General features: G+C 36.3%; 4 protein-coding genes and 2 pseudogenes across 18 annotated transcripts; 4 read left to right on the plus strand and 2 right to left on the minus strand.

The window, feature by feature from the left end:
• The first annotated feature begins 1,846 nt into the window (after window positions 1-1,846).
• On the plus strand, window positions 1,847-13,744 carry LOC144316566 (YTH domain-containing family protein 1-like; annotated as a pseudogene).
• A 65,798-nt stretch (window positions 13,745-79,542) lies between these two features.
• Window positions 79,543-84,539, plus strand: PDC (phosducin). Of its 2 annotated transcripts, none has more exons than XM_077901902.1 (4): window positions 79,543-79,935; window positions 80,291-80,375; window positions 81,929-82,080; window positions 83,605-84,539. In XM_077901902.1, the coding sequence occupies exons 2-4, from the start codon at window positions 80,315-80,317 to the stop codon at window positions 84,127-84,129; spliced, it is 738 nt and encodes a 245-aa protein (XP_077758028.1). In that variant the 5' UTR covers window positions 79,543-79,935; window positions 80,291-80,314; the 3' UTR covers window positions 84,130-84,539. The 2 variants fall into 2 exon arrangements, with proteins under 2 accessions (XP_077758028.1, XP_077758029.1); XM_077901903.1 differs by having other exon boundaries at window positions 79,543-79,814.
• Window positions 84,540-99,392: 14,853 nt separating this feature from the next.
• Window positions 99,393-140,697, minus strand: ODR4 (odr-4 GPCR localization factor homolog). 7 transcript variants are annotated; one of them, XM_077901916.1, is made up of 15 exons: window positions 140,278-140,694; window positions 139,512-139,572; window positions 137,702-137,822; window positions 134,653-134,790; window positions 131,303-131,398; window positions 128,715-128,821; window positions 127,627-127,663; window positions 126,452-126,592; window positions 124,980-125,075; window positions 124,047-124,115; window positions 120,219-120,347; window positions 119,430-119,520; window positions 114,035-114,220; window positions 103,145-103,255; window positions 99,393-101,345 (listed from the first exon to the last, which is right to left on the minus strand). In XM_077901916.1, the coding sequence occupies exons 3-15, from the start codon at window positions 137,798-137,800 to the stop codon at window positions 101,278-101,280; spliced, it is 1,368 nt and encodes a 455-aa protein (XP_077758042.1). In that variant the 5' UTR covers window positions 137,801-137,822; window positions 139,512-139,572; window positions 140,278-140,694; the 3' UTR covers window positions 99,393-101,277. The 7 variants fall into 7 exon arrangements, with proteins under 7 accessions (XP_077758042.1, XP_077758045.1, XP_077758043.1 ...); XM_077901919.1 differs by lacking the exon at window positions 139,512-139,572 and adding an exon at window positions 139,686-139,962; XM_077901917.1 differs by lacking the exon at window positions 139,512-139,572 and having other exon boundaries at window positions 137,702-137,819; window positions 140,276-140,694.
• Window positions 140,698-141,011: 314 nt separating this feature from the next.
• Window positions 141,012-206,482, plus strand: TPR (translocated promoter region, nuclear basket protein). Of its 2 annotated transcripts, none has more exons than XM_077901906.1 (51): window positions 141,012-141,375; window positions 142,824-142,928; window positions 145,387-145,460; window positions 147,507-147,603; window positions 148,401-148,504; window positions 148,835-148,999; window positions 149,664-149,756; window positions 150,356-150,436; window positions 150,516-150,603; window positions 151,384-151,524; window positions 151,925-152,016; window positions 152,282-152,479; window positions 154,426-154,533; window positions 155,519-155,745; window positions 156,401-156,561; window positions 157,220-157,353; window positions 157,443-157,591; window positions 158,806-158,968; window positions 160,197-160,331; window positions 160,860-161,000; window positions 162,103-162,268; window positions 163,634-163,800; window positions 164,770-164,922; window positions 165,321-165,437; window positions 170,575-170,778; window positions 170,881-171,065; window positions 171,478-171,625; window positions 175,285-175,422; window positions 175,518-175,649; window positions 176,683-176,813; window positions 178,238-178,448; window positions 179,395-179,538; window positions 179,873-180,071; window positions 181,149-181,354; window positions 181,557-181,618; window positions 184,223-184,431; window positions 185,289-185,561; window positions 186,286-186,434; window positions 187,298-187,381; window positions 190,708-190,908; window positions 191,927-192,058; window positions 192,248-192,338; window positions 194,805-194,989; window positions 197,129-197,197; window positions 197,308-197,402; window positions 199,864-199,970; window positions 201,144-201,239; window positions 201,367-201,523; window positions 203,633-203,751; window positions 205,571-205,666; window positions 206,282-206,482. In XM_077901906.1, exons 1-51 carry the CDS (start codon window positions 141,225-141,227, stop codon window positions 206,335-206,337), a joined length of 7,089 nt encoding a protein of 2,362 aa, XP_077758032.1. In that variant the 5' UTR covers window positions 141,012-141,224; the 3' UTR covers window positions 206,338-206,482. The 2 variants fall into 2 exon arrangements, with proteins under 2 accessions (XP_077758032.1, XP_077758031.1); XM_077901905.1 differs by having other exon boundaries at window positions 141,067-141,375; window positions 197,311-197,402.
• On the plus strand, window positions 195,801-197,103 carry LOC144316230 (transcription factor BTF3 pseudogene; annotated as a pseudogene).
• Window positions 206,433-223,230, minus strand: PRG4 (proteoglycan 4). Of its 7 annotated transcripts, XM_077901909.1 has the most exons (14): window positions 222,847-223,005; window positions 222,436-222,534; window positions 219,815-219,937; window positions 218,542-218,661; window positions 215,891-216,040; window positions 215,262-215,384; window positions 212,690-214,039; window positions 211,097-212,617; window positions 210,287-210,364; window positions 209,282-209,418; window positions 208,854-209,010; window positions 208,010-208,207; window positions 207,409-207,534; window positions 206,433-206,627 (listed from the first exon to the last, which is right to left on the minus strand). In XM_077901909.1, the coding sequence occupies exons 2-14, from the start codon at window positions 222,506-222,508 to the stop codon at window positions 206,530-206,532; spliced, it is 4,254 nt and encodes a 1,417-aa protein (XP_077758035.1). In that variant the 5' UTR covers window positions 222,509-222,534; window positions 222,847-223,005; the 3' UTR covers window positions 206,433-206,529. The 7 variants fall into 7 exon arrangements, with proteins under 7 accessions (XP_077758035.1, XP_077758034.1, XP_077758033.1 ...); XM_077901908.1 differs by lacking the exon at window positions 222,847-223,005 and adding an exon at window positions 223,114-223,228 and having other exon boundaries at window positions 211,097-214,039; XM_077901907.1 differs by having other exon boundaries at window positions 211,097-214,039.
• Window positions 223,231-288,358: the final 65,128 nt, after the last annotated feature.

Genomic DNA, 288,358 nt, shown 5'->3' on the forward strand with positions numbered 1-288,358 from the left:
GAGACAGCATTTCTTCCAGTTGAGAATGAGCAAATAAAGAATCCTCTCTCTTCACCGAGTCAGAAGCAAGAAACAGGAGGAAACCTTCTCCACACAAAATATCTTATGGAAGCTTGGCTAGCAAAAGGACCATGTATTCCTAAGATCCAGATATCCCACCTGAAACTATTGTCCCCCTAGAGAGAGAGGGACAAATCTAGAGAGTCATTTCTTGAACTGCCCTCTCCTTAACTCTCTCACTTCCGTACAAGCAGCACATTTAAATTGTTGTCGAGTCCATCTGTTTCTCTCCATATTCATCCTCAGTAATTTTATAAAGGCAAATTTATCTCTCATCTGAATCACTGAAAATGTGTAACCTGGTTTCCCAGACTGCCCTGCCTCTGCCATTCCATTTTGCTCTTCGCACTCTAGCTAAAGAATCTTTGCAAAATGTAAACCTAATCCGTTTATTCCCATGCTCGGAGTCCTTCAATGACTCACCATTCTCTTGAAATAAATAAAAGATTTCAAACGTTGCTTTCAATTATCTAGCCTTAGTTTATATTTCCAAACTCATCTTTTATCATCTGTCCCAACCATGGCCCTACGTTCTCTTCCATTCCATCACTTATAACCCTTCTTTGTTTTGGTAAGGTAATATATTTTTTTCTTGCCTACTGGTGTTTACACATCTTTTCTCCCACGCTTCTCACTGCTCATTCTCCTTTGTCAGACTAGCTTATCCATGTTTTGTGTGCTTCTATATTTCCCTGTACTTTCTTGCTATGTTCATGGCCAGTTGCATTTTCATTGCTATTGTTTGTGTAGTTTGTATCTCTGGCTAAACTGTAAGCTATACAGGAACAGGAACTATTATATTTTTATTACTATTGTGTCCCCAGCACCAATTACAATGCCTGGCAAATAATGGGCACTTGGTAATCATTTATTGAATGAATGAGCACATGAGTAATCTGCTACATTACAAGTTAAACAGGTTTCCATGGATCTGTTTGAAAGCTAAACTTCCGAATTTACTTCTGGAATAGTTTGCTAATAATTTGGTTTTTTGATCCATTTTATCCATTTGTTCCTTTAGATATAGAATATATTTTTACATAATCAACTCTTCCTTTCATTATTAATGACTACTTCTAAATTTCCTATATTTATTATTTAACTAGGAATATTGAATAAAACCATGGTCCAATATAGAGAAGTAAGAAATGGCAATAAGAACTAGAAAGACTGGAAAATAGAAAAATAAAATGATATTCATAAAGTGTTATCAAATTACCTGGTATTTATTGAGTGCCTAATAAGTACAAAGCTTGGCACTTAGGAGGCATTCCAAAAATAAAGGTTGACTTTCTTAAAGAATGAAGCAACTGTTCAGAGTAATTTTATCCCAATGTCCCTGATAGAGAAGGTTGTTGATAGCAGTGCAGATACCTCCCTGCCTACAAATCAAGACTAAGCATTCACTTTATAATTTTTGTTTCTGGTTCTCATGTAGAATAAGTATTCTGTGGGACATCCCTCCTACAGAATTACAAGCTGTGGCTAGGACAGGTGTCTGAGGTATTGTGAGTTTTACAGAAGTTCTGGAAGTTCCCTTAGTGTCTTTCTGGCAGGAGGAGTAGTTGTGGATAGACTTAGCTGTGGCCAGAGCTGGGAGATAGGAGTAGCAGGCAGCCAAGTGGGGCTGGATTGCCCTGAGAATCTGAAGGCTAATCCCAGCAGCAGCACTGCTACTGGGATACTGAGCCTTCGGCCAGCACTGAAGTATTGAGTTGAGTCTTAATTCTCAGGTGATCTAGGGTTATTAGAGGGAACTAAAATGATCCTTAGCTGTGGGAACCCCATGGGTATCAGCAGAAGCACAATGCAAATCCTCTGTGTTGGACTGCTGCCTAATTTAGATCCAGTGAAATGCCGCATAGTAAGTAAGATAAGGCAATTTGATAAAAATTAAAGGTTACCAAAAAATCAGGAGGTAGCACTATTACAGTCACTAAAAACAATAAAGAACAGATTTAGACACCTAAAACTTCCTGTACAGAATTATAAGAGGATACTTATAAGTTTTGAGCAAACATATGAAATGTTTAAAGAAATAAAGGATTCCATTATAAAGATAACCAACTAAAAGGGGAAGTGAAATATATAAAAATGAAAATATAGCTGTTGAAATTTTTAAAACTCAATCAATACTTAACCAGTAAACACATCAGCAGAGAAAATTAATGATGATAGATCTTAAGAAATTACACAGAATGCATCACAAAGAGACAAGGATACAGGAGATATGAAAGACATGTGGAGGACAGAAAGAGAAGGTTAACACAGACCTAGACAGAGTTCCAGAATAAGATAATAGAAAGGAGAGGCAAAATTTAAACACATAGTGTTTGTAATTCTTGAGATATAATAAAAGCATGAATCTCTGTAGAATCCCAATACATTCCAAGTAGACTAAATTTTTTAAAAATCTTGAAAAAATGAGATCACGTACAAAGGAATAGCAGTTGGAATGATAGCAACAGCAGCAACGTAAATTAGAGAGATGAGATAATTTCTTCAAATTGTTGAGAGACAAAACTATCTTTTAAGAATGTGCAACATAGGGGCACCTGGGTGGCTCAGTCAGTTAAGCATTGATGGATGGAGCCCTGCATTGGGCTCCCTGCTTAGCAGGGAGTCTGCATCTCCCTCTCCCTCTGCCTTTTCTCCCTGCTCATTCTCTCTCTCGCTTTCTCCCTCTCACTCTCTTTCTCACAAATAAATAAAATCTCTTTTTAAAATGTGTAACATAAAGAAATGCTTATATTAACCAAAACTAAGATTCTTTATTATTGAGAAATCTACCCTGAAACAAATAAAGCAGTAAATGTGTATGTAATAAATCAAAGCAAATATTGACTGTATAATTTAGAAAGAGCAATGTTGAATTTATGGAACTAAAGAAAGGATAAGGATAAAACCCTGGACAAAGTTAGCACAGTAGGAGGAATAAAATTAAAGGGTATTGAGGTTTTTATATTTGAAGAGGGGTTGATATTAATTAATTCTGATTTCTTTTTCTTTTCTTCTTTTTTCTCTCTTTTTTAAAAGATTTTATTTATTTATGAGAGATAGAGAGAGAGAGAGAGAGGCAGAGACACAGGCAGAGGGAGAAGCAGGCTCCATGCAGGGAGCCCGATGTGGGACTCGATCCCGGGACTCCAGGGTCACACCCTGGGTCAAAGGCAGGCGCTAAACCACTGACCCACTCAGGGATCCCTCTTCTTTTTTTTTTTAAGTAGGCTCCATGCCCAGCATGGAGTCCATATGGGGCTTGAATTCACAACTGTGAGATCGAGACCTGAGCTGAGATCAAGCAAGAATCAGATGCTTAACCAAATGAGCTACTAAGGCATTCCTTAATTCTGATTTCTGATAATTTTCTAGGCTCATAAAAATTATTCAGGAGGATCTAAGCCAGTGTGCACTGAGAGACTGTAGTTTGGTACACACAGGGAGCTCTTGGCTCTAGGGCTGGAGATCTGGCTGCCACCATTTTATTTCCTCCTTTCACCTGGGAGAGATGCAGCCTTTAGGGAGCAAAGAAGACAACAACTTTACACAGGGCCCAGCCACCTGGCAAGGGGCAAGGCATCTCCTACCAAGGCACAGACCTCTGAGTATCAGTGCAATAGGCCCCTCCCCCAGAACAGTTAAAAGAACAGGAGACGAACAAGTTTACTGACCAAGCAGTACTGGAAAGCTCCAGGACTGAGGGAAAATAGTATATACAACTCAAGGTTTTTTCCTTATGATTCGTTTATCTTTCAGGTAAAAAAAATTCCAATAGTTTTTCGTTTTTCCTGTTTAACTACAATATTTTATCAATTCTTCATTTTTAAGTTTTTTCCCTGTTGACTTTCATATCTTTATAATTACACATCATAGATATATCCTTTATTTTTGGATTTCTTTCAATATATTCAATTTAATTTTTGTAGATATATAAGTTATGGGAGTTTTTGGTCTTGTTTAGTTTTACAATTTTGGAATTTAGTACCTTCTAACATATGGACCAATATACACTCAGAAACAAGTGGAGCACCATATTGGTGCACTCTGTGAGATTATATATTCTCTCTTCCTTCCCATTCCACCCCTCTCTTTTATCTTGTTTTTTGTTTCTGTGGTGGTTGTTGTTGTGTCTCTATATAAATTTTGCCGGTTTATATAAATTTTAAATTTAGCACCTTCTACCATACAGAACAAAATACACTCAGAACCAAGAGGGTCACCCTCTTAGACCATTCTGTGAGACTATATTCTATCTCCCCCACCACATCCTCCCCATTTTTTTTTTTTTTAATTTTTACTGTTGCTTTAAATTTGTTTTTTGCTTTCATGGTTTCTTTTCTTTTTCTTTTCTTTTTTATTTTTTTTTCTTTTCTTTTTCTTTTCTTTTCTTTTACTTTTCTTTTCTGGTCCCTGACATCTTCAGAATTGTCTAGGGTGTATTTTACTTAGGTAATGGTTGATATTTTTGACTCTGCTCGTTCATATGGCCATTCTACACTGGACAAAATGACTAGAAGGAAGAATTCACCACAAAAGAAAGAACCAGAAGTAATACTCTCTGTCACAGATCTAATGGATATGGATTTAAGTAGCATGTCAGAGATACAATTCAGGGGTACAATTATAAAATTACTGGTGGCTCTTGAAAAAAGTATAAAGGACTCTAAAGATTCTCTTACTATGGAATTGAGATCTAACCAGGCCAAAATTAAAAATCTAACTGAGATGCAGTCTAACCTGGATGTTCTAACTGCCAGGGTTAATGAGGTAGAAGAGAGCATGAGTAACATAGAAGACAAGTTGATGGAAAGGAAGGAAGCTGAGGAAAAAAGAGAAAAACAATTAAGAACCCACTAGGAGAGGCTTTGGGAAATAAATGATAGTTTGAGAAGGAATGATATTTGTCTTATTGGGAATCCAGAAGGTGTGAAGAGAGAGAGGACCACAAAATATATTTGAGCAAATCATAGCTGAGAATTTCTCTAATCTGGGGAAGGAAACAGGCATTCATACCCAAGAGATAGAGAGGACCACGCCCCAAAATCAACAAAAACTGATCAACACCCTGACATTTAATAGTGAAGCTTGCAAATTTCAGAGATAAGGGGAAAATTCTAAACGCAGCTTAAGACAAGAGATTCCTAATTTATATGGGGAGAAATATCAGAGACCTGGCAGGCCAGAAAGGGCTGGCATGATATAGTCAGTGTACTAAACAAGAAAAACATGCAGCCAAGAATATTTTATCCAGCAAGGCTGTCAGTGAAACCAGGAGCTGGTTCTTTGAAAGTATTAACAAGATAGATAAACCTCTAGCCATACTTATCAAAAAGAGAAAAGACTCAAATTAATAAAATCATGAACAAAAGAAGAGAGATCACAACTCATACCAAAAAAATACAAACGATTTTAAAAACTTATTATAAACAACTGTATGCCAACAAATTAGGCAATCTGGAAGAAATGGACACATTTCTGGAAACCTACAAATTACCAACACTGAAACAGGAAGAAATAGAAAACCTGAACAGGCCAATAACCATCAAGGAAATTAAAGTAGTCACCAAAAACCTCCCAAGAAACAAAAGTCCAGGGCCAGATGGCTTCCCAGGGGAATTCTACCAAATATTTAAAGAAATAATACCTATTCTACTAAAGCCATTTCAAAGGATAGAAATGGAGGGAATACTTCCAAACTCGTTCTATGAGGCCAACATTACCTTTATCCCAAAACCAGACAAAGACCCCACCAAAAAGGAGAATTACAGACCAATATCCCCAATGAACTTGGATGCAAAAATTCTCACCAAGATACTAGCCAATAGGATCCAACAGTACATTAAGAGGATTATTCACCACAACCAAGTGGGATTTACCCCTGGGATGCAAGGGTCATTCAACATTCGTAAAACAATCAATGTGATGGATCATATCAATAAAAGATAAGGCAAGAACCATATGATCTCTCAATAGATGCAGAGAAAGCATCTGACAAAACATTTGCTTTATTCCTGACTAAAATTCTTCAAAGTGTAGGGATAGAGGGAACATTTCTCAGTATCATAAAAGCCATTTATGAAAAGCCCATAGTGAATATCATTCTCAATGGAGAAAAATTGAGAGCCTTTTCCCTAAGATCAGGAATATGACAGGGATGTCCACTCTCACCACTGTTGGTGAGTACTAGTACTAGTAGTCCTACATAGTACTAATAGTCAACATAGTACTAGTAGTCCTAGCCTCAGCAATCAGACAACAAAAAGAAATAAAAGGCATTCAAATTGGCAGAGAAGAAGTCAAACTCTCCCTCTTCGCAGATGACATGGTACTGTATATAGAAAACCCAAAGACTCCACCCCAAGATTGCTAGAACTCATACAGCAATTCAGCAATGCAACGGCACACAAAATCAATGCCTAGAAATCAGTGGCATTTATATACACTAACAATGAGACTGAAAAAGGGGAAATTAAGGAATCAATCCCATTTACAATTGCACCCAAAACCATAAGATACAAGAAATAAACCTAACCAAAGAGGTAAAGGATCTATCCTCTAAAAACTACAGAACATATATGAAAGAAATCAAGGAAGACATAAAGAGATGGGAAAACTTTACAAGCTCATGGATTGGAAGAATAAATATTGCGAAAATGTCTATGCTACCCAGAGCAATTTATACATTCAATGCAATCCCTATCAAAATAACATGGACTTTCTTCAGAGTTGGAACAAATAATCTTAAGATTTGCATGGAACCAGAAAAGACTCTGAATAGTCAGAGGAATCCTGAAAAAGAAAACTAAAGCTGGGGACATCACAAAGCCTGAACCTCAAATTGTATTACAAAGCTGTGATCATCAAGACAGTATAGTATTTTTTTAAAGATTTTATTTATTTATTCATGAGAGACACAGAGAGAGAGAGAGAGAGAGAGAGAGGCAGAGGCACAGGCAGAGGGAGAAGCAGGCTCCATGCAGGGAGCCTGATGTGGGACTTGATCCTGGGTCCCCAGGGTCAGGCCCTGGGCTGAAGGTGGCACTAAACCACTGAGCCACCCAGGCTGCCCAAGACAGTATGGTATTAACACAAAAACAGACACATAGATCAAAGGAACAGAATAGAGAACCCAGAAATAGGCACTCAACTCTATAGTCAGCTAATATTTGACAAAGCAGGAAAGACTATCCACTGGAAAAGGACAGTCTCTTCAATAAATGGTTGGGAAATTTGGACAGCCACATGCAGAGGAATGAAAATGGACCATTCTCTTACACAATATACAAAGATAAACTCAAAATGGTTGGAAGATCTAAATGTGAGACAAGAATCCATCAAAATACTAGAGGAGAACAGAGACAACAACCTTTTTGAACTTGGCCAAAGCAACTTCTTGCAAGACACATCTATGAAGGCAAGAGAAACAAAAGCAAAATGAACTACTGGGACTTCATCAAGATAAAAAGCTTTTGCATAACAAAGAAAAGAATCAACAAAACTAAAAGACAACCTACAGAATAGGAGAAGATACTTGCAAGTGACACATCAGATAAAGGGCTAGTATCCAAGATCTATAAAGAATTTACCAAACTAAAAAGCCAAGAAACAAACAATCCAGTCATGAAATGGTCAGAAGACATGAACAGAAATTTCTCCAAAGAAGACATGCACATGGCCAATAAGCACATGAAAAAATGCTCCATGTCACTTGCCATCAGGGAAAAAGAAATCAAAACCATAATAAGATATTACCTTACACCAGTGAGAATGGCTAAAATTAACATGACAGGAAACAACAAATGCTGGTAAGAATACAGAGAAAGGGGAACCCTCTTGCACTGTTGGTGAGAATGTAAGCTGGTACAGCCACTCTAGAAAACAGTGTGGAGGTCCCCCAAGAAGTTAAAATAGAGCTACCCTATGACTCAGCAATTGCATTACTGGGTATTTACCCCAAACATACAAATGTAGTGAAATGACAGGACACCTGAGCAATGTTTATAGCAGCAATGTTCACAATAGCCAATTGTGGAAGGAGCCATGATGTCCTTCAACAGATGAATGGATAAAGAAGATGAGGTCTATGTATACAATGGAATATTAGCCATCAGAAAAGATGAATGCCTACATTTGCTTCAACATGGATGGAACTGGAGGCTATGAGGCTGAGTGAAATAAGTCAATCGGAGAAAGACAATTATCATATGGTTTCACACATGTGTGGAATATAAGAAATAGTGAAAGGAGCTCTAAGGGAAAGGAGGGAAACTGAATGGGGAAAGATTAGAAAGAAAGATAAACCATGAAAGAATCCTAACTCTGGAAATCAAACAAAGGGTTGCAGAAGGGGAGGAGAATGAGGGATGGGGTAACTGGATGACAAGCACTAAGGAGGGCACTTCATGGGATGAGCACTGGGTGTTATACTATACGTTGGCAAATTGAATTTAAGTAAAATATTTTAAAAATCACAATTATAAATTTGTTTTCTATTTCATTAATATTTTACTGATGTTTTTCCTTCTTTTTATCACCTTAGAGTTTAATTTGCTGATCTTTTTTCTAATCATTAGCATTATTGGCCCAATGACTGATGAAGACAATCTATAACCAATTACAAAAGTTTAAAGTTCATTCTTGCAATCTTGAATAAGACAAGGATAACCATTTTCACAATTTCTATTCAACATTGTACTGGAAATCATAATCAGTGCAATAAACATGAAAAATAAATGAAAAGCATAAGGATTAAAAAGGAAGAAATAAAACTGGTATTATTTACAGATATTATTGTTTATGTAGAACATCTAAAAGAATTTGTGGAGCAGTGCCTGAGTGGCTCAGTCAGTTAAGTGTCTGACTCTTGCTTTTGGCTCAGGTCATGATCTCATCAATTGTGAGATGCTTTCTTTCTCTCTCAAATAAAGTAATAAATCTTTTAAAAAAGAATTTGTGGAAAAATCATGAGAATAAGAGAATCTAGAAAGGCAACTAGACATGAAAACTATATGATTTTTATGATATACATAAAAATCATTTGAACTTTTATACAGTAGGAACCAACTACTGCAAAATTAAATTTTTTAAAAATTTTTATTTATTTATGATAGTCACACACAGAGAGAGAGAGAGAGAGGCAGAGACATAGGCAGAGGGAGAAGCAGGCTCCATGCACTGGGAGCCCGACGTGGGATTCGATCCCGGGTCTCCAGAATTGCGCCCTGGGCCAAAGGCAGGCGCCAAACCACTGCGCCACCCAGGGATCCCCTGCAAAATTAAATTTTAAATAGATATGACTTTCAACAGCATTAAAACAATCATCAAAATACTTAATTTCAGAATATATAAAAAGTACTCCTACAAATCAATGAAAACAAGGTAGACAACCCAACTGTAAAGTAGGTAAAAGAACAGAATACACACTTAGCTAAAGAAGAAATTTAAATGATCAACAAATATAGAAAAATATATGTAATCTTTTTATAGCAATAAGCATTTTAAAACCACAATGAAATACTACTATACAATCTCCAGACTGGCAAAAATGTACTGATAATACTACATTTTTTAAAAGATTTTATTTATTTATTTGACAGAGAGAGATAGCACAAGCAGAGGGAGAGGGAGAAGCAGAAAGCCAGAGCTGGGACTCAGTCTCAGGACCCTGGAATCATAAGCCAAAAGCAGATACTTAACCGACTGAGCCACTCAGGCACCCCCTAATAACACTACATTAAAGATGTAGAGTCACAAGGACCCTTATACACAACAGATGCGAGTATAAATTGGATCAACTAGTTTGGAAAATTGTTTTCCATTATCCACTAAAGTTCCTTGGGTATAATAATTCTGTTCTTAGGCAGAAATTCAAGGATAGGCTACATTAGCATCTACATGCAATAATGTCCTTAGTCCATCATTCGCAGTTTTCAAACACTGGAACCAGCCCAAATGGCCATGAATACTTAAGTAGATAAACACATTGTGAGATAATCATATAATGGAATGCTGTACAAGAAAGAAAATGAATGAACCAACCATATAATTGGAACTACATACAAAAATATGAACGGATTTCAAAAACAAAGCTGAGGGAAAGAAGCAAACCAGAAGAGAAAAACTTGCTGTATTGTTGCATTTACATAAATTTCAAAAAGTAAATCCAAACTCCTTGTTTTGGATATATATATATATATATACAACCAATAATGCAAAGAAACTATTATTATAAATTAAGGATAAAGATTACTTCTAAATAAGAGGAAGGAATTTATAATTGGAATGAAATAGACAAGTTTCTGGGGGTGCTTCTTATGGTTTTTAATCTGAGTTGCACACAGGTATTTGTTTTGTAACTATTTACTAAATAGTACCTATAATTTGTACACATTTCCATATGTGTTATACTTCATATCTTCAAACTGAGTCTAAGAAAATACTGTACAGGGGCATGCGGGTGGCTCAGTTGGTTTAGCACCTGTCTCTTGATTTTGGTTCAGGTCATGGTCTCAGGCTCATGAGATTGAGCCCCCAGTCAGGCTCTGTGCTCCGCAGAGTCAGCTGGAGATTTTTCTCTCCCTCTTCCTTTGTCCCTCTCCCACCTTAGGTAAATCAATCAATCAATCTTTAAATAAATAAATAAATCTTTTAAAAATTATTGTACAAGTTAGGTTTTAAGTATGGGTAGTAAATTTTTTAGTATAACCATTAAAAGAATAGAAATTAATGCAAAAATGCCAAGTCAGTTCAGAAGAAAAATAATGGCCCTAGAAAAATAAAAATAAATCAGTCAAGGGGCGCCTAGGTGGCTCAGTCAGTTTTAGCATCTGCCTTCAGCTCAAGTCGTGATCCCAGGTTCCTAGGATGAAGCCGTCATCTCCCTCTCTCTCTCTCTATCCCCCCACTCGTGTTCATTCTGTCTCTCTAGGGCTCTCTCTCTCAAATAAATAAATAAAATCTTTTTTTAAAAAAAATAGTCAAAAATAAAAAGATAAGAATACTGAAGAGAGGCTCCTGGTCAGTGCATCCCGTCGAGGCTCGTGGGCCCGCGCCCAGGAGTCGCTGCCGCCAACGCCCGGCGGGCGCCCGGGGAGGAGGCGGTGGCCCAGGGGCCACAAGAGCGCAGGTGACAGGTGCGGCCTCGCGGGGAGGCCCACGCTGCGCGGGGCCGTTCATGAAGCAGGTCGGCCACCAGCGTGGACCCCCAGAGAACAAAAGGACAAGATAATAAAGTACATAATGGTTCTTTGCAGGGCAGCCCGGGGTGGCTCAGTGGCTCAGCACCTGCCTCCAGCCCAGGGCCTGATCCTGGAGCCCCGGGATCGAGTCCCGCATCGGGCTCTCTGCATGGAGCCTGCTTCTCCCTCCGCCTGTGTCTCTGCCTCTCTCTCTCTCTGTGTGTCTCTCATGAATAAATAAATAAAATCTTAAAAAAAAAAAAAAAAGGTTCTTTGCATCAGAAGGATACAGTCCATGACAATGACCACAATGACCTTGAGCCCCACCCTTCTGGACAGTCAAATCAGAGTAACAGCTGTCCCCCCACGGCGGATCCTCACCTGTCGGGCTATTGCCCACGGCCGTCGGATGTCCTCACTCCGTCGACGAGGCACCTGGTCTACCGGAGGGGGCCCTCTGCTCCCACAGCTCACCACTTAGGGACAGCTCGGGAACGGAGACCATCATTTGATGCATGATGCTGTTGGGCAGCCCGGGGTCTGGGGAACAACACCTATCAGCACAGGTTCAATTTCCTCCCTGAAAACCCTGCCTTCTCAGGCTGGGGGACGAGCGGGGCTCGGGGGAGCAGCTGAGCTGGGCGTATGGGAGCAGCCGCCCTCACCCGCCAAGCCCCCGGGTGGCCCCGTTGTGGACGGGAGACAGGCCTTCACGGCACCTCTCGACAAGGCCCCCGGGATGAACAGCTGGAGCCGTGCATGGTGGCTCTGAAGATGGGGACGTCACCCCCTCTGCCGTCAAGACTGTGGGGTCGGTCGCCAGCTGGGTGGCGACGACGGGGGTCCCTTCTGGCAACGGTGGCGCGATCGTCCACATGCCGGTTTCGGAGCCAACCTCGTGGGCTGCCATCGCCAGCGAGCCCGCCAAACCGCAGCCGAAAATGAAAGCAAGAAGCGGGCCTGTGCCTGGGGCCGCCCTGCCCCTCCACGCATAAAGCATCATTAACATGGACGTCGGCACGTGGGACAACCAGCGGCCCGTGCCCACGGCTCCCGCCGCCGCGGCCGCCCCACCGCCCCAGCCAACTCTGCAGCCTCTTCCCGCTCAGCGCCCCCCGCCCCCCGCCCCCAGCTTTGGCCCAACCCAGTATCCAAGGCCTCCGCGGCCACCCCAAAGCCGCTGGGCCGCCCCTCGCCGGAGACACGCGGCATCCGGGCAGAGCCGAGGCACCGGCCGAGACGGCAACTCGCCTGCAGATACCCGGCCGCCTTCTGCCCCCGCCGTGGAGCCCCACCCGCTTCCCGAAAAGCTGAAAGCTGCCCACAGCTGCGACCCTAAAGAGTTTGATTGGAATCTGAAAAGTGGACGCGTGGGGCAGCCCGGGGGGCCCAGAGATTTAGCACTGCCTTGGGCCCAGGGTGTGACCCTGGAGACCCGGGATCGAGTTCCGCGGCGGGCTCCCTGCATGGGGCCTGCTTCTCCCTCTGCCTGGGTCTCTGCCTCTGTCTCTCTCTGTCATGAATGAACGAATGAATGAATGAATGAATGAGAGAAAGAAGAGAGAGATGAAAGAGAGAGGAAAGAGAGAGAAAGAAGGAAAATGAAAGAAAAGAAAGAAGAAAGAAAGAAGAAAGAAAGAAAGAAAGAGAAAGAAAGAAAGAAAGAAAGAAAGAAAAGAAAGAGAAAGAAGAAGAAAGAAAGAAAGAAAGAAAGAAAGAAGAAAGAAAGAGAAAGAAAGAAAGAAAGAGAAAGAAAGAAAGAAAGAAAGAAAAGAAAGAGAAAGAAGAAGAAAGAAAGAAAGAAAGAAAGAAAGAAAGAAAGAAAGAAGAAAGAAAGAGAAAGAAGAAAGAAAGAGAAAGAAAGAAAGAAAGAGAAAGAAAGAAAGAAAGAAAAGAAAGAAAGAAGAAGAAAGAAAGAAAGAAAGAAAGAGAAAGAAGAAGAAAGAAAGAAAGAAAGAAAGAAAGAAAGAAAGAAAGAAAGAAAGAAAGAAAGAAAAAGAGAAAGATGCGTGTTCATAATACAAAGCTACTCCGAGGCCGGCAACACGGCTCCATTAAGAACTCCACCTGGGGGCAGCCCCGATGGCCCAAGGGGCCCTTAGAAAAAGCAAAGCAGGTGCTGAAAATGCTGGTTTCCTGCAAGCACACAACCTCCATCTTTGAGGGCTTTTCTCTCTGGGAGAAGTGCCAGGAGGAGGAGGAGGAGGTGCGCAAGGAACCGCGGAATCGAAACCACCCATAAGGACCAACCACTTTCCTCCACGTGCTGACGTTTGAAAAGGTTTAAGAGAACACGGGCTTGGTGCGGTTGTCTCGGGCAGGGCCCCACTCCTTGCATCTTTACGCTCTTTGTATTTTATTTTTTCCCAGATGGATCTGCGTTCATTTGTATTTTTCTGCGAATTCTAGGATTACAGAGCTCACTGATAAAGAAGTGTGTGTTGTCCGCTCATCAGTCAGATGTCACGAGAAACCCAAGTACCCTCACGACAGAACAGAAAACCTAATACATCCCGAAGCTTCTCTTGTGGTTGTTTGGCAGAAGTTATGTTCTTACTCACAGTCACTGTCATTTAACATCTTTTTTTTTTTTTTTAAGATTTTATTTATTTATTCATGAGAGACACAGAGGAGAGAGAGAGAGAGAGGCAGAGACACAGGCAGAGGGAGAAGCAGGCTCCATGCAGGGAGCCCAACGCGGGACTCGATCCCAGGTCTCCAGGGTCACACCCTGGGCCCAAGGCAGGCACTAAACCGCTGAGCCAACGGGGCTGCCCCATTTAACATCGTTATAGGGGACTTATTTCTCACCCTTTTACTGCTTTATAGCGACAGGAGAAACCATGACTTCTTTCGTCATTTACTGTATTCTGTTTAAATACTTTTCAAAATGCTGAAATCAGTGGGTTAAATGATCACCTCGTTCGGCTCGTTTGTCATCTGTCTAAAATACTTGTCTGTCCATTTGATGTTTCTACTAGACAGAAAGAGAGATTTGAGGTTTTCAGATTCGGGAGCATGCTGTGTTGGTGCAGAGCGTCAGGCACCATGTGGCCACCGCGTCCCTTGCCCCTCCTCGACCCAGCGGGGCAGATGCAGGGAGGCTGGCGGAGGCCTGGGCTCAGCGGTCAGCCGTGCTCACCTGCCTGCAGATCACCCTACATACCCTTCCCTTGCGAGTCCCAGTGCCATTCTGAGTTGTTTGCCCGCGATGCTGAGCTTCACACGGAGGGTCTGCTCCTACAGATGGTGCCACGATTGTTACTTCTACCATGTGCCTCGGATTTCATGTTCCTGTCGAATGGGTTAAAAAAAAAAAAAAAAATTTAGAAACTGAATCTGCTGTCCTGTGTTGTGGAATGGGGGGCCTGGAGGAACTCACTGCCACCCGGAGTCTGAATCTCAGCATGAAAATGGTGCTCACGCCTGTTGCTCTGGCACAGTCTGCACGCACCTATTGTAGGGAATCTTACTGTTCAGAGAGCAAAACTATTCTGAAAACTATTTACTCCAAAAGACCCTCTGAGTTAAAGTGCAAGCTGTATTAGACTTGTATTGAGAACGTGTCACTCTCTGAACTGTTACTGCTTGTATGGAGCCAGGGACAACATTGGATAACTTTCCCTCTGGAGAATACAAGCCTTAATAAACAATACTATTTAGCAAAAAAAAAAAAAAAAAAAGGAATACTGAAGAGAGAAGCAGAGAGAAAACAAGACAAATAGTTTGTTTAAAAATAAGCACGATAGTAGAATTAGGCCCAACTATATGACAATCAAAATAAACATAAAGGAACTTATATGGATATCATCAGTTAAAACCAGACATGGTAAGATTGGATTAACAACAAAAATTTTAAAACTAGCTCTATGTTGTATATAAGAAAGAAAGTGAAAGTAAAAGGATAAAAAATGTACGTGGGCAATGTTAATCATAAGAGAACTGAGATAGCATTTTAATAAAAGATAAAGTAGGCTGTAAAATAAGAAATGTTATATGGGATAATCAGAACAGCAGTGAAACTTCATGCAGGGTGAAAAAGTTTCTTTTTTCTACAAGTCAATGTAACAGACACAGTATCTTCAGATTCTCTTTCTCTTTCTCTAGTTAAGATGACTACTGTAATTTAAAAAGGCCACTGAGATTATATATGCCAAGCATGTCACACTACCTGTGATTCATTCTACACTCTTACATTGCCCTTCTGAAAATAGCTCTTAGAAATTCATTCTTCTCATAAAGGAATAGAATTCCAAGAAGTGAAATGAAACATAAAGAATCCAAGCAAAACATGTTCACAAAACACTCAACAATGGACTATTATACCTTGATTGTCTCTTAAAAGCAAAATGAAAAGTCCAGATTAGCTTTTCTTGCAATTATATGCCTTAGAAATCCTATCATTTTTTTCCCAGAAGTATTTCTGTTATACAGCATGATAAAACTCCATGTTATTATTCGTGATATGTAGAAAATAGCACCACCATACATTGAGACTCCCTCAAAATCTTCATTTTTCTCTTAATGTAAGTATGGTGAATATTTAGTAAGAAAAAATTAGTTACCCTAGATAATAGGATATCATGAATTACTTTTTCAAAATATAAAAGGAATAATTCAACTAAAACTAAGACAAAAAAGTACAAGAATAGATACCTAATGAGCCAAAGTTATATCCTATGAATCAATAAATAATACTTTTAAGACCCCTAAATCAATAATGATACATCAAAAAATACAAATAAGCTCAATAAAATCTCAACTATAGCTAAAGCAATAAATAAAATGGACAGTTAAGAAGAGTGAAATATTAAGCTAGAGGCATTTATACATATCACACTGCTGACCTAATCTAATGTTGAGATTATATAACCCCAAGATGAATTAATTTATGTTCCTGAAAATTCACATTTAGTAAGAAAATATCATGGCTGGAAAGAGACTAGATGTCAAGCCAGAACAATCCTGGGTCCTCAGTTTTTATGTGAAAGTTTTGTGCAACTGTGAGACTATCAAGTGTTCAAACCAGGATATTCAGCCTCTGCTTTTAATGGATACTTCTATTTTTTATAGTAAACAAATGGTTCTAATTATCTCCATTCATCAGAAAAATTTCAGGAATTAAGATTGCTATTGTTATGAATTCTCAAATTAGAAAACATGTACTCCAAAATGGGGAGCCTCCTGCCAATGTTTCTGGAAAAACTATATGCTCACACTGTCTTAGAGTTTATAACCATTCATTCCCTCCTTTCACTCTCATCTCTGTTCCAGTCATGCACATATATTAGTAATAGTTCAATAGCATTTTACACTTTTTACTTAGGGCATATTTTGCTGTGGGCCTCAATCACAGCTGGCAGCTTTTCAAGTCACCTGGTAAATGGCCAAAGCAGGACACACAGAATGGGTATATGCTTCTTCCAAGGCATGCCAATAATTAGGCCTCTTTCTTAGTGGTACAAGGTCAAAAGCACAGCAAGTTGTTTTTCCCTTTGGTGGGAATATCTGGGCATCTCCCAAATGGATTTTTAGTGTTACAGCAGATTCCGACATCAAAATTGTCTGATCTTTCTTTTTTCAAGGGAATCTGATAGTGTAAACAATTAGGTTAGGGAATTGGCTAAGGGACGTGATCATGACTTTTTCTTTTCATGGCTTAAGTAAGACTTCTGTTTACTGGACCAGGAGTTTTTGTTTTGTTTTATGTGATTGTTCCACTCCCAGTTTTTTCCTAGGGAACTCATTCATAATCAAGTAGTCATACCCAGATAGCTCTTCCAGACAGGCCAGTCTGGTGATGGAGCCAGTCCCACTGCCTATTATGGTCTTGCCTTGTCTTTGCCACTCCCACGGTGGTGCTCATTTCCAATGTAATATTTCGTGGCAGCATTTCTGGCCTACAGAGAATAGCTATTTTAAACAGATGTTTAAAAACAGATATTTTAAAGATATTCATACTTTCTTCAATATATATTTCATGGGTTTGTTGAAGAGACTATTACCTAGGCCCTCTAGAACTGGACATTTCTATAATTTCTAAAATAAGATATTTCTAACACTTAACATCCAACTTTCTTTATTGAACACATTTTTAAGTGCATTTTTGTATGTATGTTAACCAAGGTAAAAAAAAAATGTTAGAATCAACTCAGCTAGTCTACTTCATAAAGAATATCTGGTATATGAACCATATTGACAAGTTCAGTGAAACTGAAATCATGCTGCTTTCTCCTCAGTCAAGCATCTACAAAATCTATTCTCACATATATTTCCCACTTTAGGGTTAATATACATTGGCATGTTCCTGCCTCCCATTATTTTGTTGTGTAAAATTTTACTTTCCAATATTGATTTTAGATTCTGAGAGGTATAATTCTAATTAATGGTCTATGGATGAAAAGATGTGGGGCATAAGGAAGAATGTTGACTTCTTTCTCAATGTGAACTCTCTCAGATGAAGGTATGCAGGTATCTACGATACGAGCATGAAAGAAAACAGCTTTTCAGACAATAGAGAAGAGTCACTTCTCAAGAAAAACTTTGGAGGTTCAAATTACTCTGATGCCTCTAGATCACTTTTTCCCAAATGGATGCCTAACTTTCATGTAAGAAATCTAGCAAAGTTCTGATAGTAGTAATTGATATCCACCAATTATTTCTAGTTCTCATATTAGGAAAAACTACACTTCATTTCCTTCTTGAAGTAATGAAAGGCCATATGACTTCCTTTGGCCAAATATGTATGAGCAGAAGTGATATCTCCCCTTCCCTTCCGAAAGCTTTAAGAGCTGCTTCACAATTTGTCACACTTTCTTTCCTTCCCTCTGCCACAATCACCAGCAACCACTCCAGGCTCCTGCATCAGCCTGGTTCTGGAGTAAGGGGGATGCACAGCACAACTGACAAACAAACCTGCAATAGATTTCTAGGACAAGTGACTCTCATTGTTCTAAGCCATTGAGACTGTGGAGTTGTTTTGTTATCATAACCTAGTCTTTCCTGACTCTGAATTCAACTACTAATTAAACACTGAGCTTGATTCTCGGCTATCTCAATCCAATAGGTACAAGATATAAGAGATTTTTCAACATGTTCATATACAGCCCCTGAGTTTACATCCACTTTTTCAAGCTAGTACTTTAACGTTATGAGTCTGTGATTCCTTTGTCATTATTTATCCAGTGCCATCAAGAGCCTCCTTACCCTGCCATCCTTGAATTTCTCACATTCTTATATTGTTCCATGAAAGAAACTATTCCAAGCCCCCAAACTTTATATTTTATGGAGATTTGTTTTTCCCTATGACTATAGGTCATAGCTTAAATAGCTATTTCACTAAAGGGAACCATATTTGATATCTCACTCTTCCCTGAGGATCTGTGTCCTGAGATTCCTTATCACTTATATTTCTTGGCTGAAAGCAACAGACACTGACTCTGGCTAACTTTAAAAAGGGAAGTTTATTGAAAGGCTATTGGAAAGGTCATACAGATAAGACAGGAAGGGTACTAAACTTGACATGGGAAAGAAACCAAGGGAGGTCTAGAAAACAAGGAATGAAAAATCAGAAGGAAGCAATTACCCTAAAGCGAAAATAACTGTTGCTCCCCTGAAAGATGTCTGGCTATTCTCTCTGTCCTTACATCACTTGCTCAGACTTCAAAGTCTTAGAAGAAAGTTTCCAATTAAGAGAGCTTAGATCACAAGCTCACCCACCAGCAGTTCCAGGGAAGGGGGAAGGAATGGTCTGGCCTTTCAAGTTTCATTGTTAGAGGCACAGGTCTGAAATTCCCTCCCAACATGATTATACACAGTGGAAGAAGGTAAATCCTCAAAGAAATCGGGTTCTACTAGGGAAAAAAAAAATGGATACCACACAATGACAATACCAAAAAGGATTGTTAAACACTAGAGAAATGAGAAAAAGGAGAGGATAATATGGTCTTTAATGAAAGAAAGGTTTATGCTTCATTGTGTTACTAGGAACTCAAGGAGTCTTCACTTAAATGCATGTTTTTTTCCTTGCAGGATCATGCAGCTGAAGGCACTTTGGAATGATACAAACCTTAATTCAAATCAGAGCCTGTCATTTACTAGATATTTTGGGGGGTTCCTTAATTTCTTTTAATATATATATATATATATATATATATATATATATATATATATAGAGAGAGAGAGAGAGAGAGAGAGAGAGAGAGACTTATTTTAAGAAATTGGTAATCATTTTAAGAAATGTGCAGTTACAGAGCCTGGCAAGTCCAAAAACTTCAGGGTGGGCCAGCAGGCTAGAAACCCAAAGAAGAGCCAATACAACAAATCAAGTCTAAAAGCTGAAGACTCGGGAAGAAACAAGTGTGTTGCAGTTCAAGCATGAAAGCCATATAATACAGAATCTCTTTTGCTCTGAGGTTAGTCTTTTGTTCTAGTTAGGCCTTCAACTGATTGGGAGAGGCCCACCCACATTATAGAGAGCAATCTGCTTTATTTAAAGTCCACCAATTTAAATGTTAATCTTATCTAAAAACATCCTCACATAAACACCCAGAATAATGTATGACCTATATGTATAGCCTATATGTATATATAGGCACTGTGGTCCAGCCAAATTGGCATATAAAATTAACCATCATACCCTGAGAGATGCGATTACTCAGGAAAATAGTCTTCCTTCTTTCTCTGCATTCAGTAAGGCACTTTTTAAAGCTGTTAAAACCAATTGAGCAAAGGATGTCTGAGATTGTTCATATGGGACTTATGGGGAAGGCAGATGTGAGCCAGAAAACAGTAGAACTCAGAGGCTAAGTACTCAAGCTTTAAAAGAGGTTCACCCTCATCTTCTGCTGTGACAAGAGAAATGTATAATCAGACTCTAATCTCCCCCCTCCAATGATAACCTTCACCAACACCAATTCCTATCAGCAAATCTTGAACCTGACCAAAATAAGCTGATCATCTGCAAACTTGTGACTGTCCACTCCTAGAACAATGCCAAATAGCACTTTACCCCACTATAGGGCAGATATGTGGACACGGATAGGCAAAATGTTTACTTCCAAAATTCAAATGCATGAGGATGACATAGATAAGAAAAATAAGACTTCTGCAAGGACCTCTCAGATGATAGAATAAATAAAGAAGACCAATGGCTATATGTAGAATGGCACATACCTGGAGGTGAATAAATGCTCAAAATCAAGATTCTCATGAAACACATTCCCATAATGAAGGCAGACAGGATTCACAAGAGTCTCTTCAATGACCATGCTGAAGCTATCTGTGTTATGAAGAACAACTACAGACCAAGAAGGGAAAGATCATCCTGACTCTGTCCACGAAAGGAGAAACTAAGAAATAAATTTCCTGTTTCACTGTATATAGTAGCCTCATCAATAATAGATGATCCCCCAAAACCCAAGCCTCAATTTGGGGAAAAATGGTTAAAGAAAAGAAACAGAATATCTGAGGAATTTAATAAGTAATCCAAATAATATCACTAAGTGAAAATCAATGTAATATTTCAATTTAATTATACAAAATTGCTATTACTTGATCACATTTAACCTACCAAAATGGCAAGAGTGTTAAGATCCAAAGTGAAGTCAAGGTACCATCAGTAAACAGGCAGACTCTGCCCCACTAGTTATTATATCATCACTCTAAGTCCAAAGAAATATAGCTGTTAATTTTTTTAAGATTTTATTTATTTATTCATGAGACACACACACACACACACACACACACACAGAGGCAGAGACACAGGCAGAGGGAGAAGCAGGCTCCATGCGGGGAGCCCAATGTGGGACTTGATCCCTGGTCTCCAGGATCACACCCCAGGCTGAAGGCGGCACTAAACCGCTGGGCCACTGGGGCTGCCCCATAGCTGTTAATTTTAAGAGGGAAGCAGACTTGGAAATGTGTTTTTTAAAAATATTTTATTTATTTATTCATGAGAGACACACAGAAAGAGGCAAACATAGGCAGAGGGAGAAGCAGGCTCCTCACTGAGAGCCTGATGCAGGGCTCGATACCAGGATCCCGGGATCACAATCTGAGCCGAAGGCAGACACTCAACCACTGAGCCACCGAGGTGCCCCAGAATTGTTAATACTGACAATTCAGTATTGTAAAATCAGGGCCTTGAGGTCAATAGAACAGCTAGTAAAAATGGTACCTTTATAAGGTATAACACATAATACACACATTCGTACAAAAGAAAGAACCTTTTCTTTTGCAAATGAAAAGCTGTTTTAGCTAAGCAAGGACTGGACTCCGTGGGCAAGGATTGAGGCTTGGGGGAGAAAAATACATACACATGTGTATATACATGTATATGTACAGGTGTGTTTGTGTCTGTGTAGATGTAGGGGTATGTTTGTTTATGTTCATAGATGTATTATGTGTGTGCACATGTGTATAGGGTAGCTATGTATGCATATCTATGTGTGTATAAATGTCGGTTTAGGTATAGGTATGTGCGAGGTAAATAGTCATGATACTTACATTATTACAAAGAAAACTTAGACCTCATCACCTCATCACTATAGGTCTAGGTGTTACGCTAAGGTCTCCCAGGGACATACAAGGCAGTTGCAGAACTGACTTTCTCCCTTACAGATGGGAAATAGACTGAGTCTAAACCAAGTCCATCTTTCTCCTTTCACCTTCTCCTTGCCATTTCTTTATTTTCTCTTTTCCTGTCCTTTCCTGGTATATGGAAGTAGGGAAAACCTTTGATATGGGAGATATTGACGGCCCTAAGGGGAAAAGTTGTTCCTGCTCCAAGTAACTAATGAGTTTTGCATCTTCTCCCTTGGCTTGTGGCTTCTTCTGGAAACTGATGCGCTAATTCCTCACAATACATGAATCCTGATGAGATTTACCAGTTTAACTGCTTTACCAGGTTTTTTGGTGTATGTGTGCTTTGCCACACAGCTTTCACTTTTTCTCAGTTGTATATATTTCTTTTAAATAAGGAAGCTCGATATGTAAATTGTTGAATTAATCAAGTACAAAACCAAAAGGCTTGAATCTAAGGAATTCTTAAGAACAGCATCATCTGTTTCTCCAAAGCACTTATTATCTAAGCTTACTACTTCACAAAGATCTTTTAAGCTTTGCAAATATCACTCACAGACCAAAAGATTAGATTCAGGAAAGTAGAGAATGGCCAAAGTCCAAGAAAATACCCTTGATCTGGATAACTCTACAATGTTTTGGAAGCAGTACAAAGAAAAATGCATAATACTAATATTGGACTACAATGCCCAGATTATAAGTCTGATTATCACCTTAATCATCTCATTTTCAATTCAGATTATTAAGGAATATTTAACAATAAAGATTTTGGATTTATTTGAAATAGAAAAAATTCAGAAGAGGCAAACTTCTATTTAACTCAACAAGTATTTAGCATCAACTATATACCAACTGCTGTGAGGAAAAGAAAAATAGTATAAGAAAGTAAAGCTTCAGAGTGAGTTCAAAACACTTTCTGGGAAGTGGAAATTCCAATTTTGGTAGCAGCCCTATGAAGCCTTGGTTCACAAAGTTTTACTAAAGCTAGACATTCCTGCATACTTAACTCATGGCTTTGGAGACTGCTTTAAAAAAAATACCTATGCCAGGAACATGAACACACCTACGAAATTAACAAGGGAAGTAGCCATCAAAGAAGCCTTGTGGACCCCTGCCTGGGTTCTGCAAATATTGGAAAAACAACCACCTTGAGTTCAGGGAGGGCAGAGATGAGTATTCCCTGAACAAGTCTGTCTCAACATGCAGGCGTTCCAGCCCCCAACCTGCTCTCACAGCTCTCCTTCCTGTGGTCATCATCATCCTAGATCCTGGATCACTCAGCCAACACTGCCTCCTTGAAAATCAGTTACTTCTTTGGCAACTAGGCTAGTAGTTCTTGATTTTACTTCTACAAGTTTCAGAACATGAGAAACTAGTAGATGCTTTCCCTTCTGATTCCAGAAGTTCCCATCACAGCACACAATTCTATATGAATGGGCATGCATTACTGGAAATGCCCTGTTGTCCAATCAATAAAATTATGTTGTTCTCCCTGAGTAAATAGAACAAAAGGAACTAAAGATTTGACTCTTATCCTTGAGAAAAATAGAACAAAAGGAACTAAAGATTTGACTCTTATCCTCTTATCTTACATATAAAGGAGAAAAATACATATATATATATATATATATATATGTCTATATACATATAAATATGAAAGAACTCAAGGATAATTAGAGAAACAAGAAATGATAACATTGTGTTGAATAAAACATGCTGTAAAGGCGGTAAAGGAATCATCAAAATGGTATGAAATGAATATGAGAAAGCTTCCTGAGGGAAAGAAAGTGCATTCAAGGTAAAGGAAATGAAATGGACAAGACAACATGGAAACAGAATTCATTAAGTTTTAGGAAATCTTAATTTTTATATTTTAGACAAGCATATAGCAGTTCTAGAATAAAACAAACTCTGGAAGAGGATGTTTATTTATAATCATATTTTTTTAAAGATTTTATTTATTTATTCATGAGAGACACACAGAGAGAGGCAGAGACATAGACAGAGGGAGAAGCAGACTCCCTGTGGGAGCCTGATGTGGGATTCGATCCCAGGACCCTGGTATCATAACTTGAGCCAAAGGCAGATGCTCAACTACTGAGCCATCCAGGTGTGCTATAATCCTCTTTGATTTGCTGGAGAGAATTCTGATTTTGATTCTGAGTAGAATTTTTGGTTATGAATTCTAGATTTTAAATGAAATATTGGTAAAAGTCTAAACTCAAATGTTTGAGAGGCTAAACTTACAACACTTAATTTGGAGTATGCCTTTTGATTTAAAGTGACATTTTACTTCTCTCTCCTCTTTTTAATAGTAACTTAAAAATCCAACAAATATTTACATTATACGTTTTAGAAAAAATAAATGGTTATGCCAGGAGCACAAATTTTATCTTTCTATATGAATGAATGCTATAATGCTTAGAACAAAGTGAATTTGCATAGCCATGAGGATTAGATAAATCTTCATTTTTAGAAATGTCCAAAAATGAAATAGGCAAAAATTTAGAAGAGCCAAATGAATTTTAAGCTCCCTTCTAACTTTGATTTCAAGATTCCATGGCTCTGGATGAGAGTTTTCCATATGAACAATCTCCTTCATTATGCAGTCTTCAGTAGAGATAAAAGTTCTACTTTATACCAGCAATGAGCTACGTAACTGCCCATCCCAAGACCACTGCCAGGGATTCATGGCACCACCTAGCATTTCACAAAATTTGACTCTGGAGGCATATATATCACAATTTGTGAAATATTTGCTAAAGTTTTAGATTGCTAGGTCCCACTTTAGACCCACTGAAGAAGAATCTTTACAATTGAATCCCAGAAATCTACATTATTTCACAAGCTCTCCAAGTGACTGATATAATACTATAATTTGCAAAAACCACTGCTCTAATCCTTAACATTCCTAGTGAAAAGGCAGACCAGTAAGGCCTATTTACAGTTATGACTGCAGTTATAAAGTCATCTGTTCCTTAAGGAGTGAGTTAAGCTCACAAGCATCTCAAACACTATTTAAGCATCCAACCACCTTTGGAAAGTAAACTTATAGTGTGTAAAATGTTCCTTGACCTTTTCTTTACAAGAGACGATTTTTTTTTCGTGGCATTGCAATTACTAACAGTAATCTTTAGTTTACTATGCTGTCCTGACTCTCCTTCCATTTTTTTATTTTAATCTCTCAAGGTCAGTATTTGTCTTTATTTAAGTCTCCATTTAGGGACGCCTAGTGGTTCAGCGGTTGAGCATCTGCCTTTGGCCCCAGGTGTGATCCTGGGGTCCTGGGATCAAGTCCTGCATCAGGCTCCCTGCATGGAGCCTGCTTCTCCCTCTGCCTGTGTCTCTGCCTCTGTGTGTGTGTGTGTGTGTGTGTGTGTGTGTGTGTGTCTCATGAACGAATAAATAAATAAATAAAAATAAGTCTCCATTTATCCCCTCAACATTCTTTGAGTGTTAACTGTAAAAGCTAGCCAGAGCTGCCTCATCAATCTAAGCCAGTCATACCTTCTACTGTTCAGTTGGGCATATGACTAAAGCTATGTCTAACAAGTTTATTGAAATCAATGAAAATGGAAAAAGTATAAATTCACTTGGTATTTGAAGTGGGAAAGTAAAATATGAGTAGGCTATAAAGTGTATTTTTAATGTGCTTCATATTTCCTAAACTGTAATTTTAATGAATCATCAGAAATTATTGTGTCTGTATGTACTATTCAGGGGATCTCAGGAAAAGTACAGTCATCACTGGGCCCACAGGAAATCAGGTATAAGATTTTATGATACCTCTTCTGTGAGAGCCAAGGTACCTCCACCGTCAGCATTTTTGGTGTTATTCTTTTAGGACTGATCAACATCACCTGGAGAATGAACCAAGCCAGGTTTTCCAAAGAACTTGGCAATTTTCTTTAAATATGCTAAACACTGCACTATTATTATTCCCTTGCTTGCTTGTGAAAATGCCAAATAAAGACAATTTCTCTAAACATACATTACTATCCTTTATATGTTAAATTGGTGATACTCAACCAGGGACAATTTTACCACACACAACCCCTACCCCCACCATGGAACATTGGCAGTGTTTGAAGACATCTTTGGTTGTCACAACTTAGGGTGGAGGAGAGGTGTCTAGTTGATAGGGGCCAGGGATGCTGCTAAACATTCCATAATGCACAGGATAGGCCCCCCAAACAAAGAATTATCCAATCCAAATGCCAATAGTATGACAATTGAAATACTCTGTGCTAAACGATAGGATATATACAATTTTCAGAGAATCCTGTCCATCTTTGAGGCCCAATAAGCTACCACCTCCTCCATGAGGTATTCTTGGATCAACCCACAATGACACCTTCACAGGCTGGACTTCCCATAATTCAGATTTCATTTGATGGTGACCAGCCTCAAAGAATTTTTGAGGAATTATGTTCATATTCACTGCTGATATTCTTTCTTTCTTTCTTTCTTTCTTGATATATCTGTGTTCTTTGATGAAACTATTAGATAGTTTTATAAGTCAAAAGACTCCCTACTTATATTACTTTCTCTTTCTAAACTCTTTTTTTAAAAACTTTTCCAGGATCTTTATTGTAATACTGCTTTCATAGATAATAATTCTGAAGTGGGGAAAAAGTAACTAATTATCCTATTGTTTTTTCAGCTAAAATGTTTGGGTAATATTTCTAGTAACCCGTATTGCCAATGTCCATTGTTTGGCCATTCTACTAAGAATAAAAACAAACAGAGGCTATGATTTTTGGCCTCTGATCAATCATATAACTCTCCTTCTATTTAAAGTTTGAAGATTTGGCTTGTTATTTCTAATGCCAGGAATTCACACAACCATGAGCCAGGAGTGGTAGGAATGGAAGAAGTGGGGAAAAAGAAACAACTCTGAATTAAAGTCACCAGTTGAATAGAATTCATTAGCAATACTCTTATGAAACAAGTGATTTCCTTGGAAAAGAGAGGCGTTTTAATAAGTCACTGCCATATTGGTCCTTTTATTCTGATTCTTGAGAGTCCGTTAATATGCTTGCCACATACAAACATTGAAACTGTAAGCACGTATGGAAGAGTTTGCCAAGGATATAAACTATTATACAAAGTGATATGAAGACTTGTGATAATTTTTTCATTTGATCTACCCATTTAAAAAAAAGGCTATCTAGATAGCCAGGTTACTTGGTTATACATTTTAAGAAAGGAATAGTCATGATGGAAAGATCTGAATTTTAAATTTTGCCTGAGACTGAGAAGGATGATGATGTGGTAAAGAAGTCACTAGCAGAAGCCAACTAGAAGATTTTTGTTTTCATACTGAACTGAAACCTACCTTTCTTTCACTTCCATACAGCTTTCCTTCTGAAGCAATACAAACCAAATCCAATCTACCTTCAACAGAAAATTCCTTCAGATACTTGAAGACAGATTCTTTATTCTTCCCAAGTCTTCTCTTTGAACACATTTTGATACCTCAAATATCTATCCTAACCAAAGATAATGAAAATTCAGATAGTCAACACTGTATAATGCTGATACCAGAGTATAACCCAAGAGAAAGCAGTCTATCTTTCAAGACTTAAATATAATTTGACCAGTCTTGAACTCCAATCTTTATATGTTAGAGTGTGCCTCCTTCAGCTGTCTCCAGGGATTTTTAAATTGAGAGGGGAGTTAAAGACTCTTTCTCCTGGCTACCTCTGGCTCAGAATTTATGTTTTCAGTAAACATTCAGTTTTATTTGGTTATCATCCATGGATGTTCTTTCTCTTCTGTCTTCAGCACTAACTCAAACATGAAGCATAGACCTTTGCCCTACATTTTCCTGAAACTAAGCATGTAAGGCATTTGTGGTTATATCAAACTTTACTGTAGTTTGGGGGCAAAAGAGGATGCTTACAGTGTAGGAATGCAAATGACTTAAAATTATATAGTGGGCATCTTTGTAAAATTATATAGTACACATCCTTGTTTTTAAAAAAATCCTTTAGCCATCCTTTTTGGTCCTTTGCTCTTTTAAACACACTTACATAGATTTTACCCATCCTTTTCCGTCTAGCATTGACACGTTAGTCTTAGCTTGAACTCCAGCTTGTCTCATTACCTTCTGTGGGACAGGGTCTGGCTGTAGAACATTTGCATTATCAAATGTACCACTATTAAAGTGGTCAACCTGGCTTAAAGTCATTTTAATGCATTCAGGTGTTCCTTTCTTTACTATCAAGTATTGTCCACTCCTATATTAAATTATAATTTACATGTAATCCCACCTTCATTTGCAAAGGCCAGACCCCTTTCACCACAAAGATGGCTTTGCCAAATTCAGCTTCGAAAAATAGGACATTCATAATTCCACCTCTGCTCCAAATCTCTGACCAGACCTTGCTGGCTTAAGTTTTACATTTTGGGGGACAGTATCACACCATGTTGCTTCTCTAAGAAGCCAGCTAAATTCAATACCAAATCACTATTTTCTTATTAGGTCTCCTCCAAGGAAATATTTATTTCTGTTTCCACACCTTTATTTATAACTTCCCCCACTGTGTTTGTTTGCTAGGTCTACCACAACAAAGTTACACAAAATGAATGGCTTAAACAGAAATGTATTTTCTTGCATTTCTAGAGGCAAGCATCTCCTGTTCTTATAAGGACTTCGTTCATATTGAATTAAGGCCTACCTAATGACCTCATTTTAATTTTATCTCTTTAAAGTCCCTATTTCCACATATAGTCACATTCTGAAGTACTAGGAGTTAGGACTTTAACATACGAATGAGTAGGGAACACAGTTCAGTCCATAACACCCACCTAAGTTTCCTTCTTCCTCATCCTACTCTCCAAACCCAAGCAATATTTAAGGTCACATTCAAATTCTACTTTCAGTGCTACCACCTAATCATTATAGTTAACTCTCTCTCTTCCTCAAAGCTCTGACCTCATGCACTTTGGCACGTATATAGTTTCTTTTCTTTCTCTCTCACTCTCTCTTTAAAAATTAAAGGGAGAGAGAGCTTGCATGCACACATACACGAGTTGGGAGGAGCTAGAGGTAGAAGGAGAGAGAAAATCTTAAGCAGTCTCCACGCTGAGCTTAAGCTCATGAATCTGAGATCATGACTTAAGCTGAAATCAAGAGTCAGATGCTTAATTGACTGAGCCACCCAAGAGCCCTGGCATTTGTATAGTTTCACCTTCCTGAGTATAGGTCTCTCTCCAGAAAGCTCAAGCTCTTTCAAGCTCTCTAAGTTATTGGTAAGTGCTTATTGAATATGGCTTTAAAACTCAACAAGATTGACTTTCTTCAATCTGAATTGTCTTTTATTCAAAAGAACTTTTCAGAGTCTTACGTCCTATGATATTGATTTCATAGATAATGATAAGTTCCTAAGTCTCAGAGTCACTACTCTGTTACCAACTAAAAAGTAATGGTTCAAATCTTTGAGAAGAAAAATTTCCCCTTTGTATAAGCACATATGACATCTCTCCCATAATTTCCAATAAATCTTTTTTTAAATATTCTATTGATTTATTCATGAGAGACACAGAAAGAGAGAAAGAGGCAGAGACAGGCAGAAGGAGAAGCAGGCTCCATTCAGGGAGCCCTAAGTGGGACTTGATCCCAGATCATGGGATCATACCCTGAGCCAAAGGCAGACACTCAACCACTGAGCCACGTAGGTGTCCCTCTCAATAAATCTTAAACTTTCCATCTTTAATATTTTCCTCTCCTCTTAAATAGCTCCTTTAAACATATTTTTTTTTCCAGGATCCCTATGACCAAATAGCATAAAACATAGGCTTGGTATTTCACTGAAATTCTTTCTGTGTGTTGGACTCTGCTACTTTAAGGTTTTTTTTTTTTTTAACTTGAATACATTAGCATTTACTTCATGAATATAATGAAAACTAACATTTACAGTGCGTTTATGTGTAGAGTGCTTTCAAATTGGTCTACCTGTGTCATCTCATTTAATCCTGAACAACTCTGTGAATGCATACTATGATTCCTTCCCTTTTGTATTCGAGAAAACTAAGGCATAGAAATGTTAAGTAACTTGCCCAAAATATTATGGTCAAAGACAAAGCAGGCTGACACTAGTGCCTGGCACTTAACTACTCTGTATGGTTCCATCTACAAATAAGAAAGAGATTGTTCTCTGTCTCTCTCTAGTATTTTTTCTTATTTTTTTATTATTTAATTTTTTAAAAAAGACTTTATTCATTTATTCGTGAGAGACACACACACAGAGAGACAAAGACATAGGCAGAGGGAGAAGCAGACTTTTTGTGGCAAGCCCAATTTGGGACTTGACCTGAGCCAAAGGCAGACGCTTAACCACTGAGCCACCCAGGTGCGCCTCTAGTATTCTTTTTTAAACTCTAAGTTTTGAATTCATAATTACAAATTATTTTTCTAATAAATCATATATATTTAAGGATAATTATTTTTCTAATAAATCATATATATTAAAGGATAAATCATATATCCTTTTGATAAGGATTTTTAAATCATAGAAAAATGTTAACTATATTTGTTCTCTCTTAACTTTTTTCCTTGTGTTTCAATCAGTTGAGCAGTGTGTGAAGAAAAAATGGACTCTGTTTACAAAGTTCTTGGACTGTGTGGTTTCCTTTGTAATCAGTTCTCTGATCTAAGGTCAAACCGGACAGCTGTCCTGTATGTGATTATGCTGCCCTCACCTGACAGACATTATAAACTGCAAGTAGGATGGAGTCCTAGCATAGACCATGAAGCCCAATTCAGAGGAGCTCAGAGTATTCAGAGGAGCTCAAGAGTTCACTGACCACTTTCTTTTATTTTTTTTAAGATGATATTTATTTATTCATAAGCGACACAGAAAGAGAGGCAGAGACAGGCAGAGGGAAAAGCAGGCTCCATGCAGGGAGCCTGATGTGGGACTCCATCCCAGGCCCCCAGGATCACGACCTGAGCCAAAGGCAGACGCTCAACCACTGATGAGCCACCCAGGCACCCCTTCACTGACTACCTTCAAAGCCACTTTACCTGTGACCTTGAAAAGCCAGTGAAGTTCTCACAGGTCCTTAACTTACTTCATAGAAGAAACATACCATTTAGTATGTTTCAAGTGGGAGACTATTCAGTTAGTGCAAGTATTTATAACACTGTGTATTTATAAGTATCACATGCATTTACAATTTGATATAGGAAATATCAAAAAACATTCTCTCTGTGAACACATCATACTAATAGAGAAAGTTGGTATGTTACATTGAAAATTATATTTTAAAAAACTGGAAAATTCTTGAAATTTCTCCAGGGGTATATGTAATTTACCTATTTAATTATACAACTTGACAAGGCCTGCCATTTTTAAATCTTTTTGATATTAATATTGGAACATAGAATTTAGAACGTTAAATATAAATCCTGTATTCATAATTATAAATATGGAAACAACCTGCATTGATTAAGTATAACAGTAGAGACCATGCCCCATAACAAAACTCAACGTGGATCTCCAGAAGGGTTCTCTTTATCTTCTTTTTTTTAAGATTTTATTTATTTATTCATGAGAGACACAGAAAGAGAGAGAGGCAGAGACAGGCAGAGGGAGAAGCAGGCTCCATGCAGGGAGCCCGATGTGGGACTCAATCCGGGGTCCCCAGGATCAGGCCCTGGGCTAAGGCGGGGTTAAACCGCTGAGCCACCCAGGCTGCCCTTTCTTTATCTTCTTGATAAACAATCTGTTGGCTTGCATAGGCAGTGGCTAAAATTCCCCATTGGTCCTAATTTCACATGATAGTCTCATTGAATAGAGTTAAAAACTGGAAACAGAACAACAAAATTCCACCCTTGCTGATATAGACAACACCCTAGGAAGTGCAAATCTGCGGCCAACAAAAGGCCTAAAAATTATTTCTCAAACTGGTCTGTCCCAGAGCCTAGCATTGCTGCCATTGATACATTTTTTCCTACTTACAATATATCTCTGATAGTCTCTCTGGTAGTCTGGTTTTGAAATATCAAAATACAACATTATCTGGAGAGATAAGACACTATACATCACAAATTCTCCAGCACAGATTATTCTATCAGAATACTTACTGTCAAAAGGGAAACAGTAAATAATACCTTGAGGGAAGAGGTGAAGCTGCAGGGAGTGTTTAATGAACAGGAGGATAGAAGAATGCTCCACAGTATATTGTACTGCTGAGGAAGAGCAGCTAGCATGGGCTGTAGAGGTGGAAGTAAAGATCGCTTAGGCAAAAGAAGCCAAATATTGAAAGGAAAAGGGGGTGAAAGGCTGAACACATAACCTGGGCTTCTTGAGAATTTTATGTGGCACTGGCCTTGTTGATCAAAACTAAAATATAGAGATTAACTAAAAACTAAAATAAGAAGGGGAAATTTTTTTTTATCAGAGTTTACAGATTAAACAAAGCAAACAAGGGTAGAATGATCACATTTGTTTTAAAGGACTTTAAAATTGATGACTTTATCATAAATAAAATCTCACTTTCTCAAGATAAAACATGCCTCCTTTAGAAATACCAAATGATATTGAAATGCTGAAGCCTCCATTACATATTGAACAGACTGTGCCATCTCTTCGTAGCCAGGATAGGAAAGGACATAATATATGTCTAAAGATTCTATTTACCTTATGTCTTGAAATGTTTAGAATAAACTAAATAAATGTTTTTTTAAAAAAGCAAGAGAAGAAATATATAATCAAAATAATGTACTGCCAAGTAAAGAAAAGGAATTGTTTTAAGCCTAAACTCTAACTTTAATCCACCTAAACTGTTAAAGTGAGTACTAGAAGCTAAGTAAGTGATGATGTAAATAAGTTATCTTTGTCTGTATATCTGAGAAAGCAATTGTTAGTGGGTCCTTTTCTGGTGACCTCCGTGTCTGGGTTACACACTTACTTGCATTAAGTTTACAGGAAATAATGATAGAGTATCTGTATTTATCTAGTGAAGCATGGTTCTAGCATCTGAAACACGGCAGAGAAAATAGCTCCATCTAGCACTGCTGTTCTTTCGAATAACGGGTGGCACCAGAGTCCCACATTGGGCTCCCTGCATGGAGCCTGCTTCTCCCTCTGCCTGTGTCTCTGCCTCTGTGTGTGTGTGTGTGTGTGTGTGCGTGTGTCTTTCATGAATAAATAAATAAAATATTTTTTTTTAATGATGAAAAAGGAAGAAAGAAAGAAGGAAGGAAGGAAGGGAGGGAGGGAGGAAGGAAGGAAGTCAAACAACGGGGCACTAGGTGGCTCAATTGGTCAAGTGTCTTCCCTGGGCTCATGTCATGATCCCAGGGTCCTGGGATGGAGCCCGGCATCCCTGCTGAGCATCAGGTTCCCTGCTTCTCCTTTTCTCCAGTTTGTGCGCTCTCTCTCTCTCTCTCTCTCTCTCTCTCAAATAAGTAAAATCTTTTAAAAAAAAAGAAAAAAGAAAAAAAGGAAAAGAAAGTCAAGCAAGAATCTACAACCCTGACACTATCAACATGATGAGTAAATGCACACATTTTTTCCTAAGGTGCTGATCACATTTTTTTTAAAGATTTTATTTATTCATGAGAGACAGAGAGAGAGAGAGAGAGACAGGACAGAGACAGAGACATAGGCAGAGGGAGAAGCAGGCTCCATGCAGGGAGCCCGATTTAGGACTCAATCCCAGGTCTCCAGGATCATGCCCTGGGCTGAAGGCAGCGCTAAACCACTGGGCCACCAGGGCTGTCTGGTGCTGATCACATTTTAATATAACATCTACCATACTGAAAGATATGTTAAGACTTCTTAATAGTGTATTCATCTAGGATGACTATCTAATAGGAGGACTATTATTAGATTATAAATATTGCTAGAAAAGTTAGAGACATTGTGTGATGGAATTAAAAACCCATCTGGAGTCAAGTTACTGTTCAAGTCCTGGTTCTGTTACTGACTCTGGGATCTTAAGCAAGATACTCAACCTCACTTAGGTCTGTTTTTTCATCTATTAAATGGTAACAACTCTCCCTCCACTTGGATTATTGAGAAATTCAAAATGAAACCATGTCAGTGAAAGTGTTTTGTAAATTATTAAAACTGATTCAAAGTTACTTAATTAAGCTTTAGAATGATAATAATAAGCTAAATCCTAAGATTCATATTTCCTCCAAGGAAAGTTGCTTTCTTCATGAACAAAGTCTTAAGATACTAGAAATGTCACAAGAATGTAAAAGCTTGACAAATGCTTTCAGGACTAACCTTGGATTTAAACAAAGTGATAGGCTAGACATCTCTCCTCACCATGACTACATCTTTGTATCTGACAGTTAAAAATGTGTGTTATTTATAGCTAAAGCCGCCCAGTTAATTCTCACAAGAGGATTACGAGACTGCCAATCAAGCAAAAGCCCCAGCAGGTGGGGTTTATGTGAGCTGATAAAACAGGTTCTGTCAAAGCACTTGTAGAAGTGAATCCCAAAATCACTGACCCTCCCACACCCTATTCTTAATCCAAAAAATTATATCCTCCAGGTAAGAACAACAACAACAAAAGAGTCTTGTAACTAAATAGATACATTCCACCTAAAATACACTGTAGATTATGCAGAGAATACGTGTGTTTTATATACTTAGATTTGGGAGATTATACTAAGAATTCAAAAGGCTGCCTAGTATTTTCAAGGGTATCTCAAAGTAAATTTTATTTCTTTGTCAATTATAACAATATTATTCTACATCCAAACTTGGATTCTGTACTTAGCATCCAGGTCCAAATTTCTACGCACATTTAGGACAAACCTACCTGGACTACCTGCCCAGAAGAACTTTATACACTGTCCCCAAACCTCTCTCATGAGTGTTTAGGCACAGTGAATATTATCCCTATCATTCTAGCCACCTGGTTAAAACTTTACATCATCTTTGACCCCTTCCTCATTCCCACTTCCACCACAGCCATTAATTAATGAATACCTTTGTCTTCTATCCCTGAAATGTCTTTTATATCCATTTATTCCTCTGTTCTATCCCTATTGTCACTGGCCCTGTTCAGGAATTCATCAAATTGCAACTAAATCATCTGTACAATGTCTTAACTGTTCTCACTGACTGCCTCACCTTTCCAAATGTACTTTCCACATTCCTCATGGAGCAGTCTTCTAAACAAGGCAGTAAGATTAAAAGTTACTTAGCAAAACATTGAATAATCTAGGTTATATCTGTCTTTCAGACTTCTTTCTAAGTTGATGTCTCCATATACCGTTCTCTAGTCATACCACACACCTAATAGTTATTATTATTCCTTGAGTATTCTATTGTCCAAGGATTTTAGTCATGCTGTTCCTTCCATCTAGAAAGTTCTTTCCTCCCTTCTCCAAATAGTAATGTATTTATTTTTCAAAACTATTTTCTCTACCTCCTCTCCTTTGAGCTATACCCCAACACTAAGGATTTATCATTATTTCCTATACTCTTATAAAGTCCTGTTGTATTTCTTTAAAAAGCACTTCTTTCACATAGGCATTTTGCTTTCTTACCAAATTGCAAATCCAAATACTGTAAGCATGTCATTTTTATTTTATTTTTTTCCAGTTTATTTTATTTTTTTTTAATTTATTTTTTATTGGTGTTCAATTTACCAACATACAGAATAACACCCAGTGCCCGTCACCCATTCACTCCCACCCCCACCCTCCTCCCCTTCTACCACCCCTAGTTCGTTTCCCAGAGTTAGCAGGCTTTACGTTCTGTCTCCCTTTCTGATATTTCTCACACATTTCTTCTCCCTTCCCTTCTATTCCCTTCCACTATTATTTATATTCCCCAAATGAATGAGAACATATAATGTTTGTCCTTCTCCAACTGACTTACTTCGCTCAGCATAATACCCTCCAGTTCCATCCACGTTGAAGCAAATGGTGGGTATTTGTCATTTCTAATGGCTGAGTAATATTCCACTGTATACATAGACCACAGCTTCTTTATCCATTCATCTTTCGATGGACACCGAGGCTCCTTCCACAGTTGGGCTATTGTGGACATTGCTGCTATCAACATCGGGGTGCAGATGTCCCGGCGTTTCACTGCATCTGTATCTTTGGGGTAAATCTCCAACAGTGCAATTGCTGGGTCGTAGGGCAGGTCTATTTTTAACTCTTTGAGGAACCTCCACACAGTTTTCAAAGTGGCTGCACCAGTTCACATTCCCACCAACAGTGTAAGAGGGTTCCCTTTTCTCCGCATCCTCTCCAACATTTGTGGTTTCCTGCCTTGTTCATTTTCCCCATTCTCACTGGTGTGAGGTGGTATCTCATTGTGGTTTTGATTTGTATTTCCCTGATGGCAAGTGATGCGGAGCATTTTCTCATGTGCTTGTTGGCCATGTCTGTCTTCCTCTGTGAGATTTCTGTTCATGTCTTTTGCCCATTTCATGATTGGGTTGTTTGTTTCTTTGGTGTTGAGTTTAATAAGTTCTTTATAGATCTTGGAAACTAGCCCTTTATCTGATATGTCATTTGCAAATATCTTCTCCCATTCTGTAGGTTGTCTTTGAGTTTTGTTGACTGTATCCTTTGCTGTGCAAAAGCTTCTTATCTTGATGAAGTCCCAATAGTTCATTTTTGCTTTTTGTTTCTTTTGCCTTCGTGGATGTATCTTGCAAGAAGTTACTGTGGCCAAGCTCAAAAAGGGTGTTGCCTGTGTTCTTCTCTAGGATTTTGATGGAATCTTGTCTCACATTTAGATCTTTCATCCATTTTGAGTTTATCTTTGTGTATGGTGAAAGAGAGTGGTCTAGTTTCATTCTTCTGCATGTGGATGTCCAATTTTCCCAGCACCATTTATTGAAGAGACTGTCTTTCTTTCAATGGATAGTCTTTCCTCCTTTATCGAATATTAGTTGACCATAAAGTTCAGGGTCCACTTCTGGGTTCTCTATTCTGTTCCATTGATCTATGTGTCTGTTTTTGTGCCAGTACCACACTGTCTTGATGACCACAGCTTTGTAGTACAACCTGAAATCTGGCATTGTGATGCCCCCAGATATGGTTTTCTTTTTTAAAATTCCCTTGGCTATTCGGGGTCTTTTCTGATTCCACACAAATCTTAAAATAATTTGTTCTAACTCTGAAGAAAGTCCATGGTATTTTGATAGGGATTGCATTAAACGTGTAAATTGCCCTGGGTAACATTGACATTTTCACAATATTAATTCTGCCAATCCATGAGCACGGAATATTTTTCCATCTCTTTGTGTATTCCTCAATTTCTTTCAGAAGTGTTCTATAGTTTTTAGGGTATAGATCTTTTACCTCTTTGGTTAGGTTTATTCCTAGGTATCTTATGCTTTGGGGTGCAATTGTAAATGGGTTTGACTCCTTAATTTCTCTTTCTTCAGTCTCATTGTTAGTGTATAGAAATGCCACTGATTTCTGGGCATTGATTTTGTATCCTGCCACGCTACCGAATTGCTGTATGAGTTCTAGCAATCTTGGGGTGGAGACTTTTGGGTTTTCTATGTAGAGTATCATGTCATTGGCGAAGAGGGAGAGTTTGACTTCTTCTTTGCCGATTTGAATGCCTTTAATGTCTTTTTGTTGTCTGATTGCTGAGGCTAGGACTTCCAGTACTATGTTGAATAGCAGTGGTGAGAGTGGACATCCCTGTCTTGTTCCTGATCTTAGGGGAAAGGCTCCCAGTGCTTCCCCATTGAGAATGATATTTGCTGTGGGCTTTTCGTAGATGGCTTTTAAGATGTTGAGGAATGTTCCCTCTATCCCTACACTCTGAAGAGTTTTGATCAGAAATGGATGCTGTATTTTGTCAAATGCTTTCTCTGCATCTAATGAGAGGATCATATGGTTCTTGGTTTTTCTCTTGCTGATATGATGAATCACATTGATTGTTTTACGGGTGTTGAACCAGCCTTGTGTCCCAGGGATAAATCCTACTTGGTCATGGTGAATAATTTTCTTAATGTACTGTTGGATCCTATTGGCCAGTATCTTGTTGAGAATTTTTGCATCCATGTTCATCAAGGATATTGGTCTGTAATTCTCCTTTTTGGTTGGGTCTTTGTCTGGTTTTGGAATTAAGGTGATGCTGGCCTCATAGAACGAATTTGGAAGTACTCCATCTCTTTCTATCTTTCCAAACAGCTTTAGGAGAATAGGTATGGTTTCTTCTTTAAACGTTTGATAGAATTCCCCTGGGAAGCCATCTGGCCCTGGACTCTTGTGTCTTGGGAGGTTTTTGATGACTGCTTCAATTTCCTCCCTGGTTATTGGCCTGTTCAGGTTTTCTATTTCTTCCTGTTCCAGTTTTGGTAGTTTGTGGCTTTCCAGGAATGCGTCCATTTCTTCTAGATCGCCTAGTTTATTGGCATATAGCTGTTCATAATATGCTTTTAAAATCGTTTGTATTTCCTTGGTGTTGGTAGTGATCCCTCCTTTCTCATTCATGATTTTATTAATTTGAGTCTTCTCTCTCTTCTTTTTAATAAGGCTGGCTAGTGGTTTATCTATCTTATTAATTCTTTCAAAGAACCAACTCCTGGTTCTGTTGATCTGTTTCACAGTTCTTCTGGTCTCGATTTCGTTGAGTTCTGCTTGAATCTTTATTAACTCTCTTCTTCTGCTGGGCGTAGGGTCCATCTGCTGTTTTTTCTCTAGCTCCTTTATGTGTAAGGTTAGCTTTTGTATTTGAGTTCTTTCCAGTTTTTGAATGGATGCTTGTATTGCGATGTATTTCCCCCTTAGGACTGCTTTTGCTGCATCCCAAAGATTTTGAACGGTTGTATCTTCATTCTCATTAGTGCCATGAATCTTTTTAATTCTTCCTTAATTTCCTGGTTGACCCTTTCATCTTTTAGCAGGATGGTCCTTAACCTCCACGTGTTTGAGGTCCTTCCAGACTTCTTGTTGTGATTTAGTTCTAATTTCAAGGCATTATGGCCTGAGAATATGCAGGGGACGATCCCAATCTTTTGGTATCGGTTCAGACCCGATTTGTGACCCAATATGTGGTCTATTCTGGAGAAAGTTCCATGTGCACTTGAGAAGAATGTGTATTCAGTTGAGTTTGGATGTAAAGTTCTGTAGATATCTGTGAAATCCATCTGGTCCAGTGTATCATTTAAAGCTCTCGTTTCTTTGGAGATGTTGTGCTTAGAAGACCTATCGAGTATAGAAAGAGCTAGATTGAAGTCACCAAGTATAAGTGTATTATTATCTAAGTATTTCTTCACTTTAGTTATTAATTGATTGATATATTTGGCAGCTCCCACATTTGGGGCACATATATTGAGGATTGTTAAGTCCTCTTGTTGGATAGATCCTTTAAGTATGATATAGTGTCCCTCTTCATCTCTCACTACAGTCTTCGGGGTAAATTTTAGTTTATCTGATATAAGGATGGCTACCCCTGCTTTCTTTTGAGGACCATTCGAATGGTAAATGGTTCTCCAACCTTTTATTTTCAGGCTGTAGGTGTCCTTCTGTCGAAAATGAGTCTCTTGTAGACAGCAAACAGATGGGTCCTGCTTTTTTATCCAGTCTGAAACCCTGCGCCTTTTGATGGGGTCATTAAGCCCGTTCACGTTCAGAGTTACTGTTGAGTGATATGAGTTTAGTGTCATCATGATATCTATTCAGTCCTTGTTTTTGTGGATTGTTCAACTGGACTTCTTCTTAAAGGGGAATTTTAAGAGTCCCCCTTAAAATTTCTTGCAGAGCTGGTTTGGAGGTCACATATTCTTTCAGTTCCTGCCTGTCTTGGAAGCTCTTTTTCTCTCCTTCCATTTTGAATGAGAGCCTTGCTGGATAAAGTATTCTTGGTTGCATGTTCTTCTCATTTAGGACCCTGAATATATCCTGCCAGCCCTTTCTGGCCTGCCAGGTCTCTGTGGAGAGGTCTGCTGTTACCCTAATACTCCTCCCCATAAAAGTCAGGGATTTCTTGTCTCTTGCTGCTTTAAGGATCTTCTCTTTATCTTTGGAATTTGCAAGCTTCACTATTAAATGTCGAGGTGTTGAACGGTTTTTATTGATTTTAGGGGGGGATCTCTCTATTTCCTGGATCTGAATGCCTGTTTCCCTTCCCAGATTAGGAAAGTTTTCAGCTAGAATTTGTTCAAATACATATTCTGGCCCTCTGTCCCTTTCGGCGCCCTCGGGAACACCAATTAAACGTAGGTTTTTCTTCCTCAGGCTGTCATTTATTTCCCTTAATCTATCTTCATGGTCTTTTAATTGTTTGTCTCTTTTTTCCTCAGTTTCCCTCTTTGCTATCAACTTGTCTTCTATGTCACTCACTCGTTCTTCCACCTCGTTAACCCTTGTCGTTAGGACTTCTAGTTTGGATTGCATCTCATTCAATTGATTTTTAATTTCTGCCTGATTAGCTCTAAATTCTGCAGTCATGAAGTCTCTTGAGTCCTTTATGCTTTTTTCTAGAGCCACCAGTAGCTGTATAATAGTGCTTCTGAATTGGCTTTCTGACATTGAATTGTAATCCAGATTTTGTAACTCTGTGGGAGAGAGGACTGTTTCTGAGTCTTTCTTTTGAGGTGAGGTTTTCCTTCTAGTCATTTTGCTCAGTGCAGAGTGGCCAAAAGCGAGTTGTACTGGGAAAAGGAGCAAAAGAGAGGAGAGAAAGAAGGAAAGAAAAGAAAAAGAGAAAAAAGAAAAAAGGAAGAAAAAAAACAAAAAAGAAAAAGAGACAGAAAAAGAAAGAAAGGGAAAAAAAGGGTGGGGGAAGGAAACAAATCAAAAAGCAAAACAAAACGAAACAAAACAAAACAACAACCAAAAAAAAAAAAAAAACACCACGGGGTAGTATCTTCTGATTCTGTGTACTTTAAGTCCCTTGACTTCCCCTGGAACTTGTCCGTCTAGCTGGTCTTCTGGGGGAGGGGCCTGTTGTGTTGATTTTCAGGTGTTAGCACTTGGGTGAGCTGGTGCAGGGCTCAGTGGGGGTTGTTTACCCCGTGAGGCCGCAGGAGGAACAACCCCAGTGGCGGGGCCAGCTCTGGAGCCCTGGATTCCGCCCCCGCAGTAGCTCCGGAGCTCTCCGTCTGCAGGGCCTGGAGGCTCCGGGGCGGGTCCGCTGATCTGCTCAGCTCGGGGCAGGAGCGTCCTCGCTGTCCTGGGCCCTCCCGGCCTCTGCCTGTCCCGGGGGAGGCCGGATCCTGGGCTGTGTCCCGGCGCCCTGTGCTCCGGAGCCTGCGCTGGTGGATTCGCGCTCCCGCCCTGCAGCCCCTCCACGGAGCCGCCCCCGAGCCCCCCCCGAGCTGCTCCCGCCCCGCAGCCCCCTCCACGGAGCCGCCCCCGAGCCCCCCAAGCTGCTCCGGGTCCCGCCGTGCGCGCTGCAGCCCTTAGGGAGCTCGGCGCACTCTCCCGGGGCGCAGGTGCCTGTTACTGTCCCAGGGAGCCCGAGGGCACCCCCTCCCCTCCTGGGTCCTGCTCCAACTCCCTGCGAGCCCCTTTCCGCCCGGGAAGGTCGGTGCAGCTCCTGCTCCTCCGGGACGGGGCTCTCCTGTCCTGGGGACACTCGCCCCGGCCTCAGCCCGGCTCCTCGCGGGGCCCCTCCCCCTTGGAGGCCTTTGTTTCTTTACTTCTTTTTCCCCGTCTTCCTACCTTGATAGAAGCGCGAACTCTTCTCACTGTAGCGTTCCAGCTGGTCTCTCTTTAATTCTCAGGCCGAATTCATAGATTTTCAGGAAAATTTGAAGGTTTTCTAGGTAATTTGGTGGGGACAGGTGACTTGGGGACCCTACTCTTCCGCCACCTTGCCCCTCCCTCTTCTGTAAGCATGTCATTTTTAGTTTGTTGTTTCTTATGGTCTATAGCTGTGTGTGTATGTGTGTGTGTGTGTGTGTGTGTGTGTGTGTGTGTTTGAAGTTTATCCATCAGCACCTCATTCATTGCATGTTTATAAAAACTAATGACTATCGTTATAAGAGCATGGATGATGTAGTGGCAGCTATAGTTGTGACTAGCACAGCATAATACATAGAGTTGTCTAATTCAGTTGTACACCTAAAACGAATATAACACTGTGTATCAATTATATTTCAGCTTAAAAAATAACAATAAAGCAATTAAATGGGAGGTTATTATGTGCCAAGCTCTACTCCAACACTTTCAATATATGAATTAGGTCATTTAATCCTCAGAATAAATCTATTAAATGGGTAACACTAGCCCCATTTTATAAGTGAAGTAACAAATATTCAAAAAAGTTAAGCAGCTTACCAAAGGTCTGCGCTAGTCTGGGGTCAAGATTGGAACCAAAATCTCTCATAATTCACAGATTGTGCCCTCAACCAATTTGCTGCACAGCCTTTAATGGATAGTTAACCACAGAAAACCATATTAGATAAAAAGGCTATTATATGAATAGTGACTGAAAACATTGAGAGCACTGGTACCTAAGAGGTTATGTGATTAGAATCCATAAATTCAAAATCTCTGTTTAAAGAATAACATTTCCTATCTCATAAGCCTATTTTGAAGACTAATTTAAAATGAAGTAAGTAAAATGCCTAGCACAGTATTGAGAACACACTAAGGTTCAGACAAGTTTTGTTTTGTTTTATTTATTTCAGTTGTGAATAGTATAGAAAGTATACTCAAGCCTATTCCCCAAAATATAAAATACTAGGGCAATGAGACATGCTTTACATTCTTAGTGGCTAAATATCAGATAGAGGAAATGTTGCTTTAAATATATCTGTTAGATGGGGACCCTGAGTGGTGTGGTCAGATAAGCGTCAGACTCTTGGTTTCAGCTCAGGTCATGATCTGAGATGAGAGCTGTGAGATCAAGCCCCACATCAGGCTCCTTGCTGAGCTCAGAGTCTGCTAAATTTTCGCTCCCTCACCCTCTCTCTCTGCTCCTCCCTCCTCTCTCTCTCTCTTTCTCTCTCTCTCCAATAAATAAATAAATCTTAAAAATATATATACTTGTATGCTATAGGTAGAAAATAAAAATATACTAACAATAATTTTGCAAAAGCTATGAATGCTGGTCCTTCGGATGACCTCAAAGAGAGATTTACTTAGCTTTTGCAGCAGATGGGATTTCACAATAGATTCCTCTCACCCTTTTGCTAGGAACAGGACCTGGGCTATGAAGTTTATCCAGCCACAATAATCATACCAACTACTACTATTCGCTGAACAATTATGCAGCTCATATGTATCAAAACTCATCACAAAAGACCTATGAAATCTGTTCTGCTATTATGAGGACTGTTGTTGCTGCTGTTGTCATACAAACAAGGAAATTGGCGTGTGACGAGTTTAGGTACCTTACCCCAAGTGACACTGCTGTAAGTGACATAGTCAGAATTTAAGTGCATGTCTGTCTGACTGGAGCCCAACCTCTTAATCACTCTGTCTTTATTCAATCTGTAGTTTACTGTTGCTTTGGATTTTTTTCTTTTATAAAGGGAAATTTTGAGTGTGATTCATTACATTATAAATACTAGCTGCTTTTAAAACCTCATTCAAGTCAAACACTCATTGTCTAAGCAATCCAACTTCTTTTAATTTAACACAAAGAGCAGACATAAACAAATTACAATTTATGTCGTCTGAATTCCAATACCATAAAACCAGAGGGCAGAATGTACATTTATCTATCCTCATAGTCTTTTCCTAGAATGGTCTGAAACCAGTAATGACATCAATGGTGGGGAGACTAACTTCATACCATATGACTATATGGTGATGCGTTCTGAGTATGCCTTTATCTCACTTTTTTAAAAGGTCAGATGGGTAATACATCAAATAAAGTATTTTTGAAAATTCAACTTTTTCCAAGTCAGCAGCACTATCTAGTCTTTATAGCTATATAGTTTCATTGCTGTTTTCATGGTGATTCTCTCTTCTAATTTGATACCTACCACTGCCTTCTAGCTATAGTCTGGGCTCTCACTTTAAAAAATGCCCCTCTTAAAAAAAAATGCCTCACTTGAAAATTCTGCCTTCTGTAGGAAAATATAAGTTTAAATATTTATGTTGGACCTGCTCGCTGAAATAAAAATGTGAACAATGAAGGAGATCACCCAGTCTTTTCCATAACTATATGAACCCTCCCTTCACCGCATAAAGAAGCAGAAAGATGAACAAAGAATTCAGACAGTTTAATTTAACATGACGGTGGTTTGGGGGCCCCAGCATCTGATGGTAGTAATTACAGACTCCTGTTGCCAAATTCAGTATTTTGAAGTTGAGACAAAGCTTTCATTTAAACCTAACTTTCAACTATTCATAAAGTTTGAAGTTATTTTCATTGTTTTGTCAGACATCTCAAATGCTGTTTCTCAGTGATTATCCTGAAACTCCAGAGATACCCACTAACAAATACTTTTCTCCTTAAATACTTTGAAGTGTTATGTTTTTGTGCCACTATGCTTTCATCATTTCCAGCTTTGTATTTATGATTCTTTGGCCAGACCCAGTCTTTAAAGCCTAAAGCTATTCCAAAGGGAGTTAAGATCCTGAGCAAATCAGTCTACATGCTCCTTTCACATCTTCTGCCCTGAAATGCTTTATTTGGATGAGATATTTAAATTAAAATTTAAGTTGGAAATTTCCAAAATGTCAACACAGTTCAGAAGGGTGTATATGGAAAAGGAGCAATCCTCTCATTGAAAATAAGACATGTTGCATCCTAGTTATATGTATAGGAGCTCCTTGCCAATGTTTTTTAATATGGTAGAGAAATACAAATTTGTCCTAACCAAAGTCTATGAAAATCGGCATGGGGTGCCTGGGTAGCTCAGTCAGTTCAGTGTCTGACTCTTGGTTTTGGGCTCAGGTCACGATCTCAGGTTCGTGAGACTGAGCCCTGCATCAGCTCTGTGCTCAGCATGGAGTCTGCTTGAGATTCATTCTCTCTCCCTTTCCCTTTGCCCCTCTTTATGCTTGTGCTTTGTATCTCTCTTTAAATTAAATAATCTTTTAGAAAATCTGTGTGTATCAATTTATTTTGTTATTGCTGTTAGAAATGAGCCTTTAATTTAAACCATCATTTTGGTCAGTCAAAAAAAGATATGTAGTACCTGTACAGTTATCCTTGTACAGTTCTTTAATACTATTCATCCTCTCCTGCAATGAAATCCAGTGCCATCAATTTGTAAAAGTTACTCGAGTTACATTTAATAATCAGAAGAGGAGGGGTGCCTGGGTGGCTCAGTGGTTGAGCATCTGCCTTTGGCTCAGGTCGTGATACCAGGGTCCTGGAATTGAGTCCTGCATCAGGCTCACTGCAGGGAGCCTGCTTCTCCCTCTGTCTATGTCTCTGCCTCTCTCTCTGTGTCTCTCACAAATAAATAAAATCTTAAAAAAAAAAAAAAAAGAGGGGGAGATAACACTTTTCTAAACACATTGGTGGTGGGCTAAATAAATGCCACCAAAGAGGTCCTAATCCCTGGAATCTGGGAATATTACCATATATGGCAAAAGGAATTTTGCAGATATAGTTAAGAATTTTAAGATGGGAATATTTCCTTGGATAATCCAGGCAGGCCCTAAATGCAAATATAAGTATTCTTTTAAGAGGAAGACAGAGGAAGACTTGACTACAGAAAGGGAGAAAGCCATGTAGTTACTGAAGAAGATATTGAAGTGATGTGGCCAGAAACCAAGGCATGTCAGCGGCCTCTAGAAACTGGAAGAAGCAAGAAACGCAATTCTTGCCAGAAGCCTCCAAAAGGAACTAGCACCACTGACACATACTAACCTCATAAGATTCATTTCAGACTTCTGGCTTCCCACATCTGTAAGAGAATAAATTGTTGTTTTAAGCCAGAAAGTTTGTGGTGATTTCTTACAGCAGCAATAGGAAACCGAGACAGCATGTATATACATGGCTGCATTTTATACACAGGAGAAGTGAGGTGACAGGGCAAACCACTGCCACCAGAATTGGAGCGACAGGCCATGATTAGAGAGCATCAATCTACCAGAGCAGAAACCCACCAGCAGAAACCTCCAGGAACCAGTGCCACAGCAGAAAAATCTGAACCTCAATCAACAAATTGCTAAAGGCTCCATTTAGACAAATCTGAGAGTTAGAAATCCAGGGTGCGCCCACAACTTTGGGGAGTTTTACCTCCTGGAGCTCTCCATCAGTTTCTCCCAGCGGATATCAGAGAAAACTCCCCTTGGGTTTCTGGCAGGGAGAGGGGGAAAGTAACCATTTTGAAATACCCCAGAGCATTCTGCTCTTCTTATTAAGGCGGGTGCTCAAGTGTAACTATTTTGTCAGAGCCTAACTCAGTAGGGTTTTATCAGAGCCTAACTGACCCCCTCTGACCTTCCATGTTGAGGAAGGGAAATATTCTTTTTTTTTTATAATAAATTTATTTTTTATCGGTGTTCTATTTACCAACATACAGAATAACACCCAGTGCTCATACCGTCAAGTGCCCCCCTCAGTGCCCGTCACCCATTCACCCCCACCCCCCGCCCTCCTCCCCTTCCACCACCCCTAGTTCGTTTCCCAGAGTTAGGAGTCTCTTATGTTCTGTCTCCCTTTCTGATATTTCCCAATCATTTCTTCTCCCTTCCCTTCTATTTCCTTTCACTATTATTTATATTCCTCAAATGAATGAGAACATATAATGTTTGTCTTTCTCCGACTGACTTACTTCACTCAGCATAATACCCTCCAGTTCCATCCACATTGAAGCAAATGGTGGGTATTTGTCGTTTCTAATGGCTGAGTAATATTCCATTGTATACATAGACCACATCTTCTTTATCCATTCATCTTTCGATGGACACCGAGGCTCCTTCCACAGTTGGGCTATTGTGGACATTGCTGCTATCAACATCGGGGTGCAGGTGTCCCGGCGTTTCACTGCATCTGTATCTTTGGGGTAAATCCCCAACAGTGCAATTGCTGGGTCGTAGGGCAGGTCTACTTTTAACTCTTTGAGGAACCTCCACACAGTTTTCCAAGTGGCTGCACCAGTTCACATTCCTACCAACAGTGTAAGAGGGTTCCTTTTTCTCCGCATCCTCTCCAACATTTGTGGTTTCCTGCCTTGTTCATTTTCCCCATTCTCAGTGGTGTGAGGTGGTATCTCATTGTGGTTTTGATTTGTATTTCCCTGATGGCAAGTGATGCGGAGCATTTTCTCATGTGCTTGTTGGCCATGTCTATGTCTTCCTCTGTGAGATTTCTGTTCATGTCTTTTGCCCATTTCATGATTGGGTTGTTTGTTTCTTTGGTGTTGAGTTTAATAAGTTCTTTATAGATCTTGGAAACTAGCCCTTTATCTGATACGTCATTTGCAAATATCTTCTCCCATTCTGTAGGTTGTCTTTTAGTTTTGTTGACTGTATCCTTTGCTGTGCAAAAGCTTCTTTTTTTTTTTTTTTTTATTTATGATAGTCACAGAGAGAGAAAGAGAGAGAGGCAGAGACACAGGCAGAGGAAGAAGCAGGCTCCATGCACCGGGAGCCCGATGTGGGACTCGATCCCGCGTCTCCAGGATCGTGCCCTGGGCCAAAGGCAGGCGCCAAACTGCTGTGCCACCCAGGGATCCCTGTGCAAAAGCTTCTTATCTTGATGAAGTCCCAGTAGTTCATTTTTGCTTTTGTTTCTTTTGCCTTCCTGGATGTATCTTGCAAGAAGTTACTGTGGCTGAGTTCAAAAAGGGTGTTGCCTGTGTTCTTGAGGAAGGGAAATTTTCAACTCCACTTCCCTCCCAGATCTGACCCACCTAAAATGTGGGAATGGATGGCTGAGAAATACTTGTGTAGTTCACAGCTCAGAGACACAGGCTCACAAAAAACTGAGCCCTAATCATAGGACTATAGTACACTTCCCCTCTCCCACACCTTATCAGCACATCACGAAAGGCCTGTTTATGAGAATTCCATTCACCCAGTACATCATATCAAGCTTTCAAAAAAAATTACAAGCATTCTTAAAGGCAAAAAACATAGTTTGAAGAGACAACACAAACATCAGAACTAGCCTTAGATATGGCAGGGATATTGGAATTATTGAACTTGAATTTAAAACAACTAATTAATACACTAATAGGTCAAGTGGAAAAAATAGACAATATGCAGAAATAGACAGATAATATAAGTAGAGAGGTGGAAATTCTAGGAAAGATTCAAAAAGAAATACTAGAGATCAAAAATTAGCATAAATGAAGAAAGCCTTTGGCAAGCCCATTAGCTGAGGGAAGAATCTGAGGATATATCAATAGAAACTTCCAAAACTGAAAAGCAAAGAGCAAAAACACTAAGGTGTGGGGGGTAAACCAGAATAAAATTTCCAAGAACAGTGGGATAAATGCAGGATAAATGCCCAGAACACTACACCTAGTCCAAATGTAGAAAATCAAAGATAAGAAGAAGTCCTGAAAGAAGCCAAAGAGAAAAACACCTTACCTACAGAGGAACAAAGATAAGATTTGCATCCAACTTCTCAGAAACCAAGCAAGCAAGTACTCAGTAGAGCAAAATATTTAAAGTGTTGAGAGGAGAAATGAAGTAAGACATTAAGAAAAATCAAAACAGTACTTATTTTACATAAGATATAAAGTATGTTTTTCAAAGAAAACTATGTGAAGAAAATCAAATACAAATAAAATATAAGAAAAGAATACCCAAGTATTACAAACCATTCATATTTCAATCTTTAAGACTGTTTCTTGGATTAGAAGCCACAAAATATTGCAGACACTTAAATGACAACTGGAGTTACAACTCCGATGGTAATCAGAGGAGATGGTGCTGGTAGAAATGAAATCGATGCCCACACAGAAAAAGACATTTTTTCTCAGTAACACAATGCATAAATATGAGAGAAAATAGCAATATCAACAAAATATCAATTTTCAATATCAATTGAAAATATCAATATCTATAGCAATAGTGTCCACTTGTAAATTTGTGTATGTGGATTAACCCATTTAAGTGGATTAACATAACTATTCCCATTTTAGAAACTCAGAAATGTTAAGCAACTCACTCAAGGCCACACAAGTAGTGAACCCAGGCAAGCTGGCTCCAGAGTTCACACTCCCAAGCACTAGGCTATCCTCAGTGAACTCTAAAAAGAAACTGTGCAAGATACATCCATGAAGGCAAGAGAAACAAAAGCAAAAATGAATTATTGGGACTTCATCAAGATAAGAAGCTTTTGCACAGCAAAGGATACAACCTACAACTAAAAGACAACCTACAGAATGGGAGAAGATATTTGCAAATGACGTATCAGATAAAGGGCTAGTTTCCAAGATCTATAAAGAACTTATTAAGCTCAACACCCAAAAACAAACAATCCAATCATGAAATGGGCAAAAGACAGGAAGAGAAATCTCACAGAGGAAGACATAGACATGGCCAACAAGCACATGAGAAAATGCTCCGCATCACTGGCCATCAGGGAAATATAAATCAAAACCACAATGAGATACCACCTCACACCAGTGAGAATGGGGAAAATGAACAAGGCAGGAAACCACAAATGTTGGAGAGGATGTGGAGAAAGGGGAACCCTCTTACACTGTTGGCGGGAATGTGAACTGGTGCAGCCACTCTGGAAAACTGTGTGGAGGTTCCTCAAAGAGTTAAAAATAGGTCTGCCCTATGACCCAGCAATTGCACTGCTGGGAATTTACCCCAGAGATACAGATGCAGTGAAACGCCGGGACACCTGCACCCCGATGTTGATAGCAGCAATGTCCACGATAGCCAAACTGTGGAAACTCGGTGTCCATCGAAAGATGATTGGAAAAAGAAACTGTAGTCTATGTATACAATGGAATATTACTCAGCCATTGGAAATGACAAATACCCACTATTTGCTTCGACGTGGAGGGACCTGGAGGGTATTATGCTGAGTGAAATAAGTCAATCAGAAAAGGACAAACATGATATGCTTTCATTCATTTGGGGAATATAAAAATTAGTGAAAGAGAATAAAGGGAAAGGAGAGAAAATGAGTGAAAATATCAGTGAGGGTGACAAAACATGAGAGACACCTAACTCTGGGAAATGAACAAGGGGGGAGGTGGGCGGGGGGTTGGGGTGACTGGGTGATGGGCAATGAGGGGGGCACTAGGCAGGATGAGCTCTGGGTGTTATGCTATGTGTCGGCAAATTGAACTCCAATAAAAAAATTTAAAAAATAAAAATTAAAAAAAAAAAAAGGAACTGTGTTGTTTTCCTCCATAGGACATATAAATTGGCTATTTTCCGAGCTTCCAGTTTAAAGTACCAATTCAAATGGCTATCATTATTCAGGTTTACGAAAGATAAAATTACACCTTTTAAACACCTCTAATCCAAATCTGTTATGATTTTTTCCAAATAAAAATTATCAGAAAGGGAGACAGAAAATGAGAGACTGTTAACTCTGGGAGACAAACTAGGGGTGGTAGAAGGGGAGGTGGGTGGGGGGTGGGAGTGACTGGGTGACAGGCACTGAGGGGGGCGCTTGAGGGGATGAGCACTGGGTATTATTCTATATGTTGGCAAATTGAACACCAGTGAAAAATGAATTTATAAAAAAATTATTTTATGTATAAGTCTTTAAACCAGATATTATCCTCTTTAATTATCTCCTGAGGTTGAATCCCATAAAATCTTTAGCTTCAATGTAAAGAAAATTCCTTGCCTTAATTTGCTTAAATTTATTTCTTTCAAGCTTAGGGTGTTTCTTATGTTGAATAAGTCCATATTCACAAAGCCTACAACTTTCAAGATTTTATAAATGACAAATACATCTATTCTAAGGTAATAGTTTCCCAATTCTTAAGATTCTATTCAAAATATTTTTATATGAAAAAAATATTTTTATATGAGTACTTCCAATCCTTGATTATTAATTATCATTTCTCTGGAAGTTTTCCAGTTTTATTATTATTTATTCTTTAACTTAATCCAATTTTTCCAATATGGGTATCACAGTTATATACAACAGCAAAATAATGTGCTTTCTGTTATTTATTTTTCTCTCCTAAATAATTTCTGAAACCATTCCTGACATTATTCAATAATTTACTGGTTGTGAGGATTATAAGCAAATCATTGGCCAATGATTTAAGAAATAATAATCAGCTCCAAGTTCTTAACTATAATAGAATACAATTGAGATTATTTTTTCTAATATGTATTGATTTACCAAATACACATGAAGATCCTGCTATGTATATGTCACTATTAAAATACACAGTAGGCCACGGAGGAGCTAATATAATCTAGTATAATCTAGTTATAATAAGTATAACAAAGAGAATGTCAAATAAATCATTTTCAAGTAAATTCTTTCTTTACTCACTGAGTTTAGAGATCATAAAAAACATCAAATGTATGTTTTCCTAGGTTTTATCATTCTTGGTGGGGATCAAAAATAAACCTCTATTTTCTTATCTAACATTTTTTAAATTATTTATTTATGATAGTCACATCACAGAGAGAGAGAGAGAGAGAGAGGCAGAGACACAGGCAGAGGAGGAGCAGGCTTCATGCACCGGGAGCCCGACGTGGGATTCGATCCCGGGTCTCCAGGATCGCGCCCTGGGCCAAAGGCAGGCGCCAAACCGCTGCGCCACCCAGGGATCCCCTAACATTTTCTTTATCAATTGCTACTACCAATAGTTGTTTCAATTAAACAATTGTTATATACCTTAGCTTAAAAGAAGAAAGGGGAGGAGAAGGAGAAAGATACCATGAGGGAGGAACACCATTAAGCAATGTGATCTAAGAGCTATTAATGGTTTTACTATTATTAGTTCAATGAATAAACTACTGTGGTAAAGTAGCTGATTATAGACTTACTACTATATTTAACATCTGCTCAGTTCTAGAGAGTTGAACCACAAAGTACTTCCTACTTCATGAGTAATATTTTTACTAATACAGAGGATTCCCCTTTTTCAGATGAAGTGTTTCATGTAATACCATATGTGTAATAATAGCCTTTTTCCCACAGGTTTTCCCAGCAGCAATTTGAGGTTTAATAAATTCCAAGTCCTGCCAAGCTAACAATGTATTATAATGATAATAACAAGTAAATGCTCACCTAATTCAATAAAATAACTCTTCAATGTTATTAGTATATTGGTCACATATGTATGCCAGAATAAGAAGAAACAAATAGGTAAAGGGAATATAATCCAACCCAATAAAACAAACATCTCCTACTTATTTTTCAACATTTGAATTTTAACAATGTGTAGGTCTTATAAATAATATAAGTTTTACTAACCGATTCCAAACTATAGACTCAAAATGCATAGTGAAAAATCAGGTAACTACCTCTCCACAGAGAAATACTATGAATACTTCACTAGAAGGTATGTATTAATAGTCCTCAACATCCAGAATATAGATATCCGAGAATGCTAAATTAATTTTGTTATTTTTTAAAGATTTTATTTATTTATTTATGACAGAGAGAGAGAGAGAGAGAGAGGCAGAGACACAGGCAGAAGGAGAAGCAGGCTCCACGCAGGGAGCCCGACGTGGGACTTGATCCCGGGACTCCAGGACCACGCCCTGGGCCGAAGGCAGGCGCCAAACTGCTGAGCCATCCAGGGATCCCCTAAATTAATTTTCCACAAAAGAAATGAGTCTTGAGTATCCTGAAGTACAAGGAAAGGATAATGCTTTAGAAGTAAGCACTGAGATTATTTTAATTACATCAAGAGGAAGGACACATAGAAAAGAGAGAAATAGAAGAAACAAAAATAATAATATTGTCTGTTTACTATGTGCTGGTGAATGGTGGCACTAATTAACATACATTAGATTCTTATACTAATGCCCTAAAGTCAGTATCCTTATCATTTTACACATTAGAAAACTGAAGCTTAAAGAAAAATGTCACAATAGTCAACAAAAGAGCTAGGGCTTGAATTTGGGCATCTCTTACTAAAACCAATGTTCTTGACCACTACTACTTTCTGCAAAAATAAGTATAAAGTATTCACTCTTAACTTTTGTGGTTTTTTTATTGTGAAATAATTTTTAGCATACCTAGGATTTGTAAAAATGGGACAAGAGAAAATAATTACACAAATATGATAAAACACCAACTGGCTCAACAGCACTCAACGTCAGGGAAATACAAATCAAAACTACAATGAGATCACATCATACCTGTTAGAATGGCTGAAATAAAAAACACAAGAAACAATGAAACAATGGGTGTTCACAAGAATGTGGAGAAAGGGGAACCCTCTTGCACTGTTGGTGGGAATGCAAACTGGAGAGCAGCACTCCAGCCACTCTGGAGAGCAGTATGGAGCTTCCTCAAAAAGTTAAAAAAAGAACTACCCTATGATCCAGCAATTGCCTACTAGATATTTACCCCTAAAATACAAAACCACTAAATCCGAGGGATACAAGCACCCCAATGTTTATAAAATCATTATCAACAATAGCCAAATTATGGAAAGAGCCCAAGTGTCCATCAATGGATGAATGGATAAAGAAGATGTGGTATATAGAGTGGAATATTACTCAGCCATAAGAAAGAATGACATTTTGCCATTTGTAACAACATGGATGCAGCTAGACAGTATTGCCCTAAGTGAAATAGAGAAAGACAAACACTACATGATTTCACTCTTATGTGGAATTTAAGAAACAAAGCAAATGAACATAGAGGGGATAAAAGAGAGGCAAAACAAGAAACAGACTCTTAAATCTAGAAAACAAACTGATGGTTACCAGAGGGGAGGTGAGTAGAGGGATGGGTTAAATAGGTGATGGACATTAAGGAGGGCACTTTTTTGGATGAGCACCAGGTATTGTATGTAAGTGATGAATCACTAAATTCTACACCTAAAACTAATATTACCCTGTATGCTAGTTTGAATTTAAATAAAAACTTGGAGAAAGAAATTTAACAACTAGAGGGTCTGGGAGAAGAATATACTAGAGTTCCTTGTACTATATTTGCGACTTTAGACATGTTTGGAATGTTTTCAAATTTAAAAGTCACAAAATATTAAAAGAATGTATTTTTATGCATATTTTTCCCATTAGAATCATTAGGGAGTAAGATTATAGACATGATGTTCAGTTACCTTCGAATACTTCAATGTGTTTTTCCTAAGAACAAGAACATTCTCTTTCATAATCACAGTATAGTTATCAAAATCAGAGAACTAACATTGATACAATGTTATTATCAAATCTCCAGAACTTATTCAAACCTCACCAATTGTCTCAATAATGTCCAAGAATAGAGCCGAGAGAGAAGTACTATAATCCAGGATTCTAAAATCCAGGATCACATATTGGATTTAGCTGCCACATCTCTAATCTCCTTTAATCTGAAACAGTTCCTCATTCTTTGTCTTTCACAATCTTCTCATGACAAGCCAGTTACTTTATAAAATGTCCCTCAATTTTGCTTTGGTCTGCTATTTCCTCATGATTAGATTGAAACTGCATTTTTGGTTAGAATTCCACGAGAGTTGATACTGTGTCTTATCAGCCTCAGAAAGTACATGATGTCAGTTTGTCTCATTGCTGGTGATGGTGACTAATCATTTCTTTAGGTGGTTTCTATCAGGTTTCTCCATTGTCATTTATTTTTCTCTTTGTAATAAATAAGTAATTTGTGGGAAGATATATTGAGACTGTGTAGACAATCTGATCCTCACCAAACTGTCACACAATAGTGTTAGCATCCATTGATAATTTAATTTGAATGAAATATTACTATGATGGTTCTAAGAACATACTAGTTTGACACTGTGAAAAAATACAAATATTCAGGTCCTGATTGGTTACTCATGGGAAAATGTGTAATGGTTGGTTTTTAAAACCACTTGAGGAAAAAACAGTTAATAGGAAGAGCTGTATGTGTAATTACAGCTGTGTTTCCTGCCAGCAATTCTGCTATAGTCAGAGGTCTGGCAGCTTTCCCCTCTTAGTTCTTACAGAAATATAGACACTTAACACATAATTTATTTTTAGAAAAGAACATTTACTAGTATTATGAAAACAATTTGCTCTCAAAGTGTTTCAGCCTTCCAATCCAAACCAAACCTTCTAGAGGAATTGTTAAACAATAGCGGATAGTGGACATATGGTCAGGAGAGATAAGTTCTTGGCCAACAGAATTTGTAAGACCCCAGACAAATGAGGTAAACACTTGGCCTGAGTTTCCTTTTCTGTAAAATAAAGAGTTAGGTTCAGGCTAGTGTTTCTTGACTCTGGGTGCATAACATACATACAAAATTGGTTTTTTACAAATGCTTTTATCTGACCCAACCTTCAGAAATTCTGACTTAATAGGCTTGGGTGAATATGGCCAGGTAGGTTTAAGAGCCAATAGATTAATTAGATGATCTCTGAGATACCTCGAACTCTGGTTCTATGATTATGTGGTTCTATTTCGCCTTCTCATAGCAGACAAGGAAGGAGGGGCATAGTATTCCAAATTTCATTCTCCTCCACTCTTTTTTTTTTTTAAGATTGTATTTATTTATTTAAGAGAGAGAGAGAGAGCACAAAGTGGGGGCAGAGGGAGAGGGAGAAGCAGACCCCCTGCTGAGCAGGGGGCCCAACTCAGGACTTGATCCCAGGATCCTGAGATCATGACCTGAGCCAAAGGCAAACACTTAACCAAATAAACCAGGGGATCCCTGGGTGGCGCAGCGGTTTAGCACCTGCCTTTGGCCCAGGGCAGGATCCTGGAGACCCGGGATCGAATCCCACGTCGGGCTCCCGGTGCATGGGGCCTGCTTCTCCCTCTGCCTGTGTCTCTGCCTCTCTCTCTCTCTCTCTCTGTGTGACTATCATAAATAAAAAAAAAAAAAAAAAAAACCACCCAGGTGCCCTTCTCCTCCACTCTTAATATAAATTTCTGGCCTGTGCTAAGGGTAGTGATTTTCATACTTTAGTGGTAAGTCACAAATAGCTAATTAAAAATGTAGATTCCTAGACACACCCCATAAAATTCTGATGCAGTAAGCTTTGGACACTGCTCAGGACCCAAGTGGTTTTGAGGCTACTGATTGAGATCCACACTTTTAGAAACACTGTCAAGGGTATTACTGGCAACTTCAAGGATGGGGTTTTACCTGAGGAGTCTTTGGGACTCTGGTTTATGCTGAAATTCAATGAGGTTGGTGCAGTAACTCCAGACTCCAAGCCTCACAGCTCTGACTCTCACACTTCACTTTGAGGTCCAGTGGTATAACTAGGATCCTGGCTTTCATCAAAACCTGCAATGAATATTTAAGAGAAAAAGGATTAAAATCAAGCACAGACCAACAATTTCTACAAATAGAAACATAATCACAATGGAAATATGGGCAAAGCATAGGAACAGGCAGTTCATAGAAGAACAAATCCATTGGTGAGTAAACATTTATTTTATCAGTGAAATAAAAATTAATAAAAGAGTAAGGTACCATTTTTCACCAAAATGGCATACATTTAAAAAGTTTAATAGTATCAAGTAATTTTCAGGAACACTGGCACGCTAATGCATTCATGGAAAAATTTACTTTCCTAAAGAAATAAATGTCTAAACAAATTGTGGTATAATCTTAGTAGATAATATGCAACAATAAGAATAAATGAGGTATATCTGTACAGATTAACTTTTTTTTAAGATTTTATTTATTTATTCATGAGAGACACAGGGAGAGAGGCAGAGACATAGGCAGAGGGAGAAGCAGGCTCCCTGCAGGGAGTCCAATGCAGGACTTAATTCTGGAAGTCTGGGATCATGACCTGAACCAAAGGCAGGTACTCAACCACTGAGCCACCCAGGCATCACTGTACAGACTGATTTAGAAAGCTCTCTAAGACTTATCACTGAGTGAAGAAAATCTAAATAATACCATTCATTGTGGTAACTTGTCTCCACTCTGTATCCACAGGCCATTACCCATCAAAAGACTGAGAGTCTATTCCTGCCTTGTCTCTGAATCTGACTAGTCTTAACGAGTTTCGTGACAAATAAAATGTGGCAGAAGAGACTCTGGGACTTCTGAGGCTAGGTTGTGAGAAGCTCTATGGCTTCTTCCTGGGTTTCTTGGAACATGTAATTGCAACTCTTGCTCTGGGAGAAAAATCATCTGCTATGTATAAATCTGACTGTCCTGAGAATGACATGTGCAGAAAGAGGAAGATTTCACGTAGCCCTGACTATTCTAATCCAGGCAACATGTGAGTGAAGCTGACATTTTGGGAATTACAGTCCCAGCAGATCACCTGAACATAATAGCCAACATTCCAGACATATATCCCTAGTCAAGTCACCCCAGCCATCCTCAGCCTTTTGAGCCACTTCAGCTGAGGCTCCAGACATGGTGGAGTATAGATGAACCATCTCTATTGTATCTTGCTTGAATTTCTGTCCTACAGAATCATGATCATAATAAATGTTGGTCATTTTACAGCAGTTTTAAGAAAAAAATTACCATGATGGCTACCAAATAGTGATTTCCAACCCCTTCGTTCCTTATATATTTTATTACCCTTAATGTATATAAAGATGGCCCCCAACTTATGATGGTTCAACTTATGTTTAAGAGCCATTTATGTATGTATTTCCTTTATATACATAATATACATATGTATTATAAATATAAAATCTATGGTATTAGAAATCAGGATAATGGTTGCTCTTGGAGAAGGGCAAGTGGTGACTAGTGGCAAAATGTAAAACTTCGCTGAGCTTATGAATGTGTGCCTTTTAAATATGTTTCAGTAAAAAATATTTTTAATAATGAATGTCATATATATAGAAGGAATTAGAAGGGTTTAGAGAAAACATAATCAACTGAAATTTTGGTAATGGGTGGGAAAGGCAAAAATAAAATTACAAAAGTATCATTAAAAATAAAACACATGAGGGATCCCTGGGTGGCGCAGTGGTTTGGTGCCTGCCTTTGGCCCGGGGCATGATCTTGGAGACCCAGGATAGAATCCCACGTCGGGCTCCCGGTGCATGGAGCCTGCTTCTCCCTCTGCCTGTGTCTCTGTCTCTCTCTCTGTGTGTGACTATCATAAATAAATTAATTAATTAAAATAAATAAATAAATAAAACACATGATTATTCATCACAACCTAGGGATTTATTCCTAGGTTGCAAGGGTGGTTCCAACATCCATAATTAATGTGATACACTGTATTAATAAAAGAAAGGACAAGAATCATATGATCTTCTAAATAAATGCAAAAACATCATTTAACAGAGTACAGTATCCTTTCTTGATGATAACTCTGTACAGTGTACAGAGAGAACATACCGCAATATCATAAAAGCCATCTATGAAAAGCCTACAGCAAATATCATTCTCAACAGGGAAAAATGGAGAGCTTTTCCTCCATAAGGTCAGGAACACAGCAGGAATGTACACTCACCACTGTTGCTCAACATAGTACTAGAAGTCCTAACCTCAGTAATCAGACAACAAAAAGAAATAAAAGGCATCTGAATTGGCAAAGAAGAAGTCAAACTCTCAGTCTTCAAAGACAACATGATACTCTATGTGGAAAACCCAAAAGACTCCACCCTAAAATTGCTCCAACTCATACAGGAATTCAGCAAAGTAGCAGGATATAAAATCAATGCGCAGAAGCCAGTTGCATTTCTATACAGTAGCAATGAGGCAGAAGAAAAAGAAATTTAGATATCTATCCCATCTATAATTGCACCAAAAAAAAAAAAAAAAAAACATAAGATACCTAGGAATAAACCTAACTAAAGAGGCAAAGGATCTGTAATGACAAAACTATAGAACGCTCGTGAAAGAAGTTGAGGAAGACATAAAGAAATGGAAAAATGAGGGTGCCTGGGTGGCTCAGTTGGTTGAGTGTCTGATTCTTTAGCTAGGGTTGTGATCTCAGGGTTGTGGAATTGACCCTCGAGTCAGGCTCTGCACTCAGCAGTGTCTTCTCAGGATTCTCTTTCTTTCTCTTCCCCTCGTCACATACTTTCTCTTGCTCCCTCTCTCGAATGAATAAATACAATCTTTTTTAAAAATGGAAAAATGGGGCAGCCCCGGTGGCGCGCGGTTTAGCGCCGCCTGCAGCCTAGGGCGTGATCCTGGGGACCTGGGATAGAGTCCCACATCGGGCTCCCTGCGTGGAGCCTGCTTCTCCCTCTGCCTGTGTCTCTGCCTCTCTCTCTCTCTCTCTCTCTGTGTGTGTGTGTCTCTCTCTATGAATAAATAAATAAATTATTTTTTAAAAAATGGAAAAATGTTCCATGTTCATCAATTGGAAGAATAAGGATTGTTAAAATGTCTATGCTACCTAGAGCAATCTATACATTCAGTGCAATCCTCATCAAAATACCATAAACTTTTTCCACAGAGCTGGAACAAATAATCTTAAAATTTCTTTGGAACCAGAAAAGACCTGAAATAGCCAGAGGAATGTTGAAAAAGAAAACTAAAGCTGATAGCATCACAATTCTGGACTTCAAGCTCTATTACAAAGCTGTAATAATCAAGACAGTATGGTACTGGCACAAAACAGACACATAGATCAATGAAACAGAATAGAGAACCCAGAAATGGACCCTCAACTCTATGGCCAACTCATCTTTGACAAAGTAGGAAAGAATATTCAATGGAAAAAAGATAGTCTTTTCAACAAACGGTGTTGGGAAAATTAGACAGCCACATGCAGAAGAATGAAACTAGACCATTTTCTTACATCATACACAAAAATAGACTCAAAATGGATGAAAGACCTAAATGTGAGACAGGAATCTGTCAAAATCCTAGAGAGGGGATACTTGGGTGGCTCAGTGGTTGAGCGTCTGCCTTCAGGTCAGGGCAAGATCCTGGGGTCCTAGGATTGAGTCCTGCATCAGTCTCCCTGCAGGGAGCCTACTTCTCCCTCCACCTATGTTCCTGCTCTCTGTCTGTGTCTCTCATGAATAAATATATTTTTGTTAAAAAAATCCTAGAGAGAACACAGGCAGCAACCTCTGTGACCTTGGCTTCAACAATATCTTGATAGACATGTCTCCAAAGGCAAGGGAAACAAAGGCAAAAATGAACTATTGGGACTTCATCAAGATGAAAATCTTTTGCACAGCAAAGGAAATAGTTGACAAAATCTAAAGACAACCAATAGAATGACAGAAGATACTTGCAAATGCCTTACCAGATAAAGATTTAGTATCCAAAAATCTATAAAGAACTTATCAAACTCAATACCCAAAGAACGAATGATCCAATCAAGAAATGGGCAGAAGATATGAATAGTCATTTCTCCAAAGAAGACATACAAATGGCCAATGCTGAAATGAAAAGTGCTCAACATCACTCAGTGTCAGGGAAATACAAATCAAAACCACAATGGGATATCAACTCATACTGGTCAGAATGGCTAAAATTAACAAGTCAGGAACTGATAAATGTTGGCAGGGATGTGGAGAAAGAAGAACCCTCCTACACTGTTGGTGGGAATGCAAGCTGGTGCAGCCATTCTGGAAAACAGTATGGAGGTTCCTCAAAAAGTTGAAAATAGAGCTGTTTTATGACCCAGAAATTGCACTACCAGGTATTTACCCTAAAGATATGAATGTAGTGATCCAAATGGGCATCTGCATCCCAATGTTTATAGCAGCAATGTCCATAATAGCTAAACTATGGAAAGAGTCCATATGTCCATCAACAGATGAATGGATAAAAAACAAGTGGTGTATATATATACAATGGAATGTTACTCAGACATCAAAAAAATGAAATCTTGCCATTTGCAACAACATGGATGGAACTAGAGGATGTTATGCTAAGTAAAATAAGTCAAGGAGAGAAAGACAATTATATGTTTTCATTTGTATGTGGAATTTAAGAAACAAAACAGAAGAACAGGGATCCCTGGGTGGCGCAGCGGTTTGGCACCTGCCTTTGGCCTAGGGCGCGATCCTGGAGACCCAGGATCGATTCCCACGTCGGGCTCCCGGTGCATGGAGCCTGCTTCTCTCTGCCTGTGTCTCTGCCTCTCTTTCTCTCTCTGTGACTATCATAAATAAATAAAAATTAAAAAAACAAAAAAAAAAAAACCAAAAACAAAAAAAAAAAAAAACCCAGAAGAACATAGGGGAAGGGAACAGAAAATAAAACAAGACAAAAATCAGAGAGGGAGACAAACCATAAGAGACTCTTACTCATAGAAAACAAACTGAGGGTCCCTGGAAGGAAGGGGTTGGAGGAATAGGGTAACTGAGTGATGGACATTAAGGAGTGCACAAGATGTAATGAGCACTGGATGTCATATAAGACTTATGAATCACTGAACTCTCTAACTCTGAAATGAATAATATACTATATGTTAATTAATTGAATTTAAACAAAAAATAAATAGAAAAAAGCAAAACACATGAAAAGCATGAAGATGGTAAGTATTAAATATATCAGTAATCAAAATAAATGTGCATGAATTAAATTTTCTAATCAAAAAAGAGACATTAGTAAATTGGTTAAAAAGTATATACTTCTATGCTGTTTACAAAAGACATGCATAAAACATGAGGATATCAACAGTAAAAAATATGGGAAAAGACATCTCAGGCAAAAACAACCAATAGAGATTAAGTCAGAAAAGAATTGTTATATTGATGATTGTTACTACATGATGATAAATGACAATCAAATGGGAAGATTTAACAATTTTAATTTATGTAAACCTAAAAAATGAAGACTCCAAAATAATATTGGTTGAAGTATAAACTATTAAATTTTTAATTGTAGTTGTGATAATAATAGATTAAACTGAAAAAAGTTCATAGAAAATATGAACAACTAGCAAAAAACAAATTTGATCTAATATATGAAATATAGCAATCAATAGTTATGGAAAATAGTGTTTTCAAGGATAGGGAAAACATTTGGTAGGTCATAAGCCATGTCTCAATAAATTTTAAATTTTATCATAAAGACTACATCCTCTGACTCAAAGCAAAACAGAGAAGTTTTTAACAATTCCCCTATGTTTGAACATGGAAAAGATTGATTTATAGATGCCATAAAGCTAGAATATCTCAGTACAAATTGAGATATGGCCCAAAGGGTTAAGCAGATGGCATCTTTGAACCTGAGATGCAGATTTAGATAACCAGATTGACAGTGTCATAGTCTATCAAACTGACTAAATAAAGAAATAATTCTCTAAAACAATGAGTCCCTTTTGGCAAAATCTTTTTTTAAATAAACTAATTTCAATACATTTTGGCTAAAATAATGCAGAAAATATATATTCCATATAATCTGGTCAGAAACAAGGCAAGAGACTATCATTGGCTTTCTACTTTAATATCTGTCTGTTGGCCAGTTGGACAGACTTTCTATTTTGCTAATACTTGGGATAAAGAGATGCAAAAATAGCCTCTATTGGATATTATAATGGTGGTTCTTAAACTTGGAAGTACATTAGAAGCACTTGGGAGATTCTTTTATAAATGCGGGTGTCTAGGTCCTACCCAGGACTTACTGAATCAGAATCTCCAGGGGCCAACAATGTGTATTTCCAAACCCTCCACAGATAATTCTGATGCATGACAAAGATTGAGTACTCCCAAAAAGATATTTTGGAATAATTTTACAGAAAGGTAAATAGAATATTATATAACTTTGAAAAATGTTAAAGTTACCATTAAAAATATTATGACCTATTTTAGGAATGAGACCATAATAAATGGCGCATTTCAAGTTACTCTTTAAAAAATATTCAGGAACCACTTTTATTGGTACCCCCTAAGAAAATGGATGTAGATTTTGCCTAGAAACAAGCAAACAGAATAAAGCAAGAACAACAGATGAGAAATGACAGTAAGAAAAAAGTTTGGCATTAAATTTTCTCCTTTTTACTCCTAATTTTTATGTTTAATACCTTATAGGACAAACAGGTGACTTCCCTTAACATGACTGAATACAAAGCTTTAGGAGAAAAAGTAGTCCTTAGGGGATCATGTCTTATCCTTTGATTTTTCGACATTCTTTGAAAATTAATATTATAAGAACACTTACTATGAGACCTATCCTCTTAACAAATGTTTCAGTGTAAATACAGCATTGTCAACTATAAGCACAATGTTATACAACAGATCTCTAGAATCTAATCATTTTGCATAACTGAGACCTTACATCGTTTGAAGAGCGGCTCCCTATTTCTCCCTTCCCCCAGCTCCAACCATTGTTCTGCTTCCATGCATTTGATTATTTTGATACCTCATATACGTGGAATCATGAAGTATTTGTCCTTCTGTTAATGGCTAATTTCATTTAGCACAATGTCCTCAAGATTTATCCACATTGTCACATATGACAGAATTTCCTTTTTATAAGGTATGTATGTACATTTTCTTTATGCATTCATCCACTGATGGACTTTTCACAACTCTGCTATTGTAAATAATGCTGCAATGAACATGGTAGTACAAATAGTTCTTTGAGATCCTCACTTCAATTCTTTTGTATAAATACCCACAAGTGAGATTGGTAGATTATAGGGTATTTCTATTTTTAATATTTTGAAGAACCTCTATACTGTGTTCCATACGGCACCATTCGACATTCCCACCAACAGTGTACAAGGGATCCAATTCCTCTATATCCTCAGTAACATTTATCTTTTTTTTAAAAAAAAAAATAGCTATCCTAACAAGTGTGAGGTAATATCTCACTATGGTTTTGATTTGCATTTCCATCATAATTAGCGACATTAACATCTTTTCATTCACCTGTTGACCATTTCTGTCTTTTTTGGAAAAATGTCTATTCAAGTCATTTGCCCACTTTAAAAATCAAGCTATTTGCTTTTTTCTATTAAGTTGAAGGAATTCCTTCTGTCTTAGATATTAATACTTTATCAGATATTTGGATTGCAAATATTTCCCCCATTCCATATGTTGTCTTTCAATTCTGTTAATTGTTTCCTTTGCTATGCAGAAATGTTTTAGTTTGATATAGCCCCACTTGTCTATTTTTGCTTTTGTTGCCTATGTTTTTGATAGCACAGCCATGAAATCACTGCCAAGACAATGCCATGAAGATTTCCTCCTGTGTTTTCTTCTAGGAGTTCTACAGTGTCAGGTCTAATATTTTAAGTCTTTAATCAATTTTGAGTTCATTCTTCTGTGTGGTGTAAGATAAAGGTCTAATATCATTAGACCTTTCGCATGTGGACATTATTTTTGCAGCATGATTTGTTGATGAGACTATACTTTCTCTATAATGTATTCATGGCACTCTTGTTCAAGTTTAGTTGACCATACATATATGCATGAGTTTATTTCTAGACTCTCCGTTCTGTATCATTGGCTTAAATATCTTTTACCAGCACCAAACTTTTTGCTTGCTTTTGTGGATTTTGCTTGCTGTTTTTTTAAAATAAAAGTATAATTGATGTATATTAATTACAGGCATACAGCATAGTGACTTGACAATTATATGCATTACAAAATGCTTACCATGTTGTATGGTTACCATCTGTCACCACACAAAGTTATTACAATATTTATTATTGATTATACCCTTGATGCTGTACATTTGATCCTCATGACTTGTTATTTTATAACTGGAGTTTGTACTTCTTAATCCCCTTCTATTTCACCTATTCCCCCCTCCTCTGGCAACCAACAATTTGTTCTCTGTGTTTATTATTCTGTTTCTGCTTTGTTTGTTCATTTTTTGTTTTTTTTTTTTTAGATTCCACATGTAAGTGAAATCCTACGGTATTTGCTATCCTCTGACTTATTTCACTTAGCATAATACCTTCTAGGTCCATCCATATCGTCACAAATGGCAAAATCTCATTTTTAATAATTGAGTAATATTCCATTGTATATATATATATATATATATATATATATATATATATATATATATGCCACATCTTTTTTATCCATACATCTATCAATAGACTCTTAGGTTGCTTCCTACCTTGCCTATTATAAACAATGCTACAATAAACATAGGAGTGCATATATTTTTCAAATTAGTGTTTTCATTTTCTTTCAGTAAATAGAGGTGAAATTATTGGATTGTATGGTATTTCTATTTTTAATTGTTTGAAGAACTGCCATACTATTTTCAGTTGGCAGTTCAATGGCTGAACCAATTTACATTCCTACCAATAGCGCACAAGGGCTCCTTTTTCTTCATATCATTGCCAATGCTTTTTTGTCTTTTTTTTTTTTAAGATTATTTATTTATTTATTCATAAAAGACAGAGAGAGAGAGAGAGAGGCAGAGACACAGGCAGAGGGAGAAGCAGGCTCCATGCAGGGAGCCTGCCACGGGAATGGACCCGGGATCTCCAGGATCACACCAAGGGCTGAAGGCGGCACTAAACCGCTGAGCTACCCGGGCTGCCCACTTATTTGTCTTTTTAATACTAGCCCTCTGACTTGTATGAGGTGATATCTCATTGTAGTTTTGATTTGCATTTCCCTGATGATTACTGATGCTAAGCATCTTTTCATGTGTCTGTTGGCCATCTGTATGTCTTCTTGAGAAAATGTGTATTCGGGTCCTCTGTTTTTTAAAATCTGATTATTTGGTTGTTTTGCTATTGAGTTATATAATTCCTTACATAATCTGGATATTAACCTCTTATCAATGTGTGGTTTGTAAATCTTTCTTCTACTCCGTAGGCTGCCTTTTAATTTTGTTGATAAATTCCTTTGCTTTGCAGAAGATTTTTAGTTTGATGCAGTCCCACTTGTTTATTTTTTATTTCTTGTGCTTTAGATATCATATCCAAAATATTATTGCCAAAACTTGTGACAAGATTTTTCCCTATGTTTTCTTCTAGGTGTTTTATAGTTTTGGGTCTTACATATAAATATTTAATCCATTTTGAATTAATTTTTGTGAGTACTATAAAAGATAGGGGTCTGGTTTCCTTCTTTTGCATGTGAATATCCAATTTTCCAAGCACCATTTTTTGAAACTTATGTTTTTTGGGTTTTTTTTTTTTTTAACTTATGTCTTTTGAACCATAAAGTGACTGGAAGCAAAATGGTTTGTGCTAAGCCAATCTGAATACCTCATAATGTTATTTTAGAAACACCAAAATGACCAATAGGTTATTGGTTATATCAATAGGTGTTAAAACTTAAAAATTCCCATAGATAGGAGTTTTAAAGTAGAATCAAGGCCATGAGGGAGTCATGGCAAACTGAACAATATCAGTAGAATATCAGTAGACCTCAGCTGCTAAGGTGTTTAGAGAAGCAATGTAAACTCCAAGCTTCTGAACTACCATTCCATTCTCTTAGGGCCAGGATACATAGCTACCCGTAATTTCCTAAGAAATTCATAATTTTTTAATTCCAGGATAGTTAACATACAGTATTACATTAGTTTCAGGTATACAATATAGTGATTCAATAATTCTATACATTATTCAGTACTCATTATGATAAATGTACTCTTCATTCCCTTCACCTATTTCATCCATCCACCCACCCACCTCCCCTCTGGTAATCCATTAGCTTGTTCTGTATAGTTAAGAGTCTTTTTTTTTCTTTTTTTGGTTTGTCTTTCTCTTTTTTTCCTTTGTTCATTTGTTTTGTTTCTTAAATGCCACATAGGAATGAAATCATATAGTATTTGTCTCTCCCGGACTGACTTATTTTGCTTAGTATTATACCCTCTAGATCTATCCATGTTGGGGCAAATGCATGTGTTTGACAGGTGGGAATAGGAATTACTATGGTGATTTTCTTTTCACCATAAGCCTCTATAATTGTGCAGATGTTACATATTTGAATGTGAGTTCCTAGTTATATCTGACAGAAATTTAAACATTTACTCTGAAAGTAAGAGCCATTAATTGTGACATTTTTATCAATAACTGAAACAAAATTTCTGTACACTTTCCACCAGAAGGTATCTTTTAAATATACATTGGTGCTGCATATAATTATGTTCTAGATGCTTTAGCTAGAGAGAAAACACTCCATACAACTGAGTGTGAATTGTCCTGAAAACTCTGTTGAAAGTCTATATATAGAGGCTAGTATATAGCATACATGAAATACACAAATCAACAAACTTCTGAAATGTGTTGTTTTCATACTGCTAACAAAGAGTACATAAATGCTAAATTAATTTAGAATAATAAGATGCAAATATTCAAGTGTGTTTTGATACTATCACTGTTAAAATTACACAAAGATCCATTTAAAATTTTTAGATAAAGCTACACATAATTAAACCTTATAATTACTGAATTTAGATGTTTTCATTTCAATTGCCTCATATATTTGTCCTCTTGCTAATTACAAGTTTCCAATTTTAAGCTTAAAATAAATTAAATTCCCTACTTTGACAAGGTTGAATGAGAAATTTAGCCATAAGGATGAAAAGTATTAGGAAAAGGCAAATTGAACACATTTGTCTGCATTCCCCACATCCTTACACTCCATTAAAAATAGCAGGAAAGGAATTTGTAATAGTAAAACCCAGCAACAATGGCAAAAATAAAAAGGAAAAAAACACCAATCAAAATTTAAAATGCAGAAAGCAAATAGACCCAGAAATGACTTAGCTAACCTGAAGTTTTATTAAAAACCTGTAGAAAAAGTTGAAAACCAATTCTTTTTGTATCATATATTTCTTACATATTCCCAATTTAGTAGTAATTATAGCATCTCATTGTGACTTTTACTTTCATATCTCCTTTACTAAACTGTGAACCCCATGACATAGGAAATATGGTTTAATTTTCTTTGTGTCCTCAGTGCCTTAGTCACTGCTGGTTGACACAAAGCAGGTGCTCAATATATATTTATGGGGCTAATGAATATATACTCATTTTATTGTAGTAAATAAATATTCATCTTATTGCTGTCCCTTGCCAATTAAATGTATCCTATAAACTATAAGCTCTCTACCCTTAGATCATATAAAATACATTCTAGGGGTTAGCTTTGAACCAATAGCTTCACTTCAAAAGCCTAATTTCCAAAGACTGCAATAATACCCCTGGTGAACATCCCTTAACAAAGGGTAGGCAGTCTTTAACTTGTTGTTGAATGAAAGCTCTTTGTTCTGTTTTGTTTTGTTTTAGAGAGTGGGGGACAAAGGGAGAGAGAATCAAGCAGGCTCCACACCCAGCAGAGTCTCACACAGGGCTCCCTCTCACCACCCTGAGATCATGACCTGAGCTGAAATCAAGAGCTGAACACTCAAGGGCCTGAGCCACCCAGGCGCCTGAAGTTTCCTTGTTTTGAACAGCACATAGAAGAAAAGTGAAATGACCAATGTAATAAAACAAACAAGAACTAGGAAAGATACAGTAAAATATAGGGGAGATATAATAAGGTGGAGCTCATTAACATTATAAAGACTGTATTCAAACTTTTCTAGAATTTTTTTTTTTTTTTTTGCTAAAATAAAGAAAGAAAGAAAGGAGGAAGGGAGGGAGGGAGGAAGGAAGGAAAAGAAAGAAGAGAGAAAGAAAAGAAAAGAAAAGAAAGAAAGAAAGAAAGAAAGAAAGAAAGAAAGAAAGAAAGAAGAAAGAAAAGAAAGAAAGAAAGAAAGAAAGAAAGAAAGAAAGAAGAAAGAAAGAAAGAAAGAAAGAAAGAAAGAAAGAAAGAAAGAAAGAAGGAAAGAAAGATTTTAATACACAAGGCATTTCAGGGCACTAAAATTTAGAAGAAAATATTTGTTTGTTGAATTTAAGCGAAAAATGGACCATGCCAAATGCAATTTTTGAGAAGGATAGTTCCTACGGTTGGATTAGGAAAACTTCTTGATCAGAAAAACTGGTTTTCTTTCAGAAAATGACAAGTAAATTTCTGAGAACAGATATCATCAGCCCATGCTGGAAAGAGATAATGTATTTTTATATCAAATAACATAAAATGGACGGACAAAGATTGTATTTATCACACGACTTGAAATTGTTCATTGTTTTAGTTTGTCTTTGCTTTCCTGTTAATAAACAGGCTTTGTAATTCCCTTATGCCAATCCTATTACTTGTTCAGAGCTATTTCTGCAAGGGTCATCAATATTCAAGGATCTTAAATCTGAGCTTAAACCTATTCAAGTTCAAGTGGAGTTCTGTAAACAAGCTTCTCATCCACTGAACATAAGCAAGGATACCAGGCACAGAGAACCAAACTGTGAGTCTGCAGGTGGTCTTCTTGATATCATTTTGAAAATTTTACCTTAAAGGAAAGAATAATTATTTCACTGCTTATGGATATGTTGTGTTCTTTTAAAATATTTCAAAGTAACATTAAGTAATGACTTATCTAACTATAAAAACAAATCCTAGATATATTTCCTTCTTAACGAGATTTGCACTAGTCATCCTCACTAATGTAAATTCAAAGTAAAGACATAATTTTAGGTCTGATATTCTAGACAGTTAAAATAAAGGGACATGAACAGGGAATCAATTGTGAAATTTAAAATTCTTCAGTCCTCCCTTTGAGTGAAGAGAGAATTATAGGAAAAAAAGGATTTTTGTATTTGAAGATTTGACTCCTAAGCTGTGAAAGGAGTGTTATACCCAGTGCTAAAGCACTCTCAGACTTGGGACCAGGTACTTAACCAGTCGTGTGTTCTTAGTTTGTTGTTGTTTGTTTTTTAATATTACATTTTGGAAAAAAAAATTACATTTTGGGTTTTGGGGAGGGAAGGGTTGGGTTTTTTAGTCTTGAAAATAGGGATAATAATGTCTGTTTCAGTTTACTTCAAAAATTTAATGGCACAGAAATAATGTTTTTAAAAGAAAAGAATGCAGGGATTTTGTTGATGTTTGGTAAATAAAATTTTTCTTTTGATTGTTTTATATTTCTCCTATTTTGCTTCCCTGGGGAGGTGATTATGATTATTAATAAACTTTACAGTTTGCATCATGAAAATGAATGAAGTAAAATTTCCCCACTGTTTTGCCATGGAATATTTTTATTAACTGCAAAAATAGCTTGTAATTACAACATCCATTTTAGATATATGTATTTTTGGCCATTATACATGCTACTTAGAATAACCTAACATTAAATCTAGAAAAAATTTTAGAGACCACCTAACTCATCGTGGTAATATTTTACTTAAATATGCTGTTTACAAACTGCATTTGACATTATAGGAGTTGTCAAAATATGTATGAACCATTAACGATAACGTCTATAATGGAATTATAACAATAAATGGTAAGTCTTTTTACAAGATAGAAATTTCAAAACAAGGAATCTGCTTTGAGTTTCCAGCAAGATTCCAACATTTCTATTTGCTTCAAAACAATTAAGAAAATGTCTGTATGTAGTAAGAGCAAACCTGAATAGGCTAATGTCTTTTTCTTTTATTAGGAGCAAGAATTCAGTTATAATTTGGAAGCTTGTATTTTCCCAGAATATTTGTAGCTGATGATACTGGTAGACAAACAGAAGTCTGCCATGCATTCCTGACATACAAATCATTAAAAGGCTCCTAACATCTCCCATCTGTCCAGTCTCACTTGAAAAAGCAAAATTAATTGAGAAGAGTAGGAGCCAAGAAAACAATGTATGCTCTGCAGTGTCTTATATAAAAGTTTCTATCACAGTTTATCAAAGTTGTTATAAACTTTAGATACTAGGGAGAGTAAAAGTAATACAGGGATGTTTTCAACAGCATCAAGATGTGTGTTTTACATGTAACATTTGCTTAGCCTCAACCATTTGCTCTACATTTATTTATTACAGCCATTCTGAGGATGCTGTGTCCTATAATCCATTCATAATTCTGGGGATTTAGTTTTATCTTTTTTAAAAGATTTTATTTATTTATTCATGAGAAACACAGAGAGAGAGAGAGAGGCAGAGACACAGGCAGAGGGAGAAGCAGGCTCCACGCAGGGAACCGGACATGGGACTCCATCCTGGGTCCCCAGGATCATGACCTGGACTGAAGGCAGCGCTAAACCGCTGAGCCACCGGGGCTGCCCTGGGGATTTATTTTTAAAGAAAACTCTCATGATAATAAAAAGACCTGCCCAAAATTAACAACTAAAGGTGGCAACAAAAATCCTGAATGCTGTAACTGTCTCTGCAAAGTCTTCCTCCATTAAACAACTGAAATTTAGAAAATATATGTAAACAGTTATGACATAAATACTAAATGAAAAATCAAATTTAAATCACCACCTGCCATTTCCCACTTACATATTTTCAGAAAACCTTCTTATTATTGTTTTCAAGTAATTTCATGTACATTTTATTAGCCTATATTTCATGACTCCAAATTAATTTCCCCTTTAGTAATAAATCTCTCTATTCTTAAATGCTTTGTGGCAAACAGACCTTACTAGAAGCAAATCAAAGTATTATGATAAGAACTTTAGTCAGTAATAAGATAGGAGAATATAAAACAATTTTGAGATAAATGTACAATATACATGTGACCATGCATATACACACATACATACACACAGACATATTCTTTGGGTGGATGAGATAATTAGGCTTAAGCGGTGCATCTATGCATGGATTCCTAAATAAAATTTATATTAATTTGACTACATCTATTATTAATTTTGAATATTTTGAGTATTTTAAATTTTAATTATTTACTAATTATCATTTTTGCTCAATATCTATTAAGTTCCTACAACTAAATACTACACATTTATATACTTCATATCATTTAATCCTCACACAGCCTATTGAAGTAGATACTATTATTACTCCAATTTTATAAATAAGAAAACTAAAGCAGAGAATTTTTGTGATTTGCTCAAGGTCACACAGCCAATAATTGACAGAGCTAGATTTGAACTCGAGTGTTTATGTATTAATCATTATGCTATACTGTCACTTGGAAGCATTGTAATGCATGGTTCATGCCCACAAGCAGCTTAGCTATTCTTTGGAGGTGAAGGCATACATAAATAAGTCAACTGGAGAGTAATTCAAGAAATTAACTGATATATATATAATGAGGTAGAAAATTCCCTCTACGTTGATGTTGAACATAAGACCATATATCATTCTTACTAAAAATCTCCAGTTCTCAAAGTCAGTAAATAAAATAGAGGGGTGGGATAGAGAAAGAAGAAATTATGGCTTGGGGGAAATCATTGGAGCTATCTTTATGATTTGAGAGGCAATGCAAGTCTCCACAAACCTAGTAATACTCCTATGATCTGACATGATGCTGTCAGACCCATTTAATGTGAAATTCCCACCACTTTTTTTCATAGTAAAGGAAAAGCAGAACTGTTTTCTCCGGGAGTCCAAAATGACATTGGTGAAGATAGTCATGGCAAGGGTTAAAACATCTGACATCAACATATTAGCACTAGTGAGAACATTAGCCTGGCTTAGTTGATCAGATTAGTTCTCAGTGACCTTGGAAAGCACAGGAGAGCACAGATCTAGGGAGATGTATGGTTAGAAGTAGAAAAAGGTAGGACATGAAGCCCTGCAAGGCTAAGCAACATACAGTGTGATAGTTTTAATAAAGCACAGATCAAGGCACAGAATCCAGGTTTCTATCAAAGTTAGTCAGAGAGAGACAAATACCATATGATTTCACTCATATGTGGAATTTAAGAAACAAAACAATCACAGGGGAAAAAAGAAAGAGGCAAACCAAGAGATGAACTTTTCTAAGATTCTTCTCTTTTTTTAGAGAGAGAGAGCACATGCACAAAGGGTTAAGGGCAAAGGGAGAAGGAAAAAGAGTATCTTCAGCAGATTCCACCCAGTGTAGAGCCCAATGAGGGACTTGATCTCACAATCTCAGAACTCTGAGATCCTGACTTAAGCCAAAATCAAGAGTCAGACACTTAACTGACTGAGCCACCCAGATGCCCCCAAGAAACAGACACCTAACTATAGAGACAAACTGTTGGTCACCAGAGGGGAGGTTGGTGGGGGAGTGGGTTAAATAGGTGATGGGGATTAGGAGTATACTTATGATGAACACTGGGTGTTGTATGTCAGGTGAAATCACTAAATTGTACAACTGAAACCTGAAATATAACACTATTAACTGGAATTTACATAAAAACTTGAAACTAAAGAAAAAAAAGTGAAGGTGAAGCAGAATCTCTATAGATTTTCCTCATCTAGCATTTTCCTTGATTGTTGCCATCTAATAACACAGTGTGTTCTGGGAATGCCTTAAAGATAGAGACTTTGCTAAATATCACTTTAGTTGAGTCAAAGAATTTTTTTAATCAAGCATTTTAGTACTTGATTCCCAGTCAGTTATTTACATTCCATAGCTAATCATGTCCAGACATAATAATGTCATTTTTATGACAATGAAACAGCTTTGTATTCCATGTGTTTCCAAAAGAGAACTTACACATTAATGTACAAGAGAGAGGAAAGATTGTTTTCAGTTGCACAAAAACAAAAGACACCTACCTTATTTTGAAATTTTCACATCGGAGCTATTCAGTGCTTTATGTTTTCTGCATTTTTTATATCCATGAAAAGATATTACATATGTCATAGGCACAGAGGTAATTTTAATGTTTGGTTGTTTAACCCCTTTATTCCTATATTTAGAGACAATATTGGAATACAGCGTCTAAAAACTGTGACTATAATTTTTTTTGAATGAATGAAGACACATTTACCTGAACCTCAGCCCTACTAAATACAGTGGAATACTATTGAGCCTTTTCCTCCTTGCCATTTATATTTTTAATTTCTCAATGGAAATGGTTACCAAAATGCTTACAACATATTTTTTCTCTGTGGAAAATACTGCTATACAAGTATTTTTAGATGTACTACTAGTTACCTGATTTGATCTAGATTAAGGTAAGACCATATGCCCTACAGAAAGTCTATGTATCACTATTCTGATTTACTTTTTTAGAGCAATACTGTACATTTTTAAAAGTTTTTATGTAAATTCCAGTTAACATATAGTATAATATTATTTCCAGTACACAACTTAGTGATTCAGTAATTCCATACATTACCTAATACTCATCATAAGTGCACCTCTTAATTTCCATCACTTTTTTACATCTTCCCCTTATCTTCCCTCTGGTAACCATCAGTTTCTTTTCCTCTCTTATTTTTTCTCCTATAATTGTTTGTTTTGTTTATAAAATTCTACATATAATTAAAATCATATGATACCTTTCTCTGACTTATCTAGCTTAGCATAATACTCTCCAGCTCCATCCATATTATTGCAAATGGCAAGATTTCATTCTTTTTTTTACAGCTGAATACATTCTATTGCAATTAGTACAGAACACCAGTATTTTCCTTAGGACAACAGAGCAACCCAGAAACTAGCCAAGGAAATAACTGGCATTTATATTATTTGACATGCAGGGGTTTCCTGCCCTATATTTTTATACAGCTTTCTGTGGCATCCCAGGAAAATGGTCCAGGAGCAGGGACAGAACTAGTGAAGAACCCCAAAAATGGACAAGTTAATTCTAGGTATGCTTCATTGCACTAACTGCAATTCTTAGAGGATAGATGGTGAATCCTGAAAGATTCAGAGGCTGCAAAGCTTTAGAAACTAAGGAAAAAGCAGGCTAGGCTGACTCAGAATACAGAAAGAACAGTCAGAAACTAAATAATGTAGATTGTGCTCTACAAGTCAGAACCAGGGGGAATGGACTGAATTGTGTCCCCCCAAATTCATATGTTGATGACTTAACTCTAACTATGATGGTATTTTGAGATACTAATTAATAAGGAAGGAAGTAAATGATCCACAGATCTTGATCCACAGATTTAATGTCTTCATAAGAAGGGATACTAGAGAGTTCAATCTGTATACCATGTAAAAACACAGAGAGAAGGTGGCATCTGCAAGCCAGAAAGAGAAGCTCCACCAGAAACTTGCCAGACCTTGATCTAGGAGTTTTAGTCTACAGAACTGAGAAAATAAATTTCTGTCTCAAAAGTCTGTAGTATTTTGTTATAACAGCCTGAGAAGAGTAAGATACCAGGAAGCTATGATTACATGTGATTTTTTGACAAATAGAGAAGTGGCAGACAGTTTGAAAAATTGAAGTGTTAGTTTTCAAATACATTCCACATATTGAGAAGAATTTTATATAAAATTTAGGCTATAAAATAACAGCACTAAGAATCAAACAGACTTAAATTTAGAAATTGATCTTAAAGGGGATACCTGGGTGGCTCAGCAATTGAGCATTTTCCTTTGGCTCAGGGCCTGATCCCGGGTCCGCAAGGAGCCTGCTTCTTCCTCTGCCTATGTCTCTGCCTCTCTCTCTCTGTATCTCATGAATAAATAAATAAAATCTTTAAAAAAAATTTTTTTTGGGATCCCTGGGTGGCGCAGCGGTTTAGCGCCTGCCTTTGGCCCAGGGCGCGATCCTGGAGACCCCGGGATCGAATCCCACGTCGTGCTCCCGGTGCATGGAGCCTGCTTCTCCCTCTGCCTGTGTCTCTGCCTCTCTCTCTCTCTCTCTCTCTCTCTGTGACTATCATAAATAAATAAAAATTTAAAAAAAATAAAAAATAAAAAAATAAAAAAAATTTTTTTTAAAAAGATATTGATCTTAAAGATTTCTAATGCCATATAATTCTTGCTTAAATTACATTTAAAAATTCAAATATGATTCTTTGAAGTATATAATTTTTAAGTGGTTGATATGTTCATGAGTGAAATAGCTTACTTTGTTGCACAAATCTCCATACAAACCGAAGTAAAATGTTTCCATAATTTTGCATTTTCTAGTTTCAGTTTGATACATAATTAACACATTATTGTATATCACATTTGCTTTTATAAATGATGCAGAGACATAAGACTGATGATAAATTCTCAATCCACATGTATGACTGTCAAGAACTAACAGTAGACAAAGCCATTTTGTCTTTCATATTAACTTTCCAGAGTAAATATGAGTCATTTAGAATCTATTCAGATAACTGGAAATAAACAGACTTTTGTTATATGCAGTATAAACAATGAGCTTTAATCCCAAACTGAGAAATTTATCATTCAATTACTATCTCAAGGACTTTGAGGACATGGTGCTTATGATATGTTATTTTTCATATTCTCATCTTGGCTTTAATGCTTATATAAAAAATTAGATTGGTTTATTTGGTTAATTTATGTATTCATTAAGCATTTTATTGAGGTGATAACAGAGTAGAAAAAATAAGGATTTTTGAGATTTGAGAGTCAGAGAAATCTAGATTTGAACCTGGCTCTATCTACTCCATAGAGTAGCTACTCTGTGAGCTTTGGCAAGTCATTGAATCTCCTGAAGCATGAGAATCCACGTCTGAAAAATGAAGATAATAATTTGGGAGAATTAAAAATAATATGTATAAAGTACCTAACACTCAGTAGTTTCTTTAAAAATGGCTGCTGTCATTTATGGAGTATCTACAACATGTGAAATAAATATAAGAAGACAATAACAAATAAAAGCTTGTTTCTGTCCTTTAAAAAACTTACAGTAATGGAGAAAAAGGAATGTAAAAATAAGTCCTATAAAATTGTGTGGGTGCTAGAAGAGAAGTCAGTCTAGGGCACAGTGATGAGATGACCTCAGTCTTTCCAAATCTACCAGTAAATCTACAACAGTAAGTATTGCAGTAAAGCTCTTTTTCAGAACACAGAATGTACAAGTCAGTTTTAAACGAGATATTCTAATTAGATCAGATCGACATATTTAAGATGATTAACAGATGTTATCATCACAGTATCATGTGAACAAAGATAATAATGATAATGAAATATTTTAGGGGTGGATTTGGGGTTTTAAAAGAGAATTTTAAAACTAAGAATTTTACTCTCTTTCTATTCTAGATCATCCCTATTATGTGTGAAATTGAAACTACAAGCTGAATCATTTCAAATTGTCTCATTTTATTTCTCAGTAATTAAATACCATGGTTGGGAGGTGTTAAGGTTTTAAGGGCAAAGTTTGAGAAATGTTATTTTATATCAGCCATTATTTTAAAATACTATTAGAACCCTAACCTGATAGAATTATATTTTAAACTATATATCTCATCAACATGAACTTTTTAAAGATTTTTTTGGTAACCTTTTAAATGAATGATATCCTGTCCAAAATCATCTAAATAGAATTTTTACTTAACACAGATCTTATTAACTGAAACAGCATTATAACTGTCTGAAGTCAAGAAGGAACAACATTACAGATTTTCATAATTTTATGAGATGGAAAATACAGTAACTGCTGAACCACAGTAAATCTTGGTGAAGGGAGTTTTCTGTCCTCTTGCTCCACTCTATCACCAATTTCCAATCACACACAGATGTGTTTACTATCACCCAAAGTCTTGTAATAATTCTATTGCTATTTAAAACCCTTTAGCCTAAAGCAGACATGGAATTTTTAAACTACTAATAATACCATTGCAAACCAAATGTTGATCCTATTTTTTAAGTGACTCTTAACACTATATGTACAACTACAAAATATATTGTTTATTTTATTTTACAGACTCATACAGTAGTTACTATGTGTCTGAATCTAAGCACCTTCCAAATACTAATTCAATTAATTTTAGGATATTAATGCTAATTTTTTAAAAGATAAATTATTTAAGAAAATCAGAAAACCCCAGAGTAAGGTGATGACAGGGGATTAACAGATCAAAACAACAAATAGCTAATTATACTCAACTTGTGTGTTCCTCTATGAAATCTTCAAGCAGTGCCAGCAAATATGCCTTATGTTTCAGTATGTATCTTCCAATTTGTACCTCTGTTAACTGGTTCCCCTAGTAATTAACAGTAGTAAATTTTACCAGTCTTTGTCCTCTAATTCAAATGATGACATTGGATAAAGATGGACTCTGCTTTTTACTAAATAGACAACCCAGTTGACTTAAGTCTTAATATTTGTGAGTGTCATACTGAAAGAGTTTGTTCCTCATGTAATTCAAAGCCCAGGGAAATGCCTGCTATATAGTCTATTCTTAAGATATATTAATTGAATCAATGAGTCAGGTTTTTCCCAAGTAATGGGATTGTCTTTTTGGTAAAGGGATACTTTGAAATTGGCAAAAGTCTTTCCAAAAAAATGGAATATTTTTTTCTACTAGATTGCTAACTAGGTTGGCAAGTGGCAAGCCAAGCAAGCTATGCCTCTTTTTCTTCAACGTTTGAAATAAAATTATTTTTAGATATTCTTAATGTACTTATTGTATATTTATTATATTTATTGTGAATAATAGCTACTCCAAATTAATGCTCTACACTTGTAAAAAAAAAAAAAAAAAAAGGCTGGCTTGCGTCTCTACTTTTCTGGGGACTAAACAGCTACCGAAGTTATCAAAAAGTTTCCATTACTTTGTTCTATAGTATTCTTTTGAAGCAATCTATTAACATTCATTTTTACCAGATGCAAAAACTATTTTTAAGTAATTGCAATAATTAAGGAGCTTGGTTTTGTTGTTTTCTTTGTTTGTTTTATTGTTTATTTATTTATTTTAAAGTAAGCTCTACACCCAATGTGGGTATTGAATTTATGGCCCTGAGATCAAGAGTCCCTTGCTTGGGGCCACTGGGCGGCAGAGTTGGTTAAGTGTCCCACTCTTGGTTTAGGCTCAGGTCATGATCTAGGGTGGTGATCTCAGAGTCATGAGATCAAGCTTTATGTTGGGCTTCATGCTCAGTGCAGAGTCTGCTTAAGACTCTCTCCCTCTCCCTTTTGCCCTCCTCCCCCCCAAAAAAGAGAGAGTTGCTTGTTTTACTTACTGAGCCAGCCAAGCACCTTTTACGTAGATTTTTTTTTTTTTTTAGATTTAATTTATATATTTGAGAGAGTGTGTGTGAGAGAGAGAAAGCATGAGCAGGGAGGACAGAGAGAGAAGGAGAAGCAGACTCCCCACTAAGCAGGGAGCCCAATGCCAGATGCAATCCTGGGACTTGATCCCAGTAGTTGGGGATCATGACTTGAGCCAATGGGAGACATTTAACTGACTGAACCACCGAAGTGCCCCTTAAGTAGATTGTTTTAGCCAACATTTACTTATTTCCATTTCCCTTATCTTCATTATCCTTTATTCTTTTTCATTAACATTAATCCATTCAACCTTAATATTCAACTTTAATATTTTTTTAATGACTCAAACCATTTATCTTGTTTATACTCCCTCTTTTACATGAACATGAGAAATATACATGATTTGAAATCATTTCTACAGTCCCCAAGAGTGCTTGAGAGCCTTTCCTTAAAAGCCTTTTTTTGTTCAAGTGGGTAAAATCAGATTGGTAAAGACCTTTGACAACCAGTGATTCTGAGTAGGGACTATAGATGGAAACAATAAAATTATGAGATCATAAAATTATGTTGGGAACAGATGTAAAAGCAAAAAAGGGATCAAGACAAAGAATTCTGTTTTACCATTCCATGCCTTAGGAAGGCACCAAGGAACCAAGTTCAAGCATAAATCAATAAAAAACTAAGATGAGAATAAAAGCATAAGTTGGATTATATCGCTGGCTAAAACTGACTTTGAAAGAAAGAAGGAGAGAAGGTAGAGGAAGGAAGAGTAAAAAGATGGTATATCCACTGTTAGCATATCCTCCCTGACTTGGAAATTTCAAGAAAATCACAATTATGGACCCCTTAGGGAATGTGTTAGTATATATAGTTAATAGAGTTTTCCAGATGATGGGAAGGATAACTAAGTAAACAAGTTGGGTTTGATGTGAACCAAGAGATAAATAGGTTCCATATCATGGCATCAAGGAACCTCTTATGAATAAAATTCCATGTACTTTTCATAGATATTGTGACATATTTTAGTCAAAATTCTATAGGCACGATTACTAATTGTTATCATTTGCTTGGTGGTTAACATCACCAAAACTTGCTTTATTGTATAGACAGATGTTCTGGTGTTGGTTTTTGAATAACACTGTTCCTTAGATCATTTTTCTTTAATGCCAGTTCAGAAGTAGGATTTGCCAAACTATACTGATGAAAACAACTCTGTTACATTATGTTAACTTCCATAAGAGTGTAATGACTCACGATTTAGCTCTAAAATTAAATCTAGATTCAAATCCTTGCTCTACCACTATGTGACCACGGGCAGGTAATTTAAACTCTGTCCTTCAGCTTCATCAGTTGTAAAATGGTATTAATAATATGACTATATTAAATGATTTTTTGGACACATAAAATAATTAAATAATTGTAACAGTGTTTAGCACATAGTAAGTATATAATTATTAATTTTAAAAATTGTGTTATATAAAGTACTATGATATAATTATATGATATTTGGTAACTAAATAATAATGTTCACTAAGTACATAGACAAACTGAAGAAGGCTTTTTAAGTAAAAACAAATTATGAATTATGTAAAATCTTCAGGTCAAAATACCTTTAAAAACACAAACATTAAATTAATGTCCTTTTATAAGGCAGGCAGAAATATGCTAAACATTTTATCCCTTAGTGATAACTCCTATCCTAGCATGCAATTTGGCAGCAAGAAAATGATAGGATATAATGCGTGTGTATCTCCTAGCATTCATGTCATCATTACTTCTTTGTTCATACTATAGATTATATAAAATCAAATCCCTAAAATGGAAGAAGCCAAAAACCAAAGTTTGGAGGAAGACTTTGAAGGACAGGCCACACATACAGGTAAGAAAATCTAGAAGAAGAAAAATATTATTAACATAAATGTGGAGATCTCTAATGTTCTTACTGCCATTGTTCAGCATAAAATTTAAATAATACTTTTGAATGGTTTGATGGAATCATCTAAAAAATATTTGGGAAAATTAATGTGAAATCAAACACACTTAAAGTAGTTTTATTTAGATGTCAAAGAATGAGAAAAACACTAATTATTGAGAATCTCTTCCTGCGCAACTATCATAAGACCTATCTACACTATAATTAAGCTCTTTCTTCTCTTATGTTCCCCACTATGAACTTTTCCTTGCAATCGTAAACAACAGCAGACCAAAAGGTAAATAGTTTTTCATTTTTTGAATCTGAAAAAAATAAATGATAAAACATTCTTAAATCAAATGGATTTCAATATTCCTCTAGAAATCCTACCATTTCAATACATTTCCTTTTTTTAAAAAATTTTATTTATTTATTCATGAGAGATGAGAGAGAGAGAGAGAGAGAGAGAGAGAGGCAGAGACACAGGCAAAGGGAAAAACTGGCTCCATGCAGGGAGCCTGACATGGGACTCAATCCCAGGTCTCCAGGATCATGCCCTGGGGTGAAGGCGGTGTTAAACTGCTGAGCCACTGGGGCTGCCCTCAATACATTTCATCCAAAGCCTGTTTTCCTAATCTGTTAAATTGTAAGGACAATATATATGCCACTACTAAGAGTTTGAAAGTCAAATAGCATGTCAGTTTAAAAGTTCAGTTAGTACCTCTTAGGCCTCTTCACTTATTTTGTATACCTGCAACTAGTATAATATTGTGTGTTAACTATACTACAATTAAAAAAATAAATAACATTTAAAAAAAATAAAAGTAACAGTTTAGGTTTTTTTTTTTTTTAAACTCTTTGGAATCTTATTAAACTAATGTTTTCCTCTCTCTCTTAATAATATGAAATGGAGCCTTTAAATTTAGTCAGAAGGTGGATGAATTCACATGCGTACTTGACAAAATGCATAGGAATTCATTTTATAATTCTTTCGTTTGTTTGAGAGAATGAGTAAGCACAAGCAGGGGTAGGAGTACAGGGAGAGAGACAAGCAGGGAGTAGGGAGCCCCATGGGGGTGGTGTGGAGGCTTGATCACAGACCTAAAGATCATGACCTGAACAGAAGGCAGGGCGGCCAGAAATTTGTAGCTCAAACAAAGATGTTTGTTTCCTTGGGACGCCTGGGTGGCTCAGCAGTTGATTGGCTGCCTTGGGGCACAGGGTATGATCCTGGAGTTTCAGGATTGAGTCCCACAAGAGGCTTGCTGCAGGGAGCCTGCTTCTCCTTCTGCTACATCCTGCCTCTCTCTCTCTCTGTCTCTTTCATGAATAAATAAATAAAATCTTTTTTAAAAAACCAAAAAAAAAAAAAAAAACCCCAACAAAAACCCCTCAAAGATGTTTGTTTCTGATGCAGAAGTTGATATCTATTCCCACAGTGATACTTACACAAATTTCAACTGTATAAATAGTCATTTTGAAAATAAAAAGGAAAAAATTTTGTTTTTTCTTTTATTCAGGACCCAAAGGAGTAATAAATGATTGGAGAAAGTTTAAATTAGAGAGTGAAGACAGTGATTCAGTTCCACCTAGTAAGAAGGAGATTCTCAGACAAATGTCTTCTCCTCAGAATAGAGATGACAAAGACTCAAAAGAAAGATTCAGCAGAAAGGTAAGGAAAAATCAATAATAAATAAATTACAATGTATTTTTAGTCTAAATGACCCTAAAGAATCACTTTAGAAATATAAAATTGATATATTTCAAAAGTATTTATTATAGTATTGTTTACATTGGCAAAAAAAAAAAAACCATTAAATGAAGTAAATGCCTGTGAAGGTATTCCATATTAAAAAATGTATAGCAGCTATTAAAAGAATGAGTTACAATATATAAGCTGACTTACAGGCAGTTCTGTAATATAAGAAAGCAAGATACAGAGTATTTTAAGTTATATGATCCCATCCTTTAGAGCAATGGGGAAAAAAACCACATGACTGTATATGTTTTACCCTTCTATAATTATATGACCATGTATGCAGAGAAGTATGGAAAGACACTTGATAATATCGGTTATTTCGAAGGGTAGGATTGGTTGAGAGATCTCAACTTCCTTTTCCAAATAGGAGAAAGCTGGTAAGCAGAATAAGCCACATTTTTTTATGATATCATGATTTTTTTAAAGCAAAATTTTTAAAAAGTCTTACTTATTTACTCGGTATATAATATGTATGTCCATGTGATATGTCAAGCGATGTTAATGGAGATTATCTCAGAGTATTAGATTGGTGAAATTTCACTATTTATTACTTCCTTCCTTTAGCTTTTGGGCTATTTTTGAATCCTTATAATTATCATGCATTATTTATATAACAATAATTACAACAACAATCATATTAATTTAAATATCCATAAAGTGACTTCCATTGTGGAATAACTCCCTTTGTGAGTTATTTATCTCCAAACCATTGTATAAGTTGCATATTGATTCTCAATAGACAGACTGCATCTTGGTTCTAGGCTTTTGGCCATTGTAAAAATCTTCAAGTCTAAGATCTTGTTTCCAGATTTCTAGATTTCCTTTACTGAGGCACTATGTGATATGGATGAGACAATTAAATTTTCCCATCTGAAGAATTGCAACACCTCATCCCTTTTTAAAAAGAGATATGAAGAAAAAATAAATGTAAAAGTATGCCTGTGGGATCAAATTCCTGCCCCCATGGGACATAACAGTTACAAAAACTTTATGAAATAAAAAAATATATGACACAATGTCAGGTAGTACTTATTGCTATGAAGAAAAATAAACCCATATAAGGAAACCCATATCATCAAAGAAGGTATCATTTGAATAAAGGTTTGAAAGTGGTGAAAGAGAAGGACTTCGTCACCTCAGGAGTGAGATAGAAGTTGAAATGAGAATGGGTTTGGTGTGTCTAAAGAATATAAATTTCTGGGGGTGTCTATGTGGCTCAGTTGGTTAAGCATCTGCCTTTGGCTCAGGTCATGATCCTGGGGTCCTGGGATTGAGTCCTGAGCCAGGTTCTCTGCAGAGGAAAGCCTGTTTCTCTATCTCCCCTTCCTCCCTGCTTTTGCTTTCCTTCAAATAAATAAATACTCTTTAAAAAAATTTTTTAAGATAATATAAATTTCTGACCAAATTTTCTCTATCATTTCTTTTGTCTATTCCCAGATGAGCATTCAAGAATATGAACTAATTCACCGAGACAAAGAAGATGAAAATTGCCTTCGTAAATATCGTAGACAATGTATGCAGGATATGCACCAGAAGCTGAGTTTTGGGCCTAGATATGGGTTTGTGTATGAGCTTGAGACTGGGGAGCAATTCTTGGAAACCATTGAAAAGGAACAGAAAATCACCACAATTGTTGTCCACATTTATGAAGATGGCGTTAAGGGCTGTGATGCTCTAAATAGTAGCTTTACATGTCTTGCAGCTGAATACCCTATGGTCAAGTTCTGTAAAATAAAAGCTTCTAATACAGGTGCTGGGGACCGCTTTTCCTCAGATGTGCTCCCCACACTGCTCATCTACAAAGGTGGGGAACTCATAAGCAATTTTATTAGTGTTACTGAACAGTTTGCAGAAGAATTTTTTGCTGGGGATGTGGAGTCTTTCCTAAATGAATATGGGTTACTACCTGAAAGGGAGATACATGCCCTAGATCAGACCAACATGGAAGAAGATACTGAATAAAGAGTCACTATGTCAAATCTTGTATTTCTCCTTTACAAATTGTACATTGATTTTGGTAGTATCCATATTCCTTTAGTGAACACCAAGTATGGCCATGGCTATTTTAATTTGCAGGGGATAAAAAGATTGATACTAAAATTATTTGATTCAGCATTTTTTAGTTACTTAAGTGCATAGAGGCTTTACTACAAAATATTGTAGTCTTTAGCAACATGTTAGTAAGCAAAGAGGATATAAATAATATTGTGGCAGTTTTCAAAAATTCCTTTCAAGTTATATGTTGACTTTTTTACTCCTTGTTTTTGTTTTTGTTTTTTTTTCCCCCTCAGTGGTGTTATTTGGGCTTTCCAAATTACATTATCAATCATAATTTTGCTTGTATGATAAAAATAAAGTCTTAAGAGGATATACATTTTCTGTTTGAAGTCTATTTTTTTTCAAGTACTACATTATCAAGGCCCTAAAAACATTACATAACCCAAAATACTAAAAAAAATCATTCAGTAAGCTATCTTACATTATATGTATATATATTATATATATAATATATATAATTATTATTATTATATATATTATATTCTTTTTTTAAAAAGATTTTATTTATTTATTTATGAGAGACACAGAGAGAGAGAGAGGTAGAGACACAGGCAGAGGGAGAAGCAGGCTTCATGCAGGGAGCCTGATGTGGGACTCGATCTGGGGACTCTAGGATCATGCCTTGGGCCGAAGGCAGGCACTAAACTGCTGAGCCACCCAGGGGTCCCTATATATTATATTCTTATAAGAAACTTAGAAACATTGCACCACATTGAAGTTCTAAACAAAGTAGTATTTTTTAAAAAATACAATGTCAGAAGCTAAACTTATTTGGAAAAAGGCAGAGTAGAAGCAAGGTCTCTTTATTCTATGGACAAAAGAATATTTAGTAGTGATATTACAACTATCATTTTTAATTGCCTATTATGGGCCAGCATTTTATACATATAATGTCTAATTTTTAACCACAATTCTGCAAATAGGTAGCATTATTGCACTTTAAAATGATGAAAATGAAATTTAGAGAAGTTCTACTTTTTCCCTTGAAACACTTGGAAACTTTCCTCCTACACAAACAAATAGAAATACAAAATAAAATATAATTTGATAAATGTGCCATGAGTGAGCTGAAGAGCAAGGTAAAAAAACTTCTAGGAGTCTGAATCAGAGAAGGAATTAATGGTGCATGAGAGCTGAAGCACTATATCTCATATTTGAAGACACAGTGCTTGATAAATCATCCAAAATTGGCTCCCAGTGGGAAGTGTGTTTAAACAGATTTGCTTATTTTCCCTTTGTGGACCAATGTTCAAATCAGACAGTTGTCACAAATTCTATTCTCCACTATCCTAATTGAAGATTTTGTATTTTCTCTTTCCTTAAATCTTTCATACTCTTTTCCCCCAGTGCAAGCACTTCACCTTCGTCATATTTCATTGAGCAAATAGAAGTTATCAGATGGGCCCCACTTCACCTTTCCATTTCCAATCTAAAATGTGCACCTGCACCTAAACACTGTTTCCATTGATATTAAGATGAAAGAAGCATCCATGCAACTAAGACCCATGACCAAGCTGTGTGGTAAAGCCAATCCTCTCACCCAGTCCTTTTTCTACTGCAATTATTTTCCCTCTTGCTGCATCATGTTTCTCCCTTCCTCTATGTCATACTATTCATATTGGCTTGTTAAATTAGTTTTAAAATTGCCCACTTTTAAAATATGCCCAAGTAAGGCACCTAGGTGTCTTAGTCAAGTGTCTGCCTTTGGTCATGATCTTGGAGTCCTGGGATCGAGTGCCACACTGCAGCATTGGGCTCCTTGCTCAGCAAGGATTCTGCTTCTCCCTCTCCTTCTGCTCCTCCTCCTATTCTCTTTCACTCTTTCTCTCTCAAGTAAATCAATAAAATCTTTGGAAAAAACCTCCCAAAAGAATTTTTAAAAAATAAAATAAAATAAAATATGCCTAACTATAATTTAAAATTTCCAGCTATCCCTCAATCTCTGCTTTCCTATACAAACACGTCTCTCCAAAGAAATATCTAAAGTCACAGTCTTTATTCTTCACTTCCATTTTTTTTTTCCAGCTGACTCCACTCAGGTTTTTTATCTCAAGCACTCTAATTATAGTTGCATCAAACTTAGTGACCAATTCTAATTCCTTATTTTATGCTATCTCCTATAAGCATATGTCAGAGCTGACCACCTCCCCTCTTTTTGAGTCACTTCTTTGAAAATACATTCTGCTTTGTTTACTATTGTATCAGCTATTTCTTCAAAGCAGAAATAGTCTTCTTCTCTAAACACTTATTTAGGTAACTCCCTTCTGTCCATAGTCTTAAATAACACTAAGATTCAGATTGCTTTCAAATTTCACATTTCTATTTTCACCTCTCTAGTGTCCAAAATCCTGTGTCTCAAGTGGAGAAAGGGAATGAAGAAGGAAAACAATGGGAAAGAAAAATAATTTTCTATAATTGTAATAGATATTGGTGATACAAATATGGGTAATACAGGATTCTAACTATGGCCAGTCCCTAACATATAGTCATTGCAATAGGTATTGTTTCTTTTAATGAACCCAAAATTCCACCTTCCATTCTTTTTATATTGGGAAAGGCATTTTAAATACCTTATGGCCTATTTCTCAGTTGATAAATTCTAGACATAAAACAAGGAGGAAAAGTGCCAGGAGAGAGACACGCAGGGTAATTACATATAAAATAAGAAACTTTAAAAGATAGTTCGACATGTTTTCTCCCATCAAACAATTGCTAACAAACTTATTAATCCTTTATAGAGTTCTCTGTTAGGGAATTATTGGACTCAAAAAGCTTTAGCAAAAAAACAGGATCCTTATATGAGATATTTATAATTAAAACACTCCTTAGAGAAATGACTTTTAGATTGACATTAATTCCATGAGTTGGAAGTAAATACTTAAAAAAATAAATTGGTAGCAAGGCAGTGAGGAATGACAGTGAAATGGGTATCTCTAAAGAGAACAATATTTTAAGAATAAAATATAAGTTCTTAATTACTAATCATTAACTACAATATAGCACAGTGTTGTAGGGCAGGGGTAGAAAAGCATAGCTAAGCAGTAAAAGAAGATTCATCTATGGAAAAGAAGAATAAAAATGAATGCTTTGAAAGATTCCTTCAATGAAAGCTTTACTCTTCTATTAACCATGCATTAATTTAAAGTAGAGGGCTAGCAAGCTTAAGCAGGACTAAACTCAGGAATGTATTTAACCCATAATTGCCAAAACAAAAGTAACTAGGTGGTACCTGTGTAGGGAGTAAGTGATGATAGCAACCATTCTCAAAATAAGCATTTGGTGACTAATGAATGCCAGAATGGAGCTTTGATGGTAACACTCATCAGGAAGAGTTGGACAAAAGGCAGGATTTGACTAGAATTTGAAGCCTGCTGCTGTAGAAATCCTGGATTACAAACTCCTCTCATGTAAACACTCATTCTGCTATTATATTTGGCAGGAAGAGAGGAAGAGATCATTTCTGTCTTAGCAAAAGAATGAAGTTTTAAATGTAAAGGTCTAAAATGTCATAACATGTCTCATAACAAACCACCCAAATAATAACTGGAATAGGTTTGAAAGAAGCCAACAGTGTCCACTGTAAAGTAATATTAAAATAATAGGAAAATTTCAGGGAATGGCAAAATTATCTTGCTAAGTGAGAAGCTCGTTCATTCATGTGATGATAAATATTTATGGATAAGCTGCAATATGCTATGTAGTGTTCTTGACCTTAAGGGGCTTAAGGTAAAGAAAACATACACTTAAACCAACAATAGATAATACCTGCGTCTATGTTTATATCTGTATCCCTGTCTGTATTAGTAGTGGTGATTATCCTGAGCAGTGCTCAGTATCCTGAGCACTGGTACCAGACTCTCGGGGCTAATTTTGTGATCTTGGGTAAGTTAGTCCATGTCCATATGTCAATTCTTGAGGGGAAAAAAAAAGTTACTTGGCATCCAAATAAAGCTTCGTAAGTCTCACAACTCCAAATTTAATATGATGGCCATGACTATGGTAGGGAGAACAGGTCTAAGTATATAGTACATAAACTCAGTTTTCAATTATGGATTTTCCTTATTTGGGCAATAGTATTTAAAGAAAATATTAAATTAAAATTTATTTTTAATTGAGTTTCTCATCTGTAACAAGTATCAAAGTCTTTTTTATCTTTCAGGGCTTTTTTCCCCCATAGTATACAAGACAATGCTTCTAAAAAATCATTTTCATAAAACTAGGTGTTTTACCCTTGGCTATTTTATTTCTCAGAATGCCCACTCCCAACTCCAATCCCTGAGTACATACTAGTTTGATTTAATCACGTTACCCCAAAAATAATACTTCATTTTTAAGGCTGACATTTATTCATCACTGACAAGACATAATTATGTCCTCTACAGGATTCCTGTTCTAACAAATTAATGCACTTTCAACAAGCAATGATAATAACACATGAAATTGAACTTGCTAGGTAACTTGAATTACAGAGACTTAATACTAATAAACTGTGTAAGACCCACAGAAGTTTAGAAGCAGATAAACATGGCTGTACATTATATTTACATTTATTAAAAATAAATACAGGGGCACCTAGGTGGCTCAATGGTTGAGCATCTGCCTTCGGCTCAGGTGGTAATCCTGGGGTCCTGGAATTGAGTTTCACATCAGGCTCCTTCTGGGGAGCCTGCTTCTCCCTCTGCCTATATCTCTGCTTCTCTCCCTGTGTCTCTCATGGATACATAAATAAAATCTTTTTAAAAATAGAAAGAGAAAGAAAGAAAGAAAGAAAGAAAGAAAGAAAGAAAGAAAGAAAGAAAGAAGCCATTTTTCCCATTATTTTTCCTACGTTGAGCACTTAAAAAGAAAAGGGATTTTAAATTTTTATTTTGTTGTTTTCATCTTGGTGGAATGGAGAAAACTTTTAAATCACCATTTAACTTTTCTGAAGGAGAAATGGCAGTGAATTGCTATCCATTTGAAAGTAGAGTTATTTTACTACTCTTCTCAGTTTCACAGTAAAAATTTAAAAATTTAAAGTAGAAATAGTTCCAAACATAACAATAGTAACAAGAAACATAATGAAGAGAACCTGGGTGGCTCAGTGGTTGAGCGTCTACCTTCGGCTCAGGGTGTGATCCCCGAGTTCTGGGATCGAGTCCCACATCAAGCTACCTGTGGGGAGCCTGATTTTCCCTCTGCCTATGTCTCTGCCTCTCTCTGTGTGTCTCTCATTAATAAATAAATAAAAACTTACAAATGATTTAAACTCACTAATTAAAAAGCACATATTGTTAATTAAGACTTTTAAAAAGCCCAGGTACTTGCTATTCAGAACAGATACAGTTAAAGTGTAAGGACAACAGAAAAGTTGGAAATAAAATGATGGAAAAGTCATAACAAGCAAATAATTTTTTTAAAATATCACTAAATTAATATCAAGCAAATACATTTAAAGAGAAAAAGCATTATTAGATATAGAAATGGCCATTCTATAATGATAAAATGGGATCCTTTTACCAGGAAGATCTATCAACTTTAAATTTATATATAATCAATAAAATGTTATAAAATAAACACAGCACAAATTGATAGAATACAGGAGGAAAGCAACTAATCCACCATCAGAGATTTCACTACAGTTCTTTCAATCCTTAACAGATCAAGAGATGCACAAAAAATTCGTATCAAAGTAGATATTACCCACGTGATTAATGAGCCTGATCTAAGGGAAATATATATAATGCCCAAACCAATAATTAATGAACTAACCATTCTTCTCCCTCTGGCATACAAAGATGTTCAAAAGTTAATAAATTAGGACATTATAAGGCAGATGACATTTTAGGATCACAATGGTATTAAGTAGAAGTTAATAACAAACATATATATTTGTAACCAATGACATACACTACTAAATAATTCCTGTGTCAAGAAGTAAAATTACACTATAAATTTGAAATTATTAAAATGGAAAAATGATAAAAATACTTCACATCAAAATTTCTGGGATAGAACAAAAATACTATATCCAGAAAGATTTTATTCTTAAAAATATGAACTACAAAAGAAGAAAAAAAGTGACCCAAGTGTTCAACTTAATAAGTTAAAAAGTTAAAAAAAACTAAGGTAAACCAACAAAGTAGAAAATTGAGGAAATAAATGTGAGCAGAAATCAATGAAATATAAATTCTATCTATAGATAGAATCCACAAAGGCAAAAGTTGGTTCTTTTAAAAAAAATAAGAGAATAGAGAAGTATCTGCCAAATTGATAGCAAGGGAGGAGCATAAATAATAAAAAACATTAGAAATTTTTTCAAAAAACATTCACAGATAGCTGAGGTTTAAAAGATATGAAACATTATGAACAACTTAATGTCAACCAATTTGAAAATATACAAATTGGTAAATTGTATAATTTGACTTAAGAAAAACAAAGTCTGAATAATCCTGTAAAAGCAAATAAACCAGAGAAGTAGTTACAAAATATTAACCAGATCCAGATGTGTTTTCAAGCTAATTCTATCAAACTAAGAAGAACCAGATCATTTTATATAGGCTTTTCCAGAGAGCAGAAACAGAGAATAATCACCAACTGATTTTATTAAACTAAGGTAATCCTGATAGTGTAATCTTCCAAAATTAGAAAAACAGTAAATGAGAAGGGGAAAAAATCACAGGCTAACATTATTCATTTAGATGCAAAAATTCTATATTAGGTATTAGCAAATTGAATACAACACTGTATGTAAAAGATAAAATAAAAAAAATTGTATTTATCCCTAGAATGTAAGGCTGAATGTTTAAAGTTCATGACTACAGATAATTGCTCCTACCCTAGCCTTGCTGTCTTTAGCTGCTGGCATCACTGCCTAGGCTGCTTCTTACCTCCAAGCCAAATAGGTGCAGCTACCAAAATTTCTTGCAGCAGCAATAACTACTCACATAGTCTGAGTGAGTCCTCAATCAATGGACCCAGAGGCCAACCCCCCTCAAAATCACTGAGATTAAATCTTACAGGAAACTTAACCTTGAATTGATTACAGGCAACATCCAAAGCTAGAGCTCCCCTTGCCTCTGCGGCCTCCATAGTACCTGCCCACTCCCAACGTGCCATTGCCATAATACTCTACTGCATTGTCTTCTCCAACCCCTTCCTTCCGCTTCTTCTCTAAAAGCAGCAGTCTTGCCTTTATCTTCAACCTTTCCCCCAAATGTTCCTTCCACATCTTCCATAACTGAAACTTGGTTCTTCAAAGAAGGCATACTTTCCCTTTATCACTTTCCAGTGATTATTCTTTCAAAGATCCAAATATCATTTTTAACACTCTCCTTTGCACCAGATCATTATTACTACTTGCCTCTGTAAAAAATTTTACGTACTTTTTAAAAGGCTCATGCTATTTATCTGTATCACTTTTCCTCTATTCCTGTAACTGTCAACCGATCTTCTAATCATTCTCCCTCATTTATCAAAAATTACTCTACTCACACAGCCTTCCTTTTATGCTTCAAATTTTATCATGTTGAATGTTATCATTATTTTAGCAAATCACCCTTCCATAATCTGGACTTTTTCATTGACTTCCTCATTTTTTTTTTAAGATTTTATTTATTTATTCATGAGAGACATAGAGAGAGGCAGAGACATAGGCAGAGGGAGAAGCAGGCTCCATGCAGGGAGCCCGACGTGGACTCAATCCCAGGTCTCCAGGATCAGGCCCTGGGCTGAAGGTGGCGTTAAACCGCTGAGCCACCCAGACTGCCCAACTTCCTCATTTCTTGACCTTCAATAACCTACTTCACCTCAGCCATTCACGTCATTTGTTATCTATGTGTTATTTCTTCCCAAATCACTATGCTAGGCATTCTTACTTATGATCACAATCATGTCTCCTTATTTACTTGTCAACTATTACAAAAATTTGAGGTCTTTGGTTTCTTCTAGATCCCCACTGTATTGGTGTTTTTATGTTACATTTCCAATTCATCAAAGCATTCTGTCTCTCCCTCTCTCTCTCTCTTGCTCTTTCCTTTACATTTCTAATATATTAAAGAATTCTCAATCTTCCCCTCTCCCTGCCCTACTTCCATTTCCATCTCTTCCCTTCCTTTTATATTCAGCTTAGATTTCATGGTTCATCATTAAAATAATACCCTTAATATTCTCATCAATATCCTAAATTTTCTAGTCCTTCGGTTTCAAGGACTACAAATACTTTGTTAGAAAAGACCTACAAATACTACTTATTCCCTTTTCAAAAAATCTGAGAAGACTGACTACTGGGGGAAAATCACGCAATTTCATTCATTTATTGTTACTAACCTCAAATGAGACTGTACTGGTACACTGTCTGGTAATCCCATTGTTTCTTTGCTTGACTTTATCTCCCATTCTTGGCAACAATTTTTTGAAACCTTCTTTATTTTCTTTCTTTACTCTCAGCAGATGACCTTGCCAACTTCATAGAAATCTGAAGGTATCACAGAAGATCATCTTCAACTTTACACTATCAAACCTGTAAACCCATAGACACTTGCACCAATTTTCTTCACTCTCTGAGGTATTTATATTAGACATTCCTTCTCTCAAGGTCAATAGCCTTGTGTGCTTTAGAGACTATCCTCAGGAATCTTAAACTCGTGCTTTCTTGCTTCTGTACAATTATCCCTCCTGCTTCTACATACTCCTTTTCATTAATATCTTCCCCCTCAATATGTATGTGCCCCACTAACTATGAGGTTTAGCATGTCACTTTCCTGAACCTCACCTCAATCTCTGAATTGTTAAAATGAAAATATTATATAAATTGTAAAACATTATGAGATAGTTTAATGTTACAATTTGTTCCAACCTAAAGATCAAAGGATTAAGTGACTTCCCAAGATGGTACTTCTTAATTACAAGATCTAGGCATATAATTTATAATTAAAATTTAGAAAATGTTTCCCTAAATAGTGCTAACTTGAAAGCATAGATTATTTTTTAAACGTTGTTATTTTTGTTCAGATATAGATATTGTAGTCTAGTGTCTTAGCTTACTGGCATTCAGAATTTTAATCACGGGGCCAAGCAATCTAGTGTATCTACAACTAAATTGGGTTTGACTAAAATAAAACCTAAGAGTTTTTACTCTTGATGATTAAACTATCATCATCCACCATTAAGTTCCTCTTCACAATTCTATTATAAACAAAGATCTCAACAAACTAAACAAATTGAGTGAAAGATCTTTTATTAAAAGATCAAGCCTTTTTCTACAGGGCTCTTCGGGATCAGAATTTCATGAGTTCCACAAAACTCTAGCTTTATTTGATGGTGCTAAGTGTGAAAAATGTTTATATTTTTACAAAGATGAAAAGGAATAATCTTTTTCTCATAATTGAGACAGGTAATAGCTACTTACTCAAATGTCTATCTTCCTATGTGTCATTGGATACAATACATAATAATGTGCACTGAACTTATATCCACCAAATTTGGACCCATTATCAAATCTTTGCTCTGCTTACACACAAGAGTATTGTAAAAACCCATTGAGATAATGTGAAAACACTTTAGAAAAGGCAAAAGCAGAGAAAACTGTCATTTCTAACTCCACTTTTATCACTTGTCCTTAACCAATAAGTCAAAACCCATTAAAGTATAAATTTACCTTTTAATAGGTTATGAAGTGTGTGAGAACTCACTGACTACCTTTAGTGACTATCAACATATTTCAAATAAAATTATTAAGGTCATAAATCAGAACAATTTACTAGATATTTATTATACATTGGCTAGTTTATACTTAGACAATATTTTAGGTAAAAGCCAAAAAACAAATATGCATTGTAAAAGAGTTTGATTATTCCCAACTATTTTGGTAATCTAGTTATGAACCTATTGACCTTTGAATACTAAAGGAGTAGGTAAAAGGGAAAGACATTTATTTACCAACAAAAATGTCAAAACAGAAAAGAGGGAAACAGAGGTCCTAAAGGAAAGGCAGATTGTGGTGAGGTAATAGATGAATTGTATTTTTAGAGTAATAATAGTAACTATTTCCTTAGGTAACTTCTTTAATACTCTTCTCTCTCACATATTTAAGATTTGATATATACTAAAAATATATGTGTAATAAGTATCCTGTGATGAATGCCATCAATTCTTTCCCTCTCTGCATGTATGTGCTACTTGTCCATTGAGAAGTGAGCCTCTTTTCCCTGTCCTATAGGATCTAATCTGGGCCTGTTTTCTTTGACCGATAGAATACAGACGAATGACATTCTAGGATTTCTGAGCTCCTAAGGAGTAACAATTTTTTAAGGAGTAACAATTTCCCACTTCCTTCTTTTTTGAACACTTACTCCTGGGGCTCTTCCTTTTTGAATTCAACTACCATACTTTGAGAAACCTAAGCCCTGTGGAGAGGTTATATGGTGAAGTAGTAGATAAATTGCCAACTATGTGGATGAACTATCTTGGATGTCATAGCCTGTGAACAATTGAAGCCACAGTTAACATCATGTAGAATAGAAGAACTGAGCCCAGTCTATTCACAGAATAATAAATAAATGACGAATAAATCATTAATGAAACCATTAATAAAATGGTTAATGCCAGTAAGTTCTGAGATTGTTATAAAGAGAAAACCAAAATAGAAACTGGTACATAGAGTTGTACTGGGCCAAAACCAAAACTTGTACCCTTCACTTTGTAACTGAGCAGGAGATGAAGGCTTTTAGGAACTTCAGGAAACAGAAGTGGCTAAAACAACGAGGAAATTGTTATTGAAAGGCAATCCTTGTTATGAAAGGCACTTTCACCTGCAGTAATGTGAAAGGTAGAACTAATGAACACATAGAAATCACTAAAGGGAAGAAGCAACTGAATAAGCTTCTGCATCTGGACAAGGAGTTTTCCCGGCAGAATTCTGAAAATGCCAAGTGACTTTTAGCTGGCTATGATTAAATACAGAAAAAGAGAGAAACTGTTCAGTTTTGGAACAAACATTGTAAGAAATATACCTTGAACACTTTTTTCCAGAAAAAGAAATTCTCAAGGAGGAAATGACCTTTGGGTAATGGTCAACTCCAGAGAACTGCAAGTAAAACCTATAGCCTCAGGGTCAGTTACAATCAAGAGTGTAGCTGTAACAAATTTTAAGTCTTCAGAAATATTTAAGCCAGTACTTCATAAATCTCTCAGATGACAAAAAGACTTCCAAGAATCTTTTAAGTATTTTAAGTATTGCAGTTCATCCACTTAGCAAGGCAACTGGTACCTAAGATTCTTAAGGATGTTGTCCCTTCAGCATCCTGACATTTAGCTCAAAGTTGAGGAAAAGGCCAGTCTCAAACAGATCTGTGGGTGCCTTTTGTTGAATGGAGTGGATTTTAATTTGATTCATAGAAACTATGCAATATTTTTAAAGGAATTACATAAGTTTGGTCTAAAAGGAAGAGACAATTCAAAATTTAAAAAAAAAAAAAGCCTTCTAGGCCTTCAACCTTTGAAAATCAGGAAGCAAGTTGAGAAAGCTTTTCAACTTCAAACAAGCCATTCTCATGGAAAAGGACAACTCAGAGTCAAAAATCTCATTAAGAAGGGCCAATGGATGAGAATTAGGCCCTAAACAAGCACTCCCTGCTCCTGGAATCATGATGAATGAGACATGTGCCCAGCTAGGGTTCAGAATTGCTATGGACCATTTCCTGCTTTGCACCTCCCATTTTCCCTTTTCGAACAAGAAATCTATTGCTTGTCTTGCTACTGTATACTGGATGAGAATGGGGAAGTAAAGTTCTTTCTTTAGTTCATGCATCTTCATATTGAGAATAACTATAGTAAAGGTGGCTTATATGTATCTGAAACGGATTTAAATGATGAGATTATGGGCCTTGAACCTGAGGACATATTTAGATGAAGCTTAAAGGGGTCTTGTGAGGTGGTAAATGCATTTTCCACATGTCAGGGACATGAATTGCTATTTGCAGAGGGTATAATGATCATCTCCAAAGATAGTTACCACCAAGCCCTTTCCTTCTCATATATGCATATCCATTGGGAAGTATAGGTTTTTCCCTTCATCTTTAATCTAGGCTGGCCCTATAGATTACTTTGAATACAATGTAGTGGTGTACTGAGATTTCTAAGCCAGGGCCTCAGGAGGACTCATGGCTCCTACTTCTCTGTTCTTGGAATGCTCCCACTTGGGAGGTTACTTCTTGAATCATGACAGGAAGAAACCCAGTCATTCATGACAGAAGAACCCCAAGCCATTTGGAGAGGCCACATAGAGAACTGAGATGTGGTAGCTGGGTTTCCAGCTGACAATCAGTATCAACTGCCAACCACATGAATGAGCTATTTTGGATATTTCAAACCCAATCAAGCTTCTAGAAAATTGTAGCTCTAGTCAACACCATATAGAGAGCAACCCAACTGATTCCTGTCAATTCAGAATTGTGGGGGGAAAATTAAATCGTTGTTTTAAGTCAATTAAGTTTGGGGTTGTTAGTAGTTGGCAGCCAAAATAATACATATGTCAATACATTAAGTAAATAAGATGAAGATCAAGTAACTCACTTCAACTCAAGAACAAAACAGCTTATGTTTCATTTATTTATTTGTTCCTTCTTGCCTTCCTGCTTTGCCATCAGTCCTACCAGAAATCTTAGTAATTTTGGCATCAGTCCTTCATATTAAAAATTTTATCTAAATGTATTCCTATGTAACAAAATTTGCTTGTTTTTAAACTTCAAAAAAGCTGTCATACTACATGTGGGCTTCTGAGACTTGCTTTTTGGGTCTTTCTTCCTATTAAAAGGACAAAACTCACAATTTATTTTTCATTCTCTTGTCAATATTCATTGAGTGGTTACAAAGAGGGCTGCCTTGAACATTCTCATAGATGTACTCTTGTACACCTATGGAAACATTTCTCTAAGGTATATTTGTAGAAAAAGAATGGTCAGGTATTAGAGTATTAGAGAATGTAAGTAGTTAACTTCACAAGATAACGCCTGTGTATTGGTTTATAATCCCACCTGTAAATGTCTTCTTGATGTATTAATCTTCATTAATATTGTCTTATCTCTTAATTTTTCAATCTATTGGATGTAATTCACCACGGTCTTAGTTGATCATATATGAGACTAAACATCTTTCATGTGCTCAGTCACATCCTCTTAAAAGGTCTGGTTTGTCTTTTGCTCATTATTTCTACAGTACAATGATGAATAGAAGTGATGATAAAATAAGTATTCTCATTGAGTTCCTAATTTTTAATGTGCATCTAGAACTTAGTCATGCTGCATTATCCTTTTTAAAATAATGTTGAATTTAGCTTATCAATAGTGCTTTTGGTTTTCACATCTGTTCATGTATGTGATGAGTCTGTAAACTTTCTCTTCTCCTACTGAATGTGTCTGATTCTATTATCAGTAGAAGTTATACTGGCTTCAGTAGAGCTAAAGAGAATTCCCTCATTACCTAGCCTTTGGGAGTTTGTATGAAATGTTGAGATAGTATGGTCCTTGAAAGAGAAACATCTGTAGATGTGGGCTAGATGTTCTGCCAAAAAATTATTTACTATTCAACACTATTGAATAAGTCCATGTAGCTTGTCCATTTCTTCTTTGGACAATTTAAGGAAATGCCATTTTTCTAGATCTTGATCCATTTTACATTTCAAATATATTAAAATGCTCATCTGTATCTCTATGGGTGAGGACTCCTTTTCAATCTTATACTGTTTTCTTCTTGTTCAATTATGCCAATTTTACTGTTATCATGAAAACAGCTTTGACATTGTGATACTGTTTTCTAATTCACTGATTTCTTCGTTTGCCCATATCTCCATGCTTTAACATTAGGTTTATTCTGTTGGTCTTAAGTTACATACTTAGGCTTTTTCTTTAAGCATTTAGATTCATTCAGTGCTGTTTCTGCTACATCACCCAATTTTTCTAAATGCAGTATTTATAATTAGGTTCTATGTATTTATGTTTTCTTCTTTCATCTAGGTTTTTAAAAACTTGTAAATGTATGACTTTTAAAATTTTAACCTTTATTACTAACCTCTTATTTCGGATCATCCTTTGAATACTGATTTTTAAAACTTTATTGTGACTTATTTCATGCCTAGTACATGGTCAATTTTTGCTAAAATAAAATGCTTAAGAATATTCTCTATTTGCTGATTATTTTAAATTTGTCCATTGAATCCCAGAAAAGATCAAATGCTACTCACATATGCAAGTGCTTTGAAAATGGTAAAGCAGTATAAAATATAGCAAGTTAGGTATGAAAGTAATATATACATGCAATAGCAGAAACCCAATTTAACTGCATGCCACAACTGATGTAATGATTCTTGTCTAATTTGCATTTTCAGAAAAGACTGTTCATATGTTACAACAGCAGCTAAGTTTACAACAATTTTTCTTTGTTCTTGGCAAACAAAAAAAGGTTAAGAATTTGCAGACAAGTCTTGGCAAAAGGATATTCTGAGGCAGCTTTGCCAATCCCTGAGAATATTGTTGACTGCATTGCCTAAATCTGTTTTTTTCATTCATTCTTTGGCTTGGTTTATCAGCAATTGGGATCTGTTGAAATCTCCCACAATATTGTTCAATTTGTTGGGTTAGCCTTATTAATTTTGAGGCCATTTTATAAAGTATGTGCAAATTTAAAATTGATATATATTTCTAGTGAATTGTTCCTTTTATCATTTAATGGCCACCTCCTCTTTAATAATACTATCATAAAATCCAATTTTAATTTAGTATCACTAAAACTACACAAATTTTGTCTGTTTTCATCTTTTAAAAAATCCAGCCTATAGCTAGGTTTTAAAGACCTAATCAATCTGTTGTTGAACTGAGTTTAGTCTATTCATGTTTAATTAATACTACCTGACTTGTTACTATTATACTAATTTTATTCCTCCTCCACCCCTTACTTCTTTTGTACTGTTATTGTCTTCCTATTCCACTATTTTCAAGTTTTCCTTTACAACAATTCATTCTGTATCTATTATTTTAGCAGTTACACTTGATATTTTACTAAAAATTTAAAGTTAAACAGTATCTTAACCTACCTTCTGGACAATGAAAGCATCTCAGAACATTAATTCTAATCACCCTCCTCCCATCTTAAAAGCTATTATCCAGTTTTTCAATTATACCTTAAAGTCCACATTCATGTTGCATAAAAATGTTTATTTAATTTTACACTGTTTACAATTTTACTTCTTATAAACACTTAATTACAACCTTTTTATATTAACAATACCTTTGATTTGTATCATTGTATTTGTTCACTAGTTCTTCAATTTCAGATCATCTTTGTGGAAACATTTTCCTTCTTGAAGATCATTCTTTTGTAGTTTCTTTATTGAAATTCTGTTGATAGTAAAAGTCTGTTTTTCATCTGAACATTTCAGTTTTGCTTGGTACAAATTCTAAGTTGATATAGTTTTTCTCAGAACTTTGAAGGCATTATTATTCCACCATCTTTGGGTACATTGTTGCTCTTGAGAAGCCTACTGAGTATGTGACTGTCTTGCCTTCATTGATGCTATTTTGATTCCTTTGAATGCTTTTAAAATCTTGTGCTTCGTATCTCGTAGTTACACTACTTTGGATTTAGGCATGGTTTTGATCCATTTATGTTTGGGATATACTGTGCTTCCTAAAATTATTGAATTCATGCTTTTCAAGTAAGGAAAATAGTTATCTTCAAATATGCCAGCCACTCTTCCATCCTCTTTTTCTCTCATAATACTTCTGGTTTTTATAATTCTTCCCTCCATATCTCTAAAGTTCTCTTTAATATTTGCATTTTCTAGCTCCTTGTTTCTCCTTGCTGCACACAAGGTAATTTCTTTAGATCTCACTTCCAGTTTATTTATTGTCTCTTGAGTCTAATACAACATTCAACATGTCTGAGGGTTCTTTTTTTTTAATTTCAAGTAACATTTTTTCATTTTTGTAGTTCTTTCTTTTTTAGATCTGCCTGTGGTTCCATTTTTCATAGATGTCAGTGATGAGACCTTAGAGAAGTGAATTATTTCTATAGGCTCTTTCTCACACTAGTTTTTAATTTGCACCTGGTAATATCTAATCATAATATTGCTTTATCTATGGAAGTCCTGAGCCTTAACTTGCTTTTGCTATGAGCTACAGGGTACTACAAACTAAATGCCCACTTCAACTGTCCTGGCTGGAACAGCATCTCAGATTCAGATTCATTTCCTTGTTTCTAATCCAAGGCAAATTGCATATGGTTATGTTGCAATTGGTATTTGCCATCTGAGCAACCACTGCCCACTTGCATGTTTAATATAGTATTCACAATTCCCAACCAAAATGTGTTCATTTTTGTGAGTAAAAATAGAGGTATGATTCTCAGAAACTTCCCCTACTTTCTTTCAGCCGATTAATGCATTCAAAAATAGATTTTGTTCAGGATTTAGTTGTTTTTCAGTACTTAGCCTAACGTAGTGCCAGAAGTAAAAGTCTTATAAAATATACTAAAACGGGTATAATATACTAACCTGAGAAAGCATGTGATTTATGGCAAGCCTTAATAATTCAAACCTCTCTGGAAAGGTTTCCTATCCCTTGACCAGAACTCGATCACTATTTTGAAACTGAGTATACATTAGAAAGGTCCTAGGATATGAACTTATCCAATAGATTGTTGTCCCACTTTGTAGAAATTTCTCGCATTATTCTAAGATACTCAGTTAAATTTATAATATATGATCCAAATCAACAGGACTAAAATCTATAAAAATAAAGTATCATTTTAAACATTTTAAAAAATAGGTAATAAGGATTTGTTACAGCAACTTCCATCTATATGCACAACTTTATTTTTGGAAGCCTGAGCCATCTATAATATAAGCAGGGCTAAACAAGGCAGCTGGTGATTTCATTTTAGTCAGAAACCTAATAGGCATTATGACAGCAGAGGTGGCTGCTCTGGTCTTAAATGCAGATGGACTGTTTGCATCTTCATTATTCATAATGATTGCTTTGTGTTCTCTGGAAGATCAGGAAGCTCTCTCTGCGTCCCACCCTAATCACTGAAGTAATGAAAGGAGATTCCCGCAGCAAAGACTGCGACCACAACTGCTGCAATCACACCTACAGGTAAAGCAAACAAAAAGCAAATGGTCATGGGATAAGCAAAACAAAGGCTTAACTGATCCTAGGCTCTGAAATGTAGGTAACCCACGAGCTTAGACAACAAGATGCACCTGCACAAACACATGCTCACACACACGTATATATGTATTAAAAGCCAGCCAGTTGGGCAGCCCTGGTGGTGCAGCCGTTTGGCACCGCCTGCAGCCCCGGGCGTGATCCTGGAGACCTGGGATAGAGTCCTGCCTTGGGCTCCCTGCATGGAGCCTGCTTCTCCCTCTGCCTGTGTCTCTGCCTCTCTCTCTCTCTGTCTCTGTGTGTGTCTCTATGAGTGGATAAATAAAATCTTAGAAAAAAATAAAATAAAATAAAAGCCAGCTAGGCTTAGGAGGAAAACATAGCAATAAGCTGGATAGATGGCAAAGGCTTGACTGATAATCATGTACTTCATCACTTAGCAAAACCTGCAAAAAAAAAAAAAAGTATCTCTCATACACTTGTGCACACACATCTGACAGAAAAACTCACACATCTTTAAAAAGTTTCTATAAATATGCACACTGGCATTCCAGCTGTCCCAAGGTAGCCAGTTTCAACCAAAAGACAGTCCAATGGGCAGCGGGTCTCAAACATGACAAGTCGTTTGTGTAAATATTAAAACTAAAAAACTCAGATTCCACCATTATAAAATCTAAAAATTAGTTACGTTTGTCTTGGTAACTTTTAGTTTTGTTTATTTTTTCCTAATAACTAGAAGTTAACCAAAACAAAACTGACCAGAGTAGTCTAGACAGACACACACATACACATGCACTTCGATACAAAGAATTTAGGCAATTATATAATGAGTAAGTTCCAAGAAAAACAACTAAATCTTCTGGCTTCTAACTCTCAGTTAAAAGTCTTAATGCTTATAAAGTATTTCTCAAATTGGCACTCCACTTAACAATAGTCTACATGTTCTTTTATCAATAAGTCTGAACAGTGTTAAAGTAATTGCCACACTTCTTTGGAGTCTTTAAAATTCTAAAGTTCATTACAAATTTTCAGACCTGAATTTGACATTTTTCATAGACTATGTATCAGAATTTTCTACAATAGCTGTTTTGCAAAGAACACCAGTCTGGAAAGCATTGGCCCAACTATACTAATTAATTCCCAAAATGCAACAGGTTTTTCTTCTAAAAACACCAAAAAAGGGGTGCTTGGGTGGCTCAGTTTGTTAAGCACCTGACTTTTGATTTCAGCTCAGGTCATGATCTCAGAGTAGTAAGATGGACCCCTATGTTGGGTCTGCCCTGGTATGAAACGTGTTTAAGATTCTCTCTCTCAGGCACCTGAGTGGTTCAGTCAGTTTCAGGGTCTGCCTTCAGCTCAGATCATGATCCCAGAGTCTTGGGATTGAGCCTTGCATTATGAAGCCTCCTTAGCAGGGAGCCTACTTCTTCCTCTCCCTCTCCCTCTGCCTCCCAATTGCATGCTCTCTCTCTCTCAGTCTCAAAAATAAATAAATGATTCTCTCTCTCTCTCTGCCCCTCCCACCCACTCTAAAAACAAACAAAAACACCAGAAAAATTAATAGGAAGTGACATGTTTGAAGGCAATTAGGATAATGCATTATTTATAAATATTTCCATCTCTTTCATCTCCAGGGTCTAGTACTTTCCATAATACTCAATAAATACCAGCTTAATCTAGCACCTCTAAGAAAGCAAAATGTAATGGAAATAATTTTAAAATAATGAGAAAACCAAAGTCCAACATAACATCTTTTCAATGTTATAAAGGAAATTAAATACCTATATTTTGCTGAATTTTCATTATTACTGCAGTTTTAATTGGTTGTTTTGGTTGTTCATCATCTGTGTTGTCCAATGAAGCTTCAGTATTCATAGAGTAACTCACACAAGCTGCAAGAGGATAATAATAATAAATCCTAAATAAATGGGAATTATTAAATTATTTAAAATAAGTTTTAAAGAAGAACATTATAAAGAACATATACAATGAGCTCCAATTTCCTCCAACTTGCCTTTTTTACAACACAATTTGCTCGTCAAATGCAGGTGAATTAAATTTCATGGAATATATGTCAAACTGACAATTTTAAAAATACTATAGTTTTATAATTGACTGAAACCAGAAACCAGAGAGTTAGTTCTAAATGACTCTCACAAATTATGGGAATATAAATATAGTAAAAAAATATAGTAAACAAATATAGTAAATAAATAATAATATGGTAGGGAAGTATAGATAATATAGACAATTTAGATAACAACAAAGATAGTAAACAAGTAATTTGTATAGTAAACAAGTAATCTGTTTCTTATATTGTAGTAAAAATAAACTGATGCCAAAAATCAAGGAGCAGAGTAATTTTCACTCTTAGTTGGGATTAATTTCTATCATTCTTATTGGTGGCTTAACAATAATTTCAAATAATTAGTTATTAATATTAAAAGCAGGGATTAGCAACTGCAGTCCCATGAGGCAAACCTTATGTGCCCCACAAAACGTAAAATATTTACTATTTGGCCCAATACAGAAAAAGTTTGCTGACTGGATCTAACCTGAAATTTGAAATATAGTAGTCCTCCCTTATCTGAAGTTTCAGATACCTGCAGTCAACTGCAGTCCAGTAGCAGATGATCCTATTTCTGACATAGAGTCAGCAGGTCAACAGTATCCTAATGCTATGTGTCACCATGCCTATATCATTCATCTCACTTCATTTCATTATGAGACATTTTATCATCTTACATCATCACAAGAGGGGTGAGTACAAATATTATATTTTGAGAAAGAGCACATTCACATAACTTTTTTTACAGTATACTGTTATAACATTATTATTTTTAATCTCTCACTGTGCCTAATTTATAAATTAAACTTTATCACAGGTTTGTATATTTAGGAAAAAGCATGGTACATAGAGGGTTCATAGTATATAGAAAGGTACTATGTGCAGCTTCAAGCATTCATTGGGGTTCTTGCAACTTATCCTCTGCAAATAAGGGGGTCTACTGTATACAAGCAAAATATGATCATTAATTTAACCTTAAAACACCTCAGTGTTAAACAAGGCAACTACCTTATCTCATTTTACAGATGGAAAATAAAACCTGAAAAGTTAAGTGCATATTTGAGAGTCATGAGCAGCAGACTGAGGATTCAAATACTAAGGTTCTATTTCATTACGCTGGCAATAATTTATATAGATTAGCTTAGCTGAATTTATTTAACACTGATTAAAACTGTCTGAACTAAAAACATCCTTAGATATCATAGTCAGTGGTTTTCATTTTTTTCCCTAGTGCTAAAGACTCTGATAGAAAATCCCAGCATATAAAATAGATAAAAATAGAATTATGCTGACTAAAGCAAGAATGGACAGCTCCTGGAGCCAGACCCCCCTCTTTCCCTCAGAGGTGGTAATCAAATGCTGTTCTATATGATTCCAGGGAACTGTCTAAAGTATCTACACTTCATATTGATCTTTTTATTTGCAAAGAGTAGAGAACCACAGAATGAGAGACAATGAATACTACCATTTAAATTCAAAATTAAAGAGCTTATTGCTTAGATTTAAAATGTTCTTGTAGACATCTTTACATTTCAATATAACGGCACAGGCTCACAAGTATGATATATAAACTTACTGAACCAGGTATCTGTGGTACCAAAACAGATAAAAGAAAAAAAACTGCCTAATTTTCATCAATTTCCCATGAAGAAAAGTTTACTGTCATTTTGAGAAATCATCTTTAGCCTGGGTGGTTCAATTGGTTTAAGTATCTGCCTTTGGCTCAGGTAACAATCCCAGGAGCCAGGGATAGAGCCAGCATTAGACTCTTGCCCAGCAGGGAGCCTGCTTCTCCCTTCCTCTGCCTGCTGCTCCCCCTGTTTGTGTTCTCTCTCTGTCAAATAATAAATAAAAATTTTTTTTAAAAGAAATCACCTTAGATGATTTCTAATCACCTCATTAGAATCAAAAGTATCACCAATCCTTTTTTTCCTCTTTAAGCATATAACCAAAGAACTCTAAAAACAAACAAAACTCTTTTTTTTTTCTCCCATATCATATTGGTTACAAAGGCTAAAAATTCTTATTATGAACTATCTCTAGAAACATTCTGTCTTCTGTATTTCCACAGTTTCTAGATTTCTCAAGGATTAGAACTTAGTTCTAGATTACATTCACCTACTAGCTTCATATTTCCCTTAACTTCATCTATAGATCAAAAAGTTGAATGAATAGTACAGTTTATTCATGTTAACACACACACAATTTTGGTTTTTCTATTAGTAAATATCAGTCCAAAAAACTTTTTTGGGGGAGCCACTAAAATCCATATATAAGATAACAAATACAAATAAAAATAATGGATGAACCATGAATTACACTTATTTGCTAAAGGATTTTTCTTGAGTACTTGTATTTAAAGAGCACAAAAATGGTTTTGTCATGACATAGTACTTATACATTTAATATTGTTATATGCAAAAGTCATGCTCTAGTATATCAATTCTGCACAATTTACTTCTATTAAAAAAGACATTTCACTTTAATCTATCATACAAACTCATATTGGTTTGATACAACTCTGAGATAATTTTACTGAGGCAGAGCATTTTTCAAGGATAAATATGATCTTGTCATAACAATTTACTTGTGTTTATTTTTGATGGGAGCTTCCAGGATTTTAACTCAAATCTCATACACAATGTCATTTTACTACTCTCTGAAATTTAAATGCAAATAACATGATTCGATAGGAAATTAGATCTTAACCGTTCCTTAAAAACGAGGTAATTTTAACTTCAGACAAGCCTCAAATTAATCATGTAAGAACCTTTTGAGCAACTATCAACAAAAGAGAAAACAAGGGCAATAATGAATGCATGTGAAGTTGTAAATGTGTTCAATTTCATTCCAAGCTGTTGGCAGTTAGGCAAGACTATTTAAATGCTTAAAATAAAATGTTACGACTTGAACTCCTTAGTTATCTTCTTGCCCATCCCTGAATACTAAAGTAATGAGGTTTAACTATACTCAATAATTTAGTCATAAAAATACATGTTCATTATTGCTTCTCTCCCCTTTATATTATCAATGTTTAACCAAACAACAAAAAGTAATTAGCTCTGATATCAAGACAGAATTGGAAGAGTTTCACCAGATTTTAAAGGTGTCTCCAATTTTTAGCTGATACTGTAGATAGAATGTATCTGAATTATTAACTTAATATCTAGTAGAAGATGACTAATGCATTTAAGAAATTTTAAAGCCATAGTTATCCTTCACCTTAAGTGAGTCATTCTGACAAACAAATTGTTCTTCATCCCTTAAGTCATTTAAAAGTATGTTATTTTAAGGCACTCACCTGGCAAAATATGTATTTCAAACATAGCAACTACTTGGCAAGTATTTTATAGAATAGAAATAATTAAATAATAATCAGCAAATAATAACATCAAATACTTAGAAAATAAATCCAGATTCTTATAAAAAGTTTAACACCCCTAAATGTACACTTACTGATTTCAATTTTTGAACTTGAACATTTGAACTTCACTTTTTTTGGTTTATTGTATATGAAAACCCTAATTTCAAATATATAGGAAAATCTATACACACTATAAAATATTACTTTCATACTTTAATGTTAATATTTTTTCATTATACTCTAGAAATTATTTAAAAGTCTTATAATAGTGGTTAAAATCACCCTACATTTATGTATCTCTTTTTGTTTAGAAAGTATTTTCCCTAATATTCTGACTAAATTCTCTGATCAACCCCAAGAGAATCTGGGATTCAGAGGGGACTTATTTAAAATTACATGGAAGTAAGTGACACACCTGGACTCAGTTAAAATACTATCTCCATAAAATTATGCATCTAATATTTTTGAGTAAATTAATGAATGAATGAGTAAAGGAGTGAATATAATTCTAAATCAATAGGATCTTTATGAAAAAAACAGTCAATTTTTCTATTAACATAAACATTTTGTTTATGTTTTTACTCTATCCTATAATTTGGGAATATGTTATTTTGCCATTGAAAATAGGCTAATTACCAAATCATTCCTTCTAATTCAACAAATGCTTGAAAAAGCAAAACTAATAAAATTCTAGACAAGTCATATTCTTGGTCACAATACATCTGATGCCAGTGTCCAATTCCTAAAAATCCTAGAGTTTTTTTTACTGCATTCATCCTTCAAAATGAACTCAAATGTCACCTGCTCTCAGAAGCTTTCTCTAATACCATACAAGGATAATGCCTGTGCTAAATGTTCTGATAATTCTGTTCATCCCTCTGTTATAGAACTAATCATCTTATTTTAGAGTAACCCATTTCTCTGTACTTCCCTCTATACTGTGAACTTCTTGAGAGTTAGGACAGTATATTTGATCTCTAGAACCCTTAATGCTTAATAGGGCTACTTTAATAGGCCATCAAAACAGGGCAGTGTCCTTAAAGAAGCATACATAATGAAGTAATATCTTAATACATTATATAATACTAGAAAAATATATAATCTTGAGACCATGGGTTTGACACAGTACATATTCAAGTTATACATACCTAAACTTTCCAAACTGCTGTATTGTTTCCTTTGTGTTTAAGATTATAAACTCTTCCTACTCAGTTAATCTCAATACTAGATAACTGGCATAAAAAGAAATATAGACAGAAAATCATTTAAAAATACAGTGTGGGGACACTTGGGTGGCTCAGCGGTTAAGTGCCTGCCTTTGGCGCAGGGCGTGATCCTAGAGTCCCAGGATGGAGTCCCACATTGGGCTCCCTGCTTGGAGCCTGCTTCTCCCTCTGGCTGTGTCTCTGCCTCTCTCTCTGTGTCTCTCATGAATAAATAAAATCTTTAAAAAAAATACAGTGTGAAATATACAACTAAGTACCAATATTAAAAGCTTAAAAAAAATCAAAATTCACAAAAAGACTAATGAACATTTATGTCATCTAAGATTATAAAGTTATTTTTAAATACTTCAGTTATTAGCTCATGCTAATATTTAACATGGTACAGTCTTAATGATAAAACTTACTGAAGGAAAGCTGCAAAACAGAATTAAAATATATTTAGTATACATATAATGATAAAAGTTCATTGGAGAATAGCATTTAAAATGATAATAATAAGTATGTTATCTTGAGGCTAAAAATAAGTCTCAATTATTTGCAAGAATATTTCAAAGATTTCTAAGAATCATTTAAAAGCATAAAATTTAATATATTTGGGATTATCCACTGTATACTACAGAGCATGAATTTATACAATAGATGAGTGCTTTCAATAAAAGTGAAACATAAAGCAGTAATGGAAACAATTTACTAAAATTTGAAAATACTAATATCAAAACTGGTTATTATAGATTGTTATTGCTAATCTACAGTCAAATACACAAATCAAAATATTTTATTCTTAGTGACTAATTAACAAATCATTGGAGATTCTAAAATTTTGATCATTAATGTTCTTGGTTTCTCTTACGACCTTACTACATGCTCTACATAATTAGCAATGCATACATAATATATCTTCCAAATCATATTATAGACTTTTTAAGGAAAGGAATCTGGTCTTTGATTTTTACTATTACATTGCTTTGAACAGAGCAAATGCTTAATAAATACCTGATAAAAAGGCATACTAAATGCTGTACACTAGAATTAATATTTCTAGTGCTGCATACTATGTTTTAAATGTTCTATATCCTTTAAAATGCTCTGAATTATATATATACCACAGATCCATGACTATCATACCCTTTTTACTTTTTTAAAAAGATTTATTTATTTATTTATTTATTTATTTATTTATTTATTTATTTATTTAATTTATGATAGACATAGAGAGAGAGAGAGAGAGAGAGGCAGAGACACAGGAGGAGGGAGAAGCAGGCTCCATGCCAGGAGCCTGATGTGGGACCTTGGGCCAAAGGCAGGTGCCAAACCGCTGACCCACCCAGGGATCCCTATCATACCCTTTTTATTTTATTTTATTTATTTTTTATTATTATTAATTTTTTATCAGACCCTTTTTAAATGTAGTCCCCTACACATGTCTTAAAAACTCTGTATCTGGCCAGATATAAACTTAAAATTTTCAAACATAAAATAAGTATGAAAAAAGATGTGTTATAATTTCCAAAAAAATGACCTATTTAGTCTATATCAGTCAATTTTTAACAAATATTTATGAATACCTACCATGTTTGAGGCATGGAGCTCAGATAGAGAGATAAACATTCTAGGTACTTACTCTTAAAAATCTGACAGTTGGGGGACCTGAATGACTTAGGAGTTAAGTCTCCCTTTGTCTCAGGTTATTATTGCAGGGTATTAAGCCTCATGTCAGGCTTCCTGCTCAGCGGGGAGACTGATCTCTCTCTCCTTCCTGCTCCTGCTTTCTCTCACTATCTTTGTCACTATCTTGGTTTCTCTTAAATAAAAAAAATCTTAAAAAAGAAATCTGACAAAGGTTGAAGATTAAACACAACTGATGAGTTATATAAGTATGCAAATATGTTAAAGAGCAGCACAGAATTATAATAAAGCATAATGGAGAAACAGTCTGGGTACATTAAAGGTAGTATCTATACAGGTTAAAAAAATTCTATTTAGTTCCTTGAAGACAGAATTAGTATGATATCGATCTACGGACCTCAAACCTTAGGACTAAGTAATTTGTTTTAGTCATCAAATATTTACTGACTACCTATGATGTGTTAAGGCTAGGTTCTTAGTAAAGTACTAGAAATACAGTAGTGATCCAGAGAGGCAAAATCCTTTTCTTGTAAATCTTCTGGAAAAATCGAAGTTTGCTAAGCTGTACATATAATGGTTTCATGAAAGTCTGAATTTATTGAGCTTTAGTTTTGTTTTTGGAAGGCTGTCATACAGTAGCTTCTTTATGAATATATTATAATAGTATAAGCTACTTGGATATTTTTAATGTTTTAACATATAAAGAATGGATATGGGGCACCTAGGTGGCTCAGTGGTTGAGCATCTGCCTTGGTGATCCTGGGGTCCTGGAATCAAGTCCTGTATCAGGCTCCCCATAGGGAGTCTGCTTCTCCCTCTGCCTATGTCTCTGCCTCTCTCTGTGTGCCTCTCATGAATAAATAAATAAAATTTAAAAAAAATAATGGATATTGGGGTACACCTGGGTGGCTCAGTTGGTTAAACATCTGCCTTAAGCTCAAGTCATGAGCTCAGGGTCATGGGATCAAGTCCCGCATCAGGTTCCTTGCTCAGCAGGGTCTGCTTCTCCCTCTCCCTCTGCCCCTCCCCTCTGCTTGCATGCCCAGTCTCTCTCTCTCTCTCTCTCAAATAAATAAATAAATTTTTTTTAAAAAAGTATAGATATTACCCTATTATTAATAGAGGTTAAAATAACTATTTTTAAAAGTATAATTGACAAGGTATTGAATACAATATAAGCTAGTTTATAAATGTTAAAAAATGAAATTAAGAAAGGCAAGGTAAAAATATTTAAGACAGATGGTTGTCTTTATTTTTTTTTTTTAAAGATTTATTTACTCATTTTTAGAGAGGGAGGGAGAGAGCAGGGGGAGAGGCAGGGGGAGAGGCAAAGGGAGAGGCAGAGAAACTCTCAAGCAGATTTCACCTTGAGTGCAGAGCTCTATATGCTGGGCTCAATCCCAGGACCCTGAAGACATGACCTGAGATGAAATCAAGAGTCAGATGCTTAACCGACTGTGCCACCCAGGCACCCGTAGATGATAGTCTTTAAAAAATCTAAATGAGGAGTGACTTGGGTCACTGAGTCTCTTGAACCTCCAAATCTTGATTTGGCTCAGGTCATGATCTCACAGGTGGTGGGACTGAGCTATAAGGCTGCTTCCAAGCTCAGGAGGGAATATGTTAGAAATTCTTTCCCTATGCCCTTTCCTGGACTTGTACTTGTTTGTATGCATGTATGCACGCGCGCGCTCTCTCATAAATAAATAAATAAATAAATAAATAGATAGATAGATAGATAGATAGATAAAAAGATCTTTAAAAAAAAGAAAAAAAAACCAAAACTCTAAATGAAATCTCTCTGTCCCTATGCTTTGATATCTGACTTTTAAAGTAAGTTGTGAAAATAATTAATCAAAAAAATTTTTAAGAAGTTGTGATTGGGTCAAGTTTTGCACACAGTGCTATGCTACCCTTTAGTCTTTCATGAATGTAATACGCACTAAAAGTGTGACAACTAATTCAAAAAGAATATGAAAGGCATTTACTATGATAACAGATCCAAGATTCTAGCCAACAAGTGAGAAATTATACTAACAGAAGCAAGATGAAATTAAACCAGAATAATGTTAACATCATTCATGTTAAAAATTTTTTTTTGAATGATGCAATGAAGGTGGTGATGCTAAAATAAATATCTAGACCATAGTAAGTAGTAATTCTATAGTCTTTGTTATTTAGGTCCCGTGGAAAGGAATTGTTAGAGAAAAGCACAGGCTCTAGAACCAAATTGCTTAAGTTTAAATTCTAGCTCTGCCATTTACTAGCAGTGTAACCCTAGAAAAATTACTTGACCTTTCTGAGCCTTGATTCTCTCATCTGGAAAATGGGAGTAATAAGAGTATCTGCTTCATAGGGCTGTTATAAGAATTAAATTATTTAGTATTTGTAAGGCTTTGGAAGGAGTGCCTATACATAATAGGTTCTATATAAATAATAGCTAATGATATTATTAGAACATTAGTTTGAATTCAGGGTAATGTATTTTGAGAAAGGCAAACCAAAGTATATTTAAAGAAGTAGTTTTTAATCTTTCTTAGGTCACCAACCCTTTAATGGCTATAGTTCTTTCTCTAGAAAAAATTACAATAATTACTTTCAAGTGGTTTGTGGATCTCCTGAAAGCCAGCTAGGACCCCAAAGGTTATGGGTATTACATGTTAAAAATCTCTAACCTAGAAGAACATAAACAAGGTGGTAAAAAAGAATGAGGTCTGGAAACTATAATAAAGAGACCAGTTAAAAGGTTTGTGCAAATATTTGGCTTCAACATACTTAGAGCATGATAGTTGCTCTCAAATTTAAAGCATGGCCTCAATAAAGAAGTACTCATGTTTTACTGCTCCAGATTACTGCATAAGGTGTTAGTTGCAGAAAGGCATACTGGTATTCAGAATAAGGAAGAAAACAGTCTAAATCCTCATCTCCTAGGAATATAAATTTCAGTGTTAAAAAAAGATGAACTAGTTCAACTCTAATGATCCTACATAAAATTCATTCAGATTATCAATGAAGTATTGTTAGACACTTAGAGACAGAAGTAAACAAAATAAAAAAAAATCCCTAAAAAAAAAATTAAATTAAAAAAAAAATCCCTACTCTGATGACACTAAATCTAGTTGGCAGAGATAGTGTAGCCATTAATCTGGGAAAACATATTTCAGAAAGCAGCAAACACATGTTTACCAGGTCATTTTCAAAATATCTATTAGTTAGGAAATATGCTATAACTGTCTCTTATACTAGTTTTTGAAGGACTAAAATACAGCTGCTGCTTTAACATCAGATACTGAGCAATTTAAAGTGTTTTTTTTTTTTCTTTAAAACATACTTAACGTTCCACATCATAATACTAACCTGGAGTTGTTGAAAACAACAATAACGAACTCAGTGGTCTCCAACTAATTTGAAACCTTACCGACAGATTTGATATTCACCAACCAAATACTTACTTGATTCATCATTTTAATAAAAGTACTCTGAATCAAACACTCTTATGGTGGGGGGGGGGCAGGACTTACTTAAGTCACAGAAGAATAACTAAGAAATTAGAATTAGAATAAAGACTTGAAAATTGCTATATTTAAATTTCATAAACATTCATTTTCAAGAGTAACCTAGTGACTACTATGATGTCAGAAATCTGAAGCTTGATAGTTACTCAGTATTTATTGATATTTGCAAATAATTACCTTTATCACATACTTTTTTTTTGTTTCAGGAAGTCTATCATATACTCATACTTATTTATAGATATGTTTTCATATCCTGATCTCACTTGATACAAAATAAAAACAAAGCAAAGCAAAAGAATACAAAGCAAAACAATCACAGCCTTCTAAAATATAAGGTCAAATGTGAAAGTGATGGTTAGGGGTAGAAACTGTGTTATATAATTAGATAGTATGGCAAATCTGTGTTTTATAAAAATAATCTTGATCTACAACATTTGGAAATGCCCATTTCAGCTTAGTATCCCAAATGTATGAAGGGGTAAGAAAATAAAGCCCACTAGTATGGAAAACACATTTAAAAAAATAGCTTAACCAAATAATTAAGATAGTGAATTTTAAGCAAACTTTTCTTACAATAAAAGAAACACTGAAAAGCCATATATTTCCACCTATTTAAAGCTGAACTTGTTTTATGAAGATCTACTTGCTAGGCTTGGAAAATCTGAAGTATCTTAAATTTTGGTAGAATTTTCCAGGAAAACACTGACTGCATGTTTCTATCTGTAGAAATTAAACAGACATATTTTTAAATGCCTCAAAAGTATCAAACAGAACTAGTGTTAAAGAAATCTAAAGACATATTTAAACTAGATGGCTCATAGGTCATCTAAGCAAAAGTCTAATCAGGTTCTCAAGTCACATCATATAATTACCTGTGTTTATTTCCTCTGCAATTTCCAAATCTTCTATTTGAATCATATGATCTAACATCTCTATGAAATGGTCTCTCATTTCTTCAGCTGACTCATCACCAAATTTATAATCACATAACATTACAGTAGATCCCGGAATGGGGACAAAAACTCGGTGAGGGAGGATGTGAAACTCTTTTTCAGAATCTAAAAGGAGGAGGAACATTATCAATATTTAGATAGGTCTGTCACTAGCATCAGTGATATATTTGCATGAAATATACACTAATAAAAATAAAACCTAAAGGATCTTTTCATTTTCTAATTGATCATATACAAAATTGCTCTTACTGAATTCTGCTTTACCTCAATACTCCTGGTCTCTGCAAGGGACTAAATGATATTCCTATGAAATATAAACTTAACCATTGCCTTCAATGTAAGGATATTGTTTTTTGTAAGTTATATATTCTTATATTATCCACTATCCTATGAAGGAATAACTAGGAGAATTTTGTTCCTGGTCTCCAATATTGTTTTTCTTGTTTAACCATACAAGCACTGCATTTTGTAAATATTTCTCTTCTTTATGCAAGTTTAGAGTCAAATTAGTGGCCCATCTATATCAAGTGTACAGGACATAATTGCACACCTTTTGCACTAATCTTACCACTGACTTTATCTTATCAGATCTAGCTCCCATTTCAAGCATGTGTAGGGCATTAAGATACATGTTTTGTATACTAGTCTTACTACCAACTCCATCTTGCTTTTTTATTTTCCCTTTGCCTCATTCCTATTGCTAATATTTTTTATCTTGTTAGATTGTAGTACCTTTTTGTAAAGTCTTAAATTATCTTTAGAAAAAATAATATGGATCTAAATAAACAATAAATGTTTCATTCTTTGAATAGTCACAAAGTAAAATATATTTTCCCCAATTTCTAATACTGTCACTGTTCTACATAAACACATAATTATTGTTTGGTTCAACAACATCAATTCTATTGAACTATTAACAAAGACAGAGATTTTGTGTAAAGAATCACCTCTTTCCGCAATGGGTATGATTAAATAAGGTACCAATGCACAGATCAAGCAGAAAACTAGGGCTTACTTTAAAAGCAATCTGTATTTCCTTGTCAAGAAACTAGTGGTAGCTTTATATGACTACAAACTGAAGATGATGAAGAATGCCTTAAGTGTCACAGAAAATGCTATGACTTAAATTCTGTGTTCCTGCCAGATTTGCTTATCTTGTTGTCATATGAGAACTGGGAAAAAAATTTCTCTTTGATCAGACTGCCTCCTAGCTGTAAAATTATATTCCTGCAACTTTTACTGTAGCATGTATATTGCCCACACATTGAAATTAGGAATGTATTTTATTTTGGGCTACAGTTTCTTAAAACTTGTTCAAAACTTTCAAAGATGGCTACAATATGTATGTGTAATTAGCATGCAAAATTTTAAAACTATTTCAAACTGCATTAATTCTAGTTTGCCTGAAAAGGAAATAAAACATGCTTGATATAAAATCAAATGTTGCGAAGCCTTGGTGGCTCAATCAGTTAAGTGTCTGCATTCGGCTCAGGTCATGATCTCTGGGCCCTAGGATCTAGCCCTGCATCAGGCTCCCTGCTCAGTGGGGAATTAGCTTCTTCCTCTCCCTATGCTCCTTTTTCTCTCTCACTGCCCCTCCCCCTACTTTGTGCTGTGTGGCACACTCTGTCTCAAATAAATAAAATGTTAAAGCATTAGTTACAGTAATTTTAAATTACTCATTAAAAAAACTTAAAAATTTCAAATTAAAAAGTTAAATTAGCCACTTAGTATCTAAATAGAACCAAGTTTTCTGATTGGTCTGAGCTTAAAAATGGGAAGATTACTTACTTATTTATTTATTTATTTATTTTAAAGATTTTATTTATTTGACAGAGCATGCACAAGAGAACACAAGCAGAGGGAGAGGGAGAAGCAGGCTCCCTACTGAGCAGGGAGATGCGGGGCTTCAATCCAGGACCCCAGGATCATGACCTATGCCAAAAGCAGACGCTTAACCAACTGAGCCACCCAGGAGTCCTGGGAAGACCTTTTTAAAAAACATACTTGTCACAAAGTATTCTAAGAATCCGTTAGGAATATTCCCACAGCAGAGCATCTAGTTAAACATTATTTGAGTAAGTCCAAAACAGAGTAAAAAATTCAAGGCAATTTAAGAATTGTGTTTTTTTGTAAAAATAAAAGCAGAATATACATCATCCACTAAAATACACTATATGTTAACCATTTGCATCTGTATGATACACTTAACATGATTGTTTTTAAGTAACCAAATATACTGATTACATTAAGTTCTCAAATAATGATATTTTTTAAAAATTTAAAAAAGTTGTTTTACTAGTTACAAATAGAATCCTAAATCATCTACTGTATTATAGAAAATTGTGTAGAATAGTTGGTATCTGAGTTAATTCTTAAAAGATGAAAGACATTTGTATGAAGCAAACAGAAGTGCCATCCAGAGAACAAAGCCACGACCAAAGGCAGAGGAATATAAGTGTTCTTTGAACACAAGTGGTATGGATGGATATGAATGTAGGAATGGAAGAAGGTAAGAGACCTCAATTTTCACAATGAGTAGATCTTCTGTTGAGAGTAAGTTGGGTAAGACTGAATGTAGGCTGAACGCGAATAATGAAGCTCTGGAATACTTAAGGGGAATCTGAGAAGGGGAAGACCACAATAAGTTAAAGGAATGATTGGACTTCTTATAATTTTGTCATTAACTACTAAAGTTCTTTCATCTGGATAGCCAGAATTCAAAGACTATGTTTATTTTAAAGATTAAGTAAGTAAAGTTAATATGCCCTTTGCAGACTTCCTTAGGCATGCAAAAATATTCTAGTTCAGCTTAATTTCATGGCATACATGCTACATTTTACCATACTACAAATCTATAAAATCTTACCAGTATATAAGAAAGATAACCTAAAGTAAAATGAAAACTAAATCTAAAATCTAACAATTTGGAGTATATACGTTCAACTTCAAAATGTACGTTAAAAAAAAGAGGGATGCCTGGGTGGCTCAGCGGTTGAGTGTCTGCCTTTGACACAGGGCGTGATCCTGGAGTCCCAGGATCGAGTCCCACATCGGGCTCCTTGCATGGAGCCTGCTTCTCCTTCTGCCTACGTCTTTGCCTCTCTCTGTCTCTCATGAGTAAATACATAAAATATTTTTTTAAATGTATGTTTATTTGTATTATTACACTTGCAATTTATTCTTTGATTGTGGTATCTTAAGATCAACTAACATGTTGCTGAAATAAATCTCCTGTTACCAAAGTTTAAAAATATATAAATTTATATTGCTTTCTTTTTGAAATATAATATACTTCCCAAAAATTAAAGTTAGGAAATTTTAAAGACAACTATCAAGTAATTCTCTTTATTATCTCCAATAAAATAGTAACTACCACTTACTGAACATATAGCTTACCAATTTGTATTAGGGGCTTTACAAACATTATCTTTTTAAATCTCACAATCTCAAAGAGTAACTACTGTAATTCCTATTTTCTAGATAAGACAATGGATGCTTGGACAGACTCAATCATTGGTCCAAAGTGACTCCCCGCTAGTGGCAAAGTAGACACAGAACCCAAGTACATCATTCCTCTCTTTCCAACAAACTACACTGCCCATTCATTCTCTTCACGCAGGCCTCAAAGGCTACTCAATTACCAGTGAAAACTTTTTTTTTTTTTTTTTTTTTTACCAGTGAAAACTTTTAAAAAAAATTTAGGATAACATTAGATGATGATGTTAACTCTAATACATCACATTTAATGTATAAATATCACAACTGCTGTGAGAAGTCATTTTACTGCTTCACTATCAGCAAAAATTTCAAAATACTAGCCTACTTATTAATACCAAAACAGTCATACAATACCAGTTTACGAAGCATTGTTAGATGGAACAGAGTATCTAACTAATGTGTGTAATAGAGTAGATCTTTGGCATTAATGGTAAATGCATCCCCATGTCCCCGAAAATCCTAAAATTCACAGTTCAGTTGTAGCACATACTATTACTCAGAAAGTGAAATAATGTTTTGCACCACTAGAGTTATTGCATACACAAAGTTAAGTGGTAAAAACAAGGCCACCCTGACATGAGGTTGATAGGCTGACTGGGTGACTAACTGGCCAGGTTTTACATACTTCCTAAAACAAATATCTCAATCCAAATGCTGCATAGAAGATTCAAATTCACGTCTCAGTAAAACTACACACTATTAGTAAATGGAGTTTCAGGGTTATTTGTGAGTACAGGAAGGACAAATGTTAAATCTGGCAATTCTGCTAATGTATCATACTAGGAATATAAAAAAGATTATGACTAGGCCACCAAACCTAATATACTAGCTATCAGCAGTACTACAAAAAGAGTTTTTCCTATAAACATAAAAATATTCCCTTAACAAGCAAATATATATGTTTCTATTATGTACATATTCAACTGTGAATTGCAAATGTACTCATACCTGAATGGTAGAACAGAGAAAAATGTGTAACTTTGAAAAGCGTATTCAATGCTATAACTTGAGTAAAAACTATTATTAATACAAATTTCAGAAATGGTATAGTTTACACTTCTTGAAATGGAACAATTATAAAAAGGTAAGACATGACCCAGGCTTTTTAAAAATCTAATAAAGTATGCCAGAGTAATATTGAGTATATAAATTAAGAAAAATTTAGAAAAATGTAGTATGAATAGATTAATTGCGTATATACCACAAATTAATACCTATTAAAAATTTATTATATAATACTTAACACTAATATTTTTATTTTCAATAATTTTTTAAAAATCTCAGATATTAATTTTTAAAATATTAGCTTTAAAATATTAACAAAGGGGCACCTAGGTGGCTCAGCTGGTTAAGTGGCTATCTATAGCTCAGGTCATGGTCTCAGGGTCCTGTGTTAGGGTTAGCCCCTCATCAGGCTCCCTGCTTAGTGGGGAGCCTGCTTCTCCCTCTCCCTCTGCTGCTCCTCCTGCTTGTGCTCTTTCAAATAAGTAAAAAAATCTTAAAAATAAAAATAAAATAGAATAAAATAAAACAAAATATGAACACAGTTTATCCATTCTGGCAGACATTCATGCCCTCCCTATGACTGTTAAATGCTGACAAATTTGTTGTTATAAGGTGTTCCAAACATTTTTTGGGGGTGGCAACTGAAAAGTTGTCATTCACTATGACAATGAAAATTAAAAGATGTCATGTTATTATAAAACATAGATATGGGTAGTTATAAAAGATAACATATCTACTACATTTTGATATCCTATTATTTTTATCAATTCAACACATGCAAAAAATGTTCTTAATTTTATACTCATAACTTTTTTTTCTGGAATTTCATTCAAAAGCAGATCTTCAAATAGCATTTCACAACGATCTGCCACTGTATTCAATATATCTCTCTTCATTGCCTATGAAAAAACAAAAATTACAATAAGAAACAAAACTCATTACTTTAAATTTGTACTATTTTATTACCACCCTCCCCCAACACAATTGACTTTCCTATATAATCATGTCCACCAAAATAACTGGTACATCATTCCATTTTTTAATATCCATTTATTTAACATGCTTACTGACACATGAACAGTTAAGTGGCAAATTTGCCTAACCTTCATTTAAATAATTTAAACCAAATAAATGAATGAAATTTTTCCACTTAAACAAATAATGTTAGTGTTCCAAATTAGGAAATGTGTAACTATGACCAAAGTACCAGTCATCATTTTTAAAATTTCTGAATTACCCAGATTATAGAATCCTACCTAATAAAACTTACAATAAATACTTTTCCTGTTATTTAAAAAGTTTTATTTCCTTCCAAAGGAATGATTTCAAATGCACTAATGTATCACAGACTCTGGAGCACTGGATAAATTTGTATAATACCAATTCAAAAAAGGCATTTTAAAATAGATACCCTGCATATGAAAATCTTGGGACCAATTACAGTGTATATATGGACTAGCCAATAGTTTGGGATTTGATTATCAGTTAAAATCAAATTAATAATTATGAAATCTGAGATTGAAAAAAAAATTTAGCATTTTTGAGTAGTTATATTAACATGCTTCTGTTTTTCATATACCAGTTATTCCTTTTGTACCTGCACAGCATCTTTAACCTTGGGTTTATTGCTATGAACATAGGCTCTGCATTTCACAGCACCCTTAAGGTTTACAGAGCCGCTGCAGATCTGGACTGTGGCTGTGGATCTGTGGTCCGAATTCAGAATCTGAAAAACAAAATCTATTTAGGTTCTAGTAGCCAACAATTATTAACTATGCGAAACATTTAAACATTTTATAACCCATTTCATGAAGCAAGATAGAATTTTTGACTGAACCAAATGTTTGAAAATATTTCCCATAAATTCTTAAAAGGCCTCCATATTCTTCCTAAGTTATATATTATTTTCTGAGTATTTTAAATGCAGTCTAAAGTTAAACACAACTACATCTAAATTTTTTCTAACATGACTACCTAAAATAACATTATTTATTTAACACGTACACTAAAAACATATTATTTGCAGATTACTCAGTTAAGTATTGTTATGATGAAAAGATGTGTAAAGAAGACATATATATCTAGTATATCTTCCATCTAGTAAGACATATATGGTATGTAATATAAGATTTGCACAAAAAATCATTGGAATACAGAGGTTGTGATAAATTTGCTAAAATGATAAGCAGTATAAAGACACTCACTTAATTATACACTTTTGACTCTTAACTTCCATAGGCTAAAAGTAATGCTATGTGCTCCCCTGCAACAAAAAGGCAAGTCAACTGTGGTTGCCACCAGAAAAATTGCCTTTTGTCAACAAAAAGGCAACCAACTGTGGTTTTAAGTGGTCGCTTCTATCTTACAATCTCATTTTTCCATAATCTAAAGAATGTTAATTCATGCTTAATTTTGAGATGTTTCAGATATTTTTAACCTTATTATTTTAATAAATGCCAAAACAAGTAGAGCATTAAAACAGTGAAAGTACTACTGGGAGCCTATAAAATCACAATGGGAACAAAAATTGTGATTTTAAAATAGGATACCCCAAAAGAAAATAAATAAATAAATAAATAAATAAATAAATAAGAATACCCCCCAAATGAGACACAGTAAAGATAAAAAGTCTAAGTATATTTGGAATAAATAGGGTCAATTCTGAAGAACAAAAACAAATCATGAAACTTTGAATATTGCTATATGTGCCTCTGTAATAAAGAATAATCAGGAACTGAGGAAGAAAAATGATAAAGAAGCAGAAAGGCTTGAATATGTGGCTACTGAAAGCACATGAACAGTCAATGTCTAATGTAATTCAGCCAAAGCTAGTTTGTTTTTTGTGTGTGTTTTTAATAATTTAAACTTAAACACAGCAAAAGTCTTATTGCTAAGAAATCAGTCACAGACCAAATAGTTCAAGAGGCTCCAAGTCTGTTTAAAAAATGTCTTTTCAAACCAAGCAGCAGGGTAATAATGCTCATACTGTATCTGGAATAAGCTTCCTATGATACTTGTATCATACTTGTAGGGATCATCAATGTATCAATAAGGTGGGCTTCCTTTATCCACTATATATTTTATTTTATATATTTAATATCTAACATATGTTTTATGACATATAACACATTTATAGTATGTATGTATAAATTAGGGCACTATTTTCCAAAAAAGACTAGACTATATAATACAGACTATACACATACATATAAACGCACACATGGAGAGTTTTCAAAAGATACAAGCATTGACTTCTTTCTGGTGGAAATGTACCTGTGTTCTACAAATGTCAACTGCTTTTGGTTTCTTTGGACTTAGGAACAACTAGCTAACAAAGAGGCTCTGGGAACCTAACTTGGTCATAAATGGAAGAATTTCTGTGACAATGATATGGTTATTTTGGAGAAGAAAAGATCCCTCTGGTTATGATGACCAAAAGAAGCTACAGAAGTGGTAGCATTTGGGGTAGATCTTAAAGTGCAGATAGGATTCTGACTGACTGAATGACAAAGAAAAGATGGTACTGGCAAGACACATCGCCAGAAAATAAACATGATTTTAAAGGCATAGAAAGCAAAGATCTAAAACAATAAGTATGATATTAATGAACAGGCACCCTGAGGCTATGAAGAACCTTAAATTAGACTTTTCTAAGTTGTCAGTATAGAGCACTTAAGGAATTTTAAACAAGGTGATTAACACAATCAGTGCCTAACGCTTATACATACTCAATAAATACTTTGTGGAAAAAACTAGTAAGTAGCAAGAGAATGGATGCAAACTGTGATTCAGATAGGATAATTTGAGGTTACATGCAGGATAAATTGGAAATATAGAAGACATTCCAAGATATATACAAACAAAGGTATCAGGATTTTCAGAAAAGAATAACTTTGGACAGGAATGAATGGATGGAGAGAGACCAGTTAAGAGTTACTTAATCCAGATAAAATAATAATGCTGTAAGACTAGTGGCAGTAAGACTATAAGGAAAATAAAAGATGAACTAACACTGCAAAGGAAGAATCAACAAGACTTAAGGGAGGTTGAGTAGGAAAAATATTTACTACTTATTATATATTAGTCATTTTAAAGTTTCCAGCTGGCTGACCAGTGGAATGATTGATAAAAAGATATTATACTGTATGATTTTTATACAGTATAATATCGATATACATTTTTATACATTTATATACATATAATACATTTTTGTAATTTTATTATACTGTATATTTATAATATTAAATATTATAACAATAAATCATCTCTCATAATATTCTTTCTTCTCTATATTCCCACAGTGCACACATCTACCAACTCCAATTTTATCACTAAAATAATTTTAAGTAAATTATTTAAAAAACCAAGAGGTCACATAACCATATCTAGTAAAAAAGCATATAGGTACAAGAATAGCTTTAAAATAAAGGATACTTCTAAACTCAAAGGCATTAAGAAGAGAAATTGAGAACTCATTTTGAGTAGAATTAAGTCCAATGACAATTTAGTAAATACTGTTAAACACAGAGAAGGAAGAGAAGAAATTAAAACATTCTCCTATGCAAAATTACTTTTAAGTCTATTTTACTCAATTAAAAAAATATGCAGTATTTGTATCTGTATAAAAATATACAACAAGGGATGCTTGGGTGGCTCAGTGGTTGAGTGGTCTGCCTTGCGCTGAGGGCGAAATCCTGGAGTTCTGGGATTGAGTCCCACATCAGGCTCCCCACTGGGAGTCTGCTTCTCCCTCTGCCCATGTCTCTGCCAATCCCTCTGTGTCTCTCATGAATAATAATTTTTAAAAAATACAATGAAAAATATTCCGTTCTGCATGCATACTTTTAGGAATAATTAGTGGTTTTAATTTTTTATTCTTCAAGATAGCCAAATTTCAATTCTGAAAAGATGTGTAATTTAAAACAACCATATAAGAATATAAAAATTGCTGGTAATGTGTGATTTTTACCTAGAGAAGGTATATACTTCAAAATTTAGTATATGACAACTCTTGGCACAATTGTGCACACATCTTTTTAAGTTAAGAACTACAACTCTGCTCATAAAAACTACATCCTAAAATATTACACACATATACACGTACATATGTATATATTAGATGTTATATATTTTTAAAAATTACATATATATTTTTAAATTACTCTCTATTTGATGCTAAAATTTTAATAGCCTTCAGGCAAAAAACCAAACTAGGTCTTATTAAAATAATGTTTCTTGGAAATAAATTTCCTAGAACTGGACATTTTTACACTTTACGTCTCTAAAATTCTTTGACTTTAATTATAAACATAAATATAAAATATAAATATAAAATATAAATATAAATATAAAAACCAAAACAATTTCATTATAGTTACTCTAATAAATAATGTATTTTAGATAAGTAGTATTTTAAAATATTTACCAACTGTGTTAGCACTTTGACATCAAAAGAATGACTAGCTGCTTGAACATTTCCTCTCGAATATTTTTTCTGGGAAAAAAAAAAACAACATAAAATTAAAAAAACCCTCAAATACTGACACTGGCGTGGAATACAAAAGACAATTTAGGAACTATCCTACATATATTAATCAACTTAGAAGAAAAGAAAGTCTTGTTATTTGTTTTATATTGGCTTTTTCTATATATATATATATATATATTACTTTGTATATTGTCTATCAATCAGTGTGTACTCTTAAAAACCTTTAATTCCCTACTTTTATTCCTGTAAAGCAAGGATTAGCAAACTATAGCCTATAGGTCAAATCCAGACTACTTCTAGTCTTTGTAAATAAGTTTTACAGAACATAATCAAGATCATTCATTTACATATCATCTGTGGCTGCTTTCATGCTACACTAACAGCTGAATAGTTGCTAGAGATCATGCGGCCCACAAAGTCTAAACCAATACTTGGTTTTTTACAAAGTTCACTGACCCTTGAACTAAAGAGATTACCAAAGTTCGTCTTCAGATAGATCAAAGCTATTTAAAAAGCCTATAAGGATGCCTTCTAGAAAATGACCAAACCTGGTCTTTAAACTGCTATCAAAGTAGTTTTAAGCAAGCAGTTTGCAATTTGGAAATAGAATTTAGTTGACACACACTCCCTTCTTCAGATTTCAGGATCCAATTAATTCAAAATAATCTCTTAGCATTTTCTGGAAAAAAAAAAAACATTTATTTGCCCTTTACTTTTAAAAGACCTTAGAAATTAAAAAAATAAATAAGAAATAGATGGGAACTGTTTTCATGAAGGTGAGAACTACAGAAAAGATGACAGAAAAGTCATCTTTTATTTTTCCTTAAGCACATATAATTTCATAAGTAAAATGATTTTCTTTCAACTCACCTGTCCTTCTAAGAGGTCACAATCTTCGTCTTTAACTTGTCCATTAATCAAATAAACGCCATTTTCTATTTGCTTAGCCCAGCGTATAAGTCCGTTCTTAAAAGGAACACAACATGGATATCTTTCAGATATAATGCCACCTCTATTAAACTCCCTAGGGTCCAGTTTTTTCCACCTAATACACTGAAATGTTAATGTGGTAATCAGTAAGGTGGTATTTATTTCTTAACATTTTGCCATTTTTTCTTCATGTATTTAAAAAAATTTTTGCGGGACGCCTGGGTGGCTCAATGGTTGAGCATCTGCCTTCCGAACAGGCTGTGATCCTGAAGTCCCAAGATCGAGTCCCACATCAGGCTCCCTGCATAGAGCCTGCTTCTCTCTCTGCCTATGTTTGTCTCTCTCTCTGTGTCTCTCATGAATAAATCAATAAAATTAAATTTTTAAAAAAATTTTTGCATATAGTTGACCCACAATGTTACAATAGTTTCAAGTGTACAACACAGTGATCCAATTTATTTATAGTATGCTCACGAGTGTAGCTATCATCTGTCACAACACTATTACAATATCACTGACTATATTCTCCATGCTGTGCTTTTATTCAGTTTCATAAACAAAAAAAAAAAAAGGATATCCCCAAGTTTGGCAACTTAGCCATATTTAATAAGAGTTTTTCTAATCTTTATCCTAAACTAACATTGTATCACACACTTGGGAGGCTTAATAACTAAATACATGACCAAAGTCAAATAAAATTCAGTAATTCCCATTATATTAAAAGAAAGTGAGAAAAGAGAAAGAACCTCAAAAACATATATATTAAGGAGAAAAAAAATAAGCAAGCTCCAGCAAAAGAAGAGAAATGAGATATGAACAAAAGAATGTACAGAAATACAAAAAAGGACTAGAAAGGAGAAAATAAAATCAAAGAAAAGAAAGACCAGGGAACCGTGGGTGGCGCAGCAGTTTAGCGCCTGCCTTTGGCCCAGGGCGCGATCATGGAGACCCGGGATCGAATCCCATGTCGGGCTCCCGGTGCATGGAGCCTGCTTCTCCCTCTGCCTATGTCTCTGCCTCTCTCTCTCTCTCTCTCTGTGTGACTATCATAAATAAATAAAAATTAAAAAAAAAAAAGAAAAGAAAAGAAAAGAAAGACCAAACAGTATACCTTTTTTATATATTTAATGTAATGATGTTTTACAATGTACTTAGCTACATGTTAATCAACAAATATCTATGAAGTACCTATCATGCTAATACATTAGTATTATGATGCTGTCCTATCTTTTTTTTTTTTTTTTTGTCCTATCTTTAAATTTCTAATTTGCTTGCGGTAATAAATTAGTCACCCATAATATCATTATAATTAGCATGTGATTTTTGAGGATTATAAAATGGCATAGACAACCAGAATAAAAGCAGTTCATCTATTCAACAATGACTAAGGAGAATTCATTTTGCCCTGATACCTTTGTATTTTTCTCCAGCGTATAGCTGACAGAAGTGGTAGACAGCGGGATGTGAATATTAACATGAACTGTACACTCTAACGGAAGCCATGAGGTTGACAGTCCATTTTGGTACTTCCAATCTGCTGGTTTTGCTGAACTCTTTAGCAGTGGGGAAGGTGGAAAAACATAAAATACGTGATTCAGGTAAAATACGTGGATCAATAAAATACTATAAAACGTACAACCTAATTAACTCACACAAGCTGATACCTAATATATTTTGGTCAACTTCTCTCATCAAAGGGCAATAAGTTAAAACTAAATAGAAATAAAGCATGCATTAAATTCACTACCCTTCAATACATCCCAGGCAGCCTTGGCAGCTCCATTCCCCAGAGGTAGGTTGAAAAGAATCAGACAGTTCATGTAGAATTCTGACAAGTCCTCTGGTTCTTATCTGTAGCTTCAACAGTATCAAATTAGAAGCTTTTGTGTGTAGCAAATAATCACTGAGCAACTATCAGGTGCCAGATATTCTCCTTTCTGTCCTATCCTTGCTAACACTACACTGCAAAGTTACTTTTTTTCACATTGCTTTTAGACAACTTAGCAAAACATTAGTCTGGATTCTGCTAGTAGATGGCTTACTTAACTACGCAACTAACTACCAAAGGCCCAGATGCTTTTACTACTACCAGCCTCTCAAATATAATACTAAATGCATAAATAGGTAGGGGGAGCTTAATAAAAATATTTGAACAACAAAAAATAAAATATCCTTGCTTGTAATGAAATTAATCACATTTCAAAATTTTAAAAAACTGCAGGTGGTTGTGGACACCAATAGGAAATGAAAGCACTAAAAATTATTAAAACTAAATAACTGAATTTTATTTTAAAAATACTTTGCAGGGATCCCTGGGTGGCGCAGCGGTTTGGCGCCTGCCTTTGGCCCAGGGCGCGATCCTGGAGACCCTGGATCGAATCCCATGTCGGGCTCCCGGTACATGGAGCCTGCTTCTCCCTCTGCCTATGTCTCTGCCTCTCTCTCTCTCTCTGTGTGACTATCATAAATAAATAAAAATTTAAAAAAAAAAATAAATTAAAAAAAAAATAAATAAAAATACTTTGCAATACAATTTTTTTTTTTTTTTTTTTGCAATACAAATCTTTTAAAAAGCAATTTTTCTTACCTTTGGATCACGAATATCATAAGTTCGACAAACTATTCTTTACTGATTAAGGATAGAAATAACTAAAGAAAGAGAAGTAATTTTTGATAATCAAAAGAAAATAAGTCATCAAAAAATAAAAATAAAGTGCATGCATCTAAGGGTTTTTACAAAATCATACCACTTCATATAAAGATATATATACACATATATTTACATATGTTTGCACAAATACATGTACATCTTGTAAATAAACACATATATATTCACACTTTGCACAGACTAATACATGTACACAAAAATTATTCTGACTGTAATACTTGTGGTGCTTTAACTATTCCCTATTGCTTAAAATCCTGAAACACTTGCAAAATTTCCCTCAAATACACACCCTCTATAAAAATAGAGGTGCTGTTTTGAATGGAGTCAAGACTGAAAATGTTTATTGGGTCAAAGCGCCTGTACATGGAACTTTTAAATACCAAAGGAGTTACCAGCTCAGCTTCTGTAGGAATGGTCTCTTCTTCAATTTATCTTTTGCAAGGCCTAATTTACTGGGCCCTTACACTGCTTCGCTCCCTTGGTATGGCTGCCTCTTGCTCAGGAGATACTCTTGCCCTGGCAAGATACAGAGGAAAGCAGCTAAGGAGGCCCTAAGGAGGCTTCCAGTGTCACTTGTTCTTGGCTAAAGACAAAAAAATTTCTTGGATGTCCTACACTGTCCAGCTCAATACATCTGTGCTTTAATTGGACATTTTGAATTGGAGGTGAAAATTCAACAAGATAAAAGCATTACTTTGCCTGCATTGTCAGGCATCTACCACTCAGCAGAGGATCTACTGAGCTTCAATGGACAGGGGCAGTTAGCTGGTAAAGAGTTCAGAATCCCCAGTCCTTGCCATCTTTCTCAAACTCTTTAACAATCCTGAGGCATGATTAAAAACCATTATTACTAGTACTATTATTGGCAGTCCTAATTATGTGTTATTTACAGGAAAAACTTCCAAATTATGCTTGTTTTTAAAATATAAGTAAATGGGAAAAAAACTTGCAGGAACATTATTTTGATATCATATAGTTTAAAACATAAACACCTAAATAAAAGATACTTTTTTGTAGAAGAGCAAATGTGAAGTGTCACTCTTTCTGAGACCTCTTCTTCTGTGAAATTCCAGAGTCTCCTTTTACTCAAAGATTTTTCCATAGCAAATATTAGCTGAAAGGGAGGAAAACACACATTAACTTAATACAAAATAAGAGAACAAAAGTGAGTGCAAGGAAAAAGATAATTATAATGTCCCTAAGCTCCTAATTCGTTTTAAAATTCTATGATTCTATCATTAAATTTTGTTTTCTTCAAAAAAGAAAAAAAAATGAAACTGATTTATTAACCTTTTGGATTCCATTTTCAGAAATCTATAAAATTTGAGTTTTAAATATAAAAATACAAATCATTGTCATCAATCTGCTGGACATGAGAAATTAATTTTGGGCAATTAGCATTTAAGTTTAAAAGTACAGAACAAAGACTATTTTAATTAGAATGAGAAATGACAAGTGATATTTAACCTATAAAAATGAAGCATGCCACCCACTTGAGATTTATTTAAATGTCACAAAAAATGTAAGGCACTATATACACATAAAATATACTAATAATGTAAATTGAAAATAAAAAAATCAGAAATAGTGACATACATTTATGCCAGAAATAAGAATTATACAAATGCATATTTGATATGAGTGGAGGGTCATAAACTTTTAAAGATTTTATTTATTCATGAGAGTCAGAGAGAGAGAGGCAGAGACAGAGGCAGAGGGAGAAGCAGGCTCCCAGCAAGGAGCCCAATGTGGGACTTGATCCCGGACCCTGGGGATCAGGATCTGAGCCAAAGGCAGACGCTCAACCACTGAGCCCTCCAGGCATTCCAAGGGTCATAAATTCTAAACTTCCTAACAATAGTGTACACAGCCAAACCTAATCTGTTACCTAATTCACATTGTCCATAAACTGAATACAACTGATGAGAAGAGACGTAACTTTCTTGATAATAACATCAAAAGAAATTTCTTCAAAGGTGATAGTATGTAACATAACAAAGTTCTCAACAATGACCTTATGGGAGACACTAGTTTTGTAAGGTTACTTCTTACAAAGTTCCTCACTATGGGCAGTGGAAAAAAAGTCAGAAAATGGAAACTCAATAAGGCCCGAAATACAGCCTTTCTAAAGTCTTATTTGCCTCTTAGGAATAAAACGATACAAAAGCAAAAGGAAAAGATAAAAGGACCAACTGTATCTCTCTAGCACTGAGCCCACATTCACCTTCTTCAATCCAGTCCCAATCACAAAAGATTTACAACCATCGTGATTAAGCACATACACGTTTAGATTATATTTCAAAATGTCAAAGAAGTTGAACAATTGTAAAAGGTACATTTATTTACAATGGAAAAAAGAGCAGAAAGTTGAGTAACTTGCCAGGGGAGGGGAATATCTCCATTTTCTTCCCTTTCTCCCTTAGGCACAAATAGCAAAGATTTGATGTGGGACATTTGACAGGCACAAATAGCAAAGATTTGATGTGGGACATTTGACAGGAAAGGTTACAAAACTGGAAGAATCTGTAGCAACTATGATTTTTATGAGCTACAGACTTTTTTACTAGAAAATTTTTTTGATTCTGTGGGGTTTTGCACTTCTCAAGATTATGGGTCCCCCTCTCTCTTGGGGTGGGAAAGAACTTTTTGAAGGCTCATCTGGATCCTGAGTATTAAAAAAAAGATGAAAGTTGCCTGCACAAAGTTTGCTTTAGATTTGGGTTTAAGGGGAAACAGCTTGTAGACCTTCATATTTATTTACAGACTATGTTGTTACCCAATTTACTGATATGGGAGTAAAACATACAGGAGGGGACTAATGATAGATACTCTGCCCAGGAATAAAGAATAAGTATCTGATTATGTTTTACTCTCAGGATCTTGAGAAAATTGAACAGGTGAAGAATCACAAATCTATCACTTTCACATTATACCAATCACTTTGAACTAGAAGGAAGGTCTAGCAGAATATTGCTATTGTACAAGAAAAATTGTTAAAACCACTATAATTTGTCTCATAATAGTAAAAAATTATCTTTATTTTTAAAGACTTTATCTATTTATTCATGAGAGACATGGGGAGAGAGGCAGAGACATAAGGCAGAGGGAGAAAAAGGCTCCCTATGGGAGCCTGATGTGGGATTTGATCCCAGGACCCCAGGATCACGACCTGAGCCAAAGGCAGATGCTCAACCACAGAGCCACTCAGGTGCCCCAATAATAACTTATCTTTAAACTTAAAGTTATTTAAAAATATATAGCTTTGATTGAAAATAGAAATATTGACTTTTTTTTTACACTCAAAATACCAAGCAGTTGGATGGAAAAAGCTATTTCAACTTAATCCCAGCATAATTACGGAATGCTAACCTAAGTATGCTTAGGATCACTGTACATAGTATAATCAATTAAAATAAGATATAACTTTGGGGCACCTGGGTGGTTCAGTCAGTTAAGCACCTGACTCTCGATCTTAGCTCAGATCTTGATCTCAGAGTTGTGAGTCCATGCCCAGCAAGGAGCACACTTCAAAAAAAAAAAAAAAAAAAAAAAAAGTAACTGATCATATTAAGAATTTCTGATATTTCAGACTTACTCTACGCAGAGCATTTTGACAATCATTTCCCATTTCTAAAGTTGTAATGATAAATACTCCAAGAACTAAAAGTCCCCCTGGTAGCATTCTGGACACCTAAAAATAGAAATATAGTATTAGTTAACATAAGCGTTTGGCATTATATGAAATCTTTTGTGTTTGATAAGCTAAAAATTAAATCAGTAAATACTGAGTACCAACTATATACATAGCACTGAGGTGGGAGCTTTGAAAAACAGGTAAAAATACTGAGAAATAGTTGATAACCATGATGAATGGGGCATCATTATGTACACAATCTTCCTAGACTGTCCTTAATTTTTGGCCTTTATAACTAAAGCCATTTAATACTATTAATAATGACACCCTTTAGCTACATCAATAAACCCCTTTCTCATGAGATCACAGACTGAAATATCTTCTAAAATATTTTCAATGGCTTCTACTGTCACCTAAATAATATATAAATGTATCTACTACTGGTATTTCAGACTCTAAAATCTAGCTATCTGATATTCAGAGCCTCATTTGATATTACTTCCCCTGAAATATTAGGAAGTCCTCACTCTTCTCCATATACATATCTGGCTAACTCTACACCTTCATTCAGGCTGCTGCCTCAGCGTGAACTGACTTTCCCTTATCTTTCTATGTGTCTGAACTCTGTTGAATACTTCAAAGTCACCTTAAGGAAGCTGCCTTCCCTGATACTTTGATCTCTCAGGTCCCACAGAACTTTGGTGTTGTTCTCCCATGGAACTTACCGCACAAACCTGTGTTATGATTACTGGTATGTGATGGTCTGGAAGTTAAGGGAAGAAAGTGGTTCTCAACTAACTCTGTATACCTACAAAGAAGAATACTAAAGCCTGGGATTTGAAGAGAAGGAGTCTGACTTAAAAATCATTTGTTTCCTATTTTTTATGTTTACTTCAATTTTTTATATCTGTTTATTATATTGAGTATGAATGTTATTTCCAATTTTTCTTTACTCAAATAATACTGTAAAAATTCTAGCAAGGCTTTCTCTGTTCATGGGATTATTTGCTTAGGATAAATTTTTTGAGATGGATTACTAGGTTATGAAGTTATACATATTTTTAAGGTTTTTTGATCCATACTACCTATTTGTCCTCCATGTTATTTCCCTTCATGTAATTGTGGCTAGTTCTTAATACAGACGGAATTTTTTCTACCAACTAAACTCAGAGATCAAAGTGCTTTGGTTATTTTTTGTATACTTAGTACATAAAAAAACTGGTCAGAAAGTTAAATCTTCTTAGCTACCACAGTCTATTCTGGAATACATTTACATTGTGTCTGTTGGTGATTCCCTCTGTATTAATAAATTCTATTCATTATAGTAACACAAGCTTGACACATAAAGAACAAAGTTTTCATATTTAGCATGGGAATTATGCATGTTTTCAAAATCACGCACACATAAAATTAGCCGTTTCTTTCTAGAGGCAAAAAGGTTAACTTATTTTGCTATAAAAATTTTATGTTTGTGTGTGTACATATATGATACACATCTCTCAATACATATATATGTATATATATATATGCTATACACTTATATATAAGTATATACTTTTAAAAGAAACCAAAAGCACAATTGGAGTCCAAAATTATTTAGAAGCCATTGGGATTTAAGCTTAAAATATTTAATATTTTCATTAGAAGATGATATTAAAAATTTTTTAGATTCTTTCACTACATGCCACCCCCCATCACAAATACATACACACATACAGATAAACATGCACATCTCTAAAAAATTTAAAGTTGGTGGGAGATGAAAATGATTACTTTTACTCTAACATTTCCTGTTAGCTGACATAATACATTCATTGACTACTTTTAAGTAGTCACAATTCCCTCTCAGTCGCTCTCAAATCTGTTTCCTTCTATGAAATGGCAACACCATCTTCTTCCTAGACATCCAGATTAGAAATCTCTGTCATCTTTAGCTACTTTCTCAAATGCTCTTCGGTCCTAGTCTACTTGGTCACTACATTATCCTGCTACTAGCTCTGTGGGTGGCGTGTTTGGTAGTGAAGTTTTAGCCCACTGCATTAGTTAATTCACGTATTCATTTATCAAGATTTTGGAGTTCTTGTAAATCATGAAAATACTATGCTTGGCACTGAGGAGATAGCCATAAACAAAAGAGATGTGACAGATCCTCATAAAGCTTATCTAGTGTAGGCTCCCATCATCTTTTTTTGAACTATTATAGTAACTGATCAGTATCTCTATTCTCCATTTACACTGTAGCAAGGCATTGAAATTATTTTCTAAATTACTGATCAATCACATTAACTCCTTCCCAAGATAGGGAGCTCTGAATGTCTACTACAGAGCTACTATCTACCAAACAAACTCTTGCTTCTTAGGATGACATTCCAGAACCATCCATAAACTGGCCCCTTCCAGCCTTATATCTAAGTTCTTTTATATACCCCATGTTCCAATTATACCCAATTGCTTGCTCTTCCCCTGTCTTTAACTTTCATGCCTTTGGGTCATTTATTCATACTGTCCTTTGTATGTTCAATATGTTCTCTGACTTCTACTAACAGCCCTATTCATCTTATAAGTTCAGAACCTTTTCTGAAGCCATTTGAATCCAGCCATTGGCAGGCATTTAATGATTCACCATTTTATATTCTTACAGCACTTTTCTACTCTTATTTCACTTCTCTTGTGGTAATAATGTCTTTCACTTTGGTTACAACATACATTCTAAGAACATTAAAAAAAAAAAAAAAAAAAAACCCTAACCAAACTATCATCTTATTCTCTCAGACCCTATGTTAGGTCTTTAAAACAATCTGATGAGCAACTATATTATCAATAACTAGTATTATTTTAAAGAACATTTGGAAATAAGCTAAAGGACTAATAACAAAGAGAGATTAAAAAATAAAATGCATAAAGGTGAATAATTGAAATGCACAGCATATAAAATCAAAGACTTTTATTATTTTATTATTATTATTATTATTATTTTTTTTAAATCAAAGACTTTTAAATAAGACAGCCTGGATTCAAATCAATCCCAGTTCCATCACTTATTATGTAGTCTTGGGTGGGTTATTTAACCTCAAGTAAAAAATACTTTTAAAATTAGACACAAGTAATCAACAAATGAAAAATATCATTAAAAAAGAAAAAATATAATCATGGAAGAAACAGAACAGAAAATACTTCTATCATTGATACACTATGCAAGATTTGAAAACTTAAAAATGAGTATTTTGAAATCCTAGTCTAGTAACGAGGATAAAGTACTTTTGTTAGTCAATAAGCACAATTTAACTATATAAAAAGACAAATATGATGACCTGGTTGGCATGTTCTGTGGTCCATTCTTCATCCAAGTTACCCAACTTAGCTTTTTGTTGATGTTTGAGATTCTCATTTTGTTCCTCTTTGGGTGGCGTTCGAGTGGCAAGAATGACATAATCCTTTTGTGAAGAACACTTAAAAACAAATTAGAAAAGCTTATTAGAGTGACATCTGATTGAAGAATGTAAAGCTCTTATGATATGCAAAACAATATTTATAGCAACTTAAATTGTTAATACTTGTATCACAAAGGACTCTTTAGGGAAACCAATTTTCATGGATAGCCTTACAATGTTTCCCTCACAGGTCATTTATTTATGTACATGATATACTTAGTATCAGCTCCTTATTTGTTTGGACATCCTGAATGTGAATCATATGATGGTCCTTAAAATTACTGGAAGAGTGAATGTACTCTATTTTAACTAAAATATGCTTGATCAATTTTCTAATTATATTTATTTTCTAAATCATCTGAACAGATTGGATAGCTCAGCAGATATAAAAACTCAGTAAAATAAAGCAACAAATAACTTTGTGTCTTACTTCCATTGAAACAATGATGCTAAGGAACTTGTATATGGGTGTCCACAGGAAAGCAGAAGGGATGTCAGACACATAATTGAAGTGCTATCAGATTTATGACTCTGCTTTAATAGCAGTTTAATGGTAATAAAAGGTGGGATATCTAAAGATAAATTCAGAAACTTCTAAAAGCTCAGTCTCACTATAGTGAAGGTTTGATATAAAAAAAGTATGAACAAGGCAGATAAAACCAAATAGCATGGTATCATTCTCATACATGATCTGAAATTGCCATTATGAGTATCATCCTGGAATAAAAAATAAAGGAAATTATTTCTACAAAAGCTATTTCCAGAAAATTACATTCAAATGCACAGAGGAAAAGATAGCTGCTGATTAAGAAAGCATAACTTTAAAAAGGAAAAGAAACTGACCCCGAAAGTAGGAAACAGGCAAGCTGGAGGGGAAGAAGAAAAAAGTGATAAGCCCTGGAATAGAGAAGAAGAAACATACTGGAAAGGATGAAAAGGCACCATCAAAAGGAAAGACTGGAAAGAAAACCTTAAATTGTGGAAGACTTATTTGTAAGATGGTGGTTTTGTCAAGCTGTAGTAAAAGCCTATGTGAGTAAGGCAAGTTTGGAAGAGGCTATTTCTCCCCAACCTTTTATCTTTTATCTCTGAAACTCTTATCCCCCAAAACTTTCTTAAATAAAGGAAAGAAGAAAACCTTAAATAAAAAGTTCCTAACAAAAAGAGCCCCATACTGGATTCAAGTTACCTCAATCAAAAAAGTAGATCAGGGGCACTGGAGTGGCTCAGGTCATGATCTTGGGGGTTCTGGGATGGAGCCCTGCATTGGGCTCCCTACTCAGCATGGAGTCTGCTTCTCCCTCTCCTTCTGCCCCTCCCCTGCTTGTGCTCTCTCTCTCTCAAATAAATAAATAAAATCTTTAAAAAAAAAATAGTTTAGATTATTGCCAAAAAGGTAGGTTGGCTGACTAATGAGAGGTTTCATAGGGTAGTACTACCTTGGTGAATAGTATAAGATCTACTCTCTGTCTTACAAGTTAAGAAATCTGATTTGTGAAAACTCTAAGAAGGAACTGGTCTCTCAGGGCTAGACTGACATTAACTAAGCTCATTTAGAATGATGTTGAAAACAAGAATACCACGAAGGGGTGTGAACACATGACTCTCCTTGACAGTACATTCTTTATAAGGAGATAACATGGGGTTTCAAATTATAGGAGAGAAGTAGCTTTAAAATCTGGATAGAATCAAAACAAGAAAAGTTAATTATGCAATTTGAAGGTTCTAAGGTGTCATGATAAAACACCCAGAAAGAAAACTGTCACAGTAGAACTCTTTTTGCTACTAGGCATCAAAATCAAGTCCTTGGGCCACAGTGCACTCTCCCCTAAACAGTGTTTAGATGAAGGTAATTAGTTTGTCTGTGACTCTCCTTTCTTTATTGCTTTCTACTGCTGCCCCATCTTCCCTGCTGATTAACACATTTTTAAAAAATTTTTTTTATTTATGATAGTCACACACAGAGAGAGAGAGAGAGAGAGGCAGAGACATAGGCAGAGGGAGAAGCAGGCTCCATGCATCGGGAGCCCGACGTGGGATTCGATCCCAGGTCTCCAGGATTGCGCCCTGGGCCAAAGTCAGGCGCTAAACCACTGCGCCACTCAGGGATCCCCAACACATTTTTTTTCTTCAATTATAACAAGTCACCAGGTGCTTATGTTTTTTCTTTTTTTAATATTTTATTTACTTATTCATGAGAGGCAAAGAAAGAGAGGCAGAGACATAGGCAGAGGGAGAAGCAGGCTCCCTACAGGGAGCCCGATGTGGGACTTGATTCCAGAATCCCAGGATCATGCCCTGAGCCCGAGGCAGACACTCAACTGCTGAGCCACCCAGGCATCCCATGTTTATTCTTTTTAAAGTAACTGCCCAAATCTGTGTTCCATTTTTTGTTGATTTTTAAGCCTTAACTCCAAAAGGGAAATAAAATTTGTCTTATTTGCAAATTTCTCTTATTCCCTTTCCCTCTCCCCACTGAATCAACATTAAAAAAAATTTCAGTAAGATTGAGTACCACAGATGTAACAATAGACCTGACCAATATTGCCATACGACTGAGATAAAGCAAACAATGAGAATAAAGTTGTCAAAAGCTACTTTTGCAAAGAATTAGACAACCAGGAGTTAATAAAGATTAGAAGAGAATAAAAAATACTTGGAAAGATAATAACATATGTATAATCTGATCAGTGAATTTCTAATTTTGGAGTTTCTACATTATAAGTTACTTTTACATTGTCAAAAGGGAATGTGTTCTGACAGCAAACCTGAGCTAGGTTTGTCCTGCTTCTCCACATTTTTCTTTGAAGACCATTCTTAAGTTCTTCTTCTCCATTCCCTAACCTTGAGTTTATTGCTAAACAGAACATTTTAACATTAAAAAAACAGGTAATTTGTTTTACTAATAAATGCACTAAAAGATACATACCTGTCCAATTAAAAGACCAGAGACAAAATCCTTTCCTTGAAGATTTATGTTTGAAAGATACTGGCCAACAGTTTCTTCTACAATGTAGGTTCTTCCCATTATTGGGAACTAATTCAATCTCCTAAATTACAAGAAAAAAATACACAGCATTTTTAGGTAAAAATATAATTTGTGATGTTTTTGTCACAGGAGTTGTATAGAGACAGAGTTGTACCTTCCTGATACTATCCCATGCCTTGACTGCTTATTAAGTATTCTTTCCTGCAAAGTTCAAATGTAGCTTTAGAATTCTCAGCACTGTGCTGCTGCAAATGACTACCAATCAGCGAGAGCTGACATAAAAGACAAAACTCTCTCCCCTATCTGAGATAAGGGAGAGAACACTAACCTACTAGTCAACACAGCTGATTTTTTATCGAATTTACTACTTGTTAGTTTGCATCAGCTTTGATAGTCTGTTGCTGAGCCTCATTGTACTCATTTCTACAACAGGAAAGAGGACAATTTCTGAGCTGCTCTTGGGAGGTAGAGAGAATCAAATTCATTTACTCAATAAGCATAGTATGAAGAATTACTATGTGCTAGAAATCGTGCCAGCTGGGATAGCACAAAGATGAACAATACTTGACCAATGCCCTTGAGCAGCTCATAGTATAATTAGAATTATGGAATTTGATAAATAACAATGCAATAATAATGAACATTTACATAGTTTCTACTTTGTATAAGGCAATGTTCTAAGTACTTTACATACGGTAACATTTAATATTCATAGAAAGTAGATACTGTTATTATAACCCTTGTTTTATAGATGAAGAAACTAAAAAGAAGAAAAGAAATGCAACTTGCCCAAGCAACAAAGCTGGTAAATGGCAAAGGTGGGATTTACACGGAGGCAGTCTAGCTCTAGAATCCAAGCCCTGAAATGCTATGTTCATATGAAGGAATAAAACCCCGTCTCTCAATTAAACTTTTACTAAGGGTAACCCCTGTTCTGCTTGCTTGCCCTCTCTCTCTCTCTCCAATTTGTAGACAACAGTTGCAGCGTTTTGAAAAGAAATAATAGTCATTTGAGTTGTGTAAAAAGTTTCAATCTTATTTAGTACAACAAAGTCAAGGCAGCTGCAGATGAACTGTATCTGACACCAGTAAATTGCCAGTCACAATGATTTTGCATTACTCTAAAAGTAAATCCCAAAGAATTGGTTCCAGTTTGAAACTCCCTATTGGATGTTGTCTCCTCAAAGAGCCTGTCCAGTATAATTACGTCTTCCCAGATTTTTTCCCCCAACAATTGTGAAAGTAAATTGGGTTTGCACCAGAATTATTTTTAGACTAAGTCTAGAACTGCCTATATGAATCATTAATGCTGCTATAAGTTTAAAGGCTTTCCACTTTTAACAGTGCCTTAACGTATTAAATTTTATTATGCTACTCTACTCCTTTTCCTTCTGCCTTAATTCTTGCAAGAAAAAGCAGTGACAGGGACACTCCAAAGTTCTTTGTAACTTCCCAATCTCATTTTTTCCAAGGTGTCACCTAGTAACCACATTACTGTAGTGCTTCTTCAAAACTTTAAAATATAGCCAGTCATACTTTACAAAGGACACCACTAAAAACGCAGACCTTGCCTAGAACAGCTCAATTTTACCTCAAGTGTTGCGTGACAACGTAAGCTTGCAAGCTGTCCAAGCACTGTGACTTGAGACTGGGTCACATCTCAACCCTCAAGTCTCAGCTCATCTCCTTGGCCTCTGGTTTCCTCGTCTACAAAATGCAGAACTTGGATCAGGCAAGTCTGAAAACCTACCTGATTTTAGGATCCCGTGATTCTGCGCACAGAATAGCTGCAGTTTCCACTTGGCGGATCACTGCTAGTGAGGCAAGGACACGGTATATGGATGGCACTACAACATACCAGCAACCTTCTTAACTCAAACAATCCTACAACATATTTTGGGCGAAAAACCCAACACATCCTTACTCAATATTCACAACAGGCCTGCTGCTGCGGGAGACTGCAGGGGAGAATGACTTGGGAATGCTTCATTGAGACAAGTTCTTTTCGGAAGGGGGATTACACATGAAATAATCTACAGATTCAGCTTCCAAGCCGCAGACTTCACCATCTGGAAACAAGCAGTCCTATTACGGGGGCCAGACGGTCAGCGGTTTTGAAGAATGTTTTAAAACTTTTGTCGCGACGCTTCTTCCATCTTAGAAATAGGAACACACGCTGGGAGCACTTTCTACGAGATCACCTCAAAACATAAAACCAGAGGTCACACTCAAAGTCCTCCCGGTTTCTTTAAATCCTCTCCCTGAAAAATCAAACAGGCTCCTTAAGCGCCTGTGGGTCCTGGTCGTGACCCCCCCCCCCGCCCCCGCCCCCCCAACACACACAAAAGGCACCAAAGGGCGCCGTTTCAAATAAAGCGTTTTGCGGTAACCGGACCTGTACCGGAGTGTCTGCCCGTACGTTTCCTACCCTCGGTCCCTTTCTTCCTTCAAAAGGAGGCTCTCCGAGCCCAAATGCACACACTCACTCCTCACGTGCACGCGTGACAGACACACACCTGTCGAACTGTCGGTCCTCCGGAGATGGGGCTTTAAGGTGCACGTACAAGCCTCCAGGGGCCAGGCGCCCCTCGGGTCCAAAGTCCACAACCGATGAATTCATCAAAAAGCGACAGACTTCCCCCACCTCACTTCCCACTCCAAACCCAGGGTCTCCGGAGCCAGGCGGCGCAGCCTGATGACGCACACGGCCCCCCTTCCTTCACCGCGGCACCTCAGCCAAAGCGACTGCGGTCGCCACCCCGCCCCCTTCCGGGCGCCATTGAGAGCGTGGCGGTAGCCCGGGGCCTGCCGTCCAGCCCTGCCCGGACCGATGCCCTCTAGCGGCTCAGTGTCTAGAAGCCGCCAAAGAGGACGACCCATGGCATCCCGGAGCTTCGACGGTAAGGTCGCCTTGCTTTTCAGGGAGCGACGTGAGTGGACGGATACTCTGTGGCGCCACCTCGCGGACAGCTGCCAAGCAGCCGGACCGGGGCCGGGGGGGCGGGGGAAAGGAGAGCCGTGGGGCGGGGAGAAAAGAGGAAGCGGAATGGGCGTTGCGCAGTCAGGCTCAGGGAAGGGATTGAGAAAAACACTACGTTTCCCACAAGCCCGCGGGGCTTGAGGCGGGTGGCCCGGGCGGGGTGTGTGTGGGGGGGGGGGGGGGGGGCCGGAAACCGGGCAGGGGCAGAGGCCCCTCTGAACTCGGATTCCCAGGGTGCCCAGCTTCCGGCGGCTGCGCGCGCAGTCCGGGCGCGGGCGCTGTGGCGCGGCTGGTGCCGGCGCTGAGGCGGGACTCGGTTTCCCAGGGTCCCGCCGCGGGAGTCTCCGGCGGGCGGGCGCGCGCGAGCCACGGAGCGAGGTGGCCGAGGCGGCCGCCCAGGCTTCTGGGTCCTCTTGGTCTTCGCCTTTCTTCTCCGCTTCTGCTCCGCCGGCGGCTGGCGCCGCGGCCACCGGCCCGATAGACATGGCGGCGGTGTTGCAGCAAGTCCTGGAGCGCACGGAACTGAACAAGCTGCCTAAGTCCGTCCAGAACAAACTTGAAAAGTTCCTTGCTGACCAGCAATCCGAGATCGATGGCCTGAAGGGGCGGCATGAGAAATTTAAGGTGGAGAGCGGTAAGTGGCGACGCTCTTCCCGCCCTGGATCCTGGGCCCGGCTCCGTAGCTGTGGCTGGTCTTCTCCCCTTGCGAGCTCGCTTTCTGCCTGCGACTCTCCCCGGTGGCATCGCCCCCCTGCTCCTTAGACACCCCACCCCACCCCACCCCACCCCCAGGCCTTCGCCTACCTGCTCTCACGGTTAGATAGAAAGCAGCCCTTTTGTTTGTTTGAAACCCATTTCACATTCAGTTCCGTTCTCTTTGTGGTCCGGGTGGTCTCTTGTAGGGTCCCTTGATGGTGTAGGGCGCACATCGGGGTCTCTTTTCCTCTGCACTAGCGGGAGTCTGCGGCCCCTGTCTCTAACCTTAGAGTACCCGGTCTCTCTGTTGCTCTGCTGGTGATTTCCGCTCGGTTTTCTGGTCACCTGCATTCAGAGGCCTTTGTCTAATTGCACTGCTTCGTGCGCTAAGTTCTGTTCCTCAGTCCTTCGCGCTGGTCCGATTGCGAACTAGATGTTCACCTAAACGCGTACGTGCGGAAGACAGCGCTGGAAACCGTGAACGTAAAAGAGTTGGATATATCGGAATTCTCTCTACACGTTGGAGTTTAATAGAAAATATGTTAAGGCTTGTTTAGACGTACTTACAGGAGGCCCTTAAGAAAGGAAGTCGCCGACCATAGCGACGAGTATGTCCATGAAGAAGGATTAAGATCATAGCAGCTACCCTTACTGAAATATATAAACTCTTGTTATAATTTGCCCTGGTTTACCTGGGGTGATGCTGCTTTGGCTAAATTGATACAAAATTCTGAACCCTGTCATTTCAAAAACTTTAATTATCAAGCAGCATTGGATGTCGGAAAAATAATTCTTTGAATCCCAACACTGAAGATAGCACATACACTGGCTCCTGTTGATTTATTTATACATAAATATCGCTTGTCTCCTATGTGCTTGATACTGTGCTCAACAGGACACACTCAGTCCTTCTCTTGTACAGTTAACACATTTTTACATAAATTTAGTTATTTTATATCTTTAGGTATTTCAGTCTTTTAATACAACCTTTTAAAACAAAGCAGTTTTTAATCTAAATTTTTTCTCCATGTAATAAGGTTTCTTTGAACATGTGTCTGCTTTATACTAAAATGTCTGTTGATTTTTATGGGGAAAATACTAAGGTGAGTAAAGACTTGTTGCCTACCTTGAAGAATTGCAGTCTTATGGAAGAGAAGTTGTAAAATCCCCTCTAGGTCTCATTTTCTTTTGTCATAAACATGTGTCAGTTGGAAATGTTAAAGTCCTTTCAGTGCTCTATTTATCTTTACTCAAAATCTCTTATTTGGAGTGCAATTCAAATACTGTGTCTTTAAGTTTTAAAATCAACATTATTAAAAATAAATAGCAGTATTGACAGTGTGTGTACATGTATGTTTGATTTTATTTTTTCCTCTGCTTCTGAAGAACAACAGTACTTTGAGATAGAGAAGAGGTTGTCTCACAGTCAGGAGAGACTTGTGAATGAAACCCGAGAGTGCCAGAGCTTAAGGCTTGACCTAGAGAAGCTCAGTAAGTATTTTTACAACCTTATTTTATTCTTGTAGTATAGAGATTTTTAGACACTTTTGGATGCTTTGGAAACATTGACATACTGTTTATGAAAATACTGATTGTCACTGTTTTCATTTAAGGTAGTATTTGGAGTTTTCACTTGATGGTGAACATGAGAAACGTAAGGCTTAGTGGTCAGGAGTCCTGGGTTCTAATTCTGACTGCTATCAGAAGCTCTTTTGGCCATTTGTAAATCGTAATATATGAAATGGCTAGAACCACCTGTCCATGTGCTTACATAACTGTACAGATCAAATGAGATGTTTGAAAGCATTTTAAAGACGCATGAAGCATTATGCAACTGAAAATGTAATTAAGGACAGAGACTTAATTATTTTTTATGTTGTTGAAGATTAAAGCCTATAGCTTCCTTATGTGTTTCTTATGAAAGATGAACAATTTTCTTTTTGAAAGATGAACAATTTTTATGAAAGATGAACAATTTCCTTTTTTTTTTTAAGATTTATTTATTTTTAAAGAGTGAGCACAAGGTGGGGTAGGGAGAGAATCTTATGCTGACACTGTGCTGAGCCTAGACTCTGATTCAGGACTCGATCTCACGACCCTGAGAGCGTGACCTGAGCTAAAAGCAAGAGACAAATACTTAACAGACTATTCCACCCAGGTGTCCCGAGTAATTTTGTTTTTAATTAGTTTTCTCCTATCATTAAGTTCTAGAAGGTACACAAGATCTTAGTTAAGGTCCTAGCTTTTCTTGGGAAATGTGTATTATATGCTTTGGTTATGATAAGAGAACGCAAATGTCAAAAGATTGTTATAGAGTGAGGACATAATATTTGCTGTTAGATGTAGCTGGATTTTTAATTTGGGAACACAGGAAGCTAATAAGAGAATGGTTAACACTTCAGCCTTTTTTCTTAACTAGGTCTGTGCCCATCAGCTATTTAGGTCATAATTTTTTCCAGCTAATTTTGAAGCACTTAATTTTTAAAATATATGATACATGTGTACAGTGGTATATATACACACATGGAATGAGGGCATAAGTAATTTATTGAGTAGCTAGATCTGGTTCATCTGTATATGGTTCTGCTTTGGCATAATAACTAGGTCTACAGAGCTATGGTGCTAAAGAATTTCAGGAAAATTATTGTGCTAAAGAAAAAGAAAAGAAAATTATTGTGCTTATATCTTCTTTAATGAGATCTGAAAAGGGGAGGAGGAGAAGGCGAGGATAAACCTAGACACACATGTAGTATGCCTTTCTGGGGTATACAATTATGTTTGTTTTTTTTAGTTTATCATTCTAGATCTTAACTTTGGAAAACAGTAAATAATAGTGCAAAATAGAAAAATCAGACTAATTTACATGGTTTTTCTCTATAATAAGCCAATTGTTTAGGTAGAGCTAAAGATTGGAAGTAGTAATCATGTATTTACTCATTAAATTGCTAGCACATAGTATAGATATGTTTCAGTGAAAGAAAATGTCAGAAAGCTTATTTTTCCTAGTTATCTGCATGCATTTGGAGAAGAAACTGTTCAAGGGGAGATAGACCACTATAAGTGGAGATTATGGGATTGATGATCAAGCATAATTTTTTTTCCTCCATATCGAAGGCTCTTTTGAGTGATAAACAAGCTGTATCACAATTATCCATTGTTGTTATCCGTTGTTATGTGTTACGTAAACATTGTTTACATAGTTTACTCTGTATACATTGTTTACATAGTTTAAACGTTATTTATTCTCTTGACTTTTTTTTCTCAATTACCTGATTTGTAAATATAACTAACTCGTTGTTATAATTAATTTAGAAGAGTCATTGAAATATGATGAAAGTGATAATTGCATATGCTTTTTTCTATAAATGTTGGTTAGAATATCACAAATATGATTTGGGAGACAGGATAATATATTTAAAAATTTAGTTTGGGGCATCAGGTGGCTTAGTCAGTTGGGCGTTTGACTCTTGGTCTCAGCTCAGATCTTGATCTCAGGGTCATGGTTTTGGGCCCCAAGTTGGTTTCTACACTGGGCATGATGCTTACTTAAGAAAAAAAAAAGTAAAATGGGATGCCTGGGTGGCTTCATGATTGAACGTCTGCATTTGGCTCAGGTTATGATCCTGAGGTCCTGGGATTGAGTCCCACATCAGGCTCCCCATGGGGAGTCTGCTTCTCCCTTTGCCTATGTCTCTGCCTTTCTCCCTGTGTGCCTCTCATAAGTAAATAAATAAAATCTTAAAAAAAAAAAAAAAAAAGTAAAAAAATTTGTTCTAGAAGTAGAGTAAATTTGGGATATTCATGAATTTGTAATACTATGTTCTACAACTCAGCCTTTCTGAGACTCCATTTCTTCATTTTAAAATGTATACGGGTGGCAGATGCATGAAAACTGTCACTGCAGTTTTTAAGTTTATGGATGTATGTTCATAAAATTCCTTTTATCCAGACAATCAACTAAAGGCACTGACTGAGAAAAATAAAGAACTTGAAGTTGCTCAGGATCGCAATATTGCCATTCAGGTAAAAGTTATTCCTGTGAATAAAGCTAACTATAAGCATGACACTTGAGGAAGTATTCTATTTTGTGTTTCTTAATGGGAAGATGAAACATGTTCTATTAGGAGAAACTACTGACAAATATGCATATATATAAATTTTATATGTTAATAGAACTTTTATGTGTTTTATTGATAAGGTGTTTCTTTTACTCATCAGAATATATTGGTATTTAATATAAAAAGAAACTTGCTTTTGATTCTGTAGCTCTTAAGGTTGTGATTTTTTTTTTCAAAAAAATTCACACTGTAAGTAAAATGTCATAGAACTATAAATAGGTGAGATAATCATAGGTCCATCTGTCTGCCCCCCCCCCCCCGCCCGCCACTCACTCTCTTATCTACCTGTCATCCTCCCTTTCTTTTAGAGATTCTCTATTTAATACTTATTGTTGCTCAGGCATTATTTCAACTATGTTGATACAGCTGGGGATATGGGTGAATCCACATCAGAAATTATTTCTCGGGGATCCCTGGGTGGCTCAATGGTTTAACACCTGATTTTGGCCCAGGGAGAGATCCTAAAGTCCCAGGATCGAGTCCCACATCGAGCTCCCTGCATGGAGCCTGCTTCTTCCTCTGCCTGTGTCTCTGCCTCTCTCTCTCATGAATAAATAAATAAAATCTTTAAAAAAAAATTATTTCTCTAGAGTAGTGATAAGAGTAACAGATTGAATATAATCAAAAGGATTATTTACCTATTGGTTTAATAAAATGATCATACTCAGTAATTCTCTAATTGGATAGAAACTTCAGACTCTTGCCCTTGCTTTTTAAAAACTTGTGTTTGGAAAAACAAAACAAAATAACCCTTGTGTTTGATTTGAGACTAAAAGATACTTGAGGGGATCCCTGGGTGGCTCAGCGGTTGAGCGCCTGCCTTTGGCCCCGGGATGTGATCCTGGAGTCCCAGGATCAAGTCCCACATCAGGCTCCCTGCATGGAGCCTGCTTCTCCCTCTGCTTCTGCCTCTGCCTCTCTCTCTCTCTCTCTCTCTGTGTCTCTCATGAATAAATAAAATCTTTAAAAAGAAAAAAGAAGATACTTGATATATAAAAGGTACTTACTGATTTCTACCTCTGAAACTAATAGTACGTTATATGTTAATTAACTGAATTTAAATAAAAATTTTTAAAAGTTAATTTAAAAAAGATACTAACTGGGAAAGTGGTAGACTTTAATAGAAATTTAAAATTCATTGCATAAAAAGAACTAAAGCACAAATAAACCATTAATACGTATTTTTTCAATTAAAATATGACTGGATCCTTAATATATGACTACTTTCATACTTTAAGAAAAATCATTCAGGGGGAAATGGGCAAAGGAATTTTAAAAAGCTGGAGAAGAAGCTTTACAAATGGTCAGTGGCAATATGAAGTGTTGCCCTAGTTCACTTCTAATCAGAGAAATGCAGATAAAACAATAAGGTAATTACTTTTCACCTCCCCATGTTAACATTGATTTCGTTCTCTTCCTTTTTTTTTTTTAATAGAATGATTTTCATTTCTGGCATGAGTGGCTTGAGATTGACACTTACAAATAAAAGCATATTGATTGTCATTGTCTTGCTGCAAAGCAGTTTGACAAAATGTTAAAAGTTTTAAGTAATTCCATGTCTAGGGCTTTTTCTTGAAAACTAAATTGAACCAATTTGATGCAGTGATAACCATCAAGATTGTATTTTATGGCAGCAAAAAATTAGAAGTAAACTAAATGTCTTTTCTACAAAGCTTAAGTTAATAAGGACACTTCCAAGAGATAAATAGTGATATGGGAAACTTTTCATAAGCCTATGAAAAATAATTTTTTAAAATGTAAAATATAGTGTTGAAATTATAGGTGATTTTTAAACTTTTTGATGTATTAAGTTATAAGAGAAAGAAAACCAACGATTCTTAAGCTACAGCTAATGTTAAATACAGTGATAATTCTGTTTAAGTTCCTAAAATGATTAATCAATTCGATTTTTTTTAATTTAAACATATTCTGCTTTTCCTTTGCATGATAGAGCCAGTTTACAAGGACGAAAGAAGAATTAGAAGCTGAAAAAAGAGACTTAGTTAGAACCAATGAGAGACTATCTCAAGAACTTGAATATTTAACAGGTATGAAGAAATACTTTAGCTTCTAACTCCACTCTCCTTTCTTTCTCTTATAATAGGAATTAATCTGCAGTCCACTTCTCTTGCTTCTTTGTTGTAGCTCAGAATATAGTTCAATGTAATATCCTATTGTTTTTCCCATCCGTTTCTTTAAATCATTATCAAGGTTTTGAAGAATTGTCTAGACAATTATACACAAATGAAAAACATCTAGGGAATTATAATTTGGATCAAGGTTTATATACTAAGATACTATGATATTATTTATAATAGCAAATTAGAAACAGTTTAAGTGTTGATTTGTAGAGGCTGAACTCCTAATACAGACACACGTTTTCATATAACTTGTCCATAAATATTCAATATGTATAAGAACCTGAAAGGAAAGCTTTTATTTAAAAATATGGACTGAAGGAGTTAGGCAAGAATATAAGCTAGGCATGTATTTTCGCTGTTTTGAGTAGTTTTTATATGTATTACTGCTTTTTAACTTAACAAATGGCTATTTTTGAAATTCTAATAGATTTGTAGGTATATATCAGGAAAATCAATGTTAATTTGTATATTTAGCTTAAGATACTGCATTTAAAAATAAAATAACCAATATAATTTTCATGTTTGATTGGGTACGCAAACTTGGCTTATCATTTGTTAAAATTAAATTTTAACTAAGAGATAAACAAAGTTGTTGAGAACTACTTACTTTGTGTTAAATGCTTATATTTCAAGAGATGCATCTTCAATGTTTGGTTCCTCTGAGCATTAGTCATTATTTTCAAATTCTCTTCTGAATTTTCTAGAGGATTTTAAACGTCTCAATGAAAAACTTAAAGAAAGCAATGCCACAAAGGGTGATCTGCAGTTAAAATTGGATGAACTTCAAGCTTCTGATGTTTCTGTTAAAGCAAGTAACAATTCCTAATGCACAAAATGCAATTTTTGCTTAAAACTCATCTAAATTAAATTTTAAGTATAGGCAAATGTTCTATAAAGTAATTAAAAGCTGTGTTTTTGTTTAATGTCAGGGAAACAATTAAACATTAAAGTCATTTTAATTGAACTGTTTGTGATATTTAAGTTTCTTAGAGTTCTTAATCTGTTTTCTGTTAAGAATGCATGCAAATATTTATTTCTGTTGTTAAGTTTCTGCTTTATGTTCTTTAACTGCAGGCAAGATCTTTTAGCTAACCGTGTATTGTCTTTAATTGAATGTTATTTTCTTGGATATTTTTAGTATAGAGAAAAACGTTTGGAGCAAGAAAAGGAGTTGTTACATAATCAGAATACATGGCTGAATACAGAGTTAAAAACCAAAACTGATGAACTCTTGGCTCTTGGCAGAGAAAAAGGAAATGAGATTCTAGAGCTTAAATGTAATCTTGAAAACAAAAAAGAAGAGGTAAGTTAGGAAAATTGTATTTTCATTTTGGTTAAAACTTAACATTTGTGTGCCAGTTTATGACAGAGGTATTCCATGATGAGGGGCACCTGGGTGGCTAGGTGGTTAAGCATCTGACTTCAGCTCAGGTCATGATCTTGGGATCCTGGGATTGAACCTCGAGTCAGGAGCTATACTGCTGAGAAGGCAGTCTGCTTGTCCTTCTCTCCCTCTGGCCCTCCCCCAAATCCTGCAGACTCTATTCTCTCCCTCTCTGTCTCTCAAATAAATAAATAAAAACCTTAAAAAAAAATACACTCCATGGTGTACCAAAGTAAACATAATATTAGAAATGTGGGAGATGAAATTCATAAGCATGTGGTCTAGGAAATAAACCAATTGCATTTAAATAAATACTTTAAGGTATTTTTTGATGAATTTTGATACCATCTACTATCTTTTGATGTATCATTAAGATACATTTAAGAAGTGCTGATAAGTTTTGGGAGATAAATCCAAACGTGTTGTTTGTGAGGTATTTTCATTTTTTTAAATATATACATTTTATGTGAAATCCTTTATTTTGGATGTAGGACATTTCGCTTTCACTTGGCAGCTAAGCTTTATATCAAATTCATTTTAGTTGTTACAATATCCTCTCTCCACCCAACTCTTCTGTTTCTAGGTTTCTAGAATGGAAGAACAGATGAGTGGCTTGAAAACATCAAATGAGAATCTTCAAAAACATGTAGAAGAGCTGTTGACCAAACTGAAAGAGGTATAGATGACCACTTTAAAATTTCTCTTTTATAAAAATATTAAAGCATAATGAGGCGCTATTATTTTTTAAATGATTTCATGTTTTAATCTGTTTCTGGTACCATAAAATGGCCAGGACACTTTCATATGCTGTAGCTAGGCTAAAATGGCTAGATTCAGAAATGGCAGTTGTATGCTAGATCCAAAGTATTGTCTGAAAATAAATATGGTTAATTTTAATATCATCGAAGTATTATACTTTAAGATAAAAATATTAGTAATATTTTATCTTTAAGGTTATTCATCTTTATCCTGAAAACTGGTGTTAATTTTTACCTTTTTACAAATTGGATTTTTTCATTTTAACATTCATTGAGCTTTCAAAATTCAGTTCAGGGGGATCCCTGGGTGGCTCAACAGTTTAGTGCCTGCCTTTGGCCCAGGGCATGATCCTGGAGTCCCGGAATTGAGTCCCACATCAGGCTCCCTGCATGGAGCCTGCTTCTCCCTCTGCTTGTGTCTCTGCCTCTCTCTCTCATGAATAAATAAATAAAATCTTTAAAAACAAAAACAAAATTCAGTTCAAGCGAGATTGCTGTAATTGGGTCTTTTTTGCAGGCCAAGGAACAGCAGGCCAGTATGGAAGAGAAATTCCACAATGAGTTAAATGCTCACATAAAGCTCTCTAATCTATACAAGGTAAATGCCCAACTACACATTTTATTGTTCTAATACTGCATTTTTAGATGTCCAGTAACTTTTTAAGATTAAATTTTAGAGTGCTGCTGATGACTCCGAGGCAAAGAGCAATGAACTGACCCGAGCAGTGGATGAACTACACAAACTTTTGAAAGAAGCTGGAGAAGGTAAAATTTAATTATGGGAAGATTATTTTGTGTGTAGATTATTGGATTTAGAAATTAGACTGACCTTAATAGAGTTGAAATTTAGTATAGAAGAAAGATTCTTAGATTAAGAAACTTTGAATTTTATTTTCAACAGATAGGGTATTTGAAAATATAGATAATGTTTTTCAGAGTTTTTTTCATCTTATGTATGGTCTGGTTTCTATTTTTTTTTTTTTTTTTTTTTTTTAATGGTCTGGTTTCTAACAGGAAATTTTTCTTCCATTTGTGAAACATTTACTTTGATAAGTACATATGGGTTTATAGTTTGGGTATTCTCTTAATCCATATATAAGCCTCACTTTTTAGGTTAAAATCTGTATATTTTAAAATCTTTAATTTTCTTGTATTCTTTTTAGTATGTTTTTGGGTTTGGTGTTTGGTTTTTTGTTTTGTTTTGTTTTGTTTTGTTTGCTAGTATAAGTTGTCTATGTGATCTTTTCTAGTCATTTCTTATGTTCTAGCTAAAGATCAGAATAAAACCAAAGAGATACTAAGAGCCACTTTTTGACAATTTGAGTTCCCTAATTTTCCCCATGGATAAAAGATATCAAAAGGAGAAATAGATTCATTAGGCAAGAACATTTCAGGAATTAGAAGTAAATTTTCAGAGGGTAACTGGCAACCTTAGCCTGTTTAGAAATTCTGCTGAAGGGAAAAATAATGACTATGCTGTTAAATTTTATAAACTCCCAAGATTTTAATACTGTGTGGATATTCTGTCTTTAAAAATGTTTTTAGCCAATAAAGCAATACAAGATCATCTTTTAGAAGTGGAGGAATCTAAAGATCAAATGGAAAAAGAAATGCTTGAGAAAATTGGGAAATTGGAGAAGGAATTAGAGAATGCAAATGACCTGCTTTCTGCCACAAAACGTAAAGGTATGGATTGGAAGATGCTTATAAATGACTTGAACGAAATACAAGGACTTCCTACAGCGTTCTTACTAATTTCCACTAATAGTATTTTTCTTGTGTTGTAGGAAACTCCATTGAGTTTTTTTTTAGTGTAAAATTAGTACTTATCTATATCTTTACCATATTGTCAAATACAAGTACCATTTGATCACGCATAATTGTGTGTCAATTTCCAGAACATTTTTAGCTACATTTAGCTAAAAGATTTTAGATGACAATTTGATGTCATATTTAAAATCTCAGGAATTTGTATGTAATGCTTAGTTGGTGTCATACTTGGAACACACTCATTTTGGAAAATATATTACTGGCTTTAGTGTGAAACATTACAGAAATAACACTAGATTTCTATATGTTGGTACAGGAGCCATATTATCTGAAGAAGAGCTTGCAGCTATGTCTCCTACTGCAGCAGCTGTGGCCAAGATAGTGAAACCTGGCATGAAATTAACTGAGGTCAGAATGGTATTAAATCTTATTATTTCCTTTCAGCAAAAGGAAATTTGCTGAAATGTGTAATGCTCAGAAAGATTATTCTTAAAATCATCTGATGATTAATGGATCATTGTAAGAGAAGCTTTCTTGGTCCCGGTTCTTCTAACATATAGTAAACATTTCCATCTTGTTTAAGTGCTAATAATGCATGTTTGTTACAAAGCTAATCAATGATATGCTTCTGTTATTATGCTTAGATTTGAAATGACCTCTCCTTTCCTTTCAGCTGTATAATGCTTATGTGGAAACTCAGGATCAGTTGCTTTTGGAGAAACTAGAGAATAAAAGAATTAACAAGTATCTAGATGAAATAGTGAAAGAAGTTGAAGCCAAAGCACCAATTTTGAAACGTCAGCGTGAGGAGTATGAGCGTGCACAGAAGGCTGTGGCAAGTTTATCTGTTAAGCTGGAACAAGCGATGAAGGTTGGTTCCTCTCTTAAATTTTAGCTGTGGGGAAAATACATATAAGAGATGATTTAGTAGGTAATTCTTAATTAGAATTAAAGTATTTGATGGGACACCTGGGTGGCTCAGTTGTTTAACCATCCAACTCTTGATTTTGTCTCAGGTGATGATCTCAGAGTCATGAGATCGAGCCCCACATTGGGTGCCATGCTGGCACGGAGCCTGCTTGAGATTTTCTCCCCCATTTCCTCCTTTCCCTCTCCCTGTCTGCATGTGTATGTGTGTGCAGTCCCTCACTCTCTCAAAAAAATAAAGTATTTGAGTTAGAAAAGGCTAATTCTTTTTGGTGATAGGGTAATTCAGCATTATTAAACACCTGTAGTCATGAAATGCTCTTATTTAGCTAAAAATATGGGAGCTTTTTCCATTTTTTAAGACATTAGAGATGTTTTCTATAGCATTCTATAGGGATGATGAATAGCCAACTCTCCTTGGGCTACTGTTCAAATTAAAATAACAATCTCTTTGTAGCAGAACTGTTGCAAATTTGTCATAGTCACTCTTTATCAGACAGTTCTGATAATCTGTCTAGAAATGGTAATGTTTAACCATAGAGAAGAACTCCTTTTTTTATAATATTTTACAACTTTGAAAGCTTTTGTATACATTATTTTGTTACTCTTTTGGAAGAAAATTCATAAATATCTTTTAAGATACCTTTTTACTAGATAATAACTTAAAAGAATATATTCATATAATTTTGCTTTTAGGATACAACTATTAATACTGCTGAAAAAAGTCAAGATATATTAAACAAGTTTTATTGAGAAAATTCAGTAACCTTTTGTATCTGCTGTTTGAAACTGATAAAAATTTTTTTCCTGGGAAAAAATAGTATAAATAAATTGCATCCCTAATTCAAACTGATTAAAATTTTATTACTGTTGCTATTACAGCTTAGATATCAGTTTAAATCCAGGTATATTAAATCTACTGGTCTTTTTCTCCCAGGTCATATGTTATCTAGCAGTCTTGCCTTGATAAAATGTTCCCTTTAAAAATCCACCCCTCCCCCTCAACCCTGTGGTTTGAAAAGAGGTCCCTTGGGTATAATTAGATCTTCTCCAGTTTCTCACAGTTGAGAGGGAGTGTTCCAGGCAAAACACAATTCTTAAAATTGTGCCCTTAAATACTTAGTGATGCTGGGATGCAGAACTTACCAAAGCACTGCATAAGCTTTATCTTTTTAACAGTCTTGTGACATTGGCTGCTCCTGCTTTATTTTTTTATTTTTTTAAATTTTTATTTATTTATGATAGTCACAGAGAGAGAAAGAGAGGCAGAGACACAGGCAGAGAGAGAAGCAGGCTCCATGCACTGGGAGCCCGATGTGGGAATCGATCCCGGGTCTCCAGGATCGCGCCCTAGGCCAAAGGCAGGCGCCAAACCACTGCGCCACCCAGGGATCCCTGCTCCTGCTTTAGAATTAATTCCCGAAGTCTTTTTTTATAAAATCAAGCCTTACACATTTTACCCAACATTTTTTACTTTGACGTTTGCTTTCATGTAAGTAGTGTAATATAATTGGCATTATACTATAGTCCTTTATTTTCGTTTTAGTAACACAGCTTTAGAGAATATTTCTGTGACATCGTTTGATATACACTATTAATTTGGTATGGCTGTAAGATCATAATTTACAGTTAATATGGAGGGATAGCAAATTCTCCATTGTTTGCATGTCGTGATAATGATAAAGCAGTACTTAAGATACTAAGGTATATGTGTGTTCATATTTGTAGAGAATTACTCTTCAGTAACTACTGTATTATAAATAGACTTCTAATTTATCAGTTGACTATGTTATACAAGCACTGTATATTTTTTATTATTTATATAACTGCTTCATTTGTATAGATCTTAGAAGGAAATGTAGAATTTTCACTTTAATTTACATTTTAAAGGAGATTCAGCGATTACAGGAAGACACTGATAAAGCTAACAAACATTCATCTGTGCTTGAAAGAGACAATCAAAGAATGGAAATACAAATAAAAGATCTTTCACAACAGGTTAGAATTTTTTGTTTCTTTTCCTATTTTTTTTTTTTTCCCAGACTACCCAATAATGTTTAAGTCTGTTTACAGGTATGTATGTAAGAATTACTGCATACGAAATTCTCGTTAGGAATAAGACTCTAGTGAATTATAGCCTGGTCGTTGTTTTTTGTTTTTTTAATAGCCCTTCTTTTTTTGTATGTGTGTGTGTGTTTGATAAATATTCAAATTTTAGGTAAATGAAATAATTCAAGGATAAATAAAAGTCTTCTATCCCTGCCCAAGTCCCAGAGTAGAACCAGCATTAACAGACTGGTGTATATTCTTTCAGGTCTTTATATATACACATGTATACATATATACATATATATGTGTAGGTACGTATATGTGTATACACACGTATATATATACACAAACCCGTGAGCATTCATGAACATATGTAAGTATCCATTGTTTTTACTAGAATAAAGTCATATATACATTACTCAGCCACTTTTTTTTCCCAAGTGAACAAGTCAGGAAATGTAGATCTATTTTATACATATATTTTAATCTCATTTTTGTGTGTGGGTTTATACAGCATACTACACACACATAAAAACTTCATATGAATGGAAATAAATCTGTTTTTCATACTGGTCTTCTGCCCCACCAAATAATACATACATAAGCACACAAATATAAGCAAAAACATGTACAGGTATATATTTCTTTGTGTTTTATTTAGTCAGTATTTTACAAAAGTAGAGCTATAGAATAGAGAATTGGTGTTTTTTTTTTTTTTAAATAACAGCCCTTATTACACACTTTTATAGAAATGAAAAATAATTTTTCCCACTAAAATTTTTTAGGTTTTAATATCTAAAACAAAAATAATTTTTTAAAAATAATGCTAACTGATGTTGTTCATAAAGTAATATTTTCACTTGAAAATTTTTATTCTAAACATTTCCAGAATCAACATCAATACTATTTGGTAACATTAAAACTTTGTTTTTAGATTAGAGTGCTTTTGATGGAACTTGAAGAAGCAAGGGGCAATCATGTAATTCGTGATGAGGAAGTAAGCTCTGCTGATATAAGTAGTTCATCGGAAGTAATATCACAGCATCTAGTATCTTATAGAAACATTGAAGAGCTTCAGCAGCAAAATCAACGTCTCTTAGTGGCCCTTAGGGAACTTGGGGAAACCAGAGAAAGAGAGGAACAAGAAACAACTTCATCCAAGTAAGCAGTTGACTATCTTGGTTTGTTTAGCAAATATTTATTGAAAATTTCTTATATGTCTTTAATCGGGCTGTATACTAGGAATATGGTGACTTAGGAGAAAAAAAAAACTGAGCAACAATACAAAAAAAACATTTTATTCTCCGGTATCTCAATTTGTGGGTGAGATTGATCCTAAGAATAAAATAGATAAGTAGATCATTTTAGTTCAGTGTGATTAGTGCTATAACAAATATAAGCCTATTGTGGGAGCCTAGATCTAGCCTGGGTTTTAGGGAACAGACGAGGCTTTGTGGAGAAGATAATGTAGGAATTACTCAAGCAGAGTAATGAATTTTTCCCAAAAAAGTGTTTGGTGCTAAGGAAAGAGCAATAATTATGAAAGTAAGAAGACTGGGGTGTTTGGACTGAGTGGAATCAGTTTGATTTTTGCAAACAGATTTTTCAGATAACTTTGGTGAGTACCTGAGTTCTGTATGGTGGAAGTTTCAAAAGTAGATCTTAAAATACTTAGCAGATGATAGAAAGGATAAAAGAGACAAAAATATTATCCTAATGATGTGACAAATGGTAGAATGTTTATTAGTTTATAGTAGAAATTATAACTGCCTCTCATTCTCCGTTATGTGAAATAGACTAATTTCCTTTTCTACAGAATTGCTGAGCTTCAGCTAAAACTTGAGAATGCCCTCACTGAATTAGAACAACTCCGTGAGTCACGACAACATCAAATGCAGCTTGTTGATTCTATAGTTCGTCAGCGTGATATGTACCGTATTTTGTTGTCACAAAGAGGAGTTGCCATTCCTTTACAACGTAAGTTTTTATATGTTATCCTAAAAAATTCTAAGTTGTTTTGGGAAATTTTTTTAAAATGTATATTATAGAATAGATCTTACAACATAAGTACTGTCCACTCTACTGAATGGTAAGTTCAAATTTAACTACCATATATGATTGATTATTACATCACCAATCCTAAAACATACAGTTATTTTAGATCTAAGAAAAAAGAAATGCTGACCATTGCTGAAAAATATGCATCTTAGAGTCCATAAGTTACTATGTTTATATATTTTTAGGTATAATTGACATACAATATGCTTTTAGTTTCAGGTATACCTCAAAGCGATTTGACATTTCCATACAACAGGAAATAACTCTCCAAAAAGTCTGGTTACACTTTGTCACTGTGCAGTTACCACATGTCACTAACCATATTCCCATGCCGTACATTACATGTCCATGACCTTTTAATTACGTTTTGTTTTAACATTTCATCTGCAAATGTTGTCTCTAGCCAAAAACCAAAAGTTTTTTTTTTTTCCAAAATAGTTTTAATAAGGTGGTTAGTAGATTCCTTCTTTTATAATTCTTTTATAATCTCTATAATCTTACCATTTCATTTGAATAAGTCTAACTTACTTATTTTGGTAGTGATAAATGTTATATCATTCTTTTTACGTTTCTGAAGCTTCAAGCTTAGAGGATATTTCTCTTGCATCAACTCCGAAACGTTCAAGTACATCTCAGACTGCTTCCACTCCTGCTCCAGTACCTGTAATTGAGTCAGCAGAGGCCATAGAAGCCAAGGCTGCCCTTAAACAGGTAAGACCCCACACCATTACACCTATATCTTGGATTAGGTTCTTGGAGAACACAGGTTGTCATGTTTCAATAATTTCTCCAATATTTAGTTGCAGGAGATTTTTGAGAATTACAAAAAAGAAAAGGCAGATAATGAAAAAATACAAAATGAACAGCTCGAGAAACTTCAGGATCAAATTACAGATTTGCGATCACAAAACACCAAAATTTCTACACAACTAGATTTTGCTTCTAAACGGTAAATTTTCTGTTGTTCAAAAAGTAATAGTCTAAATAAATATTCTAAACTTCAATATTTAAATAAGTCAAATTCAAGGACTAATTTGCAGGATTGTTACTTATTTGTGGACCATATTTATTCCAGGATGAGAAGCTGTGGAGGTTTAATTTTTCAGTATTGGTTTATGATTTTCTTAGGCATTCCTCAGGAGTCCAGGTAGTTATTTGATAAGTTGAAGTTGATGTGAGGAATATTGTTAGTTTTCCTTCTTAAGATTCAAGGATCTACTGCTTCTGAAGGACTTAATTATTTATAAATGCATCAGAGAATGAGGCATGTGAGTAAATTTCATTCAGCTTTCCCTAAAAAAGAAGCAAGTGCTAGATAATTTTAGGAAAATTTACTTTTTTGGTCATTTATAAAGGGATTACAGTACATCCCATTTTATAGTTACCAGTTAATCCATTGAATACTCATTAGTTTAGCAAGTTACAACAAAATTTATTTCTATGGATACTACATGATAAAAAGCTGTTTTTTAAGGATATGGTGGGTAGTTTCCTCCATATAGTCCAACAATGTGATACTCTACGTAAAAGCACTTTTTTTTCTCCTATGCTAATAGTTGTAGCCAGCCATTTTGTAAGTTTTCAAGCACATAGAAATTAGGAAGAATTATAGAGGCCAAAAGGATCTGGAAAACTCCCTCTCTAACCATGCATAAATATCTTAAATTGCATACTGTGTCATGGTGAATGTTTGATATATCAACATTATTGGTATTATTTTGAATGTGATTAAACTTCTTATAAAGGAATTAGCTTTAAAAGTTAATTCAGCATGAAATTAGATTTAAAGCTTATTTATAAAATTTAAATTTCACTATTAAATTTGGAGTTGAGGGTTTTACATTATTATACAAACTACTTTTTTCATATTGTTACTCATGTGAAATTAAGCTATTATGAAGCTCTTTAAGAAACTAAGCTAGGGGGCACCTGGGTGGCTCAGTTGGTTAAGTATCTCCAGCTCAGGTATGATCCTGGGGTCCTGGGCTCCATCGGGCTCTCTGCTCAGTGAGGGAATCTGCTTCTCCTCCTCTCTCTCCCCCTGCTTGTCCGTGCACTCTCTCGCTTGAAAGTAAATAAAATCTTTTTAAATAACAGAAAGGGGGGACTAAGCAGAATATAGTATTTCAGTTGCTTATAGAATTACTTTTATCTTGTATTAAGTTATGAAATGCTACAAGATAACGTTGAAGGATATCGTCGAGAAATCACATCTCTACATGAGAGAAATCAGAAACTCACCGCAACAACTCAAAAGCAGGAACAGATCATCAATACAATGACACAAGATTTGAGAGGAGCAAATGAAAAGCTAGCTGTTGCAGAAGTGAGACCAATTTCCTTCATCTGACTTGCATTATAAATTGCATTTGACATTTGCTTTTTAGTTATTAGTTTAACTGTATGATACAGATGTTTGACAGATATGTAGATTTCAAGTATCATTACGTGGTTTCCAAATATCCAATTGTGCATCAATCCAGTGGTTGTTTCTATCAAAACTAAACGAGGAAAAGTTTGGTTTTTTTGGATTAAGATTTCCTGACAAGTCTTCCATTTCATATTAAATTTATAAGTCACTATTTCTCCAGTTATAACAAGGAAAAGAATATTGTATTCATTCTTGCTCATTCCTGATAAAAGATAATATGAAAATTTTATTAGCATTAAGTTACATTGCTGAATTTCAATATGTATACAAATGCCTGTTAGAAATGGACAGTACTTTCAATTGAACTCTGGATTCTTAATGATGAATTTTTATATTTCTACTTTTTATAAAGTTACCACACAACTTTTTGATCATATTTGTGAGCAAGGTGCAGCTGTTCCCCATTTTACCTTTTGAGAAACACTCAAAAGTTAAGTGATTTCCTGTTTAGGATAGTTGTGAGAGATGGGTTGGTTGAGACTTTTAAACCTAGGTTTTCTAATTCTTTTGGCTGCATTCTTTGATTTTTATGCACTCCCACTCATTTGTGGGGATGGAGGTATCACTTTTTCAAACTGGTGGAGTAAGTTTTATGATTGCTTATTTATGATTTATTGTGTAAATGTGAATACTTTGAGGATATTTTCAGAGCAAGCTCCCAAATCTTTTGAGACTCGGAGGGTCCTCTTTATGAGGAAAAAAAAAGTTGAAATAAGTCAGTCAGCATTCTCAGATACTTAGAAGCCAAGCTGGGATTATAAAACTTGTATAATTTAGTAGTATTGAAGGCATGATGATAGCAAATTTTGCAATTTTGTTGCTTTTACTCTGTTGTAGATATATTTTTTTTAATCTGATTTGTTAAGAGTAAAGATATCATAAATATTTGTGGTAATTGCAGGATCTTTTCATTTGATATGATACTCCCAATAATTTTTCCTTCATATTTCAACACATGAAACTTAAAGAATTATAAATTCTTCTATAATGAAGAGATGTTATCTCTAATTAGCATTAAGAAATACATAGTAATGAAGGATCATTTTAATTATATATAATGGTATTACTGCATTTAACACATTATTTTCCAGCATCTCTTTCTTTTACTTGTATTTGCCTCAAGGTAAGAGCAGAAAACTTGAAAAAGGAAAAGGAAATGCTTAAATTGTCAGAAGTCCGTCTTTCTCAGCAAAGAGAGTCTTTATTAGCTGAACAAAGAGGACAAAACTTGCTGCTGACTAATCTTCAAACAATTCAGGTAACCAGATAAAAACACTTATAGAAAAAAATTTTCAAAGTTAAATTTAAGTAGTTTAAATGTAAAAGTAAAGTAGTAATGTATCCTCATGGGCTCTTAGAAAATTTTTCTGTCACTTTTATCACATTATGATGATAATTGCATTTTGAGGTTTATTAGGACATGTCAATATTCTAAATAAAACCTTGAAACAGAACTGATTGAAACTGTGCAGTTGGCAGTTTTCATCCTCATATATATTTACAGAGTCCTGTGTAGTTTGTTTTTAAGATTAAATTTTTGGTTTTTAATTTTTCTTTTAAAACTTTAGGAAATCTGAATGACTATTGTCATATGTTTGTATTTTTGCTTTATTAAACAGATACTTTAATATGAAAAATGCTTAAAGACGTTCTTGGTTATAGACTTTAACTCATGTTGAAGTGGATTGTAATCCTGTAATTTTCTGTAGCCTTTAATTTTCTTTGTGTTGCTTTTTTTTTTTTCACTTTTTTCTTAAGCATAACCAAAAATCTTTTTTTACTACAGGGAATATTAGAGCGATCTGAAACAGAAACCAAACAAAGACTTAGTAGCCAGATAGAAAAATTGGAACATGAGATATCACATCTAAAGAAGAAACTGGAGAATGAGGTGGAACAAAGGCATACACTTACTAGAAATCTAGATGTGAGTCTATTAGTATTATGAATTTCTGTAAATCATTTATTTCCAGAAATGAAGCTGGTATATAGGTACACTGCCATCTCCTGCTGGTGCATGGTTTGAAGAGACTTCTTTCAAGCTGTTAAGTTTCTCTTGCCTCTTTGTATGCCTGGTAATTTTTTTTTTTTAAGATTTTATTTATTTATTTATGAGAGACACAGAGGGAGAGAGAGGCGGAGACACAGGCAGAGGGAGAAGCAGGCTCCATGCAGGGAGCCCGACGTGGGACTCGATCCCAGGACCCCAGGACCCCAGGATCATGTCCTGGGCCGAAGGCCGGCACTAAACCTCTGAGCCACCCAGGGTTCCCCGTGCCTAGCAATTTTTGATTGGGTGCCATACATTGTTTTATCCCTCTTAGGTGCTAGATATTTTTATATTCATATAAATCTTGGGTTTTGTTCTGGGATGCAATAATTGAAAATAGTTGATTCTCTTGAGTGTTCCTTTTTATGATTTGGTAGGCAGGCCCAAAGCAATTCTCAGTCTGTAACTAATTATCTCTCACTACTAAGATGAGGCCGTCCTTAATAGTAGTCCCAGTGTCCAATGAATTGAGTGTTTTCAGTCTGTCTGCTATAACAGGCATTATTCCTGACTGTCTATGAGCACCAGACACTCTTCAGTCTCTTTGGAGGATTTTTTGCCTTGTCTGGGGTAATTCCACATGTATGCACTGATGACTATTTTGCTAAATGTTCAGCAGGGATCCTTTGCAAATCTCCAGGGTACTCTATCAGTGCAGCTCTCTGTCCTAGGAATTCAAGTTAATTTATTCTTCCTGTACTCTCAGTCACATGTTCTCAGTTCAAGGAGTCAGCTGGCCTCTGTCTTATATCCCTTTTTCAAAGCCTAGACCCTCCTAAGTCAGGAAGCTAGGGAACTAATAGGGCTTGCTGCTTTGTTTCCTGTCTCAGGTAGCACAGTTATTTTTTTCAGTTATTTCAGATCTGGTTTTTGCTACTTTATCTGGGCCAGAATTTAAAGTATTACAAAAAGATAGTGTGAATTTCTAGTTATTTATGAAACTATAGTGTTTGCAGGATTAATGTATCTTTCTTTTTAGGTTCAACTTTTGGATACAAAGAGACAGCTGGATACTGAGACAAATCTTCATCTTAACACAAAAGAACTATTAAAAAATGCTCAAAAGGAAATTGCTACATTGAAACAGCACCTCAGTAATATGGAAGTCCAGCTTGCTTCTCAGTCCTCACAGAGAACTGGTAAAGGTAAATAAGTAGACTGATAGTAAAGTACTTTTTGCTTCTTTTTTAAAGAATATTTATTTGAGAGAGAGCACAAGCAGAGGGAGAGAAAGTAGCCAGCCTCCTGCTGAGCAGGGAGCGGGACTCAAGGCTTGATCCCAAGACCCTGGGATCCTGACCTGAGCCAAAGGCAGACGCTTAACCAAGTGAACCACCGAAGTGCCCCAGTAAAATACTTTTTTAGGCTTATAACATATCTTGTAAATAATTGCTTATTCTTTCTGGATAATGGCAAAAGAGAAAAAAAACCCTTTTCATATAGTAAAGCTTAGTTTTAGGCTTAAATTAATAAATTTACAGACTTAGAAGATTCGGAATAGTTCTGCATGGCACCTGACCAAGATATGCTCTATAGTTTTCCAGTGATTGAAATTATTTATTGATACTTTAAAAATGTATCCTTTGAGGGAGGGTAATGCTTGAATTTTCAACTCTAACTTGTTAAAACTATAATAAGGCCCTCTTACAGAAATAATTGATTTGTTCGGTCTCTTTTAGAGGAGTATTTATAATCATTGTTTATAGCCTTAGGTAAAAGACTTGTTTCATTAGATTTTGCTTCTCTTTATGAATACACCATTTCAAATGCAAAGCCTTCAGTCCAGATAATCTTAAAAAAACATAATATAGGGGATCCCTGGGTGACTCAGCAGTTAAGCGCTTGCCTTCGGCCCAGGGCATGAAATTGGAGTCCTGGGATCGAGTCCCACATCAGGCTCCCTGCATGGAGCCTGCTTCTCCCTCTGCCTGTGTCTCTGCCTCTTTCTCTGTCTCTCATGAATAGATAAAATCTTTAAAAAATAATAATAATATAATCTTAACATAATATGTATGTGTACATATATGTGTGTTATATATATGACATATAAATGTATAGTGGATATGTAATTTTCCAGTAGTCCACAGTCCTTTCTTATTGATATATGATAAGAAAACATCATTTTCAATCTTCAGTTTCTTCATTTCGCATGGATTTTAGAATGAAAATTGAATGATAAAAGATTTAGTGTTTATAAAAAATGTTTAAATAAGAACCTGGTAGTATTTTCAAGTAGCTCCTTCAATTTATTACAAATATTTAGTGTTCTTCTCTTTTAAATATCTTTGTAATATTTGTAATAGCACATTTCAAATATTCGATTTTTTTTAATAAGAAATAACAATATCCTGGCAAAGTACCTGTTTGTATTTTGGTACTTAGCATGGGTTGAAATACACTTTTTAGAAAAGTATTTCTCCATTTGAGTCTTAAACCTAATTTCATGAACTCTTAGTTATCTCTAAGGTCATTTAAAATGTTAATTTTAAGAAAGCTCTTAAATCTTTTAGGTCAGCCTAGCAACAAAGAGGATGTGGATGATCTTCTGAGTCAGCTACGGCAGGCAGAAGAGCAGGTGAATGATTTGAAGGAGAGACTCAAAACAAGTACTAGTAATGTGGAACAGTATCGAGCAATGGTTACTAGCTTAGAAGAATCTCTTAACAAAGAAAAACAGGTATATACAATTTTAAATTCCATTTGAATGCAATTAATGTTTTTGTTTTTGTTTTCTTTTGTTTTTTTAATTAGCTTGTTGTAAGCACTGTAGTAAATGTGAGTTTGGAGGATATCATTGTATTTGCCTCTTGCACCTTAAAAGTTATTAAGTCTGATAAGCCAGATAAAACAAAACCCACAAAATTTGTAAAACAAAGGAGGGTATAATTGCTATAAGAAAGGTACATATCAAATATTAGTGTGAATGGAAGGAAGTGAGGTTGGTTGTTTCCTGCGTGACTTTACAAGAAAGATGGTATTTGTTCACCGCCTTGAAAGAAAGTATTATTTGGGTAGTCAAAGGTAGAAGGCTATTCCATATACTAGGGACCCTCAGCCAAATAGAAAGACTTCAGGTAATAACAGTTTGGCTAGTATATTGACTTTGTAAAGTGAAATAACGAGGAATAGAATTATAAATGTACCAAGAACCAAATGTGAAAGGTTTTGAATGTCATATTAAATTATATTCTATAAGATTTAGAGCTTTTGATTTTTTCCAACATGTCATCATCAGAATTTGTCTCAATTAGATTAATGTAGTTGATTGGAGGATATAGTTTGTTTTAGTGTCTATAGCAATAGTCTAGGACTAGCCATAGTTTTAAAAGCTTTTGTGGTTGGCGTCATAGAAATCAAGATATGTGGGGCAAAGACCTTTTGATGGTAGAATGGACAGATTTGGTGACAAGAGAAATGAGGAACTGGAAATTTCACTTCAAAAAAGAAAAATGGCCAGTAGCCACGTTAAGAGATAGTATGAGGTTTTAAATGTTGTTTTAAAACTCTGTGATCAGCATTGATGGATTTTTTTTTAATACAAGGCAAATATTAATTTTAGTACTTTTCAAATTTAGTGTAGATATAGGGAAACTATAGTTTTAAGTGTGTATAATTTTTTTATCATGTTATTTGGATGATGGTAAAGGTGACAGAAGAAGTACGTAAGAATATTGAAGTTCGTTTAAAAGAGTCTGCTGAGTTTCAGACACAGTTGGAAAAGAAGCTAATGGAAGTGGAGAAAGAAAAACAGGAACTTCAGGATGACAAGAGAAAAGCCATAGAGAGTATGGAACATCAGGTAAATTAGATTATTAACCATGTCAGTCGTTTATGTGTGTAAGGATTTCAATAGCACATCAGTTACCACCCAGTACATCTCATGAGATACTGACGAACACATATTTAACAGTAGTTTTATGTGTTAGTCTGTTCTTTAGGCCTGTACATGTTTTCTTTTGAGTTATTTTAGACCACTTTATGGGTAGGTACCAGTGCTGCTTTTTGGAAGCCTTTGCCTGCGCATTGACTGGTATTTTAGTGAATATAGACCTGCAAAATTTATGCAGATAATGACATCAAGTTATCTTTTAAATGTATAAGAAATCCCTCTGGACTAGTTGGCTTTATAAAATCTGTCTTTACCATAAAGTAAGTTTGCAGTTAACTCTGGTTTTAATGTTATTTTTTTTTGTTTAGTTGTCTGAGTTAAAGAAAACACTTAATAGTGTTCAGAATGAAGTACAAGAAGCTCTTCAGAGAGCAAGCACAGCTTTGAGTAATGAACAGCAAGCCAGACGTGACTGTCAGGAACAAGTAAGTGTTGATCTTGTAGCCAATACTGAGAAATGAAATTTGATCCTAGGGAACAGTTCTTGGAGTATATTAATACCTACCAGAGATTAGTGAACCTTACAGAAATGCAATGTTATTTACACTGTTGTGGACTTGGACTAAGATCAGCTGAAAAGTATATGTGAATGCTTGAAGTAACTAGTGCAATAATCATTAACAAATCAATCTTCACAAATAGGGAAAAAATAAAAATTCAAATGAGAATTAAACTGAAATAGAATGGGAAAAAAATATATGTAAGGAGTTTACTAACTTCTCATTTTAACCTTAGTGGTCTATGAATAACCATTCATTCCATGACAATTCAGTATTGCTTACATGTACGTGGTATGTATATGCACGAAGATTACTTTAAAAATGGAACACAGAAAAAAAAAATAGAACATAGGGCAAAGTACTTCAAAGATAATAAGACAAAAATGATTTATCCTTGCCTTATTGCCAAACATAATAACATTGGAAATTAAAGTGAAAAAATGTATCTGTAATTCAATATTATAAATTATTCTCATTTCCCTTGTTCACTTTAGGTTTGTGTTGCTGTCGTGTGTGCACATGTATTTTTACTAATCTGATTTATACTTAGCCTTTATTTCATAAAGCCTGCTCCAAATTGCTACATAGTCCTCATAAGTTTCATTTTGAACAGTTCTTTAATATTTCTTTTTTGTTTTGGGGGTATGGGTTATTGTTTTTCTCCTGTTTTGTTTAAATTCCAGTTAATATACAATATAATATTATTTTCAGGTGTAGAATTTAATGATTCATCACTTACATACAACACCCAGTGCTCCTCATATAAGTGCCCTCCTTCATCCCCATTAGCTATTTAACCCATATCCCTGCACACCTCACTCTCCAGTAAACCTCAGTTTGTTCTCTATAGTTAAGAATCTGTTTCTTGGTTTGCCTTTTTCCTTCCATGTTCATTTGTTTTGTTTCTTAAATTCTACATGAGTGAAATCATATGGTATTTGTCTTTTTCTGACTGACTTGTTTCACTTAGGATACTTTCTAGTTCCCCCCACATCATTGCAAATAGCAAGATTTCATTATTTTTTATGGCCGAATAATATTCCTGCCTGTGTGTGTGTGTGTGTAACATATATTTATATCTCCCCAACACCTTCATTATCCATTCATCAGTCCGTGGACATTTGGGCTCTTTCCATAATTTGGGTATTATTGATAATATTGCTACAAACATTTGGGTGCATGTGTCCCTTTGAGTCAGTATTTTTGTATCCTTGGATAACTACCTAGTAGTGCAATTGCTAGATCTTAGAGTAGTTCTGTTTTTAACTTTTGAGTAACTTCCATACTGTTTTCCGGAGTGGCTGCACCAGCTTACATTCCCACCAACAGTGTAATAGGATTCCTCTTTCTCCACATCTTGTTTCTTTTATTGTTAATTTAGCCATTCTGACAGGTGTGAGGTGGTATCTTCATTGTAGTTTTGATTTATATTTCCTTGATAATGAGTGATGTTGAGAATCTTTTCATGTGTCTGTTAGCCATCTGTTTGTCTTCTTTGGAAAAATGTCTATTTGGTATATCTTAAGCCTATTTTTACCTGGATCATTTGTTTTTTGGGTGTTGAGTTTTATAAATTCTTAAATATTTTGGATATATAACCTTTATCAGATATACCATTTGCAAATATCTTCTTCCATTGCATAGGTTGCCCTTTAGTTTTATTGATTGTTTCTTTTGCTGTGCAGAGGCTTTTTATTTTGATGAAGTCCCAAAAGTTTATTTTTGCTTTTGTTTCCATTGCCTCAGGAGACATATATAGTAAGAAGTTGCTACCACCAGTTCAAAAAAGGTTACCGCCTGTATTCTCCTCTAGGATTTTGATGGTTTCCTGTCTTACATTTAGGTCTTTAATCCATTTTGAGTTTATTTTTGTGTATGGATGGTATAAGAAGGTGGTCCAGTTCATTATTCTGCATGTTGCTGTCCACTTTTCGCAATACCATTTGTTGAAGACATTTTTTTTCCATATGATATTCTTTCCTGCTTTGTCAAAGATTAATTGACCGTATAGTTGTTCATTCCTGGGTTCTCTACTGTATTCCATTTATCTATGTCCCTTTTTGTGCCAGTATCCTACTGTCTTTGTAATAGAGCTTTGTAAGACAAAAAACAACTTTGTAGTATAGCTTGAAATCAGGAATTGTGATGCCTCCAGCTTTGCTTTTCTATTTTGAGATTGCTGTGGCTACTCAGGATCTTTTGTGGTTCCATACAAATTTGGGGATTGGTTGTTCTAGCTCTGAAAACTGATGATGGTATTTATATGATAGTGGTTGCATTAATGTGTAGATTGCTTTGGATAGACAATTTAACAATCTTTGTTCTTCCAATCCATGAGTGTGAAATGTCTTCCCATTTCTTTGTGTCATCTTTAATTTCTTTCATCAGCATTGTATAGTTTTCAGAGTGCAGATCTTTTACCTCTTTGGTTAGGTTTATTCCTAGGTGTCTTAGGTTTTTGGTACAATTGTAAATGAGATTGATTCTTTGATTTCTCTTTCTGTTGCTTCATTATTGGTCTATAAAAATGCAACAAGTATCCATACGTTGATTTTGTATCCTGTGACTTTACCGAATTTGTGTATCAGTTCTAGCAATTTTTTGATTGAGTCTTTTGGATTTTCTGTATAAAGTATCCACATCACCTACAAAGAGAGTTTGACTTCTTCCTTTCCTTTTTGGATGCCTTTTCTTTTTGTTGTCTGATTGCTGAAGCTAGGACTTCCAGTACTATGTAAATAACTAGTGAGAGTAGACATCCTTGTCTTGTTCCTGATCGTAGAGGAAAAGCTCTCAGTTTTTCCCCATTGAGAATGATTTTAGCTTTGGGCTTTTTGTATATGACCATATTGTGTTGAGGTTTGTTTCCTCTATCCCTGCTTTGCTGAGGGTTTTTATGAATGGATGTACATCGTCACTTTTCTACATCTATTAAGAGGTTCGTGTGGTTTTTTCTTATCCTTTCTTATATTAACGTGGTGTATCATGTTGATTGATTATCAGATATTGAACTACCACTGCAGCCCAGGAATAAATCCTACTTAATGGTGGTGAATGATCTATTTAATGAACTGTTGGTTTCATTAATTTGCTAGTATTTTGTTTAAAATTTTTGCATACATGTTCATCAGTGGTTTTGGCCTGTAATTCTCCTTTTTAGTGGGGTCTTTGTATGGTTTTGGAATCAGGGTAATACTGGCCTCACAGCATGAGTTTGGATGTTTTTCTTCCATTTCTTTTTTTGGGGGAACAGTTTGAGAAGGATATAGATACTACCTCCTGCTTTAAATGTTTGGTAGAATTCCCCTGGGAATTCATCTGGCCCTGGACTTCGTTGGGAGATTTTTGATTATTGATGCAATTTCTTTGGTGGTTATGAATCCGTTCAAGTTTTCTGTTTCTTCCTATTTTCAGTATTGGTAATTCATATGTTTCTAGGAATTTATCCATTTCTTCTTATTGCCCAATTTATTGGCACATAATTTTTCATAATATTCTCTTAGAGTTGTTTGTATTTCTGCAGTATTGGTTGTGATCTTTCCTCTCTCATTAATGATTTTATTTTTTTGAGTCTCATCTCTTTTTGATAAGTCCAGCTACAGGTTTATTAATTTTATTGATTTTTTTTTTTCCAGAAACCAGTTCCTGGTTTCATTGATCTGTTCTACTGCGTTTTTTGTTTCTATATGATTTCTGCTCTAATCTTTATTATCTCCCTTCTTCTGCTGGCTCTTTACTTCATTTGTTGTTCTTTTTCTAGTTTCTTTAGGTGCAAGGTTAGGTTGTTTATCTGAGGTGTTTTTTTGTTTGTTTGTTTTTGTTTTTTTTTTTTGCTTCTTGAGTTAGGCCTATATTGCTATGTACTTCCCTCTTAGGGCTGCTTTTGCTGCTTTCCAAAGGTTTTGGACTGTCATGTTTTCATTTTCATTTGTTTCCATGTATTTTTAAATTTCTTTAATTTCCTGGTTAACCCATTCATTCTGTAGTAGGATGTTCTTTAACTTCCATGTATCTGTGATCTTTCCACATTTCTTCTTGTGGTTGACTTCAAGTTTCATAGTGTTGTGGTCAGAAAATATTCATGGTATGATCTCAGTGTTTTTGTACTTGTCAAGCAAGGCCTGACTTGTGACCTAGCATGTGATCTCTTCTGGAGAATGTCCCATGTGCACTCAAAAAGAATGTGTCTTCTTTTTGTTCTGACTATATCTGTTAAGTCCATCTGGTCCAGTGTGTCATTCAAAGCCATTGTTTCCTTGTTAATTTTCTGCTTAGGTGATCTGTCCATTGATTTAGGTGGGGTGTTAAAGTTTCCCTACTGCTCTGCTATTATTATCAATGAGTTCCTTTATGTTATTAATTGTTTTATATATTTGAGTGCTCCCATGTTGAGGCCATAAATATTTACAATTGTTAAAGATTTTTTTTGTTGGATAGTCCCTTTTATTATTGCATAATGCCCTTCATCTCTTTTTTTTGTTTGTTTGTTTTTTGTTTTGTTTTGTTTTTTGTTTTTTTTTCCCTTCATCTCTTATGACAGTCTTTGATTTAAACTCTATTTTATTTGGGATCCCTGGGTGGCGAAGCGGTTTAGCGCCTGCCTTTGGCCCAGGGCGCGATCCTGGAGACCCGGGATCGAATCCCACGTCGGGCTCCCTGCGTGGATCCTGCTTCTCCCTCTGCCTATGTCTCTGCCTCTCTCTCTCTCTCTGTGTGACTATCATTGAATAAATAAATAAAATCTTTAAAAAAAAAATAAACTCTATTTTATTTGATAGAAGAATCGCTATTCATTCTTTCTTTTGACTGCCATTTGCATGATAAATGTTTCTCTATCCCCTTCCTTTAATCTGCAGGTGTCTTTAGGTCTAAAATGAGTCTCTTGTAAGCAGCATATATTTCATTAAATAGATACAGCATAACTACTAATTATTCTCATGTTTTGGTATATTTAGATTGTCTTTTGTTATTATAAGTCATATAATATGCATCTTTTCAGAAAATACTGACCTAATGAGTTTTTAATCTTGTGTCAATAATTAATGTCAATAATTTCTTACAGGCTAAAATAGCTGTGGAAGCTCAGAATAAGTATGAGAGAGAATTGATGCTACATGCTGCTGATGTTGAAGCTCTACAAGCTGCCAAGGAACAGGTTTCCAAAATGGCATCAGTCCGTCAGCATTTGGAAGAAACAACCCAGAAAGCAGAATCACAGTTATTGGAGTGTAAAGCATCTTGGGAGGAAAGAGAAAGAATGTTAAAGGTATTATTGTACACTATGATGGAATGTTCTGGAGAATTTAAAGGTTTGGGAGTTTTAAATGTACATTGGAAAGTCTGGTATTATAATAGACTCTGTTTACAGGATGAAGTTTCCAAGTGTATGTCTCGCTGTGAAGATCTAGAGAAACAAAACCGATTACTTCATGATCAGATTGAAAAATTAAGTGACAAGGTTGTTGCTTCTGTGAAGGAAGGTGTCCAAGGTCCCTTGAACGTATCTCTCAGTGAAGAAGGAAAATCTCAAGAACAAATTTTAGAAATTCTCAGGTAAATCCAATAAAGTTGTTTATGCTTCATTTCTTTGGTGTACCAACAAATGTGTAATGCAACTACAAATAGGTAAATTAGGGAAGCTGTTTATTTATAAAGTTTTCATCCCTTACAGGTCACTTTTGACATTTAGACGTGCTAAGTTAAAGAAATGACTAGGCTGAATCTGAGAGTAAGAACTCGAGTCAGTTCTTTGAAAAATTAAATGCATTTTGGTTATTTTAAAGATACACATTTCTAAAGCCACGGTCAATAATTTTTAAAAGTCTCATTATTTATTAAATAAGACATTATGTAAAAATAGTTCATTAAAGTCACTGACTTTTGTCATCTTAAAAATTATCCAAGTTTTGAAATGTTATATTATTGATATTTTTTTATTCAAATAAAATCTTACATATTCTTCTAGATTTATTCGAAGAGAAAAAGAAATTGCTGAAACCAGGTTTGAGGTGGCTCAGGTTGAGAGTCTGCGTTATCGACAAAGAGTTGAACTTTTAGAGAGAGAACTGCAGGAACTGCAGGATAGTCTAAATGCTGAAAGGGAGAAAGTCCAGGTATGTATCCTAAGCTTTAAGAAAGCAGTTGTTAAATCAAAAGAGCTCATTTCAGTTCTTATGACATAAAGTTTAATTTGAAATAAGTGATTTTCCTAAACTCATAAACTATTAAACATTATTTTAAGTGATAGAGTATAATGACAAAAGACTAGTGACAGACTGGCTGGTTTTAAATTCTAGCTTCATACCATTTAGATGTGTGTCTTGTGTATATTTATCTGCTCTTAAATTTCCTCATCCAGAATATTAGGATGATAATAATAAGGATTAAGTGAGTTAAGGTACATGAAGCATTTAGAAACATGTCTGGTGCATAGTTAATACTTAATAAATTTCAGTTGTCTTTATTATTATAGTTGTCATATATATGTTTGAGTAGTTATTCTAAGATAAAATTGTAGATAGAAACTACTACAGAATAAGTATACATCCTCAGCAGAGGAGTAAAAAATAGTCAAAACTATCAACCAGAAAAGGAAAAGAAGATGCTTTAGTGAATGGATAGTCACAGCACACACTCAACTCCTTAGCCCACACCACCACCCAAAAGCTTATAATTGCATGCCCGTATTATGAGGATATGCAGTAATATAACTTCACATCTGGAAGGAAACAAATTAAGACTTTGAATCATTTATCTTTTAACTGATAGGTAGTTGGAATGGCTGCTAGAGAAAAAAATCATTGAACCCCCAGGGAAAGTAAGTAGGTTTATGAGATGTATGTTTTCATACAAAAATGCAAAGTTTCAGAATTACATCTTGAGAGGACAGTCCAAATCAAACATCTCATCATGGAGATAAACAGACCCTCCAGTTCAGTGGCATTAACATTTGGAGGAAAAAGCAGAATCTTAGTTTTTAAAAGGATTACATAGTCTCTCTGTTCCTTCAGGTAAATCATACTAGAAAATGCCCAACAGACAAAGTCAGAGGGGAAAACAGCTCCTACATACAATCGGCAAAGGCAAGAAATAACACACATATCAAAAATAATACCCAAACAAGGGGCATCTGGGTGGTTCAGTTGGTTAAGCAACTAACTCTTGATTTCAGCTCAGGTCATGATCTCAGGATACTAGGATGGAGCCCCGAATCATCCTCACTGCTCAGCAGGGAGTCTGCTCTTCTCTCTCTCCCATTCTTTCTGCCTCTCTCCTCTGCTTGCACGCTCTCTCTCCCTCTCTGTAAAATAAATAATCTTAAAAAAAATGCTTAAGCATGGTGAGTGCTCAAGCATGGCAATTCTGAGCCAACACACACCTTTTTTTGTTACATTAAAAGCAGGCATTAGTCTGACAGTAAAAAGTCTGCTTATGCAATTCTGTAATGTTAAACTTTACTTACAGAGTGTTAGATCCTTAGAACTAAAGTTATAAGGAACAAGGTGCCCCCTGAGAAAAAGATTAATAGAAACATTGATTGCTTTTCAGACTTGATAGTTGTTGCTTTAAAAGGTGGCTTAACAAACCATAAATTAAAAAGAAATTTTAAAAAAGAAATTAAAAAGAATAAAAATCTAAAACACATTAAATTGCTTTCATTTTAGTATGCATCCTCATCCCAGCCTTTTCTACTCCTGAACAGAAAAGTGGAAAAGGGCAGCAATTTGTCAGGAAATCAGGCCCACAGATTTTAGGGATCTGCTGTGCACACTGAGTTCTTTCTTAATCTCTGTTGAGGACCATGAGAAGCAGCAGCACCAAAACCGAAGTATGCACCGAATTCAAGGTTCTTTTTGTTCTTCCAGTTATCACATTCCAAACTAAGCCCAAATGGATTGAAAGGATGACCAAATGTGAACCCAGTTAAAAATTTGTTCAACTTATAAAAGCAAAAGCAGTTACAGGAAAAGAAAACAGTACATCCCGAGGGATCATGTGTTTACGTTGTCTTCCGTGGCATTGAGAACTGGCCAGTCTTGAGTACCTCTGGTTACTGTTCTTTTCACTGTATCAGAATCTGAGCTAAAAAACGTCATCACCTGATGATGGCAGCAGAGGGTGGCAGGGCTAAGAACCCAATATTCATCCCCACGCTGGTTGAGAGTGAGTAAATGTGGTTCTAAAACTAAACGAGAGAAGTCAGAGACTTTCCAACCTTACCTTATGGCTTCTGGCCAAAACAAGGAAGTGTCATGGAAAGTGTGGAGTGGTGGGGGTGCACAAAGGCACTTGAGGAGGAGGAAAGAAAAAGCAGCATCCCTCAGTTAAGGTAGGGGAGGAGATACAGGGAAAGCCCTGAATTCCTCACTAAAGGCCAGTTTCAAAGGGGCGAAAGGGGGTTACAATCTGTGCTTCAGCCAAGGGTGCTCATGGGAAATGAAGAAAAGTCTTGGGGAGTGTGGGGGAGAGGTGGGCAACATTTAAGACTTAAAAAAAGAAACCGGGGTACATCTGGAACATCCCCGCACATCCACCAGTAGGCCCATAGTCTGTGACCTGAAACCTTCACACCTATTATAGCAAGCTACCCCAAGCTGGAGGGCTGTCGCAGGGAGAGAGACAGGCAGGGGAGCAAGGGAAGGAAGAGAGGACAAGGCAGAGACCCAAGCCATGTAATCAGCAGCAAGGAGATTGTACAGTGTGCCTTCTCACAGTTGAGTTAGATGTGCCCCACCGGTTGTGATGGGAATCAATTTGAATATACTTTCATGAGGGTCCTGGGTAGCTCAGTCAAGTGTCTGCCTTTGGTTCAGGTCATGATCCAAGAGTTCTAGGATCAAGCCCTGCAACGGGCCCCCTGCTTAGTGGGAAGTCTGCTCTGCCTCTCCCTCAGCACTTCCCTTCGCTCATGCTCTCTCTCACAAATAAATAAACAATTAAAAAAAAAAAAAAAAGTAAATATACTTTCTTGATCCCAGAAATTCAACTATGTGGACAGTGGTTATACTTGACGGAATGATTTGTTATAGCATAGTATATATCTCCAATGGACAAAAAGTTAGTATCATTTACAGTAGCTTAAGATAGATTGCCTTTGAATGGAAGCTTCCTTTCCAGTACTTTGTGGTTTATAAGACATATCTAGAAAATTTATTACTATGGGAAATGAAGCCTGCTTAAATCAAATGGGGGGGGGCTATCATTTCTCTTTTTGCATCATTGCTGTAACATTGTCCTTGGTCTGAGCCATAGATTTAAAAATTGTGAGGGAATGAAGTAATGTTTAAAAGATGGATGATTATACCCATTGAGAACAGACAAGAAGTTCCTCACAACTGAACATTATTCAGTAAAATTGTTAACAACCAAAGTGATGAAAGAACTAAATGAAATGAAGAATGTGTGAACAAGCGGAGGGAGCTGAGGACAAAATAACATCATTTAAAAACCCTTAATAAACTCAGTATACCAAGAAAAAGGAGAAAGATTAATAGAGATCTGAATTGATGTTTTTTACCCAGTGTTAGTACTGATTACTAGTGGGATTTATAGTATCTTTTTGCTTTCATCTCTAATTTCTTGCATTTGTTTAAACTCTTTGTAGTTAGTCTGCATCATAGAAAAAGAAACGTAAAACTTTCAAACATTTCCATTTTGAAAGCTGACATTGAAATCCTTTTTACTTTTTGTAGGGAAGATTAGAACTAGTAGGAAAAGATAGGTGTTCACCTACTGTTGGGTATTGGTGTACACATGTGTTTGAAATCTTTAGGTAACTGCAAAAACAATGGCCCAGCATGAAGAACTGATGAAGAAAACCGAAACAATGAATGTGGTGATGGAGACCAATAAGATGCTAAGAGAAGAGAAAGAGAGGCTAGAACAGGATCTACAGCAAATGCAAGCAAAGGTTTGGAACTTACTAATCAAGATAGAGACATGTCATTTTTAATAATATTAGAATTTTTATATCAGATATTTAAAAAATACTGCCACTATTTTTAGGTAAGAAAACTGGAGTTAGATATTTTACCCTTACAAGAAGCAAATGCTGAGCTGAGTGAGAAAAGCGGTATGTTGCAAGCAGAGAAGAAGTTACTAGAAGAAGATGTCAAACGTTGGAAAGCACGAAACCAGGTAAATCCAATTGAAAATGGAAACGATTTTAAAAAGGGCAACATTTAAGAGATTAAAAAATATTTGATATATTTTTTTAAGAAATAGCTAGTCTATTTCCTTAAATTCCACATTTGTGTTTTTCCTTTATCTCAAATATTTTTGTACCTGATAAAATGGATTTGTCTAGTGTATTGAAGCACTTTAAAAAAGACTTGTTCACTTGAAAATTTTAGGAAAGATAAAACCATATAACACGGTTAGAAACTCGAGTTCTAGATTTAAACAAAAGGTTGGAAATCTGCCTTGCCAGATATTAGTTGTTTAATTTCTGAGAGTTTCTTAATCTTTCTGAGCCTATTTTTCTCATTTGTAAAAATGAAGACATAATACCAGTTTTCATTTTACAAAAAATTTAATAAATGTAAACCAGTTTGCCCAACACCTCACACCTAGAAAATGGTCTAGAATGGTAACTGTTACTTACTATCTGTATAAAATTGTCAAACTTTAGAGCCCATTTACTCCTGTTTTTGTTGCACAAGCCATCTGAAAAATCAAGAAAGGAAGGTCGTCTTCCCAAACGTAGATATATTTTTAAAATTTTGCTGCTGTCTTTCCTGGCTAATGGAATCAGTTACATTTAGCATTATTTTCATATTTTTGTTTCAATTTTAATGATTTAAAGATATAGACGCTTTTTTCTTGTAAATGTCACTTTAATGAAAGTAGATATTTAATATTAAAAGATTATAATTTCTTTGGATTCCTTTATTTTCCTTCTTTGTAACTATTGTGTAATATTTGTTTGCAATTATGAAAAATTATGTATAATGAGTGACATTTACTTTATTTCACTTTTCCATTTTGGCCAGGAGTTTTAGCTAAACAAATTAAAACTTCAGTCTTTGTAGTTTGGTGCTTGATCACCATGTGTATAAGACAACTTATGTCAATGTAATTAGATATTGTTATGTTATTAGCACATTAGTTTTACAGCACATTAGTTTCATAAAGCCTATAAAACCATATTATGCATTTTTTATTATTCTAGCATCTAGTTAGTCAACAGAAAGATCCAGATACAGAAGAATATCGGAAGCTCCTCTCTGAAAAGGAAGTGCATACTAAGCGTATTCAACAGTTGACTGAAGAAATTGGGAGACTTAAAGCTGAAATTGCAAGGTATATGGAAAGAAGCCTTAAACTGTATGAATATATGAAATCTTAAGCAGGTTTATTTCTACTCTTTATATATCAACTCCCCCAAAAGTTTCCTGAGTGTAGAAAGAATAAAACGTGCTAGAGTCCTTACATTTGACTCTCTTTATTACTTTTATGGAGCCAAACAAGCAGTAATTTAATCTTATGCCTTTATATATGATTATTACCTTTTTAAAAATCTTTGGCATGAGTCTAAAGCTAAATGTATTTTCTAAACAGTCAAAATAACTTTTGCAAGTAGGATTTTCTTTTGCTTAGCATGTATTTCTGAGTATTTTTAAAGTGTATATAATAAAGGAAGTTCTTAAATTAGAAATTTTTTTTAATGAGCTTATAGTGAACTATTGCCCTTTTAAAGTTAAAAAATTTAGGGGTGCTTGGGTGGCTCAGTTGGTTAAGCATCTGACTCTTGACTTTGGCTCAGGTCATGATCTTGGTGTCATGATCTTGGCGGTGAGATCCAGCCCCATGTTGGGCTCTGCACTCAGCCAGGAGTTTGCCTGAGAGTCTTCCTCTTCCTTTGCCCCTCCCCCTGCTCAGGGTCATGTGCCTAAGTGCTCTGTGGCTTTCAAATAAATAAATCTTTAAAAAATAAAGTTAAGAAATTTAATATTAACATTAATGTTTCTGGTTTACCTTTTTTTTTTTTTTTAAGTTTTAGTGTTATTTGTATGTCAGCCCCTACTTGTATAAAGCTTGGCAGCTTACAAATCTCTCATATATTCTCTCTCTTTTTTAACAGTCTGGCATTTTAAGTAGGAGAGATAATACTTAATTTCAAAGATGAGGAAACTAAGATTCAGAAAGGTACCCAAGGTCACAGTTAGTAGTTGTTAAACCCTTGCTCTTAATTAAGGTCACCTGATTTCAAATTTAGTTTATGATAAAGTACAGGGGTTGGCAGACTCACTTTCGTGCCTGTTTTCGCACAGCCTGTAAACAAAGAAAAATGTTCTTATTTTTAACGTATTGTAAAAAAGGAAGAACATGTGACAGAGACTACATGTGGACTAATGTATCTATTCGACTCCCAATATGGTAGAAAGTATAAATTTTATTACCAGGCAGAAGTACTGCCTTAAGTACTGTGTACCAACATTTGATTACTGTGCAAAGTTGTACGTGTTACTTAACCACTTGTAGCTCAGGTTTTCTCTAAAATGGGCATATATGCCTTTGTAATAAGCAAATAAAATCTTTCCAAAAGACCACAGATTCATAATTTAAGGAATTATCTTTTGGAGTGTGTGTTTTAGGATTTTAAAATAAACATACAAAAAAAAAACATACTAAAGCAAATGGTAATGTAAATTAAAGGATTTAAAAATTTTTAAGAAGTGTCATATATTTATCTTTTTCCCTTACCCCATTTTTTGTTTGTTTAGATCAAATGCATCATTGACCAACAACCAGAACTTAATCCAGAGTCTAAAGGAAGATTTAAATAAAGTGAGAACTGAAAAGGAAACCATTCAGAAGGACTTAGATGCCAAAATAATTGATATCCAAGAAAAAGTCAAAACTATTACTCAAGTCAAGAAGATTGGGCGTAGATATAAGACTCAATATGAGGAACTTAAAGCACAACAGGATAAGGTATGTTGAAACAATTTTCTGTCTCTCTCACACTCTACACATATGTATAATTTTTTGACGTACACAATATTGTTTTATGTACTTTATACACGTATATAATGATTTTGAAAAGTCTTATTTCTTTATAATTTTTATTATTGGTCTTTAGGTTGTGAACATGAATGTAAGCTTATATTGATAATCTTTATTTGGCTTAAAATTAGTTCTTTAATATGCATCAAATTTCACTGTAAGTTCATAAAGAAATTTTAGTAAATGTTAGGTATTTTAGTTCAGTTTTCCAGTCTTAAATATAGTCCCTTTTCAAACCTGTTCTTGTAACTCACTGCTGATTAAAATTGTGTATATCAAAAAATGATCGTTCTTTATAATTAATCAGGCTTTATAGTATTACGTGAGTAGTGTGCATTAACCACCTATCAAAAAGAATTTTTTAGTTCTTATTACATTTCAAATCTGAATTAATTCCCAAAAGTAAAAAAACTTGTATGTTGACTTACATATTTAGCACCTGTTAGATTAGAAAATATAGTTTAAAAATCCAGAATCCTTACCCGTTGATGATGACTGCTATTAACACTTTAGTATGCTTTTCCTAACATACGTGTAATGTGTTTTTCCAAAGAAATAGGATCATTTGTATATTTTTTGTAACTTGCTTTTTCACCTCACTCATTACTATAAAAATTTCTGTATCAAACATTTGCAATGCAGCATCATTTTGATTAGATGGCTAATATTCAGTTGTATGGAAAACACTAACTTATTTAACTAATTCCGTACTCTCAGACATTAGAGTTATTCCGTAGAAAATTCATCTGTGAATAACCTTTAAGATAAATTTCTTTGCTTAGTTTTGGTTATTTCCTTAGATGAACTTTTAGAAGGGGAATTATTGAGTATAAATGTGAAAGTATATTATTATTATTACTGCTTGTCTTTTTAGGTTATGGAGACCTCGGCTCAGTCTTCTGGAGACCACCAGGAACAGCATGTTTCAGTTCAAGAAATGCAGGAGCTCAAAGAAACCCTCAATCAAGCCGAAACAAAGGCCAAATCACTAGAGAGTCAAGTAGAAAATCTGCAGAAGGTATGAGTGTGAGAGAAGGGAACAATGTATGTCCCTGATTCTTTGCTTATTAAATATCTGAAGAAATAGATGTTAAAACACTGGCACTTTGTCTTATCATATGGAAATATATTATCTTTGTTATGTATATTTATCTTTTATACCTGAATGACTTATGTACATAAATAGTATCCAGTCATCAAGTATCCACTATAATGGTGGCTTGACCACCATTTTACATTTATACTTCCATTTAATCTAAATATGCAAATTAATATATTTTAATTCTGTGCCACATACAGTTTATATTGATTTGCTTGAATTATGTGGTGAATACTTTGCTTTCCTTTAAAAGACATTATCTGAAAAAGAGGCAGAAGCCAGAAATCTGCAGGAACAAACTGTGCAGCTTCAGTGTGAGCTTTCACGACTTCGTCAGGATCTTCAGGATAGAACCACACAAGAGGAGCAGCTCCGACAGCAGATAACTGAAAAGGAAGAAAAAACAAGAAAGGCCATAGTAGCAGCAAAATCAAAGATTGCACATTTAGCTGGTAAATTTTTGTATCTGCTGAAATTTGAACTTGATAGTGAAAGTTGGTTATTTGATGCAGACTTAAAGTTCAGTGGGAAAGAACTAAGTGAATACTATAAAGTGATTTCTGTGCATGTGCTTTAAATGTGGGGCAAAGGGGTGTGCCTGGGTGGCTCGGTTGAGTGTCTGACTCTTGATTGCAGTTCAGGTCGTGATCTCAAGGTTGTAATTTCAAACCCTGCATTGGGCTCCATGCCCAATATATACATAATGCTTATTTAATTAGACATAAATTTGAGCAGTCTGAATTTTCAAATGATGAGACTGTCCCTCATCTATTTAGGAATCTTTCCTGTTGGCTAGTAACAGGAAGTGCTGTAGTCCTTGCTTTGTCATATAACTGTTAGTACCTTCTGTTGGTGATCCTTTGGGTCCACAGTGTGCTGTTCAGAGGCCTTCTGTAAACTTGTAGGTGGCACTGGATCTTATCAGCCCAGTGATTTTACTGCGCCTCACTTCTCTGAGGCCCTCCAGCCCTTCAGGGAGAATATCACATCCAGTTTGTGAAGGGCCCAGGGCTGCAGTGTTCTGGACCTTACTGCACCTTGCTTGCTATTCTGCTTAGTGGGTAAATGCCCAGTCAGCTAAGCTTTTGTAAGCAGTGTTTTTAATGGTCTGTAATACAGTGTTTCAGCTATTTCATTAAAAAAAAAAAAAAAAAAAAAGTTACCTAATTATTTTTAGTATGTGCTTTAGATTATATGAAATGAAAATTTGGCAGTTTATAATATTTTTATATTTTAATAATAAGATTGAAATACTAAAGGCTATGTAAAAGGACTTCAAATTGCAATTTATGGGGTATCCTTTATCTTTATGAGATCTTAGAGAAAGTTACATATTTTTATGTTGCAGTAAATATATTTTATGTTGGACTAATAGATATAGCTATGTTTAGAATCAGAATTAATTGTGGATGTTAAAGCTCAGAAATAGAATCTGCTAACAACCCTAGTATACCTATGAAATATGTAAATGTTCTTTACTTCCAGTGTTTGTTTGTAATATTAATAGAATCACATGGTTACTTCTTTAGGTGTAAAAGATCAGCTAACTAAAGAAAATGAGGAGCTTAAACAAAGGAATGGAGCCTTAGATCAGCAGAAAGATGAATTGGATGTTCGAATGACTGCTCTTAAGTCCCAGTATGAAGGTCGAATTAGTCGCTTGGAAAGAGAACTCCGAGAGCATCAAGAGAGACACCTTGAGCAGAGAGATGAGCCTCAAGAACCTACTAATAAGGTGATTAGCTAATTCTGTGTCAATAACAAATCATTTTGTCCTTGTGCATTTTACTTGAAGGTGTCTGGTGATTTAGAAGCCTTCATCAGTGAATTTTGGCTAAGCTAAATATACAGAGAGAATAGAAGCAAACTATTTTGATGGCATTGCTTAGTGAACTCTTATAGAATAGGCAAAATAATCCATAGTTTTCTTTTTATAGGTCCCAGAACAGCAGAGACAAATCACACTGAAAACAACTCCAGCTTCTGGTGAAAGAGGAATGTGAGTTTTAGTTCTTTCACAGTTTGTTTATCTTGCTTTTTTTTTTTTTTTTTTTTTTTCTTTTAAAGTTCAGGCAAGATCTATGGGAAGAAGACAAATCTAAGTTATAAAAATGTGTACTAAAGAGTTGTTTATTTGTGCAAAACTGCATCATGTAGTTGCCAGCCCTTTTTTCCAGAACTCTTGTTTTCAGCATACTTTCAGTCCTATCAGGTAGAGCTTTAGTGGCAAAGATACCTTTCATCTTTTAGACTTCTGGAGGCTACTGATCTTCTCTGTGATGTTATGTGATAACAAATATAAGAAGCTAGGCTAAGATTTGAGTTCAGTGTTCAACAGTTGAATACATTCTACATTGTCAGAATGTTCCATTTACAGAGTTACAGAATATCTCCTGCATAGTTTTTAATGCTTGAATGTAAAACTAACTTTTTCAATAAGAGTTTTAAAATATTTAGTGAACAAAAAATACAGAATTATGCTCTATAATTTTTTATCTAAAAAGTACCAAAAGGAAAAATAGAATTAAGTAGGGTCTGAGTTCATATCTCGATTATAGTTGCTGAACACTTACTTGAGGAAACACATGGATGTTGCTTTTTTTGTTTTTTTAAAGCTATATTGAGATCAGTTAACCCCACAATTCACCTAAAGTACAACTCAATGTGTTTATTTATTTTAATTCCAGTATAATTAAAATACAGTGTCGGGATCCCTGGGTGGTGCAGCGGTTTGGCGCCTGCCTTTGACCCAGGGCGCGATCCTGGAGACCCGGGATCGAATCCCACGTCAGGCTCCCTGCATGGAGCCTGCTTCTCCCTCTGCCTATGTCTCTGCCTCTCTCTCTCTCTCTCTGTGTGACTATCATAAATAAATAAAAATTAAAATAAAATAAAATAAAATACAGTGTCATATTAGTTTCAGGTGTACAATATAGTAGTTTAGCAATTCTGTGTTACTTGGTTGCTGATCACAAGTGCACACTTAATCCCCTTCACCTATTTCACACATACCCCCTCTCCCCTTCCCTCTGGTAACCACCAGGGTGTTCTCTGTATTTAAGAGTCTGTATTTTGTTTGTCTCTTTTTTTCTGTTTGTTTTGTTCCTTAAATTTCACATGTGAGTGTAAAATCATATGGTATTATAGCAAGATTTTGGTCTTTTATGGCCGAGTAATATTCCATTGTGTACATATACCATATTTTCTTTTTCTTTTTTTTAATTTCTTTAAGATTTTATTTATTCAAGAGAGAGAGAGAGAGAGAGAGAAGCAGAGACATAGGTAGAGAGAGAAGCAGTCTCCATGCAGGAAGCCTGATGTGGGACTCAATCCCCCCAGACTCCAGGATCACACCCTGAGCTAAAGGCAGACATTCAACTGCTGAGCCCCTCAGGCGTCTCTATACCATATTTTCTTTATCCATTCATCTATTGATGGACACTTGGCCTGCTTTCCATTCTTTGGCTAATGTCAGTAATGCTGCAGTAAATACAAGGATGCATATATCTTTTCAAATTAGTGTTTTCATATTGATTTTGTAAATACCCAGTAGTGGGATAACTGGATCATATGTTAATTCCATTTTTAATTTTTTAAGTGCCCTCCATATGTTTTCCAGAGTGGCTGCATCAATTTACATCTCTACCAACAGTGCACAAGGCTCCATTTTCTCCACATCCTTGTCAATACTTATTTTTTGTCTTTTTAGTACTAGCCCTCTGACTTGTATAAGGTGATATCTCATTATGGTTTTTTTCCATTTCCCTGATAATTAGTGATGTTGAGCATTTTTTCATGTGTTTGTTGCCATCTGTATGTCTTTTTTTTGGAGAAAAGTCTGTTCATGTCTTCTGCCTACTTTTTAATTGGATTCTTTGGGTTTTTGGTGTTGAATTGTGTGAATTCTTTTTTTTTTTTTTTTTTGGCATGAATTCTTTATATAATTTGAATATTAACTCCTTATCAGATAAATCATTTACTAATATCTTCTGCCATTCAGTACATTGTCTTTTTGTTCTGTTGATCGTTTCCTTTGCTGTGTAGAAACTTTGTATTTTGATATAGTCCCGATCGTTTATTTTTGCTTTTGTTTTCCTGGTCTCAGGAGACATAATCTAGAAAAATGTTGCTGTGACCAGTGTCAGAGAAATTACTGCCTGTGCTCTCTTCTAGGATTTTTCTGGTTTCAGGTCTCATATTTAGATCTTTAATTCATTTTGAGTTTATTTTTTATGGTGTAAGAATGTGGTCCAGTTTCATTCTTTTGTATTTAGCTGTCCAGTTTTCCCAACACCATTTGCTAAAGAGACATTTCCCATATATACTTGCTCCCTTTGTTATAGATTAACTGACTATATAATTATGGGTTTATCTCTGGGTTATTTTGTTCCATTGATCTTATGTCTATTTGTGTGCTAGTATACTGTTTTGATTACTATGGTATATCTTGAAATCTGGGATCACAATACATCCAGTTTTGTTCTTTTTAAAGATTACAGTATGTGGTGCTTTTTCTTTTTTTGGTAGAGCATATGTACTTTATAAGGCATATTTATAGCAATTTCTTATGAACCGTTATTCTTGCATTTTCCTCCTCTGTAAGTGCCAGCACATCAGATCCACCAACAGCCAATATCAAGCCAACTCCTGTTGTGTCTACTCCAAGTAAAGTGACAGCTGCAGCTATGGCTGGGAATAAGTCAACACCCAGAGCTAGTATCCGCCCAATGGTCACACCTGCAACTGTTACAAATCCTACTACTACCCCAACAGCTACAGTGATGCCCACTACACAAGTAGAATCACAGGAAGGTAAGTAAAATAGTAACAGATATGATTGGATTGACTGCTTGCTTAGATTTATTATGAGAAGATAGTAACTTCAAGGATAAATGAGGCTTCCACTAAGCTAAAGTCAACATACAGTAAAAGTGGGTAGTTAATATTTTCAAGGGTATGCCTCTTAGAATACTCATTAATGCAGCGAATTTCCTCCCTCCTCCCATCCCTTCCTTTCTGCTTTGTTTTGTTTTTAAGCTGAAGGAGGGGGGAAAATAGCGCACCTTTAAGTATATAGCATGTTTTTCCAAGGCCAACATTTTTACTTCTCATGGCTAAGGAAGATATGAAATCTACCTTGGAGAACCATACTAAATCACTGGTTCAACCCAGACCCCACTTTTTCACTGAAACTGTCTCACTTTTTCATTACTTTTTCCACTTTGTTCCCCTGGGTAGTTTCTTACACATTACTGATGCTTAATAAAAATTTATAATTTATCTTTGAGCTTCTTTGATTCATTTATCTTACTTGGTTATAATTTAAATAAAATCATAAGTGCAAAGAGTTTTAGATACTTATTTAACTGTATTTATCTAATTTAGATTAATTAAATAAGCTAATTGGATATTTAATTACCTAAAAATTAGATATTTAATTAGTTAAGTAATAATTTAATTACAGTTTAATTACACCTATACACTACTGTATCAGTCACACAGGTAACACAAAAATACATAATACATTACCCACGCTGTTTTTGCTTAGTGAGTGGTGAGAGGTATGTATACAAATCACTATGCAAAACATTACCTATAACACAGTAGGGAGGGAAAAATCTAGCTTTGCTAAGAATAGAAGACTTAATATATTAAATATTATTTTTCAGCTATGCAATCAGAAGGGCCTGTGGAACATGTTCCAGTTTTTGGAAGCACAAGTGGTTCTGTCCGTTCTACTAGTCCTAATGTCCAGCCTTCTATCCCTCAACCCATTTTAACTGTTCAGCAGCAGACACAGGCTACAGCTTTTGTGCAGCCCACCCAACAGAGTCATCCTCAGATTGAGCCTGCAAATCAAGAGCTATCCCCCAACATAGTAGAAGTTGTACAGAGTTCACCAGTTGAGCGTCCTTCTACTTCCACAGCAGTATTTGGCACTGGTAATCTGGAATTTATTTTAAATTGTGAATTTTTATTTTTTGGTAAGCTTAATTTTAAGATGAAGTTAGAGTAGACCTGTGCATTTGTAGTTCATTGGATATAAAATACACCTCTTGAGTATTTGTACATACTTGTTTTCTAACAGGTATTAGAAAGGATGAATAAATTCCTAACACTTAGTTTCATGTTTACTACTAGATCACTTGTTTTTGTCATTCACATCTTTCTTTCCTTCCGGTTATTTTGACTGATTTTAAAAGTGATACAACTCCATAACATTTTACATCATTTAATTCAGGTCCTGAGAAAAAAGACATGTAAGAGAAGACCATATAAGGATTTTCAAAAAAATAATAATAATAAGGATTTTCAAATCTAAACATACAATATAAATTTTTTATCCTAGGAGTCTCAGGTTTTATAACTATAGAAGGTGTTATGTAAACTTTGCAACTGTATATCAGTACACAGTGAATCGAATGCATTGCTATAAAAGTCAATGGGGTTTCTTAACCACAGATAAGATTGATAGTATAAGACCATTAATTCAAAGCACAGGTTGCTCTTTGTTTACATAGATTAGCAGGAATAAATTATGTTGAATTGTTAATTAAGTGTTCACTGTCATTCTTTAGTTAAATGGCCAAAATACTTCAAAAATTAACTTTGTCTCAATGAGTTTATCAACTTCTGATTCAAAATTTAAATTATGTCATTTCAAAGTGTCAGCTACCCCAAGTTCTTCTTTGCCTAAACGGACACGTGAAGAGGAAGAGGATAGTACCATAGAAGCATCAGACCAGGTCTCTGATGATACAGTGGAAATGCCTCTTCCAAAGAAGTTGAAAAGTGTTACCCCGGTAGGAACTGAGGTAAGATATTCTTTCAGTTACAACATTATTAGGTGAATGGACCTGTTGGGGCCAGAATCCATTACCTAGAAAACTCTTTATTGAACTTAGTACAAAGTTTCATCTTACAGTTCAGATACTGTTGCTGTTGCCAACATATTTTTCTAGGTCTTATTATATCTTTAATTGAATTATTTCTCATTTCAATTAAAAAACAGATATAGGGGCACCTGGGGTGGCTCAGTTGGTTGGTTAAGTGATTGACTCTTAATTTCCACTCAGGTAATGATCTCAGGGTTGTGAGATCGAGCCCTGCTTTGGGCTCTGCACTCGGTGTGGAGCCTGCTTAAGATTTTCTCTTTCCCTTTCCCCTGTCCTTCCTCCCCACCACCCCCCTTAAAAACAAACAAACAAAAAAAGCAAAAAAGACCTACAGTTATAAAAACTTAAGTTGTATTCCATTTGAAAGTTGGGTGTTTCTTAATTCAAAGAATAAAGAGTTTAAGTTTTGTGGACATTTTAAACTATTGTCTGCCATTTTTTTCTCAGATTAATCAAAACTGTATTCCTTTATTTTCTTTTTTTTTTTATTCCTTTATTTTCTGTTGTTGAAGCCAAAACTGTAATGAATTAAATTTTACTCCAAAACATTAAGACTACTAAATTAATTTCATTACCATGTATTTAACTAGTGTTTGTAAATCTTATTTATGTAGAAGTGGAACGTGATTAATTACATTATATAAATATAAGAATATTTCTGTTGTAGTGCTTCATAAAATTATAGAGTTAAGTTTTATTTTATTGGGGGAGAACTAGCTGAAGAGATGACACTTCATCTAGTAAATTGATCTGGTTAGCACACTTTTTATGTTATGATTCAGGAAGAAGTTATGGCAGAAGAAAGTACTGATGGAGAGGTAGAAACTCAAGTATACAATCAAGATTCTCAAGATTCCATTGGAGAAGTAAGTAAAACATATTTAAGGTAGCAAATTGTTGCTTTTAATGAATGAAATTGGCTTTGGCAAATTGAAACATTATTTGTACTTCTTTTTAACTTGATGCTTTTATATTTAATAAAATACTAGAATTACCATTGCAGTTTCTACTTTGCTTTACTTCTAATTAGAATTCTGCCTTCTAAACTTTGTTAAAGAAATTGTTTTGTTTATGGGGCACCTGGGTGGCTTAGTCAGTTAGGCATCCTACTCTTGATTTCAACTCCAGTCATAATCCTCAGTGTCATGAAACTCGAGCCCTGGGTCAGGCTCCATGCTTAGCACTGAGTCTGCTTGTCCCTCTCCCTGTGCTCCCCTCCCCTCGACTCCCCACGTGAGCATGCTCTCAAATAAATAAATCATTTTTTAAAAATGTTTTTGCTTATACTTAGCACAGATCTTTGCAGGCTAAGAGTTTGTCATGAGTGAAGATTATCCAATGCTAATTATTTGGAAGTATGAGTGCTGGTTGAGTCTTGAGTTACTCCATAGTGCCCCTTTCGTGGTCCTCTGTTGCTCTCTCCTCTCTTGCTTCTCTTACTAAATTAAAATAACCTGTGAAAGGAAGTGCATTTATATATTTTTTCATTTTTTTGAACTCTTAAGTTAGGCTTTTCCAGAGGTAGCCTCACTAGGGGAAATATGTAGACTTTGAAGCTACAAACCATTTGGTTCCATTCCTGACTATACCACTAAGAAGCTTTGTGACTATGGGAAGTCATTGATTCTCTCTAAGCCTTGGTCTTCTAATCTGTTAGAATAATATAACATTATTTTTAGTGTATTGTAAAGTACCTAAAATAACACCTGCCACACATTAAGTGCTCAAAATATTATTTACTTTTCTTCCATCTCCTGCCACACTAATTGGGAATGCATAATATAGTAATATTAATAGCTAAACTACTAATAAACACAGTTCATTACTCTGTATGCCAAGTATTGTTCTAAGAAATTAGCATTTATTAACTAACTGAATCTTTAACAGCCCTGTTGCATAGGTGAAGAAACTGATAATCAGATAAGTGACATACCCAAGTTCTGATAGTGCTGGCACTGAGACTTGAACTTAGGGTATCTAGTTTCCAGTTATACTCCTTAGCTTGAAACAGTACATTCTGTCTGGATAAATTTTCAGGATCATTTATTCTAAAATTATCTACATAAAATTAAGGAACTATCTCAAGTTAATCATCAGCAACCATAGATTGCAAGTGAATCTTGGTTTCTTCTAGATGCATTAATTTTTAAGTTAATTTTTCCTGTTTTCCTTGACTAAGAACAGAAAACTAAACCTTAAAGATAAATGCATAGTACTCTCAATGGTCTCCATTTCATGGATCGTTCAGAGTATCATATCTAAAGAGCGTAATACCAATTTTGAAATAACATGTGAATTTCTAATTTATTGCCAGACTTGGTTAAATTATACTAAAATCTTCTGTGCAAAGCTTTTTATTGAGATTGGCAAAATTATCTATGAATCAGAAGTACCATTTGGTTTTCCATTCCACTTTTAGCTCTATCTACTGAATGCATAATGGTTCGTTTTTCTGATTTTTTGATGATGGAGCAGATGTTCTTTATAAATGTTGCTTTTTTTGAAATAAGCATGTCACTTTGAAGCACATTTTTAATTATACCATGAATTACTCATTTTTTTCCATTACAACAAATATAATCCTTATGAATGAGTTCACAAGACATTGTTTCAGGCTTATATAAAAAATAGATTTTGCCAGGTGCTTAACTTAAAAAGTAGACATTTAATTTCTTTATAGTAAATAACAAAAATAAAGGTTTTTTTTTAAGATTTTCGGGGGGGTGGGGCAGAGACACAGGCAGAGGGAGAAGCAGGCTCCATGCAGGCAGCCTGACATGGGACTCGATCCTGGGTTTCCAGGATCAGGCCTTGGGCTGAAGGTGGCAATAAACCGCTGAGCCACCCAGACTGCCCTAAAGTTTTTAAATTATAGTTTATCTCGGTAGCTAACAAGATGGAATTGTGAGGATGAATTAAGCAAAGAATTATTTTAGTATCTAATGTCTTTAATGTGACTCGAAGGCTTAAGATAGTTTAGGGGGAGAAGTGTCTTCGTAAAATGACAATAATAAAAGCTTATTTTATTTAGTATGCTTCCCAGACTATTTCTGGTTTAGGGAATAAACCTTTTTTTAAATAATAAGTTGCGGGCCCATGGATATTCTTTTTTTTTAGTTTGGTTTGCAACTGCACTGTCAACTAACCATATTGGCTCTTGAACACTTCAAATATAGCTAGTCTGAATTGAGATAGACTGCGAGTATAAAATATACATTGGGTTTTAAAGACTTACTACAAATTTCAAAAGGTAGTATATCTGATTAAAATTCTTAGTTTGATTACTTATTGGAATATTTTGTATATATTAATACTGTTAAACTAATTTTACTTGTTCCATTTGTTTTTAATTTTAAGTGATTACTTAAAAAAATTAAAATCATGTATGTGACTCATATTGTGGATTACAGTATGTTTCTGTTGAACAACGCTTGATCTACAATATCACACTGGTAGTTTTGAATACACCTATATTTTTATATATATGTTTTTTTCTTTTTTATTGGAGTATTAGTCAATGAGGTTTATAATAATTATTCTATAGGAAGACAATAAAGATTCCCAATGATTTATTTTCTTTAGTGTGTGTTTCAAATTAACTCTTCCCTTTTTTTTAAGATTTTTATTTATTTTTAGGGAGAGAGAAAGAACACACGAGTAGGGGGAGGGGCATAGAAAAGGGAGGAGAAAGAATCTCAGGCTGACTCTGTGCTGAGCATGGAACCAAGGGAGCTCAATACTGGGCTCGATCTCATAACCTGAGCCAAAATCAAGAGTCAGACTCTTAATTGAGCTACTCATGTACCCCAAATTAACTCTGTTTTTATTCTTTTTTTAAAGTTTTTTTTTTTTTTTTTTTTTTTTAATTTTATTTCCTTAGCTAGCAAGAGAGTAGATGAGTGGAGGGGAGGGGCAGAGGGAGAGGGAGAAGCAGACTTCTCACTGTGAAGGGAGCCTGATGAGGCATCAATCCCAGGACCCCAGGACTATGACGTGAGCCAAAGGTAGACACTCCAATGATTGAGTCACGCAGGCACCCTAATTCTGCTTTTAAAAAACCTATTTTAAAAATAAAATACTACTAGTCCACAAGTATTTTATTGTCCTAGGTATACAGTATCTCCCTGATACTTTCAGGTATATTTGACTTTCTCATTTTTTTTTTTAAGTTTTCATTTTTTTACTCTTAAAGGGAGTTACTCAGGGAGATTATACTCCAATGGAAGACAGTGAAGAAACCTCTCAGTCTTTACAAATAGACCTTGGACCACTTCAGTCAGATCAGCAAACAACAACTTCATCCCAAGATGGTCAGGGCAAAGGAGATGATGTCATTGTAATTGACAGTGATGATGAAGAAGAGGATGATGATGAAAATGATGGAGAACATGAGGTAAATCATCCATTGTTTTTAAACTGCTGGATGAAATGCACAAATCCTTACCACTGATCACTCGTCCATAACATTTGATTCCCTGTCAGTTTATTCTTTTTTTTTTTTTTTTTTTTTAAGAATTTATTTACTTATTCACGAGGCACAGAGAGAGGCAGAGACACAGCAGGCAGAGGGAGAAGCAGGCTCCACGCCAGGAGCCCAACCTGGGACTGGATCCTGGGTCTCCAGGTTCACACCCTGGGCTGAAGGCGATGCTAAACTGCTGAGCCATCCGGGCTGCCCCCTTGTCGGTTTAAATAGATTATTTTTATTTAACATTATTTATTATTTAGTTCTGAAATTAACATATGATGAAATTAAGCATAGAACAAGTGATGAAAAATCATTTTTTTTATTGTCAAGCCCTTTAAGATTTGCTAAATTTTTTAATTAAACTTAATTTTAAATATTACTGCTAAGAGACTAGATTTAGTTATAAGGTCTGTCATTTCTGTAGATAAGAAACTAGGGTATTTTTTTTGTATAGTCCCATAATTTTTTTCAAAAATAATAGAGGATTTTTTTTCTAATTGAAGCATATTTTAAGTGAACTTAAATTTTATTTATTTTATTTTAGGAATTAATCCTATATTGACAACCACTCATTTTAGATCCTTAATCAAACCATGTTTTTAAAAGCTCATAGTATAATTTCATGATTTGTTTTCTTCCATGCCACTTTTGAAATTTAGAAATAAAGTGGCATCTGACACTTTGTGAACATCTGGGAGCTTTGATCTTTGAACTAATCTCATGAACAGTTAGAATATAGAACTGATTATTATTGTACTCTTCCCAGTAAGCCTCACGATTTTGGTATTTGCTGCCACTGAACCAATTCCATATAGTTCTCAGGACAATTCTTATGTCCTGATAAGTGGTATGTAATTGAAATTTTTAAACATGCTATTAAGAAATGCAGGATATGTGTGCTACATCTTAGATCTTTGTTTTTACTTGGGCACGTGTCTACCAGGATTATGAAGAGGATGAAGAAGATGATGACGATGATGAAGATGACACAGGCATGGGAGACGAGGGTGAGGATAGTAACGAAGGCACTGGTAGTGCAGATGGCAATGATGGATATGAAGCTGATGATGCTGAGGTAACTGGCTAGAACTGTAACTATCCACTTTCTTCAAGAATTTGCTAGAAAACATACTGTTTTCCAAGGATATTCAAAGAACAGTAAAATGTTTTATACTTCCTTATTTGTTGTTACTGTGGTTCAGTTTGGTTATTATGTTTTAAGATAATTGTTTATTTGCTCTTAGTCATTGTATTTTGTTGATAGGGTGGTGATGGGACTGATCCAGGCACAGAAACAGAAGAAAGTATGGGTGGAGGTGAAAGTAATCAGAGAGCTGCTGATTCTCAAAACAGTGGTGAGACCTTTTTTCATCTCTTTTTAATTGAATGCTTCTGGTAATATCATCGAAGCAAAGATTGCATTTAATTATCATGTAGGTAATAACACTTGGTTAGTAAATTGGCAAACAAGAGATTGGCTTATTTCTAGCTTTACTATTCTCTCATAAAGTCTACTCTTTCTCTTGGATTGGACAGAACTCAATAGCACTCTCATGCTGATTCAAATATCTTTTGACATTAAACAGCTACCAGCCCCCAGCTTTCTGCTACAACCTACAGCAAAGAGAAAAAACAGATCTGCAGTCCTCCTCAGGGTCTGTTGGCTGGAGAGAGAAAAGTGGCTGTCTTGCCTTGCCATTGTAGACTTCAGAATATTTATCACTGTAGAGTATTACTGTCTTTTTTAGCATATCAGACTTCTCTAAGATTCCAGTGTTCTGAAATCTATAAAGTATTACAAATGCAATGTATTGCTGCTATTTTTATTAAGTTAAATGAGGGACACCTGGGTGGCTCAGTGGTTGAACGACTGCCTTCAGCTCAGGGTGTGATCCTGGAGTCCTGGGATTGAGTACCACATTGGGCTCCCCACAGGGAACCTGCTTCTCCCTCTGCCTCTGTTTCTGCCTTTCTCTCTGTGTTTCTCATGAATAAATAAAATCTTAAAAAAAAAAAAAAAAAAAAAGTTAAATGAGCAGTAATAGCAGTTCACAGCCAGAAGGGGTCATCTAAATCAAGCCACGTGTTTTAAGTTAAGGGTTTATGGGTATTGGAGCTTTACTTGACTTATTTTGCATTGGATAAAAAATATTTTGGTCATTGTGGCATGCTTTCTGTTAAATATTTGAAAGAATGAGTCCAGACCTCATTGAAATAGAGGCATTAAAGGATTATGGAAATCACAGAAAATTTTATTTTAGAGTCATTTTTAAATGTGTTTTAAAGAATTAGTGATCATCTGGTGTATTATTCTGAGCTAAAATCATAGAAATCATATAGTAAAACCTTATATGTTTAGACTATTGGGAAAACAGTGTATCTGAGTTTCCATATAAGCCTATGTGTTTAAAAATGCAAGATATATGCTCATTTGAATTAAGATAGAGCAAGGGTATAAGCAGCCTTTCAACTTTTTAGCTTTTTTAAGAAAAAAGTAATGAATATTAATCTATATACTAAAAAATAGTATACTTTCTTAGCTACTTTCTAAGGGACATAAGGAGAAAGATTAATAATACTTTGGTCCATAATTTATATTTTGTAAAACATTTCATAGATTTTGGAAACATCCTGTATGTGTTATATAGTTGGGATACAGGAGGAAGTTTTTTTTTTTGTTTTTTTTGCCTCTTTAGGTATTATCACTAAAAGTCTTGTCTTTTGAGAGCTAATGTTCATAGTCATTTTTTTTTTTCAGACACAAAGCATAGTCGATGCTCATTGAATACTTGTTGGAGACTTTATTTTTTACAATCAAGCAAAAATAGGCCTAGTGATCTAGATAAAATTAAGTTAGTGGATGGATTCAGTACCTTGTCAGGAAGTTACAAAGGAAGCTTTTCCTGAGCAACTGTATTTGTATTAAATTACAGTTGTATTAAATTAAAGAGATGCCTGCATCAGAAATTAATGTATAATGTATGATTCCCCAACAACATGACTACTAAAAGCTAACTATTGACCCATAAGCTTTATTGATATCATAAAAAAGTCGATTGTGTTTTTATAGTTTATTGTACTATGTTCTTAGAATAAAGTAAGTTAGAGAAAAGAAAACATTATTAAGATAATCATAAGGAAGAGAAGATACATTTATAGTGCTATACTGTAAAAAATCTGAAAGTGAACCTGTGCAGTTCAAATTCATGTTGTTTAAGGATCAACTCTATTTAGTTCTTATAATAAGCTTATCATTTTAGGTACTAATTAAGATCTGAGAAGGGGCACTTGGCTGGCTAAGCTGGTAGTTATGATCTCAGAGTTATGAATTTGAGCCCCATGTTGGGCATAGAGATTACTTTAGAAAAAAGCAGGGTCACATAGCTGTTAAATGTTGTAGCTAGAATCCCATCGCAGACCTCACTTTTTTTTTTCCAGACCTGACTTGTAAAACTACTAAGTTCCGATAGCCTGTTTACTTTCACAGTGTGAGACAGCTTCTGTTGTTTCTACCATGTATGTAGAAGACCTAGACATGTGAAGGACCAATGAAATTCAAAGTTTAAGAAATCCAAAATATGAAAATATCTTTTAGTTGGTCCCATTAACCAGCCAAAGGAATAGACGCAAAGAGGTTAAGGGACTTGCCTAAGTCCGCACAGCTGATAATTGCACTCCCATTCTCCACACCTCACTACTTTCCTTCTGAAAGTATTGGTGAGGTGAACATCCCTAATGGTGAGATTTATATCTCTAGGGGATTGTCCCATGTATTCTGTGATAAATTTAATAGTTCAAAATAAGCTTCTCTTTTCCTATAGGTGAAGGTAATACAGGTACTGCAGAGTCATCTTTTTCCCAGGACATTTCTAGAGAACAGCAGCCATCATCGGCATCTGAAAGACAGACTCCCCGAGCACCTCAGTCTCCAAGACGCCCCCCACACCCTCTTCCTCCACGACTGACCATCCATGCTCCACCTCAAGAATTGGGACCACCAGTTCAGGTATTAAAAGTACTGACCAATCTGGAATATCTTGGCTTCATCTCTTCTTCTTTCCATTAGATACTACTATTACCAGAAATTAAGTGAAGTTTTTAATGTTTTAACATATTTTTATATAAAGTTTTTTGAACTGAAATTAATTTTATTTCTTTTTCTTGAAATACAGCAGTAATTTACTTTATAAATAAGGTGAACTTTGGAAAGGCAAGGCTTACTAAAAGTTGTATGTGGGGGCTTGTGGATGGCTCAGTGTTTGAGCATCTGCCTTCAGCTCAGATTGTGATCCTGGGGTCCTGGGATTAAGTCCCACATCGGGCTCCCTGCAGGGAGCCTGCTTCTCCCTCTGCCTGTGTCTCTGCTTCTCTTTCTGTGCCTCTCATGAATAAATAAAATCTTTTAAAAAGATAAATAAAAATAAAAGTTGTATATAAATTGAAATGATTACAGTCATAGCAAATAAAGGTCTGGATACTTTTTATACAGATTTAAAAAGAAAAAGAGTTTCTTGGATTTTAATTAAATTTCTCATTTTTTTTCAATACATATTAATTTCCACTTCCATAGTTAATGAAAGCATTCATGACCCTTAATTCATGAAAGGAGCTCTCTTTCTAATACGGTTGGACGTCTCTTAACAGAAACTCTTACAGAAACAGCAGTAAAACTCGAGCTCTTAGTAATATAGCTTGAGTCTTAGCTTGTAACATAGTGTACTGAAAACCGCCAAGTGAGATTCTACTAAAATACTGTAGAAGATAATCTCTTTATATAAAAATATGAAATCTTAATGGATTGTGTGTTGATCCTTCAGAGTATATACCAAAACTACCAATTTAGAATTGTCTAAATTGGGAGACAATTTATATGAAAATTATATTGCTATTTGAACTCTGAAGGATAATTAAACTTTAAGATCCAAAGGAGCCATCTTGCGTCCCCGCGTGTGTGCACCTAATCTCAGCTGGTCCACCTGAGACCCCCTGAGCACCAATCCTAGTCCCCTGCACGGTCCCATTTCCGCTCCAACAAAATGAAAGAAACTATCATGAACCAGGAGAAACTCGCCAGACTGCAAGCACAAGCGCGCATGATGGGAAAGGAACTGCTCACCAAAAGAAGAAGGTGGTTCATAGAACAGCTACAACAGATGATAAAAAACTTCAGTTCTCCTTAAAGAAGTTAGGGGTATAAACAGTATCTCTGGTATTGAAGAAGTGACTATGTTCCCAAACCAAGGAACAGTGATCCACTTTAACAACCTTAAAGTTCAGGCATTGCTGGCAGCGAACACTTTCACCATTACAGGCCATGCGGAGACAAAGCAGCTGACAGAAATGCTACCCAGTATCTTAAATCAGCTTGGTGCAGACAGTCTGACTAGTTTAAGACTGGCTGAAGCTCTACCCAAACAATCTGTGGATGGAAAAGTACCACTTGCTACCAGAGAGGAAGGATAATGATGATGAAGTTCCAGATCTTGTGGAGAATTTTGATGAAGCTTCCAAGAATGAAGCAAACTGAATTGAGTCAACTTCTGAAGAAGATAAAACTTGAAGAAGTTACTGGGAGCTGCTATTGTATATTATGACTGCTTTTTAAAATTTTGTTCATGGATCTGATAAAATCTAGATCTCTAATATTTTTTAAGCCCAAGCCCCTTGGACATTGCACATCTTTTCAGTTTTTGCTTATACACAATTCATTCTTTGCAGCTAATTAAGCTGAAGAAGCCTGGGAATAAAGTTTGAAACAAGGTTAATAAAGTTCTTTGCCTAGGGGAAAAAAAAGATCCAAAGGCATACTTAATAATATTGTAGGTTAAGGAAATAGAAACTAGATACGTTATATACAAATAAAATATATCAAAGATTGGTTTTAAATATTGGTTAATATTTTGTCTGTTGGTTCATAAAATATTTTTTGGTTGATATAGTCTATATGATTAAAATTTTATAACTAAAATGGAATTCTTTAGTGTAAGTATTAGCAGTTTTTCCTGAGAAGATATCCTGACGGTTGTATTATCTGCTAATGTTTCAGTTATCTTGTTATCATTGTAATAAGCTGTATCTGTTGGTGCTTGGTTCTTGTTTCATTGTCTGGTTCCTTAAAACAAATCTAATTCCTTTCTTGACACAGAGAATTCAGATGACTCGGAGGCAATCTGTAGGACGGGGGCTGCAGTTGACTCCAGGAATAGGTGGCATGGTAACTATTTACACATTATGTAAAAGTGACTCATTTGTTTAGCAAATATGTGTATAGTTCATATATATGTTTCTGTCCTGTTTATTCCTTATTTTCTGTCTTTGTTTTAGCAGCAGCATTTTTTTGATGATGAAGACAGAACTGTTCCAAGTACTCCAACTCTTGTGGTTCCACATCGTACTGATGGATTTGCTGAAGCAATTCAGTAAGTTCATGAAAAAAGAACATATTTTGTGACTAATCATTTCTTCCTGTTTCCCTTTCGGTTTGTTCCCTTTCGGTTGATTCATTGAGTCCTTTGTTGGTGTACTAAGCACTGTGGTAGCAGGGGTGAGGGTATAGTGTTGAGGAAAATTATATAGAAGTGAATGAAGGGCTGGGCACCTGGGTAGCTTCATGAGTTAAGTGTCCGACTCTTGATTTTGGCTCAGGTCATGATCTCAGGGTCATGAGATCGAGTCCCAAGTCAGTCTCCAAGCTCAGCATGGACCTTGCTTAAGATTTTTTCCTCTCTCTCCTGCCCTTCCACCTACCAACCCTCTTGCCAACTCCCACATTGTGCACTTTCTCTATAAAAAAAAAAAAGTGAATAAAATATAGCTGCTTCCATCAGGAATTTGAAATTTAAATGCAGTGTAACAGTGGTTAAGAACACAGACTTCAGATTCAGCCCAGGTTTGAAACCTAGTTGCACTGCTTACTAGCTAGCTGTATCAGGTTAAGTTCTCTATTCCTGAGTATCTTCGTTTTACTAATGGGAATAATAACACAGTAATTCCTACCATGTAAGTTGTGAGAATTAAATGAACTGAATTTATGCTAATGTGTTTAGAATATTACCTGGCATGTAGTAAGTGCCTTGCAAATGTTGATAAAGGTGTTGGTAATGGCAGTGATTGTGATGGGATGGTATTACTTCAAAAGGCAAGCATATGAGGAACTGATTGTCACCTAAATAGTCTAGAAGAATAAAAGCATAAGCCAGAGGCTTTTTAATACAAAAGAAGGGATTCTTTGCAACAATTAAGGGAGAAGAATCGGAGACAACTTAATGGAGATGACATTGAATTGATGTCTTAGAAAAGAATTCTAAGATTCTTTTTAGAAAAGAATACCTGACAGTCTATAAACATTTCCATGAATTAGTTTATTTAATCTTTATAGCTATAAGAATAGACACCATTATTGTTGTTATTTTACAGATACATTAACAGAGATGTTTACAGATACATTAACAAATTTGTCAAACATCAGACAGCCAGTAAGTGGCAGTTTTGGGTTTCAAACCAATCAGTCTGGCTCCAGGACCTATGCTAACTTGTGCTATACCACTACTCCTAAAGGATAAAAAAGCTTTCTGAGTGAAAGTACACGTTTAATTGTGGCTAAAGTATTAGCTGTGTAGCAGGATATAATTGAATATCAGAATGAAAAAGTTCCACAAACTTGGAAAAAATTGATTTTTTCTGTAGTATATGGTAACATATAGCTATCAAAACCTTTTTTTTTTTTTTTAAAAGCATTTATTTATTTATGAGAGAGTGGGAGAGAGTGCACGCAGAAGCTAGGAGAGTGGGGGAAGGAGTAGAGGCAAAAGTAAAGGAACAAGCAGACTCCACGCTGAGAGCAGAGCTGAGGCAAAGCTTGATCCCATGACCCTGAGCTCACAACCTGAGCTGAAACCAGGAGGCTGATGCTCAACTGACTGAACCACCCAGGTTCTCCTATCAAAACCTATTTTAAACTTGCTCATAACTCGTCTTAACTAACATGATTTTACAAGCCAGCCATTCAGTATCTGCCTCTCCCTTCTGGAAGTCAGCCTGGCAGAAACAGACTCCATTAAACAGCTTCTGAATGACAGCCAGTCAACAGATTCAACCTTGCTCAGAATGCAAGGTTCTTCTATAGTAGAATAGCTTCATAAAGATAAGTTTTAAAATCCACCTGAAAAAAAAAAAGTAAAATAAAATCCACCTGAAAGAAAATGTCCTTAACTAAAGCAATAATGTCGATGTGGGGAAAAAATAGATTAAAGAGTTATTACAGACATAAATCCATAAACATTAGTGGCTGGCTAGTGAAGGAAGGTAGGGTCAGGAGTGGGCAAAGAGAGATAATGCTGTTTTATATCCTGGATTGTGAGCAGGAAGATGGATGATAGTCTTATCAGAACAAGGGAAGAAAAAAAGTGTGTAGCCGTCTAATACTAGAATTTTTCTAGACCTTGGGAGCTCTTTCAGAGAGGAAATGGGATAGAGATCACTCGATGTATCTGTGACTCAGCAGTGAAAACTAAGATAAAACTTCGTCTCGTGACTTCATTCTAACCCTTTTTTTGTTACATCTCATTTTAGATTTGTGTTGTTTTTAGTGTATCTACATGGAGATTGATACCCAGCAGATTCAGGAAGTCTGAGGCATGGTTCAGGAGGCCTGAAAGTTACATATAAATTACACCTATAAGTCATATATATAATATTATTATTAAATTAATTGACAATTGATATTTTGAAAATGTTTTTATAAGGATTTTTGTATCAACTTTCAATCTTTTTTTTTTCCTGCTTTGTGCTTGTTCTCCCTTCTCCTGTATTGTTTTCTGTCATTGTAATTTAAACAAGATAACTTTAAATTCTATCTTAAGTTAATTTTTATCTACTTAGTTCCCCACAAGTTGCTGGTGTTCCTAGATTCCGGTTTGGGCCACCTGAAGATATGCCACAAACAAGTTCAAGTCACTCTGATCTTGGCCAACTTGCTTCTCAAGGAGGTAAATAGATAAATAAATGCTTAGATCTCCTGGGTTTACACACATTCAATAATAAACTATTCAGATGTGATTTTTTTTTAAAGTGAGTAAATACATTTTTTTAAGTTGATATCTAAATAATTCCTATGCAAACTTATGAAAAAAAATCTGTATTTGCTACATGTTAAACACTGCTTTACCTTTAAATCATACTTTACAACAAAATTCTCAGTTCTTTGAGCATGAAGACTAGCTTTTACATTTAAATCTCTCCTGGCTCCTAGTATTGTGTCCTATGTGTATCAAGTATTCAGGAAAATTTATTGAACCAATATAAATACATAGATACTATGAGCCATTTTAAAGTGGTTGGAAGAAATGCAGCATTTTTTATGTTTAGCTTGATACTTAACATTCCTAGTTAAATGTATAAAACTAGATATTTTCCACCAACATTAAAAGTAAGGAAGATAAAATATTTATAATATATAAAATAGAATGACCCCTAAGTTAAGTAATAATAGTTGGTTGTTGAACATGAATTAATGCTCTTTGTGGAATTAATTACCTTTTAATTTTCATTTGGCATTCATATAACCAATTAAATTTGTGGGAAGCTGTATGGCATTTTGTAAGTAAATCCTACTACTTTTATAATAAGCCCCAAATAAAAAATTAATCTACAACCCCATATAAGTCATATATTTATATAGATTCAAATTTTTATATGGTTTTTTATTTTATACAATTCCTAGGCTTGGAAGACAAGTCTAGGCTTAAATTGGAATGCTACCATTTACTAGTTTTGTAACTTTGGGGAAGTTAATTAACCTCCTAGAAGTTCAATTTCTTTAGCATAAAGGGGAGGAGTAATATCTTGAAGTTTGGTGAGTAGATTCTAACATAGTAGTACCTGGTTCATAGTTGGGTACTCAATAAAGTTAGCTTTATATCAACCCATAAGAGCAGCATTTTAGGTATTTTTTCAAAGGATACTGAGTTTTAGTGAACTTAAAGGATGTGTTTCAGTTGTATTTATGTTTTTGAGAGATTGATTTTTGCCTGATGGGCTAATTAGTGAGTTTCAGCAAAATGGTATGTCTCTACTGATTCATTTGTTTTCTTTCAGATACCTGGCATATTGCCAGTTCGGTGTTCTTTCAATCATTCATTAATATTTGGAATTGTCTTTAGGCTTAGGAATGTATGAAACACCCCTCTTCCTAGCTCATGAAGAAGAATCAGGTGGCCGAAGTGTTCCCACTACCCCTCTACAAGTAGCAGCCCCAGGTAGGTATCACAGGCAGACTAGTAGATTATGTGCTTTATTGGTAAAATGGAAAACTGTGAGACATTTTCTGGCTAAAAATTAGGTAAACCACCAAGTCAAAAGTTTTCATTTCTTTTTATTTTGAAGTGACCGTGTTTACTGAGAGTACTACCTCTGATGCTTCAGAGCATGCCTCTCAGTCTGTTCCGATGGTGACAACATCCACTGGCACTTTATCCACAACAAATGAAACAGCAACAGGTGATGATGGAGATGAAGTATTTGTGGAGGCAGAATCTGAAGGGTAAATATTTACTTTATAATTTTCACTTGCTTTAGACTTTTATACTTGTTTTCCTTTAGCCAAGAAATGGTTTATTGAGCTGTATTTTTAGTAGCATCCCATTACAAAAACAAACCAAGCCATACATTTTGGAAGATTGATTTCTGCATATAGTGGTATATTTTAGGACTTGGATATCATTACAGCAGAAAGTAATTTTTTTAAATGTTTATCTCCCTGAAAATTACATAATGTATTCTAGAAAAATGATTTCTTTAAAATTACTGAAACCCTTCAATTAATATAGCTGCTTGAACTTTCCGTAAGAAAGAAGTCTTTCTGTGAAAATTAGGAAACAACTCACTTTCCATTTTGTAGTGGGCTGTCAAGTGAACCTCACTTATTCTTTATATGTATTTAGAATTTGGTGTTTGGGGTGGCCCGGGTGACTCTGGTTTAGCGCCGCCTTTGGCCTGGGGCCTGATCCTAGAGACCTGGGATCGAGTCCCGTGTCAAGCTCCCTGCATGGAGCCTGCTTCTCCCTCTGCCTGTGTCTCTGCCTCTCTCTCTTTGTCTCTCATGAATAAATAAATAAAATCTTTAAAAAGGGGGGGGGGGTCTGGACAACTTCATAGAAGCATAGCTAGAAGTAGAACCCAGATTTCCTAGGTAGAGCTCAAAGATTTTGTTTATTTAGCAATATTTTCTTAGCATAATTATAGACCAATTCTAGTATATGAGGAAAAAAGCAAGTCTATTATGCTCTAACAAAGTGCTGCTTAATTTGGGGGAGATTACAGACCCTGCTGAGAATATTGGCTGCCATTAATTTCATACCATGTATGCAAGTCACTTTAGATATGTCATTTCTAACTCACACAAAAGCTCTGCAAAGTATGATCTCCATTTTACAGTGAGAAAGCTTAGACTCAGAACATGTTAAAATAACTTCCTTAGGCCTAAGGAAGTTCCTTAGGAACTGGCTTAGACTAGATTTTACCTATGACTTCAGCCCCATGCACTTTACACTTCACTAGCACTTGTCAACTTCAGCAGATAGTCATGAGAGAACTCTTTAAGATACATTTTACTAATGACTGCACTGAAGTTTTCAGCAACTTACCTTTGGACTATATTATCTCCCTTGTGTTTTGATATGCTTTTTTGAATTGTCTAGAGAGTGTTGGAGTTCTAGCCATTGAGCCAGGAATTCACATACCCACAGCATGTCTCATCTGGCCTAGAGCCCATGGTGAGTTAGTGGCACATTGTTTGGTTTGGTTGGTACTTGTGAATTCCCAACAGTTTTGGTACTCTGCCTTCCAACAAAACTGTTTTGGGATTTCAAAATCTGGATAAGCCATCTCTTATGAATGTTACCAAGAAAGTGAATGCCCTTTGTCAAAAAGAAAAAAAAAAAAAGAAGAAACTAAAAAACTGGAACATGTCCTAATGAAAAGAGGGATAAAGAAAAGGCAACTTGAGCTATCTTTCCCCTACTCCATTCATTCATTTATTTATTTATTTATTTATTTATTTATTTATTTATTTATTTATTTAAAAGATTTTATGTATCTATTCATGAGAGGCACAGAGAGAGAGAGGCAGAGATGTAGGCAGAGGGAGAAGCAGGCTCCATGCAGGGAGTCTGATGCGGCATTCCATCCCAGGACTCCAGGATCACACCCTGAGCCAAAGGCAGACAGGCACTCAACTGCTGAGCTACCCAGGTGTCCCTCCCCTACTCCTTTTAAAAAAATATACAGTTACCCATATCAGGAGTCTACAATTTTGAGTTACAGGGGAGCTTAGGGTTATTTAAGTGATAAACTATATCAGAGTTTGGGAACAATTTAGGATACCTCAAGGATCAGTTTTATTTTTTGTTTTTGTTCTGTTGGGTTTTTTTAATTTTATTTTAAGATTTTATTTATTTATTCATGAGAGAGAGAGAGAGAGAAAGAGGCAGAGATACAGGCAGAGGGCAAAGCAGGCTCCATGCAGGGAGCCTGACATGGGACTGGATCCCGGGTCTCCAGGATCACACCCTGGGCTGAAGGTGACGCTAAACTGCTGAGCCACTTGGGCTGCCCCAGTTTTGTATTTTCTAATCAATTTTTGTTTTCTTAGCATTAGCTCAGAAGCAGGCCTAGAAATTGATAGCCAGCAGGAAGAAGAACCTGTCCAAGCATCTGATGAATCAGATCTTCCTTCTACCAGCCAGGATCCTCCTTCCAGTTCCTCTGTAGGTAAGTTCCAGCTCTTGAGGGCAACACAACTGTTTACAACACAACTTGTTTACAAAAGATGATCTTATTAGTAACAAGTAGATAATTTTTTTTCTTAAATTTAAGATTTGGTATTTAAAGGGGAAATTGTATTTTATTAAAGGAAATGTAGTTTTAAGACTTGGTTGTACTAGAGGTGCAACCAGGGCTGGAGGGATGGGTTACTGGGAGTGAAGCTAAGGAACAGTATTTCAGGTCTCCTGCCTCTTTAAACCAGAGGAGCTTCTTGTTATTTGTTCTACATATGTGGAGAGCTGAAGGGTAGGAGGTCTATTACTCCAAAAGTATTTGAAATTTGCTGATGTAAATACTTTTCAAAGTTAGGCTTTCAAATTTTTGAAGTTAACTTTGAAAAGGGTTATTTTATGTATCTTTCCTTCAATAAAAATTATTTCTGTGGTACTTTAAAAAATTAACATTTATTGATCACTTACTGTGTATCAGATAGTATTCTAAGCCCTTTACATGTATTTACTTATTTAATTCTCACATCACCTCACATGGTAATCACTCAAATGGAAACTGAGGCACAGAAATGTTGAATAACTTTTTCCAGAGCACATAGTGAGTAAATAATGGGCGGAAGCCAGGATACGAACTCAAGACATTTGGCTGCAAATATTACACTCTTAAACAATACACTATACTAGCTTAACTGTCTCAAAATTTTTAGGTAGGGAATTATTTTTATTACTGAAGAGATGGAGTAGCCAGCCATCCACACTGACTATTTTTATTTTGAATTGTTTATAGCTAATTCTCAAATTCTGCCATGGAACCTTCAATCTGAGCAGTTGTTCACTTGGTCAGTAAATATTTGAGTGCCTACTAGGTGCCAGGTGATTTGATAGAAAGCATTACTAAAAAAAATGACTTAAATAAAAATCTAGAAGGAGTAAGAGAGTAAAGCTGTGCAATTTTTTGGGAGGAAGGAGTTCCAGATAAGACATATAGCAGGTATCTATAAGGCAGCAGTGTGGTATATTCAGGATCAGTGAGGGGCCAGTGTAGTTAGAGCACAGCAAAGCCAGAGAGAGGCTAGTAGGAGTTAGGAGGGAGTGGGGAGAAGAGGCCTAATAGATCTTTGTAATTGCTTTGGCTTTCCTGGATTTAGGAAGCTTTTAGAGGGCTTCAGACAGTAATGGTAAGATCTGACTTAAAGATTTAACAGTATCAGTTTGGCTGCTGGTGTCAGCAAGAGACTGAAAATGTTTAATGGGTAGAAACAAGGAGAAAGTTCAGAAGATATTATAAATTCAAGGTAAGGACAAGGATTTTTCAGACAGAATAGTAGAGTGAAGTTTGTGAGAAGAGGTGAGATATGGGGATATGTATTTAAATTCGAGCTGGCAAGATTTGCTAATGATTAGATTTGGAGTGTCTGGAAAAGAGGATTCAGATATGACTCACATTATATTGTAGGGGCCTGTTGCTTGTTGTTTCCTAAGAGGGATGATACGTGTTGATTGTTGATTGTAGTCCCCCCCCAGCACAGTGATACGTGATAGGCACCAAGTGAATATTTATTACATGAGTGGAGTGAATGAGTAAAAAAAGTCAAGCCCTTTCTTTTTAGTAAGAAATTTTTTTTTTACTTTTTACTCTTTTTTTTGTTAAGTGCCCCTTGTTAAAAATCAAACAATTTTTAAATACTGAAAGCAAATGACACCTGCATTTTATCCATGCATTTATTTAGTAACTAGATTTTGCCATTATAAATGCTTTTCTTATTTATTAATTTGCTTTCTTATATTTTACTGTTTGGTTTTTTTTTTCTTAGATACTAGCAGTAGTCAACCAAAGCCTTTCAGAAGAGTAAGACTTCAGACAACATTGAGACAAGGTGTCCGTGGTCGTCAGTTTAACAGACAGAGAGGTAAATTTCTGACATATTGATTATGTGATAGAATGTAGGATAGTAATAAATGGAACAAGTTTTCTAATCCTTAAGCTTCTAACTTGTATTAGTTTTTTTTTTTAATGTTCCAAAGATTGATTAAATAATTATACATTGAGCATGTGATGTTTACTAATCTGTAAGCTGCTTGTAGGAAGATTTGTAAACTATAGGTATATAATGAATATGTGCTTATATTTCATATTTATTCATTTCTTCCTTGAATTCAAATAAGATTTGGAGAAGCTAAAGTGTTATGGTACTAGATAGTCATTTGTTACATCTCTGCCTGTTGTTAAACTTTTTACACAACAAAATAAAGCTTTGTGACTTTGTTTAACTAATTAAAAATTTTAATATTTCCATGTTTTCTAATGTAACCCTTAGAGATTGTATTCATGCCATGAAAATATTAATCTAATTGTAATAATTTTCAACTGAAGGTGTGTGAAATGTCTAACAGTTTTATATCTATATACCTAGATATTTGATATTGAAAACAATTTTTATAGTGACCTAGGGTAAGTGAATACTCCAGTTTTGAGCTAACTTCTTAAAAGATACATTCAGTTTGGTTATTTTTTTCTCTTATAGGTGTGAGCCATGCAATGGGAGGGAGAGGAGGAATAAATAGAGGAAATATTAATTAAATGTCCTGTAAACTGTAATAATTGTGAATAAGATTCTCAAGCCTGTTTTAGTATAATGATTGTCGAGATTAAAAACATTTTTGTATTTAAATTGGTATGCTTCTCTCAACATTCTTTATTAATAAAATGTATTTCAGTGTCAAAATTTTTCATTCTTCATTTAATTAGTTGACTTCTTCTTTGCCTGTGGGTCTAAGGACAGTTGTACCAGATATTGGATAAGGTCCTCCCAAAACGAGTAGTAACAACTCTTGCTGTTCTGCTGGGTACATCAATGTTATAGTATTGATCTAAATAGAAGAGAAATCATTTTTTAATTAAAAAGACAAAAAAAAAAAAAAACACCTGAACTTAAAAATAGTTTCTGTTTACTATTATATTCAAAGATACTGTTTATCATTTTAATATCAGAAATGTTTGTATTAAGTAATCTGAACCTTCTGACAAAAACTAAAACAATTGCCTTGACAGATTGACCGTTCACCATCTTTCTGTAAAATGAGAGTCATTTCTCCTTTTTCAAAGTAAGAATTTGAGAAAAACTAAGTTTAAAAAATAATAAATCACTTGAGTTTTTTCCCTTAAACAAAAATTTTGACATCATTTATATAAGTAGAATAACTTAGATTTCTGAATTTTTCAAAGAAAAGTGCCCTGGTAACATTTAATTAATAAAGTTAGGTTCTCAAGAATTTCTTTGTGATCTTCAGGACTTGTGTAATGATGCAAATCAGTAGTATTTCGTGGCACCTGGGACCTCTGTTAAATGCCACAGGTAACAGAAGTAAAATATTGTTCTTATTAGCAGTTTTACTCAAGTAATTGAATGATTTAGTATAATAAGCTTTAATCTCATGAAGGATAGTGCAGAACTGAATTGCAGCCCATTGAATTTGATGGGAGTAAAGTGAAAATCAGAACTTTCTCTTCTTTAGAGCAATTACAATAATTTTAGTTTAACTTCTGACCTTAAGTCACCATTGAACATTTGTTTTTGCTTTGATTATATTCATATTTTAGAGATTAGAGCACATCCTTAAGAAGCGTAGAAGAAGTTACTTAATAACTTACTCCTAGAAAAGGCGTAGTAATCATAGCCATCAGGTTTTCTGATGTTGGGCAGTGCTATAGCTGAAGTAACCACATTTGGAAATCCTCTCCACTGTGAACTCATTTTGACTTCATTATGGAGGAAACCTGTAGGTTTAAAGATAGCAGCCTGAAAGTGATATACTACAGGAAAGAGCAGCCATTAGAGTCCAACAGACCTGAGTTTGAATTCCATTTTGGTCACATAGTAGCTCTGTGATATTGGGTGAGTTATTTAACTTAGGTACCTCAGTTTTTGTCACCTCTGACGTGGTGCAACTATCTACCTGTTTGTACTCTTCTGAGATTTACAGAGGTAATGTTCTTGGTAAAAGGTACTTGATAAATGGTATTTATTATAAATAACAAACCTGAATAAATTACATTCTTTACTCACAGAAAAATTATATAGATCTAGATCTAGTCATTTACTGAGGCGCAAATTGATGTTTTGCATCAACAAGCTTTAAATTATTAGGGCTATTTAGTCACTATTTATATTCAATAAGCTTCATTCTGTAAGATAAACTGTATTGCATCTATGTCCCATGTAAGAATTTTTTAACACAGTAAGAAACATTACCTTTATCTTGATAAGAGACTCTGATGGGTGAATAGTGAATTCTGATGGTGTGTGTTTGAGAAGGTCCTATGGCGCGTTCAAAGCGACGTCTTCTAACCTGTGTTGTTTCTCCATACACTGGGTAATTGATAGCGGGCCTTCTTCCAGTGCACTTTTTGATGGGTTCCTGTTTATAAGTGTACTGCTGAACGCTGCCACCTGTTATGTATTAGAAAATCACATGTGATAAGAAAATTAAGTTTAATCCCCCAGAAAGGTGAAAAAGAGCTTTTACAAGGTAGAGGAAACAATCAGTGTTTTTTTGTGAACTGTGTTCAGACATTAATGGCTGTTAATCAAGGGAATTATAAAATAATTGCTATGGGATGCCTGGGTGGCTCAGCAGTTTAGCGCCTGCCTTCGGCCGGGATCGAGTCCCGCATCGGGCTCCCTGCATGAAGCCTGCTTCTCCCTCTGCCTGTGTCTCTGCCTCTCTCTCTCTCTCTGTGTCTCTTATGAATAAATAAATAAAATCTTTAAAAAACAATAATTGCTAAATGCTGAAATACTTGTTGAATGAATAAAGCCAAAAAAGTGCATAGTTCTATATATATTTAACTTTGTTTGAAAGTAAATGATGACATTTACATTAGTGATCTGAAAATTCAGATGAAATTGTAATATGCATGCTAAAGAGCTTTGAATACTTTTTACTGTCCTCAGTTTTTTCATTGGAAAGATTTGATTCCAGCCATTAAAGATCCTTTGACAGTAAACCCAATAATAAATGAAAATGTTGAATAAAACTTCCCAGGCAAATCAATTCTTAAAAGTTTTGTAATTTTGTCAATTACGTAACACATACCTCTCTTGAAAAAATACACAGATTCAGGTCTGTCCTTGTATTTAGCTATTGAGAGAGCTGCCACTATTCTTCCATTTAGTCCTCCAAATCCTTTTACAATTTGTTTGGGATACCCTGCATCTTTTATATCATTGGTGAAACGCCAGTACTGGGAACCCTGATAATTTAACAGAGGAAATAGTGTTAATTGCTTTGGAATAAAAAGGTTAGGGATTCATTCTTAGATATAAATATAGGGAGAAAGTTTTAACTTTGTTAAGTGAATAAATTGGTCTTTAATGTTACCAAATTGTTAGCTTTTTATTAAATGTTAATGATAGAATAGTTTAATAGAATATGGAGACCCTTCTGAAGTGGAGGTTAAGCTGATTTATGCTCTTACGATAAAGAATACCTAGTTGCTGATTTCTCTCATATATTTTTCTTACCTTAAAGAAGAAAGTTTTTCCTTCACAGTTGCACCTAGTAAAAACAGTATCAATGGGGGAGGGAATACCCCAAACTTCAGTAATTTTACGAGGTGGAGATGGTGGTTTGGATGGACTCAGCATCCAGAAATAATGACCTGAAATTGAAAGTGACAGGTGAGCCTCCTGAATGAATACTGTAACTTATCCCCAAAAGAAATCAAAATGAAAAATTGTTAACTAGCTCATCATCAAGAAAAACAGAAATGTGTTGGCACACGTTATGTAACAAGTTTAGTCAACATTGTGAGAACTAGTGTAGCAGTATTTGAACTGCTGAGAGTAGATATTTCTCAGGTCTGAGGTTTAGCATAGCCTTTGAAATATTTTTAGTTTTCCAGTTTCACTAAAAAGATCCTTCTGGCTTTGTGACTTATGGAAAGTTACTTATCTCCATTTCTTTATCTTTTAGTTAAAGAGTTATAATTCAGTGGCTGCTAAAAATCTCTAGCCTCTACTGTGCTAATAGTGTATGATTTGTTTCCTTTCAGATTTAATCTAATTATAAGAGGACCAGCAGATGGTATAGCAGAGAAGTGACATGAAGTGGTATAGCAGAGAAGTGACATGAAGTAACTGCTGTTCTCCTGTTAGGGTCCCAGAGGATGTAGCACTGTTGAACGCGTTGCGATCAAGATGTTATTTTTACATAGAATAGAGCAAGGAATACAAATCCTAATGTCATATTATTTGATATGAGATTAAAACTTGAACTGCTTGAATTCCTAGTGGAAAGAAAAATTCACTAGTATCCATTCAAGCTCTTAGTTTTATTTGTTACTCTAATGTGTCTAATAATGTTAATCCAAAAAACAGGTAATTATTCTCAGGTTCTCATAATATTGTGTGAGGGAAGTTTATCAGTCAGGTTCCCCTCCGGAAACCCTGACCCAAACTTTCACTCTCCTTTGGTTCTCATAAAGAATAAAATGATGGGCAGAAGAGGAAATAATGTGCGCAGCTCACCTCGAAATGCGACCATGGTTCCATTGCGCAAAGTAGTCAGTCCATCTACTGGCTTACCGTTGCATAAATTAGTCTCATCTAAAACAAAAAATTAAGCCAATATAAAAGAAAATGAGAAGAATGTTCATGTTTTTCAAATCCTTCCACAGGGTTGTCTCCTCTGTTCACCTTTCCCTAAACTCTTGAAGGGGCTAGTGGGAAACTTCAGGGGCTATCTCAGAAATGGAAAAGAGCTATATTTCATAATTAACTTAAGGTGATATTACCTAAAAATAATACATAAAAATAAACCCGAGATTGAAATGGGCCAGGTTACCTGATGTTCATGTGAATTAGATAATTGTTGGATGCTTGATCCCAACACAAAACTCCCATTTTCCAGTTCTGATTGCCCTTTAGAATTGGTTTGAAAAAGGGAATAATATTGCAAATTTTTGCTTTGCATTATACTCTTTTAAGGATACAGTCCCAACTAAATATTTTTGACATTCTTTTTTTTTTTTTTTGACATTCTATACACCATCTCTACATATAGAGGAATTGTGTATCAGTACACAGTGAATCGAATGCAGAGAGGCACCAAATTCCTTATTACTCGATTTTCCAAAGACCACATAATCTTACATGATTTGACTCCTGCTTACCTATGGAGAAGCTGTAAAACCCCACAAGTTAACAAGTTCAGGGTTCTAGGTAATATATATCAATAGCTTGATACTAACTCAGGGCATTCTGGCCCAGATAAATTTATCAACTTAAAGTTTAACAACATTACCAATTTTAAAACTGGAAGTAACTGATGCTTATTACCTGAAAGCATGGGATTGATGGCAATGTCTTGATTGGATCCTCTCACTAAGATATCAGTCCCTGGGATAAATATAGGAGTTAACACAGGGGGCCTGGGGAACATGTGAGGTTTTTTTCCAGCAGCATCTGTATCTTCATTTGGATTTACTTCAACTATTTCTGAGTTAGGTCTTTGGTTGGGGCTGGTGGTAGTTTGGAGCATGGCTTCCACTGAAGAGGTAGGGTGTAATTTGGGCATTGTCGATGTAGTCATCTTTGGGGGAGTTGGTGTAGTCTTTGGTTTTTTTCTTTTAGGTATTGTGTTTGGCTTTTTGGTAGAAGCGGGCTTCTTTGGTGCTTTGGTTGGCTTTCGGGGTCTAGGAGTTGAGACTTTAGTACTCGTAGCTGTATCCTTTGGCACAGCTGTGGTTTCTTCAGGTTTATTCATAGTCTCTTCAGTTGTAGTTGTCTTTTGTGTTGCAGTCATTACTTTGGGTGCGAGAGTTGTTGCTTTAGGAGTGTTTTTGGATGATGTGGTAGATGTTACTTGTGTGGTTGTACTTGTTTTGGACTCAGTGGTCGTTTCTTCTGTTGGAGTTGCTGTCTCCTGGGTTGTAATCTTAGGTACAGCAGTTGTAATTTCAGGTATTATGTCTTTTTCTGTTGTTTTATCTTTAGCTGTTGTAGTCATTTCAGGTTTGGTCACTTCAGGAGCCTTGGTTATAGGTACAACTGGTTCTTTGGGACTGTTTTCAAGAGGCTTTGGTGTGGGTTCTGCAGGAAACTTAGGAGTTGACTCAGCAGGGTTCTTGGGAGTAGTGGGAGGCTCCATAGTCGTAGTTGTAGTAAAGGCGTCTGAGGTGGTTGGAGCAGGCGTCTCAAGAGAGGCTGGAGCAGGCTCCTTCGGGAGTTTGGGTGTGGGCTCCTTGGTGGTGATGGGAACCTGTTCCTTGGATGTGGTGGGTGCAGATTCCTTATTGGGGGCAGTGGGTTCAGGCTCCTTGGGGGCGGTGGGTGCAGGGTCCTTGGGGGCGGTGGGTGCAGGTTTCTTGGGAGCTGTGGGTACAGGCTCCTTGGGGGCCATAGGTTCAGGCTCCTTGGGGACAGTGGGTGAAGGCTCCTTGGGGGTCGTGGGTGTAGGCTGCTTGGGGGCAGTGGGTACAGGCTTCTTGGGGGCCATGGGTTCAGGCTCCTTGGGGGCAGTAGGTACAGGCTCCTTGGGGGCGGTGGGAGTAGGTTCCTTGGGACTGGTAGGTGCAGGGTCCTTGGTGGTGGTAGGAGCAGGTTCCTTAGGGGGAGTGGGTTCAGGCTCCTTGGGGGTTGTGGGCACAGGCTCTTTGGGAGTGGTGGGTTCAGGCTTGTTGGGAGTAGTTGGTGCAGGCTCCTTAGTGATAGTGGGTGCAGGCTCCTTGGGAGTGGTGGGAGCTGGTTTCTTGGTGGTGGGAGCAGCCTCTTTGGGAGTGGTGGGTTCAGGCTTCTTGGGGGTGGTAGGTGGCTCCTTGGGAGTAGTGGGAGCAGGCTCCTTGGGGGTGGTGGGTGCAGGCTCCTTGGGAGTGGTGGGTTCAGGCTCCTTGGTGGTAGTGGGTACAGGCTCCTTGGGAGTGGTGGGAGCAGGCTCCTTGGGAGTGGTGGGTTCAGGCTTCTTGGGGGTGGTGGGTGGCTCCTTGGTGGTAGTAGGTACAGGCTCCTTGGGAGTAGTGGGAGCAGGCTCCTTGGGGGTGGTGGGTGCAAGCTCCTTGGGAGTGGTGGGTTCAGGCTCCTTGGTGGTAGTGGGTACAGGCTCCTTGGGAGTGGTGGGAGCAGGCTCCTTGGGAGTGGTGGGTTCAGGCTTCTTGGGGGTGGTGGGTGGCTCCTTGGTGGTAGTAGGTACAGGCTCCTTGGGAGTAGTGGGAGCAGGCTCCTTGGGGGTGGTGGGTGCAAGCTCCTTGGGAGTGGTGGGTTCAGGCTCCTTGGTGGTAGTGGGTACAGGCTCCTTGGGAGTGGTGGGTTCAGGCTTCTTGGGGGTGGTGGGTGGCTCCTTGGTGGTAGTAGGTACAGGCTCCTTGGGAGTAGTGGGAGCAGGCTCCTTGGGGGTGGTGGGTGCAGGCTCCTTGGGAGTGGTGGGTTCAGGCTCCTTGGTGGTAGTGGGTACAGGCTCCTTGGGAGTGGTGGGAGCAGGCTCCTTGGGAGTGGTGGGTTCAGGCTTCTTGGGGGTGGTGGGTGGCTCCTTGGTGGTAGTAGGTACAGGCTCCTTGGGAGTGGTGGGAGCAGGCTCCTTGGGGGTGGTGGGTTCAGGCTCCTTGGTGGTAATGGGTACAGGCTCCTTGGGAGTAGTGGGAGCAGGCTTCTTGGGGGTGGTGGGAGTGGGCTCCTTGGTGGTGGTGGGAGCAGGATCCTTGGGAGTGGTGGGTTCAGGTTTCTTGGGCGTGGTGGGTGGCCCCTTGGTGGTAGTGGGTACAGGCTCCTTGGGAGTAGTGGGAGCAGGTTTCTTGGGGGTAGTGGGTGCAGGCTTCTTGGTGGTGGTAGGAGTGGGCTCCTTGGTGGTGGTGGGAGCAGGAGATTTGGTTGTACTTTCAGCTTTGGGTGTAGATTTAACAGGAGCTTTGGTTGTGGGTACAAAATCTTTAGCAGGTGTTTTCTCTGCACTTCGTGTCTCTTTGGCTGAAGTAATCTTCTCTTTTGCTTTACTTGAAGTCTCTTTGTTTGCTAAAGTCTCTTTACTTTTCACTGTTGTCTCCTTATTAGGTGTTGAAGAGGTCTCTTTGGATGTATCAGTATTAGGTGGAAGACTAGGTTTAGGATTTATTGGTTTGCCTGTTGTAAACTTGGGAGATGTGGTAACCTTATTGCGTTGGGTGGTAGGAATGTCAGGAGTTGGGGTGAGCTTGATGTCACCATTGTCCAGTCCACTTCCAGCTTCATCTACAACTGGTGGTTCTGGCGGAGGTTTCTTTTTAGGAGTTCTTTCCTTCTTGTTATCTTTTACTAGAAAAAAATATACACATCTTTTATTTTTGAGTAGTTTCCTCTTCAATAGTGACCTAAAAATCCCATCTTTATCAACTAGCCATGTATTCCAAGCAAATTGCTAACCTGTAATATGTCTATTAATTTATTACAAAATGGCAAATACTGGACTTATCTGATTGGGCTATTTTAGGGAATTGATGAATTGATGAATTGATGAAAAGATTCACCCCAGGAATCTGCTCAAGTCACACCAATGGTCCCTCCTAAACTCTATTTCCATACCCACAGCTGTTAGCTGCTCTCTTTCCTTGGTACACCTAAACTCAGCAGACCATGGGATACAGAGAGGAGATTGCGGCCATGGCAGCAAAAGACCCTGTTTAACAGGATTTCTCATAGCAGCTATCCCAAAGGTGAATTTCAGAGCCCAAAGAGCACACGAAGAGTTCATCATTGAGATGAGTTCCATTTAGCACACGTGTGCTGCACATCTATGGTGTGGACTCCCTTGATGATTCAAAGACTATGTATTTGGCTATTCAGCCAGAGAAAAGGCTTCAGGGGAAATAACAACCACCCAGGAAATAAAAGTTCTTCAAAACTCCAGTATCCAAAATTCAGTATTTCCTGGAGAAAGAGAGTATATTTTAGAATTTCAGGAAATAATGAAAAGCAGAACAAAGGGAATCTCTTTTCAGGAAGTAATAGCCTACAAAAAAAAATCAGCCAAATATGACATATAATTCATTAGAAAAATAATAAAAAGGAGCTGTAAAATGTGAATAATAATATTGCTTTTCCCAGAGAAGTATATGAGACCTTAATGGATTAACATGTTAAAATAGCAGCCTATAAATGTTTGCAAAATAAAATAAGTGAAAATTAAAGGAAAAATAAAAACACAAGGAACACAGAGGAAGGAGAAGAAAAAAATGATAATAGGTAGACATGAATTAAAATTGAAAACCATAAATGAAAACCATATATCTCGTGTCTTCCTGTGGTCCCAGAGCTACTGTCCTAGCATCTTCTTATCATTTGTTTTAAAGAGTGGTTTCTTAGCTGCTTTTCACTAATAGGAAGTTCTCCTTAGTATCTTCTAAAATAATTTTTACAAATCTGTACATGCCCCAAGTACTGAAATGTGTTCAAATCATTCTACCAACACTCATTGCTTTTAGATAATTATTGTTAATATGGCATTGATATAGTCTTTGATCTTTATCAATGCTCAAACCTTTGGGTTTCTTCTTTAATTCTTTATTAGCTGCTGAATTTTTGGAAGACTTGATTTTCCGAATAGTTGAAGAGGAAGAGGAAGAGGAGGAGGAAGACTCTTGGTTTTCAGAAACAGAATGTTCTATAAATCAAATAAAAAGGTTGATCACACCAACTGTAATTTAAAACAAAAAACTGCCAGTCCAAATACAATAAGAAATACTGTTTACTGAGCTACAAATGTCCATATTCTGCTTTTATTTTATCAGTAATATGATCAACTGTTCTTACAACGTCCATTAAAAGCAAGATGGCTAAGCTTCTCACCGATACTAGCAATATAACTATATTACTTTCTCTTCTCTCACAGATTGTAATTATTCTGCAGAAAATCACCTGGGATTTTTTTTCCCTGATGTGTTTCTTCTGATTATTTTAACCTACACTTATGCTGGGCTCAGTTATAAGAAAAATAAATAGCTGACGGTTTATAATTTGGCTTAAATTTTGACTTCGAACACATTTTTAAAAGGGTAATGAGCCTTTCATGACTCATGTGATTCCCTTATTCTATGAAGTCTTACAAAATTAGTCCACCTACAGCTTAGTCTGTCTCAAAACCTTTTATTACATCTATCATCTTCCTACCTTCTGTTATTTCCTCTGATTCTATAACTTTCTTAGTCTTCTTCTTATTTGGTGCTTTGGGTGAACGTTTGGCTGTTGATTTGATGGTTTGAGATGCTCCTGGAGATGGAGGTGCAGTCTTTGAAGATGGAGGTGATGTGGGATTATGCACTGAGGCCAAGCAAGACAGATAGATTAACATCTTGTTGACAGTCATCAGCAGCTCTTAATTGTGAAAGGCACAGATGGCATCTAGCTCCAAGAATCAATGCTGGTGAAAAACAGCGCAGGCAGTCTCTTAGCCTAAAGATAGCTACTCTAAAGTAATTAATTCTGAAGACTCATTGCTACAAAATATTGGTTCTCAAATTGTTATAAATTACAAGGGGCAATGGCTGCGGGGTCAAAGAACTTGAATTCTAGTCGTAGACCTGCAAGGGTCTACCCTTGTTTACTTTGGGCAAATGAGCTAATAACCCCCACTTGAACTTTGTTTTCTTATCTGCAAACTGAGATGCTTATTCTAGGTGATTTCTGAAGATATTTCCTGGCCTAAAAAATACTTGACTCTCTCAGCTCCATCCCTTATGCCAATCTTCTGTGATGGTAGAAATAATTACTGTGTGCAGATGACAGGTATTTGTGCTCCCAGGAAGAGAAATATAATAACTACATTTGTCCCGTTTTCATAGTCATTATTTAAATTGATTTACAAATGATGCCAATTCATCTTTTCATTTAAATCAAATGATGTCAATTCCCCTTTCAATTCATGTAGAACAAAAGATTACATGAATATTTACTCTTATAAAAAGTTCACACCTTCACATTATGCTTTTCTCAAAATGTGTTGCCCTTCTCCAAGTTAAACAACCATTGTTAATGTTTTGGTGTGTATCTTTGAAACCTTTCTCTCCGGTCCGCCTACCCTTTCTATGTCTGGAAGAGAAGGCATGGGATGGGTTTTGATCATTAGGAACCAGAAGAAAAGCAGAGGGTCTTCTGAAAGATAAGAAAGCAGAGAACGGTGGGGACACTCTGGGTAGAGAGAGTTATGATAAATCCTGCTGCTCTTACTGAACATCCCCTAGGAACTCTGACCAATGCTGAAAACCACACTCCTTCCTCTGTTTCCCCCACCAAGTAGATCAATTTAAGAAACAGTTCTGACATACTAGCTAGTGATCCTGAACCAAATACCTCTTGGACTGTTAACTCACATTTCTTCAGTTCTCAAAAGGTTACAATTTTGAGATACAGAGATGCCTACAAACAGTATCTATAGTAATCCTGAAACAACTAAGAGGCCTTACTGACTTACTGACTCGTAAGATATTTTGATGGTTATTTTTTTTTAATAAGTAGTGAAGCTCTGGGTGGTTCCATTCTTTTCGGTTGAAGCCCTGTCTCTGTGAGTTCTGTAAACGAAGCATGACGTTCATCAATTTTTTTTCGTCGAGTTCCACATAAGCCTTGGGTAGTCTGGCCCACCACCCAGTAGCATAAAGCATTGTCTTTATTAACATCTTCTTTCAATGCTTCATCATACTCTAACCATCCTTCCTCCCCACCCATCCTCTCCGCTAAATAAAGTCTTAGTGTTTTGTCTCATAGCCAAAACAATTATCAGGGCACTGAGTAAATACATATCCTTCATTATAGGTCCTTCTGAGAGCTGCAGGAACTCTGCACTCTGAGATTTTTATTATAAGGGTGTTGTCTCCATCGTTTCTGAAATGCCATCCAATGAAAACATTGAACAGTTAAGAATTAGCCCTTGACTATGCTGATTAACATTTTACCCTATTTCTCCACTGTTCAAAAGAAGCAAGATGTACAGCCTTGTTTAAATAAAATGATAAGATTATGCAAGCAATGTCTATCTTCGCTTTTACCTCCACAAATATTGTTTTAAAAAGTAGAATTTAAGAATAAACATTTGGTAAAAGAAAGGAATTCATTATTTATTTAAGTATTTAAAAACAATTTTTTTTTAATCTGGAGAGTTTTATTATACTCCCAGAGTACTCCATCAGGAACTATAACCAGAGGAGAGGATTTTAAAATGGGACAATATCTCTTTTTACCAACTCTATCCCATACAGGAATTTAGACAGTGATGAACATGGACTGCCACAGTAGGAAGGGACCTAACAACAGATGGTTAACCTTGGTAGGTTTGCCCATGAATTAAATGTCTTCAACTCCTAAATCAATGAGTTGAGGGAAGGGAAGCCGAGAGTGCCATTCTGTCCTTCAACATACACTCAAAAACACGAAAGCCGAAAACATGGCTAGCTCAAAGGACCACTGACTCTGTGGGGTCAGCACCATTAGGATGAGACAAGAAATCACTGAGTGAGCCGGTTACTGTTGGTTTTACCTGCAGTTGGACTGCACCTGAGGAAAAAACATGTACACTCAATCCCTATCCTTTCTGTTCCTTTAACAGCAGTCTGGCGCTCCAGGAGCCTGGTGGAACCAGGCCGTGCTGTTGGGAGAGGCTTTCCTTTTTTAATTCATCTTGGATGACGCAAAATTAATACAAAATGGCTTGCGTTAGTAAAACCAAGTCCCTAGATGGAGGGCATATTAGACATGATCAGCGAAGCTAAGGTAGGCGGGCAGATCTGGCTGTACCGAGAGGCAGTGATTAACCCCATGATGCTTACCTCTTCCACAAAAATCCTCATAATCGGGACAGCACTTGCCATACTTCTTACAGTCTGAGTCACAGTCACACTCCCTCCCTCGTGCAAAGGACTCGAAGCAGCGACCTTTACAGGAAAGCTCTACCCAGAGCAAAACAAGACATTATAGATTATTAATGATGCAGCTACACCCATGTACTCATAGCCATTTCCCACCTTATAACTGGCTAGAGTTCCAAAAGTGCATTTCGGAGTTTTTTATTTGGAATTTGGAAAAATGGGTGGTTTTCCAAGTGGAGAAGTTAAGAGAGAAATATGGTGACTCAGAGAAGCTTCCCTTGCCCTTCAAGGCTCCAATAGTCACCCAAGTGCTGTTGGAGTCATTTCACATATGTATTTTGGAAAAGTGGGGACCCTTCATATGAAATCCCTCCATCCTCTCCACCTTTCACCATGCTTTGTAATAGATATTTATTCAATGAACGTTTAGATCTTACAACATTCCAAAGAGCTGGCTTAAAGTAGATTGGACACTGTTTAGGCTCAAAAATCATTTATAATGCAGAGAGTTTTATTGTGATAAACTGGGCAAGGTGGAGGGTTGAAAGATTTCAGCCTAATCCCATGGCATGGATTATGCCTTCTCATTTCAAAACAAGCCTTGGTTAGAAGCACAATAACTTAGCAAGGCCTATTTGAAACGGTTACCTCATACAACACATAACTGTACAGCAATATATTTGTCAACTTCCCATACAAATTCCAAAGTGAACATAATAACTCTGAACCACTCTTAATTGTAACTTTCAAAAGTTGGATATGAAATGTCCCTGTGTTAATAAAACGATCCAAAATGTGTTCAAGGAAAATACCATTCATAATTTAAAATTCAAACCCTTTGGGTTTTAACTGAAATTCTTCATTAAACACTATTAAGGGATCCTGTCACTAAGCAATTACATCTCTGATTCGTAGTGAATATTTACCCATTGGTATTTACTTAGTGACTCCTGAGTCACAGTATTCTCTACTTAAAACAAAACATTTTACTTAGGACTAGTCAATAACCTTGTGCACCTGACAGATTTCCAGGGCTCCCTCTCCCGCCCTCCCCCAGGAGTCATGAGCTTTGACGCCATCATTAGGTACAGCACACTGCAACATGTATGCGAGGAAGGGAAAGGCACTTGAGCAAAAAGAAGCACAAGAGTGTGGAAAAAGCACTGCAGGGGGTGCACGGGGACTCACAGAACGGTGTTGCTTGATAGGGGAGACACCAGCTGTCAGGACTTACCCACAGTGCAGGCTTTCTTGAAATCAGGGCAGCACTCCATGTAGTGTTGACAGTTATAATCACAGTTGCAGATGGCATCTCTAGAATACCCTTCCCCACATCTCCCTGCACAGCTTGGTAAATCTAAAAATTATACAATACTAGCGTAAACATGGCCAAACTGCTTCACAGGAAGGAAGAGTTCTAAATGAGAAGGATAAAGCCACTTGGTGAGGGAGAATTTTTATCAGTTGGAAAAGGATGGGAATGATGGGTAGCAATGGGTCCAGGTGGCCTTTGCCTGATCTTCCATGTGACCTTGATCGTGCCACTTTATTCTTCACTAGACAGAGAAGATAAAGACACTTTTGAGAATCAGGCAAAGCTAACGGCTTTGCATAAAGTGGGTGACATTCCTGGGGGAGGGTGGCAGCTTCAGGTCTCCCCAGACTGCTGCTGAGATGATGACGAGTTGACATTTATTGAGCATGTCTGTGCCGGGCATTGAGTCATAAATTATCTCTAACGTTTATGAAAACGTTGCCAGGAGAGTATTAGTAGCCCCTTTTGAAAGATAAGGAAGCTGGAACACATTTTAATAACTAGCTCAGGGACACTCAGCTAGTTAATAGTTCCAGGATATATGTATTATATATAGGTCAATTAATACCTACTAACTATTCGTATTGACCTCTTTTACTCTTAGAAGCATCCTGATTTGGGTAATAAATTATATGGTCACCTGGAATTTGAACTCTGATATCTCTGATTCTAAAGTCCACACTTTTCCCACCCAATCATGTTGCCTCTCATCTCTCATGTTGGGTTTAAAACAAGCTGGTCATGCCAAGCAAAAACTTCCCTAGGCTTCCTCTTCTTTTTTGAGGATAACTGGGTTCTTTAAATGTTGAGGAAATCAGATGCATACAACCATGGCTACAGTGAGTACAAAATAGATAACCATTCAAATAGCATCTGGGCATGAATATAAGAGAGATATTCTGGGTAAAACAAAACAAAAATACAAACAAAAGTGTAATGATATAAAAATATATTTGAGAATATATTTTTTAAAATCCTTGGAAAACATCTTCCTGAGAGATAACCACAAAAATGTAACAATTGAATCCATCTCTGTAATAGAAATTGGCAGGTGCAATGTCCTAAAGCCATACAGGGACGTTGAACCACACTGAAAAAATCTCAAAATAATGAGTTCAGGAAAGTGAAAGTCTTCACATGCAAAGAAAATAGTAAATATTAGGACAATCTTCACAACTTCTTTCATACATATGTGCACAATACATACAAAAATGCATATATAGTGTATGTATATAAATACATATATTATATATAAAGGAAAAGAAGAATAACAGGTTTAGGAGGCAAGACAAGCAGACAACACAACATTAAAGGCTATTCTTTTCTAGTTAACAGATTTCTGAATTAGGAAATCAGTTATCTTTATAGGAAGAGCTTCTTTTCGTAGATTAAATGACTGTCCTTTTATTCCTGTTAATTTTAACAACCAATTTTAAATTCACTCATTTAAAGGAAAGTAAAACCATTTTAGAGAACAATTGTTCTTATTACAGAGGATATATAGATTAGGAAACACTTTCAGTGTTGTGAGCCTTGTAATACTACCATGAGAGAGCAGAGGTTAGCGTGGTGGCCATAATTCCTTCCTATATATTCACATTTGCTTTCATGTGTTTTTCCATTTTATCTAAATGATTCTGAAACTATGTTCATGGCAAGCAGTTATCTCTCATGCTTAGGATTGTGGGAATTTTAACTATTTTCCTGGAAGTGTCTATTTTATAAATATAATTTCACCATAACACCCATGCATCTTGATTTTTCTTCTCTCCAGTTTTGCTTATCAAAGAAAAAAAAAGGAAAACTAAAATCCAACTCTTGGTATTATTGTTGCTAATCAACCTTGATCGCATGCTAGAGACTTTGGCTAAGGTGATTGCATTGGATGTATCTTAACATTCTCTAGTGAATAACAAGAACTGTTCATCCAGGACTGACTGTTTTTGGAAGACTGTGAATAGTTTACTATCATAATATAAGATGACATTTATGCAAGTGTAAGTCCGTATCTGGGTAGTCCTTACAAGAAAGATAGAACTTTCAAAATTAATACAAGGCCATTTGAAAATTTGTAAATGTTTACTGTAAGATACTATCTAGTCTTACATGATGCCAAAATAAATCATCAATAATTTATGTAATGTAAAAGACTAAATTTATAATAAACATGGAAGCCAAAATTACATGTTATTTCAACACTGTTCTTTTCAATTCATCTGATGATAACTGTATCACACTAGCATAGTTTTATCCTGTGTCTAAATCTTGTTGAAATTTTGGAGAACCATAAGAATAATGAGCACAAAAATTATTCTATAGAAAAGCTCAAAACTTGAAAGACTTCATAAGACATGAGAAAAAAGTGAGAAATTCAAAATGCTTATAAATACCCCACATATGCTTCACATAATTTTAAAATTGTACTATACATTAAGCTCAAGCAAATATACATTTTAGAAATCTATTCCATCGTCAAGATAATCAAAACAGAATAATTAGCAACAGTCTTTAAATAAAAGTCTTTTTGATGGTTAAGTTACCTTGAGAAGAAACTTGCTGAATCAAGAAAACAGAGAGGAGCAGCAAGTATATGGGAAGTATTTTCCACTGCATGGCTGTTTCCAAGGACCGAACCCTCACTGAAAAGAAAAGAAACAGATCAGAAAACTGTTCTTTAATCTCACCACTAATTTATCCTGTGTTACTCACTGTGTTTCAGTAACTTTTAAAAGGCTATTTAATCACAGAACCATCCCACTCCTGAAACAAGACTTTTAAAGATAATCAGCCTTAATTCTATCATAAATATTTGACCATTAGATTTAATCTTATGCAGAAGAAATCATCAAGCACCATCTTGATCATGTTAGCGACCATTTAATACTTTAGAATTCCTCTCAAATGGAAAACAGCCTTATCTCAACACTATTTAAATTATAGCATATACTTACAGGTTTAAATCCCAGCTTGGGGGGGGGGGGCGGGAATAATCAGCTTCAGTAAAATTTAGCAAACACAGAAGTGACCATTCCAACTTTCCCTGAACTCCCCGTATAATTTTGTGAGCTTCCAACAGGTGTATCCCATAGCTGTGATCCTTTTCAAAACTTCCCTTCTACTACCCTTATAAATCTTTTTCAAACCTCTTGAATAAAGCATATCCCTATTGAACTGAAAACACATTTAATTCCACGAAGCAAGTTAACTTTGACACTTACCGGTAAAAGCAATAATGAGTTTTCCCGATGTCCTGGAAGTCTTATATATCAGTGCAAATATATTGGGATGAACCAATTAGTCCAAAGGTTAGACAAAATCAACAATGACAACCTCTGAAATCAAACTTTCCTCATTTGTTGGAAGAGGGCCCAGACAGCTAGACTTAGGCAACATCTGGAAAATACTCCCATTAAGAAAAATGACTACTACAAAATAAATTTAGGGTTATTGGCCAAAACACACTTCTAATTTCTGAGTGAAATGAACAAATTGTTCTGAGGTGGTAAATAGTTCTGGCCAGTCTTGACTAGCGAGCATATCAAAGCAGCAGCGTCAAAAAATAGTCAAATGTTTGTGCCACTTCTTGCTTTTTTTTTTCCCCAGTTAAATCTAGCAAAGAGGGATTTTGAAACTGTGAATTTGTGGTGTAAATTTTCTTAACTTACACAATTAAATCAAATGCACATTTCTTGAGTATTTGCCTTCTCACTGAGCACAGAGAATATACTCCAATTTGCCGCATGGTCTAGATGGTCTACACTGGATTTTCTAGTTTCCTTTACCATGTTAAAGCAAAAACAAAAAAACAAACCCTGCTTCTTTGAAACTGTAGATTTCTCCCTTAGAGAAATCTCTAATCTCCCTTCGCCCCTTTATTTGAGCACAGCAGTGTTTGGGAACAGTCTTTAAAATTGCTAATTTAGCTTCCCTACCACAGAAAATGTGAATTGTCCTCTTGCAGAGCGAAGTTACCTCCGCTCAAGGTTGCAGCTCAGTTTAATGCCAAATGTTCCTGCTAAAATCCTATCTACGAGGGCTCCTCGGTGGTGCAGTTGGTTGAGTACTGGACCTGTGGCTTTGGCTCAGGTTACGATCTCAGGGTCATGAGATTGAGCCCCATGTCGTGCTCTGTACTCAGCAGAGTCTACTTAAGATTCTCTCTCCTTCTCCCTCTGCCCCCCACCCTTGTGTTCTTGCTCTCTCTGTCTCTCTCTCAAATAAATAAATCTTTAAGGAAAAAAAATCCTATCTACCTACATAGAGCCTACCTTGTATCCTACTACCTCCCTGAAAACTTCCCAGAGCAACCCTACCCACGTCCAGAATCACAGTCAACAAAGGAACTACGTTTTGAAGCAATCATCTGTTTGTCTCCTGCCTACTCCCCCAGACTGTGGTTTCTCCAAGGACAACCAACGTCTGTGCCTTCGTTCTGTTGCCAACATGTAGTCTGGTGCTTCACCAAGGTGGTGTGTATATTGTCTGCTCATTGAACCAAACTGTTGTATTCCACTGTGTACTAGGTATTTGGTCAGTACTGGATTTAAGTATCACAAAATGCCTTTAAGTTCAATATAATCCTCCAACGTTTAATCCTTCAAATAAAATGAAGACCCACAAATGAAAAATCTGTGACCCATTGAGGGTACATAAGGAGTAGGAGCCATAGCCAAGATTTATTTTTTTTTTTATTTTTTATTTATTTATGATAGTCACAGAGAGAGAGAGAGAGGCAGAGACATAGGCAGAGGGAGAAGCAGGCTCCATGCACTGGGAGCCCCACGTGGGATTCGATCCCGGGTCTCCAGGATCGCGCCCTAGGCCAAAGGCAGGCACTAAACCGCTGCGCCACCCAGGGATCCCCATAGCCAAGATTTAAACCCATGTCTTTTCATTTAAGGTTCTCTCCTATTTCTACAAAGTGAGGGTCACTGGAGGGGAGGTGGATGGGTGGATGGGGTAACTGGGTGATGGGCATTAAGGGGGGCACAAGATATAATGAGCACTGGATGTTGTATGAATCACAGAATTCTATCTCTAATAATTCAGTATATGTTAATGAAATTAAATTTAAATTAAAAATAAAGTTCCCTCATGTCTCTACTATATCCAGCCCCTTTTATCAAATCCATCACTCAATGTTTAATCGTAGTACTAACTTTGACTCCTTCATGTATATAATATGGGTTTATGAGATTGTGACCTTTGTTAAGACCAATTATAAGCATCTCTTTTGTTCCCACAATGCTTATTCTGGGCTAAATATATCATGTAAAAGGACAATTTAGAGACTATCTGCTCACCTCTAAATAATCTCCTTCCTCTGGGAACTACCTTCTCATCTTTAGAGGTATTTCCCTTTTAGCCACTTTCATATGTATGATTTGGCCACATTCACCATAGCTGATAGGATTAGGAAGAGAAACCTGAAATAAATTGGGTCAATATGTTTTCCTTTCCTGGAAAGTTGGAATTGTGATTCAGACATGACAAGTCTATCTAGGTAGACCTCTAACAGATAAACTTCTGTCTGTGGTCTGAAGAAGCAGAGAAAATCCTTGAGAATCAGGGGGTGCAAATGCAGGAAGTAGTCATGCAAAGTGAAGCAGAGTTCTGATAGCTTTCTGGTCTTGGTTACTCCTTGTTTCTGAGACTCAGATGTCTCCTTTCAATGTATCTTTATGGTAGGCTCCCCCTTTGGGGCTGAAGCTGACTGAAGATGCTTTCTGCTACTTAAAATCATTAATCAACACAGAGTAAAGGTATAAAAGATCCTTTTGGGTGGAGTTCAACCAAATTCTCTTCATTCTTAGCTTTATTGAGGACAAGATGGGGGAGCTAGAAGTTTTGTAATGTTTTCAAGTCAGACCTTTACAGAGTTCCCTTGTAATTTTTTCAAAATGCTGGGGATACCAGGAATAGCAGAAACATATATACACTCATAACACATATTCTTAAAATATAAACTGCTTTCTAATTATTGCCTTTTAGACCTATCTACACTATTCTTTTCTTGTTTGGACAAATTCTTGTAATGAAGGCAAATGACATTTTTTTAAAGATTTTATTTATTTATTTATTTATTTATTTATTTATTTATTTGACAGAGAGAAAGAGCACAAGCAGGGGGAGTGGCAGGCAGGTGGGGAGGGAGAAGCAGGCTCCCTGCTCTGCAGGGCTCCATGTGGGGCTTGATCCCAAGACCCTAGGATCATGATCCAAGCCAAAGGCAGATGCCTAACCAACTGAACCACCCGGATGCCCCAGCAGATGACATTCTTAACCTGACCGAAAAATCTGCTCTAGTAACACTTGTTCTTAAGTCTAGGTTCTATTCTAAAGTTGGAAACTGACAAATAAAGCAAAACACACATACACACATTTATGAACAACAACTTTAAACATATCCATTAACACATTTTCATTTTCTTCAAATGTGTTTTCTCTGCATAATAAAGAATGAAAACCTTTATTAAATGCCAAGTTCATGAGGTTTAACTTATCAATACTTGATATGCATAATTCTATTGGGTAATAAGTCTATCTAGGTAAGTAAAGTTTGCCCTTAAGGCATGGAAGCATTTTAATTTTATCTATTAACTATATCTTTCTAAACTGTACTAAATGCATCATTCTGTGAATATTGGACCAATTAACCCTCCTTGCTGATCACATAGCAATCATCCCATTAGGTTATAGGTACCCTCTTTGAGATTTCTTTTCTCATTAAAGGTATTCTTTTTAGCATTCACTTAACTCTCATTTAATTGGGACAAAAATTATCCTAGGATTGGTTTGGGGTAGGGGGAGAAGGGGAGAGGAGAGGAAAGAGAGACAGAGAGGACATAAATAATATTGGATCTTGCGCTCATCTTCTAAAGATGACCTTCACACAGATCGTCCTAACAAACATCAGTTTCTTTACTTGGCAGCAACACAGTGATGCCTTCAGAGAACACTCAAGAGTGCTTAGGGATATTTGCTCTGCATTAAATTATCCCAGACTGTTGTGCCTTCTTGGTGCATTCTGTCTCCATCTCTGCCACTAGCTGTCACTTTGCTCTGCAGCCAGTGTGTCTGTACCTAGTGGCTTCTCTCCATCTTTCCACATCTTTGATGTGTTTAATTTTCTTCCAGCAGCAGCTAGGAAAAACTGAAGCATGCCAGGGGAAAACCACAGATGTAAGCTTGCTCTTTATTGCCCTAATTTTGTTCACAATGTTCTTAGAGCACTCTAGAAGCGGACTAACTCCTCTCTTCTTATAAGGAATAGTGACCAGGATTTGGAGACTCCATCTGTTCTGTTCATGGCATTTTCACATACAGGAGAGGCTTGTGGCTCTTTCCCTGGATGTTGATCAAAAGTCTGACATTAGGTAAGAAAAGTATTGCATTTTTTTCTTGAAGACTGTGGCAGTCTGGTCATTGTTCCCAATCTTTTGTACCTTTTTCTACCTGCCTGGCTAGAGACTACATGGATGAGCTTCCTCTGCAGTAATGTGTGGCCAGATGACTGCATTTTCTCCTATGAAATGTTACTTGAAGAGATATGTGCAACTTCCACTCTCCTTTCCTCACAGAAAATCACTTCATCGGGACTTCCTGTTTTCCTCTATTCTTCCCGACTAGAGGGCAGACGTGAGAGACCAGCCTTGATCATGCAAAGAAGGATGGCAGCCTAGGGAACAGTACTGTTCATGAACACACAGGCACTCACTTTCCCTGGGCTAGTCAAGAAAACTGCATAAAAGGAAATAAATCTTCATTTTATTTGCACAACTCTAATTTGGGGTCTTTTCATTACACCAACTTAGATATTATCCTAACATAGACATCTTATGAAATTCCCAAATATTTAAAGGGTTGTATTCTAAAAGTTGATCTGGATACTGTACAACAATGTAAAGAATGAACTATTGGTAATAAACTATTGATATTGGAAAAGGATAAGCAAAATCTTTTTTACTTATAGTTGACATAATTGTGTTTGTAGAAAATCCTAAGAAACCTACAAAAAAGCTGTAAAAATTAATGAATTTAGCAAGATCAGAGGATGCAAGATTAGTAACAAGACCCATGTTGGTGCCACGTTAATGCATGAACTTGGAAGTGCTGCCTCTACTGAATGTTCTCAGAATAAGAGTTCATCTATTTATTTGTTCATTCATTCAATTCTTTTGAAGAGCAAACAGCGCTCACTACATACCAGCTCTAGAGTAAACTGCTGGAAATACACAGACATGCAAGATAGATCCTCTGGTCCCTAAGAGTTTTTGGTCAAGGAGCCAGACATTTAAACCAATAGTTTAAAAAATATGTGCAAAAGGAGGAGAAAATTCAGCCAACAGCTAAAATTGGGCTTTGGCATCAGTCAGACCATTATTCAATTCTCAGCCTCAACATTTTCTACCCAGTGGGCTTATACAACTCTCTTGACTTTCGGTTTCCTTATCTGCAAAGTGGGGGCAATTGTTCCCACTATTATTTGGCATTGTAGAGATTCATCGGAGATAAAAGAGAATTATATTAAACAGTAGTGACATGTGCTCAATAAATTGTAGGTATTATGATTGTGGCTAAGGTTATGATTAAAGAGCTGTACAAAAACTGCTATGGAAGCCTGGATGAGCAAGTGCCAACTCCACCCAAGGAATTCTTCACCAAAGGACTACATGCAATCTGGAGTCTGAAGGCTCCTATGTCTGAGAATGGAGGCAGTAGACAAAGACAATGACAGAAGGCAAGATGATATAGCACCTCTTTTTCATTATTCTTGCCTATTTGGTTTTTTTAGCCCTTGATAATCTGACTTCTTCTTGCATGGAACTGAACAGTAGAAGATAAAAAAAAAAACCTGACCTTATAATCATTCTAATTTAGGCTTTTTCTAATGGACCATCTTAGTAACTTACTAATAATAGGGTGTGTGTTGAGCATTTACTGTGTTACATGGTGCATATGTGTGAGTTCATTGAGCCTCACGGAGATCTTACGAAATAATTATTCGTATTAAACCCATTCTACCTTTAGATAGTAACTTGCTTAAAATTGCAAAACTAGACAACCAATAAATGATAAAGCAAGTATTTTAAACAAAGCCTGTCAGACTACAAAGCCCATGATTTTAACCCACATGCTACAATATGCAGGGTTAATAACTGCAGGGTTAATAACTCTTTTCTTTGTGTTCCTACCTAACTACATTTGTATTTCTCCATTGACATTTCACATTTCAATATCCATCTCTCTCCCTAGGTCATAAGCTTCTTAAGGTTCCAGAATGCTTATATCTTACTCATTTTGTAGCCTTTCCCATGGCTCACATAACTTCTTTCCCTACATGATTGGTATCTCTGCTTGTCCAAATCAACTTCAGCTTACCATCTTTCTTCTAATGACCGCTTTGCCCTCCTTATCACTATAGCATTTCAATCATTCCAGTCTACCTTACCTGGATTCCAGATGTCAAGGAAGCATACTCTGTGACAGCTCAGACAAAAACCATTACAAATGTATTTTCCAGTAGCTAACAACATGACTAATTTTTCCATAAGTGTGTGAAAGTGAAATGGGGTACTATAATAACTCAGGGTGACAAATATTTGAGATTGGGAAATTCGGAGAGTGGGAGCAACGTTCGGGTGTGGTTGAAGAACCACAGATAGGTGGGACAGGAGGGCAGTCTCCCAAGAGACATTTCATTGAGTCATTCCAAAGCAAGAACACCAGGCTCTTCAATGATATTGAATATCATGTAGTTTTGGCTCATTGTACAACATTGCATAATCATCCTTGTAAAATACCTTCCCCTGCCATGGTAGCTAATTTCTGTCAAAAAAGATTAAGAAGCAGGATATTTGAAATGACTTGTTCTAATGAAGCTTTATTAAGCCTGATAAGGGAAAGCCCAAGAGAAGTTTAAAATAAAACTCAACATCTTTCCCCTCTCTCTTGATCCTTTTTGCTGATCCCTTGTGATATTTGACACCAGAGGATCTTTACACCCTTGGGGGGCTCCAGAGATGTTAGTTGAATGAATTAATGAACAAACGTGATTGCTAATATTAGCTCTTGGTTTGCCTTTCCCCAGGACTAGAAAGAGGGCCTTATTATTTACAAACCCCTGGGTTCTCTGTGTGTCAATTAGACAGACCTCAGGAATAAAGGGGTGGAGAAAGGAGGTGAAACAAATGGTTTCTTATTTATCCTTTCATTTGTACTTTGCTCTTTCTCCAAAGGAAACATTTATGGCAGGGGCATTGATGCAGGCCAGATCTCCTATTTCTCTAACTCTTCCTTGAAGTAGGGTAGTGAAGAGCTGTGCCCTTTATGGAGGTAAATTCAAGGGCACAGTGGTGCCGCCCCAGATTCTTATCAGACTTTGGACAACACTCCCACCAAACCATGCACATTTATTGAGTACTGACTAGGTCAGGCACTTATTCTCATTAAAGCTAAACAAACAAAACCAAAACAAGACAAAATAGCAAAGTAGATTTTATTATTATTTTCTCTACAAATAAGGACAGTGCTCTAGCTTTTCCTGTGAAAATGGCAGAAGCAATTTACACAGTCTACAGAAGCAGATTTCTTTTAATATTATATTCCAAGTTCTAACACTGAATGACTTTGGATCTTTAAAATATTTTCCACTTTATAAGATAGATGTGTCTTCCTCCTTCATAGATAGCTGTCACAATGGATTCAGCAGAATATGACAAGTAACTCTAAGCTTTCTTTCTTTTTTATATAATTATAAAAATATTTAAATTGATGAAAGAAAAACTTCATCTATGATTTTACCACCCTAACACAACTGTTCACATTCCTATATAGTCTCTTCTTGAATTTGTCCCTATGCAATTAAAATTTTATTTAAATAATTTGTTCAAGATCAATAATTTAAACTGTTTTTTACTTATGAATTAGCAAACATACATTTTCTTCAGAATGTCATGTTAATTCCTGTGTAATACTCCATGTACTTGACTTACCATGATTTAATTTCATTCACCTATTTGTCTTCGTAAAACTATTTATTGGCTATTTTTTTTAATAAAAATGTGCATTTAGCTTTTTTCTCCATTGAAGAAAATTTGGGGGCTCTATGCAGAAAATACAGGACACTTGTACTTTTTTGTGTCTTTGGAAGTTAGAAGAGGCAGTCATAGAAACAATTTGAGCTTCAGCTGCATAAATTTTAACTTTGGATCTTTAAAATTTTAGTATCATACAACCTGTAATTAACTGTTCCCCCAAACTCTATGTGTTACATTATGGAGTCTTCCTCTCCTCAGTGGCCAGTGTACAATTCCAGTCTGTTTAAAAGAAATAGCTTCTCCTTGTCCTAATTTCTATACACTCCCTGGCCCTATAGTTTATACTTCTTATAGTGTGCTTAAATTTGTCCTGATTAACTATACAAATGAGATTAAGCATGCTTTCATAATGAAATTGAATTTAGAAAATATCTGTAAAGTATCCTTAGGGTTACTCTTTCTATTTTGTCTTCACAATTATTATTTTAAATGATGATATTTCACTTCAATCTTCATTTACCTATACTATTGACCTCTACACAAGTTGTTTCAGTCTCTTTGTTTATGATTTCTGCTACAATAAAGTCCTTTTTTTTTCATGCAGTTTGAATTGAAATTTACCTTTAAAATATATAGCTGTGGGAACAGCTTTATGACTCTTGATAATTATTGTCAAATTATCTTTTTATATCACAGATTCATCAAAGGCAAAGAAATTGTCTCATATGCATTTGTACCCCCAGCACCTGGCAAAGAACTTACACAAGAAGTGTTTGATAAAATATCAAGCTGAATTCAATAAAAATGTAGAACTGTCATTAGCATGAGGGGCATTTTTAAAACTCTTTTTTTCCCATCCCAACATTGGAAATGAGTTAGTACTTAGACACACACTCCTCTTTTATTCTTCCATCTGACAGTTTCCATTTGTAGAAATGAGACTTAGCTGATAGACGTGATCCCCAGCCTTGGCAAACAGGTTGTAAAAACCCAGTAAAGTAAGGAACAGTGCTGGGAATCAGGTGACTTCTGAAGGAACCTTTTATGAAATGATCCCAGAACTCAAAAAACTTGGAGCACCTGGGTGGCTCAGTTGGTTAAGCCTCTGACTTTGGTTTAGGTCATGATCCCAGGGTCCTGGAATCGAGTCCTTTGTCAGGCTCCCTGATCAGCGGGGAGTATGTTTCTCCCTTTGCCTCTGTCACCCCCCCCCCCTCCCCAGCTTGTGTTCTCTCTGTCAAATAAACAAATAAAATATTAAAAAAAATCTACCAAAAAAACTTACAATCAGCCTCCTTAGCATTGAGACAGACATTGCTGTCTACTTTAGTTCCTTTTCTTTCTTTTTTTAATGCAGAGTATATTGCTAGATATGAAAGTTAGCAGATGAACACAGAAGGTCAAGCTGTGGCATGTAGCCAAAAACTAATTTCTTGTCTACACCCTTTATCTCTTTCATTCTTCTTGTAAAGAAGAAATGTGCAGGACTTAGGGAGAAAAGAAGTGAAAGGCCAAAAAAAGATAAGTCTTGGTGTAAATAGATGGCATAGTCTTGCACGGAATCATTTATCTTACATTGATGGAAGGCAGGTAAGCATACCAGAGGGGAAAAGAGCCCAGTAATTTATATGAATGCCAGTAAAACTAAAATTTGGAATTGTTTAAAACTGTTGTGAAACCAATTGAACTATTTTATGGCTCTGTTTGCGGATCTAAAGAATTAGTTTCACACGGGAAAGTAGAGAAACTAGTGTGTCATGTAATGATCTGGAAAAGTTATTATTTTTACTTAACGACTCATTTTGCATCCCCCTTCCTGCTTTCCTAAGAGAGACTGGTTTGTTGAAATAAGATTTAATATGCCCTTAGCAAAGTAAAAGCTGGCCAGCACTCAGGTACTCTGCATAAAAAATAACAGTAGAAGGAAGCAGAGGGAGTGAGAGCTGTGTTGGAGGGAAGAGGGAGAGAGAAGGGATCTCTGATGGGAGGAGAGTGAGGCTAAAAGGAGAATTTAGATAAACAGCAACCGGCTAATGGAGATTTATTAAGTCAGGTGCTATGTGTGTGCAATGCACTCCTCCTTTCCCTGTTCCTTACATAAACCGTAATAAATTCTGCTATGTTCACAAAAGCTTTTGATATCATATATATATAAAACAACATGGGTTTGAATGGTGTGGGTCCACTTCTTTGCAGATATTTTTCAAGAAATACAGGCCAGTACAGTAAATGTATTTTCTCTTCCTTACAATTTTCTTTATAACATTTCCTTTTAGCTAGCTTACCTTATTGTAAGAATACAATATATAACACATATAATATACAAAATACGTACTAATCAACTTTATGTTATCGATATGGCTTCTGGTCAATGGTAGACTAATAGCAGTTAAGGTTTGGGAACTATAAGTTATACATTGATTTTTGACTGTGTAGGGGTCCGTGCCCTAAACCTTCGCATAATTTGAAGGTCAACTGTGTATATATGTATATGGTCATGGTTGGCCCTGGACAAAACCAGAAGCTACATATGGACTACTCTAATACTCTACTTTTTCTTTTAAAGATTTTATTTATTCATTTATTTATTTGAGAGAGAGTGAGAGAGCGCAAGAGCACAAGCCAGGCAGAGAGAGAGGGAGAAGCAGACTCCTTGCTAAACAGGGAGCCCGATACAGGGTTCAACCCCAAGACCCTGGGATCATAACCTGAGCCATAGGCAGACACTAAACCAACTGAGCCACCCAACATAGCCACCCACTATGCCTTTCTAGTACCTTACTTCCAAGGAAACTGAATGAGATAACATTACAACCCAGAGTCCTGGGATGAGGTATCTAAGGACTGGAGTGTGGGCTTTTTTGTTGTTGTTTATACTTTATTGTTGAACAAAACAATAGTTAATCATGATATAAAGAAAACAATTCTAACATGTGAAAACTTTTAAATATAAAAAGGACAAGGTAAGAATGGCTGTTTGCTGTTCATGGATTATGGCCAATTCCTTCCTTGTTGATGGCGATTCTTATAAGTGATGCACTGTTACAAACCGGAATGAAGTCGGACAGCCAGAGTGACTCACCAAAGGGATAATGAGAAATTGGTTGACAAACTACATCAACTTCTGGGTAATAGATCACTTTATGTCATCTGGCTGCAGCTATTAGGCCTCTCCCTTGCTCTTGGAATTTCACCTGAACATCCCTTTTCTGTTTCATTGCATCAAGGAAAGTTGAGTTCAATTTGCATTTTTTAAAAATTAAGATACAATTGATATATGACCTTATGTATATTTCAGGTTTACAACATTGAAATTCAGTATCTGTATGCACTACAAAGTGATCACCATGAAAATTTACCATTCATCACCGTAAAATTGATCCCTTCACCCATTTCACCTTCCTCTCATCCCCTTTCCCCTCTGGCAACCACCAATCTGTTCTCAGTATCCATGTGTTTTATTTGTTTCGCTCTGGTTTTAAATCATTATTTTCTTTTACAAGTTGAATCATAAAGCATTTGTCTTTATCTACCTTACTTCGGTTAGCCTGATACCTTCAAGGTCCATCCATGTTGTTGCAAACAGCAAGATTTCATTCCTTTTTGTGGCTGAGTAATACCCCATTATAGATACCACATCTTTTTTGGCCATTCATCCATTGGTTGACATTTAAGTTGTTTTCATTTTTTAGCTATTGTAAATATTGCTGCAATGAACACAGGGGTGCATATATCTTTTCAAATCAATGTTTTTGTATGCTTCAGATAAATACCCAGAAGTGAAAGTGGAATTTCTGCATCATGTTGTTGTTCCAGTCTTACTTTTTGAGGAATCTCCATGCTGTTCTCCTTAGCAGATATATTAATTTATATTCTCAACAATAATGCACGAGCATTCCCTTTTCTCCACATTCTCTCCAACACTTGTTATTTCTTGTCTTTTTGATAGTAGCCATTCTAACTGGTGTGAAATGAGAGCTCACTGGGGTTTTGATCTGCATTTCCCTTATCATTTGTGATGTTGAACATCTTTTCATGCACCTGTTCCCCATCTGTATGTCTTTTTTGGAAAACTGTCAATTCAGATTCTCTGCCCAGTTTTTTAAATTGGGCTTTTTATTATTGAATTGTAGTTCTTTATATATATAATTTTGGATATTTATCCTTTGTTGGATATATGATTTGTCAAAATCTTCTGCCGTTCAGTAGGTTGCCTTTTTGTTTTGATAATGGTTTCCTTCACTATACAAGAGTTTTTTAGTTCGAGGTATCCTATTTGTTTATTTTTTGCTTTTGTTTCCCTTGCCTTTAGAGTTAGATCCACAAAAATATCCCTAAGAATAATGCTAAGGAGCTTACCACCTATGTTTTCTTCTAGGAATGTTATGGTTTCAGGTCTGACATTCAAGTCTTTACTACATTTGGGGTTAATTTTTGGTGTAAGATAGTGGTCTAGTTTCATTCTTTTGCCAATGGTTATTCACATTTCCCTACAGTACTTACTAAAGAGATTGTCTTTTTTACATTGTATGTTCTTGGGTCTTTTGTTGTAAATTAATTGTCCATATACCTATGGGTTTAATTCTGGGCTCTCAATTCTGTTCCATTGATCTCTGTGTCTGTTTTTATGCCAATACCATACAGTTTGATTATCATAGCTTTGTAGCATAGTTTGAAATCAGGGCATGTGATACCTCTAGTTTTGTTCTTCTTTGTTGGAATTGCTTTGACTATTCAGGATCTTTTATGATTCATACAAATTTTAGGATTATTTGTTCTAGTGGCATGAAAAATGCCATTGGAATTCTGATAGAGATTGCCTTGAATCTGTAGATTGCTTTGAGAGGTATGAACATTTTAACAATATTAATCCTTTTAATCTGTGAGCATGAAATATCTTTCCCTTTATTTACATCTTCAGTTTCTTTCATCAGTGTCTTAGTTTTCAATGTGCATGTCTTTCACCTCCTTGGTTAAATTTATTCCTAAATATTTTATTCTTTTTGATGCAATTATAAATGGGGTTATTTTCTTAATTTTTCTTTGTGGTAATTCATTATTAGCATATAGAGACACCATGATTTCTATATATTGATTTTGTACCATACTACTTTACTGAATTCACTTATTAGTTCTAATGGGTTTTTTTGTGGAGTTTTTGAGTTTTCTATATATAGTATCATGTCATCTGCCAGTATGATACTTTTATTTCTCCCTTTCCAATTTAGATGTCTTTTTTTTAAATTTTATTTCCTTGCCTAATTGCTCTGACTAGAACTTCAAGTAGTATGTGAATAAATGTGGTAAGAGTAGGCATCCTTGTCTTGTTCCTAATCCTAGAGGAAAAACTTTCAGCTTTTTACCATTGAGAATGATGTTAGCTATGGGTTTGTCATATAAGGCCTTTATTGCATTTAGGTACCTTCCCTTCACACCCATTTTTTGAGACTTTTGATTTAAATGGATGCTGAATTTTGTCAAATGTTTTTTCTATATTTAGTGAGATAATCATATGATTTTCATTCTTCATTTTGTTAATGTGGTATATCACATTAATTGATTTGCCAATGTTGAACCATCCTTGTATCCCTGGAGTAAATCCCACTCATTCATGGTGTACAGTCTTTTTAATGGACTGATAAATTTGGTTTGCTAATATTTTGTTGAGGTTTTTGCATTAATGTTCATGTAATTTTCTTTTAGAGGGGAGTCCTTGTCTGGTTTTAGTATCAGCGTAAGGCTGGCCTCATAAAATGTAACTCTAATTTTTTAAAGCCTCTAACAGAAAGCAAACCTATGAATCAAAGGCTCAATGGGATGACTTAATCATTAATACAGGCTTCCTGCCATTGGCAACACACCAAATCATTCACTTGTTCAGATTTCATTTTAGAAGCTAGCTAGTGTTAATTATTTGCAGCTGTTGCTGAGCTTTCTGTGACAACCAACGGGCTCTACCCTAGCAGTCTGACAAGACTGACAGGCGCATATGGAGTTATTGACTGAATCTTATGAAAACCAGCAGCAGTCAGAATATAAAAGTTAAAGTTATATGGGGGGAATCCTAAGAGAAATCTCAAAGGGAAAAAAAATATCGGTAGAAAAGTATATTTTGCCTAACAGCAGCCAACTCCAGAACTAAGAGTAAGTACCAGAAGGGAATTATAAAGTGTAATAAAAAGTAATGATTAGTGTTGGGGGCTAAGGAAGGAAAGAATGAGTCACCATACTGAAACTCGAACCTCTCCATGGTGGCAGGTTGGAGGTGGGGAGCAACCCAACCCCTTTGCCAGTCCACCAACAAGAGTAAGTGAGCGGATATTTTAGATCTAGTAACCACCTTGAGATAGAAATGAGATGTTGCTGAACAAGGGAAGGAGGTAAGGACACTGTGGCAGGCCTGACTAGGTGGAGTGCCATCTGGTGGACATTTGACCACACCCCTCTGGAAATACTTAACCACTTACATCCTTTCTCCACAGACAAAATGTTTGTGTTTGGAAAACCAGAAGTCAGAAGAGGTGTCTTTTTCACTTTCTACTTTTTGATTCAAAGCTATTTGACTGGCCGGTGCCTCAGAAAATTGTGTTATAATTAATAGTATATAATTATAATAAATATAAATATAATAATTTATAATAAAATAATTAGAATTTATAATTAATACATTTTGTGACATTGAGTTTTCATGTGTTTTTGAAAAAAATCTATGTATTTTCAAAAATATAAATTTTATAGTTCATGTTAAGATAGACTAAGGCAGCTCTATTTCAGTCATTCAGAGAGCAGACATTAGAGTTAAATCATTTTTCTTCATTCTTGTACAGTCGATAGGGGGTTAGCAAATAATATCCTGAAATAAATTCAGGAAAATTTAGGATTTTTTTTTTTTTTTTAGTTAAATTGCATCAAATAAGTAATCTCTCATAAACTGGAACCATCCATAACTCACCCTTGACTCTTAGGGTTTATAGTCAAAGAGTTGGAGAGAGCTACTTCACATCAAACTGTGTTCCATGTCTCTTGGTTTTCTAATTATGCTGACTTTTGAATCTAATACTTTCTTCCCTTAGGCAACCCTCCCTCACCTCCCCTCAGGCCTCAATGTCCTGAGGCTCTGGTCTCCTATCAAAGCCATCTTATCAAAAGCTAGTCTTTAGAAAGGAAAGGAGTAAATTCAACAATGCAGCTAATAAATATGTGTGATCTTCCTCAGTTCAATTTGAATTTTAATAAAAATCACAAAGTCCCATTAAAAACATCTCCAAAGCAATTTGTCAGACAAAATCACTCTAAGGAGTCAAAATTTTATTTCAAGCCTGCTGCCAAGAAAATGTTCCCTGAGAAAACAACTGAATGATGCATCTCCTGGTAGAGATGTTTAACAGGAAAGCAAAGAATATAAACTCATAGTTAGATTAGATGAGAGAATAGAGTATAGTCTAAGTTCATAAGACTCTTTGAGGAACTAAAGGGCACAGGTTATTAGGTTTCTCTCAGGGCTGAGAGACAAGGGGTGGGGGTTCCCAGAAGTGGTTCTTCAACTCATTAACATTTATCAAGTATAATTCGGATTTTTTTCTCGGAAGGAATAGCTCATTGCATTAGATCATAAACTTCTGCCCAGCTCAGTACTAGGACTATTTTTTTTTCTCATATTTTAACCTAGATATTTTTTTGTAGTTTTCTTTAACTCTTTTTCAGACATTAAGAAATGTCCAATTCAAGTAAAGAAAACCCTATTTTGAAAAAAAACGTGGAAACCTGTAACTGCAATTACAACGTCAGCCTTTGCCTATGTGAATTTAATAAGCCAGGCTTCACACTTTCGTTTTTAACTATGGGAAAAGGACCCATGGCTAGCTTGTGACTGATACAACATCAAGCAGGAAGTTAGGAGCAGAGATGAGTAAAATTTCTCTTAGGAATATTAACTTGTACAATCAAGGATCATGACCTAAGCCAAAGGCAGATGCACAACCAACTGAGCCACCCAGGGGGCCCTATTCCATGAGTTTTAAGAGTTATTTGATGTGGGATGTCTGGGTGGCTCAGCGGTAGAACACCTGCCTTTGGCTCAGGGCCTGATCCTGGAGTCCCAGGATTGAGTCCCACATCGGGCTTCCTGCATGGAGCCTGCTTCTCCCTCTGCCTGTGTCTCTGCCTCTCTCACTCTCTCTCTGTGTCTCTCATGAATAAATAAATAAAATCATTAAAGAAAAAAAGAGTTAGTTGATGTGACACCAAACTCCATTGTCTTCAGAGATTTAACAGATGGACATGTGAAACAGAATGACATTTTCCAATACAAAATGAGTTTCAAGCAGAGAAGGAAAAATGTAGGTTGGAATCAAAAAAGTTCACTGTTACATTGTACAATCTCATCTTGACATTTTACTGAGCTTCTCTCTACTCCCGAACCCCATCCAACCTTCACTGGGTGTCAAACTTTAATATGAAGCTCTTCTCCTTTTTCCTTTTTCCACAAAAAAATGTCATCTGTACATACAGCATTTGTATAAATTTGTGCACTTCTGTGACAATTTCACAAGTAGTAGAAAAGAGATTCCTTTGTGTTCCTACCAACACTAATTTTCCTCCTTTCTCCATAGCCTTCCAAAATATTTTACAAAATGATTTTGACGATAAGTAATTAGGATCTGCAGATGATCAAATGACACCTAACTATTCATATTGGTTGCTAGAAAGGTTAAGGCTAATTTATGTCAACTACATCAATAGTCTTTTGATCATCTAAGTATTTCTATAGAGTAGCATGGAACTCCAAAATCTCAACAAATCAATAAAATCAATTCTTTGTTAAGAAATGAAAGGGACATAGGAGATTTCTTTATTATTATTTTTAGAAGATATAAATATATATATATATATTTAATATTCCATCCATTCATTCACGAGAGACACACACAGAGAGAGAGGCAGAGACACAGGCAGAGGGAGAAGCAGGCCCCATGCAGGGAGCCCAACGCGGGACTCGATCCCGGGTCCCCAGTATCATGCCCTGGGCCAAAGGCAATGCTAAACTGCTGAGCCACCAGGGCTGCCCAGGAGATTTCTTTAGAAGGTTTTAATAGACACTATCCATTTTTCTTGTCCACCATATCAAAATAATGTAAACAGTAAAGAGTTTATGAGAAAGAAAATATTTTCACATGTTTATGATATGAATGCAAAAGTCATGACAATGTCCAGTCAATATCCAAATGATGATATACAACAGGGCTGGAAAGGAAAGACTATCACAACATCTCACAAACATCACTGGAATAAATAAAAAATATGGGGCCAGTTAAGTCAAGTCCTCACATGGATCAAGTCCTCACATGGAAATTAAAGAAGAGAAACTGGGCATATAGCTGGATTGCCTTTACTAGCATTCTTTATGATTAGATGGGGCCATCTAACTGTACTGGATCGTGGACAGAAGTGCTCTCTACTACCCCTTTCATCAGGCCCAAAGCAGAGGACTCCAAAGCCCTAGGTGGCAAGCTACGACGTGGAAGAAGCCTGAATTTCTGGATGCATATGGATTGGAGGCTCCCTCTCCTAGTCTCTGCATTAGATTGTGCAATTAATAAGAAAAACACCTTAATTGTGCTATAGAGATTTGGGAGGTGGTGGTTATTGTTGCTGTTGACTTAATAGCAGTTAGCATTGCCTGACTAATCTTACACAACTGGTAAGTTAGATGTAAACGGATTTTTCTTCCAGTGAAGTAGAGCACACCCTTGAGATAAAATTAAAAAACACTCCTACCTCTGGTGAGTAATTTTATGAAGTGTCTGTGGCAACTGGTAAAAAGACTGAATGGAAAGTCCCCTTGCATCAAGCTGTGAGAAGTGTTATGCCTTTTCAGTTTGGCCACTCAGAATTGATCCTGGACTTCAGCATTTTGGAAACGTCAAAATATTATGGAGAGGAGTTTAAATTATACCATTCCACGGTGTATTACATTGTTTTCGCTCAACACTTGAAAACACTCACTCTACTCTCTTGTTTGCACGGTTTCTGAGAAGTCAGAATAATTCTTATCGTTGTTCCTCTGTAAGTAAGACTTTCTGTGCCTCTGGCTTCTTGGGGTTTTTAAAAATATGATATGCCTAGGTGTAGTGTGTTTGTTTTGTTTTGACATTTATCCTGCTTGGTATTCTCTGAGCTTCCTGAATCTGCAGTTTGGTTTCTGACATTAATTTGGGAGTGATTCTCAGACATTATTGTTTCAAATATTTTTTTCTGTTCCTTTCTCTCTTTCTTCTTCTGTTTCTATTATGGGTATATTATATATTTTGTAGTTGCCCGCAAATGTTGGAGGGTTGCAGGGTTCTTGTCTGGTGGAGTCAAAGAATGAATCTTGCAGACACAAAAGGGTGAAGTGATAGTTTATTAAGTGAAGGTGAGAACAGAAAGAAAGCTCTCTAGAGAGAGAGGGATCCCAAATGGGTCACCACTGGGGGCATTTAGGTCGGTCTTTTATAGAGAACTGGTCAGAACTTAAATCTTCTTGATGTCATCTCTGACAGTTCCATGATTACTTTTCCTTTGAGTATCTCATATCTGATGTTTAAGACGAATGAGGTGGTCTGGTGATGTTCCCTTCTCTCTGGTTTCATTACACCTCAGCTTTTCTGGGATTTTTGGTGAGCCAGATCACGTAGCCCCCTACTTATCTTTCCCTACCTAGCCCCACCTATCCTTTACTCAAAACTTCTGGATATTCTGTAATTTTTTCAGTCTTTGTTCTCTGCTTTACAATTTTAAAGGATTCTATAGATATATCCAATATATGTATATTGATATATCAAGCTCAAAGAGTCTTTCTTCAGCCATGTCCAGTTTACTAATAAGTCCATTAAAGGTATTCTTCATTTCTATCACAGTGTTCTTGTTCTCTAGAATTTCTTTTTCTCTTTCTTTCTTTCAATTTTATTTATTTATTCATGAGAGACACACAGAGAGAAGCAGAGGCATGGGCAGAGGAAGAGGAAGAGGAAGAAGATGTGACACTCAATCCTAGGATCCTGGGATCATGGCCTGAGCCAAAGGCAGATGGCCAACCAGTGAGCCACCCAGGTGCCACTTTTTGGTTCTTTCTTAAGATTTTCCATTTCTCTGCTAACTTTCTCTGCTATCTACTTTATCCATTAGAGCCCTTAGCATATTAATCATAGGTATTTTAAATTTCTGATCTGTTAATTCCAATATCCCTGTCATATCTGGTTGTGCTTGCTCTGTATCTTCAGACTGTATTTTTGTCTTTTGCTATATCTTATAATTTTTGCTTAGAGCCAGAAATGATGTACTTTGTAAAAAGAACTGTGATAGATACGCTTTTAATAATGTGATGATGACACGTTAGGGGAGGGGAAGAGCTCTACAGACTTATATTTATTTAAAGATTTTAAAAATTTTTATTATTTATTTGAGAGGGAGAGAACATGTGAGAGAGTACAAGCAAGAGAAGCTGCAAAGGGAGAAGGAGAAGCAGACTCCTGGAGCCTCTGACATGGGGCTTGATCCCAGGACCCTGAGATCATGACCTGAGCTGAAGGCAGATGCTTAATCAACTGAGCCACTCAGGTGCCCCAAGTGGGGCCCTAAAGTCTTATGATTAGGTCTCAGTCTTTTAGTAAACCTTTATTTACCTCTGGACTATAAACTTCACAAGTGATTCTCTGACTCCCCCAACCCAACTTCCAAATACACACATACTTATGTGTTACCAGATGGCTAGAATGGGCTGGAGTTGGGCATTTCCCTTTCCCTGACTCAGCCTCTGATAAAACCCCTCTGGTTAAATAGTTTCTCCTGAGAACAGTGTACTCTAGGAGCACCTGAATGGCACAGTTGGTTAAGCATCTGACTGTTGATTTCGACTCAGGCCCAGATCTCAGGGTTGTGAGATAGAGTCCGCCTCAGGCTCCTTGCTGAGCAAGGAGCAAGTCTCAGTGAGCTTGAGACTCTCTCAATCTCTCTCTCTCTCTCTCTCTGCCTCTCCTCCACTCAAATAAGTAAATAAATCTTGAAAGAAAGAATAGCATGCTCCAGTGTATTTCAAAATGGTTCCTTTTTCCCTCCTGCTGCTGATAGCACTAGATTTTTTTCTGGTATTTACTGTAGAACCTGGTCAAACTCCTTAAGGAAAAACAGAAGGATGCCTCCCCACCCCCACCCCATGACTTGGTCCCTTTCAAGTTTTTAACTGTCAGACTTGTCCAATCTGAGCCTCCAGGATTTACCAATTACTGTCCTGGTTTTTCTATGCTGGTATTATTTCCCACAGAGTTTTGGGTCAGAGTTTCTGTTCTGGTAAATTGTGATTACCTGTATTCATTTGTAGATCTTTCCAATTTGGAGGGCAGTGGTTTATCCTGTAAGCTCATTTCTCTTATGAATTCAATAAGAGTTGAATTTTTAGTCTATTTAGCATTTTTAAAAAGATTTATTTATTTGACAGAGAGCACAGCAGGAAGAGGGAGAGTGAGAAACCGACACCCTGCTGAGTTGAGAGCCTGATGTGGGGCTCAATCCCAGGACCCTGGGCTCATGACCTGAGCTGAACACAGGTGCTTAACTGACTGAGCTACCCAGGGCCCTTACTATTTAGCTTTTTACCTGTTGTTAGGATGGAGTGACTTCTGAGATCATGATCTGAGCTGAAACCAAGTTAGATGCCCAAGCAACTGTGCCACTCAGAGTACCCAAGTGTCATGCATTGCATTCCCCATCATTTCTTTGAGTGCTTCCTTCTTTCTGACATTACAGGATGTTTCAGTATTGTATTCTTCCTGCAGCCCTGGAATCAATTGCTTCTCGAAGGAGCCTTGGTTTTTTTTCTTTTCTCTTGTTTCTCCTCCCTTTTTTTTTTTTTTCTTTTTTTGAGAATGTTGTTTAGAAACCAAAATCTGGGGATGCTTGGGTGGCTCAGCTGTTGAGCATCTGTCTTTGGCTCAGGTTATGATCCCGGAGTCCCGGGATCAAGTCCTGCATTGGGCTCCCTGTGGGAAGCATGCTTCTTCCTCTACCTGTGTCTCTGCCTCTCTCTGTATCTCTCATGAATAAATAAAATCTTAAAAAAAAAAAAAAGAAACCAAAATCTGAGCACTAGATGTGTTCCTGGGTGCTAGACCCTCTCAGAGGACAGAGCCAAAGAAAAAAAAGCACACACACAATCACACACGATGTCTCTTTCTATATCTATTCATCTGCATGTATATTAAAATCGTGAGATCATGCTAATAACTTCAGCTTCATCCCAGCTGTTCATTCTATTCTTTACCCCTTCTTTATCTGTAACCCTTCTCTCCAGCAGTGAGAAGCTTGGCTCTCATTACCCATCATATATTTGCTTAATTGGTTAGTCCTAGAATACACATAAAGTAGTTTCAAATGTTCACCCATATGCTTGCAAAAAACAAATATCCTAATTCAATGCTGTGTTTCTGTGTAGTTCTTTTGGTCTTTAATTTTGGGGTATATACTTTATACTATTATCCAAAGTTACTTGAGTTAGTTTGGTTTGTTCCTCATTCACCTCAGTGGGGTTACACTTTTCCTTATGTCATTTCTCTCATCCCTTTTGCTTTTCCCACCATGTTTATTCCGGTTCCTTATGGCAATCGATCTTAGGAGTTTCAGAATTATCCCTCTTGTGTTTTTGTTTATTTGTACAATGCAGCAGAAACATATATTTTCTTATTTCTCCTCCCTTCATATTACAAGTACTTATTTACACATCAATTATTTTAAAGATTATATTCATTTATTAGAGAGAGAGAGATAGCATGAGAAGGGAAGAGACAGAGGGAGAGGGAGAAGCAGGCTCTCCACTGAGGAGGGAGCCTAATGCGGACTCAATCCCAGGACCCAGATATCATGACCTGAGTTGAAGGCAGACACTTAATTGACTGAGCCACCCACATGTACCTGCATTTTGACTTTTTATTTAATAATTATTTTGGAAAATAGTCTGGAATGTTCATAGAGATCTTACTTATTATTTTTACAGTTGTATAGTACTCCATTGTACAGATGTACCATCACTTATCCAACTACTGTTCTCTATATAAACATTTAGAGAGCCTCCCATATTTCTCGATTATGTGCAATGCTACCGTGAATAACCTTATATATAATTATTTTGTATTGTTGGAGGTATATTTTCAGGGTAAATTGCCTGAGTTGGGATTATTAGATCAAATTACTAGCAAAATTAAGTACTTGAGGCACCTGACTGGCTCAGTGGTTGAGCATGTAACTCTTGATCTCAGAGTGATAAGTGCAAGCCCCTTGTTGGCTGTGGAGCCAACTTAGAAAACTAAAACTAAAATTAAAAAAAATTAAGTGCTTATATTGTTTTGTTAGAATTTGCCAAATTTGGGACACCTGGGTGGCTCAGCAGTTGAGCATCTGTCTTTGGCCCAGGGCATGATCCTAGAGTTTCAGGATTGAGACCCACATCGGGCTCCCTGCATGGAGCCTGCTTCTCCTCTGCCTGTGTCTCTGCCTTTCTCTCTCTGTCTCTCATGAATAAATAAAGTCTTTTAAAAAAACCCAGAATTTGCCAAATTTTCCTCAAACCATTCCACGAACAATATATGAAAGCTTGTTTCCTCACAGCCATCACCAGAATGCTTTGCCATGCTTTCAATTTTTTTGCCAGTAGATAGAAGACAAATATATTTAAATGTAGTTTTTTTTTAAAGATTTTATTCATTTATTCATGAAAGACACACACACACAGAGAGGCAGAAACAGGCAGAGGGAGAAGCAGGCTCCATGCAGGGAGCCCGATGTGGGACTTGATCCTGGGACTCCAGGATCGCTGGAGCCACCCAGACGTCCCTTGAATGTAATTTTAATTTGCATTTGTCTAATTATAAGTAACTTTGAACATTGTTCCCCATGTTCAAAACTATTATCACACCTTTGTGTGTCAGTGCGAATTATCTATTCATGTATTTAAATTTTTTTCAATCAGTTTTTTTCTTCTTTTCTCCTTAATTTTTTAAAAAAGATTTTATTTATGTATTCATGAAAGACACACAGAGAGAGGTAGAGACATAGGCAGAGGGAGAAGCAAGTTCCACTCAGGGAGCCTGATATGGGACTCGATCCCAGGTCTCCAGGATCACGCCCTGGGCCAAAGGCAGGCGCTCAACTGCAGAGCCACCCAGGTGTCCCTCTCCTTGATTTTTAAAGTGCTACTTACATATTATAGATATTACATCTTCATATTGATGGCACTAATTTTGAGCCACTAACTAAAATATTAAATTTAAACAAAGCATCTCTTCATCTTTCATCTTGCTTCCAATTTATATCTTAGGTCAAGAGGCAACAATGTAGGCAGCTTTCTCTGAAAGCTTTGTCTTTGTCTATGAAATCTGACTGCAAATCATTTTGATAAGATTGCTCATCGTATTCGTTTCTTCATATCACCATTGTCTTACTTCAGTTTTATAATCACATAATATATCTGCCTGATTAATGGTTCTACTAGTACTTAAAAGTGATATAATTTTGTATATCCCTGATGCCTGCACAAGGCAGATACAGTGGATTCTCAAGACTCGGATGCCCAGTTGGCTAAGTGACTGACTCTTGGTTTCAGCTCAGGTCATGATCTCAGGGTCATGAAATTGAGCACCACATCAGGCTCCACATGAGATTCTCTCTCCCTCTGCCCCTTCTGCTTGTGCTCTCCCTCTCTAAATAAAAGAGAAAAGTAAAATATTTGCTAAGCTATAAAGGATGCTAAAGGAAGAAAATAGGGATGCCTGGGTGGCTCAGCAGTTAAGCGTCTGCCTTTGGCCCCGGGCATGATCCTGGGGACCCCAGATTGAGCCCTACATGGGGCTCCCTGCATGGAGCCTGCTTCTCCCTCTGCCTATGTCTCTGCCTCTCTCTCTGTGTGTCTTTCATGAATAAATAAATAAAATCTTTTTTTTTAAATAAATAAAATCTTAAAAAAAATAAAGGAAAAAATAGAACTTGGTTATTCTTTATAAGAATGAAGAAGAGAACAAATACATATTAACCTTTATTTGTGGATTGTTTCTAGAAATTTAAAGCAGCATGGTAAAAACACATGATAAGAGGCATAATGTAAAAAAAAAAAAGAAGCATAATGTAAGTTAGAAGAGAGAATGTCGGTGCAAAGAAGCAGCTAAGGTAGGACTAAATGCTGGAGATAAGGAGGCTAAGGCACAAATGTATTACTTGATCTCTACATTTGCTAAGAATGGAAAGTAAATTTTTTGCTTAATAGAGCACAATTATGGTTACATTTATGAAGCCAGGATAGCTTACTTCTTCAAGATCAGTTTGAAACTGAGGTTTCATACCTAAATGTGAAGTAGTATCGGTTTTTGTTTTGTTTTGTTTGGTTCTTGTTTTAGAGCTAGCAGTATCACTATCAGGTTTTATTCTATTTTTTTAAAGATTTTATGTATTCATTCATGAGAGACACAGAGAGAGAGACAGAGAGAGAGAGAGAGGCAGAGGCACAGGCAGAGGGAGAAGCAGGATCCATGCAGGGAGCCTGACATGGGACTCAATCCCAGGACTCCAGGATCACGCCCTGGGCCAAAGGTAAGCGCTAAACCGCTGAGCCACCCAGGGATCCCCACTATCAGATTTTAAATAATAAGTTGCATCCTTAATTGTAAGCAAATGTTTAAAGGGCAGCTGGCAAATCCGATATACCACAAAAAATATACAAAGAATGAGAGAGAATAAGAGGAAGAATGTTCCACTCTTGGCTTTCTTTGGTCTTTTTGGAATATTGCTAATGAACCCCATCTGTATCAGCTTCTGAGTCTTTGCAACTTGTCTTTGGTTGGACTCATAGCCCTACTTTTCTTTTATGGAAAATAGCAGTCTAAAACCAAGCCTTCCCATAGGAAGAGGTTGCCAAGCCATGTGCAGCCCCTCTGGGGACCAGAGCAGTTTACCATACCTCATTACAGGCAGGCAGATGTGCCCTACATAAAGACCAATAACTGCCCACCAGACAATAAGAGAAGACAAATTATCATTAAAAATAAATTTTACTACAGTACTTAAAGGAAAAACAGATTTAGTCTCAGAGTACTGAAGTTATATCTCCAGGAAAGCAACAAACTGCCCCTGAGGGCGCTGTAAATGCCTTGGTTTAGTCCTCCCAGTTTCCTATGCTTTCTTGTTTCCTTTACTGCAGGCCTAATCAGAACCTTTAATATGCAGTTACTATGCAGCAGATTTTCTAGAAGGAGGATGTTATAAAAAGCATTTTCCCAATGTATCTTGAAATATGTGGGAACATTTTCACAGGCCAATAGTTTTCAAACTTCAGCATGCATCAGAATGGGCAGCCTTGCTGGCTCAGCGGTTTAGCACAGACTTTAGCCCAGGGCATGATTCTGGAGACCTGGGATCGAGTCCCATATCAGGCTCCCTGCATGGAGCCTACTTCTCCCTCTGCCTGTGTCTCTGCCTCTCTCTCTCTCTCTCTCTCTCTCTCTGTGTGTATCTCATGAATAAATAAATAAAATCTTAAAAAAAAAAAAAAAGAATCGCCTGAATGACTTCCTAAAAACATAGTGCTCCCCTACCCTGAGCAGAGCTTCTGATTTAGTAAGACTGTGGGGGCCCCAAGAATCTACATTTCTAACAAGTGTGCATGTGATGCTGATGCTTCCAGTCTAGGGACCTTTTGGGGACCACTGGTCTTAGTATATGATACCCAAACCATTTTGGTTGAAATACATTTTCAAAGGTCCTTTGTATCTTTCAACTTCCAATAAGAGGCAAACTAAAAAATAGGTCTCACCTTGTTAAAATTTTTGTTATTGTCATTAAATCTCAATCTAGTATTTTCTTTCTTTTTTCCCCTTCAATAAAGTATTTTTAAAAGTGAAGACCAAGAGCTACTAATAATGTCTTAAGAGTCTCCAGAGACCCACAGTTGTTTTATGATAACATATGATGTGAATAATATGACAATGTCTGTTTTCTAACAGGAAAAAGAACATTGACTTAATGATATTCCATTAGCTCAGGTTTCATGCCACGGTTTCTCATTAAGAGAAGCCGCAGTCTTTTTACAAACAATGGAGATTTTTGCATCAGAACGTATTCATTGTACAAGTGTGTGTTTGTTGGGGTTTGTTTATTTTTTTTTTATTTTTTATTTTTTTTAAAATTTTTTAATTATTTATGATAGTCACACACACAGAGAGAGAGAGAGAGAGAGAGAGAGAGGCAGAGACATAGGCAGAGGGAAAAGCAGGCTCCATGCACCGGGAGCCCGACATGGGACTCGATCCCCGGTCTCCAGGATCACGCCCTGGGCCAAAGGCAGGTGCCAAACCGCTGCGCCACCCAGGGATCCCCCGGGGTTTGTTTATTTTTGTTTTTCTTTTAAATTTTGGTCCCATTAAAAAAGTGTTTAGAAAAAAAAAAAGCACTTCTAAGCACTTCTTGGAGGTGCTTAAGTTTCTTTGTGGTCTTGACTAATGAATGAAGGTGGTGGAGGTTTCAGCCAAGAACTCTGAGAGCTGCAACTCCTGTGAATCAAATACCAAACCTAGTTTACAAACCAACTTTAGATAAAGGTAATTGCAGCTCATAGATTAGTCCCTTTTAGTTCTAGGTGTCTAGGGGTGCTTTCGGGCCAGATAAGGCCATACAAACCCCTTTCTCAAACATGCATCTATTTGCCCTGATCCTGAGCTTCAAGAAGGGAACCAAATTTGAAGTTCAGTTTTATTATCATGTGAATGATTGTCAGTAATAATCCAGGTTCATGTTGTTATTCCAAAGCCTCTGAAATAGGATGTATTTCAGAATTAAGAATTCAAAAAAAAAAAAAAGAATTCAGAATTTCTAGCACTTTGGAATGGTAAACAGTGAACACATTTTGTAACAGGTAACACCTCTAGCAGAGTCCAGGACAACATCTGATGAAAAAGTGCATTAATGTTTCTGCAGAAAAATATATGAATAGCTAGACTAAGTGACAAAAATAAAGATGTTATAAAGTCATAAGGAAGAGAAAGATCCATTTATTATATTCATTGGAAAAATCTGCATGTAAGTGGACTTGGGCGGTTCAAACCTGTGCTGTTCAAGGGGTGTACTGCATTCGCAGAGGCATGCACCCGTCACCACTAGCTGATTTTCGAATTTATTCATTATTCCCCATTTCTCCCTCCTTCTGACCCAGGCAACTGTAAATCTACTTTCTATCACTATGGATTTGTCTATTCTGGACATTTTATATAATTGCAATTACACAACATGAGGCCTTTTATGTCTGCCTTCCTTAATTTAGCACTCTGTTTTCAGAACTTTCTTGAATTGTAGAATTGTAAGGTTTGTCTAAGAATATAAATCATGCTCTCCTTCCCCTCCCTAGTTTTCTTAGCTACTTTTTCAGTGTATATATGACTTAACTGAAAATATAATTTTCTCCATATATGGTAAGAAAGTATTGATGTGGAGGTGATAGTTAAGTGTGAGTATTATAATTTTTATATCGATATTATGGAATATCATTGTGATAATATTACCTGTGTGAGAAGAAAAAAACTGTATTAGTGCTGATTTATACTTATTTTATATTAAGAAAGACTTGTTAGTTTTTTGTAAGAACAAGCCAAACCCAACTGCTTTCGTTTTTACTGGCACAACATAAAGTCAATATAAAAATTTAATTAAAGCTGTAACTCTTTTATAAATCCACAAGTGTCACTGACACCTAATTACTCTGTTTTGATATTCTTTGCCCTTTAAAAATATGGCTTAATTATACCACTGAAAAGCCTGATCTTAAATACGAGTTATTAAGTGGTTCAAAAGCCATGTTTTGCTGATAGATTTTTATTTTTTTAAAGATGTATTTATTTACTTGTGAGGAGGGGGGGCGCATGGGGGAAAGGGCAGATGGAAAGAATTTCAAACAGACCCCTCACTTGGAGCCGGACTTGAGGTTCCATCTTACAACCCTGAGATCATGTCCTGAGCCAGACATTCAACTGAGCCACCCAGAAGCCCCTGCTTACAGATATTTAGATGTCAGGAAAAGATGCCAGGAACAGGCTTACTGGCAATGCAGAAGAGTCAGAAGCCCTGTAAACTAGTATTTATTCGCTATGTACTATATATCCATATCACATGTATCTCCCTTAATTGATCATTTACTTCATTAACATGGGCTTGTACTGATCTAGGTAGATGGGAATAGTGAACAGTCAGATAGAATTCCTACAATGGGAAAAAAGTATGCCAAAATATCAGTACTAGGAACTAAGCACAGATAGAGAAATATGGGGGTTTGTGTGTGTGTGCGCGCATGCGAGGGTGTGCTATATATGATAGTGGGCCTCCAGGAAGACATCTCTGAGTAGGTGAGATTTTAGAGATTTGTGTAAACTGAAAGGGTGGACCATATGGATAGCCAGCAAGAGATGATTCCAGAAAAAAGTAACAAGAACAAAGCTCTGAAGTTGGAATGTATTTGTCACCTCATATAAAACCTCTTGTACTTCAAGACCAGGGAAAGCAGATGTATCTTCAAGAAAAAGGTGGATGTGGAGTTATGGCCTGGCACCACTTCTAGACTCTCAGAGCAAATAGAGGAGAGCCAGGCAGACACCTTCGATCTAGAACTGATTTGTAACTTAACTCACAAGATTCACATTTCTCAGAGTTCTTTAGTGATATCTTTGTCATCTCTCATCTTCAATTATAGCCACAGAGGAACTTTAGCATCTTCAAGGAAGTGCATAAAAGTTTTATTATTATTATTACTAAAATGTTTTTTAGTTGGATCAAAAATTTAAAAGCAAAAAAAACCTATAAGTTGTATATATAATTAAAGTGAGATTTAAGATCAACAGAAAAGGGGCACCTGGCTGGCTCAGTCAGTAGAACATGCAACTCTTGATCTTGGAGTTTTAAGTTCAAGCCCCACATTGGGTGTGGGCATTACTTAAAAATAAAATCTTAAAAAAAAAAAGATCAACAGAGAGTAAAATTTTATCTGATTATGAATCCAATCTTTTAAATTCTAAAAAAATCATGTAGTTAAAAACAATAGAAATTTAAATAAATTTCAAACTTTTGGAGAAGATTCTGATGGTTTGGTTATGCAACCTATGGTGTCATCTAGTGGTAATTCATTCAAATTTCAACCAAACGTCCCAGAGGACTATGCTAAATTGTTAGAAAACATGACTAAACAAAGCTTCCCCAAATTAAATGGCTGTCAAATTACAGTCACCATTAAAAAAAAATAATTATAGATTCAGAGTTGCAAAAATTATACAGACAGAACAGTGTACACTACATCTAGTTATCCCTATTACATTTTATGCAACTATATACAATAGTACTATTATATCATATTATATATGTATATATATACATATATATATGACAATAGCAAAACTAGAAAATCGACACAGTGTGTTCTGTGTCATTTTACCTTGTGTGTGGATTTCTGTAATCCCCAACACAATCAAGAACTATTCCATCACCCCAAATATCTCCCCCATGTTTCTCTTTTATGTCATACTCACTTCTCTCTTCCCTACCATCGCTAGTCCTGGCAACCACTAATCTGTTTTCTATTTCTATACTTCAGTCAATTCATAATATTATATAAATGAAATCATATAGTATGTGATTCTTTGACACTGACTTCTTTTCCCTACTCAGCATAATTCCCTGAAGATTCATAGAAGTTGTGCATAGTGATAATTTATTCCTTTTCTTTTTTTTTTTTGTCTTTTTTTAAATTATTTTTTTTTATTGGAGTTCAATTTGCCAACATATAGCATAACACCCAGTGTTCATCCCATCAAGTGCCCCCCTCAGTGCCCGTCACCCAGTCCCCCCATGCCCCTGCCCACCACCCCTTCCACCACCCCTTGTTTGTTTCCCAGAGTTAGGAGTCTCTCATGTTCTGTGACCCTCACTGATATTTCCCACTCATTTTCTCTCCTCTCCAATCCCTTTCACTATTTTTTATATTCCCCAAATGAATGAGACCATAGAATGTTTGTCCTTTTCTGACTGACTTATTTCACTCAGCATAATACCCTCTAGTTCTATCCACGTTGAAGCAAATGGTGGGTATTTGTCGCTTCTAATGGCTGAGTAATATTCCATTGTATACATAAACCACATCTTCTTTATCCATTCATCTGTCGATGGACACCGAGGCTCCTTCCACAGTTTGGCTATTGTGGCCATTGCTGCTATAAACATCGGGGGTCCCGGCGTTTCATTACATCTGTATCTTTGGGGTAAATCCCCAACAGTGCAATTGCTGGGTCGTAGGGCAGGTCTATTTTTAACTCTTTGAGGAACCTCCACACAGTTTTCCAGAGTGGCTGCACCAGTTCACATTCCCACCAACAGTGCAGGAGGGTTCCCTTTTCTCCGCATCCTCTCCAACATTTGTGGTTTCCTGCCTTGTTAATTTTCCCCATTCTCACTGGTATGAGGTGGTATCTCATTGTGGTTTTGATTTGTATTTCCCTGATGGTAAGTGATGCGGAGCATTTTCTCATATGCATGTTGGCCATGTCTATGTCTTCCTCTGTGAGATTTCTGTTCATGTCTTTTGCCCATTTCATGACTGGATTGTTTGTTCTTTGCTGTTGAGTTTAATAAGTTCTTTATAGATCTTGGAAACTAGCCCTTTATCTGATACGTCATTTGCCAATATCTTCTCCCATTCTGTAGGTTGTCTTTTAGTTTTGTTGACTGTTTCTTTTGCTGTGCAGAAGCTTTTGATCCTGATTAAGTCCCAATAATTCATTTTTGCTTTTGTTTCCCTTGCCTTCATAGATGTGTCTTGCAAGAAGTTGCTGTGGCCAAGTTCAAAAAGGGTGTTGTCTGTGTTCTCCTCTAGGATTTTGATGGATTCTTGTCTCACATTTAGATCTTTCATCCATTTTGAGTTTATCTTTGTGTATGGTGCAAGAGAGTGGTCTAGTTTCATTCTTCTGCATTCTTGGCTGTCCAATTTTCCCAGCACCATTTATTGAAGAGACTGTCCTTTTTCCAGTGGTTAGTCTTTCCTGCTTTGTCAAATATTAGTTGACCGTAGAGTTGAAGGCCCATTTTTGGGTTCTCTATTCTGTTCCATTGATCTATGTGTCTGCTTTGGTGCCAGTACCACACTGTCTTGATGACCACAGCTTTGTAATACGACTTGAAATCTGGCATTGTGATTGGTTTTCTGTCTTTGGTTTTCTTTCTTAATATTCCCCTCGCTATTTGGAGTCTTTTCTGATTCCACACAAATCTTTTTTTTTTTTTTTTTTTTTTTATGATAGTCACAGAGAGAGAGAGAGAGGCAGAGACACAGGCAGAGGGAGAAGCAGGCTCCATGCAGGGAGCCTGACGTGGGATTCTATCCCGGGTCTCCAGGATCGCGCCCTGGGCCAAAGGCAGGCGCCAAACCGCTGCGCCACCCAGGGATCCCCCACACAAATCTTAAGATGATTTGTTCCAACTCTCTGAAGAAAGTCCATCATACGGTTCTTGTTTTTTCCCTTATTGATATGATCTATCACATTGATTGTTTTATGAGAATTGAACCAGCCTTGCATCCCAGGGATAAATCCCACTTGGTCATGGTGAATAATCTTCTTAATGTACTGTTGGATCCTATTGGCTAGTATCTTATTGAGAATTTTTGCATCTGTGTTCATCAGGGATATTGGTCTATAATTCTCCTTTTTGGTGGGGTCTTTGTCTGGTTTTAGAATTAAGGTGATGCTGGCCTCGTAGAATGAGTTTGGAAGTACTCCATCTCTTTCTATCTTTCAGAACAGCTTTAGTGGAATAGGTATTGTTTCTTCTTTAAACATTTGATAGAATTCCCCTGGGAAGCCATCTGGCCCTGGACTTTTGTGTCTTGGGAAATTTTTGATGACCGCTTCAATTTCCTCCCTGGTTATCGGCCTGTTCAGGTTTTCTATTTCTTCCTGTTCCAGTTTGGTCATTTGTGGTTTTCCAGAAATGCGTCCATTTCTTCTAGGTTGCCTAATTTATTGGCATATAGCTGCTCATAATATGTTTTAAAAATCATTTGTATTTCCTTGGTATTGGTGGTGATCTCTCCTTTTTCATTCATTATTTTATGAATTTGAGTCTTTTCTCTTTGTTTTTAATAAGGCTGGCTAATGGTTTATCTATCTTATTAATTCTTTCAAAGAACCAACTCCTGGCTTTGTTGATCTGTTCCACATTTCTTCTGGTCTCTATTTCATTGAGTTCTGCTTGAATCTTTATTAACGCTCTTCTGCTGGGTGTAGGTTTTATTTGCTATTCTTTCTCCAGTTCCTTTAGGTGCAAGGTTAGCTTGTGTGTTTGAGTTTTTTCTAGTTTTTTGAGGGATGCTTGTATTGTGATGTATTTCCCTCTCAGGACTGCTTTTGCTGTATCCCAAAGATTCTGAACGGCTATATCTTCATTCTCATTAGTTTCCATGAGTCTTTTTAATTTTTCTCTAATTTCCTGGTTGACCCTTTCATCTTTTAATAGGATGGTATTTACCCTCCACGTGTTTGAATTTCTTCCAAATTTCGTCTTGTGATTGAGTTCTAGTTTCAAAGCATTATGATCTGAAAATATGCAGGGGACAATCCCAATCTTTTGGTATCGGTTAAGACCTGATTTGTGACCCAATACGTGGTGTATTCTGTAGAAAGTTCCATGTGTACTTGAGAAGAATGTGTATTCAGTTGAGTTTGGATGTAAAGTTCTATAGATATCTGTGAAATCCATCTGGTCCAGTGTATCATTTAAAGCTCCTGTTTCTTTGGAGATGTTGTGCTTAGAACATCTGTCATTTACAGAAAGCACCGTATTGAAGTCTCCCAGTATTAGTTATTATTATCTAAGTATGTCTTAACTTTGGTTATCAATGGATTGATATACTGGCAGCTCCCACATTAGGGGCATAAATATTCATTATTGTTAGGCCCTCTTGTTGGATAGATCCTTTAAGTATGATATAGTGTCCCTCTTCGTCTCTTATTGCAGTCTTTGGGATAAAATTTAATTCATCTGATATGAGGATTGCTACCTCTGCTTTCTTTTGAGGACCATTTTAATGGTAAATGGTTCTCCAACCTTTTATTTTCAGGCTGTAGGTGTCCTTATGTCTAAAATGAGTCTCTTATAGATAGCAAATAGATGGGTCTTGTTTTTTTATCCAGTCTGAAACCCTTCACCTTTTGATGGGATCATTAAGCCCATTCCCATTCAGAATTACTATTGAAAGATATGAATTTAGTGTCATAATAATACCTATTCAGTCCCTGTTCTTGTGGATTGTTTCTTTGGACTTCCTCTTTCTTCTGCAGAGTCCCCCTTAATATTTCTTGCAGAGCTGGTTTGGTGGTCACATATTCTTTCAGTTTCTGCCTGTCTCAGAAGCTCTTTATCTCTCCTTCTATTCTGAATGAGAGCCTTGCTGGATAGAGTATTCTTGGCTGCATGTTCTTCTCATTTAGGACCCTGAATATATCCTGCCAGCCCTTTCTGGCCTGCCAGGTCTCTGTGGAGAGGTCTGCTGTTAACCTAATACTTCTCCCCATATAAGTTAGGGATCTCTTGTCTCTTGCTGCTTTAAGGATCTCCTCTTTATCTTTGGAATTTGCAAGTTTCACTATTAAATGTCAGGGTGTTGAATGGTTTTTATTGATTTTAGGGGGGGATCTTTCTATCTCCTGGATCTGAATGCCTGTTTCCCTTCCCAAATTAGGGAAGTTCTCAGCTATGGTTTGTTCAATACACTTTCTGATCATCTGTTCCTTTCAGCACCTTCTGGAACCCCAATTAAATGTAGATTTTTCCTTCTGAGGCTGTCATTTATTTCCCTTAACCTTTCCTTATGATCTTTTAATTGTTTTTCTCTTTTTTCCTCAGCTTCCTTCCTTGCCATCAACTTGTCTTCTATGCCACTCACTCTTTCTTCTACATCATTAACCCTCGTTGTTAGGACCTCCAGTTTGGATTGCATCTCATTAAATTGAATTTTAATTTCAGCCTGATTAGATCTAAATTCTCCAGTCATGAAGTCTCTTGAATCCTTTATGATTTTTTCCAGAGCCACCAGTAGCTTTATAATTGTGCTTCTGAATTGGCTTTCTGACATTGAATTGTAATCCAAATTCTATAACTCTGTGGGAGAGAGGACTGTTTCTGATTCATTCTTTTGTGGTGAGTTCTTCTTTCTAGTCATTTTGCTCAGTACAGAGTGGCTAAAAACAAGCTGTACTGGAAAAAGGAAGAAAAAAAAAGAGAACAAAAGGGAAAAAACAAACAAACAAACAAAAAAAACAAAGAACAAAAAACAAAAACAAAAAACAAGGAGGGGTACCCTCTGGTTCTATATACTGTAAATCCCTTGACTCCCCCTGGAGCTTTCCAGCGCTGCTTGGTCAAGAACTTGCTCTTCCCCTGTCCTTCCAGATGGTCATCTGGGGGAGGACCTGCTGTGCTGATTCTCAAGTGTGTGCACCTGGGGGAGCTCCCCCGCCCCCTGCCAGGTGCACAACTCCTGGGAGCTGTTTACCCCATGAGGCCCCTGTTCCCTGGCAGCCCCACCCCTCCCAGGAACAGGGTGACACAACGAGGAACAACAACAGTGGCTGCAGCCAGCTCTCCAGCCCTAGAGTCAGCTCCAGCAGTAACTACCACAGTCTCCCAGTCCACACTGGCCTGGATGCTCCGGGGGCAGGGGCACTGATCTGCACAGCTTGGGGGCGCCCAGTGGCAGGAGCATCTTCACTGTCCTGTGCCCTCCCCACCTATGCTTATCCTGGTGGGGGGGAGCGCAGGATCCTGGGCTGTGCCCCCCAGTGCCATGGGATCTGGGGCCTGCGCCACTGGAATGGTGCTCCCTGGGCCATGCAGCCCCCTCCGACCAGAGCCACCACCTGAGCTGCTCCTGAGACCTTGCTGGGAGCTTCAAACCTTTACTGCACTTGGCCTGTGGTGTGTGGCACGCTCTCCCCCGGGGCGCACCTCCTCTGGTAATGACCCAGGAACCTGGGGGCTCCACTGCCCCTCCTGGGATCCTGCCCAAGTTCTCTGCGAGCACCTTTCCCTCCGGGAAGATTTTTAAAGTTCCTGCTTCTCCGGGGCTGGGCTTTCCTGTCCTGGAGGCTCTCGCTGCCCAGACTTAGCCTGGCTCCTCACAGGGGCCTCTCCCCCACTGGATTCTTATTTATTTATTTATTTATTTATTTATTTATTTATTTATTTATTTCCATCTTCCTACCTTTTAGAAGCACACTCTTCTCTCTGTAGTGTTCCAGTTCTTCTCTCTTTAAATCTCGGGCCAAATTCGTAGGTTTTCAGGGTGATTTGAAAGTTATCTAGGTAAGTTGGTGGGGACAGGTGACTTGGGGACCCTTCTCTTCTGCCATCTTGCCTCGCTCCCCACCCCAGTTTATTCCTTTTCATGGTGGAGTAGTATTCCATGGAATGGATGTACCACATTTAATTTGATGATTCATCTGCTGAAGTACATCTGAGTTGTTTCTGTTTTATTTATTACAAATAAATGTGAAGTGGTTTTTGTGATTTTTTCCCCCCATTTTTCTGGAATGAATATCCAGAAACATAATTGATGGGTCATATGGTGGGTACATGTTTAGTTTTTTAAGAAACTGCCAAACTATTTTTTAGAGTAGTTGAGCCATTTAAATTTCCACCAGTATATATAAGTAATCCAGTTTCTCTGCATTTTCACCTGCATTTGGCATTACTATTTTAAAATTTTGGGTATTACAATAGGTATATATTAATAGCTCACTGTGTTTATAATTTGTATTTCTATTTTTAAAACGATTTTATTTATTTATTTGACAGAGAGAGAGAGAGAGCACAGCAGGGGGAGTGGGAGAGGGAGAAGCACATTCCCTGTTGAGCAGGGAGCCTGATGTGGGGTTCCATCCCAGGACCCTGGGATCATGACCCAAGCTGAAGGCAAGATTTTTAACCCACTGAGTCACCCAGGCACCCTGTAATTTGTATTTCATGTCTAATGATACTGGACATCTTTCCATGTGCCTACTTGCCATATGTCATTCTCTTTAATAAAACATCTTTTTGATTGTTAGAAAGTGAGAGAGGGACAATAAAGTATCCCCCAAATGTAGAAGGCGTTTTGAGACCAGAACAAAGTAGGAGACTCCATACAGCTTACACAGGGTTTTATTCAGGGTAACTTATGTAGCTACATAGCTATTCTCCACAAAGTCTGGACCCTAGTCCACAGATTTTATAGAGCAAGGGAAGAGAAGAAGGGGCACTGTAGTGACTTCAAATGGTTGGTTGGCATCCACCAAACCGATGGCCAATCTTTTGTTAGATCTTGTGGTGCTGCTGTGCATCAGGAAGGGAAAACTTTTTTATCTCTAACAGATTCATGGGAGGCCAACCTTCCCCCATCCCCACCTTGGTGGTCATTTCTAAGGCATGTATATTAATCTCTCAGAGGCCCAGAACAAGTAGCCTGGAGAGAAGTCATTGAGTGAACATGAACAAGATGGAAGGCCAAAGATGGAGTCAGTATTAGGAGCACTCCTACATCATGTCTTTTGTCCATTTTCTAATGGGTTGCTTTTTTTTTTTCACTGTTGTATTTTGAGAGTTTTATGCATTCTAGATATGTCTTTTGTAGTATATGTGGTTTGCAAATATTTTCTCTCAGTCTTTAGCTTGCCTTATCCTCTTAACAGGATCTTTCACTGAGCAAATATTTTAAATTATGATACAATCCAATTTATCAATGATTTTTTTTATAGATCCTGTTTTTGGCATCATCAGATAACTCTTTACAAGCCCTGTATCCAGAAGGGATATATTATGTTTTCTTTTATCTTGTTTGGGGTCTATTCAGTTTCTTGAAACTGTAGGTTTATGGGTTTTTTGCCAAATTTGGGGAATTCTCAGCCATTATTTCTTCAAAACCCCTTTAGCCCTTTCTGTTTGTCATCTCTGGGACTGTGATTACTTGAATGTTAGATCTTTTATTATAGCTTGTATCCCTACAGGCCCCTAGGCTTTCTTCCCTTTTTGTCAGTTTTCTCTGTTGTCCTATTGTATAATTTCTATTGTTCTATCTTCACATTTACTGATTCTTTCCTCTGCCCCTTGATTCTGCTGTTGAGGGTATCCATTAGGTTTTTTATTGAAGTTCCTGTATTTTTCAGTTCTAAACTTTCAATTTGGTTCATGTGGCTACCTTAATATCCTTACCAGATAATTCTAACATCTCTGTCACCTTGGTTTTGGTGTCTGTTGATTTGAGTTGAGATTTTTTGGTTCTTAATATGACAGGGGATTTTTGTTTGAACGGACATTTTGATAATCTGTAATGAGACTCTGAACCTTTCTTAAATCTTCTGTTTAAGCAGGTTTTCTTTGACACTGCTCTGGTGAGGGGAAAGGGTGCTGCTTCATTTCTGCTGGACATTCAGATTCCATTGATATACAGGGTGAGGGAGGGCGAAGGAGGGCTTCTCTTTACAACTGGGTGTGGAAGGGTGTTCTTGCCACTCTAGACTTCCACTGATCTCACCTTCCTGGGAAGGGCAGAAGTGTCTCATTCCTGGTCCCCAAGTGACCTACTGACACTGTGGGGGGTGACCTCATTTTCACTACACAGTATGGACAGTCCTGAGTCTTCACTAGACCTCAACAGGGCAGGGAAGTGGTTCTCTTTACTGCTGCTGGAGGTGGAAATCTAAGCTCCCCTTTCTTGGTCCTTTGGGTGGAAAGAGAAGACTTTTCTTTGGGCTTTCTTTTTCCTTTATTTATTTATTTTTCGTCTGTACTGTTGGGATGTTGGGATTTCCAAGTTTCTGGCTTCTCCATTGCCCAGTTTAAGATAAATGAAGCAAAAAGAAAACTCGAGGACTATACTACCATGTTACATCTGAAATCCAGAGTTCCCTACATGGTCTGGCATTTCCTCTGTACCTTTCAGAGTCTCATTATATGTGTTATACATGTAACATCCAGGGGTTTTAACTGCATTTAGTGGGAGGAATGGAGAATCTATGTCTACTCTATCTGGTTCAGAAATGGAAGTGGAAGATTCCTGGACCAGATGGAATATAAATGGAAGTCAGTCACTACTTTAAAAATGATATACTGAGGTGTATTTCACTTAACATAAAGCCACCATTTTAAGGTGAACAATTCAGTGACAGTATAGTCACAATGTTGTATAACTACTACTTCTATATAGTTTCAAAACACTTCCATTAGTCCAAAATAAAACCTCTTGGGGCCCCTGGGTGACTCAGTCAGTTAAATATCTGACTCTTGATTTCAGCTCAGGTCAGGATCTGAGGGTTCTTGAGATAGAGCCTTGCATCAGGCTCCTTGCTGGGCATGGAGCCTGCTGAAAATTCTCTCTCTCTCTCTCTCTCTCTCTCTGCCCCTCCCTTCCCTTATTTCTTGCTCCTTCTCTCTAAAATAAATAAATACATAATAAATAAATAAGCAAATAAATAAATAAGTAAATACAATACAAGTAGAACTTTTTACCTATTAAGCAGTTCCTCCTTACTCTCCAAAGTCCCTAGCCCCTGGCAACTACCTATATGTGTTCTGTCTCTATGGATTTATCTATTTGATATATATCACATAAATGAAATCATACAATATATGACCTTTTGTGTCTGGCTTCTTTCACTTAGCATGTTTTTGAGGTTTATTTATGTAGCATAAATGATTCCTGAATAATCTTCCATCCTATGTTTATATCCCGATTTCTTTTTCCATTTGTCAGTTGAAAGACTTTTGGGCTAAGTTTCACTTTTTGGCTATTATGAATAGTGCTGTTGCGAACATGCATATGGATATACTTGTTCATGCGCCTGTTTTCAATTCTTTTGGATAAATACATAGGAGTGGAATTGCAGGGTAATTACATATGTAACTTCTGGAAGAATTGACTGTCTTCCACAGAGGCTACATTATTTCACATTCCTAGTAGCAGTATGGAAGGGTTCCAGTTGCTCCATGTCCTCACCAACACTTGTTATTTCCATTATCTTTTCATTACAGTCATCCTAGTGGATAGGAAATGGCATCTCATTGTGGTTTTGATTTGCATTTCCCTAAGGACTAAAGATGTTGGGCATCTTCTTATATGATTGTTGGCCATTTGTGTAGAGGCTGCTCTTAGGCCACTGGCTTGAGTGATGGAAACCTGCAGACGAGAAAGGGCCCAAATGGCCACTGGCTGAATGTACACAGGCCCAGGAGGTGACCACTTCAAAGTGGCCATAGGCCCTAGGTGATCAATGGGCTACTTACAGCCAGACACAGGTACCAAAAAATAAAATTCCATACATTCTCACACCTCTTCACTTCCCCCCTTAATGGTAGCCTCCCACCACTAACTCCTGGCAGACAGTCTCTCCTCTGTTGTCCTGTACACTGCTCCCTTGTGACGCATTCAATAAGCTTCTATCTCCTTTGTTCTGCCTTGAGTGAATTCTGTCACTGCCCATATCTCCAGCCTCCAGCTGATCAGAGCTCGCGAGAATTTGTACGTCTTCTATGGAAAAGTATCTGATCAAGTCCTTTGCCTATTTTTAGACTGAGTTATTTATCTTTCTGTTGTTGAATTATAGTTCTTTTTTTTTTAAGATTTATTTATTTATTCATGAGAGACAGAGAGAGAGAGAGAGACAGAGAGAGAGAGAGAGAGACAGAGACAGAGACAGAGACATAAGGAGAGGGAGAAAGAAGCAGGCTCCCTGCAGGGAGCTCAATGTGGGACTCAATCCGGATCCTGGGATCATGCCCTAAGCCAAAGTCAGACGCTTAACCACTGAGCCACCTAGGCGTCCCCTATAGGAGTTCTTTATGAAGTTTGGATAATATCAGACATATTATTTGCAAATTATCAGATATATGATTTGCAAATATTGTTCCCATTGTGCAAGGTTGTCTTTTCACTTTCTTGGTAATGACTTCTGGTGCACAGAAGTCTTCCATTTTGGTGAAGTTTAATTTATTTATTTCTTATTTTGTTGCTCATGCTTTACGTATCATATCTATAAATCCAAGTTCATTAAAATCTACTCTTATATTTTCCTTTAAGAGTTTTATGACTTTAACCCTCATATTTAGGTTACTGATCCACTTTGAGTTAATTTTTCTGTATGTTGTATAAAGTAGAGTTCTCTTTTTGTTTTTGTTTTTGTTTTCATGTGGCTATGTCTTAGCACTATATGTTGTCCTGTTCTTTCCCTATTAAGTGATCTTGGAACCCTTGTCAAAAATCAGTCATTCAGGAGTGTCTGGGTGGCTCAGTCAGTTAAGTGTCTGCTTTTGGCTCAGTTCATGATCCCTGGGATCCAGCCCCACATTAGGCTCCCAGCTCAATGCAGAGCCTGCTTCTTCCTCTCCTCCCTACCTGGGCTCTCTGTCACTATCTCTCTCTTTCTCTCTTCTCTCTCTCTCTCTTCAATAAATAAATAAAACCTTTAAAAATCAATTATTCATAAATGTATGTATCTATTTCTGGATTGTCAATTCCATTCCATCAGTCTATACATCTATCCTTATCCATGTACCATGGTCTATCCTTATCCATGTACCATGAGTCACCACTTTTTCTACACAGCATATTGTTACCCTGTTGAAGAAACACAAAAATAAAATTAATGTCAAATAATTATGAAGTTGATTTCAAGATCATAGATGGAATACATGCTACATCTCCCTGTTACCAAAATCTCTGAATATGACAAATAAATTATTAATAGACAACTAAACTCAAAAATGAAAAAGGGAATCAGAAACTGAAGAATGATCGAGAAAGGAAACATCTGAAATGTAATAGTAAATCCACCCTTGTGTGGTAGCAAGACTGATGGGACCATCAGTAAAGAGAATGCACTCTTCTTCCTAAGCAGGCTACACATGGAGATACAACAAATAGTCTAAGAGAGATTCTCAAATGCTAAGAAAAGCACACAAATGCATATCATCAAATATTTGAGACGATGCAACCAGACCAATTTGAGTTCATTCCTTGTGAGTTACAGATAGAGAGCATCCCAAGGAAAAATGTCACACAAACTAATTTTTATTTGCAGCAAATTAAGGAGATCACAGGGAATAACCTCCAAGCTGTGACTCCCCAGACAATAAACAAAAACACAACAGAAACTGTGACGCCCCAGACAACATGAAGGGGCTTGGCAAAGAGACATCAGTGTAGAATTGGGGCAAAAGTCATTCTAAGATGATCAAAGTCACAAGGGCCAGCAAGGTCATTATTGTCAATTCTCTGGCTCTGTTTAGTCCGGTCGTTGAGTACTCACAGGGTTTATTTAAATCGTGCAAAATCGACTCAAGAATGTATGTTAAGTCAATCCTTATTTTTGAAAGAGCACTAGGAGTTTTGCCACTGATTTACAGTCCAATACAGTCAGGCTAGCTGCCACCCTACAAAGACTGCATTTTCTCTGTTTCTTTAAAATCCTTAAGCACTGAGGTTTTTACATTCCTTTGCAATTCCCGACACCCCTTAGGAAGTTCTACAATAGTGTACTTGGGCACAGATCACAAAAATAGCTGGAGGCCTAAAATGACTTCTGTGTCCTGAAAGCTTTGTCTCCTCTTTTTCTTTTTCGGGGGACCCCTAACTCTTTCTGCTTGCAAAAAGCCACACAATAAAAAAAAAAAAAGGCAAAATGTATACGTGAATAAATAAGTTGATAGGGTAATTAGAAGAGAATGCAGAACAAATACAATTAGGGGCAGTTGGGTGGGTCAGTGGTTCAGCGTCTGCCTTTGGCTCAGGTCATGATCTGGGGCCTGGGATGGAGTCCCTCATCAGGCTCCCTGTAGGGCTTCTCCCTCTGCCCGTGTCTCTGATTCTCTCTGTATGTCTCTCATGAATAAATAAGTAAAATCTTAAAGAAAAAAATACAATTAATAATGTCTTTGGAGTTTATTGTCAAGTATTTCTATAAAAGAATCTGCTTGGGGGGATGCCTGGGTAGCTTAGTGGTTGAGTGTCTGCCTTCAGCTCAGGGCATGATCCCAGGGTCCAGGATTGAGTTCCATGTCAGGCTGAAGGGAGCCTGCCTGTGTCTCTCATGAATAAATAAATAAAATCTTTTTCTTAAAAAATCAGCTTGGGTTCATTACAAATAAAATCTGATTGATAAAACTAAAAGTCAATTTCATGACATTTTTGGACCCAGCAGAGAAAAAATTCTCATGTTTATAATTCATATTGAGGATTTCTCTGAGCTATAGGATAAAAGGACAAAATATAGACAATATGAAAGAAAGGATCACGGAAAACAAAATTTTCGTTGTCTATAGAGACAGAAAAGATATACAGGGAAGAAAAGATATCATAAAGTGGACATAATTTTTTTTTTTAAGACTTATTTATTTTGGAGAGAAAGAGAGAGTACGTATGTGTGCACGTGAGGAGGGGCAGAGGCAGAGGAAGAGAACTGAACCCCCGGCCTCCCCACTAAGTGCAGAGCCCAACACAGCGGATCTCACAACCCTGAAATTGTGAACTCAGATGCTTAACTGACTGAACCACCCAGGCATCCCTGAAGTGGACATTAATAATGGGAAAAACGTTCCCAGAATTTTAAAAAAAGCATAATGTATCTCATTAAAAGGACCCACGAACTACTAAGCAGAATCCATTAATTAAAATCTCTTTTAATTAATAAACCTCTTACCTAACAATATGGGGAAAAAAAAACTTTTACTAAAACTTTTTGAAAGATTCTCAATAAGACAGGGAAACTAAAGTTATATGTAAAACTGCTTTTTTTTCTCCCTCCTTTTCCTACTGAGACCTGCACCCCTACCTTATACACAGCCTTATAGAACAGATAATGGATGTCCTCTTTGTAAAGGTCAAGGATTTAATGATTTCTTTTTTTTTTTTTGAAGATTTTATTTATTTATTCATGAGAAACACAGAGAAAGAGAGAGGCAGAGACACAGGAGGGGGGAGAAGCAGGCTCCATGCAGGGAGCCCGATGTGGGACTCGATCCTGGGTCTCCAGAATCACGCCCCAGGCTGAAGGCTGGTGCTAAACCGCTGAGCCACCCGGGCTGCCCAATTTAATGATTTCTTTGGAGTCTTCCTGCACATACCTACGGAGTGACCAGGTAGATGTTTCAAAGACCACTAATTCATCAAGACCACTGCTTCCAGGGCTTGAGTGATTTATGGAAGACACCTAAACGCTCATCTTTGTTCCTGGGTTACTGAGTAGACAGTGCACCAGACCATCATCCTCAATAAAAACGCCAGGCCCCAAGCAAAGACAAGACTTACTTTCCTTTCTTTTCCAAGTCTTCCAGATGCTCTGTCTGTATCTATACTCTCTCTTTGTCTTTAATAAACTTTGGTCTCACTTCCTCTCCACTCACATTTGATGTCTATCCTGCTTGAAGCCAAGAACTTCCTGGCTGGTTCTGAGGGAACCCCTTCTGTGTCCTCGCACCCAGTCTTCATCATCAATAAAGAAGATTAAAATAGCAATATCTAAGATCACAATAGATAATCTCAATAATAATTTTCTGCAGAAAGATACCTTTGAACATAAGATTCTACACCTTAACCAATTATTCATCAACTGTGAGTGCAAAATTAAGGGGTTTTTCATTTAAGCTAAGATTAGATATTTTATATCTCAGAGACCTTTCTAAATTAAGTACTACTGGCTGTGCAATAATAACAAAAATTAAAATTCCAGAGGAACATGTAAGATAATGGAGGACAGCATAAGCAGAAATCAGTCAACATAACATTAGTTCTAAACAAATTATATAAGTAAAAATTTAAATAAGAATATGAGGGAAATGGTAATATCATTATGGGAGGTTTGTGGCTTTGAAGTGGGAGTGAATGAAGAAGACTATTAAGGTTCTTATATTGCTATAGTGCAAAGTGCAAATATAATTAACTTTAGAAATTAACTTTCAGCTGAAGAATGGCCCCATCAAAGATGTCCACATCAAATCACCCAAATCTGTGAATATGTTACATTACATGGCAAGGAGAAGTTTGCAGATGTGATTAAGTTGAAAAATCTTGACATAGAGAGATTGTTTTATTTTTTTTAAAGATTTTATTTTTATTTATTTGACACAGAGAGAGCACAAGCAAGGGGAGCAGGAGGCAGAGGGAGAAGCAGGTTCCCCACTGAGCAGGGAACGGGAAGTGGAACTCAATCCCAGGAGCCTGGGATCATTACCTGAGCTGAAGGCAGGAGCTTGGCCAACTGAGCCACCTGAGTACCCCCAGAGAGATTATTTTGATACTAGAGAGGTTGGTTCTTGTTTCATGGAGTCGAAGAGTGAATCTCATGGACACAGGAAAGTGAATAAAGGAACACAAGTTTATTTGGTTTTATTTTTTGGGGGAGGGACAGAAGTTTATTAAGGAAAGATACAGAGAAAGCTCTCAGAAGTGAGAGGGATCCCAACAGGGTTGCCACTGAGGGCCTGTAGAGTTGGTCTTTTATTGAGAGCCTCATCAGGGAAGCTAAATCTTTTTAACATATCCACTGATATCAACATTGAGTAAGGACTAGTGATAACATCTTTAATGGCTTACTTCCCCTTTGGGGTCTGGTTATTCTTTGTTGGTCACAGATGATTGTCATAAAAAGATACCCTCCCCGCCCACACCTAACGCAGGGTGGTCTGGCTTGTTCCTTTAGCTCTGGTTTCCTTACTCCTCAACATTCTTGGGATTTCTGTGAGCCTGCTTCCATGGCCCTCTACCTAGCCCTGTTTGTCCCTAACTCAATTTTAGATGATCCAGGGGGCACAATGTAATCACTAGGGTCTATATAAGGAAGGGGGATTGAGGAAGATCAGGAAGGGAGAGGGAGATGTGCCAACAGAAGCACAGTTTAGAGTGATGTGGGACCATGAACCAAAAACTATAGGAAGTCTCTGGAAAGTTGGAAAAGGTGAGGAAATAAATCCTTCCCAAGACCTTCCAGAAATAACATGGCTCTACCAACCCATTTTGGACTTCTGACTTCCAGAACTATAAGATAATCATTCTGTGTTGTTTTAAACAAGTATTTTTGTTGTGCCCAAGATTGCGAATCCGAGAAACTACCAAGAAGCCGACACCGATGCAAGAGCATGAGGGTTTATTACAACCTCAAGCTTGGGTCCAAGTATACCCAACACAGTGGAGCAGGGACTTGGACCCCTAAGTGGGTTACAGCTGGGTTTTTTATAGGCTGGTCTAAGGGATTTTCAGAAGGGGTGAAGGAATTTCTCAAGTTCTGTTTACATTCTGATATGGGGCTTTCAAGGGCATTGAGCTCTGTTCTCATTCTAATATGGGACTTTCTACCGTGGGCATGGGCTCTGTTGTCTTTCTGATATGGGATTTCCTGCCAAGGACATTGAGGACATTCTGCAGTTTTTCCCATAAAGTTCAGCTCTTATTCACAGTGGCCTAAGATGGCTGTACTTGTGCTAATGCTAAACTTTAGGTGGGATGGCCTTAATTTTTCTTGGCCTCCACAGAAGGACAGCAAAGATTGTGAAGCAACAAATACTCCATCCTGGCCAAATGTAAAAGTCCCACAACTATTTTGTTTTAGGAGAATCTTTATTTAGTATATAAAGGGAATGGACTTGTTTCTTGTTTTTTAACAATCATCTAAGAATCTGTTTTATAATGGGTGGACATAATCCATTTATAGCCACTGTTTTTACTGAAGTAATTGGATTTAGTCTTGATATTTTAATTTTTGGTTCTCTGTTGACTGCATTTTTTCCACTTTTTTCTGTTTTTCCATTTTCTGTCATTTGTTGAATAGTTCAAATTTTTCTTGCTCCAGTTTTTTTTCTTAAATGACTTAGCAATTATACATTCTATTCTGATTCTTCCATGAGTCCCCTTTAAATTCTAATGCAAATACTTAAAGCTATTGTATTAGTTTCATGGTGTAGCAAAAAATGGGGAGGCACACTTCCCTATATATTTTTCAAATTATTCAGCGTGCAAAGATGTGGCAATCAGAAGTAAATAAACAAATGTTTGGTATGTAGCCTGGCTCCTTAAGAAAGATGGCAGGAAGGTTGAAAAAGGAGAAGAGAGAGCAAGAGTGAGGGAGAGTGAGGAGGAAGAGATTAAGAGGAAAATAATAGCGACATGATGGCAGGTTAACAGCAGAAACAAAACGTTAAGTACAGTAAAGAAAGGGATAAAGGAAGGGAATCTTAGCGGGAGATGGAACAATCTACCAGGGGAAGGCTTCAAATTGTTGTAAGTCACAACATCACCTCACAATATGTTAAATAATAACTAATAGAAATATAACAAAATATTGACAAGTCACACAGGGAGAATTTTACACACTTTCCCCAGAAATCTGCAACTCAAGTGGACAAAGCATATACACGATACTGCAATTTGAGTCAAAAGGTTATGGAATTTGATTAAATAATTTGAACATGAATTCGGTCTCAACCTCTATAACATAAAGAAACCAGTTCAGATATGAAGTATATTTCTTTCTCTCAATGCAATAACTTGATATTTTGTCAAATTTAAAAAAGAAATACATTTGGAAAGTAGAAACGATTTGCTAAACAACTTTGATGCTGAAAATGTCCAGAAAAACCCTCAGGACTGAAAGACTCTTGTTCACCATAGCCCATGATCCACAGAGTAAACAAAGAGGTATTTTAAAAACATGAGTCAGATCATGTCACTTCCCTGTTCAAACCTTCCATTGGCTTCATGTCTACAAGATAAAAATTTTAACCATGGCCTTCCAGGTCCCATCTAGCTATGTCTCTCCTTCATCTTCACTCATGGTGCTGTTTCCGCACTAGCCTCTTCTGCTACAAGCAAGTCAAGCAAATTTTTTTCTCAAAGTCTATGTACTTGCTGTTCTCTGTGCTTACTATGACTTCCTTCCAGATTAAAAAAAAAAAAAAAAAAAAAGGAAGAAAGAATGAGAATTTTTTTCCTCATTCTTATACAACTTCACCTCCTGAGAGGGGCATGTGCTGTTCAGTCCATCTCCAATAAGAGTTGAATGTAAGTGCCAAGAAAGAAAGACTATCTGCTCCACTCACTGTCATATTCCCAGCAGTGAGAACAGTTCTTGGAACAACTGTAGGTGCTTAATGAATATTTGTGGAATGAATAAATAAAATAAAGTATCACATAATACCTGGGGAATATGGTAAAGTGGTGTTTAGAGGAAATATGTAGTATAGAGCATTTATTTGAAAACAGTGAAGACCAAAGTCTTTCAGTTCAAAAAATGAAAGTAAAACAAATAAACAGATTCAAAGAAAGCAGAAAACAAGACATTAAAAAGAAGAAATTAATTAAATAGGAAACAAAAACTAAAAAAAAAAAAAAATCTAGAAAAGTTTCTCAATACAAGAAAACCTAATGTTAAGACCAGAAAAGCAGAAAATAGTGTGAAGATAATCAAATAAAAAGAAGCCACAAATAAGTCACATCAAGAAAGAAAAATGAGACTCACTTGGGATATTGGATAGATTTTTTTAAAAATATGAGAATACTAAAAAAAATGAGAATATTATATATAGCATTATGCAAACAGTTTTATAAAATATAAATTACTAAAATCAGCTTGTCACGTAGTAAAAAACTGGAATAGACTAAGATTCATATAAGAAATGTAGTAGTAAACATATAACCCTAAAAGGCCCTGATTCCTACAGTACTATGGGCAAGCTTTGCCCATCTTCAAGAAATAAAGAATTCCCATTTATGTAAGTGCCCCAGAATCTAGATAAAGATAGGAAGCTATTCGATTCATTTTATGAAGCCAGGATAAGGTTGATCCCCAAATTGAAAAAGAATAGGCCAAGAAAACTTTAAGCCAATTTTATTCATAAACACAAATGCAAGTAAAACATGAGTAGCTTGCATAGTGTGGTGAGTTAAAAGAATAATATTTTATGGCCTACTTAGATTTTTCTCAGAAATGTAAAGATGGTTCTACAAAATTATCATTCTAACTTATTAAATTAGATTAACAGGGGAAGATCATTTGATATCTTAATAGATGTTGAAAATCATTTGATAAAATGCAACACCTATTCACAAGTACACACACACACACACACACACTTAACAGACAAGGAAAAGAAGGAATTTGTCTTACTTTGAAAAAGTGTGTATAATCAGGACTGAGGTAAACATACTTATTTGGTGAAATTTTAGAAGCATCCCTATTAAAATCGAGGAGAAGAAAAGAATGGCAGTCTTTTTCCAACTATTTAACATTGTACTGCAGTTTCTAAGAAACACAATAAAATGAGTTATAAAGATTGGAAAAGAAGAGAAAAACACCTGCTAATTCTAGATGATAGTGATCATCAATACAGAAAAACTGAAGGAATCTAGTGGCAAATTGTTAGGACTCTATGAGATTTGTGGCCCTACAGTATGAGGTGGTACTTGCCTCACTTCTCCTTGAGTCTCCCTGACTCTCTGCGGTCCAGTCACACCAAAAATTGTTCAGCTTCTTGAATGCCCTCTTTTGACACTCAAAGTGTGGACTATGGATCAGCAGCATCAGAATCACCTGGGAGCTTGTTAGGAATGAAAATGCCAGGTTGCACTTCAGATCTATTGTCTTTTATTTTTTTATTTTTTATTTTTTTAATTTTTATTTATTTATGATAGTCGCACAGAGAGAGAGAGAGAAGCAGAGACATAGGCAGAGGGAGAAGCAGGCTCCATGCACCGGGAGCCCGACGTGGGATTCGATCCCGGGTCTCCAGGATCGCGCCCTGGGCCAAAGGCAGGCGCCAAACCGCTGCGCCACCCAGGGATCCCTCTATTGTCTTTTAATAAGAACCTCCAGACAATTCATATGCACATTAAAATTTGATAAGCATTACCCCTTACTCTTCCTAGGAACATTGCACGTTTTTTTTTTTTTCCTTTTTCTAGGAGATTCTTGCCCACCTTATTAATTTTCCAACCCAAACTTTTGTTTTAAAAAAGATTTTATTTATTTATTCATGAGAGACACACACAGAGAGAGGCAGAGACATAGGCAGAGGGAGAAGCAGGCTCCATGCAGGGAACCAGATACGGGACTCCATCCCAGGACTCCAGGATCAGGTCCTGGGCCAAAGGCAGAACGCTTAACCGCTGAGCCATCCAGGCATCCCGAACTCAATTATTTTAACTCAAACTTCCCTGGTATTTCAGCCTGGAACAGGTGCCCCTTATGTGTTTTCTCAAAGTACTCCGAGCTGTCTCTTCATAGCGTTTGTCACCGATCATTCTTAAATACTTAGGTGTGTGACTATTTGACTAATGTCTGGCTCTTCCTCTAGACCACAAGTTCCTTGACAGAACATGTCTATTTTGTTTACTCTTATTTCCAGGGCACAAGGCCTGGCTTACAGTAGGCACACAATAAATCTTTGTAGAATGAAAAGACAAACAGTGGAAAGTCTGATCTACATGGCACCTTTCTCTTGGTTATGAAAAGGACTTTTATCATCACTGTAACTCAACCCTTGCTTCAATTATTTGGTTGTTTCACACGATAGGATAATTTAACCTGAAAAAATGTCCTTCATTTTCCTAAACAAGGTTTTCTGTCTATTTTTGTTTTGGGTTATCGACATGTAAACTAGTGGTCCTCATCCTAGATGAACTTAAAATCACCTAGAGCTTTAAAATCACCCCCAAGATTGTGATTTCATTGATACAGTCACTGATAAGAATGGTATCTCTGGGGATCCCTGGGTGGCGCAGCGGTTTGGCGCCTGCCTTTGGCCCAGGGCGCGATCCTGGAGACCCGGGATCGAGTCCCACATCGGGCTCCCGGTGCATGGAGCCTGCTTCTCCCTCTGCCTGTGTCTCTGCCTCTCTCTCTCTCTGTAACTATCATAAATAAATAAAAGTTAAAAAAATTAAAAAAAAAATAATGGTATCTCTGGCACTCAAATGGACAAGCCCCTAAAAGTAAAGTAGATGGAAATGAAATAATATTACCTTTCAGTATTCACATAAGTAAATAACTATAAGCTGATGACCAAGGCAAAGTTTATCTTAATCTATAGTTGATAAATCACAACTTAGAAACATGAAGCAAAAAAAGATTTACATATAATTTGAAGGACCACATCATCTGTGTTAGGTGCACTAAGATCATGATATCTATGCCATTTTATTTTGTTTCTTTCCAGGACCTGATTCCTACATATAGCTTTAAGAATTTCTGAATTATATGGGCGCCTGGATGACTCAGTTGGTTAAGCGGCTGACTCTTGGTTTCTGCTCAGGTCATGATCTCAGGGTTGTGGGACTGAGCCCTGCTCTGGGCTCCCTGCTCAGACTCTCCTGCTCAGACTCCCCTGCTCAGAGGAGTCTGCGACAGGATTCTCTCTCCCTCTGCCCCTCCCCACCCTGCTTGTGCACAAGCTCTCTCTCTCTCTAATAAATAATACATCTTAAAAAAAAAAAAGAATCCCTGAACTATACAGTTGTTATTATTAGCCTATGAAGATATATAAGTAGGCACTAAGTGTCTAGGACTTTTCTGGATCATTTAGATGATCCACACTTTTCAAAAATATCAGATGTCAATTTCTTATGCTTAAATTACTATGTCTACAATTGCTGGAAAGCATATCAGCTTTCTTGTCATATATGGAGGGAAATGATTCTAATTCTTTCACTGAATTGTGCCAAAGCTACCAGCCAAGGTTGACAAGGAATACTTTTAAAGTTAGGTTGATTTATTGAGTTCGCTGGAGTGAAGAGACCCACTTGGAAGGAACCATGGGGTATACCAGCAAGGAGTCAGGTGGCCTGACAGGTTTGGGCTTGTGTTGACTGGTTCCAAGGAGGTACTACAATTGAAAGGACACATTCTGGATTGGCTAATCTGGAAGCAGAGATGCTTCAACCATTTAGTAAGGTCAGAAATCATTTCCCTTTCTCACCTGAATAACCCAGAGATCAAAACCTTTTCTTCTTCTCTTCTTCACCGCCACTCCACCACATTTAGGAGTCCACATCTGTGAACTCCCCATTGTTTTGTTTTGTTTTGTTTTTGCTTCTACGTCTATTCTATTCATGTCATGAGTCCTTTTAAAAAAATAAAAAGTTTATTTATTTATTTATTTATTTATTTGAGAGAGAGAACAAGCAGGGGACAAGGGCAGGGGAAGAAGCAGACCCCTAGCTGAACAGGGAGCCTGATGTGGGGCTCGATCCCAGGACCCTGAGATCATGACCTGACCCCAAGCCAGATGCTTAACTGATTGAGCGACCCAAGCTCCCTCATGTCATGAGTCTTTATGTGGCTGGTAATATTCGGTGATATCAGACTTTGCATCTGAAAAGTTCTTGAAATAATAAGAGTCCTAGGAAGACATAATATTCCTCCAAGATGGATTTACCTTTGCTTCTGTCTGGCTCCTTCCTATTATTCCCATTTTAGGCAGAGGTAATTCAAAGCTTCAGTTTCTCTGAGGGTCATTTACTTCTGCTTTACCCCAATCTTGGGGAGCAAGTCTCTCCTACTGAGAATGAAGAAAAAAGTTCATGGAACACACTTTGAGTAGATTCTGGACCTAATTCTCTGTTTCCAAGTCCTGTGAGGCTGTGGAATATCCCATTCTACCTCAGTCTCCTTCTCTAGGATTGGGAAATAAGCCTCCTCAGGATTGGCAAACATCCCCAGGGGCAAAGTGACTGCAAACTCCAGCTTCCTTCTTATGTTCTCCACTGGCTTTCGGCTCAGTAACTCTTCACTATTTGATTAATTCTGAGTTTCCATCAAGCAATTTTTACAGGAAGATTTTGTCCAGATTTTCTTATTGTCTTTCGTGGAAATCTTGGTCTGCCATTCCTAGAAGCACAAGTCCATACCATATAATTTTTAAGAATTAACTATATTTTATTGTCCTTAAAATTCTTTCATAAAATTAGCAAACTAGCTCTCACATATTTATAAACTCTTCCTTAGCAACAATAAATTGTTATTCAGAGCTTCACTCCCCCGAACATGATGGGTAACCAAATTAGTTTGACTTTCTAGAAGAGGAGTTTGGATTTATTTAAAGGCAGAGCCAGTTTTATGAAATTTCACTTTTAGAGACTTGTTACATCCCAACGCTTCAAAATTAAGTTCACCAGCTCTACATTTCTCCTACTGGGTCCTCTTTAATTAATTTAGAATGCGCCTTAATTAATGAAACATTAAGCACTTATGAGGGAAAGTACCCGTTGTAAACCTTGCACCAGTTGAAGTAACCAATTTATTCATTCAGCTCTTGCTTTTGCAAAACTTGCCACCAAAGAAGGTAGGATGTCAATGATAATTTTAGAGACATTACTTCATTACAAATGGATTGCAGACCATAATTGCTTTCCTTCCTAAACCATGTGTATCATGCACATCTGTTAAAAGAAGGGTTGTTTGCAGTCAATGCAATTTTGCCATTACAAAATTCTCAAAGGGACACAACAACAGAATCCCTTCCAAACTTACAGCTGAAACATAATATTTTTCTTTACCCACTTTCCTGCTGAAGTTAATTTAAATGTAAAATAAGCTAAATAAAGTTTATCGTTTGAAGGAAAATGACCAGTTGGAGCCCCAGGGCCGATGTAGCAGAGATGAAATCTTTCCAATCTGAAACCATTTCACAGTATGATTTAATGGTGACAACATAGAAGTTCCCAGAAAAATATAATTTCCATTTCCCTTGCTGCAAGTGTTCATCCAGTTTGAATTGTTAATATCCCTGAACTTAGACTAACAACAGGAAGAGTCCTGAAAATAAGTGATTTTTCGGTTATTTTCCCCCAGATGTGGCCAGCAAGAGTGGAACAGAATAGAAATGGGCACAATCTGTATTATAAGTTATCTTGGGAAAAGTGCTTTGTGAAAGGCCAGAAGTATTAGAGATTCTACAGTATATATTTAAGAATATTAGAGAAATATGAGAAGAATGGGAATGTTAATGGCCTTCTTTTTTTTTAAGATTTTATTTATTCATGAGATTTACGGAGAGAGGCAGAGACATACGCAGAGGGAGAAGCAGGCTCCATGCAGGGAACCCGATGTGGGACTCGATCCTGGGGCTCCAGGATCACTCCCTGAGCTGAAGGCAGACGCCCCACCGCTGAGCCACCCAGGCATCCCTGTTAAGAGCCTTCTTAATGACTGGGCAAACATAGGCCAGATATTTATTCTGAATAATATTAACTAAGAAAGATACTAACCATGGATGAGTATCAGATCAGTGAGTAGACGGGGCAGCCCGTCCGTTTCTTTCATGAATAAATAAATTTTAAAAAAATCTTAAAAAAAAAGAGATCAGTGAGTAGAAAATAGGAAAGGAACCGATAGTGGCATTTGATAATATAGTTGCCTCTCAGGATTAAACAGAAACAAAACAAAACAAAAAAACACCTCAAAATACAAGTATCTTTGGTCACTTTAAACTTGAGAGGGAAAATGAATTATCAAATAGAGAAATCATATCTGGCTTCCGGCATAGAGGCAGCACGCAGTTGCTGGTTGGATGTTGCCTGCCTGGTCTCTCTATGCTGTTTCTGGGACAAGAGTTCATTATTCTTTCCCTTCTATAAGCAAGCACACCAAGCAAACATAAGCTGCCCTTTCAAGGTTTTATAAGAAGGCTGGTGTTGGGTCTACAAAATACCATTAAGACAGAGCTAATTGAGAGTGCATTAAATATTAGAATTTTCCTGAGGAATTGTGAAATGAATCAATTTCAGTAAAGATGAATCATCAGCCTTGGGGAGCCTGGGTGGCTCAGTCTGTTGGGCATCCGACTCTTGGTTTCAGCTCTGGTCATGATCTCATGGATTGTGGGATCAAATGCGGTGTCAGGCCCTGTGCTCAGTGGGGAGTCTGCTTGAAGATTCTTTCCCTCGGCCCCTTCCCTCATTTCCACGCTCTCTCTCTCTCTAAAATAAATAAATAAATCTTTTTAAAAAATTAATCAGCCTTGTTAAAGTGCCGAGGAAAATGATCATGACTTAACACTTATATGTTTGGCAAAAAGTTCCACTCAGTCTTATGCAAGGGCTCTGGTATCAAGTATATATTGCATGTTCTCAAAGAAAGATATTTAATTTTGAATCACAGACCTACTTGAAGATTCCTTCATGATATTCCTTAAAAACGTGTTGATGCCAGCCTGCTCTAAGTTCATGGATTTCCATGGTCACAAAAATCTGTACAGGTGGTTGTTTTAATACTCAGGTAGTTATGTGATATTAACACACTTTTATTGGGCTTATCTTATAGGATGCATGGTTTATTGATTTCCTATCACTGTTACATAACAAATCACCACAAACTTAGTGTCTTAAAATAATACAAATTTATTATCTTATAGTTTTGGAGGTCAGAGATCTGAGAAAGGTCTTATGGGGCTAAAATTGAGGAGTAAGCAGGGTTGTATTCCTTCTCAAGGTTCTAGAGAAAGGCCTTTTCTAATTTGTAGAGACTGGATTATACTCCTTGGTTCATGGTTGCATCACCATTCTGGTTAGATGGCCACAACTTCAGATCTCTATCTTCCCACCTCCCTCTTATAAGGACCTTATGATTTTATATTGGGCCCACTGTTAAAGGTAAATGCAGTTATCTTTAGTTAAAGCAGTGAAAACAGGTAGCCTGGGTAGCTCAGTGGTTTAGCACCTGCCTTCGGCCCACGGTGTGATCCTGGAGACCCGGGATCAAGTCCCATGTCAGGCTCCCTGCATGGAGCCTGCTTCTCTCTCTGCCTATGTCTCTGCCTCTCTCTCTCTGTGTGTCTCTCATGAATAAATAAAAATAAATAAATAAATAAAGCAGTGAAAACAGATTTTATTCAGTGACTGACTACCAGTGGTAGAAGAAAGAGTTGTGCTCCATTCCAATCTGGGCAGAGGGGATTGGGGGTTTTCAAAGGAGAATGAAGGAGAATAGAGGGGAAAGTCTTCAGCATGGTCAGGGAAATGAAAATCAGAAGCAGGAAGTGGGGGTTGGTCCATGTGAATACATCTGGGTTTGTTAACTATTACTCTGCAAAGTTAGGCTCCTCCCTTTCCACAGAGCCTGAGAGACGGGGGCTCTAGCTTCAGGAGTTGACTGGAACAGTCAATTCTTTTGGCAGGCTTGAGTTTTTTCAAGCAGGCACTTTAAATGGGGGCTAGAGTCATCCTAGGGATGTACCCTGACACTGCTAGAAACTATGCTAGCATTTGTTCAAGTTTTTATAGACCATGGTTGAGGCCTAGTCGGAAAGAGGGCAGAGGACCCTCACTAGAGATTGATCAAGGAGAAAATCCTTGTCACCACCTGGATAATCTCTATCTAAATATTCTTAACTCTGCAGAAATCCTTTTGTCCTGTAAGATAACATATTCACAGGTTCTGGGAATTAGGACCTTGTCCATCTTTGGGAGCCCATTATTTTGTCTACCACAGAGAGCAATGATAGAACTCTATCTCCAGCAAAGTATATTTCTGAAGTCAATTTTACGTTTTGATGGATTTCTATATCTATGGGTGGTTGACCAAACTTCATCACATTCTTTTGAGACAGAAGGACAAATATCTTTAACCCGTTTGCCACACAAGGAACTTAAGCTAAGAGATGTTAAGAGCTTCACTCAAAGTTCTGAAATGATGGTGACTGTTTTTGGTTTCTTAGTTACAAGTTTTTTGTGCCATTCGGCACCGATTTTAAAAGCATTGCATACACGTGTAAACATGAAAAGGTGAAAACAAAACATACTTTTGGCCTGAAAAAAGGAGTGTTTCAGTGCTTTGAAAAGTAGGTTCAATTTTTATGAAAAGCTCATATCCTTATATTCTGATTGCATTTTGTTTATTTTAATTAAAAGTGTGGTTTAATTTCCTGAAGATTCTAGGTAAATGGACACATGGAAATTTTCTCAACTTTTGGAGCCTTCTTTATGCTTTGCTGAACTTGTCATAGAGGATAATTAAATTCACCAAAGTAAATTTTTTATGACCAACTCTGTGATGACAATTATTTTATCTAGTTTGCAAATTTATTTATTTATTCATGTAATTTAAAAACAGTGAGTATGAACTATAAGAACTCTATTTCCTTAAGAGGTTTTCACATAGGAACTATTTTCTTTATATATCTGCAGCCCTTAGGAGTGCCTTGGACTATGGTAATCAATAATTGATGCACAGAGGTAAACAAGTTTGATGTAGCTAGGAGAGAGATGGAGCACAAGGAGAGCACATGACTCAGGGAGGAAAGGGATCATCGAAGGGCAGAAGGTGGGGGGATCCTCTAAGATGTATGGGGAAGTGGAGTAACAGTACAAAAAGTAACACTATAGACCAGATGGAGTTGGGGAAGGACATTGCAAGGGAAGAAGGGAGACCATGGTGTGGATGAAATTGTAGAGACACTCCTGTGACTTTGGTTGTCACACAAAGTGATATAAAAAGTTTTCTCTATTTTTATGTAAGGAGTGCAGGTTATTTCCTTAGGTGTGACCATGTGCAAAAATGATTTAATTATTTGATGCTTGATAAGCCACAGTTACCTATGTTACTATTTATTAATGTCATATGAATCTACTAATAACTGACAAGGTATGAGGTGTGTGTGATATTAAAATTTTGGAAATGACTTCATAATTCTTAAATTGAAGTACTCTCTTGCCTTTGGAACAAAAAAGAGACTGATTGATCTGCATCATTGAGGTGCAGGGAATAATTGTCATTAGAGGAAGCTTGGAACTTTCGTAAAAATTTAGGTCGATAGTAAAATGAGTTTGGTTAAGGGACCCTATAGAATGCCTCTCAAAAGTTGGCACACTCCATTCTCTCAGCATCTCAAGCAAGTTAAAAATTTTAATCTAAAGCTGCAAGAATTATAGAAGTTAGAAATTCTTTACTTTTCAATTTTTTTCCTCTGATTAATAGTGCTTAACTCATGAGTCTAAAAGTTTTAAAATAAAAACATATTTTTTCGTGATGTGGAGAGATACAGGATATTAAATAATATTTTAACATCAGCCAAGTGTCAATCCCAATGACATTTGTCTTTCTTGTATATATTTCACACGTTTTACATGATCAATAACCTCTCAGTGATCTGACACACTTGAAACGCTTCCTTCCTTTCTCAGAAATGACACCATAGTCTCAGTGTTCAGACCATCTTGACTCCTCTCTCACAGTCCCGCCCCACATTCAAACCAGCAGGGCTCTTTTTCGTGTTTATTTTGTCTCCTCTCCTTGAATGTAAGCTCTGAGGCAGGAGGGATAGTGTCAGTCCTGTTCATAAACAAATCATCAGTGTCTAGACAGAGTAGATACGAAACGCATATTTATTGAATGAATTAATAAAAAACATTACTAACCTCTTTTTGTATAAGATATGTATTCTCTTAGATGAGAATTTTTAAAGGTACAGGAAAGTGTAAAGAATCAAATGGGAACCCTTGTGATTTTGTATCCAGAGATAATCACTATTAATATTCAGACATATTCCCTCTGAGAATCTGAGTAAATATTTTCAGTCACTTTGTAATAGATGCCTAAAAGATGAACTAAAACATCAGAGAAAAGTAATAGATCTTGGTAATGAGATTTTTGAATCTGACACCAAAAGCAAAAGTAAAAATAAAAAAATAAGTGGTATTACATTGAACTAAAAAGCTGGACAGCAAAGAAAGCCATCAACAAAATGAAAAGGCAACCTACTGAATGAGAGAAAATATTTGTATATCAGATATCTGATAAGGGGCTAATATCCAAAACACATAAAGAATTCATACAACTCAATAACAAAACCCCCAGAAATTCTAATTAAAAAACGGGCAAAGATCTGAACGCATTTTTCCAAGGAAGACAGTTGGCTCTAATAGGTATATTAAAAGATTCTTTACCAGGCAAATGCAAATCAAAACCATAACAAGATGTCATTTCACACCTGTTAGAATGACTATCATCAAAAAAGACTAGAAATAACAAGAATTGGCAAGGGTGTGGAGAAAAGGGAATCCCTGAATGCTATTGGTGGGAATGTGATTGGTGCAGCCACTATGGAAAACACTATGGAAGTTCTTCAAAAAATTAAAACCTGAACTACCATATGGTCCAACAATTCTAATTCTGGATATTTAGCCAAAGAAAATGAAAACATTAACTCAAAAAGATATACACATCCTTATGTTGGTTTTTTTTTTTTTAATAACAGTTCCATGGACTTATTTGTTTTTAAAATTCAATTCCTATTTAAAAACACACATACCGTTAAAAAAAACTACTCCTAATTGTACCTTTTAAAAATAATATGAAGTAAAAAATAAGAATAAAGGTATGCTTTTCCCATCATCAAAGAAAAATACTGAAAACCCTGAGACATTTGGTGCCATAGTATACAGAAGCCCCACACCAGCCCATAAGAGACAACTGCTGAACTGTGCATTCCAGCACACCCCTATGTTTATTACAGCATTATTTATAATAGCCTAGATATGGAAACTATCTAAGGGTCCATTAATGGGAGAATGGATAAAGAAATATATGCACAATGGAATATTGTTCAGCCATTAAAAAAATGAAATCTTGCCATTTGCAACCACATGGATGGACCTTAATGGCTTTATGCTAAGTAGATAAGTCAGACAGAGGAAGACAAATACCATATGATCTTTCTTATATGTGGAATATATATAATAAAGTCAAGCTCGTGTATAGAGAGAACAAATTGATGGTTGCCAGAGGTCAGGCATGGGAGAAATAGGTAAACTGTTTTGGGGGGATTTTGGTTTAGATAAATTGAATTTTAAAATCCACAAAAAAAAGAGAGTAAGGAATAGTTCCCATATGTCTTATATCTTGTTCCCTTATTGTTAACCTTTTATATTACTGTGCCATAACTAATGAATCAGTATTGATACAGTATTAAGTAAACTCCATATTGTATTCATGTTCTTTTTTTTTAAGATTTTGTTTATTTATTCATGAAAGTCATACACAGAGAGAGAGAGAGAGAGAGAGAGAGAGGCACAGACACATGCAGAGGGAGAAGCAGGCTCCATGCAGGGATCCTGACGTGGGACTCGATTCCAGGTCCCCAGGATCACACCCTGGGCTGAAGGGGCCGCTAAACCACTGAGCCACCCAGGCTGCCCCTGTATTCCAGGTTCTATTAGTTTTTTCCTAATAACCTTTTTCTGGTGTAGGATGCCTTCTAGGATATCTTACATTTAGTTATCATGTTTTAGACTCCTCTGCGAGGTTAACTGTGACAATTTCTCAAACTTTCCTTTTTTTTTAATGACATTGATAGTTTTGATGAGCATTGGTCAGATATTTTATAGAATGTTCTTAATTTAACTTTGATATTTTTCTCATGATTTGACTGGGGTTATTAGTTTGGAAAGGAAAATCACAGAGGTGAGGTCATATCAAGAGTATATGCTATCAACATGACTTATATTGATAATGTCAACCTTGATATTCTGGCTAAGGTAGTGTTTGCCAAGTTGCTCCACTGTAAAATTACTTTTTTTCTCCTTTTCTATACTCTATGGAAATAAGTCACTAAGCAGAACCTACAGTAAAGGGATGAAAAGTTATATTCCACCTTCTTGTAAGGGGTGTATCTATGTAAATTATTTTGAATTATTGAATGGAAAATTTGTCTCTTTTCCTCCATTTATCTATTACTCAATCCTATAATTTTGGATAGTATGGATTCATGAATATTCATCTATGTAATTTATATGTATGTATTGTACTTAATTATATCTAATATATTTATGAATTGTATTTATTTATTGTGCTTAATTAATTGTATCTAATGTACTTATATACATTGGTATTTTGCCTGTTATTGTATTGAATCCATAGATTATCTGGGGAAAATTAATGATATACTGAATCTTTATATCCATGAGCATGGTACATCTCTCTTCATTTTTTTTCTTTTTATTGAATAAAGTTGTTTTTCTTTCCCTTCCAGAAAGATCTTGCACATCTTTTATTGAATCAGTTGCTGGATTTTATATTATTTGCTTTGCCATTTGTATCAGTCCAAATTCATGCAGAAGCTATAAATCAAACTTGTAAGTAAAAAAAAAATTAATACAAAAATTTATTAACTAGTAAAAGGTGATTAACTTATAAAAATGACAAAAGAGAACTCTAAACGATACAACAATAGCAAATGTAGGTAGTTATTACCTTTAGGGCTTAGGGAAATTTTCAAAAGGAAGAATACAGTTAGAAGAGCTTTCCTCCCAAGGCTGAAATCAGATCTCATTGAAGAGAGAGTGTTTGTGGCTCACTAAATAGTGGAGAAGTTCAAAGAGAAGCTAAAGACTGAGCTAGGTGAGCAGGCCGTTAGAGTGCTAGTGCCTGTCAAAGAGGAATCTACCTGTTGAGGTGCCAAAGAAACCAGTTGGTGGGTATGTTACACTACTTCTCCCACACATCTCTGGCAAAAGGTAGCTGCCTTGGATACCCACAAAATTTGATGAAATGTGAGCATCACTGAGTCTTTTATATACCACTAACATCCAAATTGTAGAGAAACAAGGAAGGTAGTCAGAACCAGGAAGACAAGCTCTTTCTCTGGTATGTCTTATAGTGTCTCACTAGTGCCCCCTATTTACAAATCCTAACATTGTTCCTGCTGGCAAGGGAGAAGTGTTTGCAGGATCCAGATCTAGATAACGAAGACAAGGAGTGGGGGATGGCTGGGTTGCTTAGTGGTTGAGCATCAGCCTTGGGCTCAGGTCATGCTCCCTGCTGCAGGGACTCAGGTCATGATCCTGGGTGCAGGGATTGAGTCCTGCATCGGGCTCCCTGCTTCTCCCTCTGCCTCTGTCTGTGTCTCTCATGAATAAATAAATAAAATCTTAAAAAAAAAAAACCCATGTACACAACAAAAACAAGGAAGGGTGGAGGAGGCATACTATAAAAACATTGTTGTTGTTTTTTAAAGATAGAACATCCTCATTATTATCAGTACGTAAAATTATCTTGACTTTTTGTTCATTGAAATTATATCTGGCAACTAAACATAGAATTTTCCCGTTATTATTGGTACATAGAACTACCACAAATTTTTGCCAGTTAGTATACTTGGAAACTTTGATAAACTCTCCTATTAATTCTAATTTATATGTATATTCTTTTGGTTTTCTATATTGACTCTTATATTACCTATGAATAATGACCATTTTTTTCTTCTTTAGAATCCTTGGTTGTTTTTTTCTTTTTCTTATTGAGCTGATTAGGATTTACAGGACAATGTTAAGTATAATTGGTAATAGTTGCATTTTAAACATGCTTCTGAATTTGAAACAGATGATTTCACTGTTTCACCATTGAATATTATATTTATTGTAGTTTTCTTCTCTCTCTCTCTCTCTCTCTCTTTTTTTTTTTTTTTTTGTAGATATACTTGATAGGCTTTAGAAAGTTCCTCTGTATTCCAAAATCTAGGACATTCTCATCATTGGAGAAATTTTCTAAAGGCATATTTTCAAGAAGAACTTTATTTAAATTATAAGGAGGCTTTATTTAATTTTAGTTTCCCTGAAATTATTAGTGTTTATAGAAGCATAGTTAATCTTCTTAATATTTCACATTCAACATCTTATTATTTATAAAAATCCTTCATTTTGCTACTTACTTGAATCACATTGAGGCAGGGGGAAAAGGTATAACAGAACTTGCTACTTGCTTTCTAAAATCCCTTCTCCCTTTTTTCCTTTTCCTTTAGCTGGGACACATGGCCACTCAAAATAAAAATACATTGCTCTTTGCAGTGGGGGTGGCTATATTACTTTGTTCTGACCAATAGGTTATAAGTTGAAGTGTCATGTAGCACTTCATGGGAATCTTTTTATTTTAATTTTTTAAAAGATTATTTATTTATTCATGAGAGACACAGAGACATAGAGAGAGAGGCAGAGACATAGGCAGAAGGAGAAGCAGGCTCCATGCAGGAAGCCCAATGTGGGACTCGATCCTAGGACTCCAGGATCACACCCTGAGACAATGGCAGATGCTTAACTGCTGAGCCACCCATGCATCTTGTGGGACCTTTTTAAAGAGATAGTGGGAATCTTTTTAAAGAGATAGTGATATGAAAAAAAGAGAGAGAGAGATAGTGATGTGTATCCTTTGCTTCTCCTCCATCTTGCTGCTTAGAAGACAGATAATAACATCTGGGGGGGCATGAGCATGAAGACTGCCCCCTTAGGCTGAGAGGGGAGTGAGTTGGAAAGAGTTGGGTCGCTGGAGACTATACAGACCACAACCACTGTGCCAAGTCCTGAATGTACTTTTATAGAAGAGAGAAATCAGCTTTGTATCTTGTTCAAAGTACTTTTACTTGTGCTTTCTTGTATTTGCTTCTTTTATTCAAGAAAGAGAATACAAACATAGGTATATATTTGCTAATGGTATGTATGTGATAGGATAAACTAGTACATTTAAGAAATGTAGTTACCAATAAGGAGCTGGAGGGAATAAAGGCGATAAAACAGGAATAAAATCTAGATTTATGTGAATATATTTTGCTATTTAGATTTACCCTTGGAATCACATAAATATTTTATATACTCGTCAACCTAAAATATTAATCACTGATATAAAAACAAAGGAAAATGATTTTTGTGTGCTGAGTTAGTGGTATAACCAACAAGGAGAATGATTTTAAAAGATTTTGTAACACAGCAATGTGTTTGTGGATCCCTAGCATCGTATATCCTAGTAACAAAAAGAATTGTAAAATATTTTAAAATGTATTCAATAATCATACTATTATTGGCAGTGTTGGTATTGCTATAGATGCAGTTGTGTATAATTGTGGGATACATTTAATGGCTTCTTTATGTTGGTGTTGCTTAGAATAAGGATTTCTTTTCTTTTGTTTATTTTTTAAGATTTTATTTATTTATTTGAGAGAGAGAGCACAAGTGGGGAGGAAGATCAGAGGGTAGGGCTTCATCCCAGGACCCTGGGATCATGGCCTGAGCCAAAGTCAGATGCTTAACCGACTGAGCCACCCAGGCACCCCAGAATTTTTTTTCATAAGACATGAAGAATATAAATTAAGATTGATGAAGTTAAATAAATATCATATAGTCCTAATTTGAACTGGAGTTAAAAGTATGAATTTGTCTGTATTTTATCTTAAAAAGAAATGTTATGTAGTTCTGTTTACAAAAAGTTCTGAAACAAAACCAACCCAGTAATGTTGAACTTCTAGTACCAAAAGTCTTCTTGATACTCTGTCCCTTTAAGAGTTACCAGAGCTTCTTGAAATAACCAGCTGATTTCAAATCCTGGGCAGAAACTGTGCAAAATGAGACTATCCTATTCTTATTGGGAAAAGCAAGCTAGCACTACTGTCAAATACTAATAGGGTCATAAAAAAAAAAAAAAGAAAAGAAAGAAAGAAACATGAAAGCATGGGTGGGCGAATGGTACAATCTATCAATAAGGACAATAGCTGCAATGTAGTCAAGCACAAGAAATATGTTTATACCACAAGCTAATAATGATGCCAAAAGACAAAACTAAATAAATCTCTTAATGGTTGCCTTTGGAAGTTGATAGTGAAACAAGTCTTTATTTTGAAAGAAGCAAATAAAGGGAAAGAAGCATTTTTCATGCTTTTCCTGATGAAATTTTCCTCAAGGTAATAATTCAGAGCTAATGAGGGGAAACTTGTCTTTTATGAAAGTATTCCCAGTAACAATCATGGAAGGAATGATGAGATGCGCTCACCACCATTTTGCAACTCCAAGTGAATGAATGGGTCTAGGCAATGGTTGTTAGTAGGTCGCATCACAAAAAGAGACATCCAGACATTATATGCACCACTACCTATGAAATACCCTTGCAAAAAAATTGAAGAGGGAGCCAAATAAAGTTATTTACCTAATTTCTGATGAAGAAGAAATACAGAAGACAGAGGGACATGGTAGAGGATATTATAGGGTTAAAATCAGCAAAATACAGATTATGGGAAAATCTACAGGAAAACAATCTGGTTCTTCAAATAGGGAATCAAAAGAAATTGATGGAGAAAGACCCTATAAATTAGGAGTGACTAAAACATTATGTCAATCAGTGGACAAGGTATAGATTTTATTTGGATGCTGTTTAAATATTTTATTTATTTATTTATTTGAGACAGAGATTGAGAGAGAGAGAGAGAGAGAGAGAGAGGTGCAGAAGGGGAGGAAGAAGAAAGTGGAAAGAATCCCAGAAGACTGCATCAGTGCAGAGCCCCATGAGGAGCTCAATCTTAGGACCCTGAGATCATGATCTGAGCTGAAGCCAAGGATCTCCACTTAACTGACTGAGCCACCCAGGTGCTCCTGGATCCCTTTTAAAACATTAGTGAAATAATCAGGGAAATTTTAACTCTGGCTGTATATCTGCCAGTATTGAGGGATTAGGGATAATATTTTTAGGTGTGATAATGATATTGTGGTTTAGCTTTTGAGGAGTCCTTAGAGACATCCTGAAATATTTATAGATGAAATAACATGATGTTTGAAATTTGCTTCAAAGCCAGCTGGAGGTGATGGAAGAAGGAAGCTCACATATAGATGAGGCAAGATGGATAATTAATGAAACTGGGTAATTTTCTTCTATTAAACTCTATTGCACATAAGTATATGGTTGACATGCTCTTTAAAGATGTATAAAAACACAAAAATATAGTATAAAAACAGGGCAGCCCGGGTGGCTCAGTGGTTTAGCGCCGCTTTTGGTCCTGGAGACCTAGGATCGAGTCCCACGTCGGGCTCCCTGCATGGAGCCTGCTTCTCCCTCTGCCTGTGTCTCTGCCTCTCTCTCCTCTCTCTCTCTCTCTGTGTGTGTCTCTCATGAATAAATAAATAAAATTTTTTAAAAAAAATGTATAAAAAAAAAAAAACAATGCCTTGATCCCACTCCAGATTCCAATTTCAATTGTCTGGGTGGCAGTAGATTGGTGACAAAATGAAATCTAGTCTATGTTAAACAGGAAATCAGGAGCTGCCTGGTTTCAGTTAGGCAGGACAGACCGAAAAGCCACTGTGTGATATAACAGGATGGCCCTGGTGGGAGGTCAGGGGCGTTGGTTTCTGCACTTTTTTTGTTTGTTTGTTTAAAGATTTTATTTATTTATTCATGAGAGACAGAGAGAGGCAGAGACATAGGCAGAGGGAGAAGCAGGCTCCTTGCAGAGAGCCTGATGCAGGACTCCATCCCAGGACCCCGGGATCAGGAGCCAAAGACAGATGCTCAACCACTGAGCCACCCACGTGCCCCTGCACCAGGTTTTATCACTAGCC

This window comes from Canis aureus, chromosome 6 (genome assembly GCF_053574225.1).
Source record: "Canis aureus isolate CA01 chromosome 6, VMU_Caureus_v.1.0, whole genome shotgun sequence".
NCBI lineage: Eukaryota > Metazoa > Chordata > Mammalia > Carnivora > Canidae > Canis > Canis aureus.

Coding starts and splice junctions, on each gene's coding strand:
- TPR (XM_077901906.1), top strand. CDS start 141,225: ATGGCGGCGGTGTTGCAGCAAGTCCTGGAGCGCACGGAACTGAACAAG. Junction 155,746..156,400: donor CAAGAAACAACTTCATCCAA/GTAAGCAGTTGA, acceptor CCTTTTCTACAG/AATTGCTGAGCTTCAGCTAA. Junction 197,403..199,863: donor GGATTTGCTGAAGCAATTCA/GTAAGTTCATGA, acceptor TTATCTACTTAG/TTCCCCACAAGTTGCTGGTG.
- ODR4 (XM_077901916.1), bottom strand. CDS start 137,800: ATGGGAAGAACCTACATTGTAGAAGAAACTGTTGGCCAGTATCTTTCA. Junction 127,664..128,714: donor ATTTGCTCTTCTACAAAAAA/GTATCTTTTATT, acceptor TAATCAGTAAAG/AATAGTTTGTCGAACTTATG. Junction 114,221..119,429: donor TGAAATTCCAGAAAAAAAAG/TTATGAGTATAA, acceptor TCCTCCTTTTAG/ATTCTGAAAAAGAGTTTCAC.
- PRG4 (XM_077901908.1), bottom strand. CDS start 222,508: ATGCAGTGGAAAATACTTCCCATATACTTGCTGCTCCTCTCTGTTTTC. Junction 218,662..219,814: donor CAAGAAAGCCTGCACTGTGG/GTAAGTCCTGAC, acceptor TGCTCTGGGTAG/AGCTTTCCTGTAAAGGTCGC. Junction 210,365..211,096: donor CATCAATCCCATGCTTTCAG/GTAATAAGCATC, acceptor TTTTTGTTTTAG/ATGAGACTAATTTATGCAAC.
- PDC (XM_077901902.1), top strand. CDS start 80,315: ATGGAAGAAGCCAAAAACCAAAGTTTGGAGGAAGACTTTGAAGGACAG. Junction 80,376..81,928: donor AGGACAGGCCACACATACAG/GTAAGAAAATCT, acceptor TCTTTTATTCAG/GACCCAAAGGAGTAATAAAT. Junction 82,081..83,604: donor AAGAAAGATTCAGCAGAAAG/GTAAGGAAAAAT, acceptor GTCTATTCCCAG/ATGAGCATTCAAGAATATGA.